We start from the raw sequence: 215,729 nt of genomic DNA, 5'->3' as shown, positions 1-215,729 counted from the left end.
ACAGCTACAACTCCCTGGGCTACTTCCCCATGGCCTCCCTCCAACACCTTCTTTATCATCACCGCAGGCCCTTCCTCCTGAAGCCTGATAACACTTGTACTCCTCAGTCCTCCAGCAGCACGCCTTCTCACTCCCTGCTCCTTGCGCGCCCAGGGCCGGTGCTACCATTAAGGCAAACTAGGCAGTTGCCTAGGGCGCCAAGATTTGGGGGCGCCAAAAAGTGGTGCCCCCAATTTGTTTTTTACAGTGTTCCTGGGCTGGGCTGCCGGTGGTGCGCTGACACCTGCGGCTCAGACTCCCTCTCCCAGCGCAGCGGCCGCTCCACTTCTCCCACCTCTCAGGCTTGTGGTGCCAGTCAGCTGTTTGGCGCTGCAAGCCTGGGAGGGGAGGAGAATTAGAGTGGGGGCGGCGTGCTCGGGGAGGAGGTGGAGCAGAGGTGAGCTGGGGTGGGGAGCTGCCACATGGCTCCCTGGGGAGGGGGGATGCCTCAGAGCAGAGGGAGGGGGTGGGGAGCTGTCGCAGGGCTGCAGGGGGGGGTGTGTGCACAAGGTGGAAGTTTCGCCTAGGGCGCAAAACTTCCTTGCACCGGCCCTGTGCGCGCCCCACACTAACTGATGGGAGGTCCTTTTAAAACCAGGTATCCTGATTAGCCTGCCATAATTGATTCTAGTAAGTTCTTAATTGGCTCCAGGTGTCTTAATTAGCTTGCCTGTCTTAATTGGTTCTAGCAGGTTCCTGATTGCTCGAGGGCAGCCCCTCCTCTGGTCACTCAGAGAACAGAAAACTATTCATCCAGTGGCCAGTATATTTGCCTTCTACCAGACTCCTTCACTCAACTGGTCTGGGTCTTTCACATTCACGCTCACCATTTTCTGTAACTCAGCTGCTAATGTACTTGAACTGGTTAGCCTGGTTTAGTCTTACTCCATTAACATACATGTCCAATTTCCCTGTGGCACCTCTACTGGTCCACAGGACCTCGGCCTTAATCATGCTAATTTTACATAAGAAAATAAGAATGGCCATACTGGGTCAGACCAATGGACCATCTGGCTCAGTATCCTGTCTTCCAACAGTGGCCAATGGCAGATGCTTCAGAGGGAACGAACAGAACAGGGCAATTATTGCATGATCCATTCCCTGTCATCCAGTCCCAGCATCTGGCAGTCAGAGGCTTAGGTACACCCAGAGCACGGGGTTGCATCCCTGACCATCTTGGCTAATAAGTTAATTGAGGATAGGTCAATCAATGGCTATCTAATTTTTTTCATCCCATGTCACCTTAGCTGGGCATACCACTGGTTTACTATTTCTTCTAAGTCTTCTTTTGAGGATACCTTTTGAAGATGTCATCTGCATATAGCCGCTTCTCACCTTTTGCTATTGGATCTTCCTGCTAACATAGTCCATCAATATGACAAACAGCAGGGGACTAAAAGCTGACCCCAATGCAGTCTGACTTTCACTTCAAAGGGGCTTGTTATTCCAAAACATTCAGATCACTGTATTCACCAGAGTTATTAAATCCTGAGACACTCCATGTATTGTCAGCACTGGTGTGAACATCCTTTTGTCCAATACCTTACAATACTCCTTCCCTTTGCATCTAGTTTACGAAATGCTATAAATCTTTTTGCTAGCCTGCTATGGGTCATTTTCAAGCTCAGTATACAAACTCTCTTTGGCCTTCTTCACTGCCCACTTGGCAGCTTGCTTTGCTTCTCTGTTTTTGTTTACGCTCAATGGATTCATCTCTTTTTATTTACGCACCATTTTCTTGTTTCCACTCACTACTTGCACTTTGTCAGTCCACCTCCCTTTCCTTTGGTTTTCTCTTTCTGCATCATTCACAAACCTAGCTTGTAAATGTAATATTGTTTGAAGAAAACAAACAGATAAATTAAAGCTGTCCAGTATTAATGGGAAATAGTATAAATAAGGATATTGTGAAATGTTACCTGATGAATAGCTTTGGCATCTTACCATAGATACAGCTCCTATATGACAAGATCTCTTAACAGCAGGAAAACAGCTCTGTAGATACCTTGTCATGTGTAGAATTTAATTTAGCTTCCAATGTGTAATCTCTGAGAGTCTACTGCAGCAGGGAGAGGGAACAAACAACAACAAAGGCTGCATCATCAAATATGTTCAGGGTTCACGTTATCTGTAATGGAACATTCATTTGCTGGAAAACAATTTGGCAGTTTTCATACCACTTGTTCAGTGCATTATCTTTGAGATTATATAGCACAATTGAATTTGTTTAAAAATCATAAATAAAAGTTAGATGATTATACCAATCATGCTTTCTATTTAAATAAATGTTTACATAAATTATATTTTAGTGATTTCAGTGTAACATCAGGCCCACTGTCCTACAGATTTATGAATGTACGTAACATTTTGACCAATCTTTCAATGACAGGGACAGCAGACCTCCTGCCAGAATCAGTGTTGAATTTGTATGGATTTTGTACTCATCACAATAATCATCAATTACATGCAGTAGCATCATAAGTTTACAAGGCACTTTACAAACATAGTTGCAGAGATGTTCCCCACCTCAAAGAGCATGCTTGGACCTGGACTGTAAGCGGAATTTTCATGACAAACATTGCCAGTGTTTTACCGAGATCTGTGCCAATTTGTAGTTTTCTACAGTAATCAAATCTATTTTAGCTACCAGGCTTTCCAACTGGTTTTTGCAAGGGGTGGACTAGCAAACTATGACTGGGCAGAACAAAGTTGACTAAAATAACAGCTTAATGAATAGAGTAAATTTTCAATTAATGCAATATATGCATAATATATTGTCCCCATTCCTCATGTTCTAAGTTATAACTATCAGTCTCACTGAAAGCACATACAACATAACATCTGATCAATGTGAATTGCAATATTTCACATGATGAGCTGAAGCAGTTCAAGATGCAATCAGTGGCATGTGGGTCTACCAGACAATGGGTCTACCAGCCCAGATTTTGGGCTATATCATAGAAAGTAAAAAAACACTATGTTTATGGATCAGCACAACAGATTCACTTAAGTCACCAACCCGTATACTATCCTTTAGGGCTAGATTTTTGCACTTTTAACTACCCTTGGTGGAATTCTCTTCCTAAAGTAAACAAAGTCAGACTCAATCTTCACTTTTAAACCTAAATTAAAGCTGTTTACTTAATGTTTGTAACTTTTTGCTGTATTTGTTTGTTTTAATTTTATTAACCACTATTGCTTTTGAATTGCACCATGTCAAGTTAACCAATTGGGGGGGGGGGGAAGCTCCCTTTTGGTTACACTTTTGAAGAAAGTTCTTCCTTCCTTAGTAGTTTGTCATTTATGCTTACTAGGAGACTTATATTGTCTCCTATCCATGGTGGCATTCCATGGAGTCCATTGAGAACTGAATCATGAATTTCTATTACAGAGGAAAGGCAATATATGACCCCCAATTCAGGGGAATAATGTATGAACTCAGTGGAGACTCCCCTGGATTGAAGGACACACATGGGCCTGAATTTCTTCCATAGCCCCCTTTTTTGTCCCCACACAACAGAGTTAAAACCACCTCAGAATTTTCCAAAACCACTTTCGGCCATCTTTCAACTGTCCCATCACAAATATGGAGAATGTATCTGGAGATCTACACTTTTGAGGTCGGCAGAACAATGACCAACTGAAACTGTACCATAATAATTCCCTCATTGTGTGCACGCAACTGCTGTTGCCATGTGTGGAAGCTACATCCATGGATTCAAGGCAGGATGTAGCCCTTTGCATGGAGGCTGCTATCTCATCACACAGATTCAGAGGTCAGCTATGATGACAGAAAGGAGACTTAAGGGGGAGAACAAGGAGACAGGAAGTACGCTCGCTTATACAGTCTTTGCTTAACAACATATTTAAGCAGTTTTATTTGGGTCTCCTCTTTAAATGTAAGGGCCTGATCCTAGAAACCCTTACTTATACCAATAAAGCTTATTGGAGATGGTTAAAATGTTTCAAACTCAACGCAGTGCACAAAGGAGAGGGGGGGAAAAGGGGATGTTTGAAAAATGGCCTCCCCCACAAAATGAATTGTTTCACATTTTTTGACTTTTTAATCAACTTTTTTATTGCAAACATTCTCAAAATGGTTACCAGAAATTTTCATTTACTGGAAACTGGGCTTTCTGGTGTACAAAAACTTATTGATAAAAATTTTAGGGGGGAAATGTGGAAATGGACGCATCTAGAACCCTGTGAAATGGAAACTTCACAAATTTTCACAATTTTTTTTCTAGTTTTCACCCAACTCTAATCCTTATACATGAGAAGCCCCATCCATTCGATAGGAGTGCTCATGAGAACGAAAACAATTACCCTAAAAGTTTATAAAATTGGCCCATAAGATTTCAGAAATAATGTTAGACCTAGTTACTTGACACACATGGTTTAATCTGAGATCCTATAATTTACTGAAACAAGTTCCCTTCAATCACGCCAGTTACAAAGGAAAAATATTGTTCTTTTCCCTGCTTCTCTTGCTCCTATTGTTTAAGGATGGAAGCTGGAAAAGGATAACCACCTGACAGAATGAAACTGGGTGCTAGACTTAAAAATTCTCAAGCCATTCACTTTCATTATAGTCATTAACATGCAGCTAGATAGTCATAGGAGACAAAAGAATCAAGTGAGAAAAGTATCAAATGGAAAGCAGTCACCACCATGACATGGTGGCAGCCCTACAGAGTGCTATAGGCTTGATCCTGCAAAGTGATAATCACCCTCAATAATCACTGATATCAATCTGAGTTGAGGGTGCTCAGTTCCTCATTGGTTTGAGTCCTGAATCAGCAACATTTTCTAAGTGTTACTTTCTCATAGAAACGGGTTCCAGGCTTTACCCAATGCAAGCGACATCAAAATGGGCTCTTCACAGCAAATGATAGGAGGATATGCAATATAGTATGATTAAGGATACTAGATTAATTATAGCTGCAGAACAAGGGTTTTATTTGTGACTGGGCTGTGCACTTAACAACATGGACGAGCATGTCAGACCTGTCGTCGGCTCACTAAACTGGTTTCCCATAGAATACGGAGTCAAGTTCAAGGTCTGGATGTCCTGATCTTCAAAGCACTCCATGACCTGGGCCCCGCATACCTAAAAAGATCTCCTAAAACTCCAGGATGAGGACTGTAGTTGACAGCTGTGCTCCTCAGGCACAATGGAACATACATTGTAAGTATACATTGTAAGTAGTCAAGTGTGCACATGCCTGAGCAATATACGGACGTTGGCAGTTGTATGCCAACATAACTTGCATCTACCAATGCTTGTAGTGTAGACATGACCTAAGTGGGTCTAAAAACAGATGTCATTAAATTGATGGAAGCTGGGTTTTGTGTCTAGACAAGACTTTAGAAAGTGATCATTTTTCCATGTGTTGCAACTCATGTCTGTAAATTATCTTAACAAACCATTTAAATAAGTTTCCTTCTTTAATTAGTGCCTTTCATAGGGACGTTTCTCGGTAAAAGAAAACATGAGTTGCTGTAAAATGTGGTAGAATATCTGAAATATATATATAACGTCATGAAACTTAGTACAGAGAAATGTTCTAAATATTTTTCATTTACCACTAGATGGCATTTTTTCCATGGAAATCAATGGTAGAAATCCTTGGTTTGGATTTACATGTAATAATAGGGAGCAGGAAATAATGGGAAATGAAAATACTTAGCTGATTCAGTTAGTAATTTAGTCTTGATTTTCTTTTGCAAGTAAGAGGCCATTAATAAAAGCGCAATTGAACTAGCAAATTTATGAGGTCTTCCTTCCATTCCATTCTGTTTCTCTTTGGATTGTGAGCTCTCTCATGGGAAAGCATATTTATTTTTCAGAGTAGCAGCCATGTTAGTCTGTATCCGCAAAAAGAACAGGAGCACTTGTGGCACCTTAGAGACTAACAAATTTATTTGAGCATAAGCTTTCGTGGGCTACAGCCCACTTCATCGGATGCATAGAATGGAACATACAGCAAGAAGATATTTATATATACAGAGAACATGAAAAGGTGGAAGTAGCCATACCAACTGTAAGAGGCCAATCAATTGAGATGAGCTATCAGTAGGAGAAAAAAAGCGTTTGAAGTGATAACCCCGATATATGTGGACAGAGTTGGCAACGGGCTTTGTTGCAAGGATAGGTTCCTGGGTTAGTGTTTATGTTGTATGGTGTGCAGTTGCTGGTGAGTATTTGCTTCAGGTTGGGGGACTGTCTGTAAGCGAGGACTGGTCTGTCTCTCAAGATCTGTGAGAGTGAGGGATCATCTTTCAGGATAGATTGTAGATCTTTGACGACGACTTCTGGGTATTCTTCTGGCTCTGTCAATCTCAAAAACAGATCGACAGAGCCAGAAGAGTACCCAGAAGTCACCTACTACAGGACAGGCCCAACAAAGAAAATTACAGAACGCCACTAGCCGTCACCTTCAGCCCCCAACTAAAACCTCTCCAGCACATCATCAAAGATCTACAACCTATCCTGAAAGATGATCCCTCACTCTTACTTCCACCTTTTCATGTTCTCTGTATGTATAAATATCTTCTTGCTGTATGTTCCATTCTATGCATCCGATGAAGTGGGCTGTAGCCCACGAAAGCTTATGCTCAAATAAATGTGTTAGTCTCTAAGGTGTCACAAGTACTCCTCATCTTCATTTTATGTCATGTACAGTGCTGAACACATTGTCAGTGCTTAATAATCCACTGCTGGGGGGAAGCTCCTTATTTTTAAATGAAAGACCATTCTAAGCCCTTTCCTGGCTACTGAATATACCCAGAATATTTGGCAAATATACACTGCTCCAGAGATTGTTACATTTCCTGAGGTTACCTTAATGTCAGTTAAACATTCAATGCAAAGAGCAGCATAAAAGAGGCATTTCTATCCAGCAGCAAAGGAGTTAAATGTTCTGCTTGTAATTTATTATACCTTATATTGGAACATTTTAAATTGTAACTCTCACTGATTTATGAAATGGTGACATGAAAATTATTCACATGCGGAGCCAGATTTTGAACAGAAGTGGAGCTGGAGGGTGCCCACGGTGATAAGGCATTCGTGGTGGCACCTTCAGTTACCCTTATTGGCTTGAAAAGGCCCCACTGATATACTTAAAACAAGGTGATGCCTGAGAGAGGTAAGAAGGGTCACATGCCCCTCCCCAGATACCTGGGGGGCATTTTCAGCAGGGAACCGCAGCAGCAAAAGGAGCAGAACATGGGGCCGGACAGCCCCACGCTGGCAGCTCCTCCGGCACGGCTCTGCCACCCCCAGCCCTTCCATGCACCTGCGTCTCTGGGGTCTGTACAGCCCTGACAGAGGATGGGGCTGGGGACAATACAGCCGCACGGGAAGAGTGGCCAGTGTGTGGCCGCCCGGCGGCCCCACGTTCTGTTTCTTTCACCACTGCAGTTCCCAGGAGAATCCTGAAGTTCAGAACTCTCAGGGTTCTCCTAGAAACCGCAGCAGTGAAAGAAGCAGAACGTGGGGCCGCTGCTCCCAGGAGTTAGCACCCCACACCGGCAGCTCGTCCGGTGCAGCTGTACTGGTACTGCCCCCAGCCCTGTCCTCCAGCGGGGCTGCACAGACCCCCACCCCAGACAGGAGACGCAGCTGTGTGGAAGGGCTGGGGGCGGTACAGCCACGCCTCCCTTTGTGTCCTTCCCATGAGTCGCCCTCTCCGCCCCATTAGCTCCACACCACTGCATGCAACTCCCAAATCTTTACATGGTGCTGTAAGTTCTAATAGATCCCCACGTTGGGGGCAGGGAGTATTACAGGTCTCCTTTGCACACCTCAAAATCATGTGCATTTCAACCACCTTGCCAGCAGGAAGCTTGCCCTTGCCTGGAAACTCCAAATGGCCAGTAACCGATGCTTCAGTGCCTCTTGGTATAATCAAATATTAATCAAAACAAGAATTTCCCCAACTCTGAGGGGAACTGGGAGAAGGAGGAGTGAACTATAAGGAGAAGGAGAATTACATGCAGGTAGTTTTAGTCACTGAAGAGTCACTAAAAGCCTCCAGGGATGTGTCTGCACACAATTTTATAGCAATGTGGATAAATTAAATTGTTAAATAAGAACCAGCCTCAGCAAAATTCACCAAGTAATCAGAGCATCAATACACCATCCAAGGAAACAGTAACAAGAAAGTGTGTAATAAGCAGTCACTTACCACAGACAAGTGTCCATTAACACATTTGCTACCACTGCCCTTTGTAAATAGGATTGCATGGCAGGAGAGACGGGGCTTCCACACTATTGCTGAGATGTGCACTAGCATGTTTGCAAGGAGGATCAGGGCCTGTGCTACTTGTTCCCCAAAACACTACAAATTATGGGCTTGTCTACGTTGGAAAGCTTTGCTAATACACGTTTTTCTTCTATAATTACACAGGTACAACTATACTGAAACAGTGCATCCACACCACTTTGTTTAAGCTACATAAGTCATCGTGTCCATGTGTGCTTTTTTGAAATAGCCACACAGCATTCTGGGCAGATGGCCCATGGTGCAATGTTCCAGTGATAGACTCAATGCATTCTGGGATTTTTCTTGCAGCACATTGTGAGATACCTACTGGAATTCCAGAACTTGATGACAAACTCCCATGATTCCTTTCCTGGTATCCCATAATTTGTCTGGTTTTAGGAGGCCAGCACCATTTTCAAACTGCTGTCATGTAGCATTGAGGAAGCACGGCTGAGCACTGATATCCTGAAAGTGGTTAATACAAACAGGGTGCTCTAGATGTACTGGGAATAATGAAAATGGGTGGCTTTGGATGAGCAGTTAGTGGTATGCTGGTGGTTGGCTAAGCAGATACTGCAAAAGGACGAAGAAACTAGCTAGTGACCCTTAACAGAGACACTCATGCAGACATAAAGCAATGCATAAAAACATAAAAACGTCCATACTGGGTCAGACCAAAGGTCCACCTAGCCCAGTATCCTGTCTTCCAATAAGTGGCCACTGCCAGGTGCCCCAGAGGGAATGAACAGAACAGGTAATCATCATGTGATCCACCTTTTGTTGCCCATTCCCACCTTCTGGTAAACAGGCTAGGGACACCATCCCTACCTATCCTGGCTAGTAGCCATTGATGAACCTATCCTCCCATCCCTACCTATCCTGGCTAGTAGCCATTGATGAACCTATCCTCCATGAACGTATCTAGTTCTTTTTTGAACCGTTATGGCCTTCACAACATAGAGTTCCACACATTGACAGTGCGTTCTGTTTTAAACCTGCTGCCTATTAATTTCATTTAGTTCTTGTGTTATGAGTAAATAACACTTCCTTATTTACTTTCTCCACACCAGTCATGATTTTATAGACCTCTATCATATCCCCCCTTAGTTGCCTCTTTTCCAAGCTGAAAAGTCCCAGTCTTATTAATCTCTCCTCATATGGAAGCCATTCCATTCCCCTAATAATTTTTGTTGCCCTTTTCTGAACTTTCCAATTCCAATACATCTTTTTTGAGATGAGGTGACCACATCTGCATGCAGTGTTCAAGATGTGGGCGTACCATGGCTTTATATAGAGGCAATATGGTATTTTCTGTCTTATATCTATCCCTTTCTTAATGATTCCCAACATTGTTAGCTTTTTTGATTGCCTCTACACATTGAGTGGATGTTTTCAGATAACTATCCACAATGACTCCAGGATCTCTTTCCTGAGTGGAAACAGCTAATTTAGACCCCATCATTTTTTATGTATAGTTGGGATTATGTTTTTCACTGTGCATTACATTGCATTTATCAACATTGAATTTCAACTGTCATTTTGTTGCCCAGTAACCCAGTTTTGAGAGATCCTTTTGTAGCTCTTCGCAGTCTGCCTGGGACTTAACTATCTTGAGTAGTTTTGTATCATCTGCAAATTTTGCCACCTCACTGTTTACCCCTTTTTCCAGATCATTTATGAATATATTGAATAGGACTGGTCCCAGTACAGATCCCTGGGGGACACCACTATTTACCTCTCTCCATTCTGAAAACAGACCGTTTATTCCTACACTTTGTTTCCAATCTTTTAATCAGTTACCAATCCATGAGAGGACCTTCCCTCTTATCCCCTGACAGGTTACTTTGCTTCAGAGCTTTTGATGAGGGACCTTGTCAAAGGCTTTCTGAAAATCTAAGTACACTATACCCACTGTATCCCCCTTGTCCACATGCTTTTTGACCCCCCACCTCCAAGAATTCTAGTAGATTGGTGAGGCATGATTTCCCTTTCCAAATCCATGTTGACTTTTCCCCAATGCAGAATAGTATAGCAGCAGGAAGACTGCCTGAAGTGTTACAGTTAGTAAAACTAGTGAAAAATCTTGTCTCACATTATGGTTTAAGATTTTTTTTTTCCTTTTCAGTTTAGCTTAACCCTGTACCCAATTGACATGATGATTGCCCTGTTCTGTTCATTCTCTTTGAAGCACCTAACATTGGCCACTGTCAGAAGACAGGATACTTGGCTAGATGGACCATTGGTCTGACCTAGGATGGTTGTTCTTATGTTCTTTATTCAGAGCCAAATTACAGCAGCAGGTAAAGATAACAGTGTATCTTGCTGTTGCTCAGGGCACAAACAAGGAAGGGGGTCACAATTTATAGCAACTTGCTGCAAAAAATGGCTGCCCAGTCAGCTAGAAGGGGGAAGCAATGGGGAAGCATCCACTGCATAAAACATGTTTCCCTCTCAGTGCACTGTAATCTATGCTGCAGTATGCAGGATAGGACAAAACTACATGGGTGCAGCCAGGGTGACACCACAGCAATAGACCTAGCAGCTGTGATGATTGGCCTGGGGGAAATGGTAACAGTTTTGCAGACCCATGGATGCTTCTTGCTTACTGTTTATGCTGTCTCCAAGCACTTTACAGAAGAAATTAAAAAAACAAGGTCCCTGTCTAATGGCCAGAGATCTAAAATGTTTGGATTCATTGTTAGGAATATTATAAGGAAATATTTTATATACTCACACATGTGACAGTCATAGAAGTTGTAAATCTGCCCGTTTAAAATTCATTACATGCGCAACAAAATGATCAACAGAATTAACAAATGTTTCTATCATACAATGACAGATATACAGCATCTGTTCTTAATTTACCCGGATTATCTATGTTTTCAGCAAAAATCATTAGTCCTTTAATACAATTCTGCTGAAAGGGCTTTATTTGTCTGAATGCAGAAGACAAAGCTATTACAAGAAAATTAAAATATTAGTCTTTTCTTATGAAATCATTAACATGTAGAATATAAAGTTTATACTTCATAAATATAAGATTTATACTTTATACTGGTATTTTACAGAGTAGGAAATGTAGAAGGACTAAAGCCCGGTCTAAACTACAGAGTTAGGTCAATGCAAGGCAGTTTATGTCCACCTAACTCCATAAGCGTCTACACTAAAATGTTGTTCCCGCCACTGTAACTTGCTCGCTACGCCGACTTAATAACTCTACCTCTGCAAGAGGTGTAACATTTAGGTCAATGTAGTTAGGGCAACATACATCCACTTTAGTGGCCTCCAATAGGTGTTCCACAATGCCCCATCATGACTGCTCTGGTCACTGTTTTGAACTCCACTGCCCGGCAGCCAGGTACATAGGTACATGCCCCTCCCCTTTTAAAGCTCTGTGAATTTTTGAAATTTAATTTCCTGTTTGCTCAGTGTGGAGAGCTCACCTAGCAACTCTCGAGCAAGTCTAGCAACTGCCCAGCTGACCACGCCAGCTCCACGATGCAGACATGCTCCTGCCTGAAGTACACAGAAGGTGGTGGATCTCCTGGGTCTGAGAGGAGAAGAGGCTGTGCAGGTATAACTCCAATCCAGCTATAGAAACACTGACATCTATGAGCAGATCGCTCGTGGCATGGAAGAGAAGGGCTACAAGAGGGACACGCAGCAGTGCCACTTGAAAGTCAAGGAGCTGCGGCAGGCGCACCAGAAGGTAACAGAAGCTAACAGTCACTCTGGTATGGAGCCGCAGACATGTTGCTTTTAAAAAGAGCTGCATGCCATCCTTGGTGGAGACCCCATGACCACCACCAACAGTTGCATGAATGCTTTGGGGGAGCTGGAGTCACAGGCCCCCAAAGTGAACAATGAGGAGGTGGTGGTGAATGAGGAGGAGGAGGAGTATGCAGGACAAGCAACTGGGGGATCCAGTGGCGAAGCGAGCCAGGATCTGTTCTTGACTCCAGAGCAGTCGAACCAGTTCCTACTCTCCAGCATGGGCAAGCCTGATGCAGGGGAAGGAACCTCTGGTAGATGTGCAGGTTACTTTGATATTGCAGGGACACATCTGTTCATTTACTCTTTTTTAATCATTTCGTCTTTTTAATCGTGATGAGGTAGTAAAATAACCAAGCGAGGTAGAGTCGCTATCTGCATCTCATTCCCATGTACAGTTAGGCAGAGGGGGCCCTGCAGAACAGTTTGTTTATGTGCACCAGTATGTCCCGTGAATCCTCCATAGAGATCTCAAGAAAAGTTTCATGAAGGTTGTCTACAATCTTCTCCTGAAGGTTTCTGGGGAAGACTGCCTTAGGACACTTTCCCACATCACTGAGCAATTACTTCAGCAAGCACTATTGCAGCATACAAGCTAGCAGCATATGGACCCGGTCTGCAGCCGTATGAATGTAGGAGCTGGTCCCTTTCAGCCTGTTATCCTCAGAAGTGAGATATCACCTAAAATCACCACTGCCTGTGGAAAATGGTGCCAGTATTTAGTTCAATGGCTCTATCCACATGTACTTATGCCCATGAGCTATCTCCCTCCCCCCCCCCATTATTGTCCCAACTTGCCACCTCCCCCCAGGTCATATTCACCTGCTGTGCTCACTCAAGGAATCCCAAGGAGAAGTGAGAATGTACTGCTTGCAACTTGTGTTGATCAAGGAGAGTGAGTTCAGTATACCAAGTTTCCATTTATCCTGTGAAGACACTCACAATACTACCTCTGTTCATTGTATCTTTTGCAGCTGAAAATATGGCCTTGAGAGTCTCTCCATCCACACCAGCAGAGCAGTTCAGCCAAATGAGGAGTAGAAGGAAGAAAATGGGGGATGACATGTTCCAAGAGACCCTGCAAGCCTCTGGCTCTTCAGATACTAAACACAGGGCTTGGAGGATCACCATCTCGGATGCAATGGACAGATCGGAGAGGAGAAAAGCTCAGGACAAGGAGCGAAACAGGCAGCAGGACATGCTAGTGCTTCTCAAGAGAGAAACAAATGCTGGAGACTCTTGTTGACCTTCAGGTTCAACAGACCCATGCTCAACTCCCTCTGCGGCCCATAGAGAACTGTACCTCTCTACGCTCCCCCCTCCCATTCCATGTGGTGTCCAGGACTGCTGCACTATCCCTACCAATTTACCCTGGAGAACAGTACAGATAATCACAGCTGCACATACAGTAATCATGTCTCTCACAGATCAGTGTATGTGTTGGTGAAATGAAAATGACTGTTCTTTCCCTTTCAAGTTTCTTTTCCTTGTATTTGTAACATTTCATTCAGTTATAAATATGTCTGTTTGCATGGGTTTAGAATAGAAGTCTAGTTAGGGAAACTTATTTCTTTATTAGTTCACAGCATATGCTGGCTGGGTCTCATCATTCAGAGATAATAGCAATAGGTGCTTGTGAAATTTTATGTTACCACACACACACACACACACCCCCCCCCCAACCATTCATTACAAGGTTCACATCAGGGTTCAAAAAACCCCACACCAAACCAAAAAAAGGCCAGGAAGAGCACAGGATGGCAATTCACATTATTGTGGCTATTAAAATGGTCTTTCAAAGCCTCTCTGAGCCATTTAGCTCCCTATTGAGCTCTTCTTATAGCCTTGGTATCTATCTGCTCAAAATCAGCAGACAGCTATTCCACCTCTGCCCTCCACCCCAGAAGAAACTTTCTTTCAGTTGCTTCACAGATATTATGAAGCACATAGACAGCTATAAACCATTGGAATTTTTTTTTCACTGAAGTCTAATCTCATGAGTAGACCACAGCAGTGGCTTTTCAAATGGCCAAAGGCACATTCAACTGTCATTCTGCACCGGCTCAGCCGGTAATTGAAATGCTCCTTGCTGCTGTTGAGGTGCCCAGTGTACGGCTTCATGAGCCATAGGAGTAAGGGGTAGGGTGGGTCTCTCAGGATCACTATTGGCATTTTAACATCCCCAGTGACGATCCTCTGGTCTGGAAGAAAGTCCCTGCTTACAGCTTTCTGAACAGGCCTGTGTTCTTAACCATGCATGACGTGTGCATCTTTTTGTTGGTAAAATGTCTCCAGTGACCCACCAGCACTTGCAAACCATAGAAAAGCAGTCCTTTCTTTTGATGTACTCTGTGGCAAGGTGGACTGGTGCCAAAATGGGGATATATGTGCCACCTATCGCCCCCCCAGCAGTTTAGTAACCCCATTGCTGCAAAACTATCCATGTCCCGCACATTGCCCAGAGTCACAGTCCTTCGTAGCAGAACGTGATTAATGGCCCTGCACACTTGCATCAGAGCAACCCCCACAGTGAATTTCCCAGCTCTAAATTGATTCCCAATCGACGGTAGCAATCTGGCATTGCAAGCTTCCACACGGTGATCACCACTGGCAGTGGAGCTCTCATGTTGGTGTCGCTGCGCCGGAAGGCTGGGGCGAGCTCCGCATGCTCTTCCAGGAATGTGGCCTTCCATATCTGAAAGTTCTGCTCGCCATCCCAAGACTGCATAATAATGTGATTCCACCAGTCAGTGCTTGTTTCTCTGGCCCAGAACCAGTGCTCCACCATTTGCAGCTTCTCTGTGAAAGCCAACAACCATGAATTGTTTTTATGTCCAACAGCAAGGTAGCCTCCAAGGAATCATCATGTTCCCCGCGGCTCCTCTGGCGATTCTGCAAATACTGCAGGATCAGGTGCATTGTACTTGCAGCGCTCATCACAATAGTGCCTGGATCCTGCACAGCTCTGCTTCTCACAGAGATGGCAGATGCATGGGTTTGCAGGGCTTTTGAAAAGAGGCACAAAACATTATGGGATGCAGATAAAATTATGGGATGGAGAAAACTGCATCATAGGATGTTTAAACCATGCTCCCAGTCACCCCTGCATGACTCATTTGTCCCTATGAGGCACTGCAAGCCCTTCCCAAAACACCCTGCACTAGATGGTGATGAGTTGCACTGTGGGATAGCCACCCACGGGGCACTGCTCTCTCCATCACTACAAGCGCTGGTAGTGAGGACACACGCCGCGAACACAAGGAATGTAGTGTGGACATGGAAAAGCGATTTAATTACTGAGGGAGCGGTACGTTGCATAACTTAGGTTGACTTAATTTTGTAGTGTTGACTTGCCCTAACATGAATTTAAAATTCCTTAAGCATATCCTTCACAATACAAAATATGTATCCATGGCTATTTTATAATACTTACCTGAAGTGTGATCAAAACAATTTTATAACTTTTGATTATAAATACTATATACTGAAGAAATTTAAATTCATTATTATTGTCCCTAGGATACATTTGACTGTCTAATATGGTATCAGTAATAACTACATCTACCTTAAGTCTTTTTCTGCTGTTTAAATTTCCTATATATATATATATATATATATATATATATATATATATATATATATATATACACACACACACACACGTATATATACACCCCCCCCCCCACACACATTATTTAGCTGTAATTTTTCATTTTATTTTAAATATCATGGAAGCCAAAAATAAGCTGCTTTTTGAAACAATTCAATTTTCAATTGATCAGACCAGTTTATCTAGGGTAGTATTTTGTCTCCAGTAGTGACCTAATACTAGTAATTCAGAAAGAGTCAGACCTTAATGTCTCTTGTACTCCTAGCCAATATAGCTGCTGGAAACAGGTGGAAGAATTCCTTCCTTGACTATTGACAGACCAGTTTATTCTGTAAAATTTAAGATTTAAATGCTGTCATTCAAATTTGTTCAACAAGATTTAGGGCTCCATTTCCTGACAACATACGTGCATATAAGGGAAAATTTACCTGCAATTCTGCTCCCCTGAAGATCTCTTTCTGACAGGATTCCCCCTCTTGGAGCTCATCTTCCAGGGTGAGACTAACAGAACTCCCAAAGCTGTAAAAACATTGACCCTAAAGGACAACAGTGGCCAGGCTGAATGTCACCCACATTTTTAGGCCACCACTTGCCACCCCCTACAGATTATAAATACCATTGCGCCTCTCCCCCTGCAGCCACTTTCCTCCTGTTCGCAATTGGTGAAGGCATTCTGGGAATCATGACTTTCTTTCATTGCTTCATGCTTTTCTGTATCCTTTGTATTTATTACTCCATTTTCAGTCAGCCTGTATGTTGTCTAAATTACTGGCACTTTGTTTAGGCATGCTATAATAATGACTGCTCTTGCATACTCATTTCACTGCATTTTTCCGATTAAATCTTCATTCTGAGATAAAAATTAACGATGTCGCTTTATTGAGTAACTGAAGAATGTATAAACCTCTCCTTCCCCTACCCCACCTCCTCCCCCAAAAAAGTTAACAGAAAAGAATTATGTGCAGGTACAGCAAATAAAATATGGAATGCCATTACAAAAATGGCAAAAGATGATGGGGAGATGTTTTACAGCAAATGAAATAAATTAAAAACTATGAAGTCGTTAATATATAAACTGTAATTCTATTAAGTGATCCACCTATACTAGCCGTACACTTGGGAGATTAACAAGCCTCTCAAAGGAACAGTCATGCTTTATTTTTTTTATAACTTGGAGGCAGGGCCCCGTGTGGTGCACACAAGCCAAATTCAGTTGCAAGGGCTCCTGGATTTCTGCATCACTGCTAAATTTCATGCCACACTGAAAATTCTGTAATAGTGTGATGTATTTGCAAAGTAATTCCAGAACATATTTTAATTAAATCTAAAAATGTAGTACGTAATCCATATGTGACAAGTTTGTTCTAGGGAGATATAAAGCTTATACTTTCATAAACTTTTTGGTTTGCATTGTGATGCGGAGTATCTTGCAGCATATATAGGCTTCAAAAAGCTGACACGTCAAATCAGACTCCAGGTATACAGGCTGCAGAAAAAGCTCCATTTGACTGCTCATTGCTGTAACTAACCAGAGACAGTTATTTTGGTGAAGTGAAGACAGCCTCTGACTGGCAATTTTTTTGGGGCAAATAGTAAATTTGCCAATAAATTGGGGGAAACTATTCACAAACTCAGATCAAATTCAGCAAACAGCTTAACAGATTTATAGACTCCAAGGCTAGAAGGGACCATTGTGATCATCTAGTCTCCTGTGTAATACAGCCCAAAGAATTTCCCCAATGTAATTCCGACAGTATATCTTTTAGAAAATATCCCATCTTGATTCAAAAATGCTAGTGATAGTGAATTCACCATGACCCTTGGTAAACTGTTCCAATGGTTAATTATTCTCAATTAAAAATTTACACCATATTTCCAGTCTGAATTTTTCTAGCTTCAACTTCCAGCCATTGGATTGTGTTATACCTTTCTCTGCTAGATTTAAGAGACCATTATTAAATACTGGTTCCCCATGTAAGTACTTATAGACTGTACTCAAGTACTTCCTTTATCTTCTCTCTGTTAAACTGAATAGATTGAACTCTCTGATTCTATCATTGTAAGGTAGGTTTTCTAATCCTTTAATCATTCTTGTGGCTCTTCTCTGAACCCTCTCCAATTGATCCACACCCTTCTGGAATTGTGGACACAAAACTGGACACAGTATTTCAGCAGCAGTTGCACCAGTGCAAAATACAGAGATAAAATTACCTCTCCACTCCTAGAGATTAACATTTATCCATCCAGGGACTGCATTAGCTCCTTTGAACACAGCATTGCACTGGAAGGGAATGTTCAGCTCATTGATTATGACCCCCAAATCTTTTTCAGACTAACTGCTTCTCAGGATAGTCTCCTATCCTGTAAGTATGGCCTATGTTCTTTGTTCCTAGAAGTATAATTTATAGTTAGCCATATATCCAGCGACCCAGATCTCTCTGTGTATTGGTGACCTGTCCTCTTCATTATTTACCACTCCTAAATGCAAACTTTATCAATGGTCTGGAAGAAAACAATGTTAAATAGCATAGAACCACAAACTGATCCCTGTGGGACCTCACGGGAAACAACCATTTGATAATTCTCCATTTACAATTACATTTCAAAAGCTATCAGTTAGCCAACTTTTAATCTATTTAACATGTGCCATGTTAATTTTATATTATTCTCATCAGTGCCTTACAGAAATCTAAGTATATTACATCAACACTATTCCCTTATCAGCCAAACTTGTAATCTCATTAAAAAAAATATATCAAGCTAGTTTGACATAAACCCATGTTTATTGGCATTAATTATATTACCCTTTTTTAATTCTTTATCAATCAAGTCTTGTATCAGCTGCTCCATCATCTTGCATGGGACTGATATCAGGCTGACAGGCCTATAATTACCTGGGTTCATCCTGCTCACCCTTTTTAAATATTGGCACATTAACTTTCTTCCTGTCTTCTAGAGCTTCCTTGGGGTACCAAGACTTACTGAAAATCAACAGCTGAAAAAGAAACGGAAAATAATTTTTAAAATATCTAAACTCTTTCAGCCATTTTAACACAATGTTAAAACTGTGTTTGAACCATTTTGAAATGAAACATTTTAAAATCCATTTTGTAAAGAAATTTAGCTAATTACAAAACGATTTTGGGTTGAAGGTAATGTTTTCAAGTTTTTTGTTCCTGCAAGAAAAAACAAATCCAGTTTCAGTTCAAACCAAACTGTTTTTTTCCCTCCCCACAGTTTGGCCCCAGAACAAAACAAAACAAACAAAAAAAAATTATTTACTTAGGTCTGACCCTACACTCAATATCTGAACAATGGGGGTGACGTGATTTGTCACATAAAAGTGATGGTATTGTTTCTCTTTCCTGAGGTGGTGAACGTAATTCATATAATCAGGAAGGGAGTTTGATGAAGCAAAAGGGTATCTGAATGTCTCCAGGAGAAAAGCAAGAATAGAAAAATGTTACATTTCTCTTTCTTTATCATGAAGGCCTCGTTTGAAGCAATTTTCCTATATTAAACTTCTGTAAGAATGAATGACTACGTGAAGAATTTCAATTGAATTTTCTCATCACATTTAAACAAAATAATTGCGTGTGCAAATCTAGCTGCAAAGGATGCATGCAGTCAGGTTCTTGTCTGTCTTGTTTTACTGCCTCTGTATCAGAACTCTGTGGAGAGATTTTGGGAATCATATCTCTATACTTTAAGGGGTGACCCATACAGAATGCACCACTTTCAGGGTGAGCATGTAAACTTGTAATATGCTTTCCACAAACATTTATGAGAATAAAAGTTAACCAACCCAAATGTTCTGAAAAAGCAAAAAAAGAGGAACATTTTATTTTTAAGTTTGATTGAATGCCCATAATTTGCCCACCTCTATTTTCTACATAGCTACTGTGTTTATTAAGGGATTATAAGAGTTAGTTGTAGATTTATTTTACTTTTGTAACTTTACATATTATTAGCTGAGACACAAAAGAAGAAAAATAAAAAAACATTAAACTCTGCTCTGCAACTCACTGCCAACAGAAATCAGTTGAATCTCATCAGTGACCTATGGGCCATCTTGACTCCTTTCTGATGCCCATCTTCTGCTCCTGGAACTAATGATTTAAGAATAATTCCTCTAAACAAAGTGGTTTCAATCCAAGGGTAGAGGAATGGAATTTGACTCCTTCTCTAGAAGACAGGGATGTTCTTCTACATTTATCTAATGTTACATTGACATTCAGGTAATGAATTCCACATAAATGCTAACAACCATTGGAGAAAAAAACCCGTAGAGAAAGAAATCTGAGTACACCACTACCTTTTTAGAACAGTTGTAATTTCATTAAAATAGGAACATAATTTAAAGATTATTCTCTGATGATTTACTCATGCAAACTGCACATAAAGAAAACAGTACAGTTTGTGAAACATGTTCAAATGTAAAGACTCGAAATGATAAGTACAGAAGTAGTGCGACATATGTCTCAAAACGGAATTCATGGTTGTACAACTAATAACTGTTTTCTCTATTTGATGAACACAGACATGTTTATTATGGTTCTTTTCCCAACCCCATTCGTTAAATGCTTACATGTCTCCTCACACTTATGTAGACTTATTTTACAGGCACAACAGTTTTATTAAAAAATTAAATTCACTTGCATAAATAAGATAAAAAATGCCTAGTGTTTAGGAGAGAGAATGAAAATGTAACCAATGAGGTTTTACCTAGTTCACCAAAATTACAATGAAAAGTAGTAACTGTATAGCTTTCCTGCATAATTCACATTTTGTGCCTTTGAGATAAATTCCTTTCTCACAAGACTTATGGTATATTTTACCATTGTGGAATTTTTCAGTAACTAACTTTTCCCCCCATGAAACTGGTAAAAGTATTTAAACATATGGGTTTATCAACTCAAAAATTACTTCCTTGTTTTTAAAATACAAAATATTTAGAATTCCTATTATTTTCACACTTACAGCACTGAAATGATATACACACAATTCAGATATGTCTTTGTCCAGTTTTGATTATAGTATGGTTGTATATTATACAAATTATGTTCTTCCTCTGTATTACCAATTACATTTCATAGATTTAAAAATGAATCTCATAAGGAATTTGATAGCACTGAGATTTAAAACAGTGTAGCATGGAGAAGGAAGAGAAAATGAACTACACAACCCATTATAAATGCATTAAATCTTTGTTATATACATAATGAAATCCTGACTGCCAAAATTTGCTACTCTTTAGCTATTGTACAAAGTTTTCTGACCTGAAAGCACACATCTACTTTTTCCCCCCAACGTAATCTATTGTAAAATATTGTACTGTATTTTGAACATGAGTACAGAATCCAAATAGGTAATGGCACATTTAAAAAACTCAATATCCTACAGATGACTGGATAATGAGAAAAAGTGTACCTACAATCATCTCATCAGAAACAAACGTACATCATGGAATGTTGTTATCCAAGTTCGCACAGTAAATAACATTTTTAAACTGCAATCTATCAGCCAGCATCACATTGAAGGCATCTTTAAACATTCAAGCAAAGATTGCTGGCATAAACTACTGAACCATTCTCACACACATACACGCACATACACACCACATTATAATTACATTGTTTCCAAGATATGGTAGATACTGATTTTTCCACAAGAAAGGTATCAAAATTTTGCTACTAAAAGATGACAGTGCTTACACAAGAATTAAGTACAAGTTAGCTTGCAAATACAAGACAATGACAAAGAAGAAGGGAAAAAGTGTTGTTTAACAAAGGTTTTTTAGGCTTTTCTGGCATCCATACTTGTGTATGAGTAAACTCCTTAGTCTGTGATTCAAAAATCCACAAAGTATCAAGCTAGCTATGAAAATTATTCCATATTTGATAACCCTGTATTGTACGATATCTTTTTACTGTTTTGTACTAGCCTAGCCACAAAGGGTATTTGCAGACCATTGTTTTGACAGCAGAAATAAAGCTCCCCTTTTAAAATTAAAGTGTTGAAAAAATTGGCATTAGTTTTTAAAGAAAGTCTAGTTAGGAATGACCCTCATCTAGTTTAGGTATGTGCATAAAGGTACTGTATGTCCCTACACCATACTGGCCCTGTTAAACAATTTAAAAAACAACCAATCAAAACAGCTAATAAAGCCAAACAAAATGCTACACATGATATAAAGCAAACATTTTCTCCCAATGTTCTTTCTCTCATAATGTGCAAAACAATAAAAAGGCAAAAAGACTAAAAGCAAATGTACTGTTACTGTCTTTTTCTCTTGCCTAGTGCTTTATGACCTTGCTAACAATTACAAAGTCAATAGGGACTATGCAGAACTTTGGTATAAAATGTCACATAATATTACTATCACAATCTTGGGGATGCACATTAATAATTCACCCCAATGTTGATTGAAATAATACCAAATTAAAAGTGAAAAAAACCACATTGTACTTTACACACACTTTACACATTGAGCACAGAAAATAACTAGTAAATCAACTTTAAAAAAATCCATCTTCTGCAAGGAGACTAGAAACTGCTGTTCAGTCTCCTCTTCATCTGCCCATCTGACAATCTTTAAAGCCAAATTTAAATTTGAATTTTAAAAATGAATAATTTTAAGCTACATATCTTTTTAGATGGAGACTGGTCTTGATTTCCCTTTAAAGTCACAAATGTATATCTAAGAAACTGTTGCAATGCAAGTTTTTAATCAACTTCCTGAAGGCTGTGACTGGGAAGGTGGAGCCATAACAATCTGTGAAAGCACTGGCTCTGTACTCTGGTCCGCCATCTGGGTGAGAACTGACGTAGCTACGGCTTCTGCCTTGGAGGTTGAACTTACTCCATTGGAAGTGCTGACAGAACTATGCTGAATAGCTTCTGTATGTGGACTATTTGGCACTGAAATGTCTTCAGAACTGTCATCTTTATCTGCAGCTAAAGAAAAAAAATTCACTTGCTTTTTTTTTCTAAAATATGCATAAAAAATTTTCAGATAACAATAAGAGTCCTATAAATAATCACAATTAATAGCACATAGAAAAAGACATTTGTCAAACATTTATTTTTAGTAGAATTGCTTTATATATAAAGATGAACAGGTAACTTGTTTGTATTTTTCTATAAACAAAAACCAGGATAGAATGTTAGAATATTTATGGACACAGGTACATTTTCAAATGATTATTCCCATTTAAAACCACAGTTAATTTTGGTTGATTTTCCATCTAGTGCAGCAACTGATGACTACAACACCTGATTCTAATGATGCACGCACATGAGAATAACAATAGTCTACAGTTTATAGTCTAAATGCCACCAGCTGTTCTATAGTTATGTAAATTAATTAGATTCAGATTTTTTAAAAACCACAAGATATTGCATTTGACTAGTAATTCAGCCAGAGAATCATTCTCAGTTTGATAATTAATAATGTTTATGAAAATCACTCTCTGTAATACAGTAAATTACTATTGCTCAGGTGGACAATAAAGTTTTCAATATGCAAAATCTTCATTCTTTCAACAGGGTGAAATTCAATTAGTTTTGTTTAGCACTTAAATATCTGCCAGTAAGAGTTAATTAATGCATGACATAAAAGTCTTTAAAAATCAGAAGACATCCAAGAACTTCTTCTGTTTGACTTGCTCTGAATCAATGAAGTACTCAAATGAATTACTCATAATTTTTTATGATCACAAAACCCAAGTATTGAAAAAACAAAACTTCTTGCTGTGCAAATTTAGTGTGTAGTTTTTTGTTTTTTTTAAATACAGAGGCACGATTTAACAGGAATTATTCTTTCACTAAATGCATCAGTTATATTTTACAACACACACCTTTCATTTAAAGCAGAGAAAGTTCATATATACAAGGCATTTTAGGAGAAAAGGAAGCCAATATGAGAAGTGAAATCCACTTAATAGATTATCTGATAAACATATATATTTAGATGAGAACATTGTTTAGACATGAAACTTATTTTATTTTTACAGGTGATAATTGGTAAATTAATTAGTATTTTAATTAAATCTCTTCTCCATTTTTGATTAGTCAGATTGTTGGACAGACATTATCAAATGATAAGAAATTGTGGAAGTCAAATTTTTACCTGTAAGTGGTATCTTTCAGATAAAATAATCTCCGTTCACAACAGGTTTTTGCTCATATAAAAATGGAAGGTGTGAATGATAAATTTAACTGCAAGATTTTTTGGTACCATCCTAAGCTTCCTAGAATGTTGCTTGAGTCTTCCATGGCAACTCCCAAAGCATTTACTTTTGCACTTAACTAAAATGGAGACAGTTACCTGGCTAGAAGTTAAGGAGGAAAAGAGCTCCATTCTAAAATGGTGCAATCAAAATAAAGATTTTTACTGAATAGGGTATGCATAGAAAAAACTGAATCCAAAACTAAAAAGGATGACAAAGACACAAAGTGTCCAAGGAAGGATACACCAAAGTTTATAATAACAACTAAGAATGAACACTGAGCACGGATAACAAAAATACCTTGAAGGTAAATTATTGTGGGCTGAGGTTTTTTCAGTGCAGGAATACCAGTTGCAAGAATGAAAATTCACTGATGAGCAAGTTAATTCCACAATATAATGAGATCTTTATTGCAGTCCTTTATCCATACTAAGAAGAGATTATGTTCAGAGACAGAAAGTAACCCCTTTACATAGTATTGTTTGAATAGAAGCAAAGTCATACAAACATGCAAGTAAGCAGCCTTGCAAATGTATTCCAAAGAAATGTTAACTAGTATAACAGCATAAGAATGGCCATACTGGGCTCACCAATGGTCTATCTAGCCCAATATCTTGTCTCTTACATCAGCCAGTGCCAAATGCTTCAGAGGGAATGAACAGAACAGGGCAATTTTGTGTGACCCATCTCTGTCATCCAGTCCCAGCTTCTGGGAGGTGGAGGTTTAGAGACACTCAGAGAATGGGCCTGGCTTATAGCCATTGATGGACCAATCCTCAATGAATTTAGCTAATTTTTAACCTTGTTATCCTTTTGGCCTTCACAACATCTCCTGGCAATGAGTTTCAGAGACTGATTGTACATTGTGTGCAGAAGTACTTCCTTTTGTTTTAGTTTTAAACCTGTTGCCTATATGACCCATAGTTCTTGTGTTATGTGTACAGCTAAATAATACTTCCCTATTCACGTTCTCCATATCACTCATGATTTTTTAGACCTTTGTCATATCCCCCGGTAGTCATCTCTTTTCTAGGATGAACAGCCCTAGTCTTCTTAATTTTTTCTTGCATGGAAGCTGTACCATGTACCCCTAATAATTTTTGTTGTCCTTCTCTGCATCTTTTCAAATTCTAATACATCTTTTTGAGATGGGCCAAATGGAACTGCATGCAGTAATTCAAGGTGTGGGCATACCATGGATTTTTAAAGTGGCATTATAATATTTTCTGTTTTATCATCACTTTGCTAATGGTTCCTAACATTGTTAGTTTTGGGTTTTTTTTGTTGCTACTGTACAGATGTTTTTAGGAAACTATCCACGATGACTCCTAGATAGCTTTCTTGAGTAATTAAAGCTTGTGTAGACCCCATCAATTTGAATGTACAATTGGGATTATTTTTTCCAAAGTGCATTACTTTGAATTTAATCTGCCATTTTCTCGCCCAGTTACCCAGTTTAGTGAGATCCTTCTAACTCTTCATAGTCAGCTTTGGAGTTCTATTATTATTTGTATTATTTGCAAATGTTGCCACCTCATGTTCACCCCTTTTTCCAGATCATTTATGAAAATGTTGAATAGCACAGGTCCCAGTACAGATCCATGGGGGACACCACTATTAACCTTTCTCCATCGAGAAAGCTGACTGTTCATTTCTAACCCTTTCTCCCTATCTTTTAATCAGTTACTGACCCATGATGGGGCCTACCCGGGACCCCCAACCCCTATCCAATCCCCCCTGTTCCCCATCCCCGAACCCCTGCCCCATCCAACCGCCTCCTGATCCCTGTCCCCTGACTGCCCCCCAGGACCCCTTTCCCCATATCCAAGGCCTCAGCTCCCTTAGCATGTCGCTCAGAGCAGCATGTCTGGAGCTGCGCCTCCTGGCTGGAGCCGCACACACTGCCACACTGCCCTGCATGAGCATGCAGCCCTGCCGCCCAGTGCTGCCTGTGTGGCGGTGTGGCTGCAGGGGAGGGGGGACAGCAGGGGAGGATCTGGGGGCTAGCTGCCCGGCCAGGAGCTCAGGGGCCGGGGAGGACAGTCCCGTTGCCGGATGTGGCCCGAGGGCCGTAGTTTGCCCACCTCTGCACTAGTCAGTCATCCAAATGGGAAAAAATTGCAAACATTTTCTTCCAAAGGTGTGCTATGACTAGAGCTGGCTGAAGTTTATTGACCAAAACTGAAAATTTGGGTCAATCAAAATATTTAGGGAATGTGTGAATTTTGCTATACTGTTTTAGTTGAAAAATTCTATTAAAAAAACCTCAAACAAACACAACCCTGAAAAAATAAAGCAACATTTTCATATTTTCTAAATGAAAATTGGGATTTTTCTATTTGAAATGACTTTGTATTAGATTTCCTTCAATTTTATTTTAACAAGATAAAGCTCAAAAGTGAAATGACATGTTTGGGTCAAATGAAACATTTCACTCTTTCCAATTTTTCCCCCCCAAATTTTTCATTTGCTGTTCTTTTTTCTCTCCTGAAAATGCCCGCAAACCGAAAAAGTCAGTTATTCATACAGTTGTGACAGCTTGTATAAAGTTGGTGCAAATGCACAGAACGGAAAGATACTTCAGACAATACTGGAGATGAAGTCTCCAGAGATAAAACCAGATACTGCTGGCGCATGGGGACTATGGGAATGTTTAGGTCAACATCTAGACAAGTCTACGGTAGCCAGAAAATTCTCTAGAGTGGTGGCTATCACTGAAGGGGTTGACTTATCCTGAATAATTTGTAGGCAAAGGATTGACATAATTATTATAATGGCTAGACCCCAATTGTTTCTTTACAATTAACTAGAGCAGGAATCAAAAAATTTTGATTCAATCGTTAATGGATTATAGCCCCTATTTTTATTAAGCTTTACTCAAATGGAATCATCTAGTGTTCGGGAAGCTTCCTGAATCTTTGCAAACAAACAAGTAACAAGTAATACAAGAAATATCCTCACACCTACAACTCTCCAACTACCCTCTGCCCCTTCACAACTATTCATCCTTCTTCATTTCTCCCCATCCTCCACACTAAGACTATATAGGCTTATATAAGAGAGACTATATAGGCTTTGCAGCGGCGTATTCCTGAAACTGCGTCTCAGATGGGACTATGGATAGAAAACGTAGGGTTTAGGTTTCTCTTGTAGATTACACATACAATTTTAAAATTTTGTTTAAGTCCTTAAGGGCTTGTTCAAGAAATTTCCCAAACAATTGACCAGTAGCATATCTGCTTGGGAAGGCCATAAATTTATACTTGGCTGACAACTCTTGCATTGCACCAAGGTTTCCTCCAAACAGCCTCATGAAATGTAATCACTTCTCTTTTTGTCTTTTCTGGTTTCTCAGTCATCACCACCTCTTGGAAGCAGGTGAAAGGTACTTAAAGTAACTGAAAATGCTAGCAAGAAAGAGGGACCTTAGTACTTGTGCTTTTCACTCTATGTGAAGCAGAAGTTGTTCAAAAGATCTTTTAAAGATACCTAAATAAGTGTCAAAAAATTCTGCAATGCCATTGTTTGCTTGTGCCTGTTGAAGTGCATTTTAAGTGAAATCCCATTAAATTGTGTATCGAATTGTTAAAGCCATGTCCACAGGGTATAAATTAACTGTGTCTCAGCAGCACATGATACCTTGCACTGCAGGAGCATTCTAATTCTGCCTCTTTGCCTCTTCTATACCACACATGATAAGAAACTATTTAACACTTTTTAAAAAGTAACATGGTCATGCTGCTGATGTAGATAGGGCATATCTTTTTAAATTTGTTTTTTAAAGATTTGAAGTTATTTTCTATTCATGCCACAACCACAAACATTAACTAAAACCATTTTAATTGATTCTTGCTATGATTCATCATATAGTCTTGCACAAGTCACTTTATCTATGTGTGTGTTGCCCCAATATCTGTAAAATTAAGATATTATTTAATTCTCTCAGAGCTACTGTGAAGTGCTTTGGACATAACACTTATACACAGTGAGACAAGAGTTCAGTGTTTATGCGCATTCTTTATCCACTTACATACCTAGCTCATCCCCATGCCATATTACTCATGACACTAATCCTGTAGATCATTATTTTGTGGCACTGTGCCAAAGGCTTTACAAAAATATTAAGTGAACTATGCCTGCACGTTCCCTTCTGAACATCTTTTGATACTTCTTTTAAAATGTAGTTCCTTTTTTCAAATGATAGATATTTTAGCAACTTTACATTCTCTGTTCTGGTTAGTAGTGAGTTAGTTTTACTTTGACTTTTATAATGAAGACAAACCTAAGAACTTCAAAATCTGCAGCGACTTATAAATACTATAGCATTTTTTCAACAATATTACTAAACATTTAGTTTTTAGTATTTTAATGAAAAAATCCTTAATTTGTAATTATCTGCCAGTCTATTTCAAAAATGCATACGTTTAATAATTGTTCATGTAAATCTAGAGAAATACATGTATCTTCAAGCTATCAAAATTCAAGAAACCTAGCTTGTTTAGGAAAACCATGCATGCATAATGGTATCCCCTAGTAGCTTCTATATGAAATTATGTTGTTCTGTCAGATGGGAGCCATAATGGCCTCATCCCTGCAGCAATCATTGTTAATATAAATCCCGAACATATTTCTATATGGTTCCAATTTACTCCAAGATGCTATTTTCCATCCTGTCAAAATGACTGGAGATCAAAGGACTAAGATTTATAAGCTCAAAACTGACAAAATCAGTGTTCTAAATATATATATGGCAACAGAGAGTTGCTAAAATCTCCTGAATCTTTTAAATTAAAAAATATTGCCCATTCTGATGAAACTGCTTACAATGACTACAAGTAAAGATGGTGGCCATTAAGTTTTATCGCAAGCACCTGAGGAACTGTTTGCATGCAATACAAAATGTTCCTTTATTCTCTCGAATTACTGACACTGGCAAATTAAAATGAAGTGGCTACATATGGCAGAAACAATCTTCACATTTACAAATATCCTGAAATACCACTAAATCATAAAAACGAAAGCTGTGGGTTATATATTATGAATGTTGCCTAATGCATTCCCCGCTCAGTTATTTGTTACGAATTTGTGTACAATGGACAAGATTGGCCATTTATTCTACAGCAGCAGCTGGTTCTAGCTCTGTGCATCATATCCAAAAAAAGAAGTTAGAAGAAAAGCACAATTAACCTTTAAAATGCCTAAAAAGTGAAAAATTAAGTGAACAAATTTCATTTCCTTAAAATTTAACAGTTTTACTGATTTCAGTTTAACTTGAGAATTCTAAGTCCTTCACTATTAGAATCCTATTTTAAAAATTCAAACATTTTAAATTCTTATGACAAACAGTTATTTTAAGTCAAAACATTCTCAGGGACAGCAAACAGTAAGAGCCAGGAACCTGCATCTGATTATTTTAATGGGCTGACTGATCCTGGATGTGCTAGTAAATAAGGACAGCTGTTACCCTCCCCTCCATGGAAATCTCATTATGAAATAGAAGAAACAAGGACCTTTCATCTTATTTAAGATAATGCATTACAGAGATTGTTCACCATGTACTGTCAATACTTTAATTGTATATACTAGAAGCAGGTATTGCAGCTTACAGTCCTTTAGTAGTAATTATGGGTATACACTTAGTTTTGGTTGGTTTTTCTATAATGTCTTTAAACTTCAGATAATCTACAACATTTTTTAAACTGAAAGCATTTAGAAAAATAGCTTCAAAATATCATACATTCATTCCTGTCTTGTAATAAGCTTGCAGAATTTTATATATTTATTGTTAAATATTATAACTGCACTTCTCATTTTTAATGGTTGCTCAGTTCACTTTGGCTGTATTTCACTGATGCAGCCTAAGGCTATAGGTAATGGAACATTACTCACTCTGATAGCCAGATTTCTTCTGCATGGCAGTTACAGGGCAATCTTTATGAGCCAGAAGAAGCTGTTTCAGCTGTGCCACTTCATTTCTCAGCAGGGTGACTTCATTCTAAAGGAGAAGAAAGTTATGCACTTTACCAGGCTCAGACTACATGCATTTTAGAGGTAAGTTTTAACAGTCTTAAATTTTACAAGATCTTTGGATGTTCATTTAGGGGTAAACAAAACACAGTACACATTTCCATGACTTTAGAACACTTTAATATTAAACTATAGATAAAAAGATTTTTTTTTTTAATATAATAAATGCCAATTCATTTATTGTATTACATTTTGTAGTTGGTAGACTGCAGGTTCTACACACAGTCCAATTCACACGATCAGACTGTTGTAAGTCTCTTCTGGATGATTTTGTAGGTTATCTTTCAAGCAAGTAAACCTAATTTTAACCACCCACATTATAACATACGTTATAACCCCAAATATGCTCAGTGAGTGTGGAATGAATTTTTTTATAAACACATTTAGACTCTATAAAAGAGAACCTCCCTACAAAATGTAACAGGAATGATAATAAGACAGTGATCTATCAATTTTCAGATTTTATTTTTCATAGCCATTAACAGGAAACAATCATTATGCAAGAATCAAGTAATGGGAATGAGAACAAAACCATTGTAGGAGAGAAGAATTAATAATGATACACTTAGATGCAGTGTAACCCAGTACAGCACTAGACTGGGACTCAGAATAACTGGATTCTATTCCTGGCACTGTTACTAGCCTGCTGGGTGACCTTGGGCAAGTCATTTCACCTCTTCATGCCTACATTTCCCTATCTGTAAAAAAGGGATAATGACACTGGCCCTTCTTTGTAAAGCACCTTGAACTCTACTGATGAAGAGCCTGATAAGAGCTGGTATTATTATATTAGACAAGAATCAAAATTAAGAACAGCATGACATTTTAGATGTAACCATTTTTATTTAAAAATGGTTACAAACTGTCTTAAGCAACATTAAGTTGTCTACAAAACATTAAGTTACCTGTCAATATTTACTGCTCCCGTATCTTTTCAAAATGTATCTTCAATGCAAGTTTTGATGGGTTAATTTTTGCATCAAACAAAAATCCTTCATAGAAATATGCATATTAAAGAGGAGTATGTTCTCACAGTAGCTTACGAAACTCGACATAGCACAAAATTGTTCAATTTATTAATGTGTTACTATATTCAGTAAAAGAGGGAATAAAGGAAAGAACAGAAAAAATTAGGTCTGAAAGAGGTCCTTGAAAATAAAACTATGTCAAATATGGTATATATTAGCTTGGAGGTTAGAAATAAAACACTATGGATTTGAAAAAATTGAAAAGAACAAAAGCTAAAGAAATAAAATTTATTTGAGAACAGACTTTGATAGTTTACTTTACCTTGCACTAAACAAATGCAATTCTACAAATGAACATTATTATTATTAAAAACATGCTCTTATTTCAAAGGATAATGTTTTCCTTTAAAACTCCCAAGCTCCTACATTCTCATACTTGCAATCCTCCTCTTAGCAACTTAGCAGGTATTTCTTTTCTATTTGGTCCGCAAACCTTGCTTGAACAGATACACTGAAAGTAAACACAGCTAGGCAGAGAATGATCATTCTGTTTCACAGAGGATTTCAAGATTTCTAAATTGTGTTTTGTTCCGATTTGTGAAAATCCCCCAAAATTTCCAATATTTAGGGAAACAGAATTACTATTTTCTGCCCAGATCTATAAAGGTCCTGCCTCCTGCAGGTTGCCCTGGAACCTGGGGCCCTGGAAGCCCCGGTGCTGAGACTCAGGTTCTCTGCCAGCCAGCCAGGCTGCTGAGCAAGCAAGTTGGTAGGAAACAAGGCAAGTTTTGAAACTTGTTTTGCTCACAGAGTTTCATCAGAAACCTACCTAGTTTTCAGTGGAATTTCATCAAAATCGACATTGTCCTGTGGAATGCTCCAATTTCAATACAGGTAGTCAGAAATTCAGACAAAAAATGTTCATGAAATTTTTCTTGACTAGCTCTAGTAAATAGGTTTTTGTCTACTGAATTGGCACAAAAGATACCTGAATAGTTCTGAGAATAGGGTACACCTCTACCCAGATATAACACTGTCCTCGGGAGCCAAAAAATCTTACCGCGTTATAGGTGAAACCGCATTATATCGAACTTGCTTTGATCTGTCAGAGTGCGCAGCCCCACTCCCCCGAAGCGCTGCTTTACCGTGTTATATCCAAATTAGTGTTATATTGGGGTCGCGTTATATTGAGGTAGAGGTGTATGTGAATGTTAATGTTGCTGCAGAAGGAGCAGAGAGAGCTCAAGACTGTAAACTTACTTTCACTCCTCAGGGTACATCCTATGTAAATAGTAGGGTTTGTTTGCTTTTAAACTTATCTTTATATCTTAATAGTTTGGTCTCCTTTTAGGAGAGGGACATTTTGACTCCAGAGAATATTCTCAACAAGATGTAGCAATTTTAAAGGGGTGTTGACTTTTCAGCCTACATTAGATTGAGTCCTTTTGCTTTTTTCCTGTCCGTGCATCTAATTTTTGTGAAAATTAAATCTGAACAATTCCATACACTAATGGCAGACAGAAGATGAGGTAGGTAATTATCAGCATAACTCCGGAATGCTTTTAAAAGATAATGGTTGAAAAAGTATTTTATAGCCCAATCCCACATAGTTTTTAAACATTTTTATTTTTTCTAATAAAAATATGGAAAGTAACTCAAATTCTTTATACTTAAGCAGACTTGAATGTGAAAGATGAAATATCAGATTCTTACATATAAAATGTAAAAAGCTGTGGAGGTATCTAACTCAAACTAACATCATCATTAACAAGTGAGATGACGCAAAAACAGCACCAGCTAATGGCATATACTATATATTTATCAGTGTTTAGTGCTAGCAGATACCACGCATTTGAAGTTGGTTTTACATGATTTTGATGAAAGTATGAAATTAATCATTCTTAAGTGTACCATAGTGTATACGTAAGTACTTACACTGTATACAGCATGAGGAAAAATGACACACAAGTTCAAGTAAGGGTAGTCATCTGAATACTAATATTAGAAAGCAGTTTTGGAAGGTAATGAAATCAGAATTGAGTGTACTAAGGCTAGACCCAACCTCTATATTCCCTAGTATATTTTTGCTCTGTACATGCCAGTTTGAGGTTTCTTCCCCTAAGTGTTCATATATAGTATTCTTTACAGAAAACAGGAAAATGGAAGGAAAACAAAGGAGGAAAACAAACTGATGTAATAAAAAAATGAAAATTTAGATTCATGACTCTGGGCTAGTGAGCTGTCACTAATTACTAACGTATTCAGATACCATGACAAGTACATGAACAAATATTTGGGTAGATGAAAATAAAAATGAAATACATCTTGAGCAAAGTAACAGCGAGGAAATACAAATTTTCTAAATTCAGAGATTTCAAAATATACTATCAGAAAGAAAATTTGTGCAGAAAAACCTGGAGTCTCTATTAGATTCCTCATAGCTTGTTTCAACATATCTGTATTCCCCCAGCCAAAAAATACTCTCTTTCTGCCTCCAATCCTCATGAGATTCAGCGTGAAAAGTTCTCTGGCCTGGTGTGTGTTGGAGCCAAAGGTAACAGGTCCAGACTACATGTATTTGTATATAGTCTATGGAATGGATTAAGCATTTTTGTTGCACAAGGGATTGGGGGGGTTGTGTGGATAGGCAGCACCTGTGATGTGTCTGCCCAAGTCACCATAAAGAGGGAGCCATTCAGAAGAGACTACATTATAGGGAAAGTGGATGGATTATCCTAAAGGAAACCCCATACAAAAAATGGGTAAGTGAGCGTAGCAAGCTCTTCACAGGCCACGCCCCCCCTCCCGCAGGAGCAGCAGCATCTGCGGGACCCTGGGCCGCCTCCCACCCCCAAGGAGGAGCAGCCTCCACTGGAGCACAAACCCCCAACACCTAAGGCTTAGTTAGGAGTATTTTTAGTAAAAGTCATTGACAGATCACTGGCCAGGACTTTTTAGTTATTGCCAGGGACCTGTCCAAGACTTTTACTAAAAATACCCATGACTAAATCATAGCCTTACCTATAGTAAAAAAGACAACATGGTATGTTTTATTGTTACAGGAATACAGTATTCTTCAATATGTCTGTAAGGCACAGAGGCAATACTTAAAATTATATATAATGTTTGAGATCTTTTACCAAGGAAACATATTGGCTGAGAAAGCCATCCAGAAAAGCAAATAGAATACAGATTTTAAAAGATTGTACGTGTGGGGCAACTGATGTAGAAGAGCTTGTAGTAAAGAGAAGACTTTGCCCGTCTAACTGAAAATACTGAATGTTATTGAGGTGATGCAATTAATAGACATTTGCACTACATATATAATAAAATAGAATAGTATCATTTAAAACCAAGAAAATGAAAGATAGCAATGGGAATTATACACAACCATTTAACTTAAGAAGCAGGTAGAATACTGGACTGTACCAAGAAAAGGTTAAAGTAGACCTTATTTGTATAGAAATGTGTTTATTGGAAGCTAACAGAGAACATGCAGTAAAATATATATCATGTAGAAATTACATCAGAAAGAATATCCTCATCTTCCTATTTCTATATGTATTGTTTAGTGTCTTCATTCTAAAAGCCCTGTTAAATTTACATAACACAAACTGTATGATACTTAAATTTAGGACATCTACTTATTAACATTGGTGAAAGACCATTGTTTTTGTTCAATAGCTCAACCACAACTTTCAGTCTTTATGAAATCAGTCTATTTTTAGAAATACTGTAGCTTAATGATGTCAACAGTAAAATTCAGCTGAGCAGGGCATTTAGGTATTAAACAAAATATGAACTATTAAACCCTAGCATGCAGTCTGTAAAACTACGCTAAGGCAAAGCTCCAAACTTATTACATTTACTATTAAATAGAACATAAGTAATCATGGGTCATTACTGCCCACTATGCTGATCAGCTGTGCCAGGCTGTCAAGTGAAGAACTATTATGGAAATGCAGGATTGATTAATGTTTTCACATAAAGTACAGTTTAATTATTTCTTTGACATTCAATTTTCTTTACAAGTCATTCTGTTCTTCACAGTTAACGGTTTTGGTATTGGCAGACGGAAAGAAATTTCTTTCCCCTGAATTCACTATTACTGGGTTAACTCTTGACAATCTGGAAGCCAAAAGCTTCCTTGTATTTTTTTTTTTTTAAATGAAGAAAATCTGTTTGTGTAGCTATGGGCTTAACAATGCTAACAGATAAAAGTTAGAGAACTCATGGACTTGCTGACTGCAAAATAGCTCGATGGAATCAGGCATTGTCCCTAGACTGCTGAGTGATGGTGTAATGAGCAAAGAACGTAAGCACTGACAACCAAGTTGCTGCTTTGCAAATGTCCTGAATAGGGAACTGTGCTAGGAATACCGCTGATGACGCTTGCAGTCTCATGGAGTAGGCAGTCAGGATAGCTAGTGGCAGAATACTCACCTGCTTGTAACACGTGCGAATACACAAAGTGATCCATGACCAAATGAGCCTCCTTGAAGTCGCTGGCACAAACACTCCCAGGGACGTAAGGGTCGCCCTGGAGTCCTTCAGTCCATGAAGCTTCACACCACTCTGCCCCGAAAAGAGTGAAGCTTCCTTGAAGGGGAGATCTTGGAGGGTTTGCTGAACTCCTACGCATGGCCACTACAGAAGCCATGGACCTGGCTGCTGAAACTGCTGCATCCAGGGCAGCTTGCACAGAAACCATCGCTAAGGATTTCTCCTTATCCATGAACGAGGAGAACTCGAGCCTCAGCTCTTGCGATACCAAGTCTTTGAACTTCAACATGGAGTCCCACATGTTCAACAAGTCATATCAGCTGAGCAGCACCTGCTGGTTAGCAATCTTGAGCTGCAGACACCTGGTAGAGTAGACCTTTATACTGAATAAGTCCAGCTTTTCTGAGTCCTTTGCTTTAGGTACCACACCTTGCAGACCCTGCCTTTCCCTTTCATTGGCAGCAGAAAACACTTGGGATTCCGGGGAGGGGTGAATATACAGAAACTCATAATCCTGGGCAGGAACAAAGTATTTCCTCTTGGCTCTCTTTGAAGTGTGGGGAAGGGAAGTGGGGATTTGCCAGAAGGTTTTCACAGGGTCTATGATGGCCTCATTGAGAGGCAGGGCTACTTTTGATGGGCTTGTCATGGCCAGAATGTCGCCCAGACTATGGGAGGACTCTCTTACTACTTCCACCTGCGTGCCCAAATTTTGGGACACCCTCTTCAGCAACTCCTGGTGGCCCTTATACTCATCTATGGGAGGTAACACACCTGCTCCTGACCAGCCTAATCAGCGCCTGAGGGTACTTCTCTTCCCTTTCTGTGCCAACTGGATCCCGTGGAGTTGGTTCCTTGAACTTGGTATCAGGCTGGGTACTGGAGTGTGTTGCCTGATGGGGAGGTGGAGCCCATCTCTTAGGGGCCACCGAACAGGAGTGCCTCAAGAGGGGCCCTGAGATTGGTAGAAACCCCCACAGGCTCCAAAAGGGCCATTGCATCAGCATAGGCGCTTCAGTGACCACTAGGCCAAGCACTTAATGGCACTCCTGTGCCCCAATCCAGGGCAGGGTAGGGATGACTGGAGGAGTGGCAGGGTCGACTCCTTGGATGAGAGGAGTATGACCCAACCTCCAACTCCAAAGACGAGGAGTCTCCATCTGGTGAGCACAGAGGAGCAGTTCCCACCAGTGACAGAGATCGGTGCTGAGGCAGGGAAGGCTGCGTTGGGGTCAGGATAGTCTGTTTTTCCTTGGACGGTACCACAGGGACCGGTACGGGATGGTAACTGGGCCCACATGCTCTCTCCTGCCTACCGGCACCAATACCACCAACGCCTGTACTGCCAGTGACACCAGTACTGACAGCAATAGCAGATCCCTGGCAGCAGCAAACAACTTCAGCGTGGACAGCGCCACAATAGCGCTGGTACCACACTGTCCCTTGGATGCCGATGCTTCATCCAGAACCAGATGCAATGGTGCTGACTGCTGCAATGCTGAGGCAGAGGAGTGGCTTGACTCTGCTCTGCTCCGCTCCTCATGCCTGGCTTTCTTTGTTGTTGGGGAATGTCTCCTCACAGCCGGCTGCTTTTTATGCCTCTTCTTTGGCACCAAGGATGGCAAACAGTGCTGGGACTCTCACAAGGTTGGAGGAGCCCTCCTCATGGATGCCGAGATGCTCTGAGCTGAGTCCAACTGGCTTGGCTGGGAGGAAGGTCTCAGCGTTGCCTCCATAAGTAGGAACTTGAACCTGGCCTCCTACTCCTTCTTCATATGGCATTTAACATCCCTGCAAAACTGACAGCAATCCCTGATGTGAGCCTCACCCAAGCACTTCAAGTAACTGGAGTTCAGCTTGCTCAGGGGCAGAGCTTTGTTCCAGGAGGCACAGGGCTCGAAGCCCGGTGACTGAGATATGCCTTGGCACTGAGCACAGACAAAATTCTGCTAACAGAAGAGAAAAACAAACTAAACTATTAATTATACACAACTATCAGAAAAATAAAGACCACCGAGAAAGCTTACCGTAGCAAAGAAAACAGTTTCAGAGACCATTTCAGGTGGTAAGAAGGAATTGAGGAGTCAACTGGGCCCTTTATACTGACGCTATGACTGTGCAGCACCAGAAAGCACCTGAGCCTCCCAGACAGGTACCACTGAGGGAAAAATGGCCAGTGACTGATCGAGGCGAGCACATACCTACAGTGGAATGGACATGTGCAAGCACTCGAAGAAGAAACTGAATTTTGGCCAGTAATTATAGCATACATTCTAATTTCTTCAGTAATCTTCAAAAAGTTTCATTTAGTATGTCTGATAATTGGTGGGATATGCACAACTTATTTGCACAACTCCTTTCAATGTTAATACAATCATGGTTGCAGCCAATAGATGGCACTGAAGCTTATGTATTTTTAAAATCTATCAATATTACCATTTATAAGCCCACACCCATCTATTTTTAGGTTAATTAACTTTGGTGCTGTACATGTTCCTCGCATCATTGTATTAGAATACTCTGAAGTCAGAACTGTTACTCCACAATTAGAAAAACATTTACTGAGCAGTGATAGAGTTGGGGAGACACTATGTATTGTATTTGAAAGTAATTCCACCAATATTGAGGTATAATGCACCTTTTCTTGAATTTGGGTGATAGCTTTGTGTCCTTTACGCAGATTTAAGTCTCATTTGCATAATGGGACAGGATCCTTGGACATGCTGAAGAGACCTGCAGATGAGGAGCTAAGGGTGTTCAACATGTTGCAGCATTATGCTCAACATGCCTGCCCACTCCTCAGGACAAATAATAAAGAATGGATGTTTGAAAATGTATTCTTTCCTGCTCTTTGTTATTCTTCCTCTCATTTTGCATTCAACTGTTTTTAGGACAAAATGGAAGGACAGTATGGCATAAGTAATTTATGCCATATGCATCTTACTATATATTGCTTCTAAGTTTCATTTAAAAATGGGGATGTCAAGAGATTTAGAACCAGATCCTCTGTTGATGTAAGTCATGGAAGCTCCACTGACTTCAGTCAACCCACACTGATTTATACCAGCGAGGATCTGACAACCCAAAGTTTTTTGTATATTCATATTTTGGTTCCTAAATATTAATGTTATTGTGTTTCTTTGCTTTATTCTCTATCCTATTATATTTCTGATAATCTTCAATAAAAATAAAAAAGATTGCTTTTTTTTTTTTTAATTTACCTTAGTATCTTACAAGGAGACATTGTCTATTGTGTTAATTCTTATACACGTCTAAGTGGGTGTTTGTTTTTTTGTTTTGTTTTTGTTTAATTGCCTATTAAAGAGGCCTAGCTGGCTCAAGTTGACTGATACAGACCTTAGGCCCAGACTGGTAGCAAAATACCAGTACCACCAGTTGCCTGCTTTATTGTCTAAATGAAATGAATTGGACATTTCAGTTCACTGGACTTGGGTGGGGGTCAACATCACAACTTGGCATTAATTGGCACATTCTTGGCAGTCTCAGCAAAGGCACCAAAGGCTGACTAGGAATAGATACTGGACAACCCTCATATACTATATGGTCCCACAAAAATAGGGTTGAGGCACACTGGTAGGGCAGTGTGGTGAAATTTGCACTGCCACTGCCTGTGCAGTACCTGTTCTGTGGACAAATAGAGGCCTTCAGTTTCCAGTGCTGTCAATCTGGCACCTTTCATGAGCACTACATTCACTTTAAAGAAAAAAAACTATGGTTAAAAAATACAAAGGAAATTAAAACAAAAATTTGAATTTAAGTAACTCAGGCAGTGACACAAATTGATATAAACAAGGCATTTCTAAATTAAGGTTAACATTTTGCCAATGAGACTTGACTTCAAAATCGACTTGCTCTTGTTGGTTTGTGTCACAACCCCAAAGTTACTTAAAATGGAACAAAGGCCAAGTAGGTGAGATCCCAGATTTCACATATCTTTGAAGCTGCATAGTCTCATTCTCATTATACCTATGATACGGGCATTTTAATACTGATTATGTCTGTTCTGAATTCAACTGAATTTTAGAAAGCTATTCATATTGTAGCTCCCATACCAAGTTTGCGCTCCATGACCCCAGGATTGCTAACTGAAAATTCAGATAACTCTACTACTTGCTCGTAATCAAAAAAAGAAAATACCTGTAATTGACCATTTAATGAGCTCAAGTCTTCTGCTTTCTTCTCCAATGACTGCACCCACACTTTTCTTTTTTGTCGACATCTTGAAGCAGCAGCACGGTTTCGCTCTAGAAACTTTCTTCTTTTCTCATCAGGGTCTTCATTTGCTGCTCTTCTTCGACGACCTCCTGTATTTTGGGTTTGTGGTGTGGGCTGAGCTGGGGAAGCCTGAAGGAAACAGGATCATCATAGTTCAGTGTAACTCAACATGTAAGGCTTTGACTTACATGTATAAATGTCACACATTTAAATAGGAAAAATCAATGATATTTCTGTTCTAATATTTAAAATATAATTTTTGACTAAAGGAAACATTAAATAAACATCTTAATTCTAGGAATACTGTCTAGTGGTTTTCGTTGTGGTTTTGCTCACTAGTGAACTACATTTAATGTTCTGTCAGTATTTTAATCATGACCCACTGGTTTCCAGATTTGTAATCTTGCTGCAAAAATTCACTCCATTCTGATACTTGGCATACAAGTAAACCTGAAAGAAATAACTTTTTAGAATTTTTTTTTTAAACATTCTTTTACCCATTTTAAAGTTACAGGAAGACAAAATATTTACAGGTTTTAACTTTTAAAAAACGCTTTAACTAAAAATGACTTTGTAAAATGAAATTTATCAGGCAATAACTTCATATAGTTTCTGTTTCTGGTGTTTTCCAAACACCTATCATCCTAAAACTTAGCTATACTTTGGTGGTGGTGATGTAATATTTGCCCAATATATAACAACTGCTCATCACAAGGATCTGGACAAAGCATTGGTATTTACTAATCCCTAGAAGAGTAATTTCTTACCTGTTACTTCTGGCTTTTCCAAGTCCCTCTATGCCAGCCCAGACATGGATAGGATCAAAGTAGTTAGAAATGAAAATATCCTATTAGATCATACAGTCCACCCTCTACATGGGCAGAATATAGTCCTCAATAAAAGGACTGTTGCGTTACAGCTATACAACCTTGGATCTTCAAGTCTTATCAGCTGATAAAGAGGATAAAACTGTACCTTGAATTAACTCTCCTCATAAAGGGACCTGGCTGACTCTGCATGCTTAATACTTGTTATCCAATAAATAATAATAAACTATTAAATAAAAACAGAAATCAAAGTACCAATCCTAACTTCCACAGCTCATAATATGAAATCTAGACTGGTATAAAGGGACTTTGAGAAGTTAAATTAACAGTTAAGAATTGACCATTTGCAAATATTTCTTACTGATTAGATACTGAGAACTTTCACACTAGTTCTCATTAACCAGATTATACACAGAGTATGTATACCTAGAAGAAAAATTGGGACTGACTTTAAATAAAATCAATCAATCTGCCTTCTCAGGGCAGCATCTGCAGAGATTGTCACATCCAGATTAACAACATAAAAAGTACAGAAGGACACTGAGGTGACGACATTACACAGTCTCAATCCAAGAGTAGACATTGCTCTTGTGGATGGACTCAGTAAGAAGAGCCTCTATATCCTGGGCAGCATACACTTGCTTAACCTAGCCTCAAAACCAGAAGGGGACAAGATTTTTTTAAAAGGGACGCCTGATGTTCGGTGTTTGAATGGCCTGATTTTCAAATATGCTGAGCACCCAGGCCCTCCCATTGCCTTTAATGGATGCTCAGCACTTTTGAAAATCAGACTACATCTTTAGGTACCTAAATATCATAGAATCATAGAATATCAGGGTTGGAAGGGACCTCAGGAGGTCATCTAGTCCAACCCCCTGCTCAAAGCAGGACCAATCTTCAACTAAATTACCCCAGCCAGGGCTTTGTCAAGCCTGACCTTAAAAACCTCTAAAGAAGGAGATTCCACCACCTCCCTAGGTAACCCATTCCGTTGCTTCACCACCCTCCTAGTGAAAAAGTTTTTCCTAATATCCAACCTAAACCTCCCCCACTGCAACTTGAAACCATTACTCCTTGTTCTGTCATCTGCTACCACTGAGAACAGGGTAGATCCATCCTCTTTGGAATCCCCTTTCAGGTAGCTGAAAGCAGCTATCAAATCCCCCCTCATTCTTCTCTTCTGCAGACTAAACAATCCCAGTTCCCTCAGTCTTTCCTCATAAGTCATGTGCTCCAGCCCTCTAATCATTTTTCAGAGGGGTAGCCGTGTTAGTCTGAATCTGTAAAAAGCAACAGAGGGTCCTGTGGCACCTTTAAGACTAACAGAAGTATTGGAGCATAAGCTTTCGTGGGTGAATGCCCACTTCATCTGATGAAGTGGGCATTCACCCACGAAAGCTTATGCTCCAATACTTCTGTTAGTCTTAAAGGTGCCACAGGACCCTCTGTTGCTAATCATTTTTGTTGCCCTCCACTAGACTCTTTCCAATTTTTCCACATCCTTCTTATAGTGTGGGGCCCAAAACCGGACACAGTACTCCAGATGAGGCCTCACCAATGTTGAATAAAGGGGAATGATCATGTCCCTCGATCTGCTGGCAATGCCCCTACTTATACAGCCCAAAATGCCATTAGCCTTCTTGGCAACAAGGGCACTCATATCCAGCTTCGGGCACCCTGCTTGATACTATGAACATACACATCCATTTTTGAAGTCTTGGCCAAGATACCTAAACTTTAAACGCTGTTTTGCCTTTTTTGGTACTTCACAAAAGAACAAACAGGGGATCTGTTTTTCTAATTTTCAAAGTTCTCTTCAGATAGGAAATGCAAAGCTTGTTATATAGTATGTATGAAAGTATGTTCCTTACTCAGTTTCACCAGGCCTGACAGAACAAGGGAAGAACAACTTCCTGACCAAACACACAGACAAATTATTTTAAACTGTCTCCTTTTGCACCAAACAATTGTGACCAAAAATTGTAACATTCAGATCTTACTGCTTGATTGCATTGACAGCATTTACACCTCCTATTAAGGAGCCTGCTACTGGTTATAGAGAAGGTTAAGAATCCTTCACAATTTTGACCCTTCGTTACTATCTTGTTCTGATGAAAAAACTGGTAAGGCTAGAGGGAGCTTCATCCTCAATTTTCTGGACAAGCAGATGACCATTATTAATACAACCTTATGGTCAGAAATCTTCCTAAAGCACTCCACAGAAGCTCTTTTCAAATCCCTGAAAAGATTTTCATGATAAAGTTGAAATCCCATGCAACTATGACAAAGTCTTTGCTTTTGTTTTTCAGCTGCCCTAAAAACCGAACATCACCTCACCTCTAAAAGGAAAACCCCAGATAAACTGCCTTGATTCTTAAGGCCCTACCAATTGCTTTATAAATCCTGAAGGGAGTTGATCTTCGGGTCTTTATTTTGAACATCCTTAAAAAGACTAGCATGTGATGTTACTGTTCAAGAGATCCACTACCATGTGAGAGGGTTCCAGCCTGGTACTACAGATCCAACGTAGTATCCCCAGGTAACAGAGAAGAGACACGCTATACATCTTTTCTTTGAAGGTCTAACTCTAAAAACTAGAGCTTATCAACACAGGAGCAATGATATTTGAGAATAGGTATTTCATACCAGCTTTTTCACTGGCAGAAATTCTACAGCTGGAAAAACAGACAGGAGAGAGATACAGGTCATCTGATTTTGAGGACACTGGCTAGGGGAAAGAAAACTCCTGAACAGACACAGTGACCAATTGCTGACAACCTCGGTCTATAAAATGTCATTTTCCTAGTGTACATTAATCTACAAAAGTTACCATCTGAAATACACTCAATATAGCGATGCTTCCTTCATGTGTGTCTTTCTCCCCCACAAAAGGGGTGTGTGGTTCTGTTTTCACTGTGCTACTTAGTAAGCCTGAATTTTCTTGAGAAAGCTTTCCAGACAGGCTTCTCTGACCAGATGAAATTAGGTCAACAGCACACCTCTGAGGTAAAAACTGTAGCTTCTGAACCCTTCTCCTAGAATCAAGGGGACCAGACCTCTCCCCAACTCCCAATTGCATACCTATACCCCCTTCGCCAACTTGGCTCATTGTTCCCACCCATTTTCATCCTATTCCTAGTCATCATCTAGAATAGCTCTCCCAACATCACCATTTTCACAACACCCAAGAGAGCACAGTAAACTAACTAAATTATGCAGCTGAGTCCCTCATTTTTATATCAGTCAATAACGGCTCTTTCAAGCAAATGGTACCTTAAGCAGGAACCTGAAATGATTGGAAAAATATTTTAAAAGGTTCTTATGATCTTTAAGATTAAACTAATACAATACCATGGTAACACTTGTTTTGTTGATATTTTCCAGATGTATCTTAACTTGCTGCACAATTTTCAGTTTACCCCAGAATTCAATGCCAGTATGCTACAGAAATCAGGAGGCCTTAGCTTTCTTACCAAGTAGGTAAGACAACCTCTATTTTTTCCAATATTGGTTCATAAACATACCTCAATCTTATTCTCAATATATAAAATAAATGAATGAGGATCAGAGATTTTTGCGTAACAGTAAAAAGAGTTAGAAGTACATCTTGGCTTTGTTGTCATACCGGTGTTTCTGTAGTTGATGTAGCAGGCTGTTGTAATGACTGTGGTCGGGCTTCCTCTGACTGAGTCCTAATCAATCCACTAGCATGCCCCTTGGCAGTATCTCCATTTGTGACCTGAGGATGCTGCTGGGTCAAAGCAGCTTTCAATCTCTGAAAGTTGAGTAAGAAAATATTCTGTCACATTTTTCATAATGGAAGATACTGTGATAACTTACATTAAATAATAGCTATTTATATAGCAGTAGCACCCATATACTGCTAGCTACTTTCCAAACATACACAATGAGCTCACACTTTAAGATAAGAAACACACAAAGGGTGCAGGAGGATGAAACATAAAAAAAAAAAATTGTTTTAACAGTCTAATTGGCCTTCTACTAGTTGAAAATTGCTTGCAACCATCACTGTAGAAGTGAGTATTGAAGAGGATGAAGCAGAAGTTAAAAGGGTAACAGTGTTATGAACAAGTTAAGGAAGGGCATTCCTTCCACACAGCATAATATGGAAGAAAATGCACAGAACAGTGTCGGAGAAGTGAACTAATACCATTGATGGAGTGGAGTGGACAGTGTACTGTACAATGCGATAGAAAGACAAGAATGGATAAATACACAGACAGTAAACCCAGACACAGGAAATTTCTTTCAAAACCGAATTAAAAAACTTCTGGTGGGTTTATAGTTTGTTTTAAATCATATTCTTTGTTCTAAGATGATATCTTGATAATGCATTAAATAATTGACATCTTTTAACTCAGATGTGGAAATTAACTAATGTTTACATAGTGCACGGGCTAAATATTTTCAACAATGGTTTACAAAAGCTTTTATGAGCTGATTTATTAAGCAACACAATTACAAAAAATAGTAATTACAAACTGTATCTGTATACAATATATTTCAAGAGCCACATTATATATTAACCATGTGCTATATTCTAAAGCAGATCTTATTGACTGTACTAGTCTATTTGAAATTAAGTTTACAACCGCTTGAAAATAAAAGTTATGCTTTCACTATAAATGTGAATTAGAATTACTGCAAATTTTCAACAAAAGGTAATGTATTCTGTTTACAAGAAGCTTATATGCCTGTGGTATAATGACATAAGAACGGCCATACCGGGTCTGACCAAAGGTCCATCTAGCCCAGTATCCTGTCTTCTGACAGTGGCCAATACCAGGTGCCCCCAAGGGAATGAACATAACAGGTAGTCATCAAGTGATCCATTCCCTGTTGCTCATTCCCAGCTTCTAGCAAATGGATGCTAGGAACACCATCCATGCCCATCCTGGCTAATAGCCATTGATGGACCTATCTTCCATGAATTTATCTAGTTCTTTTTTGAACCATGTTATAGTCTTGGCCTTTACAACCTCCTCTGGCAAAGAGTTCCACAGGCCGACTGTGCGTTGTGTGAAAAAAATACTTCCTTTTATTTGTTTTAAACCTGCTGCCTATTAATTTCATTTGGTGACCCCTAGTTCTTGTGTGATGAGGAGGAGTAAATAACACTTCCTTATTTACTTTCTCCACACCAGTCATGATTTTATAGACCTCAATCATATCCCCCCTTAGTCATCTCTTTTCCAAGCTGAAAAGTCCCAGTCTTATTAATCTCTTCTCGTATGGAAGCCATTCCATACCTCTAATAATTTTTGTTGCCCTTTCCTGAACCTTTTCCAATTCCAATACATCTTTTTTGAGATGGGGCGACCACATCTGCGCGTACCATGGATTTATATAGAGGCAATAGGATATTTTCTGTCTTATTATCTATCTCTTTCTTAATAAAAGACAGACTTAGGTATCCTCAATGGCTATATTAATAGGTTTGTTTTTATTTTCAAATTTTGCACTCTCACAGTAAGAGTTTATTCAGTGTTATTAAACAATTTCCCTGCAAGATAAACTGTGTATGAGGATGCATCTTTCCAGTGAGCAGTTCTGTACTTAAAACCATCAACTTCATTAAAAACTACATTATACTTCTTCAACAAATTAACAAAGATTTTTAATTATATGACAGTCTAAAATACATAAAAATGCACAACTCTCTCGAATAATCTTTATTATTGCAGATTGAGACCTTCTGCACAAACAAAAGAAAAAACATCAATATTTATCATCCTCTTTTGAATGCCACCAGGCTTACAGTGTAAATTCACCTCTCCTGTGTACCGTAGACAAAAGTGCACAAGAAAGGAGGTCATTAATTCAATAAAGGCAAAAAGGGGATATATTGATGAGTAAGGCAGAAGCATTCCCTGCTCCTCACCCTGAGAAGCCCCTGAAGATACCAGATACCATAGGGGAAAATAGGCATGCCACCTTTCTCTGAATACAAGACTCCCCACTACCCACAGGAGGATGACCACAGCTTGATTCCCAGCAGGGCTTTACCTAAGGGAAGCTGTGGGGACAGATGGGGACTCATATGGATGCCTCCACAGGTTTGGAGAAGCATCCGAACTTGTAGATGCTCAGCTAAAATCCAAATCTTACAAGGTGCTGAATTGAGATATTTGTGTTTAAATAGCCTAAAATGCACATTCAGCCCTACAACACCTTGAGACTACTTGGAGTATGATAATATATTACAAGCATAACTGGTTGCAATGCCCATTGTTAAGGCTACTTAGCACTTTCCATTATACGTTCCTGCTTTCAGTTGCTTATAAATTTTGTCTAACTTTAATCATTTGGACTGGAATTTTCCATGCTCTCTTTCTTCATCTCAGACTGAAGTTTTTTGGAAAGTTTTATCAAGAGGTTCTGCTAAATCTGAGACTGAAGAGTGACAAACTATTTTTTTCCGATGATAAATTTCTCTTTCCAGGAATTTCTTTGAAGAGCTCTAGCACCTCCATACATTGGAGCATAAACTTGAAATTTAGCAAAGGGGATAGTCCTGATATCAAAGAGGTGCCTTTTGCTGTTTTCATAAAAGTCCATCCAGATCTACACATGCTCAGCAGAGGTTGTTGGAGGCTTATTACTAAAAAGTCTCCAAATACTCCATTCTGAACTGATATGTCCCAGAGCAACAGAACTCACTATATACCAACTGCATTAAGCATGCCCTCAGAACTGAGGGAGTCTGCTACACAGTAGGCACAGAGCTAGATATATGAAGACAGGAGGCAATGGAAGGCATCCAAACTCTTGACCCGCGAGAAGGTGTACTGGGGGCTGGAAGTCAAGAGGAGATGAAGTTCCAGTCTCAGCTCTTCAGCTGACCAGTGTTAATTCTGTGAACTTCCAAGCCATTATTGTTAAGCAAGGACTCATACCCTCCCCTACTTTAGGAGGCAGGAAAGGATCTTAATCCATTTTATAATTAAAGTAACAGCTTGAACAAAGCCACTTCTGTCAGAGCTGAGAACAGAACCCAAAGCTTTAAAATGGCAAGTCACATAAGTGCTTTTCACAACAAATTACATCAAATCTATGTGCTTAGCTGTGGTGCTTGGGTAGTTACACTCGCCTTCAGAATTAGGAATAGAATCCAGAACTCCTAACTCCCAACATTCCTCTGCTGTTCTGCAAGTAGTTGTGCAAGCCACTGACATTGTATCTGTAGTATCTTCAGTGACTGGTTGACAGACAATATGAGCTTACTATCACAATTAGTTATTGCTTTAATTCAAGTGTATTCTTACATAAAATGTCAGGGGCACCTAGAATATTGTATTGGCACTCTTATTACAGTGTGCATAAATCTTAACTAAGTGGTCGAAGTCTAGGCTATCCCTCTAGAAGTCTTGGGTTCCTGGTGATAACCCATGCAGTGGATCAATAAGGGTTCACCTGATAGCTTCTTTAAAAAACCAACTGGAAAAAAATTCTATGACACTTCTCACCAGAATGTTAAGAGTTCAAAAGTCACTCACTCATAATTTAAGAAATTATGGAGAAAGTGGAGAAAGTGAATAAGGAAAAGTTATTTACTTGTTCCCATAATATAAGAACTAGGGGTCACCAAATGAAATTAATGGGCAGCAGGTTTAAAACAAATAAAAGGAAGTTCTTCTTCACACAGCGCACAGTCAACTTGTGGAACTCCTTGCCTGAGGAGGTTGTGAAGGCTAGGACTATAACAGGGTTTAAAAGAGAACGGGATAAATTCATGGAGGTTAAGTCCATTAATGGCTATTAGCCAGGATGGGTACGGAATGGTGTCCTTAGCCTCTGTTTGTCAGAGAGTGGAGATGGATGGCAGGAGAGAGATCACTTGATCATTACCTGTAAGGTTCACTCCCTCTGGGGCACCTGGCATTGGCCACGGTCGGTAGACAGGATAACTGGGCTGGATGGCCCTTTGGTCTGACCCAATACAGCCATTCTTATGTTCTTCGAATACAACCTTAATGCACCCCCCTTGTGAATGTTTTATTAGAGTTGGTCAGGAATTTTGGAAGCAGGCTTTTGCTGGAAAATGCCAAATCATCTAATCTGAAATGTTTTGCAGAAACATGTTCTATGAACTTCTGACAACCACATGCTGGGTTCCCTCGGAGCTGTAACTTCTGGCTCTAGCTGCGGTTCAGCTCCTGATTCAGGACTTCCAGCTTCCCTGCTGTGGAGCTGGGAGCCTTGCAACTTGGGCTCAACTTTTCCCAAATGAAACATTTAGATTATTCTGGAACAAGTTTTGGGGAAATTTTCCCTTTTGCGGGACATTTCAGATTCGAATTTTCCCTCCAGAATTTTGGAATTTTCCACAAAACAGAAATTCTGACTTTTGACTAGTTGTGTGTGTTATGGTTACAGAGAGCCGGAAGGATGCTCGATTGTGTTTATGGTACTAGACGAAGACTCCAGTGAGTTCAAGTTTGCCCCTGGCTCTGTTAGGACCTTATGTAAGGCTAGCCAAGCTCATAATGAATACATATAAGAGGATCAAATTAAGGTTGCATGGGGAACCTTTATCATAGCATTTCCTAACTTTTGAGTGTTTGACTTTGCAAAATTAACATTATTTTAATTTTGTTTTTTGTACATAATAGTTAAAAAGTTGTGCCAGTGAAGCTTTGCACATTTTTTTTTTTTTTTTTTTTTTTTTTTACACTGCACATTTTCCCAGCTTTGCCTGACCACTCAGGCTGGGACACAGGAGGTTGCTGGAACAATTTTCCTGAGGAAGAAAGGGAGTAACTTGCCCCAACCGCCTACAAAACTAAAAAGTCAATTCTAATACCAAACACAGAGGAAAAATGCAGTCCTGTTCCGGCAATTTTTACTTAATTCTATATTTTGCAAATTCTAAACTCTCATTAAAATAAGCTCATTTTCTTACTACTGTAAACACAGCTTTGCAAAAAAAACTCCAAGCCCTGCCACCAACTGTCTCCAGTCAAACAAGAGCAAAGGTTCATCCTTTGTTCACTCAATTCTTCTTACTAAAATGTAATGTCCAATTAGAACCATTCCCTCCTCCCGCCCTCATTCTGAGAGTACAGCTGGAGTACTAGTAGTTTAATGGTATAGTTTCCAAAACTGTCAGGGCAATGGACGGGATAATCTAACAAGTCTTTTCTATTTCTAGAGCTGGGCAAATATTTAATAGTTATATGACAAATTTCAGCTCATTTTCTCTTCACAAATTTTCTGCAAAGACTGATTTTTCTCAAATGTATTATTTTCAATTATCAGCTGAATAACTTCAAATATTTCTTTAACTACAGCTTGTTGATAAGCAGTTCATTGCAAGTACTAAATAGTTACATTTGTTACTGTATTAATTATATACAAGTTAGATGTTATGTTTCTATTCCAGTTTTTAAATCAGGTTTCTGATGCAAATGCTAACCATTACAAAATAAAAATTAATTCTGTGCAAATATGCTGTAATATTTGGTTAAAGTTGGTAGGTTCAATGAACCTGCTAACACAGCCATTTGCTAGAACAGTAACAAAGAAAATGAAAAGGGATGAGAAGATAGGCAAAGTCTTTTTAAAATATTAATATTTGCAGGAAAACTTTTTGCAGTATACACCCAGCTCCATTTTTTTAAAACTCCTAACTGCCATGATTCTATTGAACTGAACACAAAAATCTCTCATACTAAGTTTGCAAAGTTAAAATCAAAGGAAATTCAAATGTAAGGTTCCAATAACAACGTTAACTCTGCCAGAGTGTACATGCATATTGCCTACTGAAATTTTTCCAATTAAATGTGTAACATAATATTACTGTCTATGCTGTGAAATGTATACCATCAGACACACACGACTTGCAAATGGCCACACTAATATTGTTTTGGAAACTTGACTTTTGTATATAATGCTAAGGTTACACAGTTAAAAATACATTTTTTGCATTTAAAAGTAAATAAATCCCATTTGAAAATTTGTTATATAGTTGAAACAAAATAGATATTTACCACAGAAATAGGAATACAAAACAATTCCCTGTTTTAGGCACAGCAGAGATTGAGGGATGTATATAAGAAACGCCAATACCTGATAAGTATTCCAATACTTGCATGTTGCATATGGGTCGACATTGTATTTCAACTGAACAGTGGGGTAGTCACCCAAAATATTATGAATTTTAGTTTTAAAAATCTGATACATTTCCACATATATTAAAGATTTATTCTTTATATAGTTATAGTATTATATGTGAAGAAATAATAATGGCTAATCATAATCTAGATGCTTATTCAAGTGAGGTTAAATTATCACAGAATAAAAATCTGATTTTAAAATATTTTAACATTTAAATCTTTACTAGTGAAATTTTAATGTGCATGTGTACCCTTGAAAACAAATCCTTTTCACATCTGTCAAAATTTGGTAGGAATAGATCACTCCATCAACAGCTCACAGAAACTAGATAATATTCTCTAGAAACAATTTATGAAAAAGTCAGATCCATATTTCATATCTGCCACAAAAGCTCATCAGAGTAATAACCCTCCTTCTCCTGGGTGTTATCCTACCATCTGCTGCTCTATTACTTATCTTTATTTTGCAACTAATTAACAGCATAATCTTCTAAATTCAGCAAGTTAATTATCATTATTGTGGTCTTTGCAGCATCATCAGTCCTCATGAAGTCTTGTCTCTCCACCCCCAGAGAACGTATGAAAATGAACTAGGTTGGGAGAGGGTCTGTTTCTTTAGAGTAGGCTCATTAGGTGTTTGCTGATTAGCTCGGCATGCAGAGAGGCAGGTCAGAAGAATTCTGCTGAACACAAGGTCCCATGCCGGGCTCAACCAAGCTAATATAGGTTTCTGAACATTTGCCAAGCTGCCCTCTGTCAACTCTCAGTAGAAACCCCCTGCAGAAAGCCTACTGGCTACCCACTGTGTTCAAGATATTTCTCATTTTGTCAAAAAAGGCTTTGTATGAAGGGTTCTCCAGAGTAGAACTTTGTTTAAACAAAGATTTTTAATTTACTTTCTTAGGAAACTTCATGATTCACTCAGAATGTTTTCCCCAATGTTTTTTTGTCTGCATCCTCAAACTGCATGTTAATGACAAACATGCTACACAGCTTGAAGTAAACCATCCTTTTTTTATATATACACGGATATCTGGAATTTCAGATTTTCCTCTCAAACAGATCAAAGACCCAATTCTGAAATAACTTAGCCCTCCCTTACAATACAGTAGAATATATTTTTCCACATCGCCTGCTGTACCTGCATGTGTTCTGGGCACCTCAAAAACACCACCCAAAAAAAAAAAAAAATCAACCTGCATGTGTGGTTTTATTTTTGTGTGTGATCTTAAGAGAGTTCTGTATAACAATGGACACTGAGCCTGTGTGTGTGAAAATCCACAATTTGTGCATATGGCACACTTCATACATGATCTGTAAAGCTGATCTTCATACAAGACTCCTAGAATCAGCTGCACATGAGCTCCCAATGTGATGCTGTGACAAAAAGAGTGAATATGATGCTGGGATGCATAAACAAAAATCTCAAGCAGGATAGAGGGTTTATTTTACCTCTATATTTGGCACTTGTGCAATCGCTGATGAAATACTGTGTCCAATTCTGGTACCCACAATTCAAGAAGGATGCAGATAAGTTGGAGAGGGTTCAGAGAAGAGCCACAAGGAAAATTAAAGGATGAGCAAACATGCCTTCTAGTGACAGAATTAAGGAGTTCAATCTATTTAGCTTAACAGATGGAATGTGAAGGGGTGACTTGATTACAGTGTGTAAGTATCTACATTGGAACAAATATTTAATAATGGATTCTTCAATATAGCAGAGAAAGGTATAACATGAACCAGTGGCTGGATCACTGGAAGTTGAACCATTGGAATAATTTACCAAGGGTCATGGTGGATTCACCATCACCGACAATTTTTAAATCAAGATGGGATGTTTTTCTAAAATATATGCTCCAGGAATTACATTAGGGAAGTTCTATGGGCTGTGTTACACAGGAGATCAGACTAGATTATCACCATGGTCCCTTCTGGCCTTGGAATCTATGAATCATCATTCCTATTAAAAGCGAATACAAAATATTTTCAAAGGAATAAGAGCAACTGACACCTCGTGCCTGACAACACTAGCATAGAGTAATTCAAGCTAACACTGTGTACGTGAACATCTAACTCAAAAGAACTACATTAGAATGCCTGTTTCACCTACCTAAATTTAATATTGTATGCAGGTGCTTAAATGCAATACATCTTACTGTCTAACTTCATATCATTATGCTTCAGCATTTAAGCATACACTCAATTGTTCCTTAAACGGTATATTTTTAACACAGTCTTACTGGAGAGTGCATCGCAACAAAATGATCAGAGCTAGGTAACCATTTTGCTATTTTCTGTCTCTCCGGGAATCTTTTATCCCTGTTCTTTTTTCTTCTATATATATTTTTTCTGGTTTATTTTCATTCTTATTTTCTTGCTCCTGTGTTTTTTCTTTCTCCCCACCCAAGGCAATTGTGTTCATAGTGTACTGTCCCCCTACAGGCTGCTTACAGCCTATAAGGTGACAGGCAGTGATAGCACAGATTAGAGGAGAGAAAACAGCAGCAAAGGAGACTGAACAGGGCTCTGGCAGTAATAGCCTTACAGCTGCCTTCACATGAGAAGCCAAGACTGTGCCACCCTGAAGGAGTCTGACATTCCCAGGTTGGGGATTCCATCAAAACAACAGCCATATCAAATAAAAAACTAAACAAAAATCCAACTATTTAAATTATGTATTTACAAAGTTAATATGCAGTTGTGCTTGCACATTTGTTTTGTCAAATTTATACTGGTGTGAAATTTGATTGCACAGGGGAAAAACATCAGAAGAAAACTATCCTGTAAGGTTAAACTTTTTTCCAGAATGTTAGCACCAGACATCTCAATGATACATCTTCAAAGACCAGATACACATTCTTTCAAGTCAAATCAAAAGAAGGCTGTAACTAAGAAAATATTTACAGATGTGCAATCCAGGCACTGAAGGGAGACTCAAACACATGTGTGGAAGTGGAATACAGCTCAACCAACCAAATGACAGGCAAACCTGAATATTAAATTGGGCAACTTCAGGCTGGTAAGACTTTGAAATGTCACTAGAGAGCAGATTTAGAAATTGAACTGAGACTTCAGGAGCTACTCATACTTAAAAGGTAAAGAATGGGCAGAAGGACATTCTTTAGATGAATGCATGACTGAAGGCTATATTTGGCATATGAGACAGATTAGGTGCCCTATCTCCAACAACTGTGGGATTTTTGTCTTCTAGGAAAGCGAAGATGAAATTTTAACCATGACTTATATCTATTATTGAAGAGCATCTTTGCTGACACATTATTTTTAACAACTGAAGTTTAAAACAAAATTTCCATTTATTTCAGTAAAGCTCACTCTTACGATTACCACAACAAATGGTGCTATATATGATTTTGAGCGTGAAAGCTTTGCTACATACAAGCCATAAGGAAATAAATAGTTATTTATCAAAATATGCAGTGGTTCTATATGCTCTGGCTCACTCTAAAAAAATATGCTAAACTAGAGTCAAATGGTAATAAATTATGCGTCCAACACCCATCTAAGGTTCTATTTCCCCCCTGTACAGATGGGAAAACAGAGTAAGGGTGGGATTTTCAGAAGCATCTGAGAGAGTTAGGTGCCTAACACACATTGAAAGTGGACTCCAACTCTAACTTAGCCACGTCGTCCTTCCCCATGAAGGATATTAGGAAAGTCAAGGGAGCTTGTAACAAATGGATGTAATTTCTGTTAACCACAGAAATGTAGAGCTGGAAGGGACCTCAAAAGGTCATCTAGTCACAAATGTGTGTTAGAAATTAGGAATAATTGGTGGACAAAATAAGGAGATTGGCTATTCTGCCCATCACTCCCTTTCGGAGTCCTCAAAGAGACTTGTGGAGGGAAAAAGCTGGCTAATGTGACAATGGCTGACTGAAAGATCAGAGACTGGGAAGGAGCGAGCTTCACCATCATGAATGCCACTCTTACTATCTCCTGGCATTGCAGGATCTACTGTACCATCATTGGACCTTTGTCAACCTGATTCCAAGATGTCCTGACCAGACCTGGGCAACAGAGGGACTTAGATGACATTGCCACCTCTTCCAACTCCAGCTGAATCCCAAATACCACCTGGAATTTGAGACTATCACACCACCCACCACTCCCTTTCCTATCTCTCATCTTTTGCCTTCTGTTTAAAGAGAATCTGGCTTAGCTGGCCAAGACTGTATACTCTACAACACTTCTGTAAGTCTGTAACTGAAAAGAGGCAGCTAAAAGCAATGCCCTAAACAGCCCAACGCTGCTACAAGTTTGCCATGCCTTAGAGTGACTAATAAAACAGTTTGCTGTTCCTTTGTTTTTCCAGCAGTGAGGCTGCAAGTGAAAGTCAACACTAGAGACAGAAGCTGTATTTTCCATCTGCTGTTCTTTTCGTTCCCCTTCTGTGTGAGTGTTTTGTTTTGTCTTTTAAGAAATGGGATTGGACTTTCACAGCAATGAGAACTCTAGCCTTTCTCAACTAACTTCTCTTTTCCCCAAAGATGGGTTATTACCATCTTTAATACCATCTAATAGACTGTCAAGTAAGTGGGTTTTCTTTCTAAAAACTCGCTCTCCAGCTAAAGGGAAAAGAACAAGGGATGTTAAAATAAAAGCCTTCCCCAATACTTTACATTTCAAATGCTTTACCAGTTTTTCCTTCCTTCTCTCTCTCTGTATCTTTAATAAAAGGTGAAAAAGATTTTTTAAGGGTGTGTTTGCCATGGCACTAAGTAGGCTGTGGTATCTGTATACCAGACCCCAAACCTTCTTTAACACTCTTTAATGTTGGATACTGTCATATTAACATCATTGACTCTTTGGGCCCATTTATTCCATCTAAATCCATACAAAAGACACCACTAGATACATCTTCCCAGTTTGATAGCGAACCATTGATAACTACTCTGAGTATGGTCTTTCTACTGGTTGTGCACTAACCTTATAGCAATTTCACGTAGGCCACATCCCTAGTTTGCTTATGAGAATGTCATATGCAACTGTGTCAAAAATCTTACTAAAAATCACAATATCTCACATCTTCTGCTTCTCCCCATCCACTAGGCCAGTAACCCCATCAAAGAAGGAAATTATGTTGGTCTAGGATGATTTGTTCTTGGCAAATCCATGTTGGCTATTCGTATCACCCTATTATCTGCTAAGGGCTTTACAAAAAGATTAATAATTTGTTCCAGTATTTTTCCAGGTATCAAAGTTGGGCTGACTGGTCTACAATTTCCCAGACCCTCTTTGTTCCCTTTTTTAAAGGTATGTACTATGCTTGCCCTTCTCTAGTCCTCTGGGACCTCACCCATCTTCCATGAGTTCTCAAAGATGACTGCTAATGGTTCTGAGATTGCTTCAGTTAGGCCTTGTCTACACTACTGCAGCAAGTCTATCTAAGTTATGGTACTCCAGCTACATGAATAATGTAGCTGGGGTTGACATAGTTTAGGTCGACTTACTGCGATATGTACACTGCACTGCATCGATGGGAGATGCACTCCTGTCGATTTACCTTAATGTTCTCATTCCAGTGGAGTACTGGAGTCGACTGGAGAGTGCTATGTGGTCGATTTAGCGGGTCTTCATTAGACCCGCTAAATCGACCTCCGTTGCATCGATCACAGCAATGTTGATCCCTAGTAAGTATAGACATGACCTTAGTTTCTTAAGTACGCTAGGGTGAATTTCATCAGGCCCTGCAGACTTGAAAACATACAGCTTACCTAAATATTTTTTAAACTGTTCTTTCCCTATTCTGGTTTGTGACCCTTCCCATTTCTTGTAAATATTAATTGTGTTGAGTATCTGGTCACAATTCACCTTTTTAGGTAAAACTGAAGCAAAATAGGCATTAAATGTTTCAGAATTCCTTGATGTTACCATCTGTCCCTCACTAAATAGTGGATTTACACTTTCCTTCATCATTCTCTTGCTCTTAATGTATTTATAAAACCTCTTTTTATTGCCTTTTATGTCTCTTGCTAGGTGCCACTCATTTTGAGCCTTTGCTTCATTTTGTCCCTACATGCTTATGCTATTCTTTTATACTCATCCTTAGCAATCTGTCCACGTTGCCACTTTTTGTAGGATTCCTTTTAGTTCCGGATCACTAAAGAACTCCTGATGCAACCGTATTGGCCACTCACTAATCTTTCCTTCACATCAGGGTAGTTTGCTGTTGTGTCATAAATGTTACAATGTTCATTATGCTCCCTGGTCTACTGAGGATGGCAGATGTTGTTTCTCTGGTCGGAATGATAGTACTAATTTTGCCCAGGGGCAAAAAGTTAGGTCATCCCTGCAGGAACCTATAAACATGGTTGCCTCCTCTTGGGCAAGTTGTCATGTGTCTTTTCAAAGAAGAGGTTAGGGCCTCAACCACCACATCACTTCATCCTGAATTTCTGGAATAGTCAGAATGTCTCAACTGAGAGTACCTTACAATAATATTTTTTTCTATATAACTTACAGTAAAAGATGCAAGATACTGTATTAGAGATTAGAAATTTCAGTTTTTGCATTACAGAAGACAAAAAAGTTTAACCAATGACAGCTAAAGGCAAACAATAGATAACAGCCCTCCAAGACATTTACCAACTTTCAAGGCATCATCCCTAGTTCAACAGCCTATTTATTGTCACACTGAATGTCATGTATTCAGCAGACTGTTTTGACGTTAGGTAGCCAGTTGTTTTAGCAAGTTGGGCAACCAGTTGTCTTAGCAATTACATATAGTATGTATTTATGTTACATTCCCCTAGTATAATATGAGAAAAATCCACAGCAATGAAATATGTCTACACATGACTAAGCTGTCGCTTACAATATCAATAAGGAAGTTCCAAATGAATTCAAAAATTCTGCTTCCTTGTCTTCTAGCTAGTAACCATAGTGATATACTAAGAGAAATATGTAATAAGCCTAGAAATAGTATTTAACCGATTTTAATAATATCTAGCTAATCCTGCTTATTAAGTTTTATTGACAACCGGAGCATAGCATTTTTTAAAAAGGTATTTTCATCAACTTTGTTTATCAAGGAAATATTAATCAAATATAATTAAATATTCTAAGCCCTCTGTTGGTTTAACAGAGACCACCACCAATGATAGAAGTAAATTTAATTACTCTGACATTTGCAGAATTTCAAATGTATTGCAGGTTACATTGCAGCAGTTTCATGTTTAACATATTTTTACATGCAAGAAATATACCAGAAAGACACAGAATTTGGTATTGCAAATAAAGATTTACATTCTGAAAATCAAATGGGAATTTTAAAAATTGGTAACCCATGTTGCCTGTTCATAATACTTTATATCGTTCTTAGCAATTAGCCTATGTAATTTTTTGTTGGAGACATTTTTCTGTGAATATTAGGTTTCTTCTTTACACTTTAAAAAAATTATTATTTCTATTATTTTTGTGAATATACACTATATAGAGTGCAACTAATATACACAATTCTGATATATTCTGCCCATTCCTTATTCATAGAGACAAGAAAGAAAAGAAGAAATATGGTGAGTATGCTTTTACCATCCCATTTAAAGAAGATAAGCAAACACTGAAGTGCAAATATTAGCTACATTCTAATGAGACAATGAGACTTAAATTTTAAGTCTCACAGTCTTTGTTTTTCTTTATGCTATTTTTGTGCCTTCTCTATAAGTGATTGCTTTTTCCTATGTGAAATCAAAAGCTTTTACCACTTGTATTTTTTCATAAATAAAGCTTCATAAAGCATATTACTGCATGATTTACTCTTACTCTTAAGAATTTAATTTCTTGCCCAACTAAACAAAAATAATTTGGACCTCTAGTTTTGAAGTTCTAATAGATTCCACATAGTGAAATTCTGTCAATAGGAGTCTTGATCCTGTGGAATACGTCAGGTGAGGAAATAGAATTTTTGTTCTTATCTGATCCCCATTTTTTATATTAATCTTTTCCCAGAATTAAGATAAATATATTTTCTCAGAAGGCAGTTACAATTATTTTTTTCCTGACTCTGAAAATGAAGGACTCCTTTTTCAATCCCTCTGAACGATGAGTGGGGACTGAGGAGAAAAAGCCCTTAGTACTGTCCTCCCATCTCCTGCAGCACTTCAAAAGCCAACTCACCAAAGGGAGCAGAGATGGGAGAGTAGGTCTGACTGTAGCACGCAGCTCTACTCAGAGTTCACTGGTGGCCAATGCACTCCTGAGAGCGGTTGTATCATTTTGGGAAAAGGGTTTCTATGTGTCCAACAGCCTCACCTCACACAGACAGATATTTGATGTGGAAAGGGTCCTTGCCCATCTCTGGGGAACGCCTGCACCCTTCCTCACTACTGAATACACTAGGGTTTGGAGTGGAGGCCAAAAAGGAAGTTCACTGACTGAACTTCCCAGCCTTCTCCCCACATTAATAAAGGATTTTAAGGGCTTCATCCCTCTATACGGTCCATCATCCCCCCCTGCCAGCTATATATACAGTCTCAAAGTGGCTTCTGCAGCTATAGCAACTGGGCTGCCTGCTCCTGCTGCTGCCATGAAAGTGCCCTAGCAGGGTGCTATTGTCCCTAAACCCCCCTACTGCTTCACATTTAAAACTAATATTTTTATCTACTTACTGCTCCTGATTCTCCTCTTAATTTTTTAAATACAAGTAAATGAGTGTCAGGGATAATGTAATACTATTCTAAGTTAAATGCACGTAATCTACAAGACAGATTCAGTCTGTGGAGCTCTTCTATGGATGCACACGGGGGGACATTTATTTAATTTTTCTTTCATATATTTCCCATTCCATTTTACAAGAACAGATGGAATGAAGAAAAGTTAGATAAAAAAGCACTGAAGCAACTAGCTAACAAATTGGAGAAGATACACATTTTTATTGGAAGTGATTAATTAAAGTTTAAACTATAATTATTATGATCCTGCTAATGTACATTTATAGAACTGATTCTTTTCTTTACCCTTTTTGGTTATCTTAACAAACCAGCTTTTTATTTACATCATACCAATGTCTCTTTAGTGACATTGGTCACTAAACCCTATCAGGTTACATGCCTGGAAGAAGAGACCATAAGCAGCTGGGAATATTAAGACGTGTGTTGTTAGGTAAAGCCTGGTTTTTATTCCTATAGTCTTTTCTGCTAAGAAGCTTCACACCATTTTGGTATGGGCTTACCTCTGCAGTTCTTCAATTTTGCTTCTATTAGCAGGCAAGGTTCACTGCTGAAGTGATATTAAGCTTGTGTCTCCTCCCTCTCCTAAAGCCACATATACGCCTCCCTTCACCATGAGGAGCGAGACTGAGCTTACAGTTAAAATACTGGTCTTCTTCTGAGTACATTTCACTGGTGCTGCTAAATTCATAAATGTGTTTTAGTCCTGGTGCTAACAATCATACAAGAATCTGAAATTACCATAAAACCAAAACACATTGATAGCTCTCATTTTCTAGCATTGAGATTCCAGCACAGAACTTGCCTTCTGTAAGATCAAGGTCCGTAGAAAATAAAATTTATACTGCACGGTAACAATTACTAAGTCAAACAACTACATCTGTAGTAAGACCTAATTATTAATGACATAACATTTTTTTTCAGATTAACCTTCTTGAAGATCAATGGAATTCTAACTTACCAATTTTGCCTCTGACTGTACTGGCTGTGGGGAGGAGGGCCCTGGGATTCCTGGGATACTAGGCACCATGGTGACAGGTCTAACAAGCTGACCAGGAAAGTCATAAAAATGAAAAACAATATCTGAGTATTCTAGCATAATACAAATTATATGATTGCATTGCCCACTAGAATCAAAACAGCTACCAAAATCTGTAAAACTAAGTTCTAAGGCTTAAGGTATATCAGTAGCTTTTTACCCTTTCAGAGTAATTAAAGTATTTCTAACCATTTAAGCAATATTTGGAATGATAAAGATATACTATTCTAATAAGTATTCAGAGCACAAATTACAATAGTTGCCAAAAATACTTATCACACCATAGTAAATCAAGTCCAAAAATTTTTTTAAATGTCAGTGTTTGAAATTAAAAAAAAAAAAGCAGCATTTATGCAAGTCTGTATTATTTTAAAATTAAGAATGTATAATAGGTCATGTGTAAACTTACTGGAACTGCAGTAGGGACATGAACATTAGAATTTGTGATTGAGGCAGGAATAGCAACAGGCATAGTTTGTCCATTAGGAAGATGTAACAGCAGAGGGAAAGGACCTGGTACTGGTCTAAGAAAAAAAAAAAAAGAGGAGGAAATATTTTAAAAGGACACCAATACACAGCAGAATTGAAAGATATTGACGTTTCTTATTACAAAGTTTGATACATTAGTAATTTGGTGTAACCCTGTCCAAGCTTAATACAGCTTAAACTATTTGCCATTTTAACAAGGTATCAATAATATCCACATTCTGTACATTTAACAGTAATTCTGTTTGACATAACTGTCTCACATAGTTATAATGTAAACTCACTGTACTGTTGGAGAATATGGAGCTGGAGGCCGCATTGTTTATTAAACTGCAGAAAAAAGTGATCAAAAGTACTTTGTAAACTAGACAAAATCTTTTTAGAAATCTGTAATAAAATATTTTACTATCACATGACTTACACTATTGGCCTGTTGGAGGATGGAGCCTGGGTAATGACAGTGCTAGAAGTTGGTGAAGGTATTGCCTGCTGAATAATAACACTTGAGTCAGAACTTGTTAGCAATACATTAGGAACCTGCAGTGATGCTGGACGAACTATTGTTGATGTAGGCTGTGCAGTCTGCTGAAGTGACACTTCCTATGGGAAAAATGAAAATTAACCATTGAAATTACAGACCATCAATAAAGATTGTGCAGTGAACATAGATTAAAGAGAAAAAAAATCAGCAATCTTTGTAACATTTAACCAACTTACAGACTGCTGGAGTGGAATGAATTATGCTGTTTTAAAAAACTGAATAAGTTCACCAAAAATATAGGCTCAATAATTAAGGCTGTGACAAACAAAATCAAGAAATGTATCTGTTCATCACAATTTTAGGACAAATTCAAAACCAGTATGCTGAGCTATGAGACATACTGCTCCAATATGCTGTCAGGGTTTATATTAGTAAGTCCAATAGATACAGGGTAAAGGAATTGACAATCAGAATTATGCTACCGCTTGCATCAGTTCTTGGTAAACAGAGCTTTTCAGTATGCCCTGACATACAGCAAAGAGAAATATAAATGAATATTTCTTTTAGGTTTATATAACAGCTGAAACAAAAGGGCCACTGGAATCCGTAAGAACCAAAAAACTATGTACATTTGTTACTCCTTTTAAAAAGTAATTTCTCTTATTTAATTAGGACCCTCTCTTGTGAAAAATACTCACAGGATTCTACAGTTCTTTCAGTCATTCAAGATGCTTAGAAATACCCTCGCCTACCTCTTGACTGACTCTTAAAGAAAGATTTGAGCACAGAAGATAGATCACTGTGCTTGTAAACCAGGCAAGTAACAGAACTGACTGAGGATGTGAGTGTCATAATCCTGAGAATGGCAATCAATTAGGATTCAACGAAAATATTAAACAAGCATTTAGCATGTCATAGACTCAGACTCATAGACTTTAAGGTCAGAAGGGACCATTATGATCATCTGGTCTGACCCCCTGCATGCTGCAGGCCACAAAGCCGTCTCTACCCCTTCCCTTGACTCTGCTGTTGAAGTCCCCAAATCCTGTGGCTTAGTGACTTCAATTGGCAGGGAACCCTCCTGCTAGCGATCCCCGCCCCATGCTGCGGAGGAAGGCGAAAAACTTCCAGGGCCTCTGCCAATCTACCCTGGAGGAAAATTCCTTCCCGACCCCAAATATGGCGCTCGGGGTTTTACTGATCAGGTAGGCAAGAGTCTCCAGCCTGACCCTTGTTAGCCATTATACTATTTACCTGCCATGGCTCGGTATTCCTTTGGCTAAAATCATGTTTTTCCATTAAACCATTCCCTCCATAAACTTATCTAACTTATTCTTAAAACCAGACAGGTCCTTCGCCCCCACCGTTTCCCTCGGAAGGCTGTTCCAATATTTCACCCCTCTGAAGGTCAGAAACCTTAGTCTAATTTCAAGCCTAAACTTCCCCACGGCCAGTTTATATCCATTCGTTCTCGTGTCCACATTAGTACTGAGCTGGAATAATTCCTCTCCCTCCCTGGTATTTATCCCTCTGATATATTTAAAGAGAGCAATCATATCCCCTCTCAGCCTTCATTTGGTCAGACTAAACAACCCGAGCTCCTCTAGTCTCCTTTCATACGACAGGTTTTCCATTCCTCTGATCATCCTAGTGGCTCTTCTCTGTACCCGTTCCAGTTTGAGTTCATCTTTTTTAAACATGGGAGACCAGAACTGCACACAGTACTCCAAATGAGGTCTCACCAGCGCCTTATACAACGGAAGCAGGACCTCCCTATCCCTACTAGATATACCTCGCCTAATGCATCCCAAGACCGCAGTGGCTTTTTTCACCGCCACGTCACGTCACATTGTCGACTCAGTCATCCTGCGGTCTACCATGACCCCGAGGTCTTTCTCCTCCTCTGTTACTTCTAACTGATGCGTCCCCAGTTTGTAACTAAAATTGTTGTTAGTCATCCCTAAATGCATCACCTTACACTTTTCACTATTAAATTTCATCCTATTTCTGATACTCCAATTCACAAGCTCATTCAAGTCTCCCTGCAGAATATCCTATCCTCCTCAGAATTGGCAATGCCTCCCAGCTTTGTGTCATCCGCAAACTTTATCAGCCCATTCCTACAGTCGGTTCCGAGGTCAGTAATAAATAGATTAAATAAAATGGGTCCCAAAACTGAACCTTGAGGAACTCCACTGGTGACCTCCCTCCAACCTGACAGTTCACCCTTCAATACAACCCGCTGCTTTCTTCCCATTAACCAATTCCTTATCCACCTCTGGATTTTCATATCGATCCCCATCTTTTCAAGTTTAGCCAATAATTCCTCATGTGGTACAGTATCAAACGCTTTACTGAAATCAAGGTATAGTAGGTCCACCGCATTTCCCTTATCTAATAAGTCCGTTACTTTCTCGAAGAAGGAGATCAGATTGGTTTGGCACGATCTGCCCTTCGTAAAACCATGTTGTAATTTGTCACAATTGCCATTAACGTCAAGGTCCTCAACTACTTTCTCTTTCAGAATTTTCTCCAGCACCTTGCACACTACAGATGTTAAACTATACATACCTTCCATCTGAAGATCCCAAAGCATGTCACAGAAGTTAATGAAACAAGCCATTACCTTTAACATGGGACCCTGTATACTGTGCTATAAACTTTACCTACTGTACACGGCAACTAGCCCCCAACCAAAATTAATGAGAGAGCACTGCATGATACAGCAAACTGGAAATTATATGGTAATGCTTGTTATTACTAAATTCAATAACCTTTAATTGTACTGAAATAGAATATAAATACTCCATAAAATGAAAACACATAATAAATGCATTCTCTGGACAGGGCAGCTGAGCAGTTAACCAAACCAGGACAGGGCTAAGATGAAAACCCATTAGCTGCGACTCAAATCAAGATCAGATAAAAGTGATATTTGTGGGTTGGAGAAAGATTATTATCTCCACCGATCGAGGAAGCATGCCCACTGTTTGTTCCTTATTAGATCCTCTATTGCTCTTGGAGGTACATACAGGTAGCAGCAGCAGAGCACTTTATCTGGACTTGGCTTTTATCTTTCCTTTTGGATGCAGGCCTTTCCAATTACTTATGCCTTTGTCAGATTTGATTGCTGCTGTACTCAGGACTACACTTTAAAACTATGAAAAAAAACCTTCCATTAGTACAGATTTCAGCTGTCCACTTATTAAATGGTATTTCACTTAGGGAACATATTACACCTGTGCCCTATAGGCTGCACTGGCTTCCATTTGATTTCTGAATGAAGCTTATGTTGTAGATTTGGACTGATAATGCCCTGAATAGTTAGGGACCTAGCTGCCTAAAGACTGCTTCTCTTTCTATGGTGCCTTTTGAATTCAGAAGTGGTCAAACTGGGAGCATTTCTAGTTTAAATAGGAGTGGATTGGCAGCAGGGCTTTTTCAATAAAGAGACATTTAGCTTTGAAACTTGCTCCTCACCAAAGAACCAAACACAACCTACATTTGTTGCATGGCTCATCAGTTCTCCCAGATTTTGAACAAAGGCATGAAGCATTTCATTGTGGGAAACCAGGGGAGGACTGCAGTGGAAGAAATCTGCTGTGTAGATCTACTAAAGGGCAACCTTGCGCAGATTAAGTTTAGGAGCTGTGCAGAAGGAGAATGTGGCTGCCATGAAGAGCTCATAAGTGCTGCAAGAGTGGAGCTGTGATCCTGGGCAGTTTACAAGCACCAGATGGCAGCAAATTCCTCCTGTAAGTCTTCTTTACCCAAGATAATGCAACTGCTTCAGCTGCTTTGCCCATTCGGCTGCAAGAAAAGGTCTGGTGGCTCAGGTCACGCTCTCATCCTTGATGCACTGAATCATGAAAGATATCCCTTTCCCCTGCCTCCCATTCTGTCCTTTTAAATATCAGAAGTATAATAGCCAGCAAAGAAACACATTTGTTTCCCCTTTGGGAAAGAGGGGACTAAAAAGCAAGCAGAACCTAAGAAGGCAGGCAAAATGTCAGGCTGATAGCAGGAAAATGGACATTTTGTGAATTTATATGGTATCCTGGCAAAAAAAGGTAAACTATGTGGTCATCTGTACAGTCACAATCACATTATCTAGGCCAGGATTAGGGTTGTGGTGCTGGGACCGTGCTGGTACAGGTGATCAGTGCCCCCTCATTTGTCAAGGCATTTATCAACAACAACAAAAATCACAAAGCAGTCCCTAAACCTGTGACTTTTACTAACTTTACCAATGATTTTTTGATAAAAAAAAGATGTGACAAATCTGCAGCCCTATTTATGATGTATAAAGATGCTCTTTTTTAAAAAAGCTGTTTTTCTTATAAACAGAAAAGGAAAGTCATGGACTAAATGAAGAAAAGTGAGTGAAGTGATCTGTATAAAAGAACACCTATCAAACTGAAAAGTAAGATCTACAAGATGGTAATTGGGCCAGCACTTTTGTATGATTCTGAGAGCTGGACCCTGAGGAAGAGCTAGGAGCAGTTCTTGAATACAGTGGAAATTAGTGTTAAGATGAATGCTTGGAGTTATAAGGCTCGAATGGAGAAGGACTCAAAGAGCCGAACCCATGTAGATGAGACTAAGACAAGAAGAAGAAATATCAGGAAAAATCTGTTCTCTCCTAAATTTGTTGGAGGACCAATGGGAAGAATAAAGAATATTTTAAGCAAAATTTACCCGAAGGGTTGAAGGTTTTGAATCTTTTACAATATGACTGCCATCACTGTACAATCAACAATTAGGTTACCAAAATAGTTCTAGTAAATATATACAAAACCAAATTCACAGAAATGTATGTTCTTTATAAAAATGTTTTAAATCCAGAAAAATAAGTTCCTGACCTTTTCATCACTGGTAGTGGACTCTGGATGAGGTAAAGGACTATCCTGATGAGTTGTCTCCACAACTGAAGGCTCTTCAGTTTTATTTCTTATGATTGGTGTTGCAAGAGGAGATAGATCTAGAGGCATCTAAAAGAGTAAACATGCAAATAAACCTGTTAGCCACTCAAATTATAATATGTAAAAACAAAATAAGCAGCTGGGGAAAGTATCAGCCCTATGGAGTAGAATCTCTGTTCTCAAGGAGCACAGGCCATCTAAAGCAGAGCCAGCTCATTAAGCTACCCCTCATTCCCACTTCTACATGACCTTCAGTCCCTTGGGCAGATGTCTGGTTCCTCTCCTTTCAAGTCCTCAGGCCAGCCAAAGTACAGGCCAATCCCTGTAAGTTCTGTAGGAAAAGTGTTCCTTTCCTGAAAACCTTAGGAAGTTAACAGCTGGGAATGGAGCCTAAGGTATTCTGCTTCACAAGATAGCCATATTCTGCAGAAAGCCCCTTGTCCCTGCCTTGTATTATCTTCAGTCCTTTGGGCTTCTGAATGGCCTACTCTCTTCTATACTCTGAATGCTACAGCTGGCCATAATGATTCTAACAACTTGAGAATAAGGACAATTATGTGACCATATATGTGACCATGTAATCACACTGTATTGGGCTCTTGTCTGTAACTGATTACACTTTCAATTCAATCATAAGTAGCTTGTAATGGAGAACTCTCAAAATCTCAAATACCACTTTACCACATACCATACTAAAATTTTAAATTATATTGCTAAGAATAAAGTTTAAACTTTGAAAGCACTTTAAGCCTCAAAATATATGGAAGCCTAAGGAGGAAATCTCAACCTAGGGCAAAACTTAAAAAAACAAACAAAACCAAAAAACACACAAGACTCATTTTTCTTTCCCAGTAATTTTCTGTCTTTTTTAGTGTGATTGCAGATTTGTTCTGAATAACTGCCCTCCATCACAACCTAACTTCTACTTTATTTTGAACTCACATCATGAAGTTACATTGCAATGCTTATTAAATTTGATTGTTACCAAGCAAATGATTAGAATCACAAGGGTGACATCAAAACCTTAAGTTCCAAAAGCTACAAGGGACAAAACATTATCAAACAAATATATTGAATAATTATTGAAAGAGATAAAATTGTTTAAAAAGAGAATGGGAAAATATATTTAATTGCTCAAACGGCTTCACATTGTTAAAATCTGACAGAACAACTTTTAAAGGCATGAGGACTACATCTGGAATTCCTTTAAGAAAAATATCTTTTAACCAGTATCACTGATACTGGTTAAAGAAAAAGAAAGTCCAAAGTATTTAGCCACTGACTCATATTGCAAACTAGCCCATCTGCCAAAATACCTTAGAGGAAAATAATTCTCTCGAGAAAGATTTTTACCTTTCATTATACTCTATCTGGTTCTTTTAAGAGACAACCAAACTTCATCGAAGAGAAAGAAAATTGTTTAGGAGTGCCCCTTCTCCCTATACTCTTCCAGAACATGGAAGTTAAAAGCCAGAAACTAAAACCTCTGAAAACCAGAAAATGCAGTCAGATAACTCCTCCCACATGATACTCCCTATTAACCCCATTCTCCTTTGATCATTGCCCTTAGGAGTCACTCAGGGAGATCACAGTACAATATCCCTCCCTAAGACATGAAGGTCAGCTGGGAGGATGAAGAGCAGTGTTGAAGAAACTGCAAAGAAGTTTTAAAAATTCTTTGATCCTTGTAGCCTCTTGAGATAGCAGTGAGCGCTCCGGAAACCTCCTGCAAGTACTCACAGGCTCAATAGTGCTACGTATAATGGTGCAAGAAATCTATTAGTGGGAGCCATCATTTGGAGCTGTGTTGGGCTCACAGAAAATGGAAGGTGACAGATTTTTTTAGGGCTCGGTAAGGTTCTATCTCCACAGAGACAAAAAACTAAAGATGTAATCCTGCATACCTTTGTACATTTGAATAACTATATTTATATGAGTAAAGTTTTTCACATTGACAAGTGCTTGCAGGTTTGGGCCCTAAGCATTTATAAATGGGAAGGAATTAAAATGAAAGACATCACATCTAAATGTATTTAAATAAAGTTCACTAGGAATGGATTCAATTCAAGTTTACGCAAAAATTCAATTTGTACAATAAGAACAAGTGTGGTGGTTTTGGTTGTTATCAACATTTGTCTTTCACTGGGATTTGTCTGTCAAAGAAATTTAAATGTCAGTTTAACTGAAGTTAAAATAGTAAAATCTGTTCTCAAACCATACTTCACTTTTAGTTGCTGAATTTGATTACCACTGTTTAACTTATTATTTTAACAACTGAATATTAGTAATGTGTACATTGTTAAAGTGTTGTCTAATCTGTATACCTGCAAAACAATTGAAGTATAAGAGTTATTCCTTCCACCTGATTTTTATTTATATATTTTTTCCCCTTGTAAGAACTGGGTTCTTTTTAGAACCATTTACTCATTTAGGGCCTCATAAAAAGCCCACTGGAGTCAATGGAAAGGTGCCCATTCACTTTAATAAACTGTGGATCGGGCCTTTAAATAATTAAAAGACAATAGTAAAGCCAATTAAAGCCACATTGTATAAAATGAAACAAACAGGTGTGTTAGTCTTTGCAGGACTGGGGCCTAAATTTGTATTTTCTCCATACAACATATACCTACACTTCTATGTTGATGACTGATGCATTTCAAAGTTGAAAAACAAAATAATGAGAACATTGATTTTTTTAAAGCATACATTCCAGTATAACACGGTTCCTCTGCTTTATCAAAACAAACAAATCTCTCAGTACACTAAATACTTCCAGACCAAAACAAAAATATTGTATACAATAACTTCTAAGCCCAATACTGACAACATACTTTTTTAATGTCATCTTCTGAAGCCTTTTTGAATTCATTTTCAAAAGGACTTGCTAGCTCATTGAACAAACCCACTTCTTCACAGTTCTTCAAGAATCTAGTTGGTGTTGGTGTCTGATCTGAAATGAAATGAAACATTTTTTTCCAAAATACCATTTAGTAAGAAGATGTTCTTACGATCTTCAAAATAAAAATATGAAAATACCTCCAATGCCCAAGTTTTAATTAACTTTAGGATAAATAACCAAAGTAACACTAAAGCAAACAACCACCTAGTTAAAATAAAGTTTGTGCTACAGTTTAAGGGCTCTTCTTTAATATCATTTAAAAACAAATTTAAGATGTAACTTTCCCCTTTAATTATAAAGACTTGCAGCCCATTCTACCTAAAACCACTATTGCTAAGGTTAGAAAAACTCATTTGTTTTAAATAATTTTTCAGTTAAAGCAGGCATATAACTCTTCAAAACTTTCTGGCAATTTAATTCAAAATACTTTATATATTTTTACTGTGTGTGTAAAAATAATATTTTGGGCATTTTGGAATATTTCTGCGCTAGCTTTTCTTAAAATTGTTTTATTAAACAACTTAGCTATCAGTTATTTCATAATGTGGGTTTTGCTTTCATTTATTTTGGAGAGAGTAGTTAGATCTGAAAATATTTAAATGATTAAAAATAGACACATCAGATACATGGGCCAATTTTCTTAGATTGTTAATGTTATTTTAATAATACACTATAAATAAACAATATGGACGAATGCTAGTTCCCAATTTGATGAGGGCACACTTTGCTATGCCCTGGTACAAATTAATAGGTGTAAAACCCAACAATACACACCAGTGGGTCAGCAGAGATTGCTATCAGAGGGAAGCCTTTAATTAGACTTCTCTTCTGTTGAGTGGAGTTCCCTCTTACCTTGTCACTTTCTACTTTCAAACACACACTTATAAGTAGCAGGCTACAATGGAGGCTTGAATGGTTACATACATAAAGAAAATCAGATAAAAATATGGTATTTACATTAATAACTGTTAACTTTTGGAAGGTGGCATTCACTTGTAGTTTTGGTAATTAGGAAGACTCTCTCATTCAAAACCCCAGGGATAAGATTGGAAAGGGAGATATGGCATGTGGCCAAAAAGTTTCCTAGGCCTCCAAGGCACGCTTCTTTTCCTCTTTCATTCAGGCCAGCCAGAAGTGGTACTGTTGCTCCACCTGCTGGAGAGACACAACTGAGGTTTGTAGACCAGTCCCTCATGGTATAGATACAGGGGAAGATGTAATCAAAAGTCTGAGTTCTGTCTCCATCTGTTGGCTGAAGGAACAACTCTTAAGTGCCCGGATTAGCAAAGAGGATCATTTTAAGAAAGAAGCTTTATTTTCAAACAGCAATGAGAGTTGCTGTTATGTGAGGGTCCCCCACAATTCAAACCCAAAGGAAAGTGGCATTGATGGACTCATGGACCTGTTTTGTATTTCTTCTTTTATTGTGAACAACAATAGGGACTACTGCTTTTGTTATTCATATGCTGTGTCATTTATAAGTTACATGCAAAGTGTGGTGAAGATAGTATCCCAAACTTTTTTGATTTAAAAGATGTTTGCATAGTAAAACTAAAATCACAGTACTTCCATTGACTATTGCGTGAATGACTTCTGTACTCATTTTAAATTTATATTTTGGATAGTTTGGAAACTCCCATTTATTTCACTTAGAATTGATGCACTGTCAGGTGAAAGTAAGCTGTTATACTGTACAGTATGTATTATAAATATAGGAAATAACATTACACAAGGTTTCACTAATTTCAAGGGGAGTTCATGTATGATAGTGGGGAAAGATCATGGAAGTACTGTAGCACGCTTGGGAAGGCAGATAAAGAACTCTCCTATTGTTTCACTGCCACTCACCTGACTGCCTGATAGATCTCCCCCGCAAACTGCACACACTGCAGAGAGCATTTATGGTATTTAAAAGTCTGCCAGTTTTTTTAACTGTAGAATTCCATTTGTCTGCCTCTCCTAATAAATTAGCAACTTGGAATAACGGAAGGTTGGAAAGAGTGGCTAGTGCATTTGTACAATTAAATTAGACTGCTCCACCACTGGAAAATGTTTTGACTATATCCATGGTGTAGTATATACACTATCCCCAAGAAGTTCAAGAGGAGCTTACTTAACAATATTTACAGTCTAATGGTCCATTCATGATTGGTCTGTGTCTATAAGAGCCATAGACTTAATAAATTTAGAGAGGAATTTCTTTTTTAAAGAAATAAAACAATAATAAGAAAAATAAGATTCTGACTGACCAAGAAAGGCAAAGGGATTCAGGGGTTAAAGTTTGATTTCAGATATTGCAAATAAGTAGTTTTGACTTAGACAAAATTAAAAGACTTGTCTTCTTTATAACAACTTATTTATTTTAAAATATTTACAATACTATTGATTGATTTTCTTGAGACAACTGAAGTCTGTAAAATGCGTAGTATTTTTAGGGGAAAAAAACTATTTCAACATACGTGTAAACTATAAGGGCAACCAAGACCTTGGGGAAGCGATTAAGTGTCAGATGAAGTTAGACATAAAAGGTTATACAGCATGTGCTTTTTTATATATGAATGCTTACATAGGTTAGTCAACTACTGCAATATTGACAATCCTGTATTTATTATATACCATGTGAAGAGAGGTGATTTAGATAGAAATGTAATGGATAATGAATACATGTTGCAAACCTTCACCATACAGGAATTCTTTGGTATTTTCTTTCACCAGTCTACATAAGTTATATCATGTACAAAGCCCCACAAAATTTGTGCAAATTCCAGGAGAAAGATGGATAACTTAATAAAAGTATATACTAACCAGCCACAATGACACTGTCATTACGAGCTGGACCAAATTTCAGTGTCATCTCATGTTTATGTTTATGGACAGCCAAATGATCCTCGTTGGTAAAACGCTGTGGCAAAAAGTTTTAAAGTACAGTTAAAACTTTGAATTTGACTGAAGTGAATGTAATTATATGGAAAGTCATTTTCACAGCATGTATAAAACCATCATTATCACTAAAATATCAGTTGATTTTTTTTTTAAAACAGATACACATCTGTTCTTGTTAATGCTGGATATAATATTCTACCATCAAGTGGTCAGAAAAAGTTAACTAAAAATACATATACACACTACTGCTAAAGAATGTCCGCAATAATTAAGTAACAACACTCTGAGTCAGTAAAAGTGAAGATACTGTGAAGAACCCTACAGTCATCAAAAAGTCAAGATACACTTTTGACACAAAAGGAGTATTATAAACATTTATTGTCTGAGCACAGTAACCTCTGTGGTTTTGCAATTACAGAAGAGTTGGTTTTCTGCCATAGCTAAGGTTGAAATATGGTTAAGGTTGAACATGGCTTTTTGTTTAAGGGTTGACCATTGTGAATGCTCTAAAATCCACATGCCTACTTGGATTGTCTTTGCTGTGCCACATGGGCCTGTAGAGTAGGGTTAATAATCCATAAAGGGATCATTTGAGCAAGGTGAGTCCCCCCCAAGATACAGTCCCTCAGCTTTTTACAAAATCTTATTTTTTTGCACACACCTGGAACTCAGATCATGGCTCCAACAGTCCCAAAACTGATCTCATTCACTCAACATTTAATTTAGCTAGCACATGACACCCACTCAATACAATACTGAAAAAGTTATTGACAGAGTTTATATCTCCAGAATGGCTTTTGCCAAAATTGATGAGCCAAAGAGATGGAAATGCACGTGTGCAGCAAGGGTGCGAGGCAGGTTGTTGTCACAATAACTAGATGGCTTCAGGAAACATGTTGTGTTCATTGTACTCATCCATTTTGAGTTCTATCCCCACCCTTGGCAGCTTTCAGAGAAGGTGCGTTGTGCACATCCTTGCTCTTTGCCTGCATTCTGCAGGGCTGCTTTTGGAAGTTTTACCAAGACCAATGTTTCTGGTTTAAGAGCAATATTTTAAATTGCTCTAAAATCCACATGCAGATTCTGATTTTACTTTAGAAGTATTGTCCAGGAAATTACCATTAATTAAATAGAGAGAAGATGAGAGACCACTAGACAGAGTAACTAAATCACAAGTCAGTCTTTGTCTGTTTCCTGACCAATGTAACTGAGTGTGATCAAAAAGATAGCAAGTCAATGTGTCATTGGTCAAGAGGTACCTACTACACAACTCATTCTCAGGAGCTTTTCACAATTTTTTTCAAATTCTTATTACTTTGTTGATACACAGCTGGGGAGTGTGTGTGTGTGTGTGTGTGTGTGTGTGTGTGTGTGTGTGTGTGTGTGTGTGTGTGTGTGTCAGAGCAGTGAAGGAATATGGGGGGTGGGATGGGAGCTTTTCAGCTTGGGGTTTTATTCTGGCACAGCTACTGAGGGACCAAACACACCAAGGATAATTCAAATACTGGTTTTCCCCACATTCTCCCCTCCCCTAGCCTGCCCGGGTCAGGTAGTGTCAGCAGAAAGGTGGGGATGGGGGAGATGCCTCCCATTCACAGCCCCACAGCTGGGGGCTAGAAGGTGAGCTCAAGGAGCCGGGGGCTCCTGCCTCTCATGGGGGGGTCTTAGCCCCTGTCCCTCCCACTTTGCATGTAAGCCAGGATCTGGGGAGTTCCTGCCCTTCACGGGGAAGTCTGAGTCCTTGCCTCACCATGTGTGAGACACGATCTGGATCCTCTGCTGAAGATGGATGTCTAGAGCCTCTTCCCCATACACTAGGGTGAGATTTGGGCTAGGGACTTTTTCTCCACCACCTGCCTCTTCCTGGTTTCAGCTGATACATGGAATCCACATAGCCCCATCACCTTCCCACTTACCTATAGCCCCTCCAAGATCACCAGGGGCATGGAGTGCCAAGGAGAAGGGTGCAGCTGATAAATGTGTGGAAAGGGCTCAAAGCAGCAGGCATATGGAGGGAATGTTGGAGGAGACAGAGCAGTGTCAGAGCAGTGATAGGAGAGTCTGAGCAGCTTGGAGGAATATGGGGGTTGGAGTAGTGCAGGAAAGAGTGGAGTAAAAGGGGGGTCAGAGGTGTGCAGCAGGTGATACTGGAGTGGCTTCTGCTTTGCCCCTCCCCGCCCCCAACCATCAATATTAACATAAATTATAGGTACTTACATGGCCCCTATCGCTGTAGTATCCGAGTGCCTCAATCTTTAACGTATTTACATTCACAACACCTCTGTGAAGTAAGGAAGTGCTATCATTCCCATTTCAGTTAGGAAACTGAGATTCAGAGACACTAAGTGACTTGACAAAGGTCACACAGGAAGTCTATGGCGAAGAAGGGAATTGAAGCACCTAACCACTGGATCATCCTTCCTCTGATGACCTCACCCCTCCCTTCAAAAAAATGCCCCCCCCTCCCGACTCGACATTAGTCCTTGCACCGTTGCTGCATCTCTTTCCCAGTTTCTCAAACTGCAGGTCCCATGCTAATGCCTGCTTCTCCTGGACAGGAGGGCTGAGGAGAGAGAACCAAGCTGTGCCAGGCAGGCAGAGAGATGGGGAGATGATGTAGGGGCACTGAAGACACTAACATGCGGACAGTGTATTCTGCGGCTGGGGTAATCACTGCCAAGGAGACAGAGGCAATGGAGGTGGAGAGCTGGGCTGTGGTACATAAGCACACTGAGAAATTATTATTTTTTTAAACTCAAAAGGAAATTAATTTTGCCAAAACTTCATTAAGGCAGAGTTCATGTTACCCAGTCATGCTTTGTGCCCTTCCAAAATGTGGAGAATGGCTAAACTTAAACCTCTGAAAACCTGGGAAGATAAGGTACATGCGACCCCTGCAATGCAACTTTAACTCTGCTCTTTTAGAGCAATTCCTCAGCATACCAATTACATACATTCACAACATAGATGCTACAGCATACGAGCACAGTAGGATAAAGTCTAGTACCTTCTCTTTTCCAAGGCAAACCTTGGGTTTACTTCAGGTATAGGAAACTACCTACCTCCCCTTGGTCTACACTCAAACACTGAGTTTACTCCACACAAACCACCCCAGATTTGCAAAAATGTTACCACACTTTCATCCTTAGCCTGAGGATTTGTTCTGAGACATTACCTTCACTTATCCCTCACAAAGCCCCGGACACCACTGTCATGTATGCCATTACACCGCTGATAATCTTCATGACAAGGTAACTGGCGCAACTCTACTGACAATCTACAAAACTCAATGCTGAAATGAAGCATACTTGATCCCTCAAGGTACACCTGCACTGCTCTTTATATCACAGTCACAGCTCTACCAAGTTGTTCCAATTAATCCCTCCATCATTCAAAACAAGTACACCTAACACAGTGAATATAGCTGGAGTCCATGCAGATAAATGTCAGAAGTCAAATCTGTGGAACTTAACACAAATAATAAGACATGCTTAGTCCTTTCTCAGATCTACTTACTCTAGATTCAGAGATTTTAAGGCCAGAAAGGACCATTAGAACATAGATTCTGACTTCCAGTATGAGACAGGCCAGAGAATTTCATCCAGTTACTGCTGCATTGAGTCTAATGACTTGTATTTGACTAAACCATATTCCAGAAAATAATCCAGGCTTGATTTGAAGACATCAAAAGATGGAGAATCCTCCACTTCCATTGACAGTTTATTAACCTTTGCATTACCCTACTGCCAGCTCCAGTGAAAGTACAGTTAAGGTTGTATTGTTGGGATGGAATATATCCTTATCCCTGCACTCTGGGTTTTCAGATGTTTAAGTTAGCCACACTCCACATTCTGAAAGGGCACAAGACAAGTGAAGGCAAACAACTCCGGGCTAATGAAGTTTTGAGCATTTAGTTTATTTTTTTCAGTTAATATGGATTTTTTAAATCATTGCATTTTTAAAAATTAAATTCTTGAAGAGATGCTATCAACTTGAGTGCTAGTCAGTTTTTTTTTTTTAATTAGCTAAAAGTACTTTCAGGTATTATTGTCTACCTGCCCCTGAGCCCCACTCTACATGTTACTTCTTTAAAAAAATGTAAAATAGCCTAACAAACCAAAGTGGAAACTGATCAACTTTATAGGGAAAATTGTTAAACAATGTAACTATTTTGTCAAATGCACAAAACCTATTTTCTTCTACTCCCTTTCAATCACATCAATCCTCAATGATTCTTGTAACAAGTAAAATATTCAGAAAGAAATTACATTTTTAAATTGATGATGTCCCTTAAATCTATTTTTATTTAAGCTTGGTGAATATTTCAGTGCTCATGAAAATGAGGGACCTGTGGCACTGCTAGAGCAAGGCATACTGCAGGTTGGTTTTCCCTTTATTGTAATGCAGTAACGAGCACACATTTTACCTGCTCACTGTGCATACATGCAGCAACAGCATTTACCATGATGACAAAAAGCCACAATTCTCATTGATTTCTACTACTTTATACTTAAAAAAAAATGTTTGCCATTTTTTAATATAATTCACATCACATAAGTTACTTCTGAAACCTGCCACACAATCGAGTTTTTTCAGTCTAACTCCATGGTATAGAGCCCGAAAAGATAAGCAGAAATTACTTGAAAGAACAATGTTTCAGATTAGGATTACTCTTGATTTCTTTTAAATATAAGCTACTAGAGCCTCCCTGGGATAGTTCTTGGGGTTTGCTATAGACCGCCGGGATCCAATTTGGATATGGATAAAGACCTCTTTAATGTTTTTAAAGAAGTAAATACTAATGGGAATTGTGTGATCATGGGAGACTTTAACTTCCCAGATATAGACTGGAGGACAAGTGCTAGTAGTAATAATAGGGCTCAGATTTTCCTGGATGCGATAGCTGATGGATTCCTTCACCAAGTAGTTGCTGAACCAACAAGAGGGGATGCCATTTTAGATTTGGTTTTGGTGAGTAGTGAGTACCTCATAGAAGAAATGGTTGTAGGGGACAATCTTGGTTCGAGCGATCATGAGCTAATTCAGTTCAAACTAAATGGAAGGATAAACAAAAATAGATCTGTGACCAGGGTTTTTGAATTCAAAAGGGCTAACTTTAAAAAATTAAGGAAATTAGTTAGGGAAGTGGATTGGACTGAAGAATTTGTAGATCTAAAGACGGAGGAGGCCTGGATTTACTTCAAGTCAAGGTTGCAGAAACTATCAGAAGCCTGCATCGCACGAAAGGGGAAAAAAGTCCTAGGCAGGAGTTGTAGACGAAGCTGGAAGAGCAAGCATCTCAGAGAGGTGATTAAGAAAAAGCAGAAAGCTTACGAGGAGTGGAAGATGGGAGGGATCAGCAAGGAAAGCTACCTTATTGAGGTCAGAACATGTAGGGATAAAGTGAGAAAGGCCAAAAGCCATGTAGAGTTGGGACCTTGCAAAGGGAATTCAAACCAATAGTAAAAGGTTCTACAGCCATATAAAGAAGAAGAAAACAAAGAAAGAAGAAGTGAGACCACTAAACACTGAGGATAGAGTGGAGGTTAAGGATAATTTAGGCATGGCCCAATATCTAAACAAATACTTTGCCTCAGTCTTTAATGAGAAGCTTAGGGATAATGGTAGGATGACAAATGGGAATGAGGATATGGAGGTACATATTACCACATCCGAGGGAGAAGCCAAACTCAACCAACTACCAGATAATCTTCATCCAAGAATATTAAAGGAACTGGCACATGAAATTGCAAGCCCATTAACAAGAATTTTTAATGAATCTGTAAACTTAGGGGTTGTATTGTATGATTGGAGAATTGCTAACAGTTCCTATTTTTAAGAAAGGGAAAAAAAGTGATCTGGGTAACTACAGGCCTGTTAGTTTGACATCTGTAGTATGCAAGGTCTTTGAAAAAATGTTGAAGGAGAAAGTAGTTAAGGACATTGAGGCCAATGGTAATTGGGACAAAATACAACATGGTTTTACAAAAGGTAGATCATGCCAAACCAACCTGATCTCCTTCTTTGAGAAGGTAATAGATTTTTTAGACAAAGGAAACGCAGTAGATCTAATTTACCTCAATTACAGTAAAGCATCTGATACGGTTCCATATGGGGAATTGTTAACTAAATTGGAAAAGATGGGGATCAATATGAAAATTGAAAGGTGGATAAGGAACTGGTTAAAGGGGAGACTACAACGGGTCATACTGGAAGGAGGTTACTAGTGGAGTTCCTCAGGGATCGGTTTTGGGACCAATCTTTTTATTACTGACCTTGGCACACAAAGTGGGAATGTGCTAATAAAGTTTGCGAATGACACAAAGCTGGGAGGTATTGCCAATACAGAGAGGGACCGGGATATCCTACAGGAAGATCTGGATGACCTTGTAAACTGGAGTAATAGTAATAAAATGAAATTTAATAGTGAAAAGTGCAAGGTCATGCATTTAGGGATTAATAAGAATTTTTTGTTATAAACTGGGGACACATCACTTGGAAGTAACAGAAGAGGAGAAGGACCTTGAAGTATTGGTTGATCACAGGAGCCACCAATATGATATGGCTGTGAAAAAAGCTAATGCGGTCTTAGGATGTATCAGGCGAGGGATTTCCAGTAGAGATAAGAAAGTGTTAGTACCGTTATACAAGGCATTGGTGAGACCTCATCTGGAATACTATATGCAGTTCTGGTCTCCCATGTTTAAGAAGGATGAATTCAAACTGGAACAGGTTCAGAGAAGGGCTACTAGGATGACCCGAGGAATGGAAAACCTATCTTATGAAAGGAGACTCAAAGAGCTTGGCTTGTTTAGCTTAACCAAAAGAAGGCTGAGGGGAGATATGACTGCTCTCTATAAATATATCAGAGGGATAAATACCAGGGAGGGACAGGAATTATTTAAGCTCAGTACCAATGTGGACACAAGAACAAATGGATATAAACTGGCCATCAGGAAGTTTAGACTTGAAATTAGACAAAGGTTTCTAACCATCAGAGGAGTGAAGTTCTGGAATACCCTTCCAAGGGGAGCAGTGGAGGCAAAAGCCATATCTGGCTTCAAGACTAAGCTTGATAAGTTTATGGAAGGGATGGTATGATGGGATAGCCTAATTTTGGCAATTAATTGGTCTTTGACTATTAGCAGTAAATATGCCCAATGGCCTGTGATGGGACACTAGATAGGGTGGGATCTGAGTTACTACAGAGAATTCTTTCCTGGGTGTCTGGCTGGTGAGTCTTGCCCACATGCTCAGGGTTTAGCTGATCGCCATATTTGGGGTCGGGAAGGAATTTTCTTCCAGGGCAGATTGGCAGAGGCCCTGGGGGGTTTTCACCTTCCTCTGCAGCGTGGGGCACGGGTCACTTGCTGGAGGATTCTCTGCACCTTGATGTCTTTAAACCACAAGTTGAGGACTTCAATAGCTCAGACATAGTTTAGGGGGCTGTTACAGGAGTGGGTGAGATTCTGTGGCCTGCATTGTGCAGAGGTCAGACTAGAAGATCATAATGGTCCCTTCTGACCTTAAAGTCTATGAGTCTATAAGCCATAACATTCTTTCAAAAATAAAAGTATGCTGAACTCTTGAATGTAATACTTTAAAATTTCCTTTTAAAAAAAAAATCAAAGAACATTCACCTCATTGAATCTTTCAATTATAAACATTACAATCAGAAATTAAATACACAATTCGATGTTAAAATGATGATCAGAGTCTCACTTAAATTGACAAGAAATCAAATTCAGAGTCAATGTTACCACTCGGGACTTAGACACTGCCAGACAAATGGTACTGAATAAGACTAAGAACAAATCCTAGAGTTGTATTAAAATAAATCTTGTTGCTTCTGTAAAGCAACATTGTGCAAAAAACAAAACACCCACATAAACCAAACCCCACTATCTGCAAGAATGCAATGACTTTTCCTTACAGAATAAGTATAAATTGAGCAGTCATTAGTACATGGTAAGAAACACAGAAGACAAGCCTAAAGGAAAATGGCTTATTAGCTTCAATATTATTTAATACACTGGAAAATTATACTCGTCTACATGTGGAAAACCCCGACCGCTATGGGCAGCTACATTTTCAGACCATAGATTACATACCTACATAATCATCATAAGAATAGGTAACAATTAAAAGGTCTTCAGTCTGCTCAGGGGGACCTAACCACAGGCTGCCCAGATGTGATATGTAATATTAACTTTCACTCTATTATGAGAGTTGTGTCCATCTAACTATCAAGCCCTAGTTGTTCCTTAAAGTTAGTGTGCGCTTCATTACGTGATATAGGCTACCACTCCCACTACAAACTGACCCAGGTTGAGAGATTCCCATCCTGGCACCTTCCCCTGAAGTCTACATATGTCTTCCTCACTACACCCTGCAGGAAGGACCACTTGCAAGTTCGCAGTGGATATTGACAAAATTGTGAGCAGATAAAATAAAAGTGAATATCTGATCACTGTTTGCATCAAGAAAACCTCAAGTATTACCTAAAACCACAGAAGCTGGGCCATACCAGTACGGAAGGAAAGAAAAACAAAATTAATAACCTAGAACAAAATATAGTACCCCTTTTCCAATCCTGATGTGAGTTGAGAAGGCATGAAAGCCTCACATTATGAGAGCATAAGAATGGCCATACTGGGTCAGAACAATGGTCCACTTAGCCCAGCATCCTGTCCTCTGACAGTGGACGGTGCCAGATGCTTCAGAAGGGATGAACAGAACAGGGCAATTATCAAGAGGTTCATTTTCTGTCATCCATTCCCAGCTTCTGGCAGTCAGAACCTTAGGGACACCCACAGCATGGGTTTGCATCCCTGACCATCTTGGCTAATAGTCATTGATGAATCCATCCATCATGAACTTGTCTAATTCTCTTTTGAACCCACTTATCCTTTTGGCCTTCACATCCGCAGGCAATGACTTCCACAGGTTGATTGGGCATTGTGTGAAGATGACTTACTTCTTTATGTTTGTTTTAAACCTGCTGCCTACTAATTTCATTGAGTGATCCCCAGTTTTCGTGATATGTGAAGGGATAAATAACACTTCCTTATTCGCTTTCTCCACCATATCCCCCTTTAGTCGTCTCTTTTCTAAGCTGAACAGTCACAGTCTTTTTAATCTTTTCTCATATGAAAGCTGTTTCATACACCTGATCATTTTTGTTGCCCTTCTCTGCACTTTTTCCAATGCTAATACAGCTTTTTTCAGATGGGGTGACCAAAACTACACACAATATTCAAGGTGTGGGCGTACGATGGATTTATATAGGGACATTATGATATTTTCTGTCTTATTATCTATCACTTTCCTAATAGTTACTAACATTCTGTTAGCTTTTTTGACTGCCACTGCACACTGAGCAGACGTTCTCAGAGATCTATCCTCGGAAAATTACAAGATCTTTCTCGAGTGGTAATAGCTAATTTTGAACTCATCATTATATATGTGTAGGTGGGATGATGTTTTACAAGATACACTTTACTTTGCATTTATCAACATTGAATTTCATTTGCTCTTTCCTGGCCCAATAACACGGTTTTGAGAGACCCCTTTGTAAGTCCAAAGCAGGCTGCTTTGAACTTAACTATCTTGAGTAATTTTTGTATTGTCTGCAAATTTTGCAACCTCACTGTTCACCCCTTTTTCCAGATCATTTATGAGTTATATTGAACAGCACTGGTTCCAGCACTTAGCCTTGCGGGACCTCACTATTTACCTCTCTCCACTGTGAAAACTGACCATTTATTCTTACCTTTGTTTCCTATCTTTTTACCAGTTACTCATCCTGGAGAGGACCTTCCCTCTTGTCCCATGACTGTTTACTTCACTTAAGAGCCTTTGGTGAGGGAACTTGTCAAAGGCTTTCTGAAAGTCCAAGTACACTATATTGAGCAGATCACTCTTGTCCACATGTTTGGTGACACCCTCAAAGAATTCTAATAGGTTTAGTGAGATGTTATTTCCCTTTTACAAAAGCCGTGTTGACCCTTCAACAAAATATTGTTTTCATCTATGTGTCTGATAATTCTATTCTTTACTATAGTTTCAACCAGTTTGCCTGGTACTGAAGCTAGGTTACTGTCCGTAATTGCAAGTATTGCCTCTGGGCCTTTTTAAAAAAGTTACGCTTCAGCTCAAAATGGGAGGGAAATTTGGAAATGCACAAGACCAGAATGGGATTTCAGTTCCCTGTACAGCCCATTTGTAAGGGATTTTCTCTGAAGCTGACCAATCAATGGGAAGGCCTCCTTCCTGAAGCATGGCAGAACCAGTAGGCTAGTACTGGATTATAACAATGCATTGGGGAAAATTGAGATGTTTACCGAAACTTAAAGTATGCCCCCAGGCTTCACTATACAAGGGCCCTGCTATCATTTAACCTCTACAGATATCATGAATACTGGAGCTGTATTACACGTTGTATTGCACTTGTTTTTCTGCTAATTCCTTCTAGAGAGTTAAGAATGTGATCACTATTATGCAAATTAATGCATTATTTGTTTCCATTTAGAAAATTACAAACGCAGAATTAAAACAAAGTGTTTTTTCTGACAGAGATATAACAATTGTGGGGTTTTTCTTTTGTTTTTCTTTTTTAAAGAATCTATCCTCTGGATAGCATATTTGAAATTTTTTAAAAATTACTGAAAATTCTTGCTGTCACCTGCTTTACAAAATAATTACAGCATGCAGTTACTTTCCAACATCTGTCATTAAGAAATATTTCTACTCTTCAATCTAACATAAAATACATTTACCTGTGTTTGTCTACTTGACCAACATTAATAGATTCAAAGCATCCTATTACCTGGCCACATCCAGGGGCAGTGCATAAAAAGGGTTTGTCATCACTCATATTCCACAGGTCTTTGTATTACCTAGGTTGAAATGATAAAAACAGGAAAAACAAAAACAAAAAAGACATCTCAAAATATTTAAAAGTAATTGCAACAAGTTACCAATACATCAACCTCCAAAGCCCAGGCTGGAAGAATTACTAAAGATTTTAGTATTCCACTAGCAAGAACCACCCTGCCTCTCTTCTGATTGCAGTGAGCTAAGTATTTGATAATACAATTGCACAGATACAAAATGGGAAATGACTGCTTAGGAAGAAGTACTGTGGAAAGGGATCTTGGGGTCATAGTGGATTACAAACTAAATATGAGTCAACAGCATATAACATCCAAAGAGACAAGCACACAGCACCAATAAGCCAGGGAAAACAACACATTCCCTGAATTTCTCATGATCAACCTTTAAAGCCAAGTCGGTGTATTAGGGATGCCTATGTACATCTCGACAGCAGAAATTATTTTTATAAATATTTTTTAAAAAGGCTACATTTCAATACCACTTCAGAAATACTACAATAAAATAAATAATAATAATGATATATAAAGTCTTTAGGTAAATATTATGTACAAGAAGTCAGCAGAAGATCAAAATGTTACTTTACTTAGCAATGCTCTAAACAGACAGAGAGAGACACACACACACGTCTATACCTGGCAGATTCACATGTAAGCCAAATTTCATAAGGTGAGCAGTTTAATCACATTCTCCTTTTCATGGCAACGAACTGTAATTAAAGAAAACAATTATTGTGCATGCTAAACAAACAAAATGCAGTTATTCCCTTGTAATGTGTCTGGATAAATTATATAATATTCATTACCCTGGATCAGGTTCAGATTGCACTGAATTCTTGCTATTTATGCATATATAGTATTTGAGTTTCTCTCTCCATAAATACAGTCTTCCTTCTCAGAACTACTATTTTTCAATTTAATACACAGTTTTATGCAAGCATGAGTCACGCAGTTATACTGACCTAACTCCTGGTGTAGACAGCACTATGTTGATGGGAGGGCTTCTCCCTTCGACCTAGCTTCCCCCTCTTGGGGAAATGGAGTACCTATGTCAACAGGAGACGCTCTCCTGTCAGCGTAGGTAGCTTCTTCACTAAGTGCTATAGCTGCTACAGTTCTGTAAGTTTAGACAAGCCCCCAGTTTCCTTAAGAGCCTTTGGTGAGGGACCTTGTCAAAGGCTTTCTGATATTCCAAGCATACCATATCCATAGGATCACCCTTATCCACATGCTTGTTGACTCCTGAAAATAATTCTGATAGATTGGCAAGGCATGACTTCCTTTTGCAAAAGCCATTGCAACTCTTCTCCAACAAATCATGTTTATCTGTATCTGACAATTCCATTATTTACTATAGTTTCTACCAATTTGCCCAGTACCAAAGTTAGGCTTACCAGCCTGTAATTGCCAAGATCTCCTCTAAAGCCCTTTCTAAAAACTGTTAACATTAGTTACCTTCCTCTGGTACAGAGGCCGATTTCAGTGATAGGCTACATACCACAGTTAATAGTTCTGCAATTTCCTATTTAAGTTCCTTCAGAATTCTTGAGTGAATACCATCTGGTCCTGGTGACCTATTATTGTTTAATTTATCAATTTATTCTAAAATCTCTTCTACTGACACATCAATTTGGGACAGTACTTCAGAGCTGTCATCCAAAAAGAACAACACTGATGTGGGTATCTTGTACATCCTCTGTACCGAAGACCAATGCAAATAATTCATTTAGCTTCTTTGCCATTGCCTTGTCTTACTTGAGTGCTCCTCTAACACACGAGTTTCACTACTGTCTATATTTACATGAAGGCAGTGTATAAAAAAGAGAAACCACAATTCTTTAATTAATCTAAAATCTCAAAGAGGTGGGAAAAAAATCCAGAACAAAAATACAGGAACACTACTGAGAAGAAAAACAAAAACAAAATTCAGACTGTTTCTAATGAAATTTCTCTTATCTGGATCCCTGCAAGTATCATGATACCAAAGAAGAATAAGATCTACTTATAAAGATAAGTCTGATTTGGTTCATCTGAGATACAGAGACAGATTTAAAAAAAAAAAAAAAAACATGTAATGAGGAAGACAGAAGCAAAGAGAGGGATGGTGAAAGAAAATGCAATTGTATTTCTTCAGACCAGCGGATTCAAAAAAACCAAAACAAAACCAAAAACATCCATAGACCTCCTTCTCTAGGTAACCAAGAACAGGATAGGTAGTGGATAGTATTTGTGGATTCAAGAGGTCATTACAAGGCCACTCCATTTTAACATTCGGAGATAGATGATAACGAAATGAAGCAACCAAACTGCTTGATGACCTGAGAAATGACACATACTCCCAGCCCGTAAGTTTATTTAACCCCCATAAGAAATAGATTCAGAAGTTTAAGAAAATATCATTGAAAAAAAGTATCTTTAGGCAGCTCCAATGAATGGTGGTTTCAACTACTGCTTTGCTAGATGAAGCAAGCAATGGCAGCTTTATTAACAGAATGTGCTATGCACAGATCAAATCTGCTTCTCCTTCAACAGTTTGGACGCTGAAGGTCATGAGACCTTTGGAAATGCCTAAATTTTCACTGGATGTATATTCTCTCTAGTACATCACTAACCTTTAGACATGAGACAGCTCAACGGTTTTCAGATAGATCCATTAAACTGGCCTTCATCACTGATGTATGTCACTGATATCCACTGCTGACAGACCTGTTCCAAAAGGGTAGAGATCCCACTCCCCTTTACTAAATTTGTCTCACAACCATTGGATAGATCTTTTGGCTACTACACACATAATAAAGGAGAGCTAGTGATACTAGCCATAAGCACTTAACTGCAGAAGCAGCAAAGATATAGTGCAAGAGGTTCCAAGGTGTTGATTCTGTTACATACACGTTCAACAGTAAAGGACTTTGACTACCTCAGATCAGGAGCAAAGAGGAGATTATTCCAAGAAGAAACACTTAAGAATCTCTGACTTTGGCTGCTGAGGGACAGGTTGACATATCAGAGTGTGAATGCCAAGACAAACCATGGACTGAAATTGTTCTGCTATTCCCTTCAAAGAGTTCATGACCTGTCCCAGGTTTCCGAAGGCATTCAGTATTTGTTGAACTGTTAAGCAGGCTGTTGATATGTACTATCATCATCATTTTTGTAAAGATTTACAGGAACACAGGCAAGTGCCATGGCACAAAAAAGAATTTGTCTAAACTCCAGGCTACACTATAGATAGCATTGTTAAGAGGATATTGGAATATGTAGTCCTCTTGAATTTTTCAATGGATGCTTGAAAGTCTTCCCAGAGAGAACGTCATCCCAGTTCTGCTGTACTCCATTCCGAATTTTTTTTTCTTGGTTCAGTTTCAAATCTAACATGGGCTAGTCTCAGTTAGGCCTTGACATTAATTAACTAAACATTGCTGGATCTCTCTCCAAGGGGCACTGGTGGACAACTCCTATATTGGAGATGGTTGAAGCAGCTTTGTAGCCTTTAGGATTTCCAAAAGTCTGAAGACAATCATGATAAAGAATTAGAAAGGGCACAACTGCCTCTATCTGTCCACCATGACAGTATACCTTGTTGCTGATCTTCAAAGGGGCAAGCTAACTCCATACCAGACGAAATAGTACAGTATCAGAGTGCCTCTAGCAGATCTAGCTTGTTCCAAATACAGTTGAACCTGAGAGTTACGGACACCTCAGGAATGGAGATTGTCCGTAACTCTGAAATTTTCGTAACTCTTAACAAAGCGCAGTTTGGGCTCCAGAACCAGCAGCTGAGTTTGCAAGCTTGTCCCCATCCCTACAGGGCTTTGTGTGGGTGTGTACAGCATGTCCCCCTCCCAGCCGCGGAGAGAGGGTAAAAACAGTACATCCCCATACTGGTGGGGGAGGGGTGGAGGAGTGAAAGAGATGCAGACCCCAGCCTATTCTCCCTTTTAGTACAGGATTAGGACAATATAAAATAGCATATAGAGTGATTATCTGATTTAAATCTATTGGGTGGAGAGGGAAACGATCCTTTATTTTTTATATTTAATTTCTGATCAAAAGTCAATCCCTTTGAAACAAGTTGAACTGAAATCAAAAACCGATTTAGAAAAGTTTTTATGAGTGAACTAGAACTGACCCCAGACTGAAAACCTCTGACTCATATTGATCCCAAATGGGAATCAAACCCAAAAAAACAAAAACCAGTAACCAGTTCAAAGTAACAGGTTCAATCATCAGGCGGTAGGGAGTGTCTTCTCAGGATGCGCCAACCTTACAGAGAGAGAGAAGCACAGATTACACTTCCCAAGAAGCAACCGGAAATGAGAGGAGGAGGAGGGGGGATAAAAGTATTCTGGGATTGGTAGTTCTCAATTAATTATGCCCGGGTAGAGGACTCCCCATGGAAGAGAACACTTCCCTCCCCTCACCATCTCCTCCTGCTTGCTGGTGAGTGCTAGAGGCCAATAACTCAGGCTTCAGACATGGTGGGTGAGGCAGGAGGAGTGTGGAACACAGGACCTTTGTTTTGACTTGAGAATGTAAGGCTTCACTGTTCTTCCAGGCTGTTCATGGCTTTGTTTCCCTGGCACTGAAGTTCCTTCCTGCTGCCACTCCAATAGTCACCCTGCACAGGTTCAGTTATTGTGTTATGCTATGGGAGGCTACTTGAAGGAGGAACGGAGGGACTCTGAGGGGCCTGAAAGGAGGAAGGAAGTGAAGGGAGTTCTAGCTGAAAGGGGAGAGGTGCTGTATCAGTTCTTTTCTGACTAATAAAAACCCCATTATCACCTCACCTCCCTGACTGGGCCTAGAACATCTCCCCTCTGTCCACTACGTCAAGGAGGTTTGTTTGTTTTTCATAACAGAATTATTTCATATTGCTTGATTGTAATGTTTGCAGTTCCCTGGTGGTGAATTTTTTACTGTTTAATAGGCCTGCTGCTTTCCTTTGCTACCTTTTTTTTGCATTACTGATTTCAAAAATTACTTCATAACTTCATCTTTCTTTTTTAATCTTACAAGAATTTTGGAATGTTTTGAGTTGCATTAAGTTTTTGAGGTGATTGGCTTAAACACACAGAGCCAACTAAATACAGTACATTGCTCTGGCCATACTGCTGGCCCAATTGCTAATCACTCCCAGCCCCAACTGAGGCTGCTCCTACCTAGTCCCTCAGGTATGTCCTTGATAACATGGGATATTGGTATTATGTAACTTGTGATTTATCCTAATCCAACAACCCAGATCATAGTTTGAAAATGTGATACATTTCTGCATACAAAATATTTTGAATGAAATTCCATTGAGAAGTTCCTGAAGAATACAATAATAAATATTCCTTTTCTAAGAGTTACAATGCAAGCCTAAGAGTGTGTGACAATCTGCAGGAAATGTATCTGAACCAGTTCAAACAGGTTCAAAGTTTTCTAAGTTAGTGTCTGAACCAGAGAGTTAGGAAACATTGCTAAACCCCAACTGAACCAAAATTTAAATGGTTCGACTCTTTGCTTTGAAAGGAAAAGAAATAAGTTTTATTGAAGTGAACTATTCACTGGACAAAAGTCAAAGCTAATCTGGCCTCTGTTAACATTATTTTATTGCAGGACACAGCATAAGGTAGTTTTATGAGTGATAGACATCTGAAAAATTGTATTTTGACAAGCTTTGCAATCTTTAGGCTTAAAGATAAAGAAGCTTCTGAAAAAAATCACCATTTGCACATGTGCCATAGAAGCTTGCTAGAGCTTGGCAGCTAAATTCTCCAAATAGTCCATCTGTACTAAGCAAACTCCACCCCTACACAGCTCCTGTTTTTAACTGCACTGAACATGCTCTAGCCCAGGGGGCTGAGTAGGTCATTCTCTGCAATTGCTTTTCCCAACTGCCAGGGGCCGGAACACAAGAGACAGATTATCCCTCTTGCAATCTCAATGGTTCCCTGCTGTTGCCCAGCACAGGCACCATGGAAAAGGAGAAAGCAACAAGACTCAAATGCAAGAGTCAGAAATAAGAGTGTCATGTAAAGAAAACCATAAGAACATATACCCATCCTGACCCTGGAATAAAATGCAGGATTATTGAATCTCAACATTCCTCTGTTAGCCAGGAAAAATCTTTGAAACCCACTCAAAGTGTGTCTCAATCCCACCAAGTGGCTGCTCCACAAAGAGAATCACAGCATACTACTATGATTGCTACCAGTTACTTTGTTAGCTCTAGTGGTAGTGGTCTCTGATGTGGAGGTAAAGTTTCCAATCCTTCAGACCACCCATCTAGCTCAACAATTAAATCTCTGTGTTTTCAATTTTCCTTTAAATAAAATAAAATAAAATATTTGCAAATCAAGCCCCTAATGTTAAGTTAGACACCAAACAATGAGGAACAAACAAGTAATGACCACCTGTGAAAAATCTGGCTTATGAGAGTTGCTGCACATGACACAGGAATCCTGTGGCAGTAGCAGAGATAGAATCCAATCCCAGAGTAGCATTCAGCTGCCTTAATCACAAATTCATTCTCTCTCTTCCTGCAGTTCCCCGCTTCATTCACTACACTCTTTCCAACTTATGCAACAAATGAGGAAGGGATCCTACAAACAATAGCCTCATTCACGCCACAACCTTGGCTCATCTCCAGAGGACCAGTCATCCTGTACTTTGAATAAGGCTGAGGGTCTGTGGGGAAAAAAAATGTGATCATACAGTTGAAGACTATTATAATCTTCTTAGCATATGATCAATATGCTTCAGGATTCATCAAATTTGGTCCACTGGTGGTATTATAATGAATATGCACAAGGGGGCTGAATTAAGGTTGCACAACTAATCTTAGTTCTGGCATTTCCTAAACTTCCGAGTGTTTGATAGTGCAACCTTAAAGTTCTCTGAATGTAATTTTTAAAAATGTAATTGAACATTTATATAATAGTAGTGCCCAAAGGCCTCTACTAGGATTTTGTCCCCTAATGCTAGCAGGGCAAAAACACATAGTAATACTCCCTGCTCCAAGGAGTTCATAATCTAAGATTACAAGTGGGATATGATGGGTAAAGGGAGAGGGATACAGAAATCAAATATATACAATTTTGATGTACATACATATATTTGCAGATTTTTTATTGTATAGTAAGTGCCAATGATTCTCATCTGCCATTCAACTGAGTCATAATTAATAACTGATTTAAGTGTCAGGGCAGAGTTGGGACTTGAGAAATCTGTGGCCTTATGGGATCAGCTCAAAGAATAAGTTCCACATGTAAGAGGCAGCATGGAAGGAGGTGCGGAGGCATATATCCATATATAAGAAGGTGACAAATGGCTAAACAAGACTAGCATAGTTAACAGAACAGAGAAGCTGCGTTTAATGTTATGAGAGACAAGCGAAAGCACATAGCTAGGGCAGAATTCTGAAGGTTCTGGAAGGTGAGGACAAGAAGCTTGACTTTGATGCAGTGAAACAGGAGGAGGATAATGGACCCAGGAAGATGATCTGAGAAGCTGCATTTTGTATCCTTTGGAATCATATGCCTCTTTCAGCCATGTTACCCTAAGGCATTTGGCTTATGTAGTTCTACCTGTCTGTCTACTGGTATGTTGTATTGCCTCATCCCTGGCCTTCATGTGTATGCTTTGATGTTAGTCCTACATGGGGAGAGATGTATGGAAGCAACATAGTAGGCCTTCAGATACCAAAATAATCTGTTTAAGATACAGCAAATGGAAACGGGAAAAAGGAAGTTGTTTCCTTGATAGGTACTTGTGAGACAGCCCTGCGGTCCTTGTATTATTTATACACATGATACAAGTAAACTAAAGAACCCAGTCAATGTTAGGCAGCCAGAGCAGGTGACCTTGATCAAGACCACTTGCATAATGATTTCCCAAAAATTAGACTGGCTCTTGGTTAGATATTGATTGGGCTTGTAAGAAAAATATTTCCACACTTGTCTTCCTGTTTCTCTGACCATAGCCACATATTTAAATAAGTGTACAGTAAACTAAGAAAATAAGAGTTTAAAAGTAGTATTTACCCATCTGTCAATTACTGTACCCATACAGAATGCCTCCCTACAGAATTCAACATAATTTAGCATGAGACTCAAGCCCTATCCACAATGGCAGTTCAGAATAACATGGCTTGTCTGATTGGTATGGAAAGGCATAATAGTGTAAGCATTTAAAAACCATTTCTCTAGATTTTTTCACTTTTGAATCTAGAATTTTTTTTTTAAAGCTTATACAGAATCCACACTGGCCAAGCAAACTGTTTTAAACTTGTTTCTCTGACAGGTTTTCATTACCAATATAGGTGACACTTTAAACACAGTCTGAAGGGCAACAGTGCATCTCACCTACGAGAAATGCTGAAATGATTAATGATTTACAACATACAGAACTTATAGCAATGATTGTTGATCTAGTGCGTGTCTTCTTGGGCCTTTTAACTACAGGGCAAATTTCACTGTATCAAATGAACAAGCTCCATACACCTGTCCTGCAAGCAAAAGGCTAATACTTTATAAACATGAATTCATCAAGATTAAGTTATTTTGACATAACTAGGGTTCCTAGGCACTACGGTAATACAAATAATAAATAATATAATGACATTCTATGTAAATGCAAAGCATAATCATCAAGCCCAAAGTATCTCACTTAAAACTTCTTAAAAAGAAAAGAGTGCAAATGGAAGTGGAGTGGACGTTAGCTAGAGTACTTGCTATACTGTATTTGAAGTTTTAACATTTTAAATGTTTAATTATTTTGTTTTTTGCAGATTACATCAAAATCCATTCATCTCTCTTGTTCTCTTCTTTTCCACCACTAAGGGTGGATGAGTGGTAGCCCATAACTGAGAATCATGATACACTGAAAATGTAAAAGCAAACACTATTTTTAAATGCAGAAACTGAACATTTCTTTGAGCTATTAGGCTACCTAAACAGTAGTGAAACATACTATATGCGCTGTGACTGCTCGTAGCCCACTTGGTCTGCACTGCTGTAATTAATTCATGACTTTGTTTATATACACAGAAAAATTACCCTAGATTCTTTTAATAAAAAATGTTTAATGCAGACCTCTTGGATTTGAAGGGGCATTAAACTGTATCCTTAAATGTTTATTGTACTACAATTAAAATAAATACTGGACAGGTAAGCCAGAGCAGGCAAGGAAGAATGGTCACTTAAAAATAAAAAAAGGCATGTTTGTTTTATTTAATTCCTGATTTTTCTTTTCGTACAATGTCTTTTTCAGATAAGAATACAAATGTAACAAAAGGTCCGTTTAGGTGATTGACAATAAACTAAGCAGTGGTGCAGACTATAAGAATAAAAAACTGAACACAGGAAAGTATGTTTATTTAAAATATTTACTTTAAGTGTAGGTATTAATTTTCGAACCTTACCATGGGGAATGTTAGCTTGAATGGGGTAAAGGGGCAAAAGAGGAAGCGGAGAGGGGTTCCATTTTTTTTGTTTACTGGATTAAAATTATCTAATGTTAAAAGCAGTATCTTCTTCTAGAGCCAAAAAGAAACAATGCAACTCAAAATAGGTAACAGGGTTCTAAATGCTAGCTCGGTTGCTACACTTTTATACTTTCTGGGTGAGACTTTAAAAAGCATTCCAATTTAGCCTAATTTCAGTTCCCACTGAAGTTAATGGGAATTATACCATTATTTCTAGGGGAGGAGAATTGGGATGATTTTAAGCATCTTTGAAAGTCACACCTTTCACTTAAGTATAGAAGTTGGTAGATGGAAAGTCTCCCAAATTAAACTACTTAATAAATAATGAAAAATAAAACAAATTAAAATTTTTAGTTTAAAAAAAAAACAAAAAAAGTCACAGCTGCACTGACCTGGAGGGGCTGGAACAGCTTCTCTCAGATTCCTAGAACACAAGCGGAAAGCTGAAACAAAATGAAATATATTTACTGTTTCACATTTACAGGAAAATCCACCCTCCACAAAGAAGTGGGTAAATACCTCATTTTAATAGACCTATTGTATACCACCACCATAGGATCTGAAACAAAAGTGAAAAGGAAGGGTTCAGGTGTTTAAAACACAAACGAGATTTTCCCTACTATAAGTCAACCTTCTGAGACAAAGTATTTGAAAGTCTGGACCAATGGGTTTTCATCTGATGTTCAAACTTACTAGGCAGAGAAATTATTACTGGCTTCCAAGAATTGTTCTACCACCCAGCTATACTCTTTCCAAGCCAACTCCGTGCATTCCTTAGCACAGGATGTGCTCCAGTGTACTGCCATGAGGCTTTCGTATAGGGTGGAGGGATGCTTAAATGACAATTTCTGTGGTGTGTCAGAGTCCCTGCACAAGTGGATCTTCTGAGCAATGTTCTGTCCCTGCAAAGGAGAGTGGGGGCTTGGTCACTGAAGCCTGTAGGACTGCAAATGAGTAGGGTGGGCTCCATTTTGAAAAACCACTTGTCATAAAAAGACAGTGCTAAAGGAAGTGAGGCCCTCAGAATGTAGTTCAGGAGAATTTGCAGTACACACTGTCTCATTTGAGATGGGAGTGGAACCTAAGGAGCCTAAGCTCCTAACACTGACTAACGAGACAGGAGCTGTGCAGAGGGTGGAGGACTCACTACCTAAAGGCAAGGAGAGCCAGCCTCCTATTTTGCTGCTGCCACTATTTGCCTTGCTGTAAGAGGCCATTCTGTTTGCCCTGGGAAGAAAATTTAAAGTTGGGCTTGCTCCAGTGGATCTTGAGGAAGAGCAAGAGGGGATGTAACAAGTGCAGCATCATGAAGAGATCTAAGCACAAACAGCCACAGCATTTTCTGCCCGTCTGAATGGCTAACTGCCCCGTGAGGTTCCAAGAAGAAAGCAGCGGAGAGACCATGCAGAAGGAGCAGCTGGACAGAAAGAAAAAAAAAAGTTTGAAGCTGGTGATTGGTCACATTTGCCTACCAAATCGAAAAAGCAGAAGGAAACCCATTTGTCCAGATTGTCAAATGACCTGATGCAGAAAGATCCAGTACACAGCCCAACAGAATCAGCAGACCTAATTATGGAATGGGGTGTGTGCAGAGGAACAAGGAGAGTATGACTTTGGTGAGACAGAGACAGAGCTGGAATAAAGGCGAAATTTCTGTGTGAAAGGCAAGTGGAAGGGTAAACACTGCAGGCAATATGCAAGGGATAATTTTTTATTTGTTGGGGTTTTTTGATAGGATTATGAAAAAGTCAAATTACTAATACTGATACAAATATAGGGAAGGATCAAATAAGCAAGCAAATGCGAGTTTGGGTGACAGGATATAAAAATAAGTTTAAATACATTCATATTCTCTACTAAAGTGCATTTTATGTCCTTAAAAACATTACCGTTCAACATTTCTGTTTCTACTGTTACTGAAGCTGCTACAACATCTTATGATACACTACATAATTAGCTGAATCTGGAAACAAAGGTTACTTACAGTTTGGCAAAAATAAAATTTTAGTTCTCTCAGACATTCCCAGAATAATATTCTTTTCTAAGTTAATTATGATTTATCTTCTGAATTCACCTGTCTGGGTTCTTAAATCTCAAAATTTCTCACGGAAATTCAATTAATCAAAAATGAAAACTCTTATCTTCTGTCACTACAATAATGCTAGGTCATTTTTACTGTTTCAACTTTATTAATAAAGCCAGAAAATTGGTTCACTTCTACATTGTTTCACACTATCATATAGCTATTAATTTGATACAAATAATCATTTTTGAGTTTTTGTCATGAAGAACTGTTTCACTGGTAAGATTTCTGTTATACAAAACAGTAGACTTTAGAAGTGTCTTTACCCAAATAATAGAATTGACCACTTCGAGCACTCTTTTGTGAAACTTGTCTGCATTTACCTACAGATAGAGGTGTTCTACACTTCTTGGACTCAGTCAAAGCCAAAACTTCCTAACTGTAAGAACAATGGGACAATGGAACAGACTGCATAGGGAGGTCATGGAAGCTCCTTCACTGGAGGTTTTCAAAAGGAGGCTGGATAGCCATCTGTCTTGGGTGGTTTAGACATGCCAAATCTTGCATCTTGGCAGGGGGTTAAACTAGATGACCCTTCCAGTCCCTTCGACCCTATGGTTCTTTGATTCTACATCTAAAATTTATGTTGACCAAGCTACATTGCAGAAAGATGTGATTAAGCCTTGGCATAAACACCACTATTCTTCCATCCACCTAGCTACTGTCTGTTGATGGGGTGGATTTACTACAGCAATGGAAAAACCCCTTCTGTCGCTGTAGCAAGTGTCTGTGGGCTGGTCTGCAATGGAAAGCTACATCAGCTTAGCTACGTCTCTCAGAGGTGTGAAAAATCCACATCCCTGAGAGTTGCATGTAAGCAGTGCTAGGTCGATGGAAGAATTCTTCAGTCAACTTAGTTACCACCCTTAGTTACCCTCCCAGTGATGCGAGAATCCCTCCAGATGCTGCAATAAGTGCTACAGCAATGCAGCTGTGCCACTGTAGAATTTTAAATGTAGACTTAACCTACACTACAGTGGCATAGCTGCAGCTGTGCCCTAAGTCACTGAGTATGAATCTTGTCCCTACTCAAGTCAATGGCAAAACTCTCATTGACACTGATAGGGCCAGCATTTCATAGGTATTTCTTGTAACACCAGTAAAGCTATTTCACATAGAAGTGTGATTGGTAGGTTATCAGTGTCCCATTAACACCAGGAGAATCTACATTTGGTGTTATAAAAAGTTGTTTTTATTTATTATATGTACTGCAGTAACATCCTACAACTCCAAGAAGGAGCAGGGACCCTTTGTGCTAGGTGGACATATGTGTAGGAAAGCAGTACCTGCTCATAACAGCATACAGTCTAATTTAAGACAAGATGTAACAAGTGAGAGTAACAAGCAACTAGGGATGGTTGAAGAGCGGACAGGGCAAACAGTAATAAGATCATGCAGTTAAATAAGCTAGCGAATGCATGCCACTTGATGACTTCAGTAAGTATTACTAAATAATACTGAACCATACTATGCTTGTTACTGTGAACGTCTTCACTGGGTTCTTTTTAAGTGGGAATTTGATAAACATTTTTTTAAAACTGGAGGCACGCCAGGTTGAGATCAGATAAAATTTCAGAAAAGCAACGTGTGTCAGCTAAGAGTTAAAGATTGGCACATAGCTTTTATTTTTGGTCTTAAATATCTACAGACAAGAAGCTTAAACAAAGAAAAAAATACCAAAGAAACTAGAATGGATAAAAATGGAAGAAGACCATGACATAATAGGCACATCGGAAACACGGCTGAATGTCAAAAGTTAAGGGAATACAGTATTATCTGGGTATATCCTATACAAAACCAAACAGATTAGGTTATACAGGTGTGGAAGCAGCAGTGAACCCAAAAGATTTAATGCAATCAAATAAGACAAAATTTCTGAGTAGAAAGAAGGATATATGGCAGAATCTGTATGGCTACAAAAATTCCTAGTAAAAAGAATACAGATATACCAACAAAATTAGGCTTACTAACCTCCAAATCAGGATTAAGATATTGAATGTGCAATGAAGATCAAAATATTAATGTACAACTTTAACTACCCAAATATAAAATGATAATAAACAAGTAAGTTGCCCACCCATCCCTCCAAAAAAATGCATTTATATTATTATTCATTTAAATTTCTGTCAATAACCTTTAATGTAATAAGGAACCCCAGTAAAGTTTAGTGTATTTTTTTTTTAAACTTCACACATTGCAATGAGGCCCTTTGAATCTGTAATATGCTATATAAATGCTAAATGTTATTTTCACAATGGTGTTTTAGTAGATGTTATAACTACCAGATCAGAGCAGTGTTCTACCTAATCCAACATCCTCACTCTAGCCCAGTTCTGCAAACATTTGTTTTAAACCAATGGGGCTATTACTAGTTGTAAAGTTAAACATATGCAAAAGTGTTTGCCATATTGGGGCCTCTGATAATAGCCACTACCAATACTTCAGAGAAAGATTCAAGAAATCTTGCATTTAAGAGTTATGGAATAACCTGCCCATAGGAGATTTTTTTCCTCAGCCCATCTGCTAGTGGCTGTCTTATACTCTAAGGCAGTAGTTTTCACCATTTTTTTGCATTTGCAGACCCCTAAAAACTTTCAAATGGAGGTGCAGATCCCTTCGGAAATTTTAGACATAGTCTGCGCCCCCCCCAGGGGACCACAGGCTTGAAAACCACTGCTCTAAAGCATGATAATTTATATCTAATGTAAGTGAGGATATTCTCAGTAGCCATATAAGAGGCTATTTTTGTTTGTTTTAGTCCTACTAAACTCCTGCACTCAAAGACAGCTTGGGGCAATAGAGGGAATGAAATCCAAATTCACTGACTTGGATATAAGGGAGATTTTAACAAAGATTTTGCTAAAGGGGGTGGAGGGTGGAAGGTAGAAAACAAAATGCCCAGATTTCTTTTATTTGGAGAAGCGGACAGCCTAGAATTTACTAGTTAAAGGGGGGGGGACCCCAAAACCCATTAATTGTGGGGTCAAAGAAAGAGATCAAAATGTATTTATTTTTGGAAAGAACAAACAATTTAGTTGGGGGATGAATGGAGGGGGGAGAAGAAAAGGCAACCAGAATACATGTGAGATAGGAGTATCCCAACTGATTTTATTTGCAAGACCAGAATTATTTTATAAGTGGGGGAAAATCAAGAGGTTGCAATGTAAATTAAATAGGTGGTGGGAGGTGGCAGCACATGAAGTCCCTACCTCCAATTAGCAAACTTAATCCTGAGGCAAGAGAGGATCGCATCAGGGAAGATTTTCAAGCCCTAGAATATAACCATCATGCTTTGAATGTCTGGACACCAGTGCTGCCTCACATAAAACGTCTTCTTGGTGGGCCACAAGTAGGTCAGAGGTTTTAGCTATTGAGAGGACCCTAGAGGAAAAACACACAATTGGCAACAGAGTGTCCAGCTCCCACTCACCACAGACACAATGGTGATGGGCCCATGCAGACCACCACAACCCAGGCCAGGCCGGAAACAGACACAGGCCACGCAGCCCCCTCTAGGCAGGACAGCTCTGCCCTCCCCTCTTGGCAGCTGCTGAGGGGCACCTGGGGTCTTCTGTCTCCCTCCGCCCTACCAAGGGCAGACACAGGCGAAGAGAGGCTGTGGCAGCAGCAGGGGGAGGGGCAGGCCTCGCTGCACCCCTCAGCCCCCCCGCCCCGAGGGACGGGGTGAGAACCTGCTGTACCTGTCAGGGAAACCCGCTTCCGGGAAAGGAGCCTCGCCCTGCTCTGGAGCCTCTCCCTGGGGCAGGCGCGGGCACTACCCTACCTCGGGGGCGGGTAACGGTCTCCTCCGCGCTGGCTCCGGCCCGAACCCCGCGGCTCTACGGGCAGCGGGGGCCACAGGCCGGGGTGGGGGCGGGGGTCTCTGTGGAGAGCAGCGACGCCATGTTAATGCCTCCCGGGCACCCCCACCTAGCCCAGCCCGCGCCGCCCCCTTCACCCGCCCGCTACGGCTGCGGCGCTGCCGCGCGCCAACCCCACTACAACGCCACGGAGGCGCTGCCGGGCTCCCCTCGCCGCGCTCTGTTTACAAACTCACCCCGGGCAGACGGGTCGAACCGCACATTAAAGGCCAGGTCCCCAACAGGCTTCCGTCCCTTCTCGCGATAACTTACTGACATTCCCCCCAAGGCCGAGGCAAAGGGGTCACGTGATCTACGGGGGTGCTGCTGGTGGAGGCACAGAGCAGGGCGCTGATTGGCTTGGAAGATAGGGCCCTGGCGTGTTTGTGTGGCCGGAAGTGGTAAGTAACAAGTTACCGGCAATGGAAGGGGAAGGACGCTGGTAGGTGGTGTAAGTTAAGCAGAGCCCGCGAAGTCAAGCGGGTGGAAAGGGGACCTTCCGCGCTGTCACTAGTTTAGTTAACGATTGTCGAATGGTTAGTACTGAAAATAATGGGGGGAATGGTTGAAGAAAGTGCACTTTAGATTAAATTTAAAACTGACATCCTGACCCTTTTGTGGTAATTTAATTTACATTGTCTCTGGGGCAGGGACCATCATTTTGTTCTGTGTGCAATGCCTAGCAGCACAATGGGGTCCAGGTCCATGACGGGCTCTATGGTAATACAAATTAATGATAATTAAAGATCCAATTATACATCTGCAAAAGTAGCTTGAGTGTCACAACCAAACTGCATCCTCAGTAATTGTACTTTGTCTTGCTAAATTTCTCCTTAATTTTCAATTAAATGTAGCATTCTTCACTTACTCTCGAGAATCATGTTGCTGGGCTGTACACAGTGGCTGGTGAAGTGACATCTTTGTAAACTCAAAAACTTTGTCTCTCTCACCAACAGAAGTTGGTCCGGTAAAAAATATTACCTCACTGACTTTGTCTCTCTCTAATATCATGGGCCTAACACAACACTGCAAACAACCTTTGTACTTTGTAAAGTTCTTTGAGATCATGTGGGATAAAGGTTAGAATATATATGTAGGAGCTTTATAAAAATGTAAAATAATTCTTGATTGCACATGGGGCTTGAAAGGCTTAAGAGTAGGGGACAATGGGGATTTTATACTTTCCAACTAATAGGTGCTGGGGGTGCTGCCACACCCACTGGCTGGAATTGGTTTCTATCATATACAGGGTTTACAGTTTGGTTCAATGGCTCTCAGAACCTTCACTATACAAATTATTCCAGCACGCCTGTTCCAGCGATACCACTCTCACCTTTTCTCACATAGCACCAATTTCTGAGGTGCTACATTTTAAAATGTACCAGCTACTGGCTGCTAGCACCACGTGGCTTGCAGCACTGGTTGCCTAAATGTGATCAGAGAACTGTGGGCTACAAGGCTTGTCATGCAGTTCCCTACCTTTCCTTACTTTCAAATTGGTCCAGAAACCTTTGGGGGGGACTGGAGGCAAGAACAGACAAAACAGAGCGGCAAGGACAAGATGAGGAGCAAGAACTGCCAGTGCTAAACCCCAATATATCCCACACCACCATATGCTATATAGCCATTATAGTGGCCTAGATCTGGCTGGGGAGAAAGCAGAGCAATCTCTGAGTAAAAGCAATGAAGGTCTCTATTAACTGCCTCTGTGTCAGATACCAAATGAGAGCGAGAGAGAGATTATAGCTAGGACTAGAACAATCGACATAGTAGGTTTTCTGAGTTCATGGTGTTCAGAGTGCCACCAGATTTTCTCCTGTTGTGGTCCATACCAGAAGAGCAGGTGATGCAGTTTTCAGTAAAGTCAGTATAGTGAAGATTCTATCATTATCTATAGTATTGTCCCACCAGACTGGCATTTCATTTTGTGCCTGTCTGTTTCCGCAACCTGTGTAAGAGTTTTCAGGTATTCAAGCTCCTAGAGGGATGAACATTATCAAAGCCCGTTGGATAAACCCTTGCTGTCCAATCACAGTTGAGATGGTGTGGCCCTTGCTGTCTGCTCTTCAGAATATTTGAGCTAATGATTCTGAATATAATCAGTTTTTAAATCATCACTTATGACTGCATTTTGTGTGTTCACGTAAAGTCACCTCTTTTGGTGCTTCTGGGGCCAGTCAAGTTGGGTTCCACCAGCTAGGATCCTTAAGTGGGCATATAGGGCTGTGATTCTCTCTGGTTTTCCAGGAGACATTAAATGGATCAGGGAGCCAAGACTGTGCCACAGAAGTGTGCAAATAGGAAAATCCATACAGTAAATATCCTTCATTCATCCAGGTCGCCTAATCACCCTTTTTCTCTATGAGGATAGTTGTTTCTTGGCTATCAATTTGTTGCCATTTTAAAAAAAGTTATTGCTTTCATTGGCCTTGGTTTTGGAGTGCGTTAGCAGTTGTTTGTATTTATGTTTTTTGCATAAGGTATTTATGTTTTTTGCATCCAGCTGATGCCAACAGTGTATTTCCTTGTGACCGGGCTGGGCCTTTCTCATAGGTGTCATTCATTTAGGCAAGACTGGTCTGTTGCAAAGGAATAGAGTAGGTCTTAAGATGAAGGCTATTCAGAGTGGATAAGAGATCCAAAGTCAGAAATTATCTCATATTGAGAGCTGATTTGAGTAATTCAGGATTACTTGGCAGGTGGTCGATTGAAATTATAGTGCATAATCCTGCCCAGATGCTATCCTAAGCTCCTGTACAGAGGCAGGAGTGAGGCCATGTTATGTGGTGAGCATTTGGATGAGGAGACTTTAACTACTTTAACATTGAGCAGAGAGGTAGGCATACCCCTGGACAAATCAGATTTGAGAATTTTAGTCTGTACCAAATCCCAATGTTATCTGGAAGAGTAACTTGTATCCAATTTGGTTCTGAGCCTGTTGTGGCTAGAGAGCAAAAGGGTTGCATTGTTCAACTTTTACTGATGGATAAAAAGAAGGGCATGCTTTTGGTTATATTAATATTCTTATTGCAGGTTTTTGAATAAACTAATAAAAGTTGCAGTCATTTGTTAAACCATAAAACAATGTGCAGAGCCTTTATTTCCAATGTCGCATGGTTGTTACAATTAGTTATGACACACATGATTACTGAATGACTAAATAAAACGAATGTATAGATTATATCCTAACATATGACAATGATGTAAAAAAAATACACTTCAAAACTGGTAGGGATCTACAGTACCAAATTAAGAAAATTCAGACAAGGCTTTACATTCCTTCATGTGCAGGCCTAATCCTCATATTAATCTTAACTATTCAAAGGCAAGGAGATTTCCTGAATTATAACTAGAAGAACTTGAATTTTAATTTATATTTTCCATGCTTTCTTGACTGGCTGTGTAAATGATTACAGCTAAGATTTAGTCATTAAATGTATAATGTGATCACTCAGCATTGCTCCAAGTTTTTTCACTTGTTGGCCAAAAGGTAGTGGTCATGCTCCACATTGTAACCTGGGCTTTGTCTTCTCTAGAGAATTAACTTGTTGTGAACCACCAGTTTTCTTATTAACACACTCCATAGTCAGACACCAACACCCTCCAGTTATATCATAATCTTGCCATACGGTTTTGACAATGTTTTGAGGTATGGGCTAAGCCACATGTTAGCTTGCTGCTTTTTGCTAACTTTAAATGTCTGCAGTGAAAATGTGCAGCTACGACCAGTCACAACAATCGATAATGGTCCACCAATCCCTTGCCAGAAGTCCCCAGAGCACCTAATCCTATGCTCTATCTTGCCATCTTCCTTTGCTCTGTCCCCTTGCTCTGGAAGTTGGCTACTTTCCTATAGTTCTACTCAACATCTTTGGACCCACACTGTTTGAAGTACCTTCAACTTTGTCATCTCTGGTCTCCAACACAGCAGTGAGAAGAATGCTTGCCAGGCATACTGCCACCTAGCCAGAGGATGATACTAAAACCTTGGTTGACCTTTGCCCTGGAGTGAGAACTGCCCACCTGTAAGATGCCATAGCCCCAAAACTGTTGGCCAATCATGGGATCAACTGGACCAGACAATGGAGCAGGGAGAAGATGAATGGGCTCAAGGTTGGAGGGCCAAGAATAACAGTTCCAAACCCCATGCCATCTGAGAGCTGCCCATTTTATGAGGCACTGGATGGTGTTCTAAGCATTGTCCTGTGCGCAGTTCTCATTTCAGCCTAAGCTCATCTGTGAAGTCAGGATGGGTGCAAGCTTGCAACGTGGATGTCTGTAAAGACACAGAAGCCACCCCCTTGGTTGTGAACAGCCAGCCCGGAGAAGACCTGGGTCCCAAATCACAGGATCTCTTTGGTAAACCAAACTCCAGTGAACACAGTAGAGTAGAGGAGCCTTTCATGGAAGAACCAGTGGAGGATATAGCACCTCAGCCAGGAAATGTGGGCACAACCATTATTGTTATTGTAAAGTCAGAGTTCCACTATACCTGTGGTCAATATCTGTGCAAGGCAGGCCTCCCTTTGCCTCCCCCGTAGCTCACAAATCCCCTCTGGCCATTTTGTAGTTCAGCTACTACAAGACACAAAAAGATTTCCCTTGCACAGTCAGAAGGTCTCCAGTCCGAGCCCTGGAATATCTGCTCTCCCCTTCTAGACTGGGATCTCCAACTGGACCACATCACCTAACACCACAGCAGCTTAGACTATGCTTGAAATAATCACCAATGCTGCTGCTTCATCAGGACTGATCTCCCCACCCACCTCTCAAGAAAAATCTCCTCTATTACAGTGAAAATTTTGCTTAATGGGAAGGTTGTGGTACTCACCATTTTTTTTTTCTAGGAATGTGCTTTAACCAATCTGGCAGAAGCTAGCAATCACAGCAAGGCAGTGAATGGAATGGCATGAGATAAAAGTTACAGTTTCTTTTACCAAATTACACAGGAAGGATGTAAAACTACGTTGGGACTCAGACTTTTTGTTTGTTAGGAGCTTTCAAGAGAGGCTCGGATGTAGTGAGGGAGGAGAGGACACCTAAGAGCCTGCTCTCTGTGAGCTAACAGCTATACAGCCTAAGAGCTTGTCTATACTTACGCGCTGGTTCGGCAGCAGGCAATCGAACTTCTGGGTTCGATTTATCGCGTCTTGTCTGGACGTGATAAATCGAACCCAGAAGTGCTCCCCGTCGACTCCGGTAATCCTGCTCGGCGCGAGGAGTACGCAGAGTCGACAGGGGAGCCTGCCTGCCGCATCTGGACCGCGGTAAGTTCGAACTAAGGTACGTCGACTTCAGCTACGTGACGTTATTCACGTAGCTGAAGTTGCGTACCTTACTTCAAATTGGGGGGTTAGTGTAGACCAGGCCTAAGAGCCCAACAACAGAATAGCTGGTACTCTCCAGGCAGTAAGACCAGCATCACAAAATGGAGTTCAGCAACAGCAGGAGGGCCAAGGGAGGGCTGCAAAGTGAAAAAAAGGAGAACCTAGTGTCAGAGGAGATGTGAACTCTGGCTGAAAAGATGGTGACACAGTGTCTTTGCCATGATAGGGAGATGAGGGAGCAAGATATGGCATTTCAAAGGGACGTCTGAGACACTTTTAGGGATTATGAGCCAGTCAATTCCAAGCTCTACTGCCCTACCCACCTGTCCAATCCCATCACTTCACTTCTATCACACCATGTCTTCCAGCATATGTACAAGTCTAGGTGTGGGAGAGCAAGTCAATGAGCCATAGCACTGCACACCATCAGCTGCTGTGTTCTGCCCCTATTCCTATGCAGGGGAACAAACTGGTATCTTGATGATGTACAGTTCCATTAGATGTAACAGTGCACATCAATATTTTCAGTTTATTTTGCTCTTTGCTGCTTGAATATTTTGCACTGATATATTCTTGCTTACACCTGTTAATGTTCTGCACATCTTTTCAACTTTGTAATGCTGGCTGGACTGCCCAAAACACGTTTTGCCTGGGGAAGACGGGGCTGGTGAGCACTTTACACAGCTCCATGAATGTAGTTTCCTCATACAAAAGCTCTGGACCTGACCCTGCCGGTCATCCTGTGTTTCACAATGTAGTCCCACCACTCTGTGCTTGTGACCCTGATCCAGAAGCAGCAGTCTGCCTAGGGTGCCTGGGGATGTCTACCATGAAAGACAGCATTTTCTGGGTCCATGCCGCCATATCTGCATAGTGCTGGCCTTTTTGGCTTGTGTTGTATCAGCAAGCCCCTGCCTTCCCCAGGCAAAACACCACCTCCATCCTATTTTTGTGGCAGCTTCTGCAAAGCCACGCCAAAGAACTGTTTCAATAAAAAACAGCAGCTGTCAGTCCCAGTTGTTAAGACAAGCAGATTACCTCCTTGCAGCACAAGTTGGTAACAGAACACCAGCTTGCGTCCTGGCAATTTTGTGGGCCTAGACCATTTCTGCCAACAATCTCCATAGGGGTCAGACATGTTGCCACATACTCTGTGTCCTATGAAAGTGAACCCTAGGGTATGTACTCAGAAATCTTTGCATTTCAGGATTGAATACAGTACCAGTACTGATGCCGTGTGTGACTGCATATGTGGGGTACTCAACTGCTGTTCTGCAGTGTGGTCATGCTGTACTGACTTGTAATGTCCAACTCGAAATTAGACTGCAGTGAAGACAAAGTCTGTGTCTCACAGCCAATGCTGACACTGTAGCCTCATGCTACCAGAAAATGCTTTTTTCCTCCAATGTTACTGTACAAAAAACCCACAAGCAATATGGAAAATGGACTAGACAGTGGAAAACCAGTGAAAATGACTATACACAAAAAGTTGTTAAATACATGAACAAATTGAACATTATAAAATATAGTTCTCTTCTAATCTTTAATTTATTAAATTCTTAGGTAATACTTGAACATACTAGCAATTACAATTTCAAAAAGTGTGATTTTTAAGTTGACAATGTCCCTTTAAATAAAATACAAAACATTAGCTAAAACATTTTGCATTATTAGAAAACTCCAGCAGCTACAGTACTAAAAGCATCTTTGTAGTTGATCCAAGACAGTAAGGCAAGCTTTATAAATGAAGCAGAAAAATGTTATGTAATTTAAACATTGCTGATTGCTAAACAGAGGTGCTGAATAATATCAGAATTATAGCTCCTTAAAATGCAACCACAAGATTTACACATTTATTACATTTAATAAAAGCTACTTGCAATACAAAGTATGCATACAACAAAATGTTAGCGTTATCACCAGAACAAAGTTTCTGGACGCCTGACTCCAATTAACATTAGTGAGAGTCACACAGTTAACAGGGCAATGACATTTCCTCAGGCTATGATTCCTAAAATGCAAAGGGGAAAACAATAGGATCCTCACTTACAAGTCTGTTCTTTGAACCAGAATGTTTATGCCCTTAAACAATGCAGAAAAAACTTAGTGCTATAAATTTAAATGGTTTCCTTTAGTTATGTAAACATTTATTTTAATTATACCTAAAGCAACAGCTCAATTCAATGCAAAAAATCACATCTATATTTCACATTTAATAGTCTTATTGCAGTGTCTAAAGCTTGTTGATCATTAAATGACAGTAAGCACTCCATAATGGGTCAGACATTGTCAACTCAAATCATATTTCTATCTGAAAAATTTAACTGTAGTAGATATAAATGTCGCACCTAAAATTCCTCTGAGGTTAAAGAATAAAATGTTTGATTTTTTTCCCCCTAGTCAGTCAATTATCTGACCTCTCAGCCCTCATCCTCAAAGGAAATCTGCTTATCACCTTCAAAATACAAACCTGGGAGCTTAAACTCACAACTTTGGTAGACTAAAAATCACGGACTCAGTAAAGACATTGTTTTAATGAGCCATAAATTCAATCTATAATCCACTGACCCTCCTTTTTTGCCTTATTACTGCAGCACTGTTAACTCCCCACTTTCCCTTGAATGGTCTATCACAACATGTGTTAACTACATATGCTAAACAATCTGTTCCACCTTGTATGTAGCTGTGACACTACCAGTACTTTTCCCAGACCTGAAGAAGAGCTCTGAGTAAGCTCAAACACTTGTCTTTCACCAGCAGACGTTGGGCCAATAAAAGATATTACTTCCCCCACCTTGTCTTGCTCATCAGTTATATAATCAGTTTCTCTGTTTGGTTGACAGCACATTTTCAGAGCTTTGCAAGAGTATTCATCAGTAAATTGAAATTGAAGAGGCTACAACCAGACACATACATAGATAAAAGAGTAGGTGATGCAGGAAGAGGAGTGTCTGCAAGCATCTTTCGTAATGTTGCATATGGGTCCACCAAAAAGACCCTGCTAAATATTAACAGCAAAGCCAGGACTGTTTTTTTTCCTGTGTGTAAAATGCCTAGCACAACGAGGTCCTAATCTATGACCGGAGCTACTAGCTACTGCAATACAAATAATAATGAAGAAAACCCCTTGTTAAAACAACCTCTTAAGGCCATATTTTTTCAAGAGTACTCTATTAAAAAAAATCAGCTTAAAATAAATATATCAGCTTGACCAGTGTCCCTTTAAATTTGCACTCAAGTTGACATTATAACCTGAATTTTACACCCCCCCCCCCTATAAATCAAACACAATGAAATATTGGTCTCAAGATGGTAGATTATCTTTATGGGAAAGGTTAGATTTATTTGAGATCAGTTAGGTACATGATTTGACATCCCAAAAAATCTCAACAATTCTTCTAATGGGCAAGTCTGTGGTTTTGTTATGGGTTTGTACAATCCCTAACATATTGGGTTCCTAACCACAATGCCTCCCCCTGCCCTACCCCCCCCTCCACACCCGACATTATCACAATACAAATGGCAAATAACACAGATTATGGTTCATTGAGCTCCTGTTTAATATTTAAGGAATATGCAGAACAATGGGATTTATTTTAAAGTTGCCACACTAGATTTTTCAGAAACTACATTTTGGTTTGTTGGCAGCTTCAGACTGGAGCTAGCTCCTATTTCCCACCAGAGAGTTATGTCAGAGAGCTCTCAGTAACCTGCAGAAATGTTTTAGCCTTCCTCTACCACCATTCCCAAACCATGTAAGACTTGGGAGAAGCCACCACACAGACACTTTTTCCTTATCACCATAAGGGGGTGGGAAGGTTGGTGTTGACTCCTAATGCTTGTATGGTATTCCCTACCCAAGCCTCTTCCAGCTTGCAGAAGATAGGTGACTGATTAGGCCTACTTACATTAACCTCTTAAGTGGTTTCAGAGTAGCAGCCGTGTTAGTCTGTATCCGCAAAAAGAACAGGAGTACTTGTGGCACCTTAGAGACTAACAAATTTATTAGAGCATAAGCTTTCGTGGACTACAGCCCCATCCGAAGAAGTGGGCTGTAGTCCACGAAAGCTTATGCTCTAATAAATTTGTTAGTCTCTAAGGTGCCACAAGTACTCCTGTCCTCTTAAGTGGTGTGTAGGTAAGGCTCCTTTAATGTGTACTTGAAACAGTTAATTAAACTCAACACTAAGATGCCTGCAGGCTTAACAAAGGTTTTAGGATAGGATATTGAAGGAGAACATGCACATACAAAAACAGATACATGTTAAGGTGGCAGCTTTTTGGTCTAGTATCTATTAACAGTGAAAAAAATATTTACTTCAATACTGAAATTACAAATGTTCAATTTGTCTTTTATATTAGGGATATGTTTAAACAATAGTCTTTCTGAATGTCAAAGAATTTTCTACTGCCTGCTTGATGTTTAAATGTTTTTCAGCAGCAAGACAGATGACTAAATAGGGAGAATGATGGAACATACTTAGGTGGAAGTAAACTTAAGGTTACAAAACTCCAAGAAATTCTATTTTAAATTACTTGCAATAGGTAGAAGTTTCAGGGACTGAGTTTAAGATTAACATTACTGATGTTTTACTTGCTGGGGGGTTAGAACGAGCAGTTGTGATCATCTAAGTCTTTAGCAGATTATTGCTACCTAATACACCTTCTGTGAGAGGTAAAGGGTCTTATGCATTTATTTAATATTGCTCCCCTGGGGAAGGGTGACTGGAATTTTCAATTTTCTTTTAGAGCTAGTCATAACTTTTACAAGTGTGCTAGAAAGGCAGCTAGGACTGAATTATTGTAATGTTTGTGTTAGAGAAAATGTGAAGTTGTGTACATAATTGTCTAAAAGACAGCCACAAGATTTGGTGTACAGCTTATTTAACATTCCTATGCCTACTTTACAAAAAATATATATATCTCCAGCTTCTTTGGGATTTTCTGTACTTTCCATGCAAATTACTTCTATGGCACAGCAGGTGGTAGCCCTTTTAAGTAATCAAAGTTAGCTAGCCAGTATATGCATTAAGTTAGCACCAGACTTCAGCTGCACTCCCTGATCTCCACCAATAATGTGTGGTTTGAGAAAGTGATCTCTTAAGCTGATCCAGACACATGTACACTGTAGTTTAGACAAGCAAAAGTGCATATGGTCATCAGCCCCATTAATATTGTTTGTTAAAGCAGAATCACTATAGAACAGCACCCTGGTATTTTAAAGATTTCCTGCATATAGTCAACTCTAAATATCAGTTTACAAACTAATTGGGTCAAAGAATCTGAGACACTGGTCAAGACTGATCAAGATTTGTATACAGGAGAGTGGACTGCAGAACCGCTTTTGAGCAATGAGGTTTGAAACAGGCCAAGCTTCTGGATCTACGGGACTCTTAAAAGACAGTGACTTTCCTATAGCAGCAGCACCACCACAGTTTGTGGAGCATTTAGATGGGGGTAGTCTTATTTATTTATTTTTTTAAATCAAGGTCCAAATTTCTTGGTCAAGGTACAGTCAAAGTCCAGACACCAGAGAAAATAAGTAAATAAAGAGATTTCAGGGTCTGTTCAAATCTGGACTTGCAGATGTTTCTGATCTGCCTATTGACTACCCTGATTTCGATCCTTAGATGAAAGGTGCTATGGAACACATCAAGTTCAGCACTATTGGAATAGAACATGGGAACAGGAAACAAGATGGTTTTAATAGAGGAGAAAGGTCTAAAAAAGTTTAATTGTGGTTCTGAACATTATTTCAAAAGCCATTAGTATTTCATATACCTAAGGTCACTAATAGCCTTACACAGGCTATTTTAGGGGTCTTTAACCAGAAAGATAACAAATGCATCAAACCAGAAATTAAAATTGACATATGCAGTGACTACGTAGAGAAAGTATTTAATGTACATTTCAGACTTACTGGCGTTTTTCTGTTTGAAGTTATGGTTTCAAGGTCCTATACTCCATGTGAATTCACTGGGATCAGGAGAAATTTGTGGTGACTGCAGGTCAGTATAAGCCCTCTTTAGAGTTCATTTTCACATTAACTAACATCCTTCCCCCACAAAAAAAAAAAGTCATACCCAAGAGACAATGTTCAAATTAATAAACGAAGGCCACAGCCAGACAGTTAAAGTTATTATCTTTAATGAAATGACTTTGGAAATAATGTTTGTTTCCATGACACCAACATTTTGGGAGCCTCAGTAAAATACATACAATTACATTTGTAGTTTACTAATGCTAACATTGCAAGCAGCAGATCTCTTCACATTGCAAACAGGATCAAGAAAGCAACCATCAGACAAAAGAGACCCATAGCTTCAGACAGGGCGAATCCCAGGATAGCGTATGAAAACAGCTGCTGCTTCAGAGAGGGATTTCTAAAAGAGAACGTGCAGGTATAAGATTGTTTTATATACATACAAATTAAGAGTTTATGCTAATGTAGTTTGATGCATCTGACAGAGCCAGTTAAGGATTTTAAATTACTTTCATGCTACAGATTCCCTGCTATAGCAGGGAAAACACAGTAAACCCACACAAATGTTAACAGCGTTCACCATACAATTGTGACTTCTGAATAAGTTAATACTAGATTTAAATTGTGTACATTGCATATTAATATATCCATGTTTGGGTATGACATTTTACACATGCACAAGATTACAAACATGAAGGCCCTGTCTATACAAGTGCAAAACCAAAAGAGCCTTTGTAGACAGACATCAACACGGAGCGAGTTCATATGCAGTAGTTACCTACCAGCATAAGATTTCTCTGGTTAATTCCACTGATGTGCAATGCACACTGAGTATTCCTAGGGGCCTGAGTTTGTTATACATCCAGAATTATTCTGAACGCCCTTGTAATATTTAGGCAGCTTACCGATAACCTATACTACTCAACTATTTCTGCCTTAGATGGTTTGTCAGCCCCTTTAGTGTTACAAAACTGCAACTGAGTATCCTTGAGGAAGTGTGGAAGGAAGAGAATAGAAGGTAATTATGGATTAGTACCTTGCAACATTGGCCTCTTCCAAGACCCCCCCCCCCCAAAAAAAAAACAAGAACAGCACAAATGTCAGTTTGAAACAGTCTTTTTTTTTTTTGTCATTTCAAGAGATAAAGTAAACTAGTTTGGTTAGAAGCATTTTTGTTTCCTAAATAGGAAATAAAAGCAGGCTTTTAGTGCCAAGTTAACACTTCGTAAGAGAGTTCATAAATGGAAACAAGTTAAGGTGTTTAAATATTTTTGTTTGAGGAGGGGGGAGAATAGAAAGCAGGAACTCTACAGCTAGTTAAGTCATTTCATGCCTATGCCAGTTGCTGTCTCCTCAGTAGTAAGATTTGAGATACAACTGTATGGGAATTAAACAAATAGGGGAAACTAAATTATGAACACAGGGAACTAAGATCTCTCCCTCTTTAAAGGAGTTTTCCCTTCTCAAGCTCCAATAGTGGAATCACTTGTCTGATATTAGTTGGTTACCACGGAAGTAGTTACTGCAGTGACTTTATAAAGCTGCATTTGGCACAACATTAAGTAAAAGATTGATTACAGGGCTGTAGCAAGAATCTTGCTTCTTAAGAACAATCCTGATAATTGGGTTAAAAGAGGCACCGGATCTCAAGTTAAATATTAACATCCACCATCCAGTTTGTCCCTCTATTCATGTAGGATTGTCCCTTACAAAAGGTTTTCAAGTTATATTCAGTCTAGGATAGGTTTTGGAGTCTCAGAGTCAAAGCTAATACTGAAGAACTAAACATGAAACACTGATTTAGCTGTAGTTGGTTTGCCCTAAGAAGTCACGTAAGATTTGCATATACTGAAATCTGTAATCTTAGAAATTCAGCACTTGTGCCTGGTGTGCCATTACTTAATATTCCAAGAGATTAACATGTTAGAACAGAGGTGGGCAAACTATAGCCCACAGGCCACATCCAGCCCACGGGACCATCCTGTCCAGCCCCGAGCTCCTGGCCCGGGAGGCTAGCCCCCAGTCCCTTCCCTGCTGTCCCTCCTCCCATGAAGCCTCAGCTCACTGCGCTGCTGGCGGGCTGTGAGCTCCTGGGGCAGCGCAGCTGCAGAGCCCGGCCTGATCTGGTGTTCTGTGGTGGTGGTGGCAGTGGCATAGCCCAGCTCTAGACAGGCGGCGCAGCTGTAGCGCCACCAGCCACTGGTGCTCCAGGCAGCACAGTAAGGGGGCAGGGAGCAGAGGGGGTTGACAGAGGGCACGGAAGTTTGGTGGTCAGGGGTGTGAATAGGGGTAGTCCCTCGACCACCCCAACCCCTATTCACAGGCAGGGGTAGTCAGGAAGAACGGAGGGGCTGGATGGGGCAGGGGTGAAAATAGGAGGTGGGGGCCAGGCTATGATCCCCTCCCCTAACCCGCCCTCCATACAATTTACAAAACCCGATGCGGCTTTCAGACCAAAAAGTTTGCCCGCCCCTGTGTTAGAAGAATTATTCTAGGGGCTTTATTTCAATTCTACACACTGACTGTTTTAGTGGAAGTTTATCAAGACTTTGCTACCAATATATATCTTCAAGTTTATCATTAAATAGGTTTGCATACAACTTAAGTGATATCATTTAAAAAAAAAAATTACCTGGCATAACCAATGATTAGACTACCAAAGACGGTTCCAATACCAGCACCAGAACCAGCCACTCCTACTGTGGCAGCGCCAGCACCAATAAATTTGGCAGCAGTGTCAATGTCCCTGCTGATAGCACTGGTCTGGAACTCTCTAAGTGCTACTTGGGAGACAGCATTCTGGGCTCCATTAAGTGTTGAGCTGCCCTGAGAAACAAACATGAAAAGCATTTAAATACAGACTCAGACAGCTCTCTTATAGCTATTTTGAAGTTTTGAGTTATTCTGTAGTTCTTCTATTACAAATACAGTAAACCAGTGTGGTTATTGAGTTCACTAGAGCCTGCGACTAGAAGTTCAGACTTCTGTATGTTACTTGCCGAACATAATGGACTGTAGCTTTGATGGGAGAAAATATATTAGATGATCCTTTACCGATCTGTCATACAGTCAATATTTTAATTAGTAAAGTACATTTGAAAAATGGGATGAGAACACTTGGGCTCACCAGAAAGTTTAGGAAGCTACAGAGTTTAGTTTATAAGATACCTCTCCAGTCCTGACCTCTGGCCTAGACAACACTGATGCGGAAATTGGTCTGTACAAGACTCTTGATCCTGCACGGATCTGTAAGAGAAAAAGTGACATTTTACCACAAACTTATTTCTATATAACTGCACTGACTTTTAATAGTGATTTTTTGTAAGATCATGGAATTAATTCCTCACTAAGTCTTTCATCTTAAGATCAAGGCAGTGGACATCGACAATCTGCAGACATTGCCATATCTAGCAATAGCAATGCAAGACAAGAAGAAAGCTTACATTTATCTGATTCCCTAACTCACGGCCCCCTTTTCTGGGATGGGTTCTTTTATGTCAAGTACTCAGGTTCATGCTAATCCATTATTTGGAGCCATTGCTAAACAGCACTATAATATTGAGAGCAAATAATGTTAAGTGTGATATATCTAATAGCAATACAAAGGGTGAGAACCCCACATTTTAGAAATTGAAATGAAAGCAAGAAGCTGAACATTTGTAACCCGTTACTCCTCAAGTTGCTAGCCATTTGTTTATATCATTAAAACAAGAGCTTCTGACTTGCTCATTTGTGAGTATCATGCTAAAGCCGAACACTGAAATACAGAAAGCTGCAAGAATAATTCAGCTCTCATTTTGAAAAGGTAACTACCCTCACGTTTTAGAGCTAAGAAAAATACAGTAGAAACTTGAATTTTGCAGCGGTAATAAAAATCCACTACAATGCATTTAAAAACCCTTAGCTACTCTGTAAGAAGGCACTGGTAAGTTTTGAGAGACAACACCCAGAATTAAATCTAGAAGCGAGGAATGAATGAACCCTCTCTCCAGTGCGGCCTGCTGGTGTCCTTGGGCTCCTAGCGCTCTAAGGTCAGGCTGACTCGTACCCGGCCCGTGTCCGCGGCATTACGGAGAGGGCGCCGGCTGGGCCGAGGGATCCCCGGCAGGGGCGGGGAGTCTCGCTCCCGCACAGCGGAAGCGGCAAGCTGGAGTTTGACCTCCAGCAAGGGGTGAGCGGTGCTAGGCCTCACGAGCAGCGCCTAGCTCTCGGGGCGGGGGACCGCCTCTCCCCGCTACTCAGCGCGGGGCCCCAGGCTGCAGAGAAGGGGCTGAAGGAGCCAGGCCCCGGCAGCAGAAGCAGCTCACTCGTTGCACCGTGGTTCCCCTCCCCGACAGGGCACTGGGGAAGCCCTCTGGGGTGGGACCGGCCTGCAGCCCGCGGAGGAGCTGCTGCGCCCCCCGCTGCAGCCTCACAGCCGCCCCCTACCTCCCGAAGCTCGGACTTGAAGCCAGCAGCCTGGAGAGGGTCGCGCGGGGATCCGGGGCCGCCCCGAGCCGCAGCCGGCGGCACTCACCAGGGCCGGGGAGGAGGCGAGCTTCACGCAGGCGAACATGGCAGAGGGCTGCGGGCTGGCGCTGTGTCCCCGGGGCCTCCTCGGCGCTGGAATCCGCCTCTCTGCGGAGAGAGCAAGAGCGGTTAGGGCCGGGCCGCCGCGGGGTAGATGGGGGCAGATGGGGCGGCGGTCCCCGGCTCCCCCCACTTACCGGTTGCAGCGGCAGAGGTCGAGCGGACTGAATGGGGCGGGATGCGCAGGCGCGGCGGGGGCGAGGAGCGCCCGGATGTGTGGGGGGGGGGTGGAAGGAAACGCTGTAGCCCAAGGTCACTTTGTAGCAACTTTATTGGTCCCGCCGCAGGGGGCGGGACAGAGCAGCACCGAGCGCAGCCTTGGTGAGCCGGCCCCGGCTCCGCCCTCCCGCGGCGTAGCGTCCGCCGCGCGCGCCCTGCCCCGAGTCCCGCTTTCTTCCCGCGCTCGCCTTCCTAGCGTAGCGCTAGGGCCGCTCGGCACCGAAATCCCTCGGAGGAGCTGGGCCTGAGGGCCAAGGAAGCATGGCCAGGTGTCAAAGCCTCAGTGGGAGCTGGTCCCTGCCCAGAAGATCCTATAGTATCTCCCTGCTGCCCTGCCGGGCTCCTGGGCGCTAGCCCCCTGGTCCTTCGTTTGAGAAATCATTTCCAGTGACACCACATTTGTTTCCGCTGCTTTCACAAGTCACAGACGTGCTGCCCCTTTTACTGGTCCAAAAGTTTGGGATCAGTTTTTGTGATCACTTACTTTCATAGTGAAAATGCTCCCAAGGACCCGCAACCATTATTCTTATAGGACAGCTCCCCGCAGTGTTTTATCCCATAGCCCCTAAATACAGTGCTTGGTGGTCTTTGCATGATTGTTGTTGAAGTGCAGGACAAAGAGTATGTTGACTTGATGCTGGATATAAGGAATTACATCTCAAATAAACGGCATCCCTAAAATAGTGGAGAAGTTTTACCCTTAGTAAAAACACTAATGCAAAATAGAACTAAGACTTCCAAGAAAAAAATGAAGTTGCCTGTTAGTACTTAACTGTGATAATCTAGGAACAAATAATGCAGGTCCATACCAACCGAATGAGGGATTGGAAAGCAGTGATGCTGAAAAGGATTTAGGGATCATACTAGACAAGTAGCTCAGCATAAGCTCCCAATGCAGTGTTGTGATCGAAAGGGCTAATGTGATCCTGGGATGGGATATATAAACAGAGGAGTAGGAGTAGGGAGGTGATTTTACCTCTGTTCACCACCTTAGTGAAACCGATACCAGTATCTGCATATAGTGCTGGTGTCTGCATTTTAAAAAATATACTGAAAAAATTAGGATGTAGAAAAGAACCACACAAATGATCCAAGGGCTGCAAAAAATACAGTGAAAACTTAAAGAGCTCGAACTATTTAGCTTATGGAAAAGATTGAGAGGTGACTTGACTACAAGGTAGAAGTATCATTCTGGGGAGAAAATACCAGGTACTAAAGGGCTCTTTAATCTAGTGGAGAAAGGCAAAGCAAGACGCAAAGGCTGGAAGTTAAAGCCTGACAAATTTAAATTAGAAATAAGGCACCATTTTTAACAATGAAAGTGATTAACCATTGGAACAAACCACCAAGGGAAGTGGTGGTTTCCCCACCTCTTGTCTTCAAATCCCTAAGGCGGGATGCTTTACTAGAAGATATACATTAGTCAGACACAAGTTATTGAGCTCAGACAGGGAGAACTAGGTGAAATACAATGGCCTATGTTATACAAGAGGTCAGACTAGATCTAATGGCTCCTTCTGACCTTAAAATCTATTAAGCTACAAATTAATTATTTTGTAATTGACATTGGTGTACCCATCAGTGTACAAGACACAGAAGAATGATCACTTCCCCAATCATCTTGCATTATAAAAGGTCAAGTACCACAAATCAGACATAAAACACACCAGGAGACTTAGAGGAAAATTCTGTTTTAAAGCTTTTCTCAATAGTTAAGTGGTGACATTTTTACTAATGTAGCTTAGCAGTGTGGAAGAAAAGAGTTATAGAGCATTGGTAGCAGTGAGGCCTTGGTCCTGCAGTGAGGTCTGCATGAGCAAACCCCTGCCTGTGTGCAGAGTCCCACTGAAATCAATCAGACCCCCTGCAGACGCAACGGGGCTGTCCCTGTGGAGCTCATTACAAGATTTGAACCTAATGCAGCAGGACTTTGGACCTGAACTGGCAAAACCCTACTTATGTGACTAGTCAATGGCAGTACTCACTTAAGTAAGAGTTTGCAGGGTCAAGCTCTTAGTAAGTAAAATTCCTTTTGAGACAAATTTAGTTACACCAAGAATATGATTATAAAGCTGTAGATATTAGCAGGGCCGGCTCCAGGGTTTTGGCTGCCCCAAGCAGCCAAAACAAAACAAAAAAGCTGTGATCGCGATCTGCGGCAGCAATTCGGTGGGAGGTCCTTTGCTCCCAGGCGGAGTGAGGGACCACCTGCCGAATTGCCGCTGAATACCTGGACGTGCCGCCCCTCTCCGGAGCGGCCACCCCAAGCACCTGCTTGACAAGCTGGTGCCTGGAGCCGGCCCTGGATATTAGTTATCCCTCTTCAGTGTCACAGTGATTTCCATTTCTAGTACTTGAATAGCTTTATGAGGTTTTTTAGTTTAGTTTTTTGAGGGATAACAGTTTTCAGATTGACATATCAATGTTCTTTACTAATGCTGCCAAATAGGAAAAACACACCTTTTCAGAACATTTCAAATTTTGCATAAGCCAATAAGAAAAGTAATTAATCCCTAATGCACATTTTATCCTGTGTAATCCAAATTATGAAATGTTTTGTAAAATGCTTAAATATTTTCTTTGTTATTAACGATTCCCACCACTGATGTACATACAGAAAGAGAAAGGGAGTGAGAGAGAGTGCATGTTATGCTCAGTGATGGACTTTTTATTCTCAGGTCTTTAATGAAGGCACCAGATTGAGAATTAGGGCTTGTCTACATGTGGGGGGTATATGAAGCTTTTTCCTGCATGTCTGGTAAAGCACTGTACGCAAGCTGCACCCCTAGTATGCACTTGGAATGTCTGTTCCACTTTTCACTTTGCATTGTGCATACACATGGCAATGGCTTGTGAACTGAGGGTATTATGTTCTTGGAGGATATTCTATTGTCCTTTGCTTCATAGCGTGCATTTTGGGATTCTTTTCACTGAATTGTGGGAAGCCAGGTGACTTCAAATTTTTCAAAAATCCAACGTCTCCACCCCCTGTTTAGTTTCTGGGTGAGTTAGCACCATTTTTTGAATTGCTGTTGGCCAGCTTGGACCCAACAATGGTCTGCTCCACTATAGTGGTAGCCATGCATACACAGAGGCTGCTTGGGGTGTATTTCAACACTCAGAGCTGGACAAATTCAGCTTTGGAGACCACCCACTGCATGTATAATGTGGCAGCAGTAGCAGCTTCTCCAGCAGCAGTAGGAGATTCAGTGATGGGGGGAAGGAAGAAGTTAGTACTAGAGAAGCTGTTCCTGGATCAGCTACACACACAGCAGAGCCATTTCTGGGCTTGGGAGACCAGCATGGATTGGTGGAAAAGGACTGTTCTGTGGACCTGGGATGACCAGCAGTGGCAAGAGAATTTCAGGATGGGAAGGGCTACCTGTGACACAATGTACCTCAAAATGATACACTGTACCCCCAGATTCACCACTGTTATATGATTGTATGTTTTGTACAAAGAATGCCTTTTGAGGTATCATTTGAGAAGTCACAATCTGTTGAACATTACAATGCTGGTGAATTGTATGGATTATCATTGTATGTGAAGTTATGAAGTTTGCTATATGTTCGTTACTGAAATTTGTTGTGAGTCTGGGAGATGCCCACAGCAGGCCTTTTGGTATCAACAAAGGAGCAACTACCAATCCCAAGACAGATTTACATTAGGACTAGCCAGCCATGTGTTGATGGTCCATTAATGAAAATCCACTCTCCCAGTGGCCCCTCTTGAATAGGGTTACCGTTTTTTAAAATAACAAAAAGAGGACACTCCAAGGGGCCCTGCCCCCGCCCCAACTCCACCTCCTCCCCTGAACGCTCCTCCCCCCTGCTCCTCCTCCTCCCCTGCTTCCCGCGAATCAAATGTTCGCGGGAAGCCTGAAACAGGGAGGAAGGCAGCAGGTATGCTGGGATGGGGGGGGGGTGCGAGGAGGCGCGGCCCAGTCCGGCCCGCTGGCCGAGCGGCTCGGGCCCGGCTTGGCTTGGGATCTGGGGCGCCAGCCCTAGTTCCAGCCGAGCGCACCCGCCCCGGCCCCGGCGGTTCCAGCTCGGCTCGGGCCACGGGACACCGGCCCCAGCCGAGCGGCTCCGGCCCCAGCAGCTCCGGCCTGGCTCGGCTCGGGCCCTGGGGCGCTGGCCCCGGTTCCGGCGGAGCGCGCCAGGCCCAGCCCCGGTGGTTCCAGCTTGGCTCGGGCTCCGGGGCACTGGCCCCGCTGAGCTGCTCCAGCCCCGATGGCTCCGGCCTGGCTCGGGCCCTGGGGTGCCGGCCCCGGTTCCGGCGGAGCGCACCGGCCCCGGTGGCTCCAGCTCGGCTCGGGCCCTGGGACACGGGCACCAGCCTCGGCGGAGCGGCTCCAGCCCCGGCGGCTCCAGCCCGGCTTGGCTCGGGCCCCGGGGCACCGGCCCTGGTTCCGGCCAAGCGGCTCCGGCCCGCCCCGGCCCCAGCGGCTCTAGCTCGGCTTGGGCCCTGGGGCATGGGCACCGGCCCCAGCCGAGCGGCTCTGGCCCCGGGGCACCAGCCGAGTGGCTCCAGCCCCGGTGACTCCAGCTCAGATCGGGCCCCGGGGCACTGGCCCGTCCGGCCCCAGCACCGGCCCCGGCCGAGCAGCGCTGGCCCCAGCGGCTCCGGCTCCGGCCCCAGTGCGGATCCAAGCCCCACGACCCCTCCCTATTTTCCCGGACATATCCGGCTTTTTGGAATTTCCCCCGGATGGGGATTTGACGACCAAAAAGCCGGACATGTCCGGGAAAATCCTATAGTAACCCTACTCTTGAAGCACATATACAATGGAGGCCCAGTGTCTCAGCAGGGCACATAGAACATGTGACCCCTGACTCCATGTTTGAGACAGTATCTTTCCATGCACATGGATTGGGGAGGTATAAATAGGAGACTGTGACATCAGCCCCAGGTCTCTCTCCTCCCGCACCTACCCTAAAGGCAACAAGAACACTGGAAAGACAAAAACTTTGAACTGGGGAGATTGGTTCCAGGCTGAGAAGGGAATTCAGCCTGTGAATTAAGAACTGTAACCTGCCTTCAACATCCAGTTGGATGAGAAAAGCTGTTTGATTCAAAGCTTGCTTAGTCTGATAAAGTTTAGAATTTAGCCTGTGATTTTACCTTTGTTTCTTATATAACCATCTCTGTTCTTTATGCCTACCACTTATAATAACTTAAAATCTATTTTTCTGTAATTAAGAAACTTATTTTAATGTTTTATCCTTACTGGTGAGTTTGTCTAAAGTGCTTGGGGAATCTGCTCAGATCACAAAGGCTGGTGCATGTCCACTATTCTTTGACAAAGTGGCCAACTAATTAATGAGCTTATATTGTTTAAGAGAAGCTCTTGAGAAGTGTTAGATGGTACATTTCTGGGGGGATTTACTGGTGTTTCCCTGTGTATGGTTCATGCGTGGCTTACAGAGCATTCATGCAACTTAGCTGGGTGTGTCCCTGCATGTTGTTGACTGCTTGTCACTAGCACAGCATTGAGAGACAGCCCAGGCTGGAGAGTTAAGGGGGCACACCAGTCCCACAGTTCCAGGTTGTACCCTGGGGATCTGTCACACTATCTTTTTTGAGATATGGGCTGGACTGACCCCGGAGCTGCAGCAGCATCAGCATACCAACATGCACTTTGCCCCATAAATGCGAAGAAGCAGGTTGCCACTGACACTTGGGAGCTGGCCACTCCAAAATGCTTCCATTTCATGGCCAACTAGTTTGGCATGGGGAGACGAACTGTTGAGGCCATTGTCATGCAGTGCATGATGCCATGAAGAAGGTACTATGGCACTGGGTTATAAAGCTGGGTAATGCTCAGGAAATTGATGGCTTTGCAAGCATGGGGTTCCCAAACTGTATTGGGGTAATTGATGGAACCCACGTGCCTATCATTTGCCTCCCACACCAGGGTGCAGAATTTATAAACAGAAAGGTGGATTTGCAATGGTGCTCCAAGAGCTGGTTGACAACTATGGCAAGATTACAAACATAAATGCAGGAAGGTCCAGAAGAGACCTGATGTTATGATCTTTTGTAACTTAGGTGTATTTGCATTAATGGAGAAAGGACTGTTTACTCCCAGGATAACACTATGGACATTAATGGAGTGAGGTTTCTCCAGTTATTCTGGGATACTCAGCTTATCTCCTGCTTCCCTAGTTAAATTAAGCCTTTCATAGGTTGCATGGACAGAAGGAAGGAACTTTTTAAACTATGAGTCAGCTGTTGCAGAATGGTAGTGGTGTGTGCATTTGGCCATTTGATAGGGAAAGGGTGCTGTTTGTGGAATAGGTTGGAGGCAGCAGAGAAAAAGGAGTTCACCATTACGATCGCATGTTGTATTCTGTGAGACCCAGAGCGAAACCCTTAATGATGGGTGAGAGGCAGAAGTGCAGCTAGCAAGGTATCCCATAGAAAATGGAAACACCCAGTAGAATATTGTTAGTGATGCCTATTGTTCTTATTTTGACTCTCATGCCTGAAAATGCACAGCTGTACATCCAACTGTTAGCCTGTTGGGGTAAGGGGTGTATGTGTCATCGTGAGCTGTGAGGTATAGTTTATGGATGGTGGAAGTGGGACCTTGCCTATTTTTTTAAAACTCCATAAATTATTTTTCCTTTATTTAAAGGGATTTCTGGCTTCTATTCAGTGAAGAGTTAATATGGATGAATTTTAAACTGTTTTTATTATGAGACAACAAAGAGTAATGTAACAAATAAATAATGAAGTTTTAATTGAACCTATATCAAAACAATTGTTACTTGAAAATACATTTAACAAACCAAGTTACTAACCCCGAACTGGGGAAAAACCATTAAACAACAACAGTGCAGCCAAAACTGAAAGTTCAGGGCAGAACAATTAAGTCAGAGGATGGTTAAAGTCAGAGGTGAGTATAGGTCTTTGCTCCTCCTTTTATTGTCTGTAGGGCTACTGGGTTGGAATAGCATGCCTCAAATTTGTCAGGTGTTGGAGGGCTCAAAAGTGCTGGGCTCTCTACTGTAAATATTCTCTGTGCCCAGAGGTTGACTGTGTGAGGAGAATGTCTGTGCAAGTACAGTGGGGAGGAGTTGCTGGTGGTCCCACTAGCTTGTATTGTCAAGGAGCTGAAGAACATGGTGGAGTCCAGGTGCACAGGTCTACAGTGCCTGCTGTCCGAACAGGAGCATGTCGTATATTTTGGCTTAATGTAGCCTCCATGAGCTGCTTCTGAATCTCCGTGCCCTTTTCCATGTACTCTTTGGCTATGGCAATGTTTTTCCTGGCGACTCCCATGCTGTCCTCAGTCACTGCCACAATCTTTTATGAGATTTCTTTTTCTTCTCTCTCCTCAAATAGTGCTCCACCTCTGTGACGTTGCACTCCATATGATTTTATGAAAATATGCTAATAAATGTGAATATAATGTAACTGGAATATGCTTCATGCAAAAGGTCTCTTGTAAGGTATCATTACAAAGCTTATAATCTACTGAGTGTGTTCATCCTATTAGTATGAATGTATCATTCTTGTATCTGAAACTAGAAATATGAAATATAACTCTGAGGTCCTATTATAATTATGCAAAGTGTGGGCTATTAATGGTGGTTTGGAATCTTGATGGCTCCCATTAACCAGGACAATTGAATGTAGATGGCTCTGTTTACTTCCTGTGAGTCAGGCCAGGAAGAATGAAGGTTTGGGGTCTCACAAGACACGTGACCATGTCACCTGGTACTGGAATCCATTTTAAACCTGGTGCTTTTCCATTTAGAAGGATGGGTGGGAACCCAGAGAGAAAAATGATTTCCACCTTGTGCCAAAGCTATATAAGGGGGTGGAACAGAACAAAGGGGGCTGCAGTCATGAGAAATCCCCTAGCTACCACCTGAGCTGGAACAAGGACTGTACCAGGGGAAAGGATTGGGCCCAGACTAGAAAGGAGTGTAGTCTGTGAAAGAAGCTTATTGGAACATCTCTGAGGGTGAGATTTACCTGCATTTAGTTTCCTACTTGCGTGTTTTTGTTTTATTTTGCTTGGTAATTTACTTTGTTCTGTCTGTTATTACTTGGAACCACTTAAATACTACTTTTTATATTTAATAAAATCACTTTTTATTTGTTAATTAACCCAGAGTAAGTAATTAATTCCCAGGGGAGCAAACAGCTGTGCAAATCTCTCTATCAGTGTGATAGAGGGCGCACAACTTATGAGTTTACCCTGTATAAGCTTTATACAGAGTAAAACAGATTTATTTGGAGTTTGGATCCCATCGGGGACTGGGTGTCTGGGTGCTAGAGACAGAAGCACGTCTTAAACTGTTTTAAGTTAAATCTGCAGTTTTGGGGGGACGTGGTTCAGACCCTGGGTCTGTGTTGGAGCAGACTGGCATGTCTGGCTCAACAAGGCAGGGTTTTGAAGTCCCAAGCTGCAAGGGAAAACGGACTCACAGGTAGTCTTAACACAGCATGTGGCAGTCCCAAGGGTGTCTCTGTGACCCAACCCATCAAAACCTCTCACCCAATTTTGGATTTTTTTTTAGGGACTCTGTGATGTGTTCTGAAAACATCTCATCCCAAGTCTTCCTTTTTGTCGTCCCCTCCCACCCGCATCACGTTGGCCAGGACCTCTGCCACTGAGAAAGGCCCTGCCCTTGATTGTCTGGCCATTGCAGGTGCTGTGGCTATGGGGTGTGTGCAAAAAACCCCAAATAGGGGGGTTATTGTTCATTTTCTAGATAGACCGTGATAGCATTTCTTTAATAAGTACTTGTGACTTTAACTCCCTGAGATTCTTCCCGGTCTTTGGGGCACCTCAGACATGGTAGATAGGGAGTGTGGGGGGAAGGTACTGGGTGCATTGGGATTTTTGGGTGTATAAATATATGCTATCTTGCCTTGCCACTGTGCTGGAGGAGGGAAATTATGTTCCCCGTATAGTCCCGCTTTGCAATTTTCTTTGTGCATTGGTGTTGGAGGGGATATCTGGATAGTAATCCCCTCTACATCTCCTTTAGGCTGTCCTGACTGGATGATGTGATATCGAGGCAAGTGATTAGGAGGCAGAGAATGGCCTTATTCAAAAAGGAAAGGGCAAAACAGCGAGATATGCTATGAAGTTATTCACCAAGATGGTCTCCCCAGACATGCTCCAGGAGTGGAAGGGACTTGCAGCTTGCAGGCTATACTGGGGGAAAGGACCACATGGTTATCCCCTATAATGTGAGAACCAAAACTGAGCAATTTCTCAGTCTTAAGTTCTGCTTTATCTCCCCTGCAGACATGGAAAAAGTGCAGGGAAATATTGATAGGGTCCTACAATGATTGTATGGTAGAATGCATGTTGCAGTATCTCAGTGGGGAGTAGTACTTTTTTTACCTGTATTGGGCATAAAATATGTATTTATACCTCATGTAAACTATGAATCCTAACCAGACTTCTTTTCTCAATAAACCATTCATTTTTGAGCAAATAAATGTTTTCGTTATTTGAATCTACCACAGGAGAGGGTGGTGTGGAGGCTGTAGCAGTGCTATGCTGTTGGCTGCCATTTTGGAGCAGTGAATGGTGCTGATGGGGAATGGGTTCACTGGGCAGGACAACTGAGGAAAGCGGAAAAGAAAGGAAAATGAGTAGATGGGTATGTGCCCTCTGTAGTGTGGGCCTAAGAATGGCCAATGGTCAGGGCTGTAGCATGTAATGGAGGCCAGGCAGAACGGCTGCTATCTTGGGAACATGGATAGGAGGGCTGAGTGGAAAGTACGTGCAGAGGGAGGCAAAGGTTGGAGACATAGAAAAGCTTCTAGCTCACGTTCGTGTAAAATGGCTGCAGCCATGGCTCACCTGGCACAGCAGCTAGTGTAGTTAACGCAATAATAAATTGTAAAAAGATAGGTACTTACCTGCTGAAGTTCCCTTCAGAGGATCTTTTCCTTTGGTCCTGGCGTGGGGTGCTTGCTGGAATTGGAATTGGGTTGGTTTTCAACCTGGTCTGTGTCAGAGTCCTGAATCCCAAACAGATCCTGGCTCTGAGACAGCTCTTCTCTGGTCCCGTCCTGTTCATCCTCCGATGAGTGTCGGTTGTTATCTTTGGGTGGAGGATGCAGAACTGGCAGCAGGATCCACAAACTATCTGGGTCAGGTAGTTGTATAATTGTGTAAAATCCTGTCCAGTTCTTCATAAGAGAGGCAGGTCATGTGTCTCCTGCCCAATGTTTTCCATGCATCCTTCATTTTAATGTAGACCCTTCTGTGCTTCTTGCTCTTTATCTGGTACTGGTAGGCAACCCAGTCATGCCACCTCACAGACATCTGTTTTGCAATTTCCACTAACAGGTCTTTATTATGGTGACTGGCCACAAGAGCTTCCTGCACGGACATTTCTCCCCAAATGGCAATGAGATTCGGGGTCTCAAAATGGCTCCAAGCAGCAACACAAGGCTTGTTGTGGGGTTTGTGGTGTAGAATTGCTGTAATATCACAAGAAAGCAGATACACTTGAAGCCAAGAGAAAATAGACATAATATGGCTCTGTGCCAGCTTTTAAACAGGAGAGGCTGCCTTCTGGGAACTTGACGCCAGAAGAGGGCACACAGGCACAGAGACAGGTTAGTAATGGTCGAACACAAAGTTGTGTGGAATAGCCATTGGAAGCAGCTGTTGCATGCACATGAACAACAGACCAAAGTAATTCAAATTTCAGCCAATATAGTCCAGTTAGCATGAGGACTCCAGCGTTCGTGGTATATGTGAAGTTAATGCACTGTGATGCATTGCATTGTGTGTTAGCGTTTTACAAGAAGATTAACTCAGTTTGAACCAGTTCAAAACCCCCCGTAGACAAGCCCTTACAGTCAACATAACGTGAAGCGTTTCTCAGTCTTTCTTGGCATCATAGGTGGTGGTAGCCCACTGTGGACTTGTTTGTTTCATTACACTAATTTCTTTATCCGACTCTTATCACTCTTTGAGTCTGTACTCAGAATGGTCCTCTTTTATGTCCAAGAAGTGAACTGCTGATCGCATTCTCCTTCAAATTCACATGAACTATTGATGTTGATATTTATTGTACCATGAAGGTGAGACAGGCTCAATGTCAGCAACTGGGGGGAGAGGGGGAATCAAGATCCACCTGCACTTTCATCAGCTGCACAGTAATGTAATGATAATGTTGCTTATCTGTCCTTCATCTGAAGTTCTTAGCCCTGATCCCAGGGTTCAGCTGAGCCAATATGGAGGGCAAAGGTGGCTACATGCTATCTTCCTGCTCTGCACCCTAATCCTCATGGCTGGCAGGGGCTACTTCAGGCTGCTTTAGCTCAAGGCAGCAATAACGGAGCGAGCAGAGCAAAGGGAATGTATTGGTTCCAAGGAAAAGGTGTAGCAGGATCTCAGTTTTCTTTCACTCTGCTCTTCCCAATATGAACCCTAAGTCCATTTAGGGGCCTGAGTTGTTAATGGACAGATCTGTAATGTGGCATAGCCATAAACATGCACCAAAGAAGATTCTATACAAACAACAACAAACCCTGTATAAACCTATCAGAATTTTTTTCTTTGTCTTTTCATCTGTGTGCTGTTATATTAATAATTCTCTCCAGGAATGTGCATCAGTATAAAGCCAGTGTCTTGGCAGCATCTCTTTAATACAAATTATATACTTTCACACAAATGATCCAAATTTACAGGGCTATGAAGTGGTTATTGAAACTGAAGCAATGAATGAGCCATTCTGATGTAAGGGCCTCATGCACACGGAGGGCATGTTCCCTGCTGCCTGGAAACCTGGGACTCCAGACTTTCAGGCATAAAGTAGATATGATCATCTCAGCAAATTTCTGCTAAGGATCACAGAGTGGATGTGTAACCCACAGACATGCACAGCACAAACCCAACATTGCTCCACAGTAGGGCTTACATGGACCTAAAGTTGTGCATAGACCTTGTGTTGGCCCCAGGCATGGGAATTAATTTCACCCTGAGGGCAGAACTTGGCCCTTGTGTTGTACAGTATTTGTAAGTTAGGGATCAATTCTGCACTCAGTTGGTATTTTGGAATTCAAAGATCAGGCCCACCATTACTATTTCATAAACACCATATATTGTTTAATGATCTCCCATGCAAATTTTGATTCTGTTGGTATGAACTGGCAGAAACCAATAAATAATACTGATCTCAGGACTTACAATTTCAAACACAATTTTTGAAGCTGGAATCTTCCAAACACACTCTAGAAATAGGGGGATAAATTCATCTGGATGTTATTCCATCAAAAAGTATAGTATTACACCAGGGAGAATTTGGCCCAGGGTGTCTTAGATCCATCCAACTTTTTGGGAGGGGTTCTCGCCTCTGCTACAGCCCCTGCAGACTGTCGTGGCAGTAGCAAAAAAGATCATCAGCCACCCAAGGTAGAATTCCCCAAGTATAGGCACTGCATAGTTCAGACACAGAGGCCCTGCTAGGAGACTGAAGCGGGTATTTCAGAGGCAGGAGGAGAGTCCCGCAAGCACACCTACATTGCAGGTAGAGGTGTAATTTCCAACTTAAGGCAAATGTACGTTCCTAGCTTTGACCGAGCTAATGCACTAAAAATGGGCTAGCTGGTTCTGACACTCTGGACTGTCCTCTGCTGCCAGCTGTGGAGCGGCCTATCGACAAGGGGGAGAGCGGTCTAAAGCAACTCCTGGCTGCTCCAGTTACAGCACTGGCCAACCCCGTCTGTGTTGGTCTCTCTATATGTGCAGCACAGGAGCCTGCCCTTTGCTTCTTTTAACAACAGTTGAATATCAGAGAGTGCTATATTAGCCCTGAAAGTGTTATACTACAAAAACAGGCAATTTAATGTAATAAACTAATACATTGTATTTCTGGTAAGCAAGTCTAATTCTGAGGATCTCAAGGCACATCACAAATATCAGTGAATTAAGTCTCCCGATATCCCTTGCAAGCAGGTATTATTAACTATATTTTAGATATAGAGCAATCAAGGGGTTAAGTGATTTGCTGAAGATTATATAAGGCGTTCCATAGCAAAACTGGTAACAGTACCCAAATCTTCTCTCTCTCGGTACTCTGCCTTAACCTCTAAACCACACTACTTATTATTATCTCCTATTATTATCCTTTAACTGGATTCTCACTTGAACATAAGAATCCATTTAGCCCATTAGAAGTACTAGATGTCATTCTGATAATAATAATCCTCAAACACATCTGTCACTACCAATTTTGGGATCATATGTTTAGTGTTCGTTGTATCCCTTTTACATGGCTTGCCTTCTTTGGTGAGAATGCTCAGTTTACGCTGGCGACAAAGGCACCACTCCATGCTTTCTTATATCACCTTAAATAACTGAGCTTACACTGAAGTCTGGCTAATATGGAACTTTAATACCATGCAATAATAATGTAATCATTGTGAGTCTTGGCTGTGGAGGATTTGAGTCCCAGATTACTGCTGAAAAGCAGCAGGTAAATTTAAGTTCCAGTCATAGACTTCTAATACAAGCCTGAAGTTTACTTATTAGCAACCCAGAGTTTGCATTTTATATTTGTCTTAAAACATTTACATTTCTCCCCATCTTTGCTCAGTTGATCTTATAGTTCCTCTATACTCAGATTGTGCTCTTTGTTCTCAAACACCATGTCTTTTCATCTGTTAGTAAAACCTTCCTACAGTCTCCTGAGTATTGTGCAATTTATGTCATGATACCCATTCTAGAATGTTTTTCAAAAATGCATTCACAAGCTGTTTGATCTTAACATCAAACCTGCCATTACACAACACTTGTTAAATGTTGCTTTTAGTCCCTGTTAAGACATAACAGCTGATATTATATTTTACGTGTGCCTCAGTTATTGCTTTTAGGAGTCAGAGTAGCCATTGTTATTTACCTCTGGGACCTCTGTCAAGCTTAATTTAAACAGACCTTTGTAAAAAGAGTTCTCATAGCCTCAGACTGTCTCCTAGTGGATGAATTTCCAATAGGGCCTAAAAAAAGTGTATTCGTGTGCTAACATGTAGTATTTTAATGTGTGCCCTGAGTTTTCCATTAAAAATTTGCCATACTACAGAAAACTGTAACAGCTTAAATCCATCAGGAATTTTATCTCATATGTCCCCAAACCTGTTCTTGGAACCATCTCTTCCAATTTTCCAAGTACACCATAGATCACCAACCCTATGGCCTGGTCTACACTAGGCGTTTATGTCGAAGTTAGCGCCGTTACATCGAATTAACCCTGCACCCGTCCACACCGCGAAGGTATTTAGTTCGACATAGAGGTCTCTTTAATTCGACTTCTGTACTCCTCCCCGACGAGGGGAGTAGCGCTAAATTCGACATGGCCATGTCGAATTAGGCTAGGTGTGGATGGAAATCGACGCTAATAGCTCCGGGAGCTATCCCACAGTGCACCACTCTGTTGACGCTCTGGACAGCAGTACGAGCTCGGATGCTCTGAACTGCCACACAGGAAAAGCCCCGGGAAAATTTGAATTTGAATTCCTTTTCCTGTCTGGCCAGTTTGAATCTCATTTCCTGTCTGGACATCGTGGCGAGCTCAGCAGCACTGGCAACGATGCAGAGCTCTCCAGCAGTGATGGCCGTGCAATCTCAGAATAGAAAGAGGGCCCCAGCATGGACTGATCGGGAAGTCTTGGATCTCATCGCTGTGTGGGGCGATGAGTCCGTGCTTTCCGAGCTGCGATCCAAAAGACGGAATGCAAAGATCTACGAGAAGATCTCTAAAGACATGGCAGAGAGAGGATACAGCCGGGATGTAACGCAGTGCCGCGTGAAAATCAAGGAGCTGAGACAAGGCTACCAGAAGACCAAAGAGGCAAACGGACGCTCCGGATCCCATCCCCAGACATCCCGTTTCTACGAGGCACTGCATTCCATCCTCGGTGCGGCCGCCACCACTACCCCACCAGTGACCGTGGACTCTGAGGATGGGATAGTGTCCACGGCTGGATCCTCGGACATGTTAGCGGACGGGGAAGATGAGGAAGGAGATGAGGAGGACGAGGCAGTCGACAGCGCTCACAACGCTGATTTCCCCGACAGCCAGGATCTCTTCATCACCCTTACAGAGATCCCCTACCAACCCTCCCCAGCCGTTACCCCGGACACAGAATCTGGGGAAGGATCAGCCAGTAAGTGTTGTAAAAATCTAAACATTTATTTGTAACAGAACAGGAATATTAACAATTTAAAAAATGGGTTTCTCATGATTAGTTTGATTAGCTTAACGGTTCAGTCATGGGCAGTGCAACTATTGAAAAAAAATCTAGCAATGTCCGGTTTTGCATGATTGTCCTGCCCAAGCCGCTCTACTGGTTAGTCACTGCTACAGCAGCTACAGTAAAATGCGGTCTATATGTCCGGGGATGGAGCAGAAATCCTCCTGTGACATCTCGAGGAAGCTCTCCTGGAGGTAATTGGAAATCCGCTGCATTAGGTTCTTGGGGAGAGCGGCCTTATTGGGTCCTCCGTAGTAGGACACGTTGCCACGCCACGAGACAAGCAAGTACTCTGGAATCATTGCTCTGCACAGCATGGCGGCATACGGCCCTGGTCTTTGCAGGCTTTCCCGGAGCATTCGCTCTTTCTCGCTGTCAGAGATCCTCATGAGGGTGATGTCGCTCATGATGACCTGCTTTGAATGAGGTAGGGGAATGTTAGTGTTGGGACTGCTTTGCCGTTCCTTTACAGAACTGTAACCGCTGGTTTGCAGCCACGCGGTGGAGGCGGGAGAGGGGCAGCCGAAAGGGATCGTTCCCGGGGACAGCCGCGAGGGTGTGGGACAGGAGCAGACTTCCTGCTTGCCGAATTGCTGGCAGCAGGGACCGACATTGATTTCAATGTGAAATGAGGCCATTGCTAATATTAAAGTTTTAAGCTGCCACAAGTCTACGGCTTACCATGTCTGCCTGCAACAGAAATTCCGTTCTCCTGAGAGGCTTCTCAAATGTGCTGTAGAAGACCCCAGGCACTGAATGCGAAGGCCGAGAATTCGACCTTGTGCTGAGTGCGCATGTGATAGGTGCTGTGCATGGTCTTGTTCACAGAGAAAGACTATGTTCTTTGTTCACAACTACATTTATCTTTCTGAGGAATTCACTCCCTTTTTCCCATTCCCACAGCCCCATCTGCGACTGTCTCACAACCTAGCCTGTCATCACACTCCCAGAGGCTAGCGCGGATTAGGCATAAGAAGAAGAGGACACGGGAGGACATGTTCTCGGAGCTTATAGCCTGCTCCAGAGCCCAGGCAGCACAGCAGACCCAGTGGCGGGAGAACTTGACCCGAATGCACCAAGCCAACATGGATCGGGAGGAGAGGTGGCGTCAGGAAGACCAGCAGGCGACTCAAACCCTGCTTGGACTAATGAGGGAGCAAACGGACACGCTCCGGCGCCTTGTGGATGTTCTGCAGGAACGGAGGCAGGAGGACAGAGCCCCGCTGCAGTCCATCTCTAACCGCCCTCCCCCGCCACCAAGTCCCATACTCCCCTCACCCAAAGTGCACAGAAGGAGAGGCGGCAGAGTCCCTGCTAACTCTCACTCCACCCCTGCAGAGAGCTCGAGCAGCAGAAGGCTCTCATTCCCCAAAATTTGACAAGTTCTTTCCTTCCCGCCTGACACAAGCCCCCGTCCAAGTTTCACTTTCCCAGTTCCATGTTTGGTTGATAATAAAAAATACGTTTCTGTTAACTACTGTTTCCATCATGTTCTTTTGGAGGAGGGGGAGATAGGGGGTTGGTAATTCGACAGGACAGTCACCTTTGGCAGGGTATATAGTCGGGGACAGGCACAGCAGCAGGGCACATACATAGTGCAGTGATGCAGTGACTAGTTACCCTGGTTAGTCTGGGAGGTTGTTTTCATGTTATGTGGTGGGGGGTGGGTTGCTCTGTGACTTTGTGGCAGGGGAGGGCAGTTACAGATCTTAAGCGGCGGTCCTTAGGCAGGATCACAGAGCCACACAGCAGGGGATCTGTAACCGTCCTCCCCCTGCCACAAAGTCACATAGACCCCCCCATACACACAGTCCCTATCAGGAGGGGTGACAGGCTCCGTTGAAACAACCATCCCACCGCAGCGGAGCCTGTCAATCCTTGAGTTTAGAAGCTGCATTCGCGCCACTACAGTACACCCGCTCCGCACCACAGTCTGCGTCCCAGTTTTAAAAAATTCCCGCGAATACAGTATTAAAGAAAACGGTGTGCTTTAACAAAGTAGAACTATTTTTATTTTGAAACGTGTGTTGGAAGTGGGGTGAAGGGGGTATGTAACTGGATAGGATAGTCAACATTAACTGGGTAAAGAAACGGGGGCAGGTTTAGCTTCTCAATACACAAACTTTAAAGTCACAGGTTACCCTGCTCACTCAGGAACTTTGCTTTCAAAGCCTTCCGGATGCACAGCGCTTCCCGCTGGTCTCTTCTAATCGCCCGGCTGTCTGGCTGTGAGTAATCAGCAGCCAGGCTATTTTCCTCAACCTCCCACCCCGCCATAAAGGTCTCCCCCTTGCTCTCACAGAGATTGTGGAGCACACAGCAAGCTGCAATAACAATGGGGATATTGGTTTCGCTGAGATCACAGCGAGTCAGTAAGCTTCTCCATCTCCCCTTGAGACGTCCAAAAGCACACTCCACCACCATTCTGCACTTGCTCAGCCGGTAGTTGAAGAGTTCTTTTTCAGTGTCCAGGGCGCCAGTATAGGGCTTCATGAGCCAGGGCATTAGCGGGTAGGCTGGGTCCCCGAGGATGACTATAGGCATCTCCACATCCCCAAGAGTTATTTTGTGGTCCGGGAAGTAAATACCTTGCTGCAGCCGTCTAAACAGACCAGAGTTCCTGAAAACACGAGCGTCATGAACCTTGCCCGGCCATCCCACGTAGATGTTGGTAAAACGTCCCCTGTGGTCCACCAGTGCTTGCAGCACCATGGAAAAGTAGCCCTTTCTGTTAATGTACTGGCTGGCCTGGTGTTCCGGTGCCAGGATAGGGATGTGAGTTCCATCTATGGCCCCACCGCAGTTTGGGAATCCCATCGCTGCGAAGCCATCTATGATCGCCTCCACGTTTCCCAGGGTCACTACCTTTGGCAGCAGTACATCAACGATTGCCTTGGCTACTTGCATCACAACAACCCCCACGGTAGATTTGCCCACCCCAAACTGGTTCGCGACTGACCGGTAGCTGTCTGGCGTTGCAAGCTTCCACAGGGCTATGGCCACTCGCTTCTGGACAGTCAGGGCTGCTCGCATCCGGGTGTCATTGCGCTTCAGGGCAGGGGACAGCAACTCACAAAGTTCCAGGAAAGTTCCCTTCCGCATGCGAAAGTTTCGCAGCCACTGGGATTCATCCCAGACCTGCAGCACTATGCGGTCCCACCACTCAGTGCTTGTTTCCCGTGCCCAGAATCTCCTTTCCACGGCATCAACATGACCCATTGCCACCGTGATGTTCTCGGCGCTGGGTCCCCTGCTTTCTGAGAGGTCTGTGCTACTCTCAGACTTCAGGCCATCACCGCGTTGACGTAGCCTCCTCGCCTGACTTTTCTGCATCTGCCTCAGGGAAAGGTGTATGATAAGTTGCGAGGCGTTGAGAGCGGCCACAACTGCAGTGATGGTTGCAGCAGGCTCCATGCTCGCAGTGCTGTGGCGTCCGCGCTGTCACTGACTAGAAAAGTGCGCGAACTGATTTCCCGCCGGCGCTTTCAGGGAGGGAGGGCGGGAGTGATGGACGGATGACGACAGTTACCCAAAAGCACCCTGGACACATTTTTTTTACCCAGAAGGCATTTGCGGCTCCACCCAGAATTCCAATGGGCAGCGGGGACTCCGGGAACTGTGGGATAGCTGACCACAGTGCACCACTTCCAATGTCGACGCTTTCCCCGTTAGTGTGGACTCACAAAGTCGAATTACTGTCCTTAGTGTGGACACACACGTTCGACTTTGCAATATCGATTCCAAAAATTCGATTTAAGTAAAATCGAACTACTCTCGTAGTGTAGACAAGGCCTATGTAAACATACTTAGAATATCCTTGCTTGCAGCTGTCTTTCTCAAATTTTCCCTTTAAGTGTTTGGACAGCTTCTGTTTCAGAGTTCAGGGCTCAGCCCTTCAGCTGTGCTGTTCAGGGCACCTGCCGTCCTGGAGGGGGCTTGGGGGAGAGAGGGAGGGAAGGAAGGGGGAGTTCAAATAGTCCAAACAAAGAGTCATCATACTTCCACAGCCCACAAAAAGCAGAGTCCTAGGCCTTTGTGAAGCCAAAGAGGGGAAAAAAAAAAAAAAACCCACCCACCCTTTCTCCTTTCTGAGAGGGCCTGGGCAATCAAGAGATGGATACACTAGAGAGTTTACAGCAGCGCAGTTGCACTGATGGAGCTGTGCAGCTGTAAGCTCTCTAATGTAGCTGATGGGAGAGAGTTCGCCCATTGGCTTAACTACTCCAGCCCCTGCGAGCAGCAGAAGCTATGTCATGGCAGAACTTCTCCCACCAACATCGTTCTGTCCACACTAGCGGTTATGTCAGTGTAACTTATGTTACTCGGGGGGTGATTTATTCACACCTCTGAGCAACACAAGTTATGCCGACATAAGATGTAGTGTAGATACAGCCCAAGGTGTTCAAGCTGTTTCCCCAATCAGCAACCCTTACTTTCAGGGACCAGGGATATTTGAGTTGTAATCCTACTTCTTCAGAGTGCTACACTGGACTGAGCAGGGATCCTTCTTTTTACAGCTCCGCCTATCTCCAGTCTTGACAAGCTTCACATGTCCATTGGGTTGAGGCAGATGGTACCCAGAGGAGCTCTTTACCCCCTTCCTGAGTGGGGTGCCCACAACAGCCCTAAACTGAATTTACATTAACACGATTCAAACTGTAATTATTACCATACACAAATGCTGGCTGACGTGCAACATGGAACTGTCAGCATTGAACAGTTCCACTTCGTGGAACTGGCATTTTTTGTAGTGATTTTGTTCAGCGATCCTTTTTTATCACTGAATTTCTATTCACTTTGCCCTCCAGAAAGCTGGTAACAAGCAAAACTGATCACAATCATTGTGAACTGTCATGTGGAAGCAGTATAAAACATCAGCTAGTTTCCCCTCTAGATACAGTTGAACTTCTATGGCTGCAGACTGGTTCAGGAAGCCAAAGAGGTAAAATGTTGTTGACATATCTGTTCATTCAACTCCACGGAGTGCTTTGCACCATATGCCACAAAAATTCTTAACACAAGATACAGGTGATTAAGAATAAATTTTAAGTCTGAAGAAATCATAGATGCATATTCAGGTAAAATCCTGTTGTTCAAAGTATAAACCAAAAGTTTTCTGTTTAATGCCCCTGAAAGGCAGTGGCATGAGATCAAAATCTATTCAATGAGGGTGAAATTCACCTGTCACTAGAGGGCTGACCACAAGCTGTATCCATCACTTTCATTTCAGCTATATTTTGAAGACTGTGTTTTGAAAAGAGGTCGGCTGCAGCACTGTAAAGGGCTCCACTCACTGCAGATGTAGCTAGTTGGCTAGGTCTGGGAATCAGCTTTCACTGTGTATGGCGCCCCCTGTCATCACTTGCTCACACTGTGGTCCTCTCTTTCTTTGCGACTCAAAGTTCTCCCTCTTCTTGACTCAGCCTTCCGGCCTGGCCCTCCTTCCAGGGTATTAAAGTCCCACCAGACAAGCTGTCATAATGCCACCTCAGACAGTCTTCCATTCCACCTCTAGGTCCTGTGCCACTTCCCAGTGACTGGGAGGGGAACCCGGGCCTGCCTGCAACTCTAAAGAACAGTATAGGAGGCCAAACTTTAAGCTACAATTGGGCCAAAATTTTCAAGCGTGTCCGTGAATTTTGGGGGACAAAATGGAGGCATCCCTAATTAGTAGACCCTTTTGAAATTGTGGGCCTTTGTACAGAGTGGGGTTGTGGCATTAGGTTCTTAGTTTTAGAAGGCAATATTCTCTTGCAGTGAAGGCACAGAATTGAGAGTAGAGAGACCTGGCTTTTATTCCTGGTTGTTCCATGGATGACCTATTTGACCTTAGACAAGTCATGTAGGGCAAGATTGTGGGTGGTAAGAGGTTGGAAGGATGAAAAGAGCCTTCATACCCCCTGCACAAGGGTCAGGGGAAGTAGCTGTCCTGTGCCTCTGGACAGTAAACTGATCCAAAGGTGAGAGGAAGAGCTGGACAGCTGCATAGTGGTAATCAGTCTGCACCATCCAAAGGAATAATATTGCACATGCACACCTCCTGCATGGCGGGGAGCTGGGGAAATATTGTGTCTTCTGAAACAGAATCCTCCCAGAGATTTCTTTGGGGCATTGCGGTCCTGCATCCTGGCCTCCAAAGTGGGCACAGCCTGTCCATTAATGCTGCTATGCCTCAGTTTCATCATCTGTACAATGAGTTAATATTTACGTACCTCACAGGGTGGTGATGAAGCTAACTTCACTGATATTTGCAAACTGCTTTGAGATCACTGGCTGGACGGTGCTGAATAAGTGGAAAGTATTTGTTACAGTCCTGAAGCTCCTAGGTCTCAGCGCTGAATTCACTATAGTAACTCAAAAGATATGGCATATTCCTTTAACCTAAGGTACAGATGCTGTGTACAGCCTGTCATTTTTACATTCTTGGACTGGAATCTGTCCCTAATATTCAAATTTGATGAACATACTGGTTCTCTGGCATGCCTACAGTCATTCCCATCTGCTAGGCTGGCATTGTTCCCACTCTGAATTTGCTGTGCCAATTTCAACAGGGCATAGGTGCTAACCAAACATGGTTTTAGAGGGGAAGCCTTCAGAACACAGCAAGTATCATCGCTTCTGTCAGGAGATCCTGCTGTTTGCAAATAATTCCCGTTTAGGGCCACATGCTTCATTACATGGGATCACATCTGTAGATGCTTGTGGGCATTATAAAATCACAAATGTCTACTGTATTCCTCTTTCAATCTGGCTCCACATTTGGAATTTTGCATGCAGAGGAGAAAAGCACTGCACCTTGTTAACAAGAAACAGCCATAGGCTTTTATATACTCTGAGCATACTTGAGATGTTCCTAAATCAAAGCTGAATCCACAAACTGCAGAAGCTTACCAGTGTTGTATCACTTTGTCAGGAGGACCTCTATTGCCATAAGACTAATATATTTTGAGGAGAAAGGACAAAATAATTTTACCTCTTTACAGAACATCTCTGGCCAAATTCTGTCTAGAACCATGAAACTGACATAACCCATCCCCCCCACCAACTGGCATATAAATAAACAACATTAATATGGACCCATACTATGGCTGCCATCCTGCCCAGATTACGTCTGTTGCCAGAAATGTGTGCATGGGATGGGGCTGGAAATAGTTTAGGGTGTGGCTAAATTAACACAGTTCCATCACACTGCCTGATGATCATTAATCCCAACTCTACAGCACCACTTTGTGGCCATAGGCAAAAAGATAGATGGAGCAATGTTTCTGCTGGGTAGGCATGCTAGAGTCAGGGCAGACAATTTCCAAACATGCACTTCCATTAAGGGCCACTGATTTTTAGATATGATCAACTGCACAGTCCAGTCAGAATTTGGGTCTTCATGCCCGTTGTCCAGATTCTAGAGCACTTTACCATTAATATAGTGCTGGAAAAAGTCAAGTATATGTATTGTACCTGAAACCAAACATCTGTAAAACACTAGCTATTTTCTGTTAATTTTTCAGTTAATTAATATTTTCAGTTAATATTTGAGGCTCTGTTTCAGCAAAGCATTTAAGCACGAGCTTAACTGTAAGCATGTGCTCATGTCTCGCTCAAGTTAAGCATGTGCTTAAGGGGCAGATTTTTAAAGGTACTTAGGTGCCTAAAGAAGGACTTTGTGATTTTCAAAAGTGCCTAGGTACCTACCTCCTATTGATTTCAATGTTAGGTGCCTTTCAGGGTCTCAACCTTACATGCTTTTGAACATCCTAGTAGGTGCTTATCTGCAACTTTAGGTGAGAGACGGCTGAAAATTCACAAGACCTACAGCCACACTGAGGAAGAAATCTATAGGATGGTAAAATGGAAATCAGTGCCAATGATTGTACCTACAGCATGCCACTGAGAGATCTTCCTGGGCTCAGCTGGAGGTGTTCAGTGTCTCACAGAATCAAGCCACAAGAAGAAACTTTGTTGTCAATTTGGACCCTGCTTAATTATTCTCTGCAGAAGACAGCTTTTAGTATCGTCAAGCTGCAAACTTCCTCTTACACTTTCACTTAAATTAAAATTAGTTTTTGGTCTTAAAATATGATGTATATCTACCGTGGCTATGCTCTTGTGAAATTTTTTATCTCATGACTACAGTAAAAGCCAAGGGGAATCAGAATTATTTAGTGTCCTAATAACCTTTTCTCTCTTTTTTTTTAAGACATGTATTTATAAAATCTAATATAACTAGCAAGATTTCATGAACTTTTAATTCAATTTTTTCCCTGTGATATTGAAAATTTAAACACAAGAGCACTGTGTTTGAGCAGAAGAAAGTGAAACTGGCAAATCTAGTTTGATTGACCACGTTGAATAAATGTAAAAATATGCAAGCCCTAAAACGTGAAAGAAACTAAATTAGATTTTTAAAACGCTTCCATATTTGATGCAGTGCTGTGATAACACAAGCAAGAAATGATACAAATGCATTTTCTGGACTAGTGTCAGCACTCTTGTACATAGTTTTCCTCAGAGATCAGCTACTCTCTGCCCCAAGGGTGGGGGCCAGAAAGACAGAAAAACTCTCTGAGATTGGTGTTATGAAGTTTAATGCAAAGCTTCCCCTCAAGGGGGTGGAGTTTGGGGTGTCTGAAGGGGCAAGAGCTTCCCAATCCCATAACTCTTGGGGATTCAAAGGAAAAGGACCTCTCTGCCACAGTTCAGTGGAGGCATGAGCTGTCTAGCGTGGATGACTGCCCCTCCTTCTTGGACTATAATGCTTGTGGCAGGAATGTGTTGCAGCTGATCAGTAACAACCACAAAGGCAAGGCAGAGGGAAATGATATGGGCTACACTCTAGAAACCCAGCCAGTTTGGGAGCAGCTGGTGCAGGTTTGGGATCCTGATGAGCCTGTCAAGGACTCCCTCACCATCCCCAGTATGCATAGCACAAAGTGCAGTGCAGTGCAGCAGATGGTGGGTGGGTGTGTTTGGAGGGAGAGAGGTCAGGAAACCAGGCCGCATAGGTGGCACCCCTTCCACCAATGCAGAGGGGAAGCTCTGGCTCACTGAGGTTGCTACATCAAGAATACAGACAATTAAAGACGCTTTCAACTAAGGTGGAAAAGTCATGGCGGATTGTTCTAAGAATCATATATTTAATACCTCCAGAATGACTATTTGTGTGTATAAATAGTGACATCCAGTGTTCAGTCAGATTAACCACAGGTCCATGTTCCCTAAGGCCATTCATCTAAAAGATATAGCACAGACCCCCTTTAAAATTCCAGTTTAAAGCTAGAAGGCTAATTTGAATATTAACTACCTGCCAAGTTCAACACACCTCCACAATAAACATTTCCTTCCTGACTTGTAGAGAAACAAAAATGGTGTGGCTCTTGTATAATGCTTTAACTTTCCTTTTTATGACAGTGTCTGATTATTCCCAGGTGTTTCTGATTTCTTCTCTTTTTCTGCTCCTGTCGCTATGAATGTGACTATTAGGGAAACACCCATAAAGGATGTGTTCACCACTTCCTTCTATGTCTGTCTCTTAACATAGCCGCAAGTCCACTGTCTTCTATCCATGTCAATTCCCTGAGGTATCCACACAGTATTTGTGTTGACTGCCTTAATTTTGATCTTTTCTAATCATTCCCTGCCAGATGGTAGTTAAAGTTTAATGGTCCCTGTAAAAATAGTTCCCTTTCTTCTTTTAATCAGTCACGTGTGTTTGCTTAGCTAACTGTTAGATGTTCAGAAAGCATGAAGAGACCACCAAGACAACTATTTCAAAATGCAAATCCATATCGTGATTTCAATGCTAAGTAAAAGTAGTGGGTTACTGGGTGAGGAAGATTCTTGGAAATTATCATGAGCTATTTGGCCTTAGACTTTTTGCTTGTTTTTATGTTATAAGTGTATTGCTATTCACCTGTGACATTTCATATCATCAATACTACTGGCATTTAGAACTTCTTGGGCTTGAACATGTATGGTATGAATGGTCAGAAAGAAGATGAGAAATCAGCAAAACATTTAGACATGTCCTTAATCTTAAGCATATGAGTATCTGTAAGGCTGCCATTCAACAAGGTACTTAAGCATATGCGTAACCTCGAGCAAATGCGTAGTCCCATTGGAGTCAGTGGGTCTGCTCACTTGCTTAAGTTTGGACATATGTGTAAGAACTTTACTAATCAGAACCTAAAGCTTGTAAGCATGTGTTCACTTGACTTCAGTGGCACTTAAGAATATGCTTTAAATGTTAACTACTTAGCAGTGCCTCTTGCGGTAAGATTTCACACTTGCATATTCCTTTCACATCTTCCATCTGAGACTTTCCAATCAGTTTACGAGCAAATTAATTAAACTGTACCACACCTCCGTAGGATAGGTAAAATATTATTATACCATTGATGGAGATGGACAATCTGGGACATTGTGAGGATAAGGGCCTAATCCAGCTCCCATTGAAGTCAATGGAAAGATTCCCTTTGACTTCAGTGGGCATTGGCTCAAGCCCTAAATGTCTTGCCTAAAGTAACACAGGAAGCATGTGGCAGAGCCAGTAATAGAACCCAGATCTCCGGCTTCAAATTAAAGTTGTTTTGTTTTGTTTCTTGCTACCAAGTAATAGGATGAGACTGTCACAGGGCGGGGGATAGATAAGCCTACAGCTGCCTTTTGGGGAGCTTCTTGTTCCTTCCTCCAAAGCATCTGGTGCTAGCCACTGTGGAGGCAGGATACTGGACTACATGGATTATGGCTCGGAATTCCATTTGTTTTTTTTAAATACACTAGGAGTGCTGGTTCTCATCGCCTGCTGAAAAGGATGCTCTGGAGCTCAGCTCCTACGAGCTCCAGCTCACTTTGACCACTGTCCAACTCTCAGTCTTGCAAGGAAACAAAGGGAATTGTTCCATCCGAGGATTTTCAGTTGAGTTTTGATTAGAGATGGGAGAATTAGTTAAGAACAGGTAAGAACTAAACTAAAATTTTTGCTTAAAATGTGAACTGAAAGCAAAAGTTTGAGGTTCAGTTAACTATTTCCCCCACATTGTCTTCTTCTTCCACATGTTCTCTTTGGGTAAAGGCCAGAGAACAGAGGCATTGATTGATGGCAAAGACCTTTTCTTCTTGTTTATATTCAGGTAACGCCTAGAGGCCTGAATTGGGAACAGAGCCTCTTTGTACTAGGTGCTGTGCAAACATCTGATAAAAGACAGTCCCTGCCCCCCAAAGAATTTACAGTCTAAATACACAAGGTATTTTGAAGACGGGAACAGAGATTAAGTGACTTGCCCAGGGTCACCCAACATGTCTGTGGCAGAGCTAGGTACTGATCCCAGATCTCCAGTATCCCAGTCCATTGTCTTAACCACAAGAGCATCCTTTCTCTTCGCTCATTTGGCTAAAATGGGAGAAAAGCCACAACTTCACTGAGTTAATCTATCAAACCTTTCTAAGTCTGAATACGTTTACACAGCACGCAGCAGCGAGCCTCCCAGCCAGGGTCAACAGACTCGAGCTCGCAGAGCTCATGCTACCATCCCAAAACAGCTTTTGTAGATGTTGCAAGTCAGGCTGTAGCTCGCTGTCTGAATCCAAGGGAGGGGAGTGGGTTTCTGAGCCTGAGCTGCCATTTCAAAGTGCTGTCTACACAGCTATCTTTCCAGCTAGCATGAGCCCCACAAGCCCAAGTCTGTCGACCCGGACTGTGTAGACCTACCCAAAGATGCTTGAAAGCCCTGTCAGCTGTGGGAAAACAGGGCACTACCTTTGTTTGTACTCTTCACATCGCCTTTCCTGGTAATGTTTCCCTGTCTCCCTGTACGGCTAAATGTTGTATGCACATCAAAGACCAGAATAAGGTTTCCTGTGCTGATGATGGCTACTGGCAGGTGCTGGAGAGATGAGTCTTCTTCTGGACACAACCATTATCTGTTCCTAATGATTCCGAGTTCGTGGGAGGGAATATGAATCTTCCAAAAGGAGAAGCGAGATAAATTGCACCTATACACTGAAATGATTGTAATGCAGAGAAACAGATGTAGTTACTGAGCTGTCAGGATCTCTCTATAAACTCTTTTCTTTTATCACATTATAGACATAGCTCTTAACTATTGATGAGTATAAGCTAATTCTGAAGGTAAAAGTATGGTAGTTTAATGCACTGGAACGGGGGTGGCCAATCTGAGTCTGAGAAGGAGCCAGAATTTACCAATGTACATTGCCAAAGAGCCACAGTAATACATCAGCAGCCCCCCATCAGCACTCTCCCCCCCCGGCTCCCAGTGCCTCCCACCCACCGGCAGCCCTGCTGGTCAGCGCCTCCCCCTCACTCCCCGCATCTCGTGATCAGCTGTTTCATGGCATGCAGGAGGCTCTGGGCAGGGGAGGAGCGAGGGCATGGCAGGCTCAGGGGAGGGGGTGGAAAGGGGTGGAGTGGGAGCAGGGCCTGTGATAGAGCCAGGGGTTGAGCAGTGAGCACCCCCCCCGGCACATTGGAAAGTTGGCACCTGTAACTCCAGCCCCGGAGTCGGTGCCTATACAAGGCACTGCATATTAACTTCTGAATAGCCGCATGTGGCTCTGGAGCCACAGGTTGGCCACCCCTGCACTGGAATATAGTGTCCTTACTAACACTACTGAGAGACATAACAAAAATTGCAGATGCAACACAAAAAGAAAACCACATAGTAGAAAATATGCCTATGCCACCAAAACAGGTGCCAGAAAGTGCATTCCACAGAGGTTAAAAAGGTCACTTATTTCCTTGCTTAATGGAAGTCTGCAGGTAGCTAAAGGACTTACAGCTTTCAGTTGAGTCATATAGGGTCAAAACTGGAGTAATACAGTGTGAAATTGGGCCCTTTGATTTATCCAGCTACTTGGACTCACTTTGTGTGATTTATAAATAGAAATATTTTCCACAGGCAAATTGACATGAACGACATTTTAATAGATGCAGTTTTCTAAAGCTCAGGAGTTTGTTTCTGCTGTACAACTTTGGATGAAGTCCTGGGGTTAAAACCACAACACTGAAAAAATTAGGGAACTGTCTCTCAGAAAACCCAGGCCTGGACCATTTCACCACTTTGCACCCATTTCCAAAGTGGGTGCAATACACTACTATGCTATTTTGGAAATGGGTGAGATCCACTTTGCACAGGTGGAAATGATTTCACAAGGCAATAGAGGAATGGGCCCAGGATCTTGTGTTTGCTTTCTCCCAACATACGTGTGCCACATGGATCTAAGGGTGGAGAATATGTAACAGTTCACATACAACATTTATATACTTGATGTAGTATATGCCAGTTGTGAGGGCAGAAAGCCAAAGGTAATGAGCATTGTGAGAATTATGAAAGCTCTTCCTTGCCAAGGTTCTGGACTGGAATTGAAGAACTGTCCTCTTCTGACCCTTCAGGTGCTATTGGTATGATTTTCTCCAGAGAATTCCTAAAGAAGTGAAGAATCTTTCTTTATATTATAGTTCTGAGCTTGAGGAAAACTAAGTGGGTAATTTATGAGTTTTTTAAATAGTTTTCAAGCACTATGAGAATTCCTGGGTGAGAGGTTTTGTTTTTTAATGTTAAAAATGATCTTCAAGCTGGGTGTTGTTGTAAAATGTGTTCTATTTACATTGCTAGGATCCATCTATCATGAAATGCAAAGAAAACTATATTTATGGCAAAGCCACATGTAATTTTTAAAAATGTGTTAATAGATTTTAATATTAGAAAAAGAAAGAAAAAGGCCAAGAAAGTATTCTCCGTCAACACACACATAACAATAAGCTGCTATTTAAAAAGAAGTTTCTCATATATACACAGATAGGGTGTAGGTGTGGAACATTACACGTTCATGTCTGAACAACAGAAACCTAGTCTCCATAATACAAGTGAATTCCATCTAGTCAGCAACAAAGTTTGACTTCCAAGAGGAATTGGTTGCCTAACTGCCCCTGTTCCCTTATCAGCACTTGTCTGTAGATGGGCCCAGGTTCTCAGGTCCATATGAATTATTATAGAATCATAGGACTGGAATGGACCTCAAGACATCTAGTCCAGTCCCCTGCACTCATGGCAGGCTATGTATTATGACCATCCCTGACACATGTTTGTCTAACTTGCTCTTATGCTTGTAGTCACCTGATGCCTGGGGCTGTTGGGAACTGATTCAACCCCTGAAGTGTTTTAAAGCAGCCTGAGTGTTACTCTAGATCCGGGATCGGCAACCTTTGGCATGCGGCCTGGTGGGCCGGGCCGGTTTGTTTACCTGCCGCGTCTGCAGGTTTAGCCAATCGTGGCTCCCACTGGGCACGGTTAACCGCTCCAAGCCAATAGGGGCTGCGGGAAACGGCAGCCAGCACATCCCTCGACCTGCACTGCTTCCCGCAGCCCCCATTGGCCTGGAGCGGTGAACCGCGGCCATTGGGAGCTGCGATCGGCCGAACCTGCAGACACAGCAGGTAAACAAACCGGCCCGGCCCACCAGGGTGCTTACCCCGGTGAGCCGCGTGCCAAAGGTTGCCAATCCCTGCTCTAAACTATACTAGATTGTAATAGCCCCCTAAATACTTTTTGTGACAGGTTGGACCCCCCTTTCACATTGCAAGCAGATGTGCTAAGGTCCCAATGAGCCTGCCTGTCTCAGCAGCTTGGGTTTCCCTTACTCTGTGCTGCTATGACTGGCCCTTTCCAGCACACACACAGGTAGGGATACACCCAGCTGTAGAATCATACAGAGCCTGAGATCAGCTCTCTGTGGGAGGACTTAGCTAGGGATTGCCCAGCACTCACATGCTTACCTCCTTCGCGGTGTAAACCCCAAAAAATATTATCTTGCACTGTATAGAGAGATCTGTACAGCACAAGCTTATAAAAATCACTCCCTCCCTCAATGTGGAGGGAGATATGCACAGCTCTCCCCTCCCACCCTCCAGTTATGAGTTGCACAAACTGGGTTTTGGTATAAACAAGAAATAAGTTTATTACCTACAAAAGGTAAATTTTAAGTGGTAATAAGTGATAGCAAACAGAACAAAGCAGATTACCTTAGTAACTAAACAAAAACCGCAAACTGAGTTTAACACACTAGATAGGTAGGATATAAATTAGCAAATTCTCACCTTGAGTGATAAACAGGCTGGCAGATTCTTAAGGCACAAGTTACCTTGGCTTTCCCAGGTTTTCATACACAGGCTAAAATCCTTTTAGCCTAGGACCATCACTTCCCACAGTTCAGTCTTTGTTCCTCAGGTGTTTCCAGGTGTGTTGTTGTAGGGAGAGTGAGTTCCCCCCCATAATGTAATTTTCCCCCTTTTATATCTTCTCCTCACTTGTTGGAAAGCTCTTTTGCTGTGACCTGGCGTAAACAGTTCCCATTGTGTAGTGGTGTCTCTGAGAGGTTTCTATTGTACACAGTTCCTGGAGTAATCCTTGTGAGCATTTCCTCAATAAACCATTAACATTGTTTGGCCTTTTTACTGTCATACCTGAAAGGCTGCTTGTGAGTGTTTTCAACCTCAGGACATGTTTCAGCAACATATACATAGTCAAACTTCATAACTTCACATACGACGAGAGCGCATACAATCCAATGAGATAGTATTGTCTAGCAGATCAAGACTTTTCGAGTGACACCTCACAAGACATACTTTGTATAACACATATCCTAATTACATGACAGAGGTGAATATTTGGGTGTCAGGGTGTCACACTATTACGCTGGCCAAGGGTCATCAAATGCACTGTGCTCCAGCTACCTCCCTTCCTGCCCCAACATATTCTCTACACTGGAGAATCCAGGAAAGGGGAGTTAAGGCCATCTACAAAATCTATACATCACTTGGAAATTCCTCTACACATGAGGAATCCTCACCTGCCCATTTAGGGAAGCTTTATTATCCCTTTGCACTCTTCAGAGCAATGCAATGAAACAGTATCGGGGAGGAGGATCTGGCCCCATGGCCTTCAGAAACCTCTTCATTCCCGCCCCCCACAGTTGTGCATTTTTTGATAAACAGCTAATTTATACTAGTTATATGTGATGTTTGTATGAATATTCAGACAATGTCACTGCTGAGATTAGCTGAGCTACTGCTATTCTAGGAAAATAACTTCAGTTGGGGCCTCAGTTATCAGAAATGCTGAAAATACCTATATTTACTGGCTAGGAATATGAGATACAAAATAAGAACATTAAAGAACTCTCCCTGTCCCCTCGCCACCCACATTTTGCCATCACAGCACTCTTTGCAGTTCTGAAGCAAGACAAAAAAAAAGGCTTAAGTCAAATAAAATGTGATCTCTTGCATCAGTAATACTAAGTGAGGATTTAAATACCAATGGAGGTAGGACTAGCACAGGGGAGGGCAAACTACAATCCGTGGCCCACATCCGGCCCGCGAGCTCCTGCTGGGGAGCGGGGTCTGGGGCTTGCCTCGCTCCCATGCTCCAGCTGGGGAGTGGGGTTGGGGGCTGCTCCGCGCATGCGTGCCGCAGCTCCCGGAAGCAGTGGCATATCCCCCCTCCGGCTCCCACATTTAGGGGCAGCCAGGGGGCTCTGCGCGCTGCCCCTGCCCTAAGCACCGCCCCCACAGCTCCCATTGCCCGGGAACTACGGCCAATGGGAACTGCAGGGGCGGCACCTGTTGATGGGGCAGCGCACAGACTAGAGACACCTGGCCGTGCCTCCACATCGGAGCTGGAGGGGGGACATGCTGCTGCAGCTTCCGGGAGCTGCTTGTGGTAAGTGCCACCTGGAGCCTGCACTCCTGAGCCCCTCCCATGCCCCAACCCTCTGCCCCAGCCCTGATCCCCCTTCCGCCCTCCAAACCCCTTGATCCCAGCTTGGAGCATCCTCCTGCACCTCCCTAGCTCCACCTCAGAGCCTGCAACCCCAGATGGAGCCCTCACCCCCCTGAACCCCAAACCCCTGCCCCAGCCTGGAGCCCCTTCCCACACCCTGAACTCCTCATTTCTGGCCCCACCCCAGAGCTCACACCCCCAGACAGAGCCTTCACCCCAACCCCAATTTTGTGAGCATTCATGGCCCACCATACAATTTCCATACCTAGATGTGGCCCTCGGGCCAAAAAGTTTGCCCATCCCTGGACTAGCAGGTACAGTATATATGAGCTTTCCATGCTACTGGGTCCTTAATAGATTACAAACAAGTGGAGGTGTAAAGTCAAGAAACAATTTAATCAGCATGATATCTGCATTCTGTTTTAATGTGGAAGCTCTTCTTGAAAAACCACAAACCTGATAGGACTATTTGAGAGAAGTATAGCAGATATAAGTGGCAAAATTAAATAAAGCCAACTGGATGTCTGACATATCAGAGCTTTTGGCAATGCTGTTTAATTGACGTTACACTGATGTAGTATATTAGTAAATCATATGCCATGATTACTCTGAAGCTGCCTAACTCAAAGAACTATTAAAAAAAAACATTAAAGAACTGCCTCTACCTGTCTGATCACTGTGTCACCCTTTTCCATTTTTGATACAAAGCAAAAAGAATCTGTTTTTCAAATGTCTTCCCCAAACATATTTATGCAGCATGTTAAAAACTGAAGTCAGTGTGTGTTCTAAACTGGCTTGTCATTTAACAGAACCCTCATCAAGCCAATGTTAATTAGACTTCAAAAGCAATTGTGGAATTTGGTTCAGGTGCCTGCCTAGGAAGAGGAAGCCAAATTCTCTACCTGCTCCTGAGAAGAGGTTCAGTATTGGGACATGTCTACACATACAGCGCTGCAGCTGCAGAGTATCTAGTGAAGACACTCTATGCCAATGGGAAAGAGCTCTCCAGTTGGCATAATAAAACCACCCAGGAGTGGCAGAAGCTATATCGGTGGGAGAGCTTCTCCTGCTGTTCACATTAGCAGTTAGGCCAGTGTAACTTATGTTGCTCAGTGGGGTGGTTTATTCACACCCCTGAGTGACATAAGTTTTGCTGACATAAGCTGTAGTGTAGACATTACTTTCTCCTTGGACAAAACCCATGCTGTGTGCGCAGACAGCATGCTGTTTGGCATAGCTGGTCAGGGGCTGGTGGGAGGCTGTGCAGCCTGGCTGGACAAGGCAGGGGCTGTGTTTGGAGGATGCCAGGTGAAGGCACTGTGTTCAGTAACATGCCAGGTGAAGGCACTGTGTTCAGTAACCAGAGCAGGTTCAGGTGCTGGATTCACCTTCCCAGCCAGGTGTCTGGAGGTCTGAAAAGACATTCTGGCCTGTTTTAGCTGGGTAAGGACTGAGGATTGGGCCTGCTTTTATTTGACAACATATAACTGTTTGTTTCTGAGTGGAGTACTCCGTACCATATCTGTTCCTCTTGATTTCCTCATACATCCCCACAAGGGATAAGTTGATACAGTATAAATTGGAATCTGTTTTCTAACCACTAATTGGCATTTCAGCAAATTGATTGTAAAGGGAAACATGTAAATGCTGGGTACACTAAAAGTGTGTCCCAGGGATTTGTTAGCTTGCTCTAAACTAGTCAAATGACCGACCTCAAGGGCTAAATTACTCCTTGGAGTTTACTCCATTGACTTCAACCAGACACCATTATTCAGTGGGGTTACAGCAGGTATGGCTTTGTTCCCAAGGTTTATCTTCATAAACATCCCACAATGCCGAATACCCAGCTCCTAGAACAGAACTCCAAAAGTGCCTCAGGCATTTGAGATTATGGGTCAAAGTCAGAGGTTGCGTTGTTTTGCAGTTTAAGAACCCTTTTGTCTCTATTAAATGTTAATTTTAGGATACATTTTAAAAACTATTAAATCATGTTCGTTACATGTCAGCTAAGGGTGGGATTGAGCAGAGGAGAGTTGAGCACCCAATTTCCACTGAAACTCAAATTCTCTTAGGTAGTTTTGGACATCCTGCCCAAAATGTATAAGCCCTTGAATTTGTCAGTAGAGAGGCAGATCTTTCAGTCACTCATCTGTGTCCTGTTCTGTAAAAAGAGATACCCAGGATTTCCTCCACCAAATTAATAGTGAAGCCAGGGGAGGAACCAAAGTATTCGAAAAAAAGTAAAAGTGCATGAAACACAGATGACTAGAAAGGGTTTCAGGTGTACAAATTAATGTCATCAATAAAAAGAGATATGATAGAGCAGATCAGGCTTGTTAATGAGCTGCCTGTGTTGCCTCCCTCATAATCAGATGAGTTAATAGTTTGACAGAAATAGGCACTCTGAAAAATAGAGTTTGCAGTGGAAACAATGACTCAACCTTGAATGCAGCAAGCTAAATATCCATCCGAAGAAGTGGGCTGTAGTCCACGAAAGCTTATGCTCTAATAAATTTGTTAGTCTCTAAGGTGCCACAAGTACTCCTGTTCTTCTTTTTGCTAAATATCCCTGCGATAGTATCTAATTTCAGGATCTGATAATGTTACATTGAACAAGGAAACTGGGCTCAGATTAGTTTTCTGAACTGTATTTTTAAGTGTAATGATACTGGAGTTTTAGAACTTGAATTCTAATCCAGGTTTATCTGGTGGCTTGAATTTGCAGTGAGAAATACTACACTCTGGAGCACAGGGAAAAATAATCAAAGTAGCTTTCATGATATGAATAGTGTCACTATTTTGGGGTTATATATGATAACAATAATCCAGGTCATGTTTTCATTGTATCATGAAAACGTGGCCTGCATTATTGTTATCTATCGTATACATAACCCCAAAATTTGCTAGATACTATTCATTCCTGTAACAGCTGTGACAATATAGGGCCCAGTGCCAGCGCTACTCTCTATTTAGAACTTGCATTGAAATTGTGGTCCCCTAGTTTTAACTGGGCAATAAGCTAGAACTGTGCTACCGTTTTGTTTTATCCCTCTTTTAAAAATGCTGATTTTTTTGTTCTGTGTTAGATCTCAACATAATAAACACAAGTCTTTGGAATTTATGTTTATATAAGTTGAAAAGCTGTATTTTAATATTAATAGTGCAGAGATTAAAATGCACAATCTAAAGCCTTCTCTATCTGCATGCAGGAGTACAATGAGCATCCCCACTTTAGCCTTGATAGATCACACCCATAAATATCTCTTGGGTGAAAAGTAATTTAGTCTTGTACATATGCATATTATCTCAGTCCAAAACTCATTGTGAATAGAGACGATCTGTTTAGTCAGTGTGCTTTCATCATATGCACTGATGTGAGACCAACAAACCTATTTCACTTAGGATTTTAGGTGGACTCAAACCGTTTGTTTTAGCCCTTCCATAGAAGTTTGGCTTTAACATGATTTAGTTAAAAAGGTTTGGCTGTTGGAATTGTGGAAGTAGAGTATGTTCTACTGTTCAGACACTAGTGAACAGGAGGGATAATCAAACCTGGCCTTTGTCTAAATGAACAGAACTTGTGTGGGGATGTTCTGTCCTGCATACGTAAATGTACAAATTGTCTAAATAAGAAACTCAGGATCAAATCCTTCTTTTAGATCCATACATGCAAATACCATTGCACTCAATGGACATTACATACGTGTTTTGAGTGCAGAGGTAATCTGATCCTGCTTCAGTTCACACCAACAGAGAACTTTGGCACACAGAATTTACAGACCATGGGCTGAATTCAGCCCTTGAGCTGAGTATAGGTCCATAACTAAAAAACTGGGTTCATGCTCCATAGGTCCATGTTCCATAGGCGCTCTTTAGAGTATGGGATGTTCTGAGGTGAGACAAGGAGTCAGGGGTGGTCTATGTCTTTTGGCACACATATCCCCATGCACAGCTGCTCAGATTACTCCTGTCTAGGAATAATCTGGGGGCAGGGTACTGGGCCATGCATTCACACTGTTTTTAATACCCGCTCTCCCCTAGCAGGGCGTAGGTCCTGAATTTGATCCAATAACTGCTTTGAAATGGCTGAATTTATGTTCAGTCCTCCTTGTTTCTTTCATGCTTCTGTACTCAGCTCTCTAAACAATTCACTCTCGTCTTCCCTTCCCCTCTGTAAAGGCAGTTTGTGATACTTGGATGCCATTTGAAAATAAATTGCATTGCATTAACTTTGTCAGAGATTGACATGCGCAAACACAATACAATGTTTTTAAACATCATGGGTTTCTAGTATATTCTATCATCGAATTAGCTAATATATTAAAAGTTTACTGGGAATAGTTGACTCACTTTGGCAGACACCTGAATTTTAGAATTACTCAGTCATAAATCCAATCGAAATAAAGGTGCTTGCAATTTTATTTTAATTTTTCACTACCAGCAGGGGGAGCACTAAGGATAAACTCTACAAATCTTAAGATTTCATGCCTTTATAGGACACACTATCCATTGCTAATCATTTCAGTCAAACTATGTCCTAAGGCACCTGCCCCCCAAGCTGCCATTGACTTAGATGGGAATTGAGTAAAGTATCTGAGGATAGGATTTGGCTCTACCATTATGCATAGTCACGCATTCCTATACTCTTCAAAGTGAACCCCCCAAAGATTTACCTGAGCAACATCATATTTAGAGAAAAAACAAATACCACTAATGAGTACTATCTGGAATAAGATCTGTGACCTGGTTGCACAAATCACTGACAATATCCAGGAAACTGATAGTATGTTCCAAATATGTTTAGTAATTTGGTTTCTGTTTGTGCAGTTTAGACCACAGTTTTATGAGACAAACTCTACAAATACAGAAATATAACTTCTCAGTCTAGAATTTTAAAAGATCATTATGTTATTCATCACCTTTTATTGCAGTTGGCCAATATCTCGTATTAGCTTTCAGGCAGTGTTTAAAAGTCAGCGTTTTCCTAGACTAATGATTTCCCTCCACCAGCACGTTTTCTATCAGAAAGCATTCCACACCAGAGAATCTTGCATAGCTGTCATTGGTGAACTGAAAGTGAATGTGTTAGAGTAGATCCTAGTGTACTAATGTGGCTGAGTATCATACTGGTAGCAGGCTAATAATGCGTTTGGTTGGATCTGAATGTTGTCTTAACTTCTGATTTCCGTTTTAGTGCTTGTGTTGTGAGGAAATGAACTGCTGGAAGATTAACCTTAAATTAATGTAGGATTTTTATGGGTTTATATATATTATATAAAGTGTAGGTATTTATATTTGGTAGAGGTAATTATCTAAATGAGCACTACATAGTGTACGCAACCGATAAGTTCTGTGGATACGGAGAACTACAGTGGAAGAGGGTATTTATACAGCCATTACACAGTAACAGCCGTAAATAAAGTCTTGAGCTTTGGCAATTAGCTATATTGCTTATATTTACTCTAATACACTGTGCTGATATTAACTTGCCCTCAAGGGGATACTGAAGGTACCTTGGAGAAGTTGTTCAACTATATATTTATGATATTTCTGGATAAACGCACCATGAACCCACTGATATACCAGAGATACCTGGATGATATTTTCATCCTCTGGATAGATGACCTTACACCTCTAGTTGTCACTACCATCCCATATGAACAATATGAGGTCTCTGTCACACAGTCTGTAGGGTTCACGACCATGAGTGCCAACCTCAGGGAGGATGTCAAAAGCAGGGCAGACAGCCTCAAACTGGTGGTAGGGTCTATAATTAGATTTCATCAACCCTTTAACAAATGTGAAGTCCTGGATCACTATAACAGTCTCACCATGGAGTCAGACAGTCCCCTTAGGCTCTCCAGTCTAACTTGCCACCCAGTGGACTTAGTGATCAATGGTCACATACACCAAAAAAAACCACCCCCCCAAAAAAAATATTCAGGTTGCTCCCAAGAGATGAGACACTTACCCCAGATCAATTTGTATGTAAGGGCAGGTCTATACTGTGGGGCTCAGTCGACCTAAGTTACGCAGCTCCAGCTACGTGAATAACGTGAATACCGTAGCTGGAATTGACGTAGCTTAGGTTGACCTTTTGGGATGTCTACACCGCGCTGGGTCAATGGGAGAAACTCTCCCGTCGACTTACCTTATGCTTCTCATTCCAGTGGAGTACCGGAGTTGACAGGAGAGTGATCGGCGGTTGATTAACGGGTCTTCACTAGACCCACTAAATCTACCCTTGGTGGAGTGATTGCTGCACGTTGATCCCCCAGTAAGTGGAGACAAGCCCGTAGATCTCACACCAAAGACAACACTGGTAGCCAAGCCTGTAATAAACCAATTGAGGATTTATTAACTAGAAAAAAAGAAATGAAAGAGGCAGAGTTAAAGCAGGCAACATATATACATAAATCATGATAAATGAATGATAAATGGCAACAAAAATGATTAGGGGGCTGGAGCACATGACTTATGAGGAGAGGCTGAGGGAACTGGGATTGTTTAGTCTGCAGAAGAGAAGAATGAGGGGGGATTTGATAGCTGCTTTCAACTACCAGAAAGGGGGTTCCAAAGAGGATGGATCTAGACTGTTCTCAGTGGTACCTGGTGACAGAACAAGGAGTAATGGTCTCAAGTTGCAGTTGGGGAGGTTTAGGTTGGATAGTAGGAAAAACTTTTTCACTGGGAGGGTGGTGAAGCACTGGAATGGGTTACCTAGGGAGGTGGTGGAATCTCCTTCCTTAGAACTTTTTTAGGTCAGGCTTGACAAAGCCCTGGCTGGGATGATTTAGTTGGGAATTGGTCCTGCTTTGAGCAGGGGGTTGGACTAGATGACCTCCTGAGGTCCCTTTCAACCCTGATATTCTATGATTCTAATTCAGTTTATGGTTTCAAAAGGTGACAGATGTAGTAATCTGTCAGCACTGAATATCTTTTAGGGCTAATCCTAGATTGACCTTGGGGATCTCTGTTTTTTGTTTCTTAGCTCCAGCCCTTGTGAGAGTACAAACTGCAAACAAGTTAAAAATCTTCATATTAGTTATTTTTATTTTCATCTTCTAGCTTTCAAACTGATGGGATGAGGCCTTCTGCACGTACCTCTCCATAGGTGGATGGGAGAATTAACAAAGCTTTAGTTCTGTAATGGTCCACTTAATTTTGGTAGTCATCCTGGATGGCTGGGGAGAACCACTCTTCCCATCTGAGTTCAAAAGTTCAGAGTAGGCATTTTTACAATTGTAAAACAAACCTTGTAGCATGGAATAGAGACATTACAAGTAAGGTTAACGCATGCAGCATCTTATAAGTTTTTTACAGAGAGTCTAAAACACATCCTTACAAGTCTGACACCTATGTTGAACAATAGTAACATACAAGTGAGCTGGTCTGTTTTCCGCTATGAATTTGTCAGTGCTCAGGTGACGCCTACAGATTTGGTAAGAGCTGGCACCTGGTTTACAGCATTACAGTATCATCAAACAGTTACAACCTATACTTGATGGGAACCACATCCTGAAAGAAGTCTTTCCCCAGCCCCTTTTTCTGGCCTTCAAACAACTCTGCCCCAAAACCTGCCAGACACAAGCTCCCCACAGACCAGGATCCACCAATTCAAAGCAGCACCAGACCCTGCCAGAACAACAGATGCAAAACCTGCAGACATATCTCCATTGCTATGATGATCAATTCTCCCCACAACATAACCTTTCAAGATCCATGGGTCCCACATGTGCCCATCACAACATGGGGTAAACCTCTCTGAAGGCACTAAATGCCTCAACAACTATGTGGGTGAAACCAGACAGACAATCACTACACTCTCGAATGAGCTTGCACAGAAAAATGATAAAAGACAAAAACACTGTATCACCCGCGGATGAACACTTTTCACAAAACGATCACTCCATATCTGACCTCTCAGTCCTCAGCTCAAAGGAAACCTGCACAACACCTTCAGAAGATGAGCCGGGGAGTTAAATTCATAACTTTTCTAGACACTAAAAATCGTGGTCTGAATAAAGACACTGGATTTATGGTTTATTACAACAATCTGTAAACCATTAATCCCACTTTTTATGTCCTATTCCTGCAAAGGTGTTAACGGGTCACTTCACTTTGAGCTGTCCCTTACAATAGGTGTTAACTACTTATGCTAAACAATCTGTTCCACCTTGTATTAAGCTGTCATGCTCGGAGGCCAGGTCTACACTACAGACCTATATCGGTACAACTACATAGCTCAGGGGTGTGAAAAATCCACATCCCCCCCGAGCGACGTAGTTAAACCGACCTAATTCCCTGTGTAAACAGTGCTATGTCAATGGAAGAGCTTCTCCTGCAGACATAGCTACTGCCTCTTGTGGAGGTGAATTAACTACACCGATGGGAGAAGCTGTCCTATTGGTGTAGGAGCATCTTCACTTAAATGCTGCAGCTGTGCTGATGCAGTGTTTTCAAGGTAGACCTGCCCTTTCTCTGGAGGGTAATTTTGACTGAGAAAGGATTGTAGGATTGTGCCCAAGATGCTTATTCTGTGTTTTACACCTAATGCAGTGTGGGTGGAAGTAATGAGGCTTCCTTTCTATTAGGCAAGCACCATTTCAGTTATCTTTGAACAAAGGGTGGTGGGAAATTTACAGTGCAGCTGGATCAGGTCTCATTTACCATCCTTCCAGTACCTCTTAATTGTTAGCCTAATTCATTTCTAGCATTATTACTCCCTGCCTCTCCCATTCTCCAGAAGTGATGTTTCTTGGAATAACAATAACTGATGAGTGGTGTAAGTCATTCATTCATGTTTGCAAAGTGCCTTGTCATTGATGTTTTTGTCTTTTGTCACATGAACGAGCATTTGAATCACACATCAATGGTATATTTAACACTTTCTATTTTTTTTGTTCATTTTCAGGTGGAGTCAAATATTTAAAGTATATGGAAGGAACAATAATTTTCAAAAAGGAGAGAATTCACAAGTCTTAATAAAATCTGAATGGTTCACTATTGCAACTGTATAATGAAATGAAAACAAATACTAATTGTTCTTAAAATAGCTCCTTGTTATTATCACTGATTAAAATACATTTGTTGTTAATGGAAGATGTAATACTATTGCAAGTAAAGCAAGTTTCTTTTATGTTTGATGTCTCCAGTTCCTTTACACGTCGAAAAATGGTGGATCTATAAGCCATTCCTGTGTACATTCCAGAAAAGAAAATGCTATTTCCATAGATCATTTCACTGCCATGGGATATTGCCTCCTGATCATTGTGTGTTTTGCTTCTAAACTAATTCCTTAGAAGCATCTTTGCTACTAAAAATAAGTGACTATTTCTTGCTTTAAATTTATACATATTATCAAGCAGAACTTATTGTTCTCTTTCCTTCATGTAAATTTGTTCTGGCATACAGGAAGCTGCTCAGACATTTTCATTTAAAATTGTAAATGTGTATACTGTAGCTCCACAAAATTTTGTCATAGTTTATAAATGCACGTGCCACTTAGCAACCAGTTAAAATATGTCATGCAAGTACAATTCTGTCTGAGAAGGCAAAGAGTTTATTGCTCAGGTTTTAGTCAACACATGCCCTCATAAAGTTGTACACTCATATGGCAAGTAACAATAAAATACTGATCTGTGTTACACAACCTCTAAGCATATCAGAGCTAGAGGAAAACACTAACTGTATCTGTGGAAGGAAGAATTGTTCAGAACAAGTTTGTGTTGTCGAAAACAGCTTTTCCTTAGAACTGAATCTGGAGGGGCTGGAAACAGAATGTGCACATCTTTGAGTTCTCAGTGAGGGAAGAAAAGGGCAATTTTGCAGCCTGTGGTCCAAACTCTCCTATCAGTTACACTGTCCCCCTGCAGTCAGTGAAGATGCACTGGTAAAGGTTACTGAGCGCTAGAGTTGCCAACTGTCTAATCACACAAACACCAACACCCCTGCCTGACCCCTTCCCCGAGGCCCCGCCCCGCCCCTTCTGAGTCCTCACCCCATCACTCCATCCCCCCTCCTCCATCACTCGCTTTCCCCTCACTCATTTTCATCAGGCTGGGGCGGAGGTTGGGGTGTGGAAGGGGGTGCAGGTTCTGGGCTGGGGCCAAGGGGTTTGGAGTGTGGGAGGGGGCAAGCTCTGGGAGGGAGTTTGAGTGCTGGAGGGGGCTCACGGCTGGGGTAGGGGGTTGGGGTGCGGGAGAGGTGAGGGGTTCAGGCTCCCACCAGGCGGCGCTTACCTCGGGTGGCTCCCAGGTGGCAGTGCAGTGGGGCTAAGGCAGCTTCCCTGCCTGCCCTGGCCCTGCACTGCTCCTGGAAGTGGACGGCACATCCCTGTGGCCTCTGGGGGAGGGGAGAAGAGGGGGCTAGGAAGCTGTGTGCGCTGCCTCCGCCTGCAGGCACCATCCCCACAGCCAGGGCCGGCTCCAGGCACTAGCCCACCAAGCACGTGCTTGAGGCGGCACCTTGGGGCCGGGCGGCGCTCGGGTTTTTATTTATTTATTTTGGTTAGTAGGGGCAGTGCTGGAGGGTTTTTTTGTTTCCGAAGCAGGTGGGGGCGGGGGAGCTTTGGGTGGCACGGCGCTGGGGAGGAGGGGGTTGGCGCGGCGCTCGGATGGGAGGGCGGGGGCTGGCGTGGCGCTCGGAGGGGGGGTGGGGGCTTGGCGCAGCGTGGTGCTCGGAGGGGGGGCGGGGCTTCGGGCGGTGTGGCGCTGAGGGGGCGGGGGCTTGCGCGGCACTTGGGGGCGGGGCTTCGGGCACGTGGTGCTGGGGGGGCTGGGATTTTGGCCTCGCGGCACTGGGGGGGGGTTCAATGGCGCGGCGCTCGTGGGGGAGGGTACGGCACGGTGGCGCTCTTCTTTTTTGCCTGGGGCAGCAAAAAAGTTAGAGCCGGCCCTTCCCGCAGCTTCCATTGGCCACAGTTCCTGGCCAATGGGAGCTGCCGAGTCGGCGCTCAGGGCAGGGGCAGCGCGTGGAGACTCCATGCCCTCCCTCGGGGCTGTAGGGATGTGCCGGCCACTTCCCGGAGCAGCGCAGGGCCAGGAAGGGCAAGGAGCCTGCCTTAGCCCCACTACGCCGCCAGACTTTTAGTGGCCTGTAATCTCCCGGTTTGGCTTCAGTAGCCTCTGGGAGATAGAGCCTGATTCTGGGAGACTCCCAGAGAAACCAGAAAGTTGGTGACCCTACTGAGTGCAGGATGTAGTCCTATGAACAGTTGCTGAGCCTCATATGTGTATCTGACAGTACCTTGCCAGCGAATGAGAAACTGCAAAACCTTCAGAAGTTTGATGGACACTTCCATTACTAGATGGCTTCCGCAGAGTAGTTTTGCTTTGGGCTACTGAAACTGCAACCACAAGAATGAGAACCTGGTTTAAAAAAAAAAACAAAACAAAAGCAGACTATTCTGCAGCACAGGGAGAATTCCATGTCAAATTCCACGGCAAATTTCACTGGCACAGAATCATGGAATACATGGGGCTCTGATTATATTTTTTCTTCTCCCACTTTAAAAAAACAAAAACAACAAAAACAGAATATGCACTAGAAATCAAAATGAACCACTGGATTATCTAGTCTGACCTCCTGTATATCACAGGCCACCAATATCATTGTAGTACTCATACTCTAAATTTAACCAAAATTAGACCAAAGTATTACAGCCCGCAAGAGACTACTAGACTATTATATGCCCCAGGCAGAGAACGAGGGACCATTGTGCACCAGTGCCCAAGGCCTCTGCAATGATTAAGTGAGATATACCCAGATAATCCCAGCAAGTGATCTGCACCCTGCAGAGGAAAGCAATCCTCCCCACCCAAAGGTCACTGCCTGTCCTGGGGGAAAACTCCTTCTCAAGCCCCCCATATAGCAAGCAGTTAGACCCTGTATGAGCAAGAATCAGCCAGCCAAGCAACAGAGAGAGAGCGTGAATGCTCTGTGCCACCTTAGAGCCTTGGCCTATCTTGTCCAATGGCAGGATATAAACCAAAATAGGATACATACCTGGCAAATGGTGGCAACACATGACATTTGCACTGGTTAGTCAAGCAACAAGATTTTTTATTCAACAGGCTAAAGAACTGGATAGACACCGACCAGCGCCATGACAGATGAAAGTATAGGATGGAGTCCAGGAGCAGGGAGCAGACCATATTACATAAATATATCTGATCCCAGTACAGAGCATACCAACAACACTTTCAACTCTGAAAAACAAGTCAGGAAAACAGTATGTCTCTCTGCAAGTCTTTCAGCTTTTATATTTCCTAGACACTTGTCTAGCAACACAAACCAATAGAGAAGGAGCCACAGTTCCTTCACTGAATACTCTCCAAGTTGTCCATATAAACAAAAAACTTATTTTATTTGTTGTGACATTGACTGAAGTAATGAGCTCCTAGGAACAAGGAGTTGGAGAAATAGCTTCAAGAACACAGAGAGGGACGCCTCAAACAATTAGAAGGCAATTAGATGGAAAATGATTTTGGCTCCAAATTCTGGGGTAAATAATGCAGTCCTTACTCAAGCAAAAACTCTAGCCTACTCTAGTGTAAGTTTTACCTGAGTAAGGATTGGACTCTAATTATTAGATATCAGTGCAGAAATAGTGGTTCTGTTTGTATATTTAATTAATTGCTCAACAGACCCAGAACTGACCACATCTTTATGGAAATCATAGAGCTATTGTGTGGGTGCTGAATTCCTTCAGGACTATTTCCCAAGCACTTAGCAATGCTAGTTGCCTTGTATTAATTATGATGCTACTTTTGATTTCAGGTTTCAAAGTACTGAGCAACTGCTAATTTGTGTTTTCTTCACCCCATAATGGAGCACAATCTGTCTGAAGCATTGGAGAGTGCAACTACAAGGTGTTAATTATAGTGTCCCATTCCCCCCTCCCCTCCCTCTGGGCTAAACTCTAGTGGTTTAGGTTGCATTTACTTAAGTAGCCATTTGATCTTTCCCAGGAGAGGATTTTGTATGGTTTCTTTTAATCTTCTCTGCATGCATTCACCAATGGCTCGCTGACCTCTTAAGTTAATATTTGTGTTTATGGGCAAGAGGTCACAGGATCTACAACAGAACAAATAAAAATAAAGTTTGTAAACCTGAATTAAAGAAAATGGTGTCTAGTAAAATGTACATATGTCTGTTTTAAGTATGGATTAAGTCCATCCACCCATGACGATTTGTCATGAACAAATATGGTTTATATTGATTATACATTTTTTAAAAATGTATTAAAACGGTAATTATCATAGTCCCCTTTCAGCTACGGAAGAATCTAACAAAGGATTTTAAAAGATATTAAATTAAATAAAAATGTGAAATACAAATGCTTAACTTTATGCATATGAGTACCTCCATTGATTTGAATGGGATTAGTCACAGAGCATAAAGTTAAGAACATGCTTGCCTTTGCAGGATTGAAGGTCTTATACAGTAACTATGCAGCACAGTATGGTTCCACTGTCATGTGTTATAGGGCCTGTTCTGCTCCCACTAAAGTCAATGAAACACCCATTGACTGAGATTCTGATTTCACTAATACCAATGCTCTGCCATTGTGTATGGCAACTCTGTTGAGGTCTATGGCACTACTTTAATCAACAACACAGAAATCAAAATAGTTCACCTTAATCAAACATAATTTAGGTTAAGGTGAAAGAGTCAAGTAGCCATCTCAGAAATTGCAAAACTTGTTTCATCCAATGCAAAATATTATTCCATATCTATTCTGATAGTAAGGATGTCTATAAATCTGAGAGTTTATTTTCCACTGTTATTGTTTACATAAGGTTAGAAATCCAAAGCGATTTATTTCCTAACTTCTTTCTAGCACTGCAATAGTAATATTTGCTGTCCAGTGAGAACCATAGCCAAATCCATGATCCGGATACAAACAGAGTAAGTGACAAATCGTCCGCATGACCCAGAATACACAAAGCAGGAATTTCAATAACCACCTTCTTCAAAGTGTTAGAATGAATCAGAAAAGCACCCTGCCAAAATTAATGAAAAAATATGAAAACTGTGCAAAATTCTACCTAAAAAAACATGAAGAAATGAGAAACCTGGTATAATAAATATGCTGGTCCAGATCCTGCAGAATCAGGATCGCTATAAATTAAATTATAATTAATACTTTTAAATTAGATTCCCTTCATTTTTGAAACAACGGTGGGGGCAGATTATACTCAACTATACCTATGTGATCCTATTGAACTCAGAAATGTTGAGTTCGATAGGAAGGAAGGAAAAGAATGTAGAGGTTGGCCCAATGTACTGAATTGTGAGATATTATTAAAATGAAATATTAATTCCCATTTATTCTGAACATACTAGATTGTTTCAATACCACCATTTTAGAAATAGAAAAGTAGGCATACTGTCTTATTTCCAGATATCACAAATGAATCAACTATTCTTTTAACTGGAAATCCTGCAAATATTCTATTTATACCGAGCAATCTTTGCAAGTGATTTGAAATTAAACCATTTTCTCAGCACCTGTAAAAATGTGCAGATGAAGAACTGGCAGTGTGATGATTGCTTTACAGATAAGCATTTCCTTCATCATCTTCAAGGACATCCAGATTTATGATCTAATCACTTGGCTCTTTAACAGGATGCATTTGAATCTGATTAAAAAGAAAACAAATAGCTTCGCAGATTTATTAATGAAATCTGCTTGACCTTTCCACTTACCTAACTCTCTCAACATAGGGTGTTAAAAAGAGAATGTAGCTTCCTTAGCATTTCTAAATATTTTAATTTCTACAGTTCCTATGTGCAGAATGCTCTGCAGTGCATTTTTGGACATTGGCAAGTGCAATTTTTGGAGTTCTTTTTTTCCCTTCTCTTCTTGAACTTTAATTGCTTAACCTACATCCTAATTCAGGTTGCTCATAAACCTTAGCCTTTGTTGTAGGTCCGACATCTGCATTATGTCAGTAACAAGTAAGACATTCACAAAGTTCCGGAATGTTGCAAGGCATTTTATAGGTGCTGCAATAAAAGGCAAATTGAATTTACAAAAATGCATTTGTCACTGATTAAAAACGTACAAAGTTAATTGGAAACACTGTGTAGGTGTTGCCACACAACTAGAGGTGTAACGAGTGGTTCTAATTCAGATTGAACATGGTAGGGTAGTAGATAGTCATATAATATTAACATTCTTAGTAATATTTTTCCCCCTTGAAAAAACTGCCATTTGCTTACCCATAGATTTAGATTACTGGTTGAAATGGTGAAGTATGAACAATGTTAACTGAGAATAATCCCTGATTTCCTGGCTCATTTTCAGAGCTGCCATCACAGTGGTATCTATAAATATCATTCAGTGCTGGTAATTGCAATGTCCCTGGGGAAGGTTTTCTATGGTTTTTTTTTCTCCCCACTTCACTGTTGACAATGTTGTAATGTAGTATATAGCAAGTGAGGTGGAAAGAGGGAGGTAACCAACAACTAAGGCAATCAGCACCCTCCCCCTAGAGTGGAGTGAATTATTTCCATATAATCCACTTAACCTTTGCCATTGTGGGACCTGGGAAGCTTGAATGTATTTCTAAACTTGAGTCTTTTAATTGCCAGTTTATAGTGTCACTAGTCCAGCTCAGCTGGAAAGATGATGATTGGAAAATAGTTCCATAAGGCAATAGCTTTTCACCTCAGGCAGGAGTCCTAATTATTATTAGTTTTGTGGCCTGTTGTCTTCTCAGTCTGTTGGACAGTGGCCTACAACAAATCCACAAATGATGGGCTGGGTTCACACTGCTGTAAAACTGGAGTAACATATACACTGGAACTGATTCAGTACTAAGTGTATTCAGAAGGGCCTAAGAGACCTCTGCTTTTGTACTTGGAGACAATTCTACACAAGGCAGGTTGGAGATAACTGAGCAGTATAAGAAAACAACATTGTGATTTCCTCTCTCATGCAGTCTCCACTTGACAGTGAGAGTTAACTCATATGTCAAATACATGTTCCCTCTCCACATCATACACAAAATCTTTAGGTTATCCTTTATACACATAGTCTTATATTTGACTAATACTGTAGAAGTTTTGTTGGTCATTTCCCAAGAATTAAGTGTGGGGGGAAAAAATCCAAGTCACTTGAATATTTTAGTTAAAAATATACTCAGAGGGAATGAATAGCTCAGGGGATTGGTAATAGTCCACAGGAGCATTTTAGACATGGTACTAACTCAAAGCTAATATTGACTGATGGCTGTATGGCAGTGAGTTGATCTCTTACCATATTTCCCAGTGGACAGGTGTCCATACTCACCAAGCAGGTAACCTTGCTTGCAGACTCAGCAGAGTTATCAAGATTGAATGGATCTGGGAAATGTACTAGCATCTCAGGCAGGGATTTCAAAAGAGCCTAGGAGAGGTAAACAGCCAACTTCAATTGAAATTCAACAGAGCCTTTTCTTTGAAAATCCCAACCTCAGTCCTAGATCTTCCAGAACTGGGTTGAAGCATATTTGTTGGGCAGCATGGAGAACCTTGCATTGGTCCTGCCTATGACATCACTCTGAGGTATCTGGATAAAAGTCAGGGAACTGGTACCTTTCACAAGTACTAAAATCATGCTCAGAAGCACAGTTTACATGCTCTGTTTCCCCCTTCCACAAGCTTCAATCTGCCAGCCAGTGCCAGGGGGTGGGGATAGGGGAGGATATTCGAGTGTCTTGCATTGCTGATGTCATTAATACTTCCCATCCCTGCACTCAGGGTTGCCATGATCAGGAATGCCTCTTCCATTCTCCTTTGCTACCCTGTCCCCTCGTTCACTTATACACAACCTGCCATAATCTGACCCTGACTCTGCATTGACATTTTTGGACAGCTCCCTCTCAAGCCTCCCCAAATCTGATGTGATGAACCACATAATTATGATTTATTTGTACTTCCATAGTGCCTATTAGAGATCAGGGCCCTAGACCCTGTATATTTGTTTAATGAAAAGATGCCCCCCAAAATATACTGTCTATTACATTGTAACTCCCCACAAATACATCCCAAGCCCTAAATCTCAGGGAACAAAGATAAAAAAAGATTGTTATCTTTAAAAAGAAAGAGAGTAAAAAGGAACTGAAATGGGAACTGCATGGCTGCTCTGTCTGCAAGATCACTCAAACCTTCCTGCCCTGGGCTCTTCCACTGTGGTAGCTGATTGTTGCCTCTTCCTACGGGAGTTAATGCCATTGTGGGTTAGTCTAGCAATAACTTCTACACAGATTGCTATTCAGCAGTCTACCCGTGGTTGAGGGAATCATACCACAGAAAGTAGTTGGCTCCGCAGTTTCATGCCCTCTTCATGTGAGATGACTTGCAAACACACAAACCGCTGACCACATGCGTTGCCAATGAAGAGGCTTCTCAGAGCTCCTGGGGGTGGAGGAGGATGCTAGAATATCACACTGCTAAGTCAGTTTGCCCTTCTCTGCCCATGTATGGGGAGGACCCAAGGAGTATTACAGAGAAGGACAAAAATGAGGTTAATAAAAAATATTAAAAATTGGATTTTATTTCTGTAATTAAGGTTTTAGTGCAACATGTCATTAATAACATGGGATTGAGAACTGCAATTTAGCTAGCAGCAAGGCCTACCCACTAATAAACCAGCGTGGGTAGCAGGCAGTAAAGATCAGCTGCAAAAGTTGGTCATATACAGTAGAAACAAAGGGGTATGTTCTTATTACTAAGAAGAGACCTCAAAACAATTAAACAATCTACTTTGGTGTGGATAGGTCCAAACTTTAATTTAACTTCACTGCTTTGACATTCTTAACCCAGCAGCTTATCTGAACATCTCATCTCGACAACCTGAGATTTTTAGTACTTCCTGGGTTTGGTCTGGTGAAAAATGGCATGGGAATAGCTTCCTGATTATACCAGGGAGTGCAGGGAGGCTTGGGGAGAACCCCTCAGATTCCTGCCCAGAACTTTAGAACAAGATTCCCAAAGAATCAATTAATCTGAGGCTTTATTGTCAATCAAGCACCTGTTGGGACAGGACATTGGGGATTGTTGGCTTTCTGTGTAGTAGATGTTCAGGCAACTTAGACATGTTTGGTTCAGCTGAGAGTTACTTAAATATAGTTCCTATACTGAGGTGTGCAAAAGCTAAAACAACAATGTTAACTGAACCTTTCCAAACTTCAGGAAAGATTTGGGGTTGGGATGGATTTGGACAAAAGTTCAGGGGGGAGGGGGGGCAGGAGGATTAGTTTACTGAAATAAATTCAAAGACTTGTCATTCTTGGCCTGAGGTGTACAGAGCTTCAGTTGCACTGCTCCTTGTAATGTTAGTAAAAACTGTGAAAACAGCGTATATTGAAATGAGAACATCCAATTCTGTTGCCTTTAGAGAGGCTCTAAATAAATGAGGACACTGGCAGCACCTTGTAGATGCCTTTAAAATGCTGCTAACTGATTTTAGAGTAAGATGAAGTGTAGAGAGTCCGAAGCAAAAGATGACAAATTGAAACGATACTTCTGTGTAAGGCTGCAGTATGGCAAAAAAAGTGGGCATTGCAAATCTTAGTTGCATGTATTGTCTCCTTATTAAAGCTATTAAAGGGTAGTAAAACTTTTTTTCTGGCCTCAGAGTGCTGAATGCTACCACTGAAAGGGTGTTAGACTGAAAGAACCCAGTGGTCAATTGCAGATGACACATAGGCAGAACTGCTAACAATTAACTTTGCCCCTCCTGCCTCCTATTCAGAGAGGATCGAACCCTGAAGGATGTCAGTTTAATTTTCTTTTCTGAAAACCTTTTCATTTTTTAGGGAAATGTAATATTTTAACCATGTGGAAAATAATTCTCCAGTCAGGTTGCATCAGGAATCATGTATAAAATAATCTAAAAGGGAGATCACTCTTAATTTACAAGTTTCAGAGTAGCAGCCGTGTTAGTCTATATCCGCAAAAAGATATATGTTCCATTCTATATGCATCCGAAGAAGTGGGCTGTAGTCCATGAAAGCTTATGCTCTAATAAATTTGTTAGTCTCTAAGGTGCCACAAGTACTCCTGTTCTTCTTAATTTACAAGTCACATAAATGCTAACTCTGACTAATGGAGTGGGGGGGGGGGAAGGAGCAGAGGGTAGCGGGAGGCCACCATTAGACAGAGGTACGTAAATAGCTATACAAAGCTCAGGTCCCATTAGGTGGTACTCAAGAATATACAGCAGGACCAATGGAACTTTTTACTTCTTGTGTGCAGCCCTTTACATGCAGTTCTTAACCACCACTATCTTTTCACAGCGCAGACCATATTGTAATAGAAAGATTGTCTCCTGGGTCTGCACCACTTCCACACAAACCTTCTTACTGGCAATCACACGCCATCAGCAACTACAACCGTTGCTTACATGGAGAAACAACATTAGGTATTTGGTTGTTTTAAGATGTTCTGGTAGTGCCTCTGGTCCCTGAGTGCTGCTCCTTGTTTCCTCTCATTTATGTAGAAATGACTATTAGTGGGGGTAGCTAGACTGGATCCTCATTGTTTCCATCTAAATCCATGGGTATCCAGGTTGTTCTTTAAAAGAAGAGCATGGACACTAGGAGATGGTGCCACCATTCTGGGCATGATCCTGCAGCAACTGATTCAGTGAGAGCTTTGTTATTGACTTCAAAAGCCAACAGGCCTGAGTTTCATGCATCCAGTCAGCTCTCTGTGGACCACCAGCAAGTGCTCCCTGGAACACAATTTGAAAACCTCTGCCATGTAATCATTCTACTGATGGTACACGTATTAGAAATCAGTTCCTATCACTCAACATGCAGTGGCGGCACTTAAAATATTAATTTTCTTATATTTAAAATAGGAAACGCGTCTGGTACTGGTAAATCTCTAAAAGGAGAATGAATTTAAGTTAAATCACTGTAGATAAACTAGATTTAATTTTCCATAAGACAATTCACCTTCTGAAACAGGTTTCAATATACTGCTAAGGGACATACCAAGTATAATGGATTTGATTTAATTTTTTCACTGTCCCGCAAAGTTGCACCTTCTAGAGTGGCAGTTTTCTATAGCTGCTGCTCTGAAATGAACGAGATGCATGTAGCTAGCAGGGGAGTAGAACACTAGCACCTGATTTTTACTTTAAATTTAATTTAAATGGGTTCAGCTATTTGGAATATAAATCTAAAGCGGCTCAACCAAGCTGATATTGTTGATAAATATAATACATATATTACTCTATCCTCAGCACAATTATCTACTTTTCTGAGGCCAATGAGGCTTGGATGGAAAACTCATTACTCTGAATTTCTGAGTTCTTTTAGTACATTTCAATAAAAAATACCTAGCACCGTATTTTTATTTATAACAAGCAGCTGACACTATTTGTGACTATTCTTCCCAATCCTGCTCAATGACATTGTAGATTATTTTTAAAGGTGTAATTTGGGTGATTGTTTTGTATATAAAACTTCAAAAGAGAAATAAAATAAAGTGAAAAATTCCTCATGATTAGAGAATTAAGGAGATATTGTCAACCTGTGTAGAACAACAACATTACTATATTTAAAGGAAGATAAGCCCCTAACAGTTTCACGGGTGGAGGATGTATATGTATTTACATATACACTATGTGTGAAATCCTGACTCATGCATTCAATGGGACTAGGATTTCACCTTGTGTGATTATGTCCATATACATGATATTACTGTTGTATTTTCTATTGTAAAAGTAGATAGAGACAGGTGGTAACTGTTAAGCTTTTAATGCTAGCTGCTGTATGTGGTCGATGCTATCTAAAAGTATGTTATATCATCTTTATTGGTTTTATACAGGTTCCTTTCTATATCCCTCTTTATCAGTTTGATTTCTTTTGCAGTTGATTGATGGACTTTTCTACTGAGCATATCCAGTGGCTATAGTATACTTGGACTTTCAGAAAGCCTTTGAAGAGCTCCCTCACCAAATGCTCTTAAGCAAAGCAAAGAATCATGGGATAAGAGGGAAGGTCCTTTCATGAATCAGCAACTGGTTAAGATAGGAAACGAAGGTTAGGAATAAATGGTCAGTTTTCACAGTGGAGTTAGATAAATAGTGGGGTCCTTGTGCTATTTCAACATATCTATAGATGATTTGGGGAAAATGGTAAAGAGTGAGGTGGCAAAGTTTGCAGATGACACAGAAGTACTCAAGATAGTTAAGTCCAAAGCAGACAGCAGAGTTACAAACAGATCTTGCAAGGTGACTGGGCAAGAAAATGGCAGATGAAATATAATGTTGATAAATGCAAAGTAATGCACACTGGAAAACATAACCCCAACTATACATACAAAATTATGGGGCCTAAATTAGCTGTTACCACTCAAGAAAGATCTTGGAGTCATTGTGGATAGTTCTCTGAAAACATCTGCCCAATGTGCAATGGCAGTCAAGAATGCCAACATTAGGAACCATTAGGAAAGGGATAGATAAGACAAAAATGTCATAATGCCACTATATAAATCCATGGTATGCCCACACCTTGAATACTGCCTGCAGTTCTGATAACCCCATCTCAAAAAAAAAAAAAAAATTGGAAAAAGTACAGAGAAGGGCAACAAAAATGATTACATGAACAGCTTCTTTATGAGAGATTAAAAAGACTGGGATTGTTCCATTTGGAAAAAGAGACGACTGAGGGAAGACTATAATAGAGATCTATAAAACCGTGAAAAGTGTGGAGAAAGTGAATAAGGAAATGTTATTTACTCCTTCACATAACAGAAGAACCAGGGGTCACCCAATGAAATGAAGAGTTAGCAGTTTTAAAGCAAACAGAAGGAAGTATTTCACACCGCTCACAGTCAGCCTGTGAAACTCATTGCCAGGGGATGTTGTGAAGGCCAAAAGTATATCTTGGTTCAAAAAAGAATTAGGTAAATTCATAGAGGATAGGTCCATCAATGGCTATTAGCCAATATGGTCAGGGACACAACACATGCTCTGGGCATCCCTAAACCTCCAACTGCTAGAAGTTGGGACTGGACAACAGGGGATGGACAATGCGATAAATTGCCCTGTTCTGTTCACTTCTTCTGAAACATCTGGCATCAGCCACTATCAGAAGACAGAATACTGGGCTAGATGAACTATTGTTCTGACCCAGTGTGGGCTGTTCTTATAAGGCTGTCATGGTTTGTGTAATATTTTTCCCCACACACACTGATAGTATATATGGAAGTTCTTCTTTGTAAGTGATTTTAACTTTAGATTAAAGGGAAAGTAAAAGAACAAAAGCAAAATAAAAGTCTCTGTGAGAGCACAATATATATCTCTTTGTAACAGGCTGGAGCTGACTGAACTGCAGACAGAAGACTCCCACAAGTGCACAGGTGCAGTACACCATAAACAAAATCATAAGTTTCATAGCTATGTACCCAACAGTTTTCAGCTGTTCTGTTTATGAGGATGCATTCCTGCCTCTTCAATGAATGAGAATTTTACATTTGCTTATCTTTGAAAATATCAATAAAGCACCTCAAGTTGGGAATCTCTTTCCCAGCTTAATATAGCATACTCTTTGTTGATCCATCTAGACAACATGTCATGTTCAAAGTACTCACATAACTATTACGCACATGAAATCAGTGGCAGAAGTAATTACTGTAATAGATCTTTATTCAAATGGTATCAAGAACTTCATCAATGTGGTATGACCCTATATGTAAAAGTAGGTTTGTAAATTTACCTGTTTCTTTAATACAACCTATAATATATTATTGTAAATTCAGGTTTCTAAACAAAAAGACCTTCATTTTGCAAGATCACATGCAAATGGAGTCATTTGGTTAACTAGTATAAGTAGATCATGAACAACCTTAACTACCCTTATACTCCCCACCCCTACTTCATTGCATTTTGTTACCATATCTGTTTTCTTTTATGTTCATGCATATGTTCACGCTGTGTTTGTTGATCCATCTAGACAAAATGCCATGTGCTGTTGCTCTCTTGGGAGGAAGATCCATCAGAGAAAAAAATTCTTAAGTATGCTGTGGAAATGTGTTTTTTCCTGCTCATGACTTTCCTTTTATCTTATCTTCTTTTCAGCTAGAAGATGCTACAGCAAATGCTGATAGACCTTCTGATAGATCTTTAAAGAGTCCTAGTGAGTGGCATTTATTCACAGATTGGAAATTTTAAAAAATCAGTTTTGCTTTTTTCTTCATGAGGTTTGTATTTGGGTAGACAGTATGGAGGATTATAGAGTTCTTGGATGGAAAGAGGAACAGGAGACTATAGTGAGGAACCCTCAGTAACACACTCAAGGTTACAAGGAAGAAGGATTGTACTCTGGGAAACAGTGACTGACAAGGATTTAGGGGGTCCTGGTGGATGACCACTTGAACATGTGATTCCAATATGATGCCACACCCAAGAGAGCTAAGGTGATCCTTGAACATGTAAGCAGCGGAATATTGAGCAGAAGTAGGGAGATGGCACAGCCCTGTATACAACAGTGAGACTATTATTGGAATACTGGACACAGGTTCCATTCCAGTGTTGACAAACTGGGAAAGATTCAGAAAAGAACTACAAGAATCATTTGAGGTCTGGAAAACCTGCCTTGCACAGAAAATTTAAAAAAGCTCAATCTATTTAGTTTAACCTAAGAGAAGGTTAAGAGTTGATCTGATGAAGAGGATTTCTAATACTAGAGGACCCTTTAATTTAGCAGACTCAGGCATAATGAGATCCAATGACTGGAAGCTGAAGCAGCAGCGCTGACTTTCCTATGAACTAGGGGGTGCTCCCCCAGCTCCACCCCAAACCCCGCCCCCACTCCACCCCTGTGTTTGGACAAGAGACCTTGAGAGAAGGAAATGACCAGATGGGGAAAGTGTGAAGTATAGACTTGTTAAATATCAGACAGTTCACCTTTTATAGAGTGGGGTCTCAACCAGTGAGAACCAGCAGAAGACATCTTCCAACACAACCACAAAGCTAAGACGATGCAGAAGAAAACTTTAGTAAGGGAAAATATACTTTAACACATTTTATTAATGTGACCATCCATACATAGGGAAGACAATGGGTCCTTGGAATTTTTAAAATATTTTATACTGATTAGAGGCTCAGTCCTGCATTCCCTGAGCTCTCCAATCTCCCAGTGAAATCCTGATTACTAAAACTTGGGCTCATGTGTAAAACTTCTTATTTTGAGAAAGCGGAGATATTTCAACAGCCATAAACGGTAATATTTGTAAATAATGAGCCTGGTTATATTACACCAATTTTATGCCAAAAATAACACCACTGATTTTAACAAAGTTACAGTAGTATAAAACTGATGTTCTGAAGTGGTGATTAAGGTCCAAGAACTCTATTAGTCTGGCTATAAACATTTTAAAGTAGGCCAGTATTTCATGATTAGAGGTACATGGATTTCTGACTTTAGCCCCCTGATGGCTGGTGTTCTCCATATTTTTCTTTAATGTTTTCCTTTATAATTTGCTGTTTTTACAACTAAGATAGATTTTGCCCCCTAACAAAATACAGATTAGAAATGCACATATTTGATGTCCTGTTTTCATTTGCTACTTTTTGTTTGCATAATCTTTTTGTTCTTTGCAGATTTTTGCCAGTTAGTATTATAATAGGACCTCAATCTACAGGAAAAGTTAGTGACAGATTAAAGAATATTTCTTTAATCACAAATTCTGATTGCCAGGAGCATCATTTCTAAGGTATTTTTTAGCTGACTAACAAATCTTCCATTTTATTGGCTGTCTCATTTCGTCCTCCTTCATATTTCACATTTATGATGCATTCAGACATTCCCCTGTTTTGTTAAGTAGGAATCTGTGTGGTCTTTGATGTAAGACATAATTTATTTGACAAGGAAATATGAGCTGGTGCCCTGAATCTGCATTTAATTGATGGATTGAGAATTTTTAGCATTGCAACAAGATAGATTCTCATCCAAAATGTCATGGAAGTAGCATTTTGTTAATGTGTTCTTCCGTGAATTAAAATATATGTATAGATAATTTAGGGAACAATTTTAAAAGTTCTGATTTGAAGGTGGTTGACTGGATTCCCATCTCTCTCTGAAATTCATATAGTAAAAATGATTTATGCTATTATATTTTCATAAGCATATTCTTGTATTCATAGGCGGTACTACACAATTTCTACAACTCAGTGGTATGTGCCATTCAACATGGCAAATGAACACAAGGTCTTGGCAACATATCAATGTTGCCCAGGCCTGTATACACATCCCATTTCTTATCAATAGAGAGCTGCTCCCAGTTTATTCCCCATTATTAAACCTCCTGTAGTTTTAACATTAGAAACATCAAGCTATTTTTTAAAACCTTACTGATAATTATACTACATTCAATATTCTCTGGATTCATTTAAGCCTCTTTAATATGAAGAGATACAAGTGAATGGAAAATAAATTTACTTGTTGGGGCATATTCTTGCTTTGGATAGTTGATTAATTTTCTACTACTAATCATAAAGAGCAATGAATTATTTTTAAAAAAATACTTAGAAGCTACTTAGTTTCTATAATTTGTTTCTGAGAAATGACTTAGGAGTAGTCAAGTGACTGGTAATTTCTCATCTAATATCAAATGGAAGCAAAAAGCTAGTGGCTCTCTATGTATTGCTGAAGGTTTAACTAATGAAGGGTGGCTGTTTCCAGGCTTTGAACTTGCTCTTATCTATTGGTATTTATTTGGGCATTGGAAAAAAAAAAAAAAAAAAAAAAGAGGATAAGAAGTTACTTTGGTTATTTATGAAAATGTTTTGGTGAGTCTTCATTATGGAAGGTTTCAGAGTAGCAGCCGTGTTAGTCTATATCCGCAAAAAGAACAGGAGTGTAGTCTCGCCGCCAGCGAGAGAGAGAGAGCTCTCGTAGCGCTGCAAGTACTCCACCTCTCCGAGGGGAATAGCTTGCAGTGCTGCGAGCGAGCGTGCAGTGCTGCAGGCACTGATTACACTGGCGCTTTACAGCGCTGCACTCGCTGCGCTCGGGGGGGGTGTTTTTTCACACCCCTGAGCACAGCAAGTGCAGCGCTGTGAATTGCCAGTGTAGCCAAGGCCTTAGAGACTAACAAATTTATTAGAGCATAAGCCCACGAAAGCTTATGCTCTAATAAATTTGTTAGTCTCTAAGGTGCCACAAGTACTCCTGTTCTTTATGGAAGATATACCCGGGAGGCTTTGATATCAGGCCAAAAAGGCAGCAATGGCACCAAAATTACAAGGGTGGGGAGTTAGACACTTAATGAAATCTCCAGCAAGTCTTGTTAAATTTCCTCTTCTTGCCCTTCACGCTGACCTAAAGACTTTCCCCCTTGATAAGCTACTTGCTCACTGTGCTTCCTGCACAAGGGTGACGTGAGGAGGATTTCTTCTTCATCACCTTTGTATGGAGTTGGTGAATTTGATAACTCAATGTCCTATGCACCATCCTAAGGACTTTGATGCTCTGGATTTCCTTTCCCTTTCATTCCTGTTCTGCAAAAAGAAGAACAGGAGTACTTGTGGCACCTTAGAGACTAACAAATTTATTAGAGCATAAGCTTTCGTGGACTACAGCCCACTTCTTCGGATATGCACGAAAAGCTTATGCTCTAATAAATTTGTTAGTCTCTAAGGTGCCACAAGTACTCCTGTTCTTCTTTTTGCGGATACAGACTAACACGGCTGCTACTCTGATTCCTGTTCTGGTTCTTTGGCAGGGTTGCTGACATGACATCTACTTACCTATAGTTGGGCACAATTCCCAACAGATTCATAGTGTTTTCTTAATTGCAACTCTTTCCCCCCACCCCTTACTTCTTGGCTTTTTGCCATTTCCTGAAATAAAATACATATTCCTTCTTGAGCCTTTAATTCTGATGCACTGTCTCAGTAACTAGATTTGGAATAGGTTTTCTATTGTATTTCTTCTTTTGTACTCTTTGGGAGCCTGCTCTCCTCCAAATCTCTACCTCTTGTATTCCATTCTCTCCCCTCTACCTCAGCTCACCAGAATTATCTAGGAAATTCTATGGGCCTCCATGAATTATTCTTTCCCTAAATGCCAAACAATTTAGTTCTCTCCCTGAAAGCACATTTTAGTTTTTTTTCTAAGAAAGCCAGGATTGACCTCCAGTGCTTTTTCAATGACTAGTACTACTCACTATTTTGTCTCTCCGCTGATGCCAGTTAGAATGTCAGATTTGGTGGTGGGTTTTGTAGTGTCCAGTAGTTATGGCACAAACTTATTTCACATAGACCACTGGTCAGCCATCAGATGGTAAGGGTTTTTGCTCTCTACTAATCTGAGATTAATGTGACCCCAGTGACCCAGGCGTGAATTTTTCTGTGTCCCAATAGAAATTCTCCAAGACATTCCGATCCCAATGAGACTATTCCTAGTTCTCCCCCAAAACTCCCACCATCTCTAGTCAGCATTTTTCTGCTACTGAGAATTAGGGATATATTTTCTCTCTTTTCAGTTTTGTTGGCACTATCCTCTCTGATAAATAATGGGATGTTTAGCCTCAAAATTATCAGAAGATGTAGCAGGTTTCTCTGTTGTGGATTAATTGTTTTCCCTAGTTCTGAATATTATACAAGAAATCACAGAGGGGCTATGGAAAAGAATTGTCAAGTGTAAATTATGAAATCAGAGTTACTAATTTGCCAAGTTCTTTAAAGTCTAAGAAAGAGGCAGATAATATTTGCTAGTGAGCTAAACAATAATAAACTCTTATTTTTCCTCAGTGGCGTAAAGATTGTTTTATAATCAGTATTTTGTATATAAAAACATGGGAAATGTGTTACAGAATTTTTGAGAGTTATTCTGAAGCCTTACACAGCCTGTACAGACCAGAGTAATGAGTTAGAAATCCTGGGAGTTTTGCCTGAGCAAAGACTGCAAGATCAGGCTCTATATTACAAATTTAAATAAAATCAAGGTAATGTATAACACAGGCTCTTTTCAATTCTAACAAACTCTCTCTCATTTTTACCTTGCCTGCAAATGTGTGTGATAAAATCATCAAAATTTTTCATCATTATGTCTTTATATCTTTCATAAGAGAACCACTCTCATTGTTATCTTTATTCACTTCTGTAAAAGAAGATAATATCTCCTACTTCATAAAACAATCTCTTTTAAAAACAGTTTCATTTTAGAGCTAGTGTTAGGCCATGATGAATTGCTGAATGGTTGATTTCCTGACACTCTTTCTTACTAACCTTTCCTGACAGCTTCTGGATTGCTTTACCTGGTAATTTGCACTATAATAATGGCTACAGTGAGATGTCTCTTAACTATTTCCTTGATTTTTAACAAGGATTCTTAACACCCTCTGTAGGTGACAAAATGCAATTACAGACATAAAGTGTCCCCCAGAGGATGTCACAGATGCCACCAGTACTTTAGTAGAGCAACTGTTAAATGAAATGAAAACAAAGAATCAGATTCTCTAAACATCCAGTTCAAATAAAAATTTAATTAAAAGTTATGAAGGTATTTTATTGATTAACAATCTTAGTAATTAAATAGTGTAGTTGACATTTTTTCTGGTGGATTTGTTCTTCCTTGGAGATCTCTAATTGTTGTATGGCTTTCCATTTATTGATAACTCTGTTTGATGAATACAGATGCCACCTTTTATGGTAGTCGTTGACAGAGTAATCATATTGTGAGAAACACCAGGCTTATGTAGTAACAGCTGTTGCAGTTATACATGCTGACATCCATTGGGAAAATGTGTTTGCTGCTATCATGGGTACACAATAAATGGAAGGTGCAATAAAGCACAAGCTAACATTTTGAAAATCCTTACAACTCTAGGAACTTTATTGCAGATTACAAGCACTTTGATCTCTGTCCAGTACTTAAGTCTTAATTATCAGACTAATTGCACAGACTATGTTCATTTTCAGTGGTAATCCTTTTGTGATTAGCTTCTGTGTTCAATAACTGACTTATCCTTTAATTAAAAAGACTATTAACCTTAAGGCTGCTGCTGCATCTTGGGATTAAACCTATACAGAGTTAATATTTAATATCATTGTAAAAGCCTTTGGTGAAAGGTGTAGAATGAAAATATACAGTGATTCCCTTTACTGTAACTTGCTTTACTGATGTATAATAAAGCTATCTACTAAAGTGTATTTTACTTTGACATCCTACTACGTTAAATCCATTATGGGCTTGCAAAGATATGTATACACATTGAGTTAACACTGAGCCCTGTCCTTGTTTACAGGCATAGCGTACTCATAGATGCACTACTGTGGGTTATTGGAAGAGGTTGGGAGTTATCCCAGTTTTTAATACATATATGATCTATGAGTGGTCTAAAAGTCAACATGCCAGATTTACAGTCCTCCTTTTTCTAATAGTAGTTCTGTATTAGTAGTCTGGGGAATTTACATATTTTTAAATATATGGCAATGAGATATTTATTTAAGATCTGTGGTAGGTAAAGTAAAATGGTATATTCTGGATGAAGAGGTACCATAGACTGCTGTGGCCTTGGGCAAAAACTAACTGGTTGAAAGACTAAGGAGCAAATCCAGAGTCATCAATACAACAACATGTAGAGTTTGCCAAAAAGCCAGATGCTGCTGCAGGAAGCACTGTACATCTTCTCTAGTTTGGCATCTGGGTCCGGCAATGAACAGCCATCCCCAGTGTGCAGCCATGGCTCAAGGTTCTCCTGTTGCACTAATCAAACAATATGAAAAGAAGGTGATTTTACTAGTTTGTTTTATATAAAAAAAGTCTCACCCTAAAGGTGAGCAGCCTCTATGGATCCATAGCAGAGTCAAGTATTCTCTCTAGGAGTAGGCTACATAAGTGCAAAATGCTTACAACCAAGCTTCCAAAGGGCCCTCATTTGACTTATGTCAAGATGTAGTATTTATCTGTTGTGTTATCTCTAACTATTTGTTCCCTTTTCCTTCAACAGAAATAGAGGAACCTGATCAAATTGGGTTCAGTGAGGACATTTATTACAGCTATTGACTATTTGTTCTTACTAAGGACTGGTGAGTACAGACATTCAAATAGTATATCAGAAGACATGCACCTCCAGTGTAAAGAAAGGGATAGTTAACAACTTGTGGGCCATATCCTGCTTCCATTGAAGCCAATGACAAAGGCCATTTCCTTCAATAGGTCTAGGGTTTTGCCTTCTGAGAAGCAATACTTTATTCTTTTCTACTTACCCTATGCTAGTTGTGATAAATAGCATAAAGCAGTATTGTATTATCTTACTGCAAGAGCTACTTGTAATGTTACCTTACTTGTTGTATTACTCAAATGATGTATAAGAGTGACCCAATGTGACTGCTTCCTGAATAAAATTGAGATAAAAGACCATAATATTTGAAATCAATGGGAGCTCCTCATGTACTGTGATGGGAGAATCAGGCCCCAGAGTTGTTATTATCTACTGTTAAATGCTGACAGAGGCAACATGTGGGCTGGAGCATGCGGATTCACGTGCCATCCCGCCCCCCCCACTTCCAGATTTGCTGCTTGGTTTGTACTGAGCATGCTCACACAGACAGTGTGCACAGTAACATTGCTGAAGCCAGCTGCCCTCACTCTGCCCCCTGACTATCGGCAGGCACAGGTCATCTCTGAGTGCTGGCAATGCAGATGACTGTGTACAATACATAAATAAAGTCTGACCCCCAAGTATGGACCAATCCTCTCAGTGAACAGAGCTATCACAACTACTATTTCCCAGGTGTGGATGTCCCACACAAGGCAGTATTTCATATATTATTGTCAGCCACTTCTGCTACACCTAGAAGCAAACGGGAAGCCAGGCCAGTCTTTGGAACACTGGTGTAAAATACTCCTTGTGGCTAACACTGCTAAGCTAGTGGGCCACCCTATTTGGCATTTGTATTTTAAAGAAGCCTTATTGAGGGTGCAGGAACAAACCATCCCGATGTGCAGAAAGAATAGCAAATATGGCAGGTGATCAGCTTCGCTTATCAGTGAAATCTTTGGTGAGCTTAAACTCAAAAAGGAAGCTTACAAGAAGTGGAAATTTGGACGGATGACTAGGGAGGAGTATAAAAATATTGCTAGAGCATGCTGCGGTGTAATCAGGAAGGCCAAAGCACAGTTGGAGTTGCAGCTAGCAAGGGATGTGAAGGGTAACAAGATGGGTTTCTACAGGTATGTTAGCAACAAGAAGGTGATCAGGGAAAGTGTGGGACCTTTACTGAATGGGGGAAGCATCCTAGTGACACATGATGTGGAAAAAGCTGGAGTACTCAATGCTTTTGCCGCCTTGGTCTTCACAGACAAGATCAGCTCCCAGACTTCTACACTGGGCAACACAGCGTGGGGAGAAAGTGAGCAGCCCTCAGTGGTGAAAGAACAGGTTAAGGACTATTTAGAAAAGCTGGACATGCACAAGTCCATGGGTCCAGATCTAATGCATCCAAGGGTGCTGAGGGAGTTGGCTGATGTGATTGCAGAGCCATTGGCCATTATCTTTGAAAATTCATGGTGATCTGGGGAGGTCCCGGATGATTGGAAAAAGGCAAATATAGTGCCCATATTTAAAAAAGGGAAGAAAGAGAACCTGGGGAACTACAGACCGGTCAGCCTCACTTCAGTCCTCAGCAAAATCATGGAGCAGGTCCTCAAGGAATCCATTTTGAAGTACTTGGAGGAGAGGAAGGTGATCAGGAACAGTCAACATGGATTCACCCAGGGTAAGTCGTGCCTGACCAACCTGACTGCCTTCTATGATGAGAACTGGCTCTGTGGATATGGGGAAAGCGGTGGATGACTTCAGCAAAGTTTGGGATATGGTCTCCCACAGTATTCTTGTCAGCAAGTTAAAGAAGTATGGATTGGATGAATGGACTATAAGGTGGATAGAAAGCTGGCTAGATTGTCAGACTCAATGGGTAGTGATCAATGGCTTGATGTCTAGTTGGCAGCCGGTATCAAGCAGAGTGCCCAAGGGTCGGTCCTGGGGCTGGTTTTGTTCAACATCTTTATTAATGATCTAGATGATGGGATGAATTGCACCCTCAGCAACTTTGCAGATGACACTAAGCTGGGGGAGAGGTAGATATGCTGTAGAGTAGAGATAGGGTCTAGAGTGACCTAGACAACTTGGAGGATTGTGCCAAAAGAAATCTGATGAGGTTCAACAAGGACAAGTGCAGAGTTCTGCACTTTGGAAGGAAGAATCCCATGCACTGCTACAGGCTGGAGACTGACTGGCTAAGCAGCAATTCTGCAGAAAAGGAATGGGAGATTACAGTGGACGAGAAGCTGGATACGAGTCAGCAGTGTGCCCTCATTGCCAAGAAGGCCAACGGCATATTGGGCTGTATTAGTAGGAGCATTGCCAGCAGATCGAGGTAAGTGATTATTCCCCTCTATTCTGCACTGATGAGGCCACACCTGGAGTATTGTGTCCAGTTCTGGTCTCCCCACTACGGAAGGGAAGTGGCCAAATTGGAGAGAGTCCAACGTAGGGCAATGAAAATGATTAGGGGGCTGGGACACATGACATACGAGGAGAGGCTGAGGGAATTGGGGTTATTTAGTCTGCAGAAGAGAAGAGTGAGGGGGATTTGATAGCAGCCTTCAACTACCTGAAGGGAGGTTCCAAGAGTATGGAGCTAGGCTGTTCTCAGTGGTGGCAGATGACAGAACAAGAAGCAATGGTCTCCTCTAGGTTGGATATTAGGAAACACTATTTCACTAGGAGGGTGGTGAAGTACTGGAATGGGTTACCTAGGGAGGTGGTGGAATCTCCATCCTTACAGATTTTTAAGGCGCAGCTTGACAAAGCCATGGCTGGGATGATTTAGTTGGTGTTGGTCCTGCTTTGAGCAGGGGATTGGACTAGATGACCTGCTGAGGTCTCTCCCAACTCTCATCTTCTATGATTCTATGATTAGCTAGAGCTTCTGAGTCATCTTTGAGAGCTGAGTGCATTACACTATCCACTCAGGATGCCATAAAAGCATGAATAATAGTGTCAAGGTCCACTTCAGAGAGAAGCAGTCACAATTGCCAAATGCATGTGTATTCCTCCAAAGCTATCTGTGACTACAGGAACAAAGACCCAGATTTGCCCTAAATTACACACATCACTGAAAGTCTTGGCAGACCTTCTCAGACACAATCCCTCTTTCTAGATGAGGGAGATGTAGAACAGAGTGTTAGCCAGTGCAGCCCAAACCACCTCATCTCCCCTTGTGATTTTACATACAGTTAATAGGAATGCAAAGATGGGGAGGTCAGGGGAATACTGCACAAAATTGGTTGGAATTTTTAAGTGAGTTCACTTCAGCTGTTTCTGTTTCTCTTTTGGGTGAAACTGGGTACCTCAGAGGCACAATACAGAACTCACAGCCCAGGGAAGGGGGAACTAAGATGGCTTTAAGCCACATATTCATCCCCCTGATGCTGGGATGGTCTGGGGGCTGGAGGGATCCACACAGTTTGATTTAGATAAAGGGGTTGGGGCGGCTATGCAAGTTACAAGACTTCAACAGCAAATAGAAAGGGTGTGGAGTGGGGCTGAGAATCTCAACCTTTGTGTTCACTTTCTCAAAATATTCTAATGCCAGCTTTACTAGTATCAGTGCTTGCAAAAAGGACATGCTAAGCTTTTCTCTAAAGGGAAAATTTTGAACCACAGAACCAATCATTAACAATTTGACTTTCTAACTGTGAAGTTTCCATTTAAAATGTAATTCAGAATGTACATTGGTGTTTTTCCCTTAAGTAGCTAAGCATTGCCATGTGGTTTATGCCACTGAACAGTGCAAATTCAGAATTTACACAATGAGCTGTTCATTAACAATCTACTAAGCAATAATTATTTGCAGGAGAAATTAATGATTCATAAATCCGGAAGTGTCACCACTTGTTTGTGGAAACTGGTGAACAGAAAGAGGCAAAATTAGTCACATTAATTATTTATAATGAAATATTGACCCAGTTCTACACGCCAGATTAGAACCCTGAGGGCCTATGCATGAGAAAGGTAACTGTCTATCCACCCCACAGCCAGACACCATGTCCTGCAATCTCACTGAAGAGAAGGAATAGACCCACTCACATGCAATACTGATTGTCCCTGTCTCAGCCTGCCGTGGTATCTGCAAAAAATCTCATGGTCAGAAGGTATAAAAGGCTATAGACAGATCTTAAAACAAAAACACAAAAAACCCTCAAACCAAATCCCATTATTAGAAGGATACCAGCCAATAAGAACACAACCATTTCTGTACACTACTCAGAGCAAATATCCAACTGGCATGGACTGTGAAAGGCTGAAGACAGATACTGCCAGACCTTTGCCACCACAGTTTCAGTGACATCAACCACAGAGGACATCTAGGTGGCAGTGTAGCTCAATGTATTAGTTAATTACAAGGTTTAACCATAAAGTTGTATATTCCTTGAACATGACGACTGTTCATTTGAGGGAACCTATTACTCTGTATTCACTTAGGAAGGCATTAAGTACCCCCCACAATCAAATTCAGTGGGCTCAAATTTTTCTGAGCTGCTGAGGCCTCTTTGTGCTGGGTAAAGTGGCCCTAAACCAGCCAGACACCCAGCACACAATTTTCCTTATGCTGGGGAGTGCATGTAATTGGTGAAAGTTAGTAGAGCCCATCACTAACCTACACGGGACTGGGTGGCATAGGATCTAGAAGCCACAGTCAACATCCTGTAACCACCACTCTTGAGCATAGAATCTGAACCAATATCTCTGTGCTTGGTTTTACCAGTCACAAGACAAACATGAATGCAGGAAGCATCTGAAGTTTACTAGCACCTCAGTGAATAAAATGGGTTGAAATTTAACCACAAATGATGTGGCATTATCACACCAGTCTACCTTTGATCAGTGTTCTTAGCGCCAGAATTTGATACCCTTACTCATGTTGAATAGTACCTACACAGCAGAGTAGTTCACTTGAAATCTTGAAGCTACTTGCTGAGTAAGGTGCAATTCAGTGTTAGAAAAGCTATTACAATCTGGTCCTTAGATTGTAAGACCTGTGGGGCAAGGTCATGTCTGTATGTGTTTGTGCAGGATCTGCCACAATGGATTCTCTCCATCCTGACTAGGGTCTCTTGGACAAACAAAGAACCACCACCATCTTATTGGTGCTAAAAGAGAAGCCTCCCCAACTCAGTGAGAAACACTTGAGTTTCCAGGTGATGGCAGCCCTAACTTGCCAAGTACCCAGCACCCACACAACAATATTGCAATGTCACTATGAAGAAAAAGAAAACCTTCTTTGTTTCTATTATCTCCATAGAATAGGCCATGCCTGTCTCTTCTGCAATTGACTTCCCTGGAACTAGGTCACCATATGTGGTCTAACCTGGGCACCATTTATTTCATTTTTCACAGGTCATCTGTGTACCAAGATGACTTCTGATAGTGTACGGAGACAAGTTGTTTGGGAGTTCATGTATCAGTGGTCAAAGACGCATAGTCATAAATACTGTCATACTAGGCCATTGACAAAGTGGTCCACCACCTCACCCTTAGAAACATCAGGCACTGAACCAAGTCAATCAATCTTAATGGGTAGAACAACGAACAGATATCTCACCACAATAGATACAAAAGTGCACCCTGATTTCAGACTCATAAATGTGATGGGCAGACCATGATGAAGTATTGTCACCACAAAGTTTATAATCCAAAAACAAAATCCAGAGTGCCAATATATGGATGTTGAGTTTGAAGTCTCCTGGCACAATTTCATGGATGTCATTGCTAGCTCAGAGGAGCCATCATATCACAAAGACATTTAATTCAACCAAGAGACTCCAAATTAGGGATGAATAAAATTTGTCAGAAATAGCTGAGAATTCTAATGTTAAGGAGTGATTCTACCTTATTACACCTCACTTGAATGCTTGTAAGCAAGATGAATATGCTCAAACAAGTCAATTTTTGGAGTGTGGTAATTCCCACACCTGAAATCAAAACAAACATGACTACACAGCTCCTCAACTGTCTCAGCTCTTTCTGAATTGTGTAGGCACCCCAAGATAGCCACGCTAACAAAAGTCTTGCATCATCATCCAATCGGGTGTTGGTTGTACAAGCAATGTATATGATCCAAGATCAGATCACTAATGGCAATAGCTTTATTAGCCACTGATCTTCCATTGAACTGCATAAAATGAAGAGTCAGTTCCTTGACAGCCAATGATCTATATTTTTAAGACAAGAGCCAAGACAAGATCAGTGGAATCAATAGGGAAAATGTACAACACTTATCTCAGAAGAGCCTCCTTCTGCCTTTAGTTTCATACCCATCACAACAAGGAGGGGATTATATAAGCCCCTGGAAGTGTTTACTTGCATGCGGTCTTCCATATCTGTAGCCTAGAGTATCATTCAACCATTTCACTTGCCCTACAGTGGTTGTCAAAGTGCTTGAGGCCCCAATTCAGCAAGGTACTTAAGCACATGCTTACCTTTAAACATGTGAATGCTGAGTGCTCCCACTGAAAGAAATTTAGGTACATGTTTAAGAACAATGCTGAATAGGGCCTAATTAAGGATCTCTAGAATTAAAAAAAATAATCTTTCAAAACCCCCAAAGCAACTCTCCTTAATGAGGAGGACATCAAAACCCAGCCCCCTCAAGCAATCCTAATTAGGTCACAGATAGTCAAGTGTGACCCTGAACTCCCTGGACCCCTGCAATCAAAGCTCCTAACTAACAGCAGATCAGCCACCCATCATATAGCCCAAATCCACAGCTGTGGACCTCTCCCATGTTAATGAGATTTAAAAATCGGTATAAAACAGAGTGAATGAATAATGGTACTTACTGCATCAGTGCCATTGGATGGGGGAATTAAAATGAGTTGAAAAGATGTTAACAGAGGCTAATATTAAAGATTCAGTACAGAGGGGTAGTATTGGAGATGGTCAGTTTCCTCCTAGATTTAGGGCAGAAAATACAGTATTTGTAGTAACTGTCATGGCTGGCAAATGCTGATGTTTGAATGGCTTTAACACTGTCACAACATGAGGAGAGTCAGATATTTGTATCCAGTTGCTTCCATATTATTTAGAGAACTGCGCCCCTTGGGTGAACTAACTTCTGATTCCCAGTGTTATTTGACGGAGAAACAGTCTCCTGAGCTTCAGCATCAGCAGCCTATCATATTGTTCCAGACACTGCCTGCTCTTTGCTAATGTGTACAATGATGGACAGTATTTCTGTTGCCGCTGGGAATCTTGTTATGTTTTGTGATGTCATCAGCACAAGTCAAAACGAAAAAGGTCAGTTGTATAATGACGTACCTTATATAAAGTGAGTAGAGTTAAAGAAGGGCTAGATGTTTAGATAGCCAAGCTGAACAAGACACAGTAAAAGCTACATTGCCCACCTCAGAGCAGGTGCAGTGATCACCTTTAAAAAACCAAGACAGCCCCCCAAATATTTACCAACACTTGCCATAGAGAAGATCCTAGTTTTGCCCTATAACAATCACTGTATGTAGGTTAATGGATTTTAGAAGAGTCCCCTCACTTTACCTGAGTTCATGATACAGTAATAAGTAGTATTTAAGAAAACTGTTACTTATTTTTATCATCAGCTGCCCTACCAAAAAACATTGGCTGCCACACAATTTAAAAATCCCAAGAGATAAAGCCACAATTCAGACAAAACACTAAGTAACAAAGCACCTTAGAAATAAAGTATTTTTTTTACTTTATATAATTCATGTGATTTTATATTACAAGGAGGGAGTGGCTAAAATAGAGCTCTACTAGGAGCCAATACAACATTACTATTACTACTGCAATGCTACATTACTATTACTACAATATGACATTATTGGGGCTGCCACTGAAATTTAACAGTTGCCTACTGGCTTCAAGAGATGTCCCCAAGAGATCATGTTAGGAGATGTGCAGTGCCCAGAAGGACAATCAATAGACCATACATCCCACAGGTACTGGAGGCCTTTATATGTTAGCCAAGTATATCGCCAATTTATCAGATGCTATAGTGTTAATGAGAACAAGGGCGGAATAATATTAAGAAGTGCTCACTCCAGCAAGCAAACCATGCTGCATTCTGTAGTAGCTGCAAACCACAATGTTGCTTTGCCAAGATTCCGGAGCAAGAGGTTGCAATAACCAAGCCTAGAGATTATAAGGACCCTGGTTGCAATGGTGAGATCATGGCTAGAGAGGAGAGGGAGGATTCTATTAAGGACAACAGAAATGCCCCTTTAGCACCTCACAGTTTTTTCTCAGTTGCCATAGAATGGTCAAGACAGACCTGATCTTACCCCCTTATTATTTTTATAAGAATGTGGAAAAAAATAAAACATATTATAATTAATTATAATTATAATTACAGTCATAACCTAGCCCCTTCCTGAAACCACCACCTTGTTTTCAGCTAAATTCAGCATAAGCCAGTTCTCATGAATCTGGTCCACAGTTGTCTCCAGGCGGACAAACTGAACAAGACCCACTGGGCACCGAAAGTATGTATGTGACAATGCGGGATTTAATCATTTGGCTTCTTGTTTTTGTAATTCCCTAACTAAATATTAGACTTACAATATTTTTAAAATGGCAATGGACTCAGTAAGTCCTTCACAAGAGGCTAGTAAGGATAATTAAGGCTATGTGTAGTCATGGAGAGTGCGGACCAGTGCTGTTATGGCTAAGAGACAGTTAACAAGGGTTAGGAATAAGTGGTCAGTTTTTATCACGGTTAAAGGTAAAGAGTGAGGTGGCACAAGGTTCCATATCAGGACTAGTGTTTAAATTTATCATTGATCTGGGAAAGAGATTAAGCAGTAAAGTGGCAAAATTTGCAGGTCAGAGAATACTGGAGGAACTTCAGAGGCAAGCTAAGTGAAAGGGTAACATGAAAGCAGATGAAAATTTAACATTGACAAATGCAAAGTAGTGCACACGGGAAGAAATATTTTAGCTCGTCATATACCTGACTGGATTCTAAATTTGCTCTAGCAGTTCAGGAAAAGGACCTGGGCATCATCAGTGCAAACAGCTCACTGAAGACCTCAGCTCAACATGCAGCAGCAGTCAAAACAAACAAAATAATAGGCTGCATAAAGAATGGGATGGAGAATTATATAAAGGCAGTATATTAATCAATGGTGCACCCTGGGTTCAGTTCTGGTCACTCAAACTCATACAGCATTTAGCCAAACTGCAAGGGGGTGGGCAGAACAGCTGATGAGAATGATTAGGGAGTACTAATAAACTCACATAAAAGATTGAAAAGATTGGGATTGTTTACTTTAGAAAGGGAACATGAAGCAGATATACAAAATAATGTTATGGAGAAGGTAGATCAGGATTTTTATGCACCTACTCTGATAGTACAATAATAAAGGGACATTCAATGAAATTGAAAGGTGGCAAATTTAACACGCTCCCCCCGCCACATATTTAACCTGTAGAACTCATTGCCACAAGATATTGAGGCCAAGGGTTTAGCAGGATTTAAAAAACACTGACATTTACATTGATAAGAATGTCCAGAGTTACTGTAAGGATCAAAAAGAACAGGAGTACTTGTGGCACCTTAGAGACTAACAAATTTATTAGAGCATAAGCTTTCTCTATATGCATTTGAAGAAGTGGGCTGTAGCCCACAAAAGCTTGTGCTCTAATAAATTTGTTAGTCTCTAAGGTGCCACAAATACTCCTGTTCTTTTTGCGGATACAGACTAACACAGCTGCTACTCTGAAACCTGTAAGGATCAAAGCCAACTAGGTTTTAGAGGGGATATAAAACCTCACACTTCAGAGTGCAAGACAACTTCTAACTAGTGCAGGACAGGAGGAACCATTCCCAGTGGGCAGGTTACTCCATTACCACAATCCTCAGGGTTTCTGGTTTATTTCTCTGAAGCATTTGGTGCTGACCACTGTCAAAAACAGGATACTGCACTAGACAGATCACTGGGCAGATCGAGAGTGACAATTTGTGTGTTCTTAAAGCAAAACAGTGTTATCTCTTTATGTCATTGTCTAATTTAGATGGCTTTTTGTTGTTGTTTTGTTGGGGGTGTGATGGTGGAGGTGGTATTGTGTGTGTTTGTGTGAAGTGCTTAAGGATTTTTATGAAGGCTGCAATATTAGTCTATTTTGGAGGTATTTTAAAAGAGAATCAGCTAAACTGAGATTTAAACAATGATTGGCACTGGCCTTAACCCATGTGGCTAATATCACTGATTTGTCATGCTGAGTGATGTGAAAAGATAAACAATTGGTTGTTGATTATTGAACATCTCAACACAGAGCACATTTGGCATGTCAGGTTAGAGGTTATTCTAATGAGCTAGAGTTCCTGCCAATTACTTAAGGGCAAATATCCCTACAAGCCATTTTGTACATCTTCAAGATGTTTAACTAAATTCTAATCTCACTAGCAGATTGCAAATAAGATTGTTAGATGCTAGAATTTGTGCATATGTAGTACCCTAAATATGGTTTTGCATGCACCTGTCTGCTAATCCAGTCCTGTCATTCAGTGACAATGACTAATTAACATATAGTACAGCAATTATTTTAAGAACAGTTATGCTTTTTGCATAGGCTGACAGACTTGTATAATTGAACCATCCCCAGGAGCTTTTTATTTATTTATTGGATTCAAGATTGGGCCCTTAACATCACAGTAGTCCTGGAAAATAACTAGAATATAAAGAAAGGATCCAGGCAAGAGATCCTCCCATGTGTCTAAAGGGGGTCTAACACATCTTTTTGCTATTCCATATACCGTAGTGAGTTCTCCTTAAAGGAGAAACTCTTGGCATGAAAGGGAATATGGGAGCCAGAAAGTTATAATATATATATTTATAGTCAAATATCAGTATTAAGCACACTGATTATGTAGAGTTTTAGTTCAATATGGGTTTTTTTGGTATTTCCTTTTCCTGGATCTGAGTATAAGATACTGGATGACAGCCCTGAAAATCGAAGTCCCCTTTCTTTAAGAATGGATACAGGATGGGCAGTGACTGTGCAATCTCCCTTGCACAGCAAGCTTCCTCAACCCTGACCTAAAAGCATCCACCAATAGGGCTGAAAGGACAGGTAGTTGTCTATGCCCAGTCTGATATTGGGCTCTCTGTTGGGAATTTGAACAAAGGTGCCCATTATTGCCGGTTGAGACAATTTTGTGATGTGAATGCTTGGTCATTGAGACTAGGCCTGAAACCAGTGCCCTCCTATACTTTCACTACTGATCTGGGATGTATTTTAACTGGCAGCCTGCAGGTAGAGACTTCTATATGCCATTACCAATTTTCCTAAGCAAGTGTGAATGGGCCAGTTACAAATTTTTTACTGTATAGTTCATATTCAGTAGAATCTGATCCAGCCTTTTCCTCACTTAGGGACTATTTTGTTGATGTACATGTTTGAATCCATTAATGCTAACTGCCCTAACATGCACAAGAGGAGAGTTGACCCCTTAGTATTTTCCAGTTTCCTGTGAGCCTTGCTAGGTCAAAACAGGTTCTTATGTTAACTCTCCTGTTATGATGACTATTACCATAGCACGTAGAAGCTGTAGTCGTGTCCCAGGACCCCACTGTGCTAGGTGCTGTACAGACACAGAACAAAAAGATGGCCCCTGCCTCTAGGAACTTACAATCTAAGACAAGAGACGGATATACACAAACACTCTGCACACCAACAGTTTAACTATTGTCAAGTTTTTTGTAGGTGTCATGGCAGAGGGATCTGAAGGTGGATAATGAGGTAGCTTTGCAGAAGCTTATGGGCAGCACCTCCCAAATGTGTGGGAGAAAACACAAAGGTGTTCATTTGAAAGTTTAATACAACACATATTGTTAACGGAAAATATATTACAAAAACACCTCTCTAGTATTAATAGGCTATAATAAAAATAATAATACCCTAGCTCTTACCTAGCACTTCTCATCAGTAGATCTCACAATTCAATTCACAAAGCTCTGACCTCACATTGATGTGGGACATACGCACATTAGTAATGAAGTGGTAGATTCTTTAAAATAAATATTTAGAACAAAAATTTGCCCCGGTGTACACTTGTGCAACCCCAAAATGTGCTCAATGGTGTTGAATAGGAAGGCAGATTTTAAGCCTCTGTCCTGAAGCCTCCGAGAACTCATCTCCATGGTTTTCCGACACTGCCGGTGCAGAATGAGAAAGACAAATTGCTTTTACTTTCCATCAAAAAATTAAACAGACATTTTTATTTTTAAACCATTTGAAACACTTCAAATGGTAGCTACATTGTTTTAACTTAAAAGGCTTGTGATGAAATCTCACTGTAAATTTAATAAAACTATTCAATAAATGGGAGCTTTTATTAACTCGACAGATCTAAATAGGCTCAGTGACTACGAAATAAAATCTAAATCAGTATTTTTTCCATTTTGATGTATACTAGGACTGCATATTATGTGGTACACTATACCAATAAATCAATCAATCAATCCTATTCTAAAGAAATCTAATAGGCGGCTTACAACTGAATGGCTAGTTTAGTTACCCTCTGCTCAAATGCAAGATGCCCTCAAGTGCACAATGCCCATAATTTGAGCGTCATTAGTATCAATCATTTTCTTCCACTTTTCATTAGATACATAGGATAAGAATGGCTCTTTAGAACATGTGTTCCACAATCATTTGCTCTAGGCTCCATAGTTGAAGCACCTTTATATTTTTCCTGATGAAATATTTGCTGTCTCCAGTCACCTGGGGATTGCTACCTTGATGAAGCCACTGATATATGCCCTATCAGTCTCAGAGGGTTTTCCTAGCCTACTTTTCACACTCCTCTTGCCAATTAAGCTGCCAAATTATGTATGGTAGTGAGGGTCACATGTATTTTTTGAGTGCTAGTCTGCATGGTAAGAGATGACAGAAGCATCCCGGTGTGGTGAATAATTAGAGTGGATTTTAAAGTCCTGAAACCTCATCTTGCAGTGCCACACACTATTTTTAACATCATCTCCTCTTATAGGCGACTATATGCATTTTAGCCTGAGAAGCCACTGGCATTCTGCTCTGAATGACTGACTATCTTAAATTACCAAGCTACCAGATAAAATGAACAGGGTGATGATATCAGAAAATATAAAACATTTAAGGACCGTAAGCACAGAGTACAGGGTTTCTTTTCACACAGTAAAGAAAGCTAGTGTGGTAGGATCACATAACATTAATGAGTCTTTACTGAGCAAAGGTGTACAGTGTAATGCTTCAGTTTTTGTATATCACAATATTTGTATATCATCACTTTTCAGTAGGGGTAGGAAACAACCCTTGTGTTGGAATCACTGAGAGAATACCTTGTGTATGCTTCAGAACAGAGGGATGTTGTACCGTCAGTTTTTAAGCAAAAGTCTCTACTGAAATCAATAGTTTTATGCTACCGCTGATTTTTTAAGGTAGAGTTTGCTCATTGATACAGGAGGCCAAATTCAACATTGTACAACCTGAGTGAAAGTCAGAGCAGAATAAGACATTTCCTTTTTGAGACCCTAAAAATGCCTTTCTGAAAGGAAGACAAGTTTCTTTTAGCTAGAGTAGAGCACTGTGCCACAGGATTCTAACACTGTCTGAAAGACTGTTAACAAAGGGCTATGATAAAGAGCCCAGTACTCAGTTTGGGGGATGCATGTAGTGGGAGACTGGTATCAGTTAGGATGTCTTGTTAAGCAGACATTAACATATTTTACTTCAGTAATGATCTAGAAGTAGCAGAAGGAGCACATAGCACACTAATGAAGGGCCAGATTATGACCATTACTTGAGTGCCTGAGGTGAGAGAAAAGGTTAGAAGGCCTCTCCTCCTTGCTCTGAACAAAGGCCAACTATTAGTCCCTCATATATGGTTCACAAGGGCCACTCATAAGTCCAGAACCTGTGCTCAGGACATACTGCGAGTTTGCTGTTGTAGAAGGCACAATCCCCATCCAAGCTAGGGAAGCTTTGCACAATGCCCAGGGCTGCCAATGGCTAACTGCCAAAATACGACACTAATTTTGCAGAGGATACTGAACTGGGAAGAATTGCCAGGTATAGCAGGTTTACTAAAACCACCTAAAATGATTAAAAACCTTCAGCACCCCCCATGTTATTGAACAGCTAACTATATAATTATAGGATAGTATTTTCAATACTCTCATCCTCCCCTACTCTTCCCCCTCTTACTCTGTTACATTCTGAATCTTGTTTCAAGTTTATTGTAAATTTTTTTGGGCAGTCACTTACAGTGGGTTTGTACAGCCCTTAACACCCAGTGCTCCACCATCAGGAGAGGGGCTCCATTATGCCATCGCAAACACGAACCACAGTAATAAAATGGAGCTCTGGCTGTCTTGTCACTTGTTGAGGCCCTGATTATGGTCCCACTCAACTCAGGCAATGGCAAACTCCCATTGGCTATAATGGTACAGGATCAGGGCCTTAAATTATGCTTGATAAACAATATAATCTTACAGAACTGCTGGAGATTCTGGGCCACAGCGAGTTGTGGAGCGACCCATAGGCAGTGCTACAACCACAGAACAGCACCTAGGCCTGCTCTAAGTCTCACAATCAGGGCACCAGTCCCACCCTGCCCAGAATCCCATAGGTACAAAGGTGACTTGAGGACCCCTTTGCCGCTCATTCTCTTGGGCTGTTCCTGTGTCTGAGTCTCCAGAGGTACAGCATCCAATCTTACTCTTAGCCTGGCAGTATTTTTCTCTAGAACACATTTTTGTTTCTGCCAGGACTAGGGCTGAGCAGATAATTGATTTTTCACTTTGGTGCTGGAAAAAAAAATCTGTTCATTTCAAACCCAAACTGATTTTTTTTTTTCCTATCAATACAAAAACTGAACAAATTTCTTTCAGGCTGAACAAATGTTTCAAATGCCATATGGAAACATTTTCCAAACGAAATACCAATTCAAAGTGAAACGTTGATTTGAAACAAAACATCAAAAGGGTTCATTTTGAACATGTCAAAGCATAATGTTCCAATAATTCTAAATTTTTCCACCCAAAACTATTCGCCAAATTCACAAATCATTTTGGGGCCCCGAAAAAGGCATTTTTACTAATGAATTTACTATTTGCTGAAACAATTTTGCTCACCTCTAGCCATCAAGGACACTTCAATGTTAGTTTGATTTTAGCAGCTTGCTCTCTTTTCCTTCTTGGCATAGGACATTGGCTAGGCAATTTTGGTTGTTATTCTCTCTCACTCAACCCCCCGTTTGCACAATTTGACATAAAAAAACCAGAATAGAGACAAAATAACTTCATTATTTGTAGACTGGCTTCTTGAGATAGCAAGTTTAATTGGAATTGTAAGGACAGTAGCAAGCAGGTAACTTGAATATAATGTTTATTTTAGAGTTAGTGATAAATCACTGTGAGATAATAATGGGAGCATATGTCTCCAACAGCTTTTCAGAAAAGGTGTTGTATTCTAAATGTAAACTAGTGGACCAAAGAGATAGTGAAGATTTATTTCCTCCTTCCTGGCAAAAATAGATTTATTTCCTTAGCATATTAATGATGATGCATTAAAAATGTTTACAAAATACCATCACTTGAAATTACAAAATGAATGTAATTAAAATGACTACAGGCCCTGAGGGCTGGGAACACCAGCTTTGATATTACTGAGACAGATTGCAAGCTAGGAGTCTAGTTGTTTCTTGCATATTGGGGAGAAATGAAAATAGCACTGCCACCGAGAATTTTGTCACTGCACAAAATGGAACATTTGCATGTGATGAGTAGCTAGACTCCAACTGACAAACAGGAGCAGAGTTTGGCCAACACTGAGAGCATCTGAAAATCCCACCCTATATAAAAGCAATCTGCTGACACACACGTGTCCACTTCCCCAGTTCATACAGCAAACATTTATTTTAATCAAATTTGTAAACTCAATTTACACTGGGTTTACTACATATGTAGGGTTAGACTAAGACTGGGCCTATGTGGGCAAGCAAGGTGGACAGAATATGCAAGGAGCCTTTTGCCCCCTTATGACAGGGGACACTCACCTCTTGAGTGCCTCCTATCAGCTAGCTGCAATATTTCCTCCCCTGCTCCTGGCACCCCCTATAGTTTGCCAACCTCACTAGGCAGGGCCTTCAGGGGCTCAGCTTTCCAGATAAGTCGCACAATCAAAATTGAATGAACCCCTTCCAGGAGTAGCCAAAGAGGGCAACAAAACCACCTACCCTCACTGAGGTCTTCAGCCCTGTTTCTAGGAACTTTGAGTCTAGCCCATTTTCTTGGGCTTTTAAACTAGCCATGTCCCCTTTCTGGGGCTTAGGCCACTCCAGCATGCTGGTGGGGAGACCCAGGTCCCAACCCCAGGACCCAGCAGCCATATACTGCTGCCTCCAGTTCACTACTGTTGTTCCCTGGGCCTTTTCCCACACAGCCCCTATTCTGTCACCCATTACCTTAGGGTTACAGTTGTCAGAACCTCTCATTCCCAGGGCAAGTAAATCAGCCCATCAAGCACCTCCAGCCAGAGCAGAACATCCTTCCTCATCCCTCTGCTCCCAGCCAGGAACCAACTCACCTGACACCTGCAGCTCCTTTTATCTGAGCCTGCTGGGTTCTGATTGGCTGCTTCTATGCAGTCTCCCTATCCAGGTCTGAAGGACTCCTATCTGCTGCTCTTTCCTGGGTTGGGGTGTGGTAGGACCACAGTTGACTGCTACATATGGGAACTCAGTTCTGTTCCTGCCCTACCAACAGTCTTTTTACATGGTGTCAAGTAGAAGTGGTTGAGAAATTTTCAACAAAATTGTTGAAAAATGCCACTTCATCAAACCCCAAACTTTTCAGGAACATGTCAGTTTTGACAAAACTTTTGTGGGGGAGGAGTTTCTCAAGTCAGGAGTGGAATTTCTGGTCAAAACGAGAAAGAGACCCCTGCCACCTCAACACATAGCCTGGTGGTTTGGGGCCTGCCTGTGAGAAACCAAGGTTCAAGTCCTTGACCTACCTGATTTGGAAAAGGAACTAGGACCTGGTTATCCCACATGCCAGGTGAGTACCCTAACCATTAGGCTATTTTTATTCTCAAGTGGGGGGTTGTGCATGCTCTCTCTCTCAAAAAAAACCCCAAACTTGAAAGGTCTTGGGTTCGTCCAGATGGGGAACGGGAAAAAATATCTCAAAAATTTTCACGGGATGGAAAAAACATACCCCCACCCCCAGCTTTAGTGCTAAGGAAGTCACTTAAGCCAAGATTTTGCACAGGCAGCCATGAGTGGTTGTTCCTCGTTTTCTGGGCACTCAGCTTGAGAATCCTGGGGACTTATTTTCAGACGTGCTGAGCACACTTATCATTGGAGTCAATAAAAGCTGTGAAAGCAAAATAGGTGACTTGGAGGAATGTACACAGGACTAGAAAATAAGAAACCTTGAGTTCTAATCCAAGCTTTACTATTGATTCATTGTGTGGCCTTAGGAAAGTCACTTAGCCTCTCTGTCTCCATTTCCCTCTAATCTATAAAATATGGAAACATGTATTTCTACCTCCCAAGGGTGCTGTGAAGATTGATTGGTTAATGTCTATAGAGTGCTTTAGACATAAAAATGCTAAGTACTGAGAAAAGTCATTCCCTAGGGGGATACAATAACTGAGGTAACCAACAATTAATGGAGACTTTTGCAAACACTGGCTTTAATTTCTGTGCCCCAGTTTCCTATTTGTCTTACTCTTATCTCACAAGGTAGTGGTGAAGATGAATTCATTAGTAGTTGTGAGGTGTGGCACTGAAAAGCCCACAAAGCAATAACTGGTTGTTCAATGCAGGATCTGGATGGTGTGAAGTAAATAAGGCATGGAACCACACACTGAATGGCCAGGAGGAGAAGGTATATTGTACAATGGCCTCAGTCCTGGAACATAATCCATCCTATGCACTGAGTGAGGAGGGATCCCATGGAGAAAATAATGTAAGTTCATGTAACTAAAGAACTTATTACAATGCATAGACTCAATTACATGGGCCACCTTAAATCTGGCATTTCCTAACTTTGTGCTTGGCTATGCAGCCTAACTAACAGTTTTTAAATGTAGTTTTTCATGTGAAGTATAAAATATATGCATAGAAATTCCATCATGTACTGTGTACATGAGTGATACTTTCTACATCCTCTGCCTGTATGTTGTAGATGACTGTAGAACAAAATGCCTCCCAGTGTTCTCATGGGGCAGTACAATTCCCCCCTGCCTTCTACACAGGACTGTGCTGTAATGCTATTATCTGGCCCTGAGTTCTTTACCATCCCATTCACCAGCTACACAAAAGGTCAGAAACCAGGCATATGTTTTACAGAGCCTCTCCTTGAATATCAAGGAATCTATGATTTCTATGACGAAGGGGCAGCCTTAGTTAAATGAAAATGATAAAAAGAATCTCAGATTGAAGGATGGCAAAGTCATAGATGAGAATCGGCCTCCAAATGTTGCTTTGCTAGCACCACATTTCAAATGCACCTGGACTTTCAAAAAGCCTTTTACAAGGTTCATCACCAAAAGCTCTTAAGCAAACTGAGCAGTGATGGGATAAGAGGGAAGCTCCCCTCATGGGTCAGTAACTGGTTAAAAAATCGGAAACAAAGGGCAGGAATAAGTGTTTTTTATAGTTTTACCTCTCTACCATTTTTACAACGGAGAGAGGTAAATAGTGGGGTCCCCCAAGGATCTGTACTGGCACCTGTGCTGTTCAACACATTAATAAATGATCTGGAAAAAGAGGAAAACAGTGAGGTAGCAACATTTGCAGATGATACATAATTGCTGAAAATAGTTAAGTCCAAATCTGATTACAAAGGGATTTCTCTAAACTGGGTGACAAAATGGCAGATGAAATTCAATATTGATAAATGCAAAGTAATGCACACTGGAAAACATAATCCCAAACTATACATACAAAATGATGGGGGTTTAAATTAGCTGTTACCACTCAAGAAAGAGCTCTTGGATTCATTGTGGATAGTTCTCTGAAAACATCTGCTCAATATGCAGTGGCAGTTAAAAATGCTAACAATGTTAGGAATCATTAGAAATGGGACCGATAATAAGACAGAAAATAATGCCACTACATAAATCCATGGTATGCCCATATCTCGAATACTGCCTTCAGTTCTGGTTGCCTCATCTCAAAAAAGATACATTAGAATTGGAAGGGATGCAGAGAAGGGCAACAAAAATGATCAGGAGTATGAAATGGCTTCCATACAAGAAAAGATTAAAAAGTTTGGGATTGTTCAGCTTGGAAAAGAGACGACTAAGGCGGGATATGATAGAAGTCTATAAAATCATGAATGTTAGGGAGAAAGTGAGTAGGGAAATGATTAGCCCTTCGAATAACATATGAATCAGGGGTAACCTGATGAAATTAATAGGCAACAGGTGAAAAACAAACATAAGAAAGTACTTTACACAATGCACAGTCCATCTATGGAACTCATTGCCAGTGGATGTTGTGAAGGCCAAAAATACAGGTGGGTTAAAAAAGATTTAGATAAATTCATGGAGGATAGGTCCATCAATAGCTATTAGCCAAGATGGTCAGAGAGACAACCCCATGTTCTGGATGTCCCTAAACCTCCAACTGCCAGAATCTTAGACTGAATGACAGGGGATGGATCACTTGAAATTGCCCTGTTCTATTCACTCCCGCTGAAGCCCCTGGCACTGGCCGCTGTCAGTGATAGGATACTGGGTTGAAGCAGTATGAGCGTTCTTTTATATTCTCATCATGTACATAATTATATCACTGATTAATCACTTGTTTATGAAGAATCCAGTTGCACATCCATATCTCATTTAGGAGGTGTGGCAGTTCACTCTTTATGCCTGTAAACTGGCATATGTGTTTTCTGAACCTTTGGATATATGTTTTTGGTCCGAGAATTGTCTCTTTCCTTTCACGCTCCAATGCTTCTTTGTGGCTACTCATATACCATACTGGACTGACGTGATGCATCTGTTCATTCATTATGCTCTACTCAGGCCTTTAAATACCTGAGGCAAACCCCAGCTCCAGATTTACCTGCCATTTTAACATTGTCAAATTCTCTCTTCTCCACTGGGCAATCACTTTTATTGCTCATACTGAACAGTAGATGACTATACATTTTCTTGGTGCCCAATAAATGTGTTCTTTTAATAGGTTAATTCTTGTACCTCTGCAGTTATTTCAAACAGGTGAGTAGTCTGGCCATTGGGAAGTCTACAAAATGCAAATGTATTGATCAAGTGAAAAGATGCACTTCTGACTTGTGCTAATCAATGTATCAGTTCTCCAAGGGCTTTCCAGTGTAAAAAAAAAAGAAATATATACTATTGCTAGATTTCCATTTCTTCAGGGGAAGAGCTGAAAAACTGATCCACTGTAAAATGATTTACAAATCATCTTTTAATTGTGAATATGTAGGTAAACATATGAGGAGGAATAACAGTTGTAGCTGCAAAATTTGCAGAATGATATCACTTAATCACTGAACTTCTATGTAGTCATACTACCTCTTCTTGTCAGCTCTCCCAAGTTAAATAGAGATGGGCCCGTATTTCCAGGAGCCCTCCAAGGAAACCAGAGGATGCTACAGGAAGTGTTTTTGATTAACCAGTTGGTGGCAACTCTTCTCTTTGAGCTGGCTGAATCCATGCCTGAGTATGACATTAGCGGGGATTGTGTTGCTGAAGGTGCCACCCTCAAATTTCAGATAAGTGATGTGTAATCCTTCCACCGTGGCCTAGCTACTGGCCTCTGACCCCAGAGTACTCCATACATCTGAGTGTATGTCCCTCACCCCGGAGGGAGAGCGGACAACCACTGTTGTCTTACTTGGCAGCCTCCTTGTGCCTTATGCACCATACAAGTACTAGTTTCAATCTGCCCTACTTCACAGTCAGTTGCCAAGTCCTGTGGAGAGACTGCTTAAATTTCAGGGAGAGAAGAGGGACACTGTGAAAAATACAGGACAACGATAACGTTAAAGGGACTGCTCTCCGTAATGTTTTATGTCAGATTCTACACTATGAATATTACAAAGCCATGTATTTCTATCACAGTGTATGAGCCCTTGCATGATTATTGTTTGAAAACAATTCTATCTGACTGAATGCTTCTTAGTAGCTCCTTTTGGATAATGTAAACCCATAAAACTCTTAACATGACATATTGAAATAAACCTTTACTTGAAGCTCAGCTTTAGCGGTGTCAATCAATACTCATGCATTTTCTGCTGTCAGTCCAAGGCTGTTTATACAAGGAAAATATCCTCTCTACAGTTGCATTCAGTGCAGGAACTGACACTGTAAATTTGACTACTATAAATATATATATTTTTGGATTTGCAGTGAAGGTTTGAGATCATTTCTTCGCACAAGGTTCATTGAGCAAACATCCACTCTCCAGTGGGTCCTTCATTAAACAATATTCTGCAAATAAGGCATCCACGTCCAACCTATGCTGTCATTTCAGGCCTTCAATAATCTTTTGCATTTGTCTGCCCTTGTGTGTGCTGGTAGGGCAGAAGATAGAGGGAGGTGGGGCTGTGAACCAGTAGTCTGTGAGTCAGTTGAGCTCAGTACTGATGCACAGGAAGGGAAGCAGCCATCCTGCCTCATGTCTGCTGCAATGAAGGCAAGAGAGAAAAGCCCTCCAAAACTTCACTTGCATCTGAATAGAAAAGCCATCTTGTCTGAAATAGGAGATAAAAAGCATGTTGTATCCAACCTTAACTCCACACCAACTTTCACTCTATCCCCCTCCATAGGATGGAGGCTCTGAACCATCCTGGATCTCAGAATTAGAATACCACATCTGTGTGCTTGGCTACTGTCTCTCTCTGAACTGGAACTACTTCTGCATAGCCACCTCTATAAAGTGCGTTGAGATCCAAAGATGGACAAGCACTATATGAAAGCAGAACATTGTTAATATAGAATGATCACCAAGGAGACCCAATTCAATCTTCTGCACTAGCCACTGGGCATCACTCCCTTCTCAGGGACACAGACTCCAGGAAGTCTGTGTCTCAGCAGTCAGGTGTGTAATCCACTGGCCAGGTGTGGATCATATCCTGTTCCAATGGCTGGTGCTCATAACAGATATCAACATACTACTGCAAGCAGCTAATGGGTTTTCTCCTTTATTCAAGGAAGTCTGTGCTGATAATCTAATGGTCCTGGGTTCAAACCCTGCTGATAACCCCCATGTGCTGTCCTTTGTTTTGCTAAGAAAGATTTAAACATGATTGATATAATTTACAGTGATATTTAATCTTCCATTATAGAATTATGATTGAGATTCATCCATCTGTTCAACAATCATCATAATCAAAGATATGCTAATAAAATTATACAGCTAAATAGTATCCTAAGTGTTTTCTCCTAATCCTAAATTGTTGGGATAGTTCTTATCTGGTAGTAGTGATAGACACAGCAGGAAGAATAGTCCATCTCTATTAGGAGTGATTAATAAAATGCTAAGCTATGATTACCTAGATATACTCACACAGGAGACCCACTACCAGACTGTTAAGCATCCTTAAGGGGATGATCTCTTCTACCAATGGCCCCGTAGCATACAGGAGAGCTGCAAAGATTTATCCTTACCAAGTGGCTGAAGAGTTACAAATACATGGACAGTGCCTAAGGAAGACTACAACTTCTCTTTTGATAGATGGCTGAAGAGAAGGGTATCTCTCCAGCTACATTGCAGAGTAACCCTCATATCAGAGGCCACTCTTGGAGGACAGGGAGACAACATGGGATCCTACTTATGAGATGAAGGCATCTCATCCTCAGCAAGGTAGTGTGACAGCATACACTTTCTAGAATGGAAAGCAGTCCATCCAACCTGACAACAGCTCCAAGAGGTCTTGGAGAATCAAGAGTGCTCAGTGATGTCAGATGATATTGCCATTGTCTCACAACAAATTGGACAGGAGGAACCCAACGGAACAAGTCTATTCCAGGAAGCCTTGTATGCCCAGAGGAACCCCTTATGTCACTAATGGTCACAAATATAAAACTACCCTGAATGTGAAGAGGCACCCTAATAGAATGGTTCATGAACAATTCAGTGTTCCATGGCACATACCTGAAGTGTTAGGCAGCTCACAAATATACCTTTTCGCATAGTGGAAGAATACTAAATGTAAAGCTCTTTCTCCACATTAAAAAGACAGTGGATACTCTTTCTCAAGATTGGTCAAGCCTATTTTTCTATCCATTTCCTCCTTACAATAATTTGTCTTCACATTCCTAGATCACAGCACTTTTTATAAGAAGCTGGCAAGCATAATTGCCTCCGTGTTACAGATGGGCAAACTGATGAACCAAAGGAGAAGTGGCTTGTCCAAGGTCACATCAGGTCAGCATCACCACGCTAGGTCTCCATACTTTTAGCCCAGTGCGCTATTTACTGGCCCACACTCTCTTGTTAGGCTGGAAAATGTAGGACAGACCTTGTATAATTCTATGGTACTTCACTGGCAGAGAAGTCCCTGGTTCTCCTAACTAGTCTGTTTGTTGATGGAAATCTCAGAGTTCCTCCCACACCAGCAAGGTTTTCTCAGCCAGTGTCCTCTCTGACATTTGGTCCCCTGGAACCTGAACCTAGCAACTAGCTATTGAAGAGGAAAATGAACCTCTCCTCACAGCCAGAAAACCCTTCACCTCTAGGGCATATTCCAAGATCTGTAACCATTAAGTGGACTGGTCCAACAAGTTCTTCAGCCAACCACAAACAGCCCCTTGATTCCACAGAGCAGGCAGGATGGTCTTGCAGCCAACACTATGAACGTATAATACTAGTGGCTGCCTCCTACGCAGTATTGTGTTCTCAGCTTCACAAATCCTTTGGCTCCCACCCACGTAGCACTTTTCCCTGAATACAACAAGGAGCATAGAGTCCCTCAAGACTCGATCCTTACGTAGTCAGAGGCCTTTGCCTAACTTTCTACTTAATCCTTTCAATCAGCTTTTCTTTATATCCTGACCCTAGCCTTCCTAGTGGCAATAACATTGATTCAGTGATTGTTTGAACTGGGGACACTATCCTTCAACCCTTGATATTGCATCTTTGAAGCAGATAAAGTGGAATGTGAGCTTGTAGAAAAAATAATCCCCAGTACTCCTCAGATGGAAAACTGCTGGCACTCTCATCCAAGTGAAAAGCTCAGAAAATCAATTTCATTTCCAGACACAGGTGGAATAAGGCATCCAATGAAAGGACATCAAGTCAAGGGCCTAATGACTCCAGACAGGCTTCAGGCATACTCTATCGTGTGCATGTCATAAGCAGAGGAGTACTCTACATCAAGAGTACAATGTTGAAGCCTAGTCCAGCAAATATTACATCTGTGATGGGGCACACCCTCAAAACAATCAGGAGAAGGCTAATGTGCTCCTGTAAACTCAATCCCTACCAAATATAAACACCTGCAGAGCCTGCCCCACTGGAGGAAGCAAGCTTAAAAAGGAGAGCCGGTCACCAGAAAGACGACAGCCAGGAGAAAAGGTGCTGTAGCTCAGAAGTTGACTCTTGTTACAGGGGAGCTGAGAAGGAAACAGCTGACAAGTTTCCGCTGCCCACAAAGACGTATTGAAACCCCAAAAGACCTTTAAAAGTGGGAAAGGACTCTGAAGCTACCTGAGTGTGGCCCCAAGAAAGGTCCTATCACAACATCTACTAACCACTACAATCTGGACATCTCGGCTTCCACTGAGGTAGCACTGGGCAGAATGGAGCTGCATAATGCAATTCCTCATTAACATTCTGTTCTTACTCTATCTATAACCTCTCTTATTGCTCATCTCTCTGCATGCCAACCTTCTTCTCCTTTTCAATGCTGGATACTTCTAGCCAATTTGTGTGCCTGCTTACTCATCAGAAGAATAGTTTCCCTCCTTCATCAGCTTCTCTTCTTCAAGAAAGGCAGGCCCACTGAACTAATATCCTTGACCCTTGCAATATGCACAGGAGAAGAGCTTGCAGAGTCTCCCTCAAATGGGAGAAAGATTCTGTCTTTCTCAAGGATTACTGATGAAGAACGAATTGCAAGGTCTTTGTCCTGTGACAGAGATAGAGAATCAGGGTCATGTTTGTAACACGGAAAATGTTTCAGAACAACGTTGCCAACTCATGACTCTTATTGAGAGTCTCAAGTTTTTTGGAGTTTTTGTTAGAGCCCCAGCTCCTGGAGTCAAGTGATTACATGAGAATCTCATCTTAAAAGCTTGAAAATGTGACCCAAGTGCACCCTGATGCCTCAGAAACCAGAAGGCAAAGAAAAATAACCCAACAGCTATTATTTTTTTTAAATTTAGTTTTCTTGGGGGGAGGAGAAGGGGGGAGAACACCTGACCCATGATTTTAGAATGGTTATGTGTGGCAATCCTGATAGACTAAGGAAAGCAGTACTGTTTCTCAAGATACACTCTCTCCTTCCCTATAGAGCTTCTGTCTAGAAGCTTCTCCAGCATCCCTCCTGTCTGGCACCCTGCAACAGTTCTAAAGAAATGGTGACCTCCTTGGAGTCTAAGAACTACACTTAATTATGACATTTAATTTGCTCATGAATTATATAATATCAGTTATTTTAAGCTTTACAGGTTTTAGGTTTCCTTCTGAACAGCAAGCTGCTCCTCCTTGGCCTCTAGCTATCTCCATTATTGCCATTAAAAGGCTTTGTCTAATGAGTAAAGGATCAGCAGATGTGTTTTTGGCAAAAGAAGAGACATTGATGGTCAAGAGCATCTCCCACTCTACTTCCTGTGGAACAACCAGTGCGTGCATTTTTTTATTTCATTCAGTCACAATTTAAACAAGTTCAGAGCATTATAGCTATAATAGTTTAAAGTAAACTATTATTCTAGTAGCAATTTCTATAGTATAAAAGCATCTAAAATATATTGGGCCAGATTAATTCCTGGAGTAACACCACTGAAGTCACTGGAGTCACAACAGGGATGAATTTGGCCTCTCATTTTGCAAACAAGTGCAACAGGACAATTTTACTTCAAAAATGTCAACCTCTTTCTCCTGCCTGACAATAAATATCCATCTGATCTCTTGCAGCAGCACGTAAGTGATGAGAGAGAATTGTTTAGTGCGCTAGTGTACCGTACACGGATCAAGGAAACAAATGTGCATGGATCATAGAAGATACAATACAATGAGTAATGGAACACTCATCTCGGGTTAAACAAAGATCCCTGTGTGGTGCTGTGTGATCTGTACTGCTCTATACGGCTGCTGTCGGAAGAAAAGCACTAAGAAAAAAATATTAAGACCCCTTTGTGGTCCCAGTTTCAGAACACTGCAGAGCCTTCCTGTGTCTTCCTTAGCTATGTAAGTTGCATAATACTATGTATGCTTGTCTGAGATAGGAATAATTGTATATGTGAAAAGTTATGTGAAATATATATCCAGAGTACAACAATCAGTACCCACATAAGATTGCTTTTGTTATTTTGGCAAGTATAAAAATTAGTATAAGACAGTGTAAAAAAAGTACAGTGGACCAAATTGAGAGCAATATAAATAGTGGTTTAAGTAATAGGTTGGTATGTGGCCATAACTTATATGAGAGAGAACATATAGGGAGTGCCAAGGATCTGCTAGCACTTGAACTCTTGTTCTGAGTGGAAGTAATGAGATTCTGGGCCCACATACTCAGCCACATGCTGTATTAGATCTTCAACCTGGCAGAGGACATAATTATACTGCTTTTCCGGCCTGACCACCTCCTAATCGAGGCAGAAAGCATGGCCTTCTACCCCATCCTTCCTAGGAAAAATAAAAATCAACTGAGCAGGTTAGCCTGCAAAGGCTCTTGAACTGATAAAGCTTTCAGCATGCACCAAAGAAGCAAACCGCTCAGCTCCAAAGGCTATGTGCTAACAAATCGCCAGAGAATTGTGACCTCCTAATGAATCAGCTCCTCACCATCAGACCATGAAGAGCAGACGCATCAGGTCAAATGAAAAGGTAGAATACCAAGCTGGTAGTGGTGGAAGACCCATTCCAACTCCAATGCCATCAGCCAACAGCAGAGAGACTTCTTACAGACTGTACCATCACCATAAAGGAAGTAGAGATCTCCTGTGCTGTTACAGCTGCAGACCTGTGCTTGGCAAAGCTGTTATGGACAGGGAAGAAACGAATCCGTGAATTTTTTTTACTATAATTAGCTTAAATTTCAAAACGAAGTGTCATTTTCAAAAGGAAAACTGCAACTGGAATGTTGCAATTTGACAATTTTGATTTTTTTTTAAATCCAAGTAAAAAAAATTCATCACAACCAATCTTTTCCAGTGAAAACTTGCAGTTTTGATGAACTGGAGTTTTCCAATGGGGAAAAAAAACGTTTCTCAGAAACAATTTCTGACCAGCTCTATTGACCACTGAATTGTTTTTTGTTGTATGTCACAGAAAAGATTAACTGAATGTAAGATGGACCCAGACAGAGAATTCCAAACAGAACCAGAAAGCATGAGCCAGCCACTGTTTGAATTTGACCCCATTCAATAAAACAGAGTCCTGAGAAATATATGAGCCATGACCTGTAGTACAGACATATATCCATGCTGGCTGATAAAATTCAGCAGAGATCAATTGAGCCCACTGCTAATGGTAGCTAACAATTCCTTCAGAGAAATGAACTTATCAGCCTCAGTAGAAAAGCAATCCCCTGCGCAGTCCTAAAGAAACCAACACTGGTCGGATCCCCAGCTGGTGTACTGAAGTCAATGACAATTTACACCAGCTGAGGATCTGCCCCAAGCTCCCCAACCTTTTTGTTCAAGGCCAGATCATAGAGCAAGCAGTGACATCATTCAAAATCTGCCAGCATCTAGGACGTATCACTCAGGCTTTCAACTAAGACAAGGTCAGTTCATTACAGCTTAGAGAAGGTTTTGCAGCTGTGATGGCAGAGAAGTTCTTTTTGCTTCACTTAGTGCAATAGTAGAGTCTCTAGTAGCACTAGTGATGCTGTGATGCAGACAGAACCAGTGCCAGCACATACCAAGGCCTCATTGAACACAGACAAATGCACAGCTGGACACTAGTCTGGCTCGCCTGTGTGTTAGCATTGTTAACACAGATATTAGAGTTATGAGAGTGTCTTTTGTGTTTAGACTTTATGAAATGCTGGTAGGATGCTGCATGTGTTAATTGTAGTTATAATATCTGTGGCCCATTGTACAAGGTAAGATTTAAATGTAATATAAAAGTGTTTGCTAGAACTGTAAAAAAACCCAGTCAGAAGAGAAGCATTCCCTAGTCTGAAATGCTAGTTTACCATAAGAGGTGTCATCTCCGCCCAACAAAAGAAGTTCTATAGACATCAGACAAGCCACTGTAGAACATTGGTGGACAAAAGACTTTGTTGGTTGCTTCTGTGACACCCATGAAGAGGGTACATGCGCAAGCCCTTCTCCCATCACTACTTGAACTCTGGGGAAAAGGCCTAAAAATCTGTGTCAAGGAGGAATTTTCATCACTACAATGGAATTCAGAGAGGGCATAAGCAAGGGATTCCCAAGCTCCATAGCTTGGGTTAGCCCTAAAGGACATACAGAGCTTGCATATTATAGCAGCTACTATTGCCTTTTGGAACCTAAGTATCTTATTTGTGCGTGTACGTTTACCTGCTTTAACCTTGTAAATAACTCTCATTTCTTTTTCTTGGTTAATAAATCTTTAGTTGGCAATATTATAGGATTGGCTCCAAGCATTGTCTTTGGTTTGAGATCAGAGCTACAACTGACTTAGGGTAAGTGACTGGTCCTTTGGGACTGAGAGTAACCTGAATATTGTGATTTTTGGTGAAAGGGATCACAAAGGCATGCTTGCCTGGGTGGCAAGATAGACCAGCGTGCCCAAGGGCACTATCTGTGACTCCATGTTAAGGCTGCTATAGTGCTTTAGGAGCTCACACTTGTAACTTGGTTGGTGAAATCTACTTATAAAACACTCAGCCAGTTTGGGGTTTGTGCCGTGGTCTGTAACAGTCTGCTCTGAGGTTGGCATTCCCATTCATGAGCTACTCTAGACAGCTTGACAGATGGATGATCTCCTTATGGCAATGGGGAAAAGTCAAGTCTCTTGACCTCTGCAGTCAGACAGTTGACCACTAGGTACTGCTGGCCTATTCGGGGAACAGATTGTGCAGGTCCAACCATAAACAAGATAAATACACATATCTGTAAAGAGGTGAGAGTCCTTCCCATCCCTCACATGGTGTTATGCTATAGGCTGAAGGTCTCGCACAGTTTTACATATTCCATATACCCTTGCCACACACAGAAAGGGCTAAATTGGAGGGGGAGGGGTGCAGCAGGGAATCTTGTTACGTTATTCGAATGAATAACTTGTACGAGCCAGGAAAGTGGTGGCTTCTCATACATTTTGCCAGCAGCTCATTTTAATTTTTAGATGTGATGGCAAATATTTTGCCTTTTTTAAATTGACCATGCCTTCAAACACACTTCTCTCTGTAGGAACTTGCAGTTTAGTTCAATATTTTAGCACGTTCTGACTCAGACACACTGTATCATCCATTATATACACTTACAGTACACTGATTATTCTCGTATCACACAGCAGGTCAATCTGATTAGGACTCTTTTGCCATACACTGTGTTTTGTCTTTTTTTCTACAGCTGATCAGGGGATCTCAGAATTAATTAAGTCCCCATGTACTTGGACAGCTTGTGGAGTAAGTGTTAAGATATTAAAGAGACTGAACTTGTTCATTTGATTTCATCTCTGTAACCCGAGCTCCAATTTAATGCTGTATCTTCCACCTTCTTGGAGATTAATTACTGCACCAGTTAGTAAGTCAATCCACCTTTCTTTCTTTTGTGAAGAGCGTTAGTCAGTAGCAGTGTAATTCAGGTGTTATGCTGACTTTATATGTGATCTGTGACAAAACTGTTAAAGTAGTAACAGGCTGAAGTGTACTAAGCAAGGCAGCATCATTTTCTTCAAAGCCATTCACTGGGCCAAATGAACCTCTTCTCAATTATGTTACAAGAAAGATGAACCAGGCCCACTGGGTCAAATTCCACTCAGTTGCGTCAATATAAAAGTGGATTCCTCACTGAAGTCAGTGGAGCTGCTCTGGATTTACATTGGTGCACGGGGAGCAGAATTTGGTCCATTATATTTTTGACATATGTTAGAACTATATGGAAAAAGGCATTTTCAGAGAAGCATAGAAATGACCTCGAGAGGTCAGCTAGTCCATCTCCCTTTGCTGAGGCAGGGCCAAGTAATTCTAGAACATTCCTAATGGGTGTTCATCTACCCTGCTCTTAAAAATCTCCAATGACAGGGATTCCATTACCTCCTCTGATAACCGATTCCAGAACTTAACTATCCTTATACTTAGAAAGTTTTGTTGTGAGCAGGAGCAGCGAGGAACTGTATTGAGAGGACTGATTCTACAGCTGCAACACTTTCTGCCCATACTGGCATTGCAATGGTACATTGACCCAATGAAGGAGGCAAAAAGTGACTTGATTTGCTCAGAGCAAGTGCAATAGCAGTGATGGTGCCAATGCCCGTTAGCTGTTGCTAGGTGTTGTATATGTGGACGGGAGGTGTGTTATAGGCATACCAGGGGCTTGCAAAGGTCAATACTAGGAATCAGTGGCCTTTGTCAGAAACTGGACGATAAAGTTGTGTGATTTTGCTTATCTTATAAATATATTACAGTAAATATTGTTATGGCAGAAGTCACCAGATGGTGCTGCTACACAGTCTTACAATTCTTTCTTTTAGTGTGTAAACAAGTTTTTAGTCTTTGAAGAAGTACTGTGTTGATGTTAGTTTTGATATGTAATGGTTCTTGTAGAGAAGCTGTGTCAGATTGTCTTATTCTGTATATGTGGGGGCAATTGTTGAGAAAGAGAGATCCTGTGAGCCAGGCATTGGTGTGTGAACTAAGATTTCTGGAAGGAAGGATTGCCTACATGCTGTTTGTGAATGTCTCTGTTCTAGGTCTTCTGAGTGTAAATAACACAAGTGACATGGCGAATATACCTAGACTCCACATTGCTGATTTCTCCTTCATTGGGAAGCCAATTTGCTACATACATATGCCAACGGCCAACACTGGTGCCACAAACAGAACACTGGTGTTGAAAGAAGGGGCAACAATATGAATATAGAAACAGATAGAGACACTGAAAAACAAAGGACAGATGTACCTTTCAGCCTGTAAGAGAAAAACAATCCAAATGGTCTTGAACCAGCATCTACTAGCAGTACGCTCAAGGAGGGGTTAACCTGCATACTTGAGACACACCTCCCTTACGAGTTAGTGGCCAGAAGCATTTCCATTTCAGTTTCTTGGACACTGAGCTGAACACCTTTTTCTAGACAAATCAAATCCACTTTTGCCTAAACCACCACCTGGAATGCATACAAGATATAAAGCTGCCCTTCAGCACTGCTGGGATTGAGTCAATCATGGCTAACATGCAATAGAGAGTCCTGTGGCACCTTTAAGACTAACAGATGTATTGGAGCATAAGCTTTCGTGGGTGAATACCCACTTCATCAGACGCATGACTAACATGATACTTAAATACATCAAATCAAAACACAAGCCACTGAGTGGTAGGTAGGTTTGTGTGATTTTTCATCCACCAAGAGAAACTGGGACACATCTGATGGCACAATTCTGCCCTAAGGAATAAATCATGTCCCTCATCTAAGGGTGCAGAGGGCCTTCTGTTAACATACAAGGGGATAAGGTCTGTGGAGGCCAGACATGTAATGGAGCCCAGCTCCCTGTGCTCTGTTACACCTGGGAGGTTTGTTGGTGGACTAGGGAGGCGTGGGGAGCGCCAGAAGATCTATCACTGTGTAGCTCCTCTGATCCTCCTCCCTCAGGGAAGGGTGGGAGGACCAGCTGCAGTGACTTCAACAGCCACTAGGCAGGAATAGTGGCTGTGGAGCAACTCCATTTCCACTCACACACTGCACACTCAGAAATCACTCGCTTACATTCTCCAGGGAGTACCCAAGCATCCAGTTGAATGACTTGGGACAGATCTTAGGGAGGAGGAGATTTTAATTTAAGTGTAGAATGATCCAAGTAACCAGGGTAATGTGGAGCTCTCAGCCCTTCCAGTCAGGGGGTTCTGTGGCTGGCATGACATGACAGAAGAGAATGAGAAAAACAAACTTCTTAACCCTCTAGGAAGGCTTACCATCCATTTATATAGGGCCAGATTGTTACCCTTCCCACACAGATATCTCCCCTACTGCAGACAAAGGATTTCAGGCAAACCCACACCTCTCTTCCCAGGACTTTCTGGAGGACACACCATAGGGCTGGGGGCAGGTAGTTGCACATCAGCCAGGGATGCACCTAGGAGGATATTGATCATCATCTCCCTCTGCGTCCCATCTATCTCAAGGTAGAAAAAGGTAATACAGAAGAGGTAATACAGCCTGTGGCACACCTAACTGATGCATCAGGGAACTCTTGCGTCTGACGAAGTGTATTCACCCACGAAAGCTTATGCTCCAATACATCTGTTAGTCTTAAAGGTGCCACAGGACTCTTTGTTGCTTTTTACAGGGAACTCTGGAATCACTGCACTGGGAATAGATGAAATTGTGACTATAAAGGTTATCTGCTAGTGTGGCGTATGTGTTGTCCCTGCAATATGTCAGTGAAGGTAAGGGGAGATACCCATTTTCAAAGCTAACCTTGTATTTCTATTTCCCCCTGGAAAGCCCCCCTTACTCCCCATGGTTTCAGTTGGCCTGCATGTAGCACAAACATCCCTTCCATGTGAAAGGAAATGTGTTAGAATTAAATAGAAGAGGAGAAACAGAGATTGGTAAATATAAAATATTGTCTCCCCATCATCAGATGTAGTTATGCCTCATTTGCCCCTGGTCTGCGGCGGCCCTCTTATGTTGGATAGTTGTTGTGGTTTTAGTGCTTTGGCCCTCCTGCTAAAGCGAAAAGCTCTCCCCATCCGGGGTTCAACCTGAGTCCAAAGAAAAAGCAGAACTATGTTCTTGACTGTTCGCAGGCTAGACAGGTCCTTCTTTCACCTCTTTGGATGCAGGACTCATCAATAGCAGCAGCTAACTAGTTTAATTATTGTTTTTCCAAGGGTCTTGTCTAGTCTTCCTCTTGTTAATACAGAAGTTATAATGGGGACATTCTCTCATCCTCTCTAGTAGCACCAACCATCAGCCCCAAAGCAGGAAGCTAGAGCTCAGTTCCTCTTCCAAGCCCTCTATGCTGCTTCATCCACAACCTCTTCTTTCACTCACTTCACAGCCTCTACTCCCATGCTTCTCTAGCTCGCTTGATTAAAAGCCTTCCCCAAGGTCTTGCCTTGACAAGACTCTTGCCTTATATACTCTCAGCCTGCAGTCACACGGCACATGGACTACATCGCCCATCAGTCTACATCCTCCAGAATGCCCTTGAAATGGGATGAAATGGGACCAGGGCCATACTTGCCTTGTAGCCCTTGTAAAGGGCAGTACATACACCATTACAGTAAGGAACAGAGCCCCGATCTACCTTTCAGAATGTGTAAAAAAGCAAATAATGCAAAAGGTCTTAAACCAGTGTATCAATCTTCTTTATACTGACAGGTTTCAGAGTAGCAGCCATGTTAGTCTGTATCTGCAAAAAGAACAGGAGTACTTGTGGCACCTTAGAGACTAACAAATTTATTTCAGCATAAGCTTTCGTGGGCTACATCCAAAGAAGTGGGCTGTAGCCCACGAAAGCTTATGCTCAAATAAATTTGTTAGTCTCTAAGGTGCCACAAGTACTCCTGTTCTTCTTTATACTGCATCCCATTGCATTTCTGTCCCTGTGATACATTAGAAAAATTCAGTGATAAATAGCCCTCAGACTCACATTTCCATTAGCACAGGTATAGTTGCTGGTATAGTTGCACTTGGTTTTGTCATTTATATTTGTCATTTTAAGATGGTTTTACACTGGTAAAAACCACAAGATGGTTTGCATTAGAGATGGGCCTGAAAGAGACCTGTACTTTGGGGAAACTCATATCTTGAAATGGAGCCAAACTTTGCACCTAAGTCCCATCTTTAGCTGGCATATGAATGATTAAGAGACTAATGCCGTGCCATGATGATAAATATCACATTAGTTTAACCTGTAGAGTTTGGAATAGTGACTACTTTGTTCATTTAGAGCCCCAAACATCCCGAGGATCTCAAATACAGATAAAAGGCTAAGATTAAATTGGTTTGACCTTCATGAACTGTTGAATGCTGCACTCTCACCTGAAGGCTAGAGAAACTACAGTAACAACCAATCAGAGTAAAAACCTCAGAGAAAGCCAGAGGGGATGGCACGTGCTGGCGGGTCCAATCCGGGCAGTGAGTTTGCTGAGGAGGCAAACTTTGCTAATAATATCATTCCCTTGCCAGCTGCATGTTCATCTGAAGTGAGGTTGAGATTCCAGCCAAATCTTTCGTCATGATAAAGAGAGAAGCCAGTGGAGAGGTGCAGAAGCAACATTAGTCCTGCAATGGGCCAAGAATGGTTGATGATGTAAGATAAGAGGAAATCCCTTCCCAGTCCCTACAGACAATGAGCCAAGATTCTGAAGTATGGAGACCCTTATGCTGTTTTTAATTGCATAGTTGCAAATGTTGCATTCACATTACAGGATATGAGAATACACCCTGTGTATTGAATGGTCCATTCAATCCTGAAGTCCTTCCTCAGGCAACTGTCCCACTTCATCAAATCCTACCGAGCTAACTTCATCCTTATACATGAAAAGCTCTTGCTGACATCAGTGGAAATTTTGCCTGCAAGGACAGAGCAACCATTATAATAAGTACCACAATATTTGACAGCACTGGTCCATCATTGCACCTTACAATAGCCATATTGTAGGTGATTATTCTAGAAAATAGTCAGTTTGTTTTTTAATAAGGGAAAGACTGCCTGATTTGGCCCAATGGGAGTTTTGCCTGAATTTGGAGTGGGGCCCTCAGAGTGCATTGTGTTTAGCCACAGTAGTAAAGCTCAAAGGAATTAAACCATTTACCGTAGTTAACAGGTACAGTCATGAAAGCTCTTGGGCCTTTTTTCCCCTACAAGCAAGCATCAGTGTTTTTTTGGTTTTCTTTTGCCCACATAAGAAACTCAGCACCTGGCTGTTTTTATTATAATTCTCTCACTTCACCCAATCCATTTTTATTTCAATAATAAAAATATAGAAATATAATTAGCATCTTTAAGGCACTGAGTTTTTAAAGGACTGTGTGACAACCGTTACGGCAGTGAAATCGTTAAAATCATGTAAATGCTTAAACTATGTAGGCCTGGGAGATTATAGTTTCATTAGAGAAAAGGCTATAAAGTTAGACCTAGGTAATTACCTTTCCCATTAATGCTAGAAAATTCTTTGCTCCACTGAGAAGTGATTGTGGTGCATCATGCCTTCTGTGCTTTTACATTCAAACTGCAGGAGCCTTTATTTCATCAGCACAAACTGCAAGAAAACAGCGGCAGCTTTCCAGGTGTACTTTGCAAATTGGGGTTTAAATGTGGAACACATCAAATTAAAATTCAATATTAATTATTTTGTCTTGCTAGGAGCCTGAGTAGTTTAAAGCAGCAAGGGTAATTGTCTAATTCATTGTATGTGTCTACAACGAACTTAATCATTATGTCAGCTTCCTAATAAAAGGTTATTATAGAAACAAAGATCCCAATTTTACATATGGTAGGCAAGGGAGAATTCGAAGAGCTAGTCTCCAAGGTAGACTTGAGGTTCTTGACAAATGATGCCCATGCTGTGATCAGATACTTAACAAGAAATCTCGTTATTAACTAGGCCTGTACAGATAATTAGCACTTGAGCTTCAAATTTTAAATCTGGCTTGAGATGTATAATTTATCAAAAGCCCTAGCTTGCTGTCAAAGTCCTATAATAAGGCAGCGTTATTGATGAATTGAGATTAAGAGCAGATTGAAGAGAAAATTAGGCCACTGGTTAGTCTGAAAGGTCTGATTTCAATATTTACAGTACTAATTTGGTATTATTTTGGTAAATGGATGTGGTCCCCAAGTGCTGCACAGTATAAAAGAATAAACTATGCATCATTATTCTAACAGAAAAAAGTATTGTTTACTGTATGCTGGATTTTGCAGCACTAGCAGTCTGGTTAATAAGCTTCTTTATGGGATAAAGTGTACCTATTTTTATTGCATGAATTTATTATAACACATACAGCATGCAGGGCTTTTAGCTAGAATTAGAAAATATAGCTTCTTTGCATTAAAAATTATATTACAGTAGACTAATTGTTATGGAGTGTGTAGATCCCTGATTTAGCTCAGTTTCATTTGTATCTTTGAATTGTCTTTCAAGCATTCTTTACAGTGGAATGCAGATAAGTACCATTTTATATATTCAAGCTACATAAAATGAGCAATCTTTTTTTAATGATCGCTGGTAGCATTTCACTGCAAATGGCTCCAAGAAAAAAAGAAAGAGTTACTGTGTGCAATCTATCCACAGTACACTGCAGCTGCAAAGGTGTTAGAACCTAGTATGCTAAATCTTATTGATACACATAATAAAATGTCATTTAGGGCAATACTGATTTCCAGAATTATATTAGGCAAAACATAAGGCTCGGATGAATTGTATTCATATTTTTCACTGCCTAATTCATTGTTTGAGCATACAAATGGTATCAGGTAAGCATTGACTGACATGATGCTTTACTATATATCATGTCCAGTATATATCAAATACAGCACTTATCATTGTATATATCCCATATATCATTATCAATATCCTCTAGAAAATAATAATGTCAGTTGCTGCCTGTTTCCAGGAAACTTTGCATTGAAAATCCCTTGTAACATGTTATTGGCAGCAGCTCCTTTCTTCTCATTTTCCAGCTGTCCAATGGGGTATGCCAAGTCACAGCAGGACCTGAGGAGTGTTTGTATTCAACTGTGGCACTGAGGTTTATGGAGATTTTCCTTGTATATTGTGCACTTGCAGACAAGCAGGATTTCCAGGACCCAGCAGGAGCACTCCAGTGTTTATGCTGAGGTGGTTAGCTAGTTGGCAAATTGCTTTGGTCTAGAAACATGGTCTAGAGCAAAATGTATTGCAGTGGATTTGCTATCAAAACCGTCTTAATGCTGACATATAATACAATTTCTTAGTTTGTTTAGAAAAAAAGATCTAGGAAATACTTGGTATTAGAATTTTCAAATGTATTGAAAGGTAAAAGAAATGTTCAGGTAAGTCAGATTTTTGGTAAAAAATGTATGCCAGGGGTATGCATCAACAGGAGCATACAGTGTATTAAAAGGTTCTATTAACACAGAACATCTTGACATTCATTCAGTACAATAGTAAAGAACTCTTAACAATAAGCTTAGCCATCCGCTTAGCTTGATCATGCAGCCTTTTCACATGAGATATTCCATGGCCTACAATGGAAGCTATGCATGCATAACAGCCTGAAGTTGCAGAACAACTAGATTATTGTATTTTGACTAGGATTGAAGTGTGTATCTTGTAAACAGACATTTTGTAAAAACAACCGTGGTAAGAAATACAGTAACCAGTGAGAAATGTATGTAAAAGGAAAGAAAAATTATTCTTAAATAGTACTTTGTATCTTTCACTGTATTTATTAAAAAGAATGGGCCCAATTCTCAACTGCCCTATGCTGCCTGTACAATCAATCCCACCAGTGCAAGAAGGCTGGGTGGCTGATGTGGTAGCACTGGTGTAAATGACTACACAGAGTCCAGGGTCAGGGATTTTATCTGTAGCTATTGACTCCTTAGTGCTGTAAGTACCTTAACAAAACAGTGGTTTATAAAGGTAAATTATTTCATCCAGTCAAAAATTACTTCAGTTTAAATAGCTACAAATATTCTTCCACTTTGTAAACTCAGAGCAGCGTTGTTTAGAAAATTACAGCATGTAAGATATAAAAAGGAAGAATGGTTTTCTGTGTTTAGATACCAGTAAGATAATGCAGAAGTTGCATCTCTACTAAAATATCCACCCCATCAGCTGGAAGAACATGAACTTTGCTTTGCTCATCCAGAAGAGAGGTAAGGCAGTAGAAGTTGTAATACTATAAATATAGAAATTTTTGACTTAAGTTTGAAAAATACAAAAATATTTTGTTTTTGGTATTTCAGGGTTTGCTTCTCTTAAAGAGGCAACCCAAACTAAAATTGTATAGTGTGTGTATTCTGATATGGTCCACATTCAGGAGTATATTTTGACCTTGACGGGGGGTTATTATTTTTTGGTCTGTGCATGAATATATGGCAAATTTTTCATTATAAGGAAGTGTGTGCATTCAAATCTTCACCCATTAAAATGGGATGATTACACTAAGTCATCAAGAGCCTGCTTCTGCTCTCTTGAGGTCAATGGCAAAATTCCCATTAACTTAAATAAGAGTAGAATCAGGACCCAACCTATTCAACTAGTATTACTCTGATCAATAGAGTGGCAAGCACCTAAAAAGAGGGAGGAAACTTTTTAGAGAATTCCCTCTATGGTATGGTTTAATTTTCTGTCTCTTCTTCCCCACAGCTCCTGCCATGTCCTCTAATTTAAGATTATGTGATGAGAAATCATCACATGCAAAATCACTTGTGTCCCAATTCTGATGCCCTTACTCACACTGACTTATACCTTAGCCTTTTTGTATTGCTATGGATGTCAAAGGGACTCCTCGCACAGTAAAGAACTACTCATTGTGAGACAGGATGGCAGAAATCAGCCGTTGGTGAATATTTAGATTCCAATTGTATCTTAAAGTTTTGCTGAAGTGTAATCCACAGTTCATACTGATGTTTAACATCTATTTATTTTGAAGTAACACAAGTCACAGACCTATATAGTTCCTCAATAAATATCAGTGTCAAAGCTATGACAGCAAAGGACAGAGCTCAGTCCTGCAGCCCTTATTCATACAGCTGCAGCATGTTGGGATGTCATAGTAATCCTGGTTAATACCTACAGTAATGATATAATGACAGTGCTGCATTTAGCTGTGTTTAATATAGCTCTTGACATCTCCTGACTGCAGTGAAGTTTTGGAACACCACATTTTGATTTAGCTATTTTTTGCCATGTATACTGGCCAATACTTGTTTCAGTCAAAGAGTTTGCTAAAT

The 215,729-nt window shown here is 40.9% G+C and overlaps 2 protein-coding genes across 3 annotated transcripts; both read right to left on the bottom strand.

Moving 5' to 3' along the window:
• Nucleotides 1–20,201: 20,201 nt before the first annotated feature.
• ATF2 (activating transcription factor 2) lies at nt 20,202–98,600 on the bottom strand. 2 transcript variants are annotated; one of them, XM_054043841.1, is made up of 15 exons: nt 98,514–98,600; nt 97,666–97,837; nt 92,766–92,816; nt 83,544–83,617; nt 82,844–82,913; nt 71,938–72,034; nt 69,065–69,183; nt 66,174–66,302; nt 61,252–61,430; nt 60,754–60,868; nt 60,267–60,353; nt 44,108–44,257; nt 39,578–39,784; nt 29,811–29,916; nt 20,202–22,647 (listed from the first exon to the last, which is right to left on the bottom strand). In XM_054043841.1, the coding sequence occupies exons 5-15, from the start codon at nt 82,889–82,891 to the stop codon at nt 22,421–22,423; spliced, it is 1,464 nt and encodes a 487-aa protein (XP_053899816.1). In that variant the 5' UTR covers nt 82,892–82,913; nt 83,544–83,617; nt 92,766–92,816; nt 97,666–97,837; nt 98,514–98,600; the 3' UTR covers nt 20,202–22,420. The 2 variants fall into 2 exon arrangements, with proteins under 2 accessions (XP_053899816.1, XP_053899817.1); XM_054043842.1 differs by lacking the exons at nt 82,844–82,913; nt 83,544–83,617; nt 92,766–92,816; nt 97,666–97,837; nt 98,514–98,600 and adding an exon at nt 70,090–70,287 and having other exon boundaries at nt 71,938–72,026.
• An 11,173-nt stretch (nt 98,601–109,773) lies between these two features.
• On the bottom strand, nt 109,774–114,434 carry ATP5MC3 (ATP synthase membrane subunit c locus 3). Its single transcript, XM_054044413.1, has 5 exons — nt 114,333–114,434; nt 114,143–114,243; nt 112,795–112,872; nt 112,259–112,452; nt 109,774–110,026 (listed from the first exon to the last, which is right to left on the bottom strand). The coding sequence occupies exons 2-5, from the start codon at nt 114,179–114,181 to the stop codon at nt 109,912–109,914; spliced, it is 426 nt and encodes a 141-aa protein (XP_053900388.1). The 5' UTR covers nt 114,182–114,243; nt 114,333–114,434; the 3' UTR covers nt 109,774–109,911.
• Nucleotides 114,435–215,729: the final 101,295 nt, after the last annotated feature.

Source organism: Malaclemys terrapin, chromosome 11 (assembly GCF_027887155.1).
Source record: "Malaclemys terrapin pileata isolate rMalTer1 chromosome 11, rMalTer1.hap1, whole genome shotgun sequence".
NCBI classification, from domain to species: domain Eukaryota; kingdom Metazoa; phylum Chordata; order Testudines; family Emydidae; genus Malaclemys; species Malaclemys terrapin.
The sequence above is the reverse complement of the archived record's forward strand: the minus strand, read 5'-3'. Positions and strand labels throughout refer to the sequence as shown.

Coding starts and splice junctions, on each gene's coding strand:
- ATF2 (XM_054043841.1), bottom strand. CDS start 82,891: ATGAGTGATGACAAACCCTTTTTATGCACTGCCCCTGGATGTGGCCAG. Junction 60,354..60,753: donor ATGTCCCTACTGCAGTTCCA/GTAAGTTTACAC, acceptor TTTCCTGGTCAG/CTTGTTAGACCTGTCACCAT. Junction 44,258..60,266: donor TACAGTCAGAGGCAAAATTG/GTAAGTTAGAAT, acceptor CTCAACTTTCAG/AGATTGAAAGCTGCTTTGAC.
- ATP5MC3 (XM_054044413.1), bottom strand. CDS start 114,181: ATGTTCGCCTGCGTGAAGCTCGCCTCCTCCCCGGCCCTG. Junction 112,453..112,794: donor CAGAGGTCAGGACTGGAGAG/GTATCTTATAAA, acceptor TTTGTTTCTCAG/GGCAGCTCAACACTTAATGG. Junction 110,027..112,258: donor CTAATCATTGGTTATGCCAG/GTAATTTTTTTT, acceptor GTTCTCTTTTAG/AAATCCCTCTCTGAAGCAGC.